Raw genomic sequence first — 288,358 nt, forward strand, 5'->3', positions numbered from 1 at the left:
CACTGGCGAATAATCTAACAATGAGTCCAACCAGCCACAGACTGCGCACAGCACTGTCAGCGATTTTAATACAGAGCGCTACGTGGGGTCACCAACACAAAAATCTAACAGCCTACTTGCAACAGTCGCACTTAAAACGCTACCTTGAGCGACACCGTTCTCCCGCTCAAAGCGATCAGACAGGGCGTCACCAACTCGGTATCTAAAATATCATGGCGGGAGGAAAGACTGAATAAAAATGGGAAGACAACCACGAAAACCATATTCGTGAAGCTGCTCCAGGATGAGACTCCTCCGAGTAGTATCGTAGGCCTTCTCGATGTCAAAAAATACACCTAGAAGGTGATGACGGCGTAGGAAAGCTTGTTGTATAGCCGCCTCCAGGAGGGCAATGTTATCAAAGGTGGAACGAAACCTCCTGAACCCACGCTGAAAGAGTCTAAGAAGTTGCCACGATTCTAAGACCCAGACAAGGGCGGTGGTTGACCGTCCGCTCCAAGGTCTTTCCCATGCAACTACTGAAGGCAACACTACGGTAACTACTTGGGCATGTGCGGTCTTTACCAGGTTGTAAAAGAGGAATTAAAACTGCCTCACGCCACGTGCCAGGAAAGCGACCTGACGCCCAAATGGCATTAAAAACTGCGTGGAGGATATCTTTGTTGCGATTTGTGAGGTGCTGTAGAATACACCTCTCAGCAACCGCCCTATGGCGCTGGAAACCCGGATCCTGACTGGCTGTTGCAGTAAAAAAAAAAGAAAAAAAACGCTGCCATAGACTGGGCATTGTCTCCATATGGAGAGTGCCTCCCTCCTCTCCCAGAAATTCTCCAGATGGTCTCCCACACAATGGAACTGTTGCTTGACCTCTTCTTGCTCTCTCGAATTATTCGGCGACATTTTGCCCTCGCCACCCAAAAGGCTGTAAGATTCTCAGCAGTTTGCCGCCACTGGAACATACGAAGAGCCGCACGCCTGGTCCTGATTGCCGAGTGGCATTTGGCACTCCACCAAGGGACAGGTTGGCTCTTCTGGTGGCCTGTGGACTGTGGAATGGATGCCACAGTGGCGTGGTGGACCATTTTGGTAATATGATCCACCAGTGCCTCGACATTTGCACAGTGTTCGAACTGGGCCAACTGGCTATAAAGTGTCCTGTCGGCTTTACTGAACACCCATTGCAGCGGTTTCCTTTTGGGGCCCACTCCATCTGGCAGGAATCCAGATCGGGAAGTGATCACCTCCTTGCAAGTCATCGACCACTTCCCATTGAGCACTGTGGGCAACAGCTAGAGAGCAAAGTGAGAGATCAATGGCAGAGAACGACCCAGTCGCTGTGCAGAAGTGAGTGTTCTGTCCCGCATTTAGCAAGTATGCACAGGATGACAGGAGAAGCCTCTCAATTGCTCTACCCCTGGGTCAGGTAATAGCAGAGCCCCAAAGCATACTGTGGGCATTAAAATCACGACAGATGATGAACGACTGGGGGAGCTGTGTAACAAGGTCGGTGAGAGCCTCTTCATCAAGTGCATCACGTGGAGGGAAGTAAAGGGAACATATAGTCAGTGGATGACGCTCGTGCACAGACATAGCAACGGCAGTCGTCGTAAGTGAGAGATGCGATGAATGGTAGTCCATCCTAACGAAAATACCTACGCCTCCTCTAGCTCTCTCTCCACGCAGGTCGTCCTTTTATTGGATTGTATGGCCTTGTACCTCAGAGGTGTATGATGGATGGAAATAAGTCTCCTGGAAACACAGACACAGTTGTCGACGCTGAGAGAGTAGACAAAGTTACTGCATATGCACCCTGATCCCCTGCAAGTTCCACTGAAGTATGGGAGCCATCTGTGACGGGAATAGCACCTTCATCCTCTCTTTCCGACGGGGTGGGGAGACCGCAGCAGTTGGAGGGACAGTCGTGGGGCGAGATGATTGCCCCACACATACGTCATACTCCATCAACTCTGGGGGAAGAGTCAGATGAAGCATCATGTAAAATGACATCGACATAGACGGTTTACCACGTGATTTGACCTGCTGATGCTGCTTTATAGGAGCTTTTTGCGGTTTGGTGGGCTTTGGTGGAGCCGAACTGGGAGTGGTAATGGCCGTACTGGGCTTTTGAACAGCCACAGTTGTCGGAGGCGCCAGGGCCTGGCCCAAGATGGCCACTGTACCTTTGTGTGCCGTTCGAGTAGAGGCTACAGGCTCCGAAACACTTGCTGCCTTGCAAGTGCACAGGCATCTGCAGTTGTTAGTGCCAGCACTCGCCATCTCCGTATGTGTAGAGGCATTCGCTTTTGAAGTAGGCGTCTGAACCATTGATGCAAAAGATGTAGCAAATGTGGGAGGCTGCATCGACTTCTTGTTCTTTTTGGCCTCACCATATGGGATACGTTTGGTTGTTTTTATTTCCTGAACTTTGCGTTCCTCTAAAAAGATTCGGCAGTCCCTACTCCAAACAGGGTAGTTTCCAGATCAATTGATACATTTGGCTGGAGACGAGCAACCAACTCCTTCATGAGCTGCCTTACCACAGTTGCCACAAGTCGTTTCGCCTTTACATCCTAAGGTGTTAGGCCCAAAACGCCGGCATTTAAAACAGCGCTTTGTGGTCGGGAAATAAGGCCTCACACTAAGGTGAAGGAAGCCAGCCTTAACATGCTCAGGAAGTTCTGTGCTACTGTGGGTCAGAATAAAGGAGTCAGATCTGATAAGATTGCCATCAAGCCTCTTCATGATATGTTGCACGTCAACTATACCTCCCAGAGCCCACTCCCATTGCAGTTCCTCCTTGGGAATGTCGACTAGATCCCAGCATATCACAACACATTTGCTATAATTCAAGGTGCAGTGCAGTTCAGTGTGTGTGGCATATTCTGCAAGACATTTGGCGGTTTGGAGGTTAGCTGTCTGCTGGGAATTGGAAGTTTCCACTAGCAAGGTCCTATTGCGCAAGTACTTCACCGATTTTAAGGAGCCACACATTCCCTACAAACCTTTTTGTATATAGAAGGGCGTACGTTCTCGAAATTACCCTCGTTCCATTTCACTACGAGAAACACATTCTGAGGACCAGAATGCATTCTGTTACTAAAGACTCGACTTGTCAAAGAAGCGCCGGAGTCAGGGGGACTGACTACACGAGCACTCTTGATAGACTGAGTGTTAGAATCTTCCAGTGGCCCACCCTTTCAGCTAGGAGGAGAAAAAAAGATTTCGAAGAATCCACTTCGGTCCCACGAGCAGCTAGGAAAGCAAGAATCCACGCAGACAGAGCCCGGCGTGCCTGAGTACGCCTTGTACAACTCAAGTGCGGCAGGTTCCCAGGCGGTTGCCCGCTAACGACTGTGCCACCTCAACAGCCATGCATCTCATCAGCGCGTAGCACACCCTGCGATTGAGGGTTTTCTTTTTCTTATAGAGGTTTATTCCATCCTCGCGATCCGGGCGGTCAAGCCGAGATCCCCATTCCCTGAAACACAAAACGTTCCACCGCCGCGCCGCACGGTGGTGGCTGGAGCACGCCCAGAGCTTACGGTGACAGGTGACTCTGGCCGGCCGGAGTGGCCGTGCGGTTCTAGGCGCTACAGTCTGGAGCCGAGCGACCGCTACGGTCGCAGGTTCGAATCCTGCCTCGGGCATGGATGTGTGTGATGTCCTTAGGTTAGTTAGGTTTAATTAGTTCTAAGTTCTAGGCGACTGATGACCTCAGAAGTTAAGTCGCATAGTGCTCAGAGCCATTTGAACCATTTTGAACAGGTGACTCTTGGCGCTTACCAGTCTCCACCTCAGGATCCCCGGGGTCGCCAAGACCGTACCCAGCAAATGAATGCCGAGCCCCTGGGGACATTAACTAGAAGCGGGCATGTACACCTTGTGTACAGATATATAGCGTTTCATTTGCTTTTAGGACTTAAAACTCCCATCTTGATACTTACTGTCACTAGAGAAATCTGAGAAATGACAGAAAGAACAAAACTAACGTCCCTACCTAGTGGAAGGTCGTAACACGTATTTCATTCGTTATTATTCACAATACACTAAGAAGAAATTCGCACATGTGGTCGAGCGCCATCTTTCATGGTCCAGTAGAAGACGCAGACATTATTACAACACCAGAGAGCCGACTCCCATCCAGAGAGCTCCGAACGCAGACGCAACGTGACGGTATGTCTCTCCAGCCCCACTACATCTCTGGTGAAAGCAGTGACAACCATACAGGTATAATTAGGGGAGATAATGCTACAAACTTAGAAAGTACGTTGTTTTGAAGCCGCCGCCCCTATGTTGGATGCCCCAGAACATTAGAAGATTGCTGTTTACGACTGCTTCTTGTTCTTGATGTCTGTCATCTACTCGCACAGTTGTTAAAAACAGTAAATGCTAAGCGCTTTCGTGAATAATACAGTGTCAGAAAGGAGTTTTCAGAGATTTTTCTGGTCTTAAAAACATGATTGTTCCAGTACTACGACGCATGTAGCCTCCTTAATATAACTTTGTTTTAGTTATACGTTTCGAAAAGAGAAGTATGTCATGTAAAAAGTCTGCTTCCCTAATCCAGTATTTCCCTTAATACGGACTGACGAAACTAATGTTCGGTGTACGTACTGACAACATATTTTGTTATGTTTGGCCAGTTTCCAGCGTTCACACGTAGAGCTTTTACAGGTGGACTCATAGGAAACCTTAAATGGAGTGATAGAAATTGAACCACTATATTAAAATTAATCAGCACAACCAACGTTCATGTATGTAAAAGAATATCGCTTGGACGAATCCAGTTACGAATGAAATGTCATTCCACCTTAGACTATGATTAGAACGATTAGTACACCCGTAAATGACACAAGCTGGCATTTTTTGGTCAAAATACTTCCACCAGAGGGTAATGTCTAAGACAGCTCGTGTGGCGACCATCGGCTTCAAGTTTGTGACGTCATGACAACTCCCCTTACTATTCCTCCATGACGACAAAAAGCAATTCCATCGCAGGAAATAACGAACTTTCGAAGCTTTATCAAGTTTAAAACGGAGAACACTTATTCTAGGATCACAAAAAGGAATTTGATCTAAGTAGCAAATGAAATATTTTTGTAGAAGTAGGAAATTATAATAGATTGTGTAGTAAGAGATTTATTTTTAGCCCTAGCAAATTATTTCAGCTTCACTACGTTATAACATACAACAGCAGTATACATATAGTGCACAGTTCAAACATTTAGCGAAATTTTATAAAGAATCATCATCATCATCATCATTTAAGACTGATTATGCCATTCAGCGTTCAGTCTGGAGCATAGCCCCCTTATAAAATTCCTCCATGATCCCCTATTCAGTGCTAACATTGGTGCCTCTTCTGATGTTAAACCTATTACTTCAAAATCATTCTTAACCGAATCCAGGTACCTTCTCCCTGGTCTGCCCCGACTCCTCCTACCCTCTACTGCTGAACCCATGAGTCTCTTGGGTAACCTTGCTTCTCCCATGCGTGTAACATGACCCCACCATCTAAGCCTGTTCGCCCTGACTGCTACATCTATAGATTTCATTCTCAGTTTTTCTTTGATTTCCTCATTGTGGACACCCTCCTTCCATTGTTCCCATCTACTAGTACCTGCAATCATCCTAGCTACTTTCACATCCGGAACCTCAACCTTGTTGATAAGGTAACCTGAATCCACCCAGCTTTCGCTCCCATACAACAAAGTTGGTGGAAAGATTGAACGGTGCACAGATAACTTAGTCTTGGTACTGACTTCCTTCTTACAGAAGAGAGTAGATCGTAGCTGAGCGCTCACTGCATTAGCTTTACTACACCTCGCTTCCAGTTCTTTCACTATGTTGCCATCTTGTGAGAATATGCATCCTAAGTACTTGAAACCGCCCACTTGTTCTAACTTTGTTCCTCTTATTTGGCACTCAATCCGTTTATATTTCTTTCCCACTGACATTACTTTCGTTTTGGAGATGCTAATCTTCATACCATAGTCCTTACATTTCTGATCTAGCTCTGAAATATTACTTTTCAAACTTTCAATCGAATCTGCCATCACAACTAAGTCATCCGCATATGCAAGACTGCTTATTTTGGGTTCACATATCTTGATCTCAACCAGCCAGTCTATTGTTTTCAACATATGATCCATAAATAATATGAACAACAGTGGAGACAGGTTGCAGCCATGTCTTACCCCTGAAACTACTCTGAACCATGGACTCAATTTACCGTCAACTCTAACTGCTGCCTGACTATCCATGTAAAGACCTTTAATTGATTGCAAAAGTTTGCCTCCTATTCTATAATCTCGTAGAACAGACAATAACTTCCTCCTAGGAACCCGGTCATATGCCTTTTCTAGATCTATAAAGCATAGATACAATTCCCTGTTCCACTCATAACACTTCTCCATTATTTGCCGTAAGCTAAAGATCTGGTCCTGACAACCTCTAAGAGGCCTAAACCCACACTGATTTCCATCCAATTGGTCCTCAACTACTACTCGCACTTTCCTTTCAACAATACCTGAGAAGATGTGACCCACAACGCTGATTAAAGAGATACCTCTGTAGTTGTTACAATCTTTTCTGTTTCCATGTTTAAAGATTGGTGTGATTACTGCTTTTGTCCAGTCTCATGGAACCTGTCCCGACTCCCAGGGCATTTCAATTGTCCTGTGTAGCCATTTAAGGCCTGACATTCCACTGTATTTGATGAGTTCCGACTTAATTTCATCCACCCCAGCTGCTTTATTGCACTGCAATCTATTGACCATTTTCTCCACTTCCTCAAATGTGATCCTATTTCCATCATCATTCCTATCCCATTATAAAGAAACGCTTCTTAATTAAGTAAATTAATTTATTACCTGCAGGCATTTACTTTCCTCAGACACCATATAATTATGGGAGTAGATTACAGATGGTAGAATTTTATATGACAGTATAATTCTCTTAAAAGACATTACTACTTCAGTTACACGAAAAACGGATAATTGTTCTGCCTGCTGACAAAACAATATTTAATCCACTGTATTTTATAGGTTATTATGTTACTGTTGCTTGGTCGACTGATAAAGAGAAACAATAGTGTGAACCGTAAGTGTGCATGTGTACGTGCCGCATTTTATTCGTATGGTAATGTCAATATCTAAAGAGTGGAGAATGAGATTTTCACTCTGCAGCGGAGTGTGCGCTGGTATGAAACTTCCTGGCAGATTAAAACTGTGTGCCCGACCGAGACTCGAACTCGGAACCTTGGCCTTTCGCGGGCAAGTGCTCTACCAACTGAGCTACCGAAGCACGACTCACGCCCGGTACTCACAGCTTTACTTCTGCCAGTACCTCGTCTCCTACCTTCCAAACTTTACAGAAGCTCTCCTGCGAATCTTGCAGAACTAGCACTCCTGAAAGAAAGGATATTGCGGTGACATGGCTTAGCCACAGCGTGGGGGATGTTTGGAAGGTAGGAGACGAGGTACTGGCAGAAGTAAAGCTGTGAGTACCGGGCGTGAGTCGTGCTTCGGTAGCTCAGGTGGTAGAGCACTTGCCCACGAAAGGCAGAGGTCCCCAGTTCGAGTCTCGGTCGGGCACACAGTTTTAATCTGCCAGGAAGTTTCATCTAAAGAGGGACTGGAGGAAAGATTGGGAATTCAGGGCAGCTTAGGTTTTTAATTCATAGGATAAAATTATATGAGAGGTGGTTAGCGTCCATGATCACTCATGTACAACTATCACTTTATATATATATATAAAATTGAACTAAATCCTGTGTTATATTATTCATTGCTTTTATATGAACTTACAGTTTGTCGGCTTTTTTGAAAACTGTAAGTTCATATAAAAGCAATGAATAATATAACACAGGATTTAGTTCAATTTTTCAAGGATCTCATCATCAATATCAGTGCTTAAGTGTCGCGTATTTGTTAATAATCACAGATTTATTTGCGCCTCTTTTTACAATTTGAGTGTTCGTGACGACATGATTTTGACGAAGGTATGAAATAGTAGGTTAGGTTAGGTTAGTGTTATTTAACGTCCCTTCGACAACGAGGTAATTAGAGACGGAGCGCAAGCTCGGGTTAGGGAAGGATGGGGAAGGAAATCGGCCGTGCCCTTTCAAAGGAACCATCCCGGCATTTGCCTGAAACGATTTAGGGAAATCACGGAAAACCTAAATCAGGATGGCTGGAGACGGGATTGAACCGTCGTCCTCGCGAATGCGAGTCCAGTGATGAAATAGTATACAATCTAATAGAGCTCCAGACTGCTCAGTATGTCGGCCCTCAGAAGTTCTTTAAAGATATTCATTTTCTGCAAGACAGCCTTAATCTGACGAGCATTTTCTGATGAAAATGCTTACATTCAGTAAATCTCAGCCTGTTTGCAAAGCTTTTGACTCGGTGAAAGTATGGCAGCTCGCGTGTCCCTACCTGTTATATAGAGTGTTTCTAAAATGAATGTAAAAAATGAGAGGTCTGGTAGAGTTGGTCATAGCAAACAACTTTCGCATCCCTTAGCGTTGGGCGCTAGGCGTCATTTAAAAGCGTCGCGTGCCTCCAGGAAGGTAGGCATACAACCCGTTATCCAAGTCGACATGGTAACATGACAACATTTTAAATTTATTTATGACATCAAGTTGAAAGAGAGATGGAGCTGACGTTTCATGACTTTTATCTGCAAACAGTTACAAAAACTGATCGAAAATAAGCCCCCTGCCCCCTGCTTGAATGTACGGTGTGCAACGATGCCTTAGTGATAGCCGCACCCTTTTACCCTCGACTGGTGAAGAGACGATTGGATCAGAGGCTGCCATAATTCGCGCTATCGGCACTTTGTCAGTCTCAGTAGGTGTTCCGTAAGCATTAGATTCCAGGTGTCTCTAGAGTGGAAGTCATGCCACCGGCTCACAGCGCTCCATCCAGTTCTCACCAAAAGTCTGATCCAAATGATTTCGCACCTCATAAGCGAAGTGTGCAGGTGCATCATCGTGTAGGTACCACACGCGATGTCGCACGTTGAGTGGGACATGCGCCAATAACTCTGGCAGTGTTTCCCTTAAGAAGATTAAGTATCTGTTTGTGTTCAGTCGTCAGGGGAGAATGTACGGACCAGTCACATTATCGTCTGCCAAACCAACTCAGACATTGACAGCGAAGTGCTCTTGGTGACCACGAACAAAGGCGGTGTGTGGATTTTTCCGTGCCCAATCACGTTGATTGTGGCTACTGAAAACACCTTCCATTGTAAAGGATACCTCATGCAGAAAAGTACAAAGTGTGAGAACTCGGGTTTAGTGGTACACTTCTTCAAAAACCGCTGGCAGAAGTCAATGCGCCATGCAGAATCTTCTGGGTTAATGGCTTGAAATTCCTGAAGGTGTTAAGAGAGCAATCATTTTCATTCCACGCACGCCAGACCGTGGAATAGCTCACACCAGCTTCTCGAGCAACACCACGCGACCTTGTGGAGGGCACATGTTGCAGCAGTGCTAACGCCCCCTCTTCAGTCTCTGGTGTACGCACTGTGCACTGACGACGGCATCTGTCCGGCCTTTGCATCTGTATCACATAATGAATGCACAGAGTTTCTATGTAGGCCTTAAATACACACGCGCGATTACGATACCTTGTTAGGGGAAAACTCAAGTGTACTCTGTCTGTTGTGTATCTGCGGATTGTGGTGAACGTGCGTAGGTCTGGCACTCGTCGACTTGGAAACCGCTGAACGTTCAAGTTTCAATGTTGAAATCACATCCAAGTGCCTGAAAATTACTTAAAAGTGAGACGCGGCCTCCCTGCCACGCCAAGCTCAGAGGGATAACAACCCCTACATTCACAAGGAGAGCCGGACGCGGTGGCCGAGCGGTTCTAGGCGCTTCAGTCCGGAACCGCGCCACTGCTGCGGTCGCAGGTTCGAATCCTGCCTCGGGCATGGATTTGTGTGATGTCCTTAGGTTAGTTAGGTTTAAGTAGTTCTAAGTTCTAGGGGACTGATGACCTCAGATGTTAAGTGCCATAGTGCTCAGAGCCATTTGAACCTTTTTTTTTTCACAAGGAGAGGCTTCCAAATTGTGTCCTAGATCCTGTCAAGCGCAATTACAGGTTTCTGGCCGATCTTGCACTTCTCAAAAAGTGTGTTCAAAATCCAAATGAGTAAATTCACTCATACGGAAACGATGCCCTAAAAACACATTTGTGTCTGCTACAGTTGTCAGAATTGCAACCTATGATGCAGTTATTGTACTTAATGCTGGGAACGTAGGGAGGATGAAGGTATTAGAAAGAATGTGCTTCAAGATAGGAAATTTCACTCAAGACATACTGAGAAAAATAGATTTACAGCGCGTCTCTGCAGCTGAAAAGTCAGTTGAAGACTTGGTAAAGGAAAGAAGACAGACAACAAGAAACCAGAAGAGAAGAGCCTTGGAGGGAAAGACGACCCAGAGTACAAATGTGGTGCCTTCTGATGAAGTGACATAAGGAAAAAAGTTAGGTTGAACTTTAAATTGCGTTTCCTGAAAAGTTTGTTTTTTAAAGTTTATGTACCTTTTCCTCAGATTCTGTGAATGCTATAATTATGAAATTTTGTACACATATTTTGTAAACCTAATAAACGTTGTCTCGAGAGCAAATTTTGAAATTCTGATTGCAAGCTGAGATGTGGGGCAAAGTGCTTGGAATTCTGCATGAATGTAAAATTGTACTTGTGGAATTATAATTAAAATTAAGAAAATTCTCCTATTTGACCTATTCCAAAAACCTCATAAGAGAAGCTTACAACAAATTTTTGTAGAAGTCTGTTGAATCCTTTCTGAGAAAAAGGAACATGCATTGTTTTTTAAAAATAAAACTTCAAATTTCATTCAAAAAAAGTTGAATATATACAATCAAATGATTTTATATGTAAATGTGTTACTTTCATGTAAAGCGTGGTACAAAATTTCATTGCCATATCTCTAAAACTGTGGGTTTGGTGCATTTTTTTAAATAGTGTGTTTTTCATCAACATCCGCACTTAAGCACAATATTTCTGCCCTTTCTTCCAAAGAAAAGCGCTGCATTTTCCTTCCGCTTCACACAGTACCAAACACAAGTGTCCCCGTTTGTTGGCTCACTGAGGCAGGGGGAACCAGACTCTCTAGTGTGCACAGGTGCCGCCCTCTGTGCGACATCGAATCAAACAGGTATTTGCACTGCTAAACGCAACGCGTTCGCGTCCCCGCGAATGCTGGAAGAAAGTCCATGGTGTTGCCACGCCCGTCATACATGCTACCAATTCGACTCGGATGACGGGTTGTATATCTACCTCCCCAGCAGCACGTGATGCTTTTAAATGACGCCCTGCGCCACTTATCTAAGGGATGCAGACATGAGTTGTTACGTGAAAGTTGCTTGTTATGATCCACTCTACCATCTCCCCCAGTTTTTACATTCATTTTAAAAACACTCTGTATATATAACTCACTATTGACAGTGACGGTGATGCGTGTCCGCACAATGGAATATTACATCTTGACCTGTTGATTATGGAGGTGGCCGAAGGGACTATACGAGGTGCAACGATAAAGTAATGAGACTGATGCGAAAAAAAATGTTGCTTACCATTTTAGTCAAGTTTAGTATCGTCTCCTTCAAAGTAGTTCCCTTCTGATTGCACACACTTTTTCCAGCGCTTGTGCCACTGGCGGTAACATTTCTGGAACTCATCTTCTGTAATATCCTCCAAGACGCTCGTCACAGCTTTTTGGACATCTTGTGTTGCTTGAAAATAGTGTCCCTTGGCCTCCGTTTTCACTCTTAGAAATAGAAAAAAGTCGCACGGAGCGATATCTGGTGAATAAGGTGGCTGTGGTAGTACTGAAATTTGTTTTGAAGTTAAAAATTGCTGTACTGACAGAGCTGTATGATATGGCGCATTATCATGATACAGAATCCAATTATCAGCAATGTTGGCACGGACACGAAGAACTCTTTTACGAAGTCTTTCTAACATTTCTTTGTAGTAATATTGGTTAACTGTTTGTCCAGGAAGCACCCACTCTTTATGAACAATTCCCTTCGAATCAAAGAAGCACACAAGCATGCATTTCACTTTTGACTTTGACACGCGAGCTTTTTTTGGTGTGCCTTCACTAAACATTTTATGCCAACGAAAAACTTGAGCTCTTGACATAAACTCCTCTCCAAAAGCCTTCTGCAGCTTTCCATAAGATGTCGTCGCGTTTTCACCCAATTTAACGCAAAAAGAAGTGACATACCGTTACGCAATATTATGCGGTTCCATTTCCATGACGAGAGGCACAAACATGTGGTAACTTAATAGAGTACAACTCAACTGAGCAGTTGCATCGATGTGCCACTTCGACTAGAAGGAGCTTATAGACCAAGGGCAAAGGTATTGTGCCTACGCAAGCTTGCAGGGTTGCCACACCTTGCGAGGAAAATCAGTCTCATTACTTTAAGGTCGCACCTCGTACATTTTACTTGATTAAACTGCAATTCACACTAAAGGTCTTGGCAAAAAGTACAAGTCACCACTTTCAGACTGCATTGAACCGATCATAAATAGCGCGTAGGCAAAAATGAACACCTTTATACTTCCATATGGGGTCTGGTTTTCTTTATTCGATTGTGATGGCCATTGATACGTATGAAGGTGGGGAAGGGGTGGGGGGGGGGGGGGGGGAGAGAGGGAACAAAGTGTTTTTGCATTCAGAGGGGAAGAGTGATTGACTGAAATTTAGTGTAAATATTTCGTAGCACTTTAATGCCTTTGTTTTATTGATTCCAACTGGCTTGTCATTACCTTTACACTGTCTCCTCTATATCCTGATTATGTAAATCGAGCAGCCCTTCTTTGAAATTTTTCGCCCTCTTAAACCAGTCCTGTCTGGTAAGAATCCAATACTGGGCAGCTTCGTGAGTGGATCTGAAACACTGTGTTAGTTCGTGGGCCAATCCTCGAGAACATCAGCAATGAGATCACTCTACCACACACTTCGCCATCTGGCTGAGCACCGTCATACTACATACCTCCCTCCCTTAGACATGTCTTATAAATTTGAAAGTTATCTCTGATCGAAAATCAACTGGTCTGGAACTGTATGCTGCTTTCATTACCGTCGCGACAACGAGGAACAATGTAACTTGGGTAATGAGAAGTTGGCTGAATTCGCATGCAGATGTGGGATCTACTATCACATTATAGAGCCCTACAAACTCTGCGAGAGTATGCCCTAACGCGCTACACCTGACTATTACAAACAATATCGATGGTGAATGAGAGCGGTTGATACACATCACACAAGCAAAGGCTGTGTATGGCGACAAGGCGACAGCATAAGCTATGAGGGATTAAATTAATTAGACTACTGCGCCGGTGCTACGAATACGTTACCACCTGCGTGACTGCCACGCGCCGACAGTTCGTAGCACAGGGATGGTCTTGCAGCTGCTTTCAGTGGCGGTCCGCACCCGAGAATAAAGAGCCGACCGATACAGAGAGCGAACGGAAAAAAAACTGACTATTGTCATCAAGTGGTAACAGACAGGTTCTGCCCGAACTACGGTGACAGTAATACTTCTGACTGTTGCGATCACCTTCAGTCTAGCTGACCAGAAGTGAAGAACTGTAAAGTTCGCTCTGGCTGTCCAGAGGCGAAATACGACCAACCTCTCCGGCCGTCCACAAGCGGGTGCTGAACTCCTCACCTCGCCTTCATACCAAAAGATTAGCACCTTCTCTCCACCGCACAGGAGAGTCTCCACTAGCGCGAGGACACAGAAACAGCTGCCCATCAAAGTCTTAGATTCTGTCCCTCCAAATCATTACAATAAATTTTCCTCCTATCACGATTGTCCCGCCAAATTCGGAGTACGCTCTTTTTCGTCAGCACAAGTCATATCGGTCCACCAATCAGATGGTGTTTTTCTGTCTTTGCGTGGGAAACTATAGACCATTGGGCGGCAGTGGTCTATGTGGGCGCCGTACTGTCGACTCCCAGTAGACGCAGACATTAAAATTCTCCGTCAGGCGTCGTCAGATAGGAGAGCGGCGAAACGTACTGCACTAAACGATTTGCGAGTTGCCGGCACCGACGCTGCCCACATGCCGGACCCCTGCTCGCCTCGCTAGAACCAGCGAAAATGCCGGGCAACCGCTGTGGTTGGGAGCGGACCGTACTCTGCTCATGTCGCTCACGTAGCCATGCCGCCACACATCGCCCCTCGCCTAATAAAGTGCGACAGTTACTATGTAAAGAAAATCAAACCTCTCATTCCAGAGAATATTACTCCAGTGATGTGAATTGGCTGTCACCATTTAGGAACAAGGAAAAGTTAAATCAAGACAAAAAAAAAGGCGGAAGGGACCAAGCCACGTCTTTAAACCTTATGGAGCAAAATTCTTGTATACGTAACCAGATAACTGTGCATCATTCAGAGTATAATAAATGTGTATTTTAAACATTTTTACCTCAGAAAGTGAACGCTCAGTTTTTCCAACAGATTTCGGTTCTTTTTAACACACCAGGACGGTGGTAAATACACTACTGGCCATTAAAATTGCTACACCAAGAAGAAATGCAGATGATAAACAGGTATTCATTGGACAACTATACTATACTAGAACTGACATGTGATTACATTTTCACGAAATTTGGGTGCATAGATCCTGAGAAATCAGTACCCAGAACAGTCACCTCTGGCCGTAATAACGGCCTTGATACGCCTGGGCATTGAGTCAAACAGAGCTTGGATGGCATGTACAGGTACAGCTGCTCATGCGGCGTCAACACGATACCACAGTTCATCAAGAGTAGTGACTGGCGCATTGTGACGAGCCAGTTGCTCGGCCACCATTGACCACACGTTTTCAGCTGGTGAGAGATCTGGAGAATGTGCTGGCCAGGGCAGCAGTCTAACATTTTCTGTATCCATAAAGGCCCGTACAGGACCTGCAACATGCGGTCGTGCATTATCCTGCTGAAATGTAGTGTTTCGCAGGGATCGAATAAAGGGCAGAGCCACGGGTCGTAACACATCTGAAATCTAACGTCCACTGTGCAAAGTGCCATCAATGCGAACAAGAGGTGACCGAAACGTGTAACAAATGGCACCCCATACCGACACGCCGGGTGATACGCCAGTGTGGCGATGACGAATACACGCTTCCAATGTGTGTTCACCGCGATGTCGCCAAACACGGGTGCGACCATCATGATGCTGTAAACAGAACCTGGATTCATCCGAAAAAATGACATTTTGCCATTCGTGCGCCCACGCTCGTCGTTGAGTACACCACTGCAGGCGCTCCTATCTGTGTTGCAGCGTCAAGGGTAACCGCGCAGCCATGGTCTCCGAGCCGATAGTCCATGCTGCTGCAAACGTCGTCGAACTGTTCGTGCAGATGGTTATTGTCTTGCAAACGTCCCCATCTGTTGACTCAGGGATCGACACGTGGCTGCACGATCCGTTACAGCCATGCGGATAAGACTCCTGTCATCTCGACTGCTAGTGATACAAGGCCGTTGGGGTCCGGTACGGTGTTCCGCATTACCCTTCTGAACCCACCGATTCCATATTCTGCTGGCAGTCATTGGATCTCGACCAACGCGAGCAGCAATGTCGCGATACGATAAACCGCAATCGCGATAAGCTACAATCCGATCTTTATCAAAGTCTGAAAGGTGATGGTACGCATTTCTCCCCTGTTACAGGAGGCTTCACAACAACGTTTCACCAGGCAACGCCGGTCAACTGCTGTTTATGTATGAGAAATCGGTCGGAAACTTTCCTCATGTCAGCACGTTGTAGGGTCGCCACCGGCGCCAACCTTGTGTGAATGCTCTGAAAAGCTAATTATTTGCATATTACAGCATCTACCTCCTGTCGGTTAAATTTGGCGTCTGTAGCACCTCATCTTCGTGGTGTAGCGAATTTAATGGCCAGTAGTGTATGTCAGGCTAGCACGATAGCACCTCTGCTAAGTCTTGTAGGTGAAAAAAATTTCGAAATTTATCTTTTAAACGAAGTTCATATCAACGTGAGATGTGTTCGAATCAGAAGAGAAATGTCACGCAAGAGAGCTCTTTTCATCTTTGCCCACCATCACTGCTGAGCCCACAAGCTTGCTAACTGGGACAACAACGCAGCAGTAGATGTGTATTTATGCAAACCACACAGTTATCGATGGTGCTTGTTGGAGAGAATAGTAGCTGGCACTCATCAACATCAGCCGTGACAGCGAGACTACCGGGAGCGAAAGAGCACCCAGCCGCCTCTGCCGAAGAAAATTAAATTATTATGTTATATATCAATGTTTAGTCCTTATTTGGATTGTATTCTGCAACGATTGATGCGCCAAGCCATTATTGTACTTCATGTTAACCGCAACTGAAGTTGTCTGAAGTTAACTGAGGAGTAATTACGTCTCAGTCCATGCAAATAATATTTCCAGAATATATGTAGATTCATGACTGTATTCCTGCTCTTCTGACTTGTAGTCCCGTGTTATCGAAGCGTTTGCCTTTTGAAGAGGTCATTTAATGTCCTCTGGATCTGAACAGTTCATTTAATTGCGAGTAAAGAAATAATTACGAAAAAGTACTAGTTAGTTACATCTTGGAAACAGTACAAGCTCCTAGTGCGTTGCAACTTCAATCAGTTGTGAGCGGACACGATTTTTCTAACTTGTAATTCCACACGATTAGATGAGAACAGAGTCTCTATCGGCATCGTAATAGCTATTAATCATTGTGCATTCTCAGGGTATTTATTGTAGGCCCCTTTAATTGGCGCTTGGCGTTGCACCTGGCTCGGATTTCAGAATCTCAGCAAGTCTGGGTTCAGAAAGGGGAAAAAGTTAAATTACTTAATAAAACTGGGTATAATATTCACCTCCCGATAGACAGACCGCAACACTGGCGACCCTTTCTTCCAGGACAATTCTGCATATTAACTGATATGAAAGAGAGTTTTGACAGGAGACAAATGTCCGAAGCGGCACGTCGTTCCAGTTAATTATGTGCATCACTGCTGGCGCTCCTTCGCTCATCTCAGTGCGAGGTGCTGGTGCATTATACCGGGTGATCAAAAAGACAGTATAATTTTGAAAACTTAATACACCACGGAATAATGTAGATAGAGAGGTAAAAATTGACGCACATGCTTGGAATGACATGGGATTTTATTAGAACCAAAAAAAAAAAGAAAAAAAACCATATTGCTAGACGCGTGAAAGATCTGTTGCGCGCGTCGTTTGGTGATGATCGTGTGCCCAGCCGCCACTTTCGTCATGCTTGGCCTCCCAGGTCCCCAGACCTCAGTCCATGCAATTATTGGCTTTGGGGTTACCTGAACTCGCAAGTGTATCGTGATCGACCGACATCCCTAGGGCTGCTGAAAGACAACATCCGACGCCAATGCCTCACCATAATTCCGGACATGCTTTACACAGCTGTTCACAACATTATTCCTCGACTACAGCTATTGTTGAGGAATGATGATGGGCATATTGAGCATTTCCTGTAAAGAACATCATCTTTGCATTGTCTTACTTTGTTATGCCAATTATTGCTATTCTGATCAGATGAAGCGCCATCTGTCGGACATTTTTTGAACTTTTTTATTTTTTTGGTTCTAATAAAACCCCCTGTCATTCCAAGCATGTGTGTCAATTTGTACCTGTCTATCTACATTATTCCATGATTTATTCAGTTTTCAAATTTATACTGACTTTTTGATCACCCAGTATTTTGCAGCGTCTATGGCAAACATGGCCGAATAGGAGGCGGGTGGAGAGGCGCGGACTGCTTAGTCAAAGACCTAGAGTTGGGCAGCTCTGTATTTACGGATCCATCAGTGGCACAGCAGTGGAGTCGCAAAAATGGCTGTATGCACAACTGTGCTCTTGCTTTGATTCTGCAGTACGACATATCATATAACACTTGGCAGGTTTTTGTAGCAGTTGTAGGCAGTAAGGGGAGGAGTCACTGACACACGTAATAGTCAGCGCCAGTCAGCAGGCGCGTTGCGAACAAGTGTAGAAGATGTCGACCGTGAGGGGAGAAGCAATCAGCGGCAGTGAACAGGTGCTTTGCGGGTTCACACAGCAGACGTCAGCTGTGAGGGGAGGACTCGCTGCCCTCGCTGCAGCTGGCATCAGGGAGCAGGTGCTTCGCGGTAGCAAGAAGCAGATGTCAGTCTTGAGGGGCAGAGCCACTGGCCCACACAACAGTCGACGACAGCAAGCAGCCTCAGTGCCGGCAGTTAGGGAAGGCGTCGCTAACCCACGTAACAGTCGGTGGCACTGACCAGGCATGTCACTGGTGTGCGAAGAAGACATCAGCAGTAAGGCGACGAGTAGCTGGCCTATCTAGCAGATGGCGGCGACAAGCAGTCGCGTCTTGTGCCCGTGTAGCAGATGTCAGCAGTGAAGGGAGGAGTCCCTGGCCAACATACCAGTCGGCAGCAGCAAGAAGGCTTCTCGTGGGCCAACACAGCAGACATGGGCAGTGAGGGGAGGAGTCTTTGGCTCATGTAGCATTTGGCGGCAGTGAACAGGCGCATCAAGGGAACCTGTAGCAGGTATCAGCAGTGAGGAGAGGACATTGACTGTGAGGGAAGGACTCGCTGGCCCACAATACAGCTGGCAGCAGCGAGCACTTTGTTGCAGTGAGCAGGCACAACACACACACCCATTGCAGCTGTCGGCAGTGGGGGGAGGAGTCACTGCCCAGGCAGCAGTCACTGGCAGCAAGGAGGCACATCACGTGCGCTCATAGCAGCTGTCGGCAGGGAGGGGTGCAGTTGCTGTCCCATGCAGCAGTTGGCGGCAGCAAGCAGTCATGTCATTGGCGCACATAGTAGACATCCACAGTGAGGGGATGAATCGTTGACCAATGTATTATTTGGTTTCAGTGACCAGCCACATCACAGGTACAAGTAGCACATGTCAGCGAGGAGAGGAGTCGCTGGCCCATGCAGCAGCCAGTGGAAGCAAGCAGGCATATTATAGGCGCATATATTAGATATCGATAGTGAGTGGGGTGGGGGGGGGGGGGGGGATTGCCAGCTCATGTAGCATTTGGGGGCAGTGATCAGGCATGTCACCAGCACCCGTAACAGATGTCTGCAGAGAGGTCGGGAATCACTGGCCCATGTAGCTGTTGGCTGCAGCGAGCAGGCATGTCGTGGGTGTATGCAGCAGATGTTTGCAGTTAAGGGAGGTCAGTCATGTTGTGGCTAGCGTTGGTGCCGTTGGTAGGTTGGCATCGTGTAATAGGGGTAGTGGCATCTCGTTTTCTTCTCATGTTTACTGGCGCCACAACATTTGCTAGTGTTGTTGTCTGCGAGTGGCAGCAGCAGCAACAGCGGTTATCGATATCTAGTACCCTAGTACTATCTTTGGAAGGGCGTCAAGTGTTTTCCATGTTGGAGTGTGTTGAGCAGTTGGGTTGGGACAGAGCAGCAGTGAGGTGCTGCAGCACGAAGACTTGCTGGGACCACTGGTGGCATGCAGGCACTGCCAGATCGAGGGGCTGTAGTTGCGAGGGCGACAACCTCGTTCTCCAATGGACCCAGGACGTTTGAGATGAGTGAACATTAACCCAGTAGTGAAACCTCCACTATTTTGAGATCACGCCATTTGTTCGGGCATTGCTACTCGCAGGGTCGCTGAGACCAGTGGAGTGTTTGGAGTTGATGACATTAATTAGCCATCCTCCACCTTTTATTATTAATCATTGAATTCCTTATGTTTATTGATGAAGTTCAACCCGCAGTATTTTTCTGCCTAGTGGCCGCTAATGCCCCAGTTACTTGCCACATAGGTTAGCGTATTTTCGTGGTAGTGTACCTTTCCTCACCATGCCGCTGCTGTCTGGTAAGACAAGTAGTTCCACAACCTTCTTGATTGTGGTTCGGATATTTGTTTCTTTTAGACTACTTCGGTCGTGGTGAGTCCTTCTGCTTCTGGATGTTCTAAACACCGGATTCTGAAGACCCAGTGCTGTCAGCCGGTTCCGCCTTGCCTGGGTTATTCCATAGCTCTGTTAGTTATCATAAGTTAGGTAGATGTTGCAAGAATGTTAGCCTGCATTTAAACTGTCACTAGTTTGAGTTGCCATCCGGTTAAGTGTATACAGCTCTTGGCTGCCAGTCTCATCGTTTACGAAGTTGAGCGACTTTCCCAGGTCGATCCTTGGAGCACTGTCTGAGGGCCCACTTTTCCCTTGATTTGGTCAGATTTTGATGACTCAATAAGGCCTTCAGCCGTGAAAGCAATTTGTCTTAAGAATTTTTAATTAGATATTTTCTCTTAATAGTGAAAATTTGATGATTGTCCTATTTTATAATACTTTGGTATCTCTTGGAGAAGTTTAATTCGTTGTTAAGAATTTGCTATCCAGGCCTTCAGCTGTCAAATTGTTTTTTTTTTTTTAGTTATTACGAATAAGTTGTATATCTGGTCAATAAGGCCTTCAGCCATGAGTGCAACTTGCTGCAGAAATTTTTTATTAGATACTGTGTCTTAACAGTCAAATCTGACAATTGTTTCTTATTGTCAACCTTATTTGCAATTGGTTCCAAATAAGGTGCGCATGACAAAAAAAAAAAAAAAAACTGAGCAACGAACGGTAACTGAGTACGGCCCTGTCCACACTGAATCCTGCCTTTCCCTAAGTACCACGTCTCATGAGGAGTCACTGGTTTGTGTAGCAGTCAGCAGTAATAGGCAGGTGCGTCACTAGCATGGGTAGCAGGTGTCAGCAATGAGGGGAGGACTCGCTGGTTCTAATAGTAGTTGGCAGCAGTTAGCAGGCATGTTGCTGGTATGTGTAGCAGCTATGGGCAGTGAGGGTATGGGTTGCTGGTCCAGTGAGCTGTCTGGGGCAGGAGCAGGCACATCAGAAGCATACACAGCAGACGTCGGCAGTGTAAGGGGAGGAATCACTGGCCCGAGTAGCAGATGGCGCAGCGAGCAGGTGCGTTGCTGGCACATGATTCAGATGTTAGCAGTGATGGGAGGAGTCAGCAGCAGCGAGCAGACATGCTGCAGGTGCGCATAGTAGACGTCGGCAGTGAGGGGAGGAGTCACTTCAGTAGTCCTTCACTGACCCCCTTCGCTCTCACAATATTCAAGAATTCACCACAACTCGGGATAAGGTCACTTTCATTTGAAGTTCTCTTTTCATTGAGGCCATGGACAACCGATTTCATTTTCGACCACTGGTCGTCATACTGAAAAATATTTCAGCAGATGAGTTACTGGTAGGAATTGAATATATGTATGATATAAGCTTAAGCAACTGGGAATGGGAGATGTCAATTGTGGTTTGCTGCTTAGAGAAATCTACCTAAATCTGGTCTTGTGCTTTACTTTTATCAAGTCCAGCACATTCAATCCGGGAGTAACAGAATTCATGCTATAACTGATCTTCATACAGGTAGAGACTCATTTTGTTGCTGATCTCAAAACATAGTACCACACAGACAAAAATCTTTTTGTTCTTTAAGCAGATTGAACACATCATTCTCAAACAAGTACTAGTTTTGGGACACATAAGCCCTTACTCATTCAGATGAAAGCCGTTAGATTCTGTAATGTTCTTTATTGTATGGGAGACGTATTTGTGGGCTTCTTTGGAGTGTTCCTAAAAATGTCGCAGTCTTTGACGTATCCTGTGGTTAATATCATAGCACTGAACTGTGTGACGAGAAGTTCTTATATTACCTCTATCTGAAGCATCTGAGGACACAGAGGCTACGCTCGCGCATGACTGCATCGTGACTATATGGGATAAGACCGTTTTCTGAGGTACCTGTTGCCTTACTTCTTCCACACGAAATTTTTTATGTGATTTACTATCTGGAAACAAGAAATGATGCAACTTTATTTGGCAATCCAATCACTTGTAGCTAAGACGATGCTTTACACTGTGACAAACAGATGCAATGTCAACAGGTATCACGGCATACTCTTCAGACATGTGTTCGTACACAAAGAAAGTTGTAACTGCAAAAGTGAACAGACATACCAACATTAGCTGCAATATTCATTTCCCAATAGGCAGACCGCCACAATATTACTCACCCAACGTAAATATAGTTGGCAGAGTGTCAGTAGACGAACGTAAGTGAGCCAGAAAAATCAGTAAGTGAATATTTACTAGAAATACAACTGTAAATCAGTTTAATGATGCCGCGCGGGCTGAAGCGCCTTGTCACTGTCCGTGCGGCTCCCTCCGTCGGAGGTTCGATTCCTCCCTCGGGCATGGGTGTGTGTGATGTGCATAGCGTAAGTTAGTTTAAGTTAGATTAAGTAGTGTGTAAGACTTGGAACCGATGACCTCAGCAGGTCAAAAAATAATAATAATAATAATAATAATAACCAAGTTGAATGACGACGGGCTTTGAAAGATTTGAAGAGCCATGGCTTCTCAAAATGTGTTAGAAAACAGGACGATAAAAACTTCGATACATGGCAGTTTTTGCTCAAACCGTCACCTATTTTGTAATGTTATGCACATCTCAATAAAGTCGATCCTATAATGCTGCATGGTGACTGCAGACAGCATTTCCCACTACCAATGACTGCACAACTAATTACTTCTTCTTCTACATTCCTTTTATTATGGTGAGGGGGACCTATTGTTTTCTGCAGCTTTGGAAGATTTCTTTAGCTGGCTCACAACATGGAAGATAACTCAAAAGGACCAGAGTGTCATACACTTGTTTGGCGCTGAAAGCAGCCCCCTAGCAGGTATATGAGACGCGGAATTCATTGTCCCATCTCCGCACAGTGTATGCGAAGGAAGAGGGCTTGATGTATTGTATGAAACGCTATAAGGAATCCATTTTGGTGAGACAAAAATTTGGAAGCCAGATATAGCACCCAGAACTTGAGACCGTGGGATTGATCGTTGTTCGCAGTCATGCCTTGAAGGAAGGTTCATTTAAAACAGAGTAACAGCGACTCTGACTGGCTCACAATAATTATTGTGGTAGAAGGTAGATTTTCAAGCACCATGGGACTTAATATCTGAGGTCATCAGTCCCCTAGACTTAGAACTACTTAAACCTAACTAACCTAAGGTCAACACATACATCCATGCCCGAGGCAGGATTCGAACCTGCGACCGTAGCAGCAGCGCGGTTCCGGACTGAAGCGCCTAGTACCGTTCGGTCACAGCGGCCGGCAGGAAAACAGTCATGTAGAGGGAATGTTTTCTGCCTTCCTTCCTGCGCCTCACCACTGTTGGTTGACCATGACAAAATCTGTAAGTGTAGAAATTTGTTACACTTGGCTAGAGAAGTATTATTGGCAGAACTAGCTAAGTTTCAGAGAGTAAAGTCAGAAAACACTTGTGGCTGGGGATCGAAGAGTATGCACTTGCTGTTGGGAGGCAAGAGAGAGCATGTGCGTCAGGTTGTTGCAAAGAACTGCAGGGAGGGACGTCTCCATGTCAGAGTACAGAGGGTGAGCCGGACTCAGAATTTCCATCCGCTTCTGCAGCCGTCTTTTGAGAATGGCATGCATGAGATGGCGACGAATCAAGGAGCCGGAGGAGATGCATAGATAGTTAATTTACATAGGATTTAATAGCACAGTTTTAACTTTCGCAGCAAGCTAGTTGCTACTATCATGCACTGTGGCGATTCTATTGGTTTTCGCATTTGCTTTTCCATGTTATTGTTTGGATCACTAATCATTTTCGCACTCATTGGCTGTATCCACGATACAGTTTTACGTCTCGCTTTCATGTGTCCATCCATCTTTGCCAAGACTATATTTTATAACTGCCAACGACCTTGCCGCGGCGGTAACAGCGGTTCCCGTCAGATCACCGAAGTTAAGCGCTGTCGGGCTGGGCTAGCACTTCGATGGGTGACCATCCGGTCTGCCGAGCTCTGTTGGCAAGCGGGGTGCTCTCAGCTCTTGTGAGGCAAACTGAGGAGCTACTTGATTGAGAAGTAGCGGCTCCGGTCTCGTAAACTGGCATACGGCCGGGAGACCGGTGTGCCTATCGATAGGTGCATCCAGTGACGCCTATAGGCTGAGAATGACACGGCGGCCGGTCGGTACCGTTGGGCCTCCCAAGGCCTGTTCGGACGGAATTCAGTTTTATATTTTATAATTGCAACCTTTTGCCCACATATGGAATGTTTAAATGCTTAATACAGTGGGTAAATAATTTGTCTGATGTATGTAATTATTATAGTGAGCGCTAGTTTCCTTTTGTAGTTAGATGCGTCCCTTTATTAATACATCCAGGTGAGGTGTAATACCCATTCTTTCATGCTTAATTGGACCACCCCTACCAGGTTTCCTTCAATTACATGTTATCTGTTGTGCGACATTATTTCTCTTAAATCTACAGGGAGCTTCCCTTCCCTGGATTGGATTCGTAGCATCCTAGAGATATGTTAAAAAGCATTGATTTGTGATCGCTTGTGAAACATTGGACAAGCTCACTTACGTAAGATCACACACAGCGTCTCCCCGAGCAGCACCAGCGTCAAAACCTATTTTATTAGCTGTACAAGTCATACAAAAAACGCGAATACGTAATGTCTGAAATAGGGAATGTTACGTGTGATAGGTAATACTAGGCGAAATTTACCAAATGCGGAATGATACATAGCCTCTTAGTATCACAATGGCACGTGAAAAATAAACGAGACAAGCAAACATCAAAGTACCAAGTTCACTTATGTACATAGCATAAAATGTTTAATAAGCTGAATTGAATGGAAGAGTGAAAAGTTGACTGAAGAGCTAGTCACAATGAATGTATTGGGATTCTGTACTCATGTTCGTGACTACTGATCTCATAAGTCAATCAACTCACAACTACTCGCCAGGCAAGCTTCCGCACGCTGCAGTCATAGCAACATCGTTACCTAAATCAGTGAAAATTGGACCGTCAAATACAAATACCTCGCGAACACTTAATGAAAGCACTTTGCAAACAGGCTATGCCTAAGGATAAATAATCAAATGGCTCTTAGCACTATGGGACTTAGCACTATGGGACTTAACATCTGAGGTCATCAGTCCCCTAGAACTTAGAACTACTTAAACCTAGCTAACCTAAGGACATCACACACATCCATGCCCGAGGCAGGATTCGAACCTGCGACCGTAGCGGTCGCGCGGTTCCAAACTGAGGTACCTAGAACCACTCTGCCACACCGCCCGGGTGCCTAAGGATAACCCGAGTAACATGAATTTCCTCACCAAACAGCAAACACAACGACCGGCTCCATTCAACGCTGCACGTCTCACTTGCTCTGCGACCAGAATAGCACACTATGTTCAGATTCCTAACCCAGGTTTCCCGTCCTGGCGGAGAGCGCTGCGATTAACCCCCTGTTCGGTAACCAAACACAAGACTTCCCGTAAGCTTCAAGGACTATACTAGCCAACCAAAATGTTTGCAGTCGTTCCTTGATACAGCAATAACTGATTCGCGAAATAAAGTGATAAAACAATTGGAAATGGCAAGTCAGAGGCAGATTTCCGTCTGTAACCTACTTTATTCTTTCAAAAAAATGTATTTCACCCCTAATAAATATTGCCATAATTGGGTGAATAAACTGTTGTTATAAGCCTACTTATGGGCTTCGTCAACTTGTCGTCCTCGTGTGGCTCGTTAAAGGTCTTCTTCGCTGTATTTATTCATCTGTTAGGAACCCATCTTTTAGAGGCGTCGGTTTTGTCCAATGGTTATTTGTGACACCTCCATTCCTGAGAGATAATATGTAGCTGCAACGTCTTACTCTGTTTTCGAGATCTTTTGGTTCTATTTTGATTCATCTAGTACTTTACATTGAACAACAAAACTGTAGGATTACTTTTTAAAGATCTATTGCTGCACCCCGTTCGATATATATTTGACACTCGTAAGAACTATATTTGTTAGATCCTTAAGAAAGTCAACGAACCTCTTCGTAATTGCATAAATTGCGTCACATCTGTTAGCCCAGTGGAGTCGGATTAGTGCCCTTAGCGATAGCTTCGAAGTACACACAGGACAAGTTTTTAAATTCTAGCCGCGCGGAGTGGCCGCGCAGTTTGAGGCGTCATGTCACGGGCTGCGCGGCCCCTCCCACCGGAGGTTCGAGTCCTCCCTCGGGCATGGGTGTGTGTGTGTTGTTCTTAGCATAATTTAGTTTAAGTAGTGTGTCAGTCTAGGGACCGATGACCTAAGCAGTTTGGTCGCTTAGGAATTCACACACATTTGAAGATTTAAATCCTACCACAGGCTGTGGCCAAAAAGTTTGCAAATGTTCTCAGCTGTTTCGAAATTCTGGGATGTTTCTACATCGCCATTAAGGACTAAATTGAAATTCGAACTTGATTTTTTTTTGCTAACAGTTGTATACAACACTCACGACGAGACGCTCCTTCGTATCTTCAGTTACAATATTCACTGGAATCTAGCCCCTTTCGTTCTATGGATCAATTAAATAATGTCCGGTCACTAATGCTGACCGACCTGGGTCAAAAGGTACCTGTGCTTAACGTGAAAGATGGTTTAAAGATCACTGTGCTTTACTAGACATGGTCTTATTGGAGGTGGTTGCCTTCCTCCAAACGTTGAACTGACTTATCCAGCCAATTATAAGCGACGTAAATTTTAACGTGGATTCAGAAACACAGTTCAGTACGGTATTTTTCAACATTAACAAACACACTGAGTGGAGAAAGAAGTGGTAAATAAGAGATGAAAATCCTAAGACTAACTGATGATCGAACTCCATACCTTGGGATCTGTGATGCGGCGCATAACAGAGCCACCGAGTAAAAGGAGTAAATGATTCGTGTATACAGGGCGCCTCACTTAAACGTTTTAACGCAAATATCTCTGGAACAACAATAGATACTGAAAACCGACTTTCACGGGTATTAATGTAAGGTGTCTTGAAAGTAGGATATAAGATGAACATCAACAAAAGCGAAACGAGAATAATGGAATGTAGTCGAATTAAATCGGGTGATGCTGCGGGAATTAGATTAGGAAATGAGACACTTAAAGTAGTAAATGATTTTTGCTATGTGGGGAGCAAAATAATTGATGATGGTTGAAGCAGAGAGGATATAAAATGTAGACTGGCAATGGCAAGGAAAGCGATTCTGAAGAAGAGAAATTTGTTTGTATCGAGTACAGATTTAAATGTCAGGAAGTCGTTTCTGAAAGTATTTGTGTGGAGTGTAGCCATGTACGGAATTGAAACATGGCCGATAAATAGTTTAGAGAAGAAGAAATGTGGTGCTACAGAAGAATGCTGAAGATTAGATGGGTAGACCACATAACTAATGAGGAGGTATTGAACAGAATTGGGGAGAAGAGAAATTTTGGCACAACTTGACTAGAAGAAGGGATCGGTTGGTAGGACATGTTCTGAGGCGTCAAGGGATCACCAATTTAATACTGGAGGGCAGCGTGGAGGGTAAAAATCGTAGAGAGAGACCAAGAGATGAATACACTAAGCAGATTCAGAAGGATGTAGGCTACAGTAGGTACTGGCAGATGAAGAAGCTTGCACTGGATAGAGTAGCATGGAGAGCTGCATCAAACCAGTATCTGGACTGAAGACTACAACAACAACAACAACAACAATGTAAGGCAGGGACTCATGAAAATAAATGCTATGAGGCATTTAAACTGTAAGCAAATATTATTTTCAACGCAAACTTAAGTTTTTTTAATGGAGACCCCATATTATTTCTAACGCCATCGATAACATGAAAAATAACGAAAAGAATGAAGTTGAAACTTCCTGGCAGATTAAAACTGTGTGCCCGACCGAGACTCGAACTCGAGACCTTTGCCTTTCGCGGGCAAGTGCTCTACCAACTGAGCTACCGAAGCACGACTCACGCCCGGTACTCACAGCTTTACTTCTGCCAGTACCTCGTCTCCTACCTTCCAAACTTTACAGAAGCTCTCCTGCGAACCTTGCAGAACTAGCACTCCTGAAAGAAAGGATATTGCGGAGACATGGCTTAGCCAGTGCTTCGGTAGCTCAGTTGGTAGAGCACTTGCCCGCGAAAGGCAAAGGTCTCGAGTTCGAGTCTCGGTCGGGCACACAGTTTTAATCTGCCAGGAAGTTTCATATCAGCGCACACTCCGCTGCAGAGTGAAAATCTCATTCAAGAATGAAGTTGGTTACATCCCAATACGTCAATTACATACATCACGAGAAAATGCAAAGTGAACTTGACGCTTCAAATAAACCGAACACGCCGCTAATGCACATCCCGAGATGATCCCCACGTAGCTCGTAATCGCGGCGTGATTGACGTGCTGCGATGTAACAAAGGCTGTACTTATTGTTGTTTACACATATTAAGTAGACTACTCGCCAGGTTAGCCGCGTGAGCTAACGCACTGCTTCCTGGACTTGCGTAGGTGCGCTGGCCCCCGATCGAATCCGCCCGCCGGATTAACGACGAGGGCCGGTGTGCTGGCCAGTCTGGATGTGGTTTTTAGGCGGTTTTCCACATTATTCTAGGTGAATACCGGGCTGGTCCCCACGTCCCGCCTCAGTTACACGACATTTGCAACTCATCCGCACTTTTCCACGATTTACACTGGACGCAGACAGATGGGATACTCTGAATCCGTCTGGGAGGGTACGGGGTGGCGGCAGGAAGGGCATCCGGCCACCCTTTCACATTAACATGCCAAATCCGATTTAATCACGCCAACCCCGCGCACAATAAGAGATAAAGGTGCAAGCGATAGACACTTTTTATGTGGACTGGAAACAATAATGATGTCCAGTCACACACAGTAAAAAATAAGGAAAGGGTTTGCTCGTTCGAGCTTTATTGATCTTCAGTGCAGTAGTAGAACAGACATAACGGTAAACAAAAACCGTTATCACCGGTCAGGGTAAACATAATTAATGGCTGACCAAGGATCTAATAGAGAGGCAAATGGCAGCTGTATGTAGTTGTGGGGCTGGATGTCTATATTGTATCCAGTCCACCTAATAATGGTCTAAATAGCAACAAGTACAACATTTATTGCATCGTAGCACGTTGATCACATTGCGGTTACGAACAACATGGGGTTCACGCTCTATCTTGGGATGTCCAATAGCGGCACGTTTCGTTTATTTCAAGTGCCAACTATACTCCGCGAATTCTCAGGATATAGTTGACATATTGCAATGCAACAAACGCTATTCTTTTTGTGATTTTTCATGTTGTTGATTGCCTAAGAAATAATATGGGGTGTTCATTTCAAAATAAATAAATAAGTTTGCGTTAAGAATAATATTTTCTTACGTTTTAGAATGTCTCATAGTATTAACTTTCATGAACATCTGCCTTACATTCATGCCTGTGAAATGCGTTTTTCAATATCTATTTTTGGTTGCTCCAGAAATATTTGCGCTGAAACGCTACCACCCTGTATTTATCTCTGAACGCTTTCCAGAACCATCCTTCATTATTGTAAATACTAAACTATTTCACTTGTTTAATCGATTTTAATAGTATTCCCACTTATACTTCGCATTATAAATTTTTCTTTCCCTTCGCCGTGAACCATAAGCCTCCTTCCCTCGTAGGTCCCTGCACTTTATTCCACTTGCTGCAGTCTAGTTATGTTCTACTATTATCGTTGGTTAGTCATCTTAATTATGTGAGGATTATTTTCCGTGTGTCCTCTAGGAGTAAGCAAAAAGTCGCAACATGACGCAAAGCTGAACCGTTTACGAGTCCCTGCAATGGCCTACCCTTTTGGTAAGCACCGGTTTGAGACGAGGCGACTGGCGAGCAACATGAATGGGTTTGTCCCAAGTCAGGAAAGAAGATAACCCGAAATACAGTAACAGTATTGAGCAGTGATAGCAGCCAGAAGGCAAGCCATCAACAAATATCCGAGCCCTGCCTATCTCTGGCAAGCAACACATGTGTCAACTCGACTACACCTTTCTGCGGAGGCGTAACGTAAATTATCAAATGCGTATATGTGTAAGAAATTTGAGATTTTGGACACGGCAGTTACAATGAGATTAGTTTGATTATGCAAACCAGTCATCGAAACTTGAATAAAAGGTTGACGTAGGACTTGCCGCGTCGTTCTTGTACGTAATGTCAAGATTTCAACTTTCTCCGTCGCCATCGTCAGAAGTTATCTCTAGGTCCCGTGGTATCTCATTTAGTTTGGCCGAACTGTAACGTGGAGACGACACGAAGTCACGGAACTTCCATATGCTCCGCGAGATGCAAAGTGACAAGGAGCATTATGGCCGGCCGTGGTGGCCGTGCGGTTCTAGGCGCTCCAGTCCGGAGCCGCGCTGCTGCTACGGTCGCAGGTTCGAATCCTGCCTCGGGCATGGGTGTGTGTGATGTCCTTAGGTTAGTTAGGTTTAAGTAGTTCTAAGTTCTAGGGGACTGAAGATCACAGCAGTTGAGTCCCATAGTGCTCAGAGCCATTTGAACCATTTTTTTGGAGGAGCATTATAGTGCGTTTACAATTAGCTGCGACTTTTGACAGTTCAGTCCGGAGTGAGTGGAAAGAAGCGTAGGTGCCAGCGTGTGTTTGTAAGTAGGCTGTTTAGGTTTTTATGTTGGTAACGCCACGTAGCGCTCTGTATGAAAATCACTGACTGTGCTGTGTGCAGTCTGTGGCGGGTTGGCATTGTTGAAATATTCTCTATTGTAGTGTTGGGCAGTTGGATGTGAACAGCGCATGGCGTTGCAGATGAGCCGCCAGCAGTGGTGGATGTGGGGAGAGAGATGGCGGAGTTTTGAGAGCGGATGATCTGGACGTGTGTCCATCAGAGACAGTAAATTTGTAAGACTGGATGTCACGAACTGATATATATATTATGACTTTTGAACACTATTAAGGTAAATACACTGTTTGTTCTTTATCAAAATCTTTCATTTGCTAACTATGGCTATCAGTAGTTAGTGCCTTAAGTAATTAGAATCTTTTATTTAGCTGGCAGTAATGGCGCTCGCTGTTTTGCAGTAGTTCGAGTAACGAAGATTTTTGTGAGGTAAGTGATTTGTGAAAGGTATAGGTTATTGTTAGTCAGGGCCATTCTTTTGTAGGGAATTTTGAAAGTCAGATTGCGTTGCGCTAAAAATATTGTGTGTAGTTTAGTGATGATCAGAATAAGTAAAGAGAGAAATTTCTGAGTACGTTCAGTTTTGCTCAGCTGTTTGAAAATCAAATAACGTAAGGGGTTTACCAGCACAGTAATTCACAAATTTTTCTAAGGGGACGTTTCATGTTGAGCAGGTGACGATAATACCAGCCCACCTGACAGGCTTGCTTGTTTGCGTGAAATGCAAGTAGCGCAAGCCGGCCGGTCTAGAATCTCTCTCAAACGATTTTAAACGAACTACTCACTAACAAGCTCTGATTCCCGCACATCTACATGGACACTCTGCAAATCACATTTAAGTGCCTGGCAGAGGGTTCATCGAACCACCTTAACAATTCTCTATTATTCCAATCTCGTATAGCGCGCGGAAACAATGAACTCCTATATCTTTCCTTACGAGCTCTGATTTCTCTTATTTTATCGTGATAGGTCGGTGTCAACAAAACATTTTCGCATTCGTAGGAGAAAGTTGGTGATTGGAATTTCGTGAGAAGATTCCGTCGCAACGAAAAACGCCTTTCTTTTAATGGTTTCCAGTCCAAATCCTGTATCATTTCTGCTCTGCGACACTCTCTCCCATATTTCGCGATAATACAAAACATGCTGCCCTTCTTTCAACTTTTTCGATGTACTCATTCAGTCCTATGGTAAGGATCCCACACCGTGCAGCAGCATTATAAAAGAGGACGGACAAGCGTAGTGTAGGCTGTCTCCTTAGTAGGTCTGTTACATTTTCTAAGTGTCCTGTCAATAAATGGCAGTTTTTGGTTAGCCTTCCCCACAACATTTTCTATATGTTCCTTCCAATTTAAGTTGTTCGTAATTGTAATACCTAGGTATTTAGTTGAATTTACGGTTTTAGATTCGAATGATGTATCGTGTAACCGAAGTTTAACGAGTTCCTTTTAGCACTCATGTGAATGACCCCATACTTTTCGTTATTTAGGATCAACTGCCACCTTTCGCACCATTCAGATATCTTTTCTAAAGCGTTTTGCTGTTTGTTTTGAACTTCTGATGACTTTATCAGTCGATAAACGATAGCGTCATCTGCAAACAACCGAAGATGGCTGCTCAGATTGTCCCCCAAATCGTTTATATAGATAAGGAACAGCAAAGGGCCTATAACACTACCACGGGGAACGCCAGAAACCACTTCTGTTTTACTCGATGACTTTTCCGTCAATTACTACGAACTGTGACCTCTCTGACAGGAAATCACAAATCCAGTCAAATAGGTGAGACGATTTTCCATGAGCACGCAATTTCACTATAAGCCGCTTGCATGGTGCAGTGTCAAAAGCCTTCCGGAAATCCAGAAGTACGGAATCGATCTGAATACCTTGTCAATAGCACTCAACACTTCATGTGAATAAACAGCTAGTTGTGTTTCATAGGAACGTTTTTTTCTAAACTCATGTTGACTGTGTGTCAATAGACTGTTTTCTTCGAGGTAATTCATAATGTTTGAACACAAGATATATTTCAAAATCCTGATGCATATTGACGTTAACGATATGGGTCTGTAATTTAGAGGATTAATCCTACTACCTATCTTGAATATTGGTGTGACCTGTGCAACTTCCCAGTCTTTGGTTACGGATCTTTCGTCGAGCGAACGGTTGTATACCAGTATGATTGTTATCTTATAGCCTAATTTGTCAGCTTCATGATGAATTGCCTATCATTTCTTAAATTGCCATCGTTATTGTGATATTTCCTTATTCTGTAAACTACTGCAAGAAATTCTTAAAGTTTGCAGTGAAAAATAGGAGACGTTGTGAATTTACATTTGGTGCATGTTAGGTTATATGTTCCTGCGTGTAAAATGTAGGTAACATATTGAATTATTCTTTAAACTTGGATGGATATCGCTAACTGTCTCTAATCTCGAGAAAATGGAATGTCTGTAAACCTCTCAATCACAATCTCAAGCGCCAAGGAAAAAGCCAAAATGAAAAATTCATAAATCTCTTGTTCTCGTAAATGGCTTGAGGTACTGAAACAAAATGTTGGAAAATGATAGCACACAAAGATGAGAGTATTTTTCCACATGATTAATATGCGAAACTTCGTTATCTACAGATTTTCTTTTCTGTGAAATAATACATTTTTTAAGATCACCGATTGCTGACGCAACGAGAATTCCTGTGGAATGTGCGACACTATAACTGAAGTTACACGTTTGTTTTTTATTCCCTTGAATAGGCTTTTTCATGAACAGTTGACCTTACTTGCTCCCAGTTGCTAGTTTAATAATACATTGTTTCACGATTTTGTAGCAATTTCTGCTGCATTAGAATATTAATGAGATGAATATTTTTAAACTCTGCTATGTTTTGTTGAAGGAAGCAACTTTTAACATGCCAACAGGAGAAGTTACATATTACTCGAAACTGCTTATAGTCCATGTCTCCTCAACAACCTTCTTGGTATTGCTGACAGCTCGATACCTGTCCTACGGTGTAACGTTTGCAATGGCTTTTTCTGACAACATTTCGACCGCACTGAGTGTAAACTTCTACTTGTTTTTCGCCTCGTTACTTCTCGTCGAGGCCTATACAGGGTGGTCCATTGATAGTGACCGGGCCAAATATCTCACGAATTAAGCGTCAAACGAAAAAAACTACAAAGAACGAAACACGTCTAGATTGAAGGGGGAAACCAGATGGCGCTATGGTTGGCCCGCTAGATGGTGCTGCCATAGGTCAAATAGGAACCCCCACTTTTATTACATATTCGTGTAGTACGTAAGAAATATGAATGTTTTAGTTGGCCCATTTTTTTCGCTTTGTGATAGATGGCACTGTAATAGTCACAAACGTATAAGTATGTGGTATCACCTAACATTCCGCCAGCGATAACGGTATTTGCTTCGTGATACATTACCCGTGTTAAAACGGACCGTTTACCAATTGCGGAGAAGGTCGAGATCGTGTTGATATATGGCTATTGTGGTCAAAATCCTAACGGGCGTGTGCTATGTTTGCTACTCGGTATCCTGGACGACATCATCCAAGTGTCCGGACCGTTCGCCGTATAGTTACGTTATTTAAGGAAACAGGAAGTGCTCAGCCACGTGTGAAAGGTCAACCACGACCTGCAACAAATGATGATGCCCAAGTACGTGTTTTAACTGCTGTCGAGGCTAATCCGCACATCAGCAGCAGACAAATTGCGCGAGAATCGGGAATCTCAAAAACGTCGGTGTTGAGAATGCTACATCAACATCGATTGCACCCGCACCATATTGCTATGCACCAGGAATTGCATGTACAGTTCTGCCACTGGGCACAAGAGAAATTACGGGACGATGAGAGGTGTTTTGCACGCGTTCTATTTAGCGACGAAGAGTCATTCACCAACAGCGGTAATGTAAACGCACTATTGGGCAACGGAAAATCCACGATGGCTGCGACAATTGGAACATCAGCGACCTTGGCGCGTTGATGTATGGTGCGGCATTATGGGAGGAAGGATAATTGTTCCCCCATTTTATCGATGGCAGTCTAAATGGTGCAATGTATGCTGATTTCCTACGTAATGTTCTACCGATGTTCACTGCATGAAAGAATGGCGATGTACTTCCAACGTGATGGATGTCCGGCACATAGCTCGCGTGTGGTTGAAGCGGTATTAAATAGTATATTTCATGACAGGTGGATTGGTCGTCGAAGCAACATACCATGACCCGTACGTTCACCGGATCTGACATCCTCGGATTTCTTTCTGTGGGGAAAGTTGAAGGATATTTGCTGTCGTGATCCACCGACAATGCCTGACAACATGCGTCAGCGCATTGTCAAAGCATGTGGGAACATTACGGAAGGCGAACTACTCGCTGTTGAGAGGAATGTCGTTACACGTATTGCCAAATTCATTGAGGTTGACAGACATCATTTTGAGCATTTATTGCATTGATGTATTTACAGGTAATCACGCTGTAACAGCATGCGTTCTCAGAAATGATAAGTTCACGAAGGTACATGTATCACATTGGAACAACCGAAATAAAATGTTCAAACGTACCTACGTTCTGTATTTTAATCTAAAATTGTGAGCCATATGTTTGCGACTATTACAGTGCCATCTATTACAAAGCGAAAAAAGTGGTCCAACAAAAACATTCATATTTCTTTACGTACTACACGAGTACGTAATAAAAAATGGGGGTTCCTATTTAAAAAAACGCAGTTGATATCCGTTCGACCTATGGCAGCGCCATCTAGCGGGCCAACCATAGCGCCATCTGGTTTCCCCCTTCAAACTAGTCAAGTTTCGTTCTTTGTAGTTTTTTCGTTTGACGCTTATTTCGTGAGATATTTGACCCGGTTACGATCAATGGACCACCCTGTATATTTTCAGGCCGCTTTATAAGCACGATGCGGAGAAAGGCTGATTTAAACTATGTTTTTTAGCGCCGGCCACATTGTCGACCTGGTAGCGTGGAGTTTTTGCCTCGTACAGCATTAGGAGTTCCACTAACCAATCCCCCTTTATTCATGCTAGGTTCAATGTTATCCAATAAAACATTTCCTTGCACCCAGAGGAAAACTCCGCTTTTCTCCACTATATTGTTGTACTTCTGTACCTCACAACATGGTGGTAAGGCGCATTTCCATCACTGTTATCGAATTCGGAGGAATATTTTGCAGGAGAAGATTATCTTCACATCTGGTGAACGTGTTTTGGAGGGCCATTTTTATTTAGACTCTTGTGTTCAGAGGTGCTGCACTGTTATTAATAATGTAGTGAGAACACAATACTTTTTTTCACAATACCTGATGATTGCAGATCGCTTCAACACCAGAAAATACTTCTTTACAATGAGAGTTGATAAAGGTGCACGCATCGAACGACACCACATGTACTGTGTATCCACGGCGTGACAACAGGGGCGTTTTTCAACCGAACTGCTGGCGGCGTGGTAGGGAAAGCAGGCTTGCCATTGGTGTTACCTGGGCAACGGTGTCGTGTCCCCTCCGGTGAGCCAAACGTCAAAAGTCGCAACTAATTTTAAACCCACTGTATATATTGGCGACACTGATTCCGTTAAATGGCGGATAACTCAGCTTATATCTGTGAACTTTTGAGCATCGGGAGCGCGCTCCCGTGTAACACTGTGAGTTTAGCCGTTATCATGGTTAAAGTTATTGCACATTCCTAACTCAACGGCTTCTTTAAAGACACAATCCCGGGACTGTAACGGGTTTAGTTGACGTATGTTACAGTATAGCACATCTACTACTGCTAATCATTTAAAGTTCCGTAAACAGTAACGGAATCGGTATGTATAATTTATTTTATTTTCTCTCTTAATGATGCTAATCTTAGATTGTAATAACTTTGTGTGTACAGATGAAAAGTGAGGCAATTTGCAAGAATGATTGCCTATCGAAGTCGCGGCGTTCAAACGATACATATGGAACATGCGGTCGTAAATTGATCATGCGACTCTGGTGGCGGGCGTTATGACGATGTTTACGGTAGTCGCTATAGCAACGACAAAATAAGAGCGTTACAAAAATACTTGTAAGTACAAAGGAGACGACTTACCTTACTCGTCGTCGGTTTTGTCGTAGTGTGAAAGGACATTACGCTGGTCTGGATGGATAATTTCCAAGAATCGAACCATGTATTCTTCCTTTATTCGTTCGTTTTCCGCACTGTCTGCAATGAAATTGTAACGGTCTTTCGGCATCGAAACTGTTCTTGCGAAGTTTTACACACTTCGCACCACCACAATCTACACAGTCCCTCCTTTCGTCGTCCAGTAGTACTCCATATTTGAGACAAAAAGTCGAACAATTTTCTATGGGTGATAAGCATGGAACTAGATTTTTCAATGTGAGAGAATCCTCCAAAGAAACGTCAAGAGCACCAGACATCCCACTCACTAACGACATAAATCGTCTGGGTTTCCCTAGCAGCTCACAAACAATTCGCGGAGATACGTAATGTAGAGCAACTAAGGGAACGACGGAAAACAGATAAAAATGACGATCACAAATAATTGATCATACTGCCTGCCACCAGAGTAGCATAATCGATTTACGATCACACGTTCGATATGTATCGTTCGGGCCCCGCGACTTCGATAGGCAATCATTGATGATTACGTATCATTAATACATTTATTTATTGTGTAATGTTAATTCCGTGTCTATATGTAACTTCGATGTAATTATAGAAGCTTGGGCCCTTAGGAAAAATAATATCTGTGAATAATGTTACAAAGAAGACAGTTGAGGAGTGAAGGTGAGCTATGTCGCGTTGCAACTACGCGTTAAGCTGAATATTACGAGTGAAATGGACTGTCTTCGTTTGGAGGAGTGAGCTATCTATGATGGGGTTTGGTATGCTCAAAACTATACTGGAATGCGTGGGAGGGCCGTGCTCATGAACGGTTTACTTTTGGTGAAGCGAAAAGTAAACGGGCGAATGTGTGAGGGTTGACGCTCGGCCGGCCGTCCGCTGTTGTCTCTGGAAATTGTGTTCTCGGTATTAAATTAACTCGAATGGCCTCGCCTCAGTCTGTTTTTGGACCAGTTAAATTTTATTTATGGTGTATTCTGACGGACCGGCGATCGGCGAGACAACGGAGCGTCAGCACCAGAGATGTTGCAGCAGTCATCTCAGGAAGCTGCCGAATGCACAACATCCCTGCAATCACACTGTTCGCTATCAACCGTCATTTCATTGCTGTGGAGCGTCAATACAAATAAACTCCTGTAGACAAATACTAGTAAAGCGTGTTACGTAGGTTCAATTCAATTTTCAATTTACCTTTTAACAGTTCTCCTTCAGTAACACTTCAAATTAAAATTACATTTCCGCTGTTAAGGGCAATTTCAGAGTAAGAACTTTACGTAGTTGTCACATAACAAAGTGTGTTGATCTAACGGTTACAATTTAATTGACGATATTTTGAAGACACTAGGGATAAAGATTGATCAGTTTTGTTCTGTTGGTGCTGTGAACTCACATTATTGAAGGTAGTGCTAGTGAAACAGTAGAGGCATTTATTATCAGTTAACAACTAGTAGAAACGGTTTACAGCTGCCTCAATTCAAGTCATTTCATCACTTATTCTTCAGTGCTGGCATTAACTTCATTCGGATAAGGGATCATTTACCCGCTTATTGATTTCACTGCTTGGTAATTAAAGTTTCCCACCAAGGACATTCTGAATTTTAACGGGTATAAGTTGCTACCACTAAAAACCAATACGCTACGAATATACCAGTTTGGTGGTGGACGTTTTCGTATAACAAGTTTCCACTGTCTGCCCACATCCCCATCTTCAATATCAAACAGTAAACCTGAGTTATCGTTACAGCTGCTCTTGCTAAATAATATTTGTAGATATTTTATCTGTTTATATGTCTCACTTATATGTATTTTTTGTGTGGTTAAAGTGTGCTAGTGTCCCGTATCTGCGATCTCAGTTAATCTATCTTAGAGATAGACACCGTCTACCATATAATATCAGAGACGTATTAGTACAGGATAGAAACAGACTGTCTAGGGATGGATTAAATGGACAGGGGTGTTGCGCTTTAATCCCAACATTTAACGAAATGTTTGGTGGACGTTCTACTACAGAACCTTTGTGTGTTAGGGGATGGCATCAACTGCGTATTTACTTGTAGGACACTGTCTAAGAGATTATAGAACATATAGTCGAATGACAGTCCCTCCAACCTTTTCAGCCGGCCGGAGTGGCCGTGCGGTTCTAGGCACTACGGTCTGGAACCGAGCGACCGCTACGGTCGTAGGTTCGAATCCTGCCTCGGGCATGGATGTGTGTGATGTCCTTAGGTTAGTTAGGTTTAATTAGTTCTAAGTTCTAGGCGACTGATGACCTCAGAAGTTAAGTCGCATAGTGCTCAGAGCCATTGAGTCAACTTTTTCATAAACAGCCTTAATTGAATAGCAGTAATTAATCGCAATCAGAGTAAAGAAGAAGGAGTCATGACCGTTTTAAGGTGTATACCGTAATGTTTCTGCTTCATCGAACACAATCGTATGCTTGTTCACGAGGCTGTGTTCGGCTACTGCAGATCTGTCAAAATCGCAATATTTATTACGGCTTCGCTGTTCTGTGCGTCATCCTGAAATTGTTCGTGTTGACTGACCACCGTAGCTGCTGCGACCTTCACAAGGAATTTTATAAGTTCCAGGAAAACTGAGACTAATACTGTTTTTTTTTTTTTTTTTTTTTACAGGTCACAGCATCCCTTTTATTTTCTTGGGCGGTCGAAAAATGGACAGAATGCACTTTGTCTGTTTGCAAATACAGCTACATGAACAAACAAACGTTTATGTTTCATAAAATGGAAATATTATCCCATGCATCTACCTACTGTGATGCTGTCGTCAAAGAAACCGTTGGGATCAGAATGTTCAGCAACAGCTTTAACCTGAGCAACTGCTACACCGTTAGTGCTGCGTGGAAACGGGCGCTGGATGCTGAAATGCAACAAAGAAATAACTAGAGTCGTCTACTGTCTAACGAATTCAACATCTCTGCAGTTAATCATCTTGATTGTCTGTGTTTGCTTTAACAATAACATATGTTTTTGAGTGGGGTCCGCCTTAAGCAAAACACAAATTTGTTTTTTGTCCCAGACATGTTTTGCTGCAGTTGCATCATCAGTGGTTTTTTTTAATTATTATCGCTATTAAACATAAGGAATGTTCTTTACTGTTTAAATATATATAAATATTAGTTTCTAAATCGTAATAACAGGTTTTTGAAGAGCACATAAAATGGTTCAAATGGCTCTGAGCACTATGGGACTTAACTTCTGAGTCATTTGTCCTCTAGAACTTAGAACTACTTAAACCTAACTAACCTAAGGACATCACACACATCCATGCCCGAGGCAGGATTCGAACCTGCGACCGTGGCGGTCGCGCAGTTCCAGATCGTATCGCCTAGAACCGCTCGGCCACTTCGGCCGGCAGAGCACATAAAATTGTGTGTTCATACCTTCTTACCACATGGTGTGGTTTTTCTGCTGTATTACGTTATTACAGTGACTGTTTTTCTTTACAGTTTGTCACCTGCAACTGTATACAAATTAGTGTAGGCAAGCCGTTTTGGCTACACCTGATATGAATAATTCATGTGAAAGGTTGTGTGTGTGTGTATCTATTTTCATTATGTTGCACTTACGGTTTCTTTTTTCGTCATCTTCTTCATTGTCAAGTTCTGTGTTTTGAGTTGTCACTGTCACTGTTTATCAGCTGTAAAAACAAGATGGCGCACAGTGGAATAGTAGAAGCTGTGAAAACAAGATGACCGACAATGGAACAGTTGAAGATGTCATTGGTGGTTGTTTTGAATAATTTCTCAGAGAAGTGTGTGTGTGTGAGTGTGTGTGTGTGTGTGTGTGTGTGTGTGTGTGTGTGTGTGTGTGTCTGTCTGTCTGTGAAACTAATATTTGTATGTATTTGAACAGTAAGGAACATTCCTTATGTTTAACAGCCATAATAATGAAAAAAACCACTGATGCTGCAACTGCAGTGAAACATGTCTGAGACCAAAAAAAAAATTGCGTTTTGCTAAAGGCGGAACCCACTCAAAAACATATGTTACCTCTATCAGTATTCTTCCACCGTAAAATAGACATAATCTCTAGTAGCATATGGAAAGTCCGTGTCTTCGTGACGTTTTCTTGACGTCATTGAGCGAACTAGATAAAGTACTACGTAGCCTACAGATAACCCCAGACGTTGACGGTGGAGGAGTTGTCGAAAGCTTGAGATTTCAAACAAATCCGACGAGGCAAAACTTGGTATAGCATTTACTCTAGAATGTCGTCGCAGAAAACTACGAGGGGCATTCATTAAGTAATTTTTTTTCTTTTTCCTTTTTTTGAAAGCAGGTAGGTTTTATTCGGGATTCCGATACACCACATTATTCTCCATTGTTTTGGCTACAGAACTCTATTTTTCAACATAATCTTCATTCAGTATGACAGGCTTATGCCACCTTACTGTGAGGGACTGTATGCCGGCACGGTACCGCTATACTGGTCGACGTCGGAACCAACGATTTGCTGCATCAACAACCTCCTCATCATCCGTGTACTGCTTTTCCCGTGAAGTGCATCCTAGATTGGGGCAGGCAGATGGAAGGTGCGGGATCCGAGCTGTAGGATGGCTGAGGAAGAACAGTCAACACTGCAGGAGCCACAGCTGCGTGCGAGTGGCCGAAACGCGGGAGATCGCCCAACGACTCTCCGTGCTTTTGTTCACTGCCAGGTCTCCGTAGACATTCTGTAGGCGCCTATGAGTATCTGCGTTGCTCTGGCTTTTCGCCAAAAGAAACTCAATGACAGCTCTCTGCTTGGAACGCACCTCCGTTGAAGACGCCATTTTGAAGGCTACGTACAGCGCCGCTCCTATCATAACTTCATGAAACTATAGTCGCTGAAGCTGGAATATTCTACGATGTCCCACTATTTATTCGGAATTTTTTGCAGCCGAAGCTGGCCAAGAAAATAAAATGTGTTACATTATTTATTGAACGCACCTCGTACGTAATCATCTGAACTGTTTATCAAGGGCCGGCCGGTGTGGGCGAGCGGTTCTAGGCACTACAGTCTGGAACCGCGCGACCGCTACGATCGCAGGTTCGAATCCTGCCTCGGGCATGGGTGTGTGTGATGTTCTTAGGTTAGCTAGGTTTAAGTAGTTCTAATTTCTAGGGGACTGACGACCTTAGACGTTAAGCCCCATAGTGCTCAGAGCCATTTGAACGTGGTTCCCTTTTCGTACCACACTTACCCAACATATCTTAGATACCATAAAGGAGGAAGTGGGATGGAATCATGGTTGGTAGTCACAATTCATAATTAAGACAGTTTATTGACATTACGCATTTTAAGGAATTTTACAATTACAAATTGTGGACGAGCCACTAGATATAGGTAAAAACCCAACGTACTCAGTACTCAAATAAACCGTCCCTTACGAGAAAGTTATAAAAAACTTAATGTGCCAAGTATTTATAGAAACCTTAAGCATAGCAACTCCTTAAAACCAGTTATTACATTAAGATGGCCATAGTTAACACTCTTCACTAAAATACCCTTATAAACTTACTATTTCAATCCGTTAAAGAAGCATTTGTTAAATGGTCAATTACAAACTTAACGTTGCCGGGCACTAATACCCCTCGCTTTACTTTCCCTTATTAAGAAAAACTTCAAAAATTCAAACTCCCATATAGGATTTCCCTCAAAATGCATATCATGAAAACAGTTACCAATAAAGGGTGACTAAATGACACTTCAACACTAGTGCCGAGCTAAGATCCAATTACAAAACATGATAGAACCACTTACGTAAAAAACTACAGCAGAAACGCTGATCTTTTAAAATGAACGTTCACGTGTTCAGATGTGTTAATAAAAGACTACTATAAAGAACTGCGCAAGGAACTCAGCAGATGCTATGCAAGTTAAAGTTTAGTCTGTTTCTAGTCAATAATATTTAACGAAACAGGTTCGTATAAGAACAGGTTACATACCACATGTATTTATATATCAACCAGCTTAACCCGCCGGAAAGAAGATAAATACTAAATTTTGGAAGGCGGCGTGTGAAGAACTTCCGGTAGTGGCCAGGTTCTTAAACACTGCCCGGCCTACACCTCGGATGACATTTCACTCCCCGCCATGGCACTTGCACAATCAAAGGTTTTTGCAGAATCACAAAGACATTCCAATAACTCTGAAACATAGAAACACTCGGCAGAACCTTTGACTCTATATTTGGGTAAGCGTGTAAAGGAACACGTTACACTAATGACAAATTCGCAACTTCGACCTTAAGCATTTTACACATGGACAACTGTATTAATAGAGTGCAGGCTTTGAAAACGCCGATGTAAAATCATTTGATTACAAGAAACACAGAGCACTAGTAAAACTTCTGAGAAAACTTTCAAATAACATCCACCATTTAACTAGGCCAACTGAACTCTTAATGTTCAACTATGAAAGTCTGACATTAATAACAAAATTTAAATGCCTGTGAGTGCGTCGGTCAACAAAACACAATTACGACCACTTACTTCATATCAAGTACACAATACGAAGGAACGGGTTCCATTGTTTCATCGCTTCACTTCAAATTTTGTTCCCAGCGAAGTCACAGAACTTGTACCTCCAAGCTGCCCATGTCGCCAAAACGCCCTACCAGTTTTACACCACAACATATAATGGTCATCACGCTCGTTCGGCAACCGTTAACACTCGTCTCCCCGCGAATGTCACGAGATATCGAGGGTTACCCGTCGAAGGCTAACAACCAAATCGCTTCGCCCGCCAACCCGGAAGATAAGACACACGAAAAGCAAAGCTAGCTTAGCTCAACCACAATCGATCTCAACGATACATGAACAAAAGAACACTGGCGCCAGCTCGCCACGGCTCACAAGGCTTGCCTGCATGAGTTCATGTTGGACTACTACATCGTATTTGTTCTCCTGCGAAGGTTCCGTGTAAAGTGTATTTACGCATTCGCTCGTATAGATAGATAAGGTTCTGCCATACGAATGTATCATCACGGTGTCTTGATACACACGTCTTCCGTGCGCAAATTATATGAAATAATAAATATCTATAAGAATATCTACGGCAGTATAGGAGTTTACATGCAGTAATCTGTATCTTTGTCACAAAACAAATTTGCCTTTTGAACCACAGCTCTCATAAAAGTTAGGCTATTAAAGAAATGAAATACGATCCGAAATAATTGCTTCTACCTAAAATAATATTTATCATCTTTGTTCAGTCCAGCTCGTATCCTCAATTCCAGTTCAGTGAGCTCATATTTTTTTGGCTTCTTGTCTCTCTAGTACTGCCAGATTTATGGTACAACCATATTATGCGCATTAGGCATCACACTTTAAGCGTCATTGCTTACTGCTGTGGTTTATTTCGGTGATAAATAATTAACAGCAGCAAGTATCATTTGTACATGACATCATGCACCATTATGAATCCTCTGGTCGTTCACAAAAAGTAGTCCGGTCGAGGATACAAGGTGGTCAGAAACAGTCTGAAAAGCTTCTAAGGGTGTTGCAAGGGAGGGTTTGCTCGAAAATAATTCTTAAGAAAATATTCGATACCTTGTGCCATTTCTGAGTTAAGTAACACTGAAGTTAACCAGTTAGGTCGTTGTGTGGACGAATTCAAGCACTTACACGCGCTAAAATACGGTAATTCCTAGACATCTGTGGGTCCGTGAGTTACCATTTGTTCAAATGCTCATTAGTAGCTAAAATGCGCCTTTTTCGGAAGTGATAAATTCAAGCTAGGCAAGCGAATGCTACGTTAGTTCGCTTCGGCGAAACCAAACGAACAACACATTTGGGGATACCACCTAGGGCTGGTTTGCTTGAAATTGCGCGCGCGACGACCTGATGTCCTAACTTCAACGCTAAATAACTCGGAAGCGCCGCAGCATACCGAATTTTTTTCCTTACCAATTATTTCTCAATACAACCTTCCCTGCAACACCCTTACAAACTTTGCACACTGCTTCTGACCACCCTATAAGTCTTGTAACTCGACAGCAATATCACCTACCATCAGCCTCTCTCATCGAGCACACCACATACGACCAATTTCCGAAGTAATTTCAACCAGCACTTCGAATGTCACTATGTCGGGAAGTTCTGTAATATTTGGCACCAGTGGTTCAAATTCAAATGGCTCTAAGCAATGTGGGATTTAACATCTGAGGCCATCAGTCCCGTAGACTTAGAACTACTTAAACCTAACTAACCTAAGGACATCACACACATCCATGCCCGAGGCAGGATTCGAACCTGCGGCCGTAGCAGGCAGTAGTGGCACTTCACCTATAGAAGTCGACAAATAATGAGATAACTAGTAGTCTCTTAACTGATCGAATTTTCTATTTTTTCCAGATTTGCTCTCCATTTTCATTTGTCCCTATTCTTTTTTTCTTTTTCTTTCCTTTGGGCACCAGGAGTCCCCTCGTTCTCACGGTACCCCGAGCACTGCCTAACTGGCCTCATAGGAGTTACATCCCTGCTTCTCGTCTGCTTTCTCATGTCAGATTACGTGTAATTGTGTTGTGAGTCTGCTGATAATCTTCGTGGTAAGCGTCAATTCCTGCATTTTGCAACTACACTACTGGCCATTAAAATTGCTACACCACGATGATAGATGACGTGCTACAGACGGGAAATTTAACCGACAGGAAGAAGATTCTGTGATATGCAAATGATTAGCTTTTCAGAGCATTCACACAAGGTTGGCGCCGGTGGCGACACCTACAACGTCCTGACATAAGGAAAGTGTCCAACCGATTTCTCATACACAAACAGCAGTTGACCGGCGTTGCCTGGTGAAACGTTGTTGTGATCCCTCGTGTTAGGAGGAGAAATGCGTACCATCAAGTTTCCGACTTTGATAAAGGTAGGATTGTAGCCTATCGCGATTGCGGTTTATCGTATCGCGACATTGCTGCTCACATTGGTTGAGATCCAATGGCTGTTTGCAGAATATGGAATCGGTGGGTTCACGAGAGTAATATGGAATGCTGTGCTGGATCCCAATGGCCTCGTATGACTAGCAGTTGAGATGAAAGGCATCTTATCGGCATGGCTGTAACGGATCGTGCAGCCACGTCTCGATCCCTGAGTCAACAGATGGGGACGTTCGCAAGACAACAACCATCTGCACGAACAGTTCGACGACGTTTGCAGCAGCAGGGACTATCAGCTCGGAGATCATGGCTGCGGTTAACCTAACGCTGCATCATAGACAGGAACGCCTGCGATGGTGTACTCAACGACGAACCTGGGTGCACGAATGCCAAAACATCATTTTTTCGGATGAATCGATGTTCTGTTTACAGCACCATGATGGTCGCATCCGTGTTTGGCGACATCGCGGTGAACGCACATTGGAAGCATGTATTCGTCATCGCCATACTGGCGTATCACCCGGCGTGATGGTATGGGGTGCCATTGGTTACACGTCTCGGTCACGTCTTGTTCGCATTGACGGCACTTTGAACAGTACGTTACATTTCAGATGTGTTACGACCCGTGGCTCTACCGATCATTCGATCCCTGTGAAACACTACATTTCAGCAGGATAATACACGACCGCATGTTGCAGGTCCTGTACGGGCCTTTGTAGATACAGAAAATGTTCGACTGCTGCCCTGGTCAGCACATTCTCCACATCTCTCACCAATTGAAAACGTCTGGTCAATGGTGGCCGAGCAACTGGCTCGTCACAATACGCCAGTCACTACTCTTGATGAGCTGTGGTATCGTGTTGAAGCTGCATGGGCAGCTGTACCTGTACTCGCCATCCATGCTCTGTTTGACTCAATGCCCAGGCGTATCAAGGCCGTTATTATGGCCAGAGGTGGTTGTTCTGGGTACTGATTTCTCAGGATCTATGCACCCAAACTGCGTGAAAATGTAATCACATGTCAGTTCTAGCATAATATATTTGTCCAATGAATATCCGTTTATCATCTGCATTTGTTCTTGATGTAGCAATTTTAATGGCCAGTAGTGTATTTTATAATGGCTCGAGTTCCATGAACATAATACCATTGGCTGCGGACAGCCTCATAGAGCTACATACCGGGTACATATTCACCGAAAATTCTGCACCGGCAACGCTTTCACAATTGTGGACGTCTATAGAGACAGCATAGCTCAATATTTCTGTAGAGGATTTATAAAGACTTGTTGAATCAATGTTGCGTCGAGCTGCAGTACTACGCCGGGAAAATGGATGTCCGACACCATATTAGGAAGTATCCGAAAGCCAAAGCTGGGGAAATCCACAGACATAGTTGAATTTGACTACCAAGGGCAGAATGTTAGGGCACTGCAGCTGGGAACGAGCACCTCGGAAACGGAGGAGCTGGTCGCATGTTCACGTGCTACTGTCGAGAGCTTATGTGGAGAATAGTTTGAAAGATGGAGTAACCACGAGTAGGCGACAAGTTGTAGGATGTCAGCGTGTCAGCACAGAACGTGGGAGAAGCAGGCTTGCCCGTTCTGTAAAGTAGGATATGTGGAGATCTGTGGCTGATCTGGCGACGGAGTACAATACCGGTACAGGCACAAGTGTATCGGAGTACACCGTTCGGAGCACATTGCTGAACATCGGGCTCCATTACCCCTACGTAATCCCATGTTGACCCAACGACGTCGTCATTTACGACTGAAGTGGGCATGAGATCATCGAGATTTGACATTGGATCAGTGTCGTGGCAGAGGATTCACATTTATTTTTACACCAGAACGGTGGTCGTACCTGGAACACACGTCTTCTGGGCCAATGGCTGCTCGAAACATGCTACGCACCATGGACGCAGGCCGGTGGGTGCACTGTTATTCTTTGAGGAACATTCGTCTCGGTTTCCGTGCGACATGTGGTTGATTCAAAAATGGCGCCCAACAGCATCCCATATGTGTTCAATCGGGTTCAGATCAGGTTCCCAAGACAGCAACCTGGGTTCATATCATGCTCCTCAAACCACTGTAGCACAAATCTGGCTTGGTCCAACGTAACAAGAAACGTGATTCATTCGACCAGGCGACACGTTTCTATTGATCCCCAGTCCAATTTCGATGATCTCGTGCCTAACCCAGTTGTTACCGACTATGTTGTTGGGACGACATAGATACTTGTAGGGATGCTCTGCTGTGTACATCCATGTTCGGCAACACACGCTGAATTACGTGTTCCCAAAAACTTGCGCTTACATCAGCATTGCGTTCTGTCGTCGGATCTGCCGCACATCGCTGCCTGTCCTCATTTATAGGGAGGGCAAGTCACGTTCTGTAATGAGATGGGCGGGTCTAACATCTACTACTCGTGATCTTACCGTACTTCAGTTACTTTCCATAGATGCTCACGACAGTAGCACACGAACGTCCAACCAGTTTCGCCGTTTCGGAGATGCTCTTTCCCAGGAACCGTCCCTTTGTCAAAGCCACTTACGTCAGTGGATTCCCCCGTTAGCGGCTGGCTGATGTGACCGAGCGGTTCTAGGCGCTTTAGTTTGGAACCGCGCTGCTGCTACGGTCGCAGGTTCGAATCCTGCCTCGGGCATGGATTTGTTTGATGTCCTTAGGTTAGTTAGGTTTAAGTAATTCTAAGTCTAGAGGACTGATGACCTCAGATGTTAAGTCCCATAGTGCTCAGAGCAGTTTGAACCATTTGAACCTCATTAGCGGCTCGTATCGGCACTAGAATTTTTTCTCATTTCTCTCTGCTCTGTTCAAATACTTTCCTTACTGCAGCATTTGTTCGTAATGCCAACAGGTGGCATCCAATCTCGCTGCAGTTAGTGGTGGTAGTACAAGGTGACAATTGTTGAACTATATGAAATAAAATATTACAGCTTCTGAACGGTTTGCGTCAGGACGTTTAAACTGCACGGTTATACGCGTGACATGATGGGAATTAGTATGCGTTTGGATGGTTTGATTTAGCGACGAAGCCCACTTTCGTTTGGATGGGTTCGTCAATAAGCAAAAATTGGTGCATTTAGGGAACTGAGAATCCGCATTTCGCGATCGATAAGTCTCTTCACCCTCAACGGGTGACTGTGAGGTGTGCAGTGTCCAGCCACGGAATAATCGGTGAGATATTCCTTGATGGCATGGTGACTACCGAACGGTACGTGAACGTTATGGAAAATGATTTCATCCCCATCATACAAAGTGACCCTGATTTCGACAAGATATGGTTCATGCAAGACGTAGCTCGACCCCATCGACGCAGGAGAGTGTTTAATGTCCTGGAAGAGCACTTTGGGGACTGCGTTGTGGCTCGGGGGTACCCAGAGGCTACTGGCATGGGCCTCAATTGAACGCCATATTGCCCGCATCTGAGCACATGCGACTCATTTTTGTGGGTCTATATTAAAGACAAGGTGTACAGAAATAACCCCAAAGCCATTGTTGAGCTGAAAACAGTCATTCAGGAGGTCATCGACAGCATCGATGTTCCGACACTTCAGCGGGTCATGCAGAATTTCGCTATTCGTCTGCGCCACATCATCGCCAATGATGGGAAGCATATCGAACATCCAAATGTCTGTAATGACGTCTACATGTTGAATTAAGGTGTGCACGCCGTAGTTTGTAACTAATTTACGTTTTTTTTCATGTAGTTCAATAATTGTCACCCTGTGTTTTAGGGTCACATTATGGAAACAGCGTGCCCGTTCGCATAGGTAAGATATTCCGAAGTAAAGATTTGAACACATTTTTTCTAGTATCCATAAAATAAAAGGTACCTCAAAATTGATGGAATATCGATCAATCTCTACTGACTCTTGTTGTTTACAAAATTAGGTGTAAATATACAAAAGTGTACGCAGTGGGGACAGGTCGCACGGTTAAAGGACGCATAAGAGGGCATGAACTATATTTACGCCACATGTAATCCGGCAAATCAGCCACAGCTGAACGCAGTGAAAAGTGTAACCATGTTCTAGACTGCCAACGCTCCCATTGTAGCGAAACCACCCTATCAAAGTAAATGAGGTATCAGAGTTGTAGTCGTAATCACTACACGCCCGAGTAGTTACGATAATTGATTTGCTTTCAAGACGCGTCCGCAGTTGCCATTACTTCATAAGTGACACTATGATAACTACAACTGTTGAATTTTAGTAATAAGGGCATACTGAAAAGTAAGCCTCCGAATTTTTATGTGAAAACTCGTACAGCTTTATTAATAAATCTAACTTAATCAAAATTTGTAAGTAGGCTGTTTAGGTTTTCTTATTGGTAACGCCACGTAGCGCTCTGTATGAAAATCACTGGCTGTGCTGTGTGCAGTCTGTGGCTAGTTTGCATTGTTGTCTGCCATTGTAGTGTTGGGCAGCTGGCTGTTAACAGCGGGTAGCGTTGCGCAGTTGGAGGTGAGCCGCCAGCAGTGGTGGATGTGGGGAGAGAGATGGCGGAGTTTTGAAATTTGTAAGACTGGATGTCATGAACTGCTATATATATTATGACTATTAAGGTAAATACATTGTTTGTTCTCTATTAAAATCTTTCATTTGCTAACTATGCCTATCAGTAGTTAGTGCCTTCCGTAGTTTGAATCTTTTATTTAGCTGGCAGTAGTGGCGCTCGCTGTATTGCAGTAGTTCGAGTAACGAAGATTTTTGTGAGGTAAGTGATTTGTGAAAGGTATAGGTTAATGTTAGTCAGGGCCATTCTTTTGTAGGGATAAGAAATATGTGAACATATAAATACAGAAAGCATGCTTGGATAGGATTTTTTTGGTGGAAACAAATGTTGAAATAAGACGAAAGATCTATCGAATGAAGTTTTGGGTTGGACTGCAGTACCAAATGTTACACTGAAAACAAACCCTGCACTTTCCTCTTGTGTTATTCTGCTATGTGTTTGTGTACCCTTGTTTATTTGTGTTTTTCCTGTCTTTATGTGTTTAGCTGATGAGAGTTATGTTGTAGAATTTTTCAAATACTATGTTATTTTCTTCGTAAAGATGTTTAGACATTATTTATTCTGTTTTGTTTTAATGATCATGTGTGAAATTAATGTTTCAAGAACTATCCTCATTATTTTATTTATTTACTTCTGTCATAATTCCTGTAACACTGATGTATGTGTCTATTTCTATTCTTTTGTAAAGACTGTATTACTACAAATGTTATCTGTACTATTATGTTCTTTAATAATGTATTTTGTACCTTTGTTATTGTATTCTCATATTATAAAATTGTAATTGACACCAGTTCATCATTTTATTAATTTGTAAGTTCCATTTCACTGCACACGTTTCTGTTGGTCTTAATATATGCACAGTATATGAGAAGTTGGGACTGTTAGTGCTTGCACGTGTGTTGATAATTCGGCAAGGAACTGGATAACAGCATTTCTGGTTCTAAAGACATTTCAAAAAAAATTTTTGTGAGTGCACAAGTGGTGGTTTATGGACTTGCTATATTGTCCGCAAGACTGTTCGATGATGATTGTGCACCTGCAAAGTCACAACAGATGGCTGCTGGCCATCTCTACAAGGACTACAGTGGGTCTGCATCTTTGATGACCCACCAATATCATTATTTCTACAAGGACTACCATGGGTCTGCACGTTTGATGGCCCACCAATACCATTATCTCTACCAGGACTGCAGTGGGTCTACTCTGTGGTGACCTACCTACCAATATTCTTCAAAACTTCGATTGACTCTGCTGTGGGTTTGCTCTGTTGTGGCCCATTACCTGTCTGCATGTCAAGAGTCAGCTCTGTCTTTCCGTTGGAAGGACAACACTGCTTCTACAAAACTGCATGGAAATCCACTACTTCCGTGTGCATTTTGTTTTACTGCTCAGACTTTGAGAAAAACACTGCTATTTTACTGTGATGAATGATCAGGACTGTCTCTATGGACTGTGAGAAAATTTTAGCTTTTGACCAACGTTGTATCAATAAGCGTGTGCATTTGATTTCTTTGTTATTGTAATTATGAAAATTTTTTTCAAATCTGTATTGGCAACTGCCCAAAACAATTTGTAAAATTTTTGTGGGGAGCATGGGGGCTATGTAAGCAGGCTGTTTATGTTTCCTTATTGGTAACGCCACGTAGCGCTCTGTATGAAAATCACTGGCTGTGCTGTGTGCAGTCTGTGGCTAGTTTGCATTGTTGTCTGCCATTGTAGTGTTGGGCAGCTGGCTGTTAACAGCGGGTAGCGTTGCGCAGTTGGAGGTGAGCCGCCAGCAGTGGTGGATGTGGGGAGAGAGATCGCGAAGTTTTGAAATTTGTAAGACTGGATGTCTTGAACTGCTATATGTATTATGACTATTAAGGTAAATACATTGTTTGTTCTCTATTAAAATCTTTCATTTGCTAACTATGCCTATCAGTAGTTAGTGCCTTCCGTAGTTTGAATCTTTTATTTAGCTGGCAGTAGTGGCGCTTGCTGTATTGCAGTAGTTCGAGTAACGAAGATTTTTGTGAGGTAAGTGATTTGTGAAAGGTATAGGTTAATTTTAGTCAGGGCCATTCTTTTGTAGGGATTATTGAAAGTCAGATTGCGTTGCGCTAAAAAATATTGTGTGTCAGTTTAAGCACAGCTGTATAATTTTTCTAAGGGGACGTTTCAAATTCTACGTCTTATTTCTTTATGTCTACATATTTAGAGTATTTTTCGACATAGTCACCCTGGCGAGGAACTCATTTCTCCCTTACGGGAGACTGGTTTGTTAATATCTCTGTAGAACGTTTGATTTTTAGACGGAGCCACAAGCTCACCTCTACTTGAACCGCTTAACCACTATCAAAGTGAAGTCCTCGATAGTGTTCGTTAAGTTTGCTCTCTAGTTCTCGGGATCAAAGCAGTGAAGCCAGCTTTCATCATTTGCAAAAATGTTAAGGAACCCACCACCCTCACGCTCAAATGCAAAAGAAATTGTTGCCAGATGTCCAACCACCTCTGTTTATGCCAGGAGTGAGCATTCGAGGCACCCGCCATGCGCACAGTTTTTTATACCGCAGTTCTGCGATGATGGCCTGTGCACGCTCTCGTGATGTGCTACACTTACCTGAGAGTTGCGTCTGTGTTATCCGACGATTTTCTCTGATGATTAAATCGACCGGATTCCGATGAGTCTCGTCGCTTGCTGTACGCGGTCGTCCACTACGAGCTGTGTCACACACTTCGACGTTAGCACCACCGTTACCTTCATTACGAGAACGAACAATCCACGTTACTCACGTCGATACAATCATCAACGTACACAGCTTTCATTCTTCTTTGGAGGCTCGTTTTCTGTGGTTAGAAACTTATGCATCAACACTGAAGGTTAACGTTGGGGCTGAGTTGCAGGTTCATGTGGTTGCCGGTCGAACTCTCTGTGGTGCAGCTAGCTCACTCACTTACTCATCACTCACTGTGCGTCATGTCGAGATGGTAATAATACAGCAACAGAAGACGTTGTGCGTTTTCCGTTTCAACAGGTGCAGTTCAGTTACAACTGTGCAGCGTGGTTTTCCTTGGAAGTACCGCACCGCGCCTCCTACAGCTCAGAGCATATGACAATGACTCCAGTAGCTTTAAGTTACTGGTTAATTATGTAAGGGAAAATCCTCAGGTCACCTCTGTGTGTCCGTTCAAGACGTACCTTACATTAAGTAAAGTTCTCTACGCAGTCCATAGAGGCGTAGCACCTTACATCGCGTCTGTGTAAGTAAGAGACGGAAGGGAACAGATACATAGAATGAGTCATGGTTATCGCAAGACAGGTGCGCTGCGATCCTGTAGCTAGCTGCAACTTGTTTTGGCTGTGAAAGAAAGTCAGCATATTTACGGACTGTGAAATCATCAAGTGGTGAAAACCATATATTTGGGAAACAAAACAGTATTCATTGCGATTATTGCGACTTCATAAATATTTGGTAATTTGTTTAATTATTAGTGTGAATGATGGTGTGAATTTAAAGTATTAAATAAATGAATATTGTAATGTCTATTAACTGTGAGCCGTGCTGGCCCCGGCTTACGCGTTGGTTTAAACCTTGACTGGTACTCATAGTTTCCGGCTAGCCTCCCCTAAGCGAATGTTAATATTTCAAGCGCAGACCGACCGCCGGCCTTTGTGACCGAGCGGTTCTAGGCGCTTAAGTCCGGAACCGCGCTGCTGCTACGGTCGCAGGTTCGAATCCTGACTCGGGCATGGATGTTTGCGATGTCCTTAGGTTAGTTAGGTTCAAGTAGTTCTAAGTCTAGGGGACTGATGACCTCAGATATTAAGTCCCATAGTGCTCAGAGCCATTTGAACCATTTTTGAGCAGACTGACCTCCAGAAACTTCTGAGCGCCGCTGGCTGTACTGCCTTTTCTTATTGGTGTTTGATTGTGTATTATAATGGATTATAGCCGATGGTTTCAATTTATATGCTTTTAGTTGCGTTTTAAATAATGGGCCATTTTAAAATTCAAAATTCCTTACTTGTCAAGTCTTGCATTGTTTGGGCCTTCAGCCTCATTTAATTTTTTTTTTATAAAGCTTTGGGCCTTCTGCCTTTTGAAAATTTATTGTAGTTGTGTTTTTCAATCATGGACCTTCAGCCATCTTAAAATTAAAGTTTCTTACTTGCTAAGTCTTAGATTGTTTGGGCCTTCAGCCTCATTAAAAAAAAAAAAAATTTAAGGAGAAACCCTTCTGCTTTATGCCTTGTAAAGATTTTTTGTAGTTGTGTTTTGAATCATGGGCCTTCAGCCGTTTTAAAAATTAAAGAGGTTGTGCCCTTAAGCCATAAGATTGTGTGACACATTCAGTCGATAGTTAGGCTCGGAAATTTGCGCTGTAATGTTTGCGCAACCAAATAAAGTCATATGCGTGCGAGTGTAACTGACAGCCGCTCATTTTGTCCCCTTTCTACAATTCCAAGTACCTGGAATGTCCTGCGGATTTAACTAGGCGTTTCAAACTGAGTACAAGATAATGTGAGAATTGTATACTGAGAGAGCGAGTCATCCTCGGGGAAAATTGTTGAGTGCAACTAGCCAGTTTTTGGGACAGGGGAAACAAGAAAAATTTTACGATAATTCTGTTATTTGAAGAGGAAGTTATTTTGTTCTCCGTGGATTTTTATAACTTTCTTCGTTTAATAAACCGTTCGTAACATGTGTTCAGTTCAGAGGTAAAAGACGCGGGACTGCTCAGTTTAATACGAATATCGGATTGACTATGACGCGTATCAGCCAGTCAGGGGACAGTACGTTCGCGCGTATTTTTTGGACTAAAGATCTCATCCGTGATCATGTTCGGACGTGGATATAAGGAGCTCTGAACAGATGTGAAAATTTTACGGAATAGTCGTTAAAACTTGTCCGTGAAGAGCCACAAAGTGGACGCGAATGTGTGAAAAAGACAAACACATGATATTCCGATTTTAATATGTAAACTGTGACTTCTGAATATTCAAAATCCTCGTGGCGTGTTGTACGAGGTGTGATCGCGAACTGAACATTCATAGTGATCAAATGGAGAGAGCGAGAATTCTGTCACAGACAATACGTTTGTAATCCTTTTGGTAACGGGTTTGGTTAACTGCAATAAGCTGGCTGTTACGAGTGTGATTACATGTGAAAGACTAAACTGAAACTTAAGATTAGCACGGACCTGGCAGTGTTCCGTATCAAACATGTGACAATATACTGAAGTTTTCACTCGCAAATTACGTTTCAATTAATTGGTCAGCTAACCTGATATTGTATAACATTCGCCCGCATCTCGTGGTCATGCGGTAGCGTTCTCGCTTCCCACGCCCGGGTTCCCGGGTTCGATTCCCGGCGGGGTCAGGGATTTTCTCTGCCTCGTGATGGCTGGGTGTTGTGTGCTGTCCTTAGGTTAGTTAGGTTTAAGTAGTTCTAAGTTCTAGGGGACTGATGACCATAGATGTTAAGTCCCATAGTGCTCAGAGCCATTTGAACCATTTGAAGAACATTTGTTGGATCATTGGACTTGTGTATTGTTGCTGGTTCTGCTACAGCTGTCCCAGTTCAAACAAACACAATCCGAATAGGCCTTGAAGGCTCAGCGGCACCAACCGGCTGCCGTGTCCTCCTCAGCCTGTAGGCGTCGCCGGTTGCGGATACGAAGGTACGAAGGGGCATGTAGCAGACCGCTCTCCCAGCCAGTATCAGTTTTCGTGACGGATGCCGCTACTTCTCAAAAAATGGTTCCAAGCACTGTGGGACTTAACATCTGAGGTCATCAGTCCCCTAGAACTTAGAACTACTTAAACTTAACTAACCTAAGGACATCACACACATCCATGCCCGAGGCAGGATTCGAACCTGCGACCGTAGCGGTCGCGCTGTTCCAGACTGTAGCGCCTAGAACCGTTCGGCCACAGCGGCCGGCTCTCTACTTCTCAATCAGGCAGCTCCTCAATTGGCCTCACAAGAGCTGAGTGCACCCTGCTTGCAGACAGCACTCCGCAGACCCAGATGGTGACCCATACAAGTGCTAGACAAGCCTGACAGCGCTTAACTTCAGTGATCTGATGGCAACCGGTGTAACCACTGCGGCAAGGCCGATGGCGTACAGCTTTCCCAATAGAGGAGCATTATGCCCCTTTAACAGGAAAGGCGTCGGATTATAGAAGAAGAAATCACCACAACGTGAACTGACGTGCTTTCTGTAGGACGATCACAAATAACCGCGCCGTTGCACATAGAGGTATGGTCGTGCCAGCCGTCAGTTATCCATCCCTTATGTGACTGATGTATTTTGCAGTGGTGTTTATGTTTTAAACCATAAAATTCATTTGCTGCTATCCTACAACAATATTATTGCACCTGAGAGTTAGGGCGCTTCGTCAGCAAATGGTGAGTACGCGCGTAATCGTTGTTATGGAGGGAAGAAAGGACGGTAGAACTACAGTTCTGCAATGAAAACTGCACTAACCTTGATGTTCTGAAGTGGATGGTCCATCACACAAGCGATAGATGCCAAGTTCTTCTGTTGTATCTCTTTCACTGGAGTCCGTTCTAGTTCCATCTGATATGGTCAGTTTCCATATCACTATAGTCGTCATGTGCTGCATACTCAGCTTCACTCTCTAGACCACCATTTAGTATTATATTCGCTTTGTTTTTACCACTGACCCATCTCTGCACCAGTACTCATTTTCAATTCTTTTTACGTGTGCCCAAGCTTTTAACCATTCATAATGGGTAATCGTAGATGAAAAATTTTCGTTATTCGTTTCAGTTTAATCAATAGAAAAAACGTTTTTCTTTGCAATTTTTTGTTTGATTGTGTTCCAGATTAGCTCTATACGGTTCTAAATATAGTGGTATGGCTGGAGCCTCAGAACAATATATCCCTTACGCTTTAAATCTGCACCTGCTTTAGAAACAGGCTTTGGCTTATTATTATGTGCAATATGTAAAAACCTGTTTATTGTTAAGCTCGGTTCAAAACTGATATCGTTCTGTGCGAGCAGTTTAATTATGTCTTTTCTCCAAATTGCAGTAGCGGGGGCTTCATTTGTCTGAACAGTATGAAACGGAACGGCCGGCCGAAGTGGCCGTGCGGTTAAAGGCGCTGCAGTCTGGAACCGCAAGACCGCTACGGTCGCAGGTTCGAATCCTGCCTCGGGCATGGATGTTTGTGATGTCTTTAGGTTAGTTAGGTTTAACTAGTTCTAAGTTCTAGGGGACTTATGACCTCAGCAGTTGAGTCCCATAGTGCTCAGAGCCATTTGAACCATTTTTTGAAACGGAACGTTATCAAGAACAACATTACTATCAACTGGTGTTAGCAATCAGTTTCTCTTCTAACCTCTGTATAGCTATCCAGATTCATATCATCGTGATAATCTTGGGATTTTAATTTTGAGTCTTAAATAAACTCTGTTCCCTCTATGAAATCCTAGCTTGGGCAAAAATAGCTCTCTAGCCAACGCTGCTTTTAGTCATTACACCTGAAACTTCTTCATGCTGCCAGCACTTTTTCCTGGTATAATGCGCAGTCACCCACGTTTCGTCCGTCTATACCACTGGTTTATATGGCCCCTTTTCAATATTTCTGATTGCTCTCAAGTGTTTCGCACTCTTTGCAACAATGTCGGAACATTCTGTTGGGATGGTTCTCTTATTTTTAAATTTTTTGAAACAAAATCCCACAGCTTTCAAAATTTTCCGAAACCTTTCCTTTTCCACCGAAAGTTTATGTCCGTTTTTGAAAATATAAGCAGCTTTCTCAGCGTTGTAATTGCCTTCTTCTGATCATAGTAAACAAGAAATGCCCTTCTAACAAGTGCTTTATCGAAGTCATTTAGACAAGCTATATTTTTAGAAAGTCTTTGTATTCTAGCAGTTTTAACTTTTTCTCCGGTTTCTCCCTCTTTTTAGAATAATCCAAAATGTGTTTTACTGTTCTTTTTGACTTCCCCACCAGTTTTGCCGTCCACAAGATTGCTTTTTGTAGAGGTGTTACCTGATGCTGCTGTTTTCCTTTCTGAAAAAACTGTACGACTTTGAATGTATGCTCTTTTTCACTTGAATGAGTCCACTTTCGCGACATTTTCCCCTGTTTTCCACGCTCAGGGGTACTCACGATTACGAAAAGCACTGCACTGCACAACTGACGACGTTTCACGAGGACATGCTGAATCGCTTGATATGTGCTTGTTCGATGTGAATCACCGAGTTTTCCCAGTAACGAGCACTGGAATCCAAGTGCAGTGATATGGCTGAGTAGTACAAGCCCTTCATGATGGCGTTAAATAATATGTAGATTTTAGTCAATTTATCCTGGGCATTGAAACGGAAGGTAATTTCCTTCCACGTTTAGCATGTACAGGGTGTTTCAAAAATGACCGGTATATTTGAAACGGCAATAAAAACTAAACGAGCAGCGATAGAAATACACCGTTTGTTGCAATATGCTTGGGACAACAGTACATTTTCAGGCAGACAAACTTTCGAAATTAAAGTAGTTACAATTTTCAACAACAGATGGCGCTGCGGTCTGGGAAACTCTATAGAACGATATTTTCCACGTATCCACCATGCGTAGCAATAATATGGCGTAGTCTCTGAATGAAATTACCCGAAACCTTTGACAACGTGTCTGGCGGAATGGCTTCACATGCAGATGAGATGTACTGCTTCAGCTGTTCAATTGTTTCTGGATTCTGGCGGTACACCTGGCCTTTCAAGTGTCCCCACAGAAAGAAGTCACAGGGGTTCATGTCTGGCGAATAGGGAGGCCAATCCACGCCGCCTCCTGTATGTTTCGGATAGCCCAAAGCAATCACACCATCATCGAAATATTCATTCAGGAAATTAAAGACGTCGGCCGTGCGATGTGGCCGGGCACCATCTTGCATAAACCACGAGGTGTTCGCAGTGTCGTCTAAGGAAGTTTGTACCGCCACAAATTCACGAAGAATGTCCAGATAGCGTGATGCAGTAATCGTTTCGGATCTGAAAAATGGGCCAATGATTCCTTTGGAAGAAATGGCGGCCCAGACCAGTACTTTTTGAGGATGCAGGGACGATGGGACTGCAACATGGGGCTTTTCGGTTCCCCATATGCGCCAGTTCTGTTTATTGACGAAGCCGTCCAGGTAAAAATAAGCTTCGTCAGTAAACCAAATGCTGCCCACATGCATATCGCCGTCATCAATCCTGTGCACTATATCGTTAGCGAATGTCTCTCGTGCAGCAATGGTAGCGGCGCTGAGGGGTTGCCGCGTTTGAATTTTGTATGGATAGAGGTGTAAACTCTGGCGCATGAGACGATACGTGGCCGTTGGCGTCATTTGGACCGCAGCTGCAACACGGCGAACGGAAACCCGAGGCCGCTGTTGGATCACCTGCTGCACTAGCTGCGCGTTGCCCTCTGTGGTTGCCGTATGCTGTCGCCCTACCTTTCCAGCACGTTCATCCGTCACGTTCCCAGTCCGTTGAAATTTTTCAAACAGATCCTTTATTGTATCGCTTTTCGGTCCTTTGGTTACATTAAACCTCCGTTGAAAACTTCGTTTTGTTGCAACAACACTGTGTTCTAGGCGGTGGAATTCCAACACCAGAAAAATCCTCTGTTCTAAGGAATAAACCATGTTGTCTACAGCACACTTGCACGTTGTGAACAGCACACGCTTACAGCAGAAAGACGACGTACAGAATGGCGCACCCACAGACTGCGTTGTCTTCTATATCTTTCACATCACTTGCAGCGCCATCTGTTGTTGAAAATTGTAACTACTGTAATTTCGAAAGTTTGTCTGCCTGAAAATATACTGTTGTCCCAAGCATATTGCAACAAACTGTGTATTTCTATCGCTGCTCGTTTAGTTTTTATTGCCGTTTCAAATATACCGGTCATTTTTGAAACACCCTGTAGGTATGAAGCTACGGTCTATTTAAGTGAGACTACCACAAGCATAAGAATATGGAGAACACAGCAACCACGTACCACAGTTTAACACGAGAGACGTTCTCCAAAGTTTCATGTGTTTTGAGCCGTTTCTCAATAAAAGATTTCCGACTCGCTGTTTTTTGCGGAAACGATGGAGTAATACACCTGCATACGTTGGAGGTCTGGATTTTCCGCAGTTGCGAGAATACTTCGAAAATTTTATTTTTTGAATACGACGGAGCGCCACCGCATTGGCACCAGTACGTAAGACCATCCCGTAACAATGAGCTGCCTCAACTATGAAGTAAGAGACGTCCGAGTCTTGCGATGCACCGTTGGCTTCCACTGTGTCTGATCTCGTGGTCTGTGGGTTTTTCTGTAATGGTTTATGAAAGACTCCCTCTTAGTTGTATGGGCATACGTATATAAGAGATACCTTTTTGAACTTGGGTCTTTCTTTTAAAAAAGAAAATCTTTACAGTCCTATGTGTAAGTTAAAATTTGCGTACTACTGCGAGTAGTCTAAATCCTTTTGGTCGAGGTAGCACGATTAACTAAAGCCCTGTATTCGATACCAGACGTTGTGGTAATATGGGACATCCCTCATTTTTCTCTCGGTAAAAGCTGTCGTCGGACTAGTTTGTCACTGCTTTCAACCTGTGGATAATGTGTCAGATCTGTAACTGTGTCGTATGAATCACTAATTCTGTAGTGTGGTGTCGTAGTTATATTGCTGTCGCTGATTACTAACTGAAACGGGTAGCATGAGACCTCGTGTCAAATTATAGTCTGCTCCTCCTGAATAGCTCTGTAGAGCAAATCTGAGAAACTGAGAGACAGTGCTCAGAAGTTAAAAACTGATCTCAGGACACTACCATACAGTCTGGTTATTATGAATTTAACATGACTTTCTGCCTTCCACTTTCCGGATGAACACTGGAGATTAAAACATCCTCAGCATTCACAGCTATTCCCTCCGCGTAAAGCGTCATCGTAATAGCTTGTATCGCTCCCAGAGCTATGCATAACCTGCGGCGATAGCCTCCACACTCGTTTATTTTGAATGGTGCAGTTGAATACCTCTGCTGTAAATAATCGATAAGAAACAGAGATATTGCTTGTGAAACATGCTAAGTGATGTTCTTTATTCGTATTAGTTGATAGTTCCACGATAAACCAAGAAATGGCAGCTCTATGTCTAATTTCAGATTCTCACTAATCACAACATTTTCAGGACGTGTGCATGTAAACAGTGGTTAAGTGCCAAAAACTTGGCTGCCAGAAGTAGTAATGTGTGTGGTATTCGTGCCAAGAAACCGCTTTTCAGGGACGATTTATACAAATCCGAGTGTTAAGCGGATAAATACGAGTAGGATCCCGGATATGCTCCTGAAGGCAAATGGGCCTTCAAAGATGTCGCTCATCAGTTACATGTGAATAATTACTTAAGAAAGTAAACGATGTTGTGTCCCTTACCATCATGTAGGCTACGTTAATTTACGTGACATTGTGATGGCAGAAATGTTAAGCGCAATCCTTAACATTGTTTACTTCCGGAAGTAAGACGAAAATAAAATTAATTTTATTTTCTGTTAAATTATAGATTAATTTTTGAGTTTGTTATAACTTATTATTGCAAAAATGATAATGCAAATGTAAGTACCATAAACTGAAAAAGATAGCACCTTCTAAATTTGTATTTTTGAAACGTTTCACACTAATGTTTCCTTAATTCGCCCACCAAGTAAACAGTGGTAAGTCAATGCTAGTCCATGTTAAGTGCACTCAGTGTGTAAATAAACAGTGTTAAGTATCCATTGATGTATTTTTAAGAATAAAATTTTGAAGAGAATTTACGATGTTGAAAATGTGCCGTCACTTTACAAATATTTAAAAACGGTTACTTATCTAAAGAAATAACTCACAATGGATGCATTTGAAATAATTTATGAGATTTATTGAAACTTTACTTCATTTCTCAAAAGACCATTCTTGTACCTTACCACTGCTTACAGCTAACGTCTTCAACTTTTAGTCACACCTTTTTTGCGATACTTCTTTTATTGTTTGGTACGAGTCATACTGGTTCTAGGATCTACCATGAGACTGTTTTAAATAAACTTTTGTAGTCATTATGATCTTCAGTGGATGTCGAATATGTAAAGCCGAGAATCGGCTATTACATTCGAAATGATTATACTGAAGTTTGTGGTGATTTATTTTCCGCAAAGTCGCTGATGAACGACGGGACGTATTGTCGCTATTTACATAATGTTTGCAGGGAATATCTTAATACATTTCGTAAAACTGATGATGTAAAATGCATTTGACGACTGTACTGTTGTCACGGAATATCATTTCATCTTTTCCTTATATACAGGGTGTTACAAAAAGGTGCGGCCAAACTTTCAGGAAACATTCCTCACACACAAATAAAGAAAAGATGTTATGTGGACATGTGTCCGGAAACGCTTAATTTCCATGTTAGATCTCATTTTAGTTTCGTCAGTATGTACTGTACTTCCTCGATTCACCGCCAGTTGGCCCAATTGAAGGAAGGTAATGTTGACTTCGGTGCTTGTGTTGACATGCGACTCATTGCTCTACAGTACTAGCATCAAGCACATCAGTACGTAGCATCAACAGGTTAGTGTTCATCACGAACGTGGTTTTGCAGTCAGTGCAATGTTTACAAATGCGGAGTTGGCAAATGCCCATTTGATGTATGGATTAGCACGGGGCAATAGCCGTAGCGCGGTACGTTTGTATCGAGACAGATTTCCAGAACGAAGCTGTCCCGACAGGAAGACGTTCGAAGCAATTGATCGGCGTCTTAGGGAGCACGGAACATTCCAGCCTATGACTCGCGACTGGGGGAGACCTAGAACGACAGGGACACCTGCAATGGACGAGGCAATTCTTCGTGCAGTTGACGATAACCCTAATGTCAGCGTCAGAGAAGTTGCTGCCGTACAAGGTAACGTTGACTACGTCACTGTATGGAGAGTGCTACGAGAGCACCAGTTGTTTCCATACCATGTACAGCGTGTGCAGGCACTATGAGCAGCTGATTGGCCTCTACGGGTACACTTCTGCGAATGGCTCATCCAACAATGTGTCAATCCTCATTTCAGTGCAAATGTTCTCTTTACAGATGAGGCTTCATTCCAACGTGATCGAATTGTAAATTTTCACAATCAACATGTGTGAGCTGACGACCATCAGCACAAAATTGTGCAATCACGTCATCAACACAGATTTTCTGTGAACGTTTGGGCAGGAATTGTTGGTGATGTCTTGATTGGGCCCCATGTTCTTCCACCTACGCTCAATGGAGCACGTTATCATGATTTCATACGGGATACTCTACCTGTGCTGCTAGTACATGTGCCTTTACAAGTACGACACAACATGTGGTTCACGCACGATGGAGCTCCTGCACATTTCAGTCGAAGTGTTCGTACGCTTCTCAACAACGGATTCGGTGATCGATGGATTGGTAGAGGCGGACCAATTCCATGGCCTCCACGCTCTCCTGACCTCAACCTTCTTGACTTTCATTTATGGGGGCATTCGAAAGCTCTTGTCTACGCAACCCCGGTACCAAATATAGAGACTCTTCGTTCTCGTATTGTGGACGGCTGTGATACAATACGCCATTCTCCAGGGCTGCATCAGCGCATATGGATTCCATGCGACGGAGGGTGGATGCATGTATCCTCGCTAACGGAGGACATTTAGAACATTTCCTGTAACAAAGTGTTTGGAGTCACGCTGGTACGTTCTGTTGCTGTGTGTTTCCATTCCATGATTAATGTGATTTGAAGAGAAGTAATAAAATAAGCTCTAACATGGAAAGTAAGCATTTCCGGACACATGTCCACATAACATATTTTCTTTCTTTGTGTGTGAGGAATGTTTCCTGAAAGTTTGGCCGTACCTTTTTGTAACACCCTGTATAATGTGAGGCGCTAGTTTCTAGCAAAAATAACAGCCCATCCATGCATCAACAAAGTGAGATTCTTCACTGCTTTCGTTAACGTAGGAAATTTCGCCCTCTGGCGTCTTTATGTTTCATATTATATTGTCGTCTGGTCACAGCTCTCTTTATTAACTTTAGAGGATGGCACGTTTCCATTCAGTCATCATCATCACAACACTGCCATTAACTATTGTCCGTCCCGGTCCGTCTTTTCCTTTCTTGCACCACTCTACTGCGTCGCTGTGACGTATGAAAGAAATACTTGTAAATTTGGAAAGCGATGGACTTCTGTGTTTTAAGTGTGTTGTCTCACGTCTTTAACTGCATCGTTCATCATACATCGATCTTACATACTTCCCGAACCATCAAGTTTCTAATGAAGTCTACTCTGTTATGTAGCTCAATGCCAAACAAAAATATATCAGTCGGTTGGAATGTAATATTGTCTACGGATTTTCTTATCCAGATTTGGCGGAGTTTCAATCGTATAAAATAATGCCTATGAGGTACTTTAACTACAGTGACTTGATCTTATGAAACATAACTGAAAAATATTTTCTCTTTTTCTAATATCTGAACCATCGAAGGTTAGCAGGCCTAGTTTTCGATTTTTGATGTTTTGCAATTCTAGCGTTTGGGAAGTAAACCGGGCAGGTTGAACATATGTTTACAACTGATTTTCAGAGGTGGCTAGTATGGCCTAATTATCAGAGAAGAGTGTTGACCTGTGAATTATAGCGTACCTGTATACTTGCTTAGTTCTTACTTTTCTAGATTAACTGATCTAATTTGTTTATACCATAATTCTTTCTATCCTGACGTCTTCGTCGGAGAATTCAGTCGTGTAGTCTCTCGATTTACATACTAACTACTTGAGCAACGCGAGGATGTGATGTGCGATCAAGTATCTTCATGCTGTTTCCACATATCTGGATAAAAGATTTTTCAATGTATGTTCCATGAAAGTTTTTTTACCGACGATTTGTACAGCCGTATTTCGTAATTATCACATTGATTACAACAGCGAAGAGCAAGACTTTATTGAATACATCGTCAATTGCAAAAATTCATGGAATCACTACGTAACATACGAGAAAATGAACCCTTATTGTGACTTTATTGAATACATCGTCAATTGCGGGAGCTAAATTTTATTTGTTAACTAGCTGACAATCCCGGAATTGCCCAGGTATTCATTTTCCAATTTTCTATTGCGACGAAAACAAAAACTGAACTATGTTTGTAGTGTAATGTCGAAGAAATTTCATTCCCATGTGTATTCATGAAAACACCTTTGAAATTACGAAATAGTAGCACAAAGAAAGAAGCATGGTGCACAAATGTATAAGTACAGTATCCAAATTAAGGAAAAGTAGTATGCAAAATACAATTTCTCTGTAAATTTTATTTAACTCAGAACTTGATTATAAACAGAATTTCTGGTTACATTTCCAGACTGCTGGGTGCAGCTGCTTGGCGTGTCTACAGCATGTCTCTATGGCAACCTCTCTTCATAGCTTATAAAGGCTGTTGTTTTCCCCTAAGGCCGTTTCCTCTTCGCTGTTGTAAGCTGTCAAAAGCGCTGCTGGGTGTCAGGGATTTCCTAAAGCTGAGTCGACCGTAGAAGTGTCTTAATCGCAAAACATATAGTAATAAAGAATAAAGAACTGAAACGTCATGCATAGTGCATTTTTTCACGATCTCAGTATTTATGAAGTCATATGTCTTGAACTATGTGCCGTAGGTACATTCAGCGTCACATGTGGACACTATCTGCGAAATAGAGGTAGTAGCAGAGAAGTGGTACATTCAAACGTCATGCACAATGCGGCTGATTTCACATATCTCAGTGTTTATGACGTCATATCTCCTGAACTATGTGTAGTTTCTTTCTTCTTTCTTTCTTGGGGGCTTTGTCCCGCTCCAACGCGGGGTCGGCTGTGTTATTACAGATTTGGCAGTGTTAATCGTAGAGGGTGGCCGGATTCCCTTCCTGACGCCACCCCGAATCCCCCGGGATGGAAGTAGTGTGCCCCAGCTGTCTGCATCTAGTGTAAGTCATGAAAGAGTGCGAACGTTTTCAAATGTCTGTGAGTCGTGTAACTGAGGCGGAACTTGGGGACCAGCCTGGTATTCACCTAGCGGGATGTGGAAAACCGCCTAAAACCCACATCCAGGCTGGCCGGCATACCGGCCCTCGTCGTTAATCCGCCGGGCGGGTTAGATCCGGGGCCGGCGCCCCTACCCGAGTCCAGCAAGCAGCGCATTAGCGCTCTCGGCTACCCTGGCGGGGCACCTGAACTATGTGTAGTACCATGATATAATTTTGTCGGTGCATTTAGCGGCACATGTGGATACCGTCTGCGAAATTTATTGCGGTTGGTTGGTTGGCTGATTTGCGGCAGGGGACCATACAGCGAGGTCATCGGTCCCATAGAATGAGGGAAGAAAATCGGCCTTACCCTTTCAAAGGAACCATCCCAGCATGTGCTTGAAGCGATTTAAGGAAATCACGGAAAACCTAAATCAGGGCGGTCGGACGCGGATTTGAACCGACGTCCTCCCGAATGTGTGTCCAATGTGCTAACCACTGCACCACCTCGCTCGGTATTTCATTGTGAATACAAGTAGTAGGATAGAAGTAATACATTTAAATGTCGTGCATAATGCGACAGTTCTTCACGCATCTCATTATGAGGTCGTATCTCATGAACTATGGTAGGTGGGTGGTTCTCACGCCCTCAGAGATTGTTGCCTGACAGTAATTTGTATAACAAGTTTGGTTGAAATCTGTGTATTGGTTAAGGAGCAGATGTGAAACACACACACAGACACTCACACACACATTTTAATGATATTTATGGATTTCAAATGGGAACATTTCACTGAACAGTAATATCAGAAATTGAGTCCGTCTTGATCCAAAACACCTTGCTATTCGTTTATTTCTTTATTATCCCAAACTAGTTTCGGCGACAAATATCACTATCATCAGTGGATTTTTTTTAAATCTATAACATGCAGAAAATGGTATGGTTGTACAAACACAGTAAAACATTATTACATATTTACAAATCGTCTTTTGAAATGTAGCTTTATACTGATACTTTCATACTTCCTTATTTATAGTATGCTACAGCATATTCTAAGCAATTATTGGCGCTGTTTGTGACATATTTTCTGTGCTCTTTTTTCTGTTGCCGTCTTTTTACTTAGCGAACATCATGTCATCTGCAACCATGTGAGCGGCTGTTAGTAAACAAATACTAAAAGGTGAACTTCGTATGTCAGCAGTATATACTTGTGGTTGTGGTAGTGTTGTGAAAGCCAGCTATTTTGGTGTGTATTGAGCTGTTGCTTAGCTATTCGTGTACTCACGTTCGTTGGATGGTTTGTGGCTCCTTTTCACACAGAAAAACAAAACTTTTGCACTTTGTTTCTGATCCAGAATATTACGCCATCTTCCTGTTCGCGTGTGTCGCGAGAGGCGTATCGTATCTGGCGAGCAAAGCTATGAAAAGCTGTGGCGCGAATTACGACGACTTCTGTTCATTATTTATGTCTCTGTGTGTGATGGGGAAGTGGTTCTTTTGCGTGTGTGTGCTTTCTGTTCTGTGTCCTTGGTCAGTTATTTCAGAGTGGTAAAGAGTGTGATGTTGCAGAGTATTGTGTTTTCATTTATTACATTTTTCCCTTCGACTATAGCCTTTTATATGTGGTAATTTTCTTCTGTTGTTAGTTGTCGGTATAGACTGTTGCTGTTTCTCAGAATGTGTAGATCCTTTTCGATATTAGGGTGGTTATGGTTTTTGTTCATTAGATGTTCTGCAAAAGTTGAATGTGTGCTGTCACTTCTTAGAGCTCTCATGTGCTCTGTGTACCTCGTTCGGAAATTTCTAGTTGTTTCTCCTATGCAGTGGGCCTCACAAGAGTTGCAAGTGAGTTGATATACTCCAGCGTTGCTGAATTTGTCTGAGGCTTTTCTGACTGGTCTTAGTCTTTTCTGAACTGTATTGTTTGTTCTGAATGTTATTGGGATCCCTTGCTTTTTTAAGATGTTTCCTATTCTATGTGATATTTTGTTATTGTATGTTAGTGTGTACCAACTCTCTCTTTTTTCCAAAGTGGTGTGGTCTGTTGTGTTGTCTGTGTGTAAAGAAATAAACGAATAACAAAGCGGACTCATTTTCTGATATTACTGTTTTTCTATGCGAACACGGACCATGTGGAAGAGTTCCAAGACAATATAATTATTTCACCGAACATACGAAGAACCTCTTTTGCTGATAGTATGAACAACCTTATTCTTAAACAGGTATTGTAAGAATAATATAGAACGGAAAACAGAGTTACTACTTTTATTAGGTAACATAACTACATACATACGTCGTAAACTCCATACTCAGGTAAATACAAACTTTTGTATTGTAGAAAACAAAAATATCTTACATACTGGTACTAAAACTGGAAGGAACATGAACAAAAGAAAGTAAAAAGAGAGAATACGAAAACCAGATGGAATGCTTTTTCAATTACAGTAAATATATTTTACAGTATTTGTAAACTTTTGGTCATGCGGTCATTTTCTGTTTACAATGACACTAGCAAATCCACTGAACTGCGTAACACACTTCAAGTTGCCGGTTCAAATGCGGGATACAGATCAAGAAAAAACACTTATCTTCACAATGCTAACTTTGTTCACATACCCGTCGTTGTAAGTTTTCACGTTAAACCTAAGCTCAAAACATTATCTTACAGTACACTATTTCGAGAACATACACAAATTTACATATTAACAAATAGCTGCGCAAAATTATGTACATTGCAATTTCATTGCCTCTTATCCGCTCAAGTTCATTTCAGACACACGGCTGTAACGAAGATTCCACACAGCATTACCCGGGTACGTTTTCACCTTACCTCAGCACAGCTAACCGCTCTGCATTATGCGTCTCTGCGAAGTTAACGTGCCACCGAAGTTGTCCCGCAAATAGAGAACAAAGTTTCAGCGATAGTTCGATGATTTAGGATGCTCTTCTCGCACAGCTGCGAAAATCGGTTTTCAGTATTGTTTGTCAGAGTCTTTTGTCTCAAAGATTCCTGGCAATTGACCAAATGAGCTCACTCGCGTAACTTTTGGTACACAACTTGCAAAGTTCACTGTCTCTCTGAAGTGCTCGGTGAGTCGGTGGCTTTTTGGTAGTAGCATTCGCAATCAGCACCATTACGGGCGGATTCCTGTAGCTACAACAAGATCGGGTGAAAGTAGTTCCATCGTACTTGAAGTACACTACAAGGAAATTATTTATTTCTGTAGGACTTTCTTATTTTCAATAAAATTTGTGTTCAGACGAAGCACAGCCTAACAGCTGAAAAGGTTTAACTGGAAGATACGATACAACGAACACATTACTGAAGGAAAACAGCAACTGGCATGAGAAGAGTATGTACTACAGAAAAAAACCTGCTTATAGATTGCGCAGTTATCTTTTCCCGCTTTAAGTCTCTGTCCAAGATTCTCAGAACTGACTGGTTTTGATAATATCTCTTTAAATTTATCTTGGACTGTGAGGGCAGGATGATACAGATTCGTAGCAAATTAGTTTAGTGAGGTAGTTCTTTGTTGAAACTGTATCTTCAATCCGCAACGCTTATGTAATGAACAGCGTGCAAAACTACTTTGTACCAAAGTATGGTTTTACTCATCTGCAAAACAAGAAAATAGCTTTAATGACAATTGAAAAGTGCAGTTTAAATGTTTACTCATACCACAAACTTGTCGCAGCTTCTTGCAAACGAAGAAGCAAGAAGGCGGTCATTTACTGGGTACTCCTTGAAATGGTAGAAAAAGGGATGGACTACAAACGACGTAAGATTATTAGTACGGTGAACTGGCCCAAGAAGTTAGAAAGCCTTTTTCAAACTGTTTGTACAGTCGGTGATCTCGAATTGTAGTGAAAGAGACATGGATTTGAACTTTACAAAACACATTCAAGTGCCGGAGATGTTGCGTTGGTGATGCCTTGCTAAATACCTTGGATGAGCAGAGTCGCAAATGCAAAAGTGCTCTAGCCAACCGGAGAAAAATAATACTTCTAAGAGTAATGCCTCAAAGAAAGCACTTCTGGACTGAGAAGATAAGCTGGATGGGAATAAACATTCATGATGTCCAAGAAACGTTAGTCGAGGCAATTCATTGAGTTCGATGTAAATCATACGCCTCTGTAATATGTCACATAGGGAGACGGGCATCGTTCATCGGTGGCTTCGAAATCGTGTAAATAAATGGTGCCACATACTACTGTGCGCCATCGGTAACGTGATAACTTGCTGAGAAATGAACGCTAGCAGCCATCATGCCTCTGTAGTGCGAAGTAGATGGTGCCAGTAGTAGTCCTGTATCAGCAATGGTGATTTGTAGGTGCCACGTTGAATGAACCACTACCGTTCGCTGTCACCAGAAGAGACGGCGCCATTCGCTGGCAGCTGCTGCTAAGCACCAAGACAGCTGCTGAGGAGTAGAACTCCAAGCTGCAAGTCGCCACGGTGCCTCTGCGAAACGCGCAGCTGGTGAAGAGAATTTGGCCACCCCAACTGGCGGTGTAGACAATTGGTGAAGAATGGTAGTCGTGCGGTTGGAACAGCGGACCGGACTACTGCGTGGGGAAGGCTGGCTGCTGCTGCTGCGGTGGTGGGGGTGGGGGTGGGGGGCTGTCGGGCCCGCTGTTGCAGCTGTCGCCGTCGCTGTCGCCGGGCGTGGACGCCTCCAGCCGGCCGACCTGCGGCTGCTGCTGCTGCTGCTGCTGCTGCGGCTGGTGCTGGTGGTGGTGATGCTGCTGCTGCTGGTGATGGTGCAGCTGCTGCTGTTGCTGCTTCAGCTGCGCCAGCCGTTGCTGCTGCAGCTCCAAGTGCTGTTTGCGCCACTTTATGCGTCGATTCTGGAACCACACCTTCACCTGCAACAAACATTGTTTGGGTATTAATCAGAGTGTAACAGCTGTCTTACGTTGGCAGGCATTGGCTATCTAATCAGTAGCATCTGGACACTGACTGTTAAGTGATACGAGAGACGGACCCACCAGTATAAAGGGATACGTGAAATGTATTCGCAGTTGCGAACATGCACAGCCATCAGCTGTATAATGGAATGACGACAGTGAACATTTGTGCCTGATCGGGACTCCAATCCGGATTTCCCGGTCATCAGGAGCAGTCGCTTTACCATTAGTCCACTGAAAGATGATTCACGGCCAGACCCAAACTTCCATATTTCGTCAATGGTCTGTCTACAACCTGCACTTGTACATCTATTTATGTATATTCCTGTACAGGGAAAACGTTGTAATTGAAATTCGCTTGCCCGATGTCGGCAGATAATACGACATACCAGAGCCTGTGTCGTTCAGAAGTACGATGCATGCATGTCCGATGGAAAATTGCATTCTACTTCTGAACGACACAGGCACTGCAATACAGTACTTACCCACCAACACTGGGCAAGCGACTTTCAAATAAAATGTCTCCCCTGTATGGGAATATAAATAATGGATGTACCAGTACAGGTCGTAGACACATACTTGACGACACATGGAAATTTAGTTCTGCCCATGGTTCAAATGGCTCTGAGCACTATGGGACTTAACTTCTGAGGTCATCAGTGCTCTAGAACTTAGAACTACTTAAACCTAACTAACCTAAGGACATCACACACAACCATGCCCGAGGCAGGATTCGAACCGTAGCGGTCGCGCGGTTCCAGACTGTAGCGCCTAAAACCACTCGGCCACCCCGGCCGGCAGTTCTGCCCATGAAGTGTGCTCGGATAGCCTAACGGCTGGCTGCTAATTTGGAATTCTTAGACATACGGCCCCCCTTGTCATTGCACTGAAGTCACTTCTTTCACAAGCTGCGACATTGTCGCGAATATAACAGTGACCCGTATATAGAACAAACATTTTGTTCACAGATTACCGGTTTCGGTCTGTAATGACCATCTTCAGATCTGTGTTTTATAAAAACAATGTCCTAACGTCACTTCTGTTCCCAGATGAGACCTATTTCTCATGAATGAAGACCAACACAGTGAATTGGATAAAGGGCCTATCGATCTCTTACTTGTTTCATAAGATTGTTCTTGACTTTTGGACGTTGCTGCAAGATCGTTTTACATTTCTCAAGCACAATTAGAGATACCGTCGACTATGTATATTTGTGGGTAGTACGTTCCTGGACCTCGCCTGTAGCTGCAATGTCCCGAGTATGAGAAGGTGATTTCAGTGTGAGTGCGTAATACCTGGACCCAGACCAGTTTAAAAAAAAATAACGAGTCTAGAGGGTGGTGGCCTATGTTGTTTTCAATGCTTATTATTTTGGTGATGAACCCACACGATGTATGAACATACTATAGCAGGCCGATGTGGCCGAGCGGTTCTAGACGCTTCAGTCCGGAACCACGCGGCTGCTACCGTCGCAGGTTCGAATTCTGCTTCGGGCATGGATGTGTGTGATGTCCTTAGGTTAGTTACGTTAGGCTATTTGGAGGCCATCTTCAGCCATTCATGGACTTCATATTCCCAAATAACGATGGAATTTTTATGGATGGCAATGGGTGACGTCACTGGGCCACAACTGTTTGCGATTGATTTTAAGCACATTTTGTATAGTTCGAGCGAATGATTTGGCCATCCAGATCGCCCGACATGAATCCAATCGAATTTATGGGACATAATAGAGACGTCGGTTTGTGCACAAAATCCTGCTCTTGCAACACTTTCGCAATTGTGGGTTTTCATCTGGCGTGAACCAGGAACCAGGTACCAACCCCTTAATGTCCTTGAAAGGGACCTGTATAGAGGTCATGGTTTGATGGGGTGGGGTAGAATTATGATTGGTGCATGTACACCCCTGAATGTCTTTGACAAATGAACTGTAACAGGTCAGGGGTATCGGGACGTCATTTTGCACCAGTATGTCCGCCTTTTCAGGGGTGCAGTGGGTCCCACCTTCCTCCTGGTGGATGATAACGCACGGCCCCACCGAGCTGCCATCGTGGAGGAGTACCTTGAAACAGAAGATATCAGGCGAATGGCGTGGCCTGCCTGTTCTCCAGACTTTAACCCCATCGAGCACGTCTGGGATGCTCTCGGTCGATGTATCGCTGCACGTCTTCAAAGCCCTAGGACACTTCAGGAGCTCCGACAGGCACTGGTGCAAGAATGGGAGGCTATACCCCAGCAGCTGCTCCACCACCTGATCCAGAGTATGCCAACACATTGTGCGGCCTGCGTACGTGTGCATGGTGATCATATCCCATATTGATGTCAGAGTACATGCGCAGGAAACAGCGGCGTTTTGTAGCACATGTGTTTCGGGACGGTTTTCTCGACTTATCACCATTACCATGGACTTACAGATCCATGTCGTGTGTGTTCCCTATGTGCCTCTGCTATTAGCGCCAGTTTTGTGTAGTGCCACGTTGTGTAGCAACACATTCTGCAATTACCCTTAATTTAAGAGCATGAGTGTAGTTATTTTCTACCTTTCAAACAGAGAGGCACCAAGGACGAAGAAGAATAAGTGTAGTAAAGTATCTCACCCGTAAGCACTAATTTGAAATTTCGAACGTTGAATGAGACACTATGTAATTGTAGCATAGGTGTTAGGAAGTATAAGTAAACAGCCGATGGAACAAGAAGCCTGAATCAGTGATCTCAAGACAATTTCTGCCACGCGATACACAAGTCGCTGCGTTAATTCCTCGTAAAGGAAGGCGATCCACGGATATTTGCACAGAGAGGAACACTTGTTCACCACGGAAACAGAACGAAATCACATCGCACATATTTATCATTCGCTGCCATTAATCTTGCCGATCACAGCGACAAATAGAGTCGGCGTATTCATAATTCAGTCTTCCGGCTTGACATATAACCTTTAGTACATTATCGTCATGCACACATAAACGAAACTTCACTTAGGTATCACGTCATGAAACTATTTTAATTACATCTGCCGATGACGCCGCGAGGCCCCTAATAATTAATCTCTTTGTTAGAGCAATGCACGTTTGCTGTGCGGCTGCTCCGTGAACAATGGGACCACAACGACTGGCGCTTCACATTTTAATTAAACGGCCAATCAATATGCGCTGTGCGGCGCCGTTTTAGGCCCTGCGTGGCCGATATGACGCGAGCAGGGGACAATCGCGCAACGGGCTGCGCTCTGTACCGCTTTTGAATGCAGCTGCCGCCTGCTTTTGCAAATATATGCCTGGGATATCTGTTGCTTAACATGTCACTTTGTTCATCGTTTCTTAGACGAAATGTTTAAGACAAGGCACTTTTAAGCAAGCCTATGGAGAGAATCAACCCTTCCAGACCTGAACATTTTCTAATGAACGGAAAATTTTTCACTATTTGGTAATGCTCTTATGTGATTTTTTGATGATTTAAGATGCTACATTTATACAAAAATATGTACCAACACACGAGGGTTGCGCAAAAAGTAATGCACCGCGTTTCTTTCTCAGCTGAAAACAAATGCGAGACGTTACGTACGAATTATCTGAAGACTCTTGGGAGTGAGCGCGCCTAGTTTCCGTCACTTCCGACAGATAGCGTAGCTGCAGGACAGTTTCAAAATGGCGTCTGTGTGTGTGGTGTACGTTAAAAGCAATTTCTCACTACAGAGAAAGAAACAGTGGGAATATTCACAAACGCTTGTGCGAAGTCTACGGAGCATCTGCTGTCGACGGAGGTGAGGTCATCAGAAGGCGGTTCGGCGGAGCTCCACGATTTGCAGCGGCCTGGGAGACCATCCACGTTTGTCACGCCTGACATGTTACAGTGAGCTGATGTCATTCGCGAGGACAGGCGCATTACGACTCGGCAGTTGTCGCTGCATCTGTCAATCAGCAAAGGAAGTTCACACACTGAAGCACTGGCTCCGCCACCAGGACAAGGAATGGTACCGACAGGGCATACACGCCCTTGCTTTTCGCTGGAAGAAGGAAATAGAACGGGACTGAGATTACGTGGAAAAATAGGGTGTGTAGATAAAACACCATTCTTTCGTGTGTGTAATTCTCATTATGTTCAATTAAGAAATGGTTGAAGAAAGAAAATGCGGTGCATTACTTTCTGCGTAACCCTCGTACTTTCTACACTTGACTTCATCTTACGGACTAAAATCACTAATTACGAAATAACCTCTATTGTAATAAATATTAAAATGGTCATTCGATAATTACTATGCAAAGTAACATTGACAACATTCAATTATACAGTGGAATATAGCGAACCAACCACATCCGTGTATTCTGGTGGTCACGAACTGCTGCGCATTGCTACACTGACTTGCTAATATTTTCAAAGTGATGCCCAACAGTTGGCAGTACTTGTGCATGATGAAAAGGTTGAACATTCACAGATGTGTATCTCAGGTTTCCATTGAAAATAAAATACTTGTATTACAGCTGAGACACTGTAAAAGTTTACGTACACAATTATAGCCAGAAGATCTGATAGGGTTAAAGTGGAACGGTGAGACAAAACTCATTACAGATAAGGTAGATGACAGGCTGAGATTCATCGGAAGAATACTCAGGGAGCGTTCTTCACCACCGGCCGATGTTGCCGAACGGTTCTAGGCGCTTCAGTCTGGAACCGCGCGACTGCTACGGTCGCAGGTTCGAATCCTGCCTCGGGCATGGATGTGTCTGATGTCCTTAGGTTAATCAAGTTTAAGTAGTTCTAAGTAGGGGACTGATGACCTCATATGTTAAGTCCCATAGTGCTCAGAGCCATTTGAACCATTTTTGTTTTTCACCCACAAAGAAGGTACCTTACATAACCCTCGTTCCACCAATGTTTGAATATTGCTCGTCAGTGTGGGATCCGCACCTGACAGGACTAATAGAGAAATACGTAAGACCCGAAAAAGTGGAGCGTGTTTCATTATAGGTTTACTAAGAAAGCGCGAAAGCATCATTGAGATGATCAGCCAACTCAAATGGCAGGTTAAAGAGAAGCGTTTTGCATCGTGGTCTGGTTTACTGTTAAAATTCCGGGAGCGTCCGTTCCTAGAAGAATCAACTAATACGTATCTCCCATCTACGTCTACCCCGCGGTAAGAGCATAAAGCTAAATTAGGGAGATTCGAGATGACACAGAGGCTTACCAACAATCGTTCTTCCAGCGGTCCATCCGCGACTGGAATACGAAAAAGAAGAAGTTACAATGGTAGACAAAGTACCCTCCGCCACACACAATAAGGTCGCTTCCGGACTATAGGCGAAGATGTTAACCTGATGCGAATTGATACTGACGATATGATTTCTGAAAAGTGTTATTATTGCAAAATGACAGGAATTCTAGGTTTCTTTTATTTTGTGGACTGTCATTTTATCGTGGTTGTTGCAAAAATACATAAATAAGTAGTCATGCAGATAAAAAACTGACTGTAAGCACTTCTACCTGATTTTGGTCTTCTATTATTTAATTTGAAGCTCATGGCTGAGATCTTCTTGAGGAGTCTTATGGTGCTCGCTAATTGTTGAACACTGTGGAAGGTCAGTGTCGATTTCACATACAAAAGAGTATTTTTCGTTGCATTTTTTCCTTTTTTTTAGGGGAATACCGAAAGATTCATACGAAACACAGTATTAAATTGTTCGGTAAGCGGTGGTCTATAAAAGACCTCCAGTGCAAAGTAATAGTAATAAGATTCGGTAAACGGCAATCACTGAATAATGTATCGTTAAAAATGCTTTGTGTGAACCTTTACTTGTCTCAATGTGATGTTGGATTCTGTTCGTCCATTGTAAAGCGTTATGAAATGCACAACTGAATGTAAAATTTTCCACACCATTGTTTAAATAATCCACAAGGACGATGGCATAAAATTTGTACCACAGACGGAAAGGCAAAGAAACTGCACGCTATGGTGATGTACGCTGTAGAATGAGTGTAGATATATCAGAAGAAACAGTACGATATCTATGAGAAAGCTTTGTGAAGACGGATGTTGCTTTTTTCGAATGCTAACCAAAAATAAGTGCAAAAACTAATATTCGAACTGTTTTAAAACTAATCTAGTTCATTTTCTGTGGGTGAAATATAATTACTTAAATTCATTCGAAAAAGGAAATATAAATCAAACAAGGAAATGGAAACCGATGACTCTGAACCGAGACAAGACGAATTCTGTTTCACATGCCAGAATTGTTATGGTCAGGGTTGTCTTAGATGCAAATGGGATTATTTTAACTGGTTGCCTCGCAAATGGCACCCAAGTAACTCGCAAATACTTTGTACATCTTCTGTCGCCTCTGGCTGAAAATGTACGCAGAAAACAGCCCATATTGTAAAAGAAAAAGAAAGGCTTTTGTCAGATAAATACACTTCCGACGAAGTTTCTTAGAGCAGCCAGAAGACTGAGGGATGTGAAGAACCTATGTTTGCAATATGCTGTGTTTGCAATACAATCCTATTTGATACTTTTTGAATTTTGCCTATTTCCAGATCCAAAGAAATTTGTGACTGGATGCTGCATGTGATGAAGAGATTGATGGGTATTTTTCAGATCCCCCATACTTGCAATTTAGGAGTAACATCTAAACGATGGGAACCCTTTTCAAATAATGTACATTTAGCAAAAAATGGACTGAGTTAACAAAACATTTCTTACTTAAAAAATAATGTCTCTGAGTGATAGGCCGACAACTTGTCACCTAGCGTTCGCCCAGCGATCTCGGTATTGGACGATCGTCCTCTTCGATGATTTGCTGTTATCAGAAGTAGTTGCTACCTCCACGCCCCGTGTCACTGGAAAAGTTTCGACGGAAGATCTCTATGATCCGTCTACGAACCACTCAAGTTTTGTCCTGTGTGTTTAATTGTTTCAGCTGTTTCCATGTTGCACCTCTGAGATGGATAGACGGAAGAAGATTCCAGTGTAACGTCCTGTCCACATCGAGATCATTAGAGACGGAGCACAATCTCAGTTTGTTTCAAGGATGAGGAAGGAAAGCGGCAGTGCCCTCTCAAAGGAACCATACTGGTATTTGGCTGAAGCGATTTAGAGAAATCACGGAGTCAGGTTGGCCGGACGCGGATTTGAACTTCATCCTCCTGTATGCGAGTCCGGTATGCTGACCAATGTGCCACATGGCACATTTCTGAGATGGAAGTTAACTTCACAGTGAACCAAAAACAAACCATTAACCAAAGTACATATAAACTGTTCGAAAATGGACATCATAGCACATCTAGGGGTCATCTAGCATACCTACATCAGTAGTTATGTGATTTTTTTTTTGCTGGTTTTCCATTTGAGAAGGTTGCCTCTCACAATTAATTTTACATTGTGAACATTTTTAATAATCAGTTAGTGATTTTGGAGTTGCCAGCTTTACACTACTACGTGGTTGACTATAGCACATACACTCACGCTCATAAATTAAGGATAATGCTGATACATGGTGAAATAGCGCTCTGGTGGGCGGTTTGCGGGTTTAAATCACCTCGGGGTAGTTCCATGCGGTGCATTTGACCTGTGGTCGTCGCATGGTGGCGCTGGCAGCAGTCCACATACGCAGAGGTGTGTTGGTGCATGTCAGAGTACGGTGCAGCGAGTAAGTGTGCAAACGTTTTCAGACGTGCTAATGGTGACTGTGTGTTGAAAATGGCTCAAAGAACACATATTGATGACGTTATGAGGGGTAGAATACTAGTGCGACTGGAGGCTGGTCAAACACAGCAGGTCGTAGCACGGGTCCCCCATGTGCCACAAAGTGCGATCTCAAGGTTATGGAAACGATTCCAGCAGACAGGAAACGTGTTCAGGCGCTACAGTACGGAACGTCCACAGTGTACACCACAAGAAGACCGATAGCTCACGGTCAGGGCCCGCAGACGGCTACGGAATACTGCAAGTAGCCTTGCTCGTGACCTTACTGCAGCCACTGGAACAGTTGTCTCCAGACAGACAGTCTACAGACGACTGAACAGACATGGTTTATTCGCTCGGAGACCTGCAACGTGCATTGCACTGACCCCTGGTCACAGGAGAGCCCGTAAAGCCTGGTGTCAAGAACACAGTACATGACCATTGGAACAGTGGTCCCAAGTTCACGGACGAGTCCAGGTATAGTCTGAACAGTGATTCTCGACGGGTTTTCATCTGGCGTGAACCATGAACCAGATACCAACCCCTTAATGTCCTTGAAAAGGACCTGTATGGAGGTCGTGGTTTGATGGTGTGGGGTGGGATTATGATTGGTGCACGTACACCCCTGCATGTGTGACAGAAGAACTGTAACAGGTCAGGGGTATCGGAACGTCATTTTGCACCAGTATGTCCGCCTTTCCAAGGGTACAGTAGGTCCCACCTTCCCTCCTGATGGATGATAATGCACGGCCCCACCGAGCTGCCATGTGGAGGAGTACCTTGAAACGGACGATATTAGGCGAATGGAGTGGCATGCCTGTTCTCCAGACGTAAACCCCATCGAGCACGTCTGGAATGCTCTCAGTCGACGTATTGCTGCACGTCTTCAAACCCTTATGACACTACAGGAGCTCCGATACGCACTGGTGCAAGAATGGGAGACTATACCCCATCAGCTGCTCGACCACCTGATCCAGAGTATGCTCACCCGTTATGCGGCCTGTGTACGTGGGCATGGTGATCATATCCCATATTGATGTCGGGGTACATGCGCAGGAAACAGTGGTGTTTTGTAGCACATGTGTTTCGGGACGGTTTTCTCAACTTATCACCAAACCGTGGACTTACAGATCTATGTCGTGTGTGTTCCCCATGTGCCTATGCTATTAGCGCCAGTTTTGTGTAGTGCCACGTTGTGTGGCACCACATTCTGCAATTATCCTTAATTTATGAGCATGAGTGTAGTTCCAACAATCACAGCCCACATGCACTGACGAGACACAACATAATGATCATCTGATTAACAGCGTGTTGGAATGCAAAGATTCGAAACTTTCTTGGTAGATTTCTGGAGGAATCTGACAACAGATGTTAACGCAAAGGTCACGCAGTTCTCGTAAATTACGGGCTGGTGTTTTCTAGAAGCGGCGCTGGCATCCAATAGCATTGCTTAAATGCTCCACCAGGTCCAGATTAGGCGACGTGGTGACAAGCACGTCAGCGTGAGTTCACCAGCGTGGTCTTCAAACCATCTAGCGCGACTCTGGCTTATGACAGCGACAGTTATGCTGCAAGATGCCATCCCCATTGCACAAGACATCAAGCATGGCGGTCTGCAATAACGTTCACGTAGTCTATAGTTGCCACAGTACCTTCGATACTACCACAGGTAAATGCCCTCCCACAGCGTAATATTGCTTCAATGGCCAACACCACTAGCGCGGTGATTCTCCCGAGTAGCCAATCGTTTTGATGACAACCCATGCATACTAGATCATAGACCTGCAGTAAGACAAAGACACAGTCCACAGTCCAATCTCACTGATCCCGAGCCCAAAGCAGTGATGTTCTGTCAACATGGTAACAAAAACGGATTGTCTTACTGCGGAGCTCCCTGTTCGACAATTTGCACTAAACATTGTACTCCGAAACACTTGTACCTGCACCAGCTGTGCACTGTCATCGGATCTCCTATAGTTGCAACCTATGGTGTTTTGCAGAACAGGTTAGCTTCCGACGTCGAAGTATTGCGATGAGGTGTGGACGTCCAACACGTGTCGCCTACTCGTAGTTTCTTCGTCCGTCAGCCGTTTTCCACGGCTGTTCACGACAGTAACACAGAAACAGCCGATCAGCTTCGCCGCTTATGAGATGCTCGTTCCCAGGTGCGGCGCGACAATAATCTTCCCTTTGTTAAACATGCTTGTATTAAAGGATTTGGCCATTTTCAGACCGCATCGTCACTATAATGATTCTCCATTCGTCTCTGATCCGCTTACATACATTCCTTGTCACATCACGTCTCCGCAATACCACCAGGCGGTATTCATTGTCACGGTGCGCAACGGTCTTAATGTTTCAGCTCATCAGCTTAGACTGAGGATACCTCCTAATACTGTGTCGCACCTCCTTTTGTCCGGCTTAGTGCAGCAACGGGACGTGGTATGGACTCAATAAGTCGTTGGAAGTCCCCTGCAGAAATTTTGAGCTGTGCTGCCTCTATAGCCGTCCATAATTGTGAAAGTGTTGCCAGTGCAGGATTTTGTGCATGAACTGACCTCTCGATTATGTCCCATAAATTTTATAGGATTCATGTCGGGCGACCTGGGTGGCCAAACCATTCGCCCGAATTGTCCAGAATGTTCCTCAAACCAATCGCAAACGATTGTGGCCTGGTGGCATCGCCTATTGTCATCTACACTCCTGGAAATGGAAAAAAGAACACATTGACACCGGTGTGTCAGACCCACCATACTTGCTCCGGACACTGCGAGAGGGCTGTACAAGCAATGATCACACGCACGGCACAGCGGACACACCTGGAACCGTGGTGTTGGCCGTCGAATGGCGCTAGCTGCGCAGCATTTGTGCACCGCCGCCGTCAGTGTCAGCCAGTTTGCCGTGGCATACGGAGCTCCATCGCAGTCTTTAACAATGGTAGCATGCCGCGACAGCGTGGACGTGAACCGTATGTGCAGCTGACGGACTTTGAGCGAGGGCGTATAGTGGGCATGCGGGAGGCCGGGTGGACGTACCGCCGAATTGCTCATCACGTGGGGCGTGAGGTCTCCACAATACATCGATGTTGTCGCCAGTGGTCGGCGGAAGGTGCACGTGCCCGTCGACCTGGGACCGGACCGCAGCGACGCACGGATGCACGCCAAGACAGTAGGATCCTACGCAGTGCCGTAGGGGACCGCACCGCCACTTCCCAGCAAATTAGGGACACTGTTGCTCCTGGGGTATCGGCGAGGACCATTCGCAACCGTCTCCATGAAGCTGGGCTACGGTCCCGCACACTGTTAGGCCGTCTTCCGCTCACGCCCCAACATCGTGCAGCCCGCCTCCAGTGGTGTCGCGACACGCGTGAATGGAGGGACGAATGGAGACGTGTCGTCTTCAGCGATGAGAGTCGCTTCTGCCTTGGTGCCAATGATGGTCGTATGCGTGTTTGGCGCCGTGCAGGTGAGCGCCACAATCAGGACTGCATACGACCGAGGCACACAGGGCCAACACCCGGCATCATGGTGTGGGGAGCGATCTCCTACACTGGCCGTACACCACTGGTGATCGTCGAGGGGACACTGAACAGTGCACGGTACATCCAAATCGTCATCGAACCCATCGTTCTACCATTCCTAGACCGGCAAGGGAACTTGCTGTTCCAACAGGACAATGCACGTCCGCATGTATCCCGTGCCACCCAACGTGCTCTAGAAGGTGTAAGTCAACTACCCTGGCCAGCAAGATCTCCGGATCTGTCCCCCATTGAGCATGTTTGGGACTGGATGAAGCGTCGTCTCACGCGGTCTGCACGTCCAGCACGAACGCTGGTCCAACTGAGGCGCCAGGTGGAAATGGCATGGCAAGCCGTTCCACAGGACTACATCCAGCATCTCTACGATCGTCTCCATGGGCGAATAGCAGCCTGCATTGCTGCAAAAGGTGGATATACACTGTACTAGTGCCGACATTGTGCATGCTCTGTTGCCTGTGTCTATGTGCCTGTGGTTCTGTCAGTGTGATCATGTGATGTATCTGACCCCAGGAATGTGTCAATAAAGTTTCCACTTCCTGGGACAATGAATTCACGGTGTTCTTATTTCAATTTCCAGGAGTGTATTAACATTCCATCGTTGTTTGGGAGCATGAAGTCCATGACTGGCTCCAAATAGCTGAACATAACCATTTCTACAAGTAGTCAATGATCGTTGAGCTGGACCAGAGGGCTCAGTCCGTTCCATGTAAACATAGTCCACACCATTATGGAGCCACCACCAGCTTGCACAGTGCCTTGTCGGCAACTTATGTCCATGGCTTCGTGGGGTCTGCATGACGTTCTAACTCCACCATCAGCTCCTACCAACTAAAATGGAGACTCACCTGCCCCAGCCACGTTTTTCAGGTCCTCTAGAGTCCAACCGATATGGTCACTAACCCAGGAGAGGCGCTGCAGGCGACATAGTGATGTTAGCAAAGGCACTCAAGTTATTCGTCTGCTGCCGTAGCCCATTAACACCATATTTCGCCGCACTGTCCTAATGGATGCGTTTGTCATATGTACCACACTGAGTTCTGCGGTTCTTTGACCACGCAGTGTTGCTTGTCTGTTAGCAGCGACAACGTTCGCAAACGCCGCTGCTCTCGGTCGGTAATGAAGGCCATCGGCCACTGCGTTGTCCACGGTAAGAGGTAATGCCTGAAATCTTGAACTCTCGCCACACTCTGTGTATCTCCGAACGGTGTCCGAAATAGAATATCTCATGCGTCTATCTTCAACTACCATTCCGCGTACAAAGCACGTGTTAATTCCCGTCGTGCGGTCATAATCATATCGCAAATCTTTTCACACGAATCACCTTTGTACAAATGACAGCTCCAAAATGCACTGCTCAAAATACTTTGTGTATCCGATGCTGCCGCGGTGCATGTCCATATCGCTAACCCATGAATTTTGTCACCACAATGTAAGTGCCTTGCGGCACGTCGTCTAAACAAAGCTTCTTTCGCTAAGTAGTTTCCATTGTGGGCTGACAGTAATGATGGCGGCTCACCTGTGCCTCAGTGAGCTGGAGCGCGTGCGCCAGGTAGAGGCGCTCGGGCCCCACCATGTACTGCTGGCGCTCGAACTCCGCCTCCAGCCGCTCCAGCTGCTCCGGCGTGAAGATGGTGCGCACGCGCTTGCACTTCCCAGCCGACTGCTTGCGGCCCTCCGAAGAACCGGCGCCGCCCTTCTCACCTGCAACATACGTTTCGCATATTATTGTTAATCCTTTAAGTGCAACTGGTAAATACACTACTGGCCATTAAAATTGCTACAGCAAGAAGAAATGCAGATGATAAACGGGTATTCATTGGACAAATATATTATTCTAGAACTGACATGTGATTACATTTTCACGCAGTTTGGGTGCATAGATCCTGAGAAATCAGTACCCAGAACAACCACCTTACCCAGAATAACCACCTCTGGCCGTAATAACGGCCTTGATACGCCTGGGCATTGAGTCAAACAGAGCTTGGATGGCGTGTACAGGTACAGCTGCCCATGGAGCTTCAACACGATACCACAGTTCATCAAGAGTAGTGACTGGCGTATTGTGAGGAGCCAGTTGCTCGACCACCATTGACCAGACGTTTTCAATTGGTCAGGGATCTGGAGAATATGCTAACCAGGGCAGCAGTCGAACATTGTCTGTACCCAAAAGGTCCGTACAGGACCTGCAACATGCGGTCATGCATTATTCTGCTGAAATGTAGGGTTTCGCAAGGATCGAATGAAGGGTAGAGCCACGGGTCGTAACACATCCGAAATGTAACGTCCACTGTTCAAAGTGCCATCATTGCGAACGAGAGGTGACCGAGACGTGTAACCAATGGCACCCCATACCATCACGCCGAGTGATACGCCAGTATGGCGATGACAAATACACGCTTCCAATGTGCGTTCACCGCGATGTCACCAAACACGGATGCGACCATCGTGATACTGTAAACAGAACCTGGATTCATCCGAAAAAATGACGTTTTGCCAATCGTGCACCCAGGTTCGTCGTTGAGTACACTATCGCAGGCGCTCCTGTCTGTGATGCAGCGTCAAGGGTAAACGCAGCCATGGTCTCCGAGCTGATAGTCCATGCTGCTGCAAACGTCGTCGAACTGTTCGTGCAGATGGTTGTTGTCTTGCAAACGTCCCCATCTGTTGACTCAGGTATCGAGACGTGGCTGCACGATCCGTTACAACCATGCGGATAAGATGCCTGTCATCTCGACTGCTAGTGAAAAATGTTCAAATGTGTGTGAAATCTTATGGGATTTAGCTGCTAAGGTCATCAGTCCCTAAGCTTACACACTACTTAACCTAAATTATCCTAAGGACAAACACGCACACACATGCCCGAGGGAGAACTCGAACCTGCGCCGGGACCAGCCGCATAGTCCATGATTGCAGCGCCTAAGACCGCTCGTATAATTCCGCGCGGCGACTGCTAGTGATACGAGGCCTTTGAAATCCAGCACGGCGTTCCATATTACAGTCCTGAACCCACCAACTCCGTATTCTGCTAACAGTCATTGGATGTCGACCAACGCGAGCAGCAATGTCGCGATACGATAAACCGCAATCGCTATAGCCTACAATCCGACCTTTATCAAAGTCGGAAACGTGATGGTACGCATTTCTCCTCCTTACACGAGGCACCACAACAACGTTCCACCAAGAAACGCCGGTCAACAGCTGTTTGTGTATGAGAAATCGGTTGGAAACTTTCCTGATGTCAGCACGTTGTAGGTGTCGCCACCGGCGCCAACCTTGTGTGAATGCTCTGAGAAGCTAATCATTTGCATATCACAGCATCTTCTTCCTGTCGGTTAAATTTCGCCTCTGTAGCACGTCATCTTCGTGGTGTAGCAATTTTAATGGCCAGCAGTGTATTAGTTTGGTGCATAAGTTCGTAGCGATTTTCATAAGTTTAACAAACACAAAAGGTACCATAGCAGAGACTTAAGTCATCAATAATATTTTCTTCTTCACTACTTACAACAATGTTCAAACGCGAGAGTAACTTTTCGATTCCGTGACTGTAGAAATAAAGTGGTTTTGAGGCCAGGAACTCGTCGAGTCATGACCGGAGCACATTTTCATCCGGGAAGGAAATTCCTTGAACATCGTTCGATAGAGAGAGGCAAAGGAGAAGAGCTGATGGTGCAAGATGGTGGACTAGCATCATTTCACTCACTCTTCCTGGTTGTTGTTCTTGCACTGCACCTGCAAGACATCTCAGTTCTTAACAACAAATGTCAGCGGTGGTGGTTACACCTCGGGGAAATTATTCGTAGTACGCCACATCGTCGCTATTCCACCAGATTCAAAACAGTACCTTTTGTAGATGCGCGTAGGTCTTTGTACAGGGAGTCGCTGCTTTTTGGGCTCAATCATTCCTTTCTTTTCCTTTTCTTATCATAAAGACACCGTTTCTTGTCGCCAGTAATGATACAGGTCAGGAATGGTCGGTGTTGTTCACGAGCGAACTAATGACGGACAAGAGGAGATGCACGTGTGGTCACCTGCTGATTTTTGTGATTTTGGCTCAGAGAATGCGGTTCTCGTACACCCGACGTTTGAATCTTCCCTACTGCATTCAAATGTCAAACGATGGTGGAACGATCACAGTTCATCACATTTACCAGTTCTCGAGTACACTGATGTGGATCATTGTGGATTAATGCGTTAAAACGATCTTCATCAAAACCCGAAGATCTTCCTGGAGGTGGAGAGTCACTAATGCCAAAACGATCCTCCTTAAAATGAAAAAAAAAAAAAAAAACAATTTTCTTGCCGTGCTCTGTCCAGTGCCATTATCCTCATATATGGCGAAAATGAACTCAAACAGAGGAATATGTCGTAAATGCTCCGATTTCTCTGCTTGGCACTCCATTTTCCAGTATCCACAGGTCCGCTCGCTATTTCCAAATGACAAAATGACAATATGTAAACTCAAATAGCAACAATGAACTACCAATCAAAAATGATAATTGGTAGAAAAATCCATAGCAACCGGAGTACCAAGATGCAAAACAAAAACACTTCGAACTTATGCACCAATCTAATATATAGACCACTGGTCTTAAATGCTACAGACATCAGTTGTATTGATGTTAATATACTCACAGTAGTTTCTCTATGAACTAGGAATATCATTTTTACGTTTCCAAGTTGGCAGACTTAAATCTGCGAACAATTGAGTAATGATATAAATTTTACCGAGGCATTTGAGTCACTGTTCTTTAGACCTGGTTCTGTGTTCACCCACCATATATATATATATATATATATATATATATATATATATATATATATATATACAGGGTGTTTCAAAAATGACCGGTATATTTGAAACGGCAATAAAAACTAAACGAGCAGCGATAGAAATACACCGTTTGTTGCAATATGCTTGGGACAACAGTACATTTTCAGGCGGACAAACTTTAGAAATTACAGTAGTTACAATTTTCAACAACAGATGGCGCTGCAAGTGATGTGAAAGATATAGAAGACAACGCAGTCTGTGGGTGCGCCATTCTGTACGTCGTCTTTCTGCTGTAAGCGTGTGCTGTTCACAACGTGCAAGTGTGCTGTAGACAACATGGTTTATTCCTTAGAACAGAGGATTTTTCTGGTGTTGGAATTCCACCGCCTAGAACACAGTGTTGTTGCAACAAGACGAAGTTTTCAACGGAGGTTTAATGTAACCAAAGGACCGGAAAGCGATACAATAAAGGATCTGTTTGAAAAATTTCAACGGACTGGGAACGTGACGGATGAACGTGCTGGAAAGGTAGGGCGACCGCGTACGGCAACCACAGAGGGCAACGTGCAGCTAGTGCAGCAGGTGATCCAACAGCGGCCTCGGGTTTCCGTTCGCCGTGTTGCAGCTGCGGTCCAATTGACGCCAACGTCCACGTATCGTCTCATGCGCCAGAGTTTACACCTCTATCCATACAAAATTCAAACGCGGCAACCCCTCAGCGCCGCTACCATTGCTGCACGAGAGACATTCGCTAACGATATAGTGCACAGGATTGATGACGGCGATATGCATGTGGGCAGCATTTGGTTTACTGACGAAGCTTATTTTTACCTGGACGGCTTCGTCAATAAACAGAACTGGCGCATATGGGGAACCAAAAAGCCCCATGTTGCAGTCCCATCGTCCCTGCATCCTCAAAAAGTACTGGTCTGGGCCGCCATTTCTTGCAAAGGAATCATTGGCCCATTTTTCAGATCCGAAACGATTACTGCATCACGCTATCTGGACATTCTTCGTGAATTTGTGGCGGTACAAACTGCCTTAGACGACACTGAGAACACCTCGTGGTTTATGCAAGATGGTGCCCGGCCACATCGCACGGCCGACGTCTTTAATTTCCTGAATGAATATTTCGATGATCGTGTGATTGCTTTGGGCTATCCGAAACATACAGGAGGCGGCGTGGATTGGCCTCCCTATTCGCCAGACATGAACCCCTGTGACTTCTTTCTGTGGGGACACTTGAAAGACCAGGTGTACCGCCAGAATCCAGAAACAATTGAACAGCTGAAGCAGCACATCTCATCTGCATGTGAAGCCATTCCGCCAGCACGTTGTCAAAGGTTTCGGGTAATTTCATTCAGAGACTACGCCATATTATTGCTACGCATGGTGGATATGTGGAAAATATCGTACTATAGAGTTTCCCAGACCGCAGCGCCATCTGTTGTTGAAAATTGTAACTACTGTAATTTCGAAAGTTTGTCTGCCTGAAAATGTACTGTTGTCCCAAGCATATTGCAACAAACGGTGTATTTCTATCGCTGCTCGTTTAGTTTTTATTGCCGTTTCAAATATACCGGTCATTTTTGAAACATCCTATATATATATATATATATATATATATATATATATATATCATAAAGCGTGAAATCAACATGGGAGTCGTTTGTAAGCATATTTACAGCTAGTTTTCTTCCGCGCCTTACATGTAAGCAAATAGATTGCCGTGAATTCAGTTCCTGGTTACATTCAATTTTACTGATTATATGCTGTGAAATGTTCCTTCTTAAAGGAGAATAAACATTGTAGACCATATTGTTTAACAAATTTTCTTGAGAATATTAACACCTGAGATAGTATAAATTATTCCCGCTGACAATGCTCGAGTAGGATGTTTTGTGAGAATATGCAACATGACGAAAGCAGTTTCTCTGCTTGGCACTCCATTTTCCAGTATCCATAGGTCCGCTCGCTTTTGAATGTAACAGGTTGAATGTAATAGGCGTGTTATTAACTCACTTTTGGCTTATTCTTAAAGTTAGACTATCATATTGATATTCGTGAATATTTCTTTTAGATTTATAAGAATGATGTCATGGAGGTGGCGTAGTTCCATTGCGGAGAAGTTCTGGGTGATCGTGTAAGGAACAGCTGGGAAGAAGTTATAAATGAGCACGCAGAAGACTGAGAATTTGGACTCCGATGCAGACTATGTAGCTACTATATCTACATTTAGAAATACTACTATAAAAACTGATGGTATTCTGGATAACGTAGTGTCAAGTGGACAATTGGGTGAAATTGTGTAGTACATATGGAGCAGGAAGGGTAGACTGTTTGCCTTTGGTTGAAGAAGCATTTCACAAAAGTCGTGCAACTGACTCTTCATACTAAAGTGTTTGCGAATGTGGATTTATACCCATCGTCTAAAGTTGGCTGTGAACCCCATTCGTTTGGGAAATGTTTTCCTCCTGTAGGCATATGTTTACTAACAGAAGTTGACATTCCGTGCAGATTTTTTCAAACTTTTTCAGAACGGATTGTGTGCTCCTTATTTATTGGTATGAATATTTATGACTCCGTCACTCATGGTAGGCTTAGAAATACATAATAACTTGAGCAGATTTAATGATTGCCGTTCCCAAAGGGGACATGCTGACGTGTTTTTCATTGTTACGCAGGATAATACATTTCGTTACATATAGAGTTAACCAAAATCAGGATGATTCATATATGTTCTGTATTGTTGCAGTATTAGTAGTAGTAGTAGTAGTAGTCGTTGTTGTTGTTGTTGTTGTTGTTGTATTAATCCTAAGACCGCTTTGCGAAGCTCTTCTCGCTAGTCTATCCTGAACAAGCCTCTTCACCTCTGCGCAACTACTGTAACCTACATCCACTCGAAAGGGATAACTGTATTTAGAATTGGTCTCCATATACGAGGGTCATTCTAAAAGTAAAGAGCTTTTTGATATGACGATCCGAGCACTTCTCCTCTTATCCCGGAACGCGAAAGGAACGAAGGAACGCTCGTTCATTGTTTATTTGTGCGATTTTAAAATGTGTGACAAAACTATTGATCTCGCCAGATGTGAGGTTCGTAGTGTAATTCGTTTTCTGGATTTAAAAAAAGGCACGCCCTGTCGAAATTTACAGACATATTTATTTATTTATCGTATGGACGGCCGGTGTGGCCGAGCGGTTCTAGGCGCTTCGGTCTGGAACCGCGCGACCGCTACGGTCGCAGGTTCGAATCCTGCCTCGGGCATGGATGTGTGTGATGTCCTTAGGTTGGTTAGGTTTAAGTAGTTCTAAGTTCTAGGTGACTGATGACCTCAGATGTTAAGTCCCATAGTTCTCAGAGCCATTTGAACCATTTTTTATCGTATGATGATACAGAGCTTGGATCAAATACATAATTTTAAAAGTATACAGTGTAAGAAATGACAAGCAAAATACATGTAAAGAATCAAATGTTCAAAGTATTATGCTAAATTATCTACACATGACACAAGTTCTTAGATTTCTAAGTCCAATCTGTTGATCCAGTTGATCCCTTCCGGTGATGCATGGTGGATGTCATTTATTGCTCCTCCAGAGGCTCGTTTCGGGCATTCACCAACAATGTGATTTATTGTTTGCAGGGCAGCTCCACAGTCACAATCCGGAAATTTTGCCCGGCCCCATTTGTGCTTTAGATATCCGGAGCTCCCTTGTCCTGTTCGGATGCGGTTGATGGTTCTCCACTGGCGTCTGGGGAGTGTGAAACCTGGAACTCGCGTGGAAGGCTTTTCAACCAGATGACCGTTGAACACTGATGATTCTTCCCACTGACTTCTCCATACTTCGTTGATGTTAAAGTCGGAGGTTTCAAGATGCCGTGCAGTTCGCCAAGGTGGTTTTCTTGACTTCAGACGCTGATGTTCTGCAATTAATATATCGCTGTGTACGGGTAGCTGGGGGTTCTTCTGAATGTTTCTCCAGGTCTTCAGGAGAGCGTCTGATCTTCGTAGAGCTGGAGGTTGGATGTTACTTAAAACTGGTAGCCATGTAGTTTGAATGCTACGTATGCAGCCTGTGATAAGTCGCATTGTCTGGCTGACAAATGAAAAACGATCATACAATGTAACCTTTTACGGCTGGTACTGACATCACTTAAAACTTCCGGGCTATTAGGCAGTGGTCGATGTATAAAAACGCTTATGAAAACGCAATTGAGTGAAGCTTCGGTTGGAAGTTAGAGCATCACGTTTAATGACGGATGAATGAATAATCATTGTGAAGAACGCTCAGGCCGATTTTTAATTGTGACTAACTCAAAACATGGACTGAGGAAAAAATCAACAAGATAGACGTTTATCTAGTCATGGAGTCAGCTAGTGCTTTCCTGTAATTTTACGAGCAGTCCTTTACCAAAGCGTTGGTAATTTGAACTATAGAAAATTGTTTGCCTAGTGAGCTCCTCAACTTTTGACAAATGAATACATAAAACAAAGAAGAGCAACTGCATCGACTTTCCCACTCGGTAGGACAAGGACAGCGAAGAGGTTGTGAACCACACTTCAGCCTGGGTTTCGCATAAAAGTCCAAAAACAAAGCGTCAGTCAATGAAATGGCGTCGGGCCAGGAAGAGTGCATCTTGGAGACAGAAAGGTATTGAGTCCAGGTTGGACGATGGAAATTTTCAGTCTGCCGTTAATCTAGCCTTGAATTCTACTTGAAGTGAAGAGTCGTCAGGAAAGATACGTGATTCGGATTCCACGTTAAACCGTAGAATGTTTAGGGACACGGACGTCGCTGGAGTGTTGACCAATTGAAAGACACACTCCACCACTGAGCACACGAAATTATTATTTTATGGTAGATACAGTGGGGGGGCGTTGCCCTGGATGTTTAATGTCTGCAACACAAAGTGATTGGCCCGGTGCCTAGCAGAATTTTTAATTAATTTCCTCAAGTAAATTTTCGCAAACTTTACATTTTCCCTGTATGAAAAGATGATTAGCTGCACCATCTGTTGGTATATTTTCCGATAAGTATCTCATTGTGTCTTTGGAGAATTTGTCTTGTATTGTTTCAGCTCAGTTTCCACCTTTTCAAGTAGGACCGTGTTTGAGAACGACTCGAACTATCAGAACAGTTTATGCCACAGTTCGGGAAATGTCGGGATCTGTTCGATCTTTTGATAGGTCAATGATCTAGTGACTTCTGCTGGTACCATATCCATGACCTGTCTGAGCGTTTGTATGCCACTATGGATTTTAATAATAAAAGTGACTGTGAAACACGGACTAAAATATCTTGTAGGTATATGTCATATGTAAGAATAGCAACTAACCAATTAATAAAGATTTCACAATCATGTTTCTGTCAAATTCTAGAGTTTTCGCTCGTCCTGCGATCTAACGACGTCTGATGGTACAGTCTCCAAGACGAGTATTGATGCTGTAATTTATCCTCGCTATAGGAATTACAGTCAGTTCACCACGATATATTTCGTTTGTTGGACATTTAATTTGTCGTTAACTTTCTTAATTGTTTCATTTGAATGTTTAAAGTTGAAGTAAATTGGCCAAGAACTATTCGAAATTTTTGGTAACAACCTTTCCCCTTTACATATTACACATGTGGGTGTTTCAAGGCAATTACGAAATCTTACGTAGACATTTATCTTTCTTTTCCCTTGAAGCCAAAGTGTGTAAAATTTCATGAAGACCGGAATAAAACTGTAGATTTGTAGGAATTAAAAACAAAAAAAAACAACCAACAAACGGACACTTTATATATATATATATATATATATATATATATATATATATATATATATATATATATACTCAATGAAATCAGTCACAGTTCTCAAGATATCAGAAAATGACAAACAATTTCTGAGCACCAGAAACGTCACGGCCACAGTGTCTTGAGATCGAAAGGGCGTCCTTTTCATCGAATCTGCGTCTTTAAGATGCAGATGTAGATGCAGCTTCCTAGTGTCACACGCTTCACCGACTACATTGCGCCATTCAAAACATACGGCCATAGCACCCGCTCGCATTGTGTTGAGATGACAAAGGATTTGACCCGGTAGTTTAAATAGGAACTTTTTGAACATCGGCCTTGTAGCCCGGTCTTGGCTCCTATGATCACAATTTTCCTTCAAAACTGTGGGATTTTTTTGGTCGGAAAGCACTATAGACGTGACAGAGTGCTGAAAGATGATGTTAGTGACTGGTTCAACAACGTAGCAGCAACTGAGTATCCAGATGGCATAGGAAAGCTTGTTGAGCACTACAATAAATTTTTCCGGCAAATATGTAGAAAAACAGCTAAGATATAAAATTAGGTTGTAAAATAAGTCCTCGTTCATTATCTCGAACACAAACATCTGGGAAAGTGAACGTTTTTCAAATTTAGAATAGCCCTCGTATAACTTTTACCCCCCACTCTTTCCTCCTCTATTACTGTCAACCGATACCTTCTTTTACTCAAGTACTGCCATAATTCTCTCTTTTCTTCAGCTCGTTTCAGTACCTCTTGTTTAGTTAGCAGATCTACTCATTTGATCTTCAGTGCTCTTCTGTAATAGTACATTATTTGAGCTTCTATTATAGTCTTGTCTGTACTGTTTATCATCTACATTTCACTACAGTACAAGTCAACACTCCAAACAAATACTTAAATTTTTATTAGATGTTAAAATATTTCTCTTTTTCATGCCCATGTATATCTTATGTCCTTTCTACTTCTGACACAACCAGTTATTTTGAAGCCCAAATAGCAGAACCCGTTTACTACTTCCAGTGTATATTTCTCAATCTAACTTCTTCAGCATAACTTTTCTCAATTTGACTGTATCCTTTTAGTCTTGTTTTAATTTTATTGATGTCCATTTTAGACCTTATTTCCATGATGTTATCCATTTCAACCAACTTACCTTCTAAGTCCTTTGCTGTCTGTCAGACTTACGATACCATTGACAAAGGTCCTCTCTGAACTTTAATTTCATTTCCAAATTTTTCCTTATTTCCTTCACTGATACTCAGTTTACAGGTGAAACAACATATGGAATAGATTTCAACCCTGGATCATTATTCAATTATTGCTTCCCTTTTCACTCCTCCAACTCTTCGAATTCTAGTCCGGTTCCTCTACGAGTTGTACGTAACTAATCACAGCGTGTGTTTTGTCAAGCGCTTTCTCACACATGATTAAATTTTCAGACCTACAAACATTGCGCCGAAATGAAGTCTAATAATGTTATTTGGTGTATAACTTACCATATTAACACAAACACTATATTTTTTAACTGACGTTAGAATGATCGGAAGAAAAATGTATAAGAAACATCAATATCAGCGCGAGAATTGTAAATGTGAGTCGGTTTCGTTGTCTTTGTTACATGGATAAGCTACACTGGTACCTACATAAAACTTTTATCCGTTCCCTTACGACTTATAAAACTGTACCAGTATATATGAATTTTATAACACTCCGTGTAATTAATGACAACATCTACACTTGTCTTGTAAAGTCATCAGATGACCAAAACGAATTGCAAAATGATTTAGATACGATATCTGTATGGTGCGAAAAGTGGCAGTTAACCTGAAAAAAGAAAAGTATGAAGTTGTTCATATGAGTACTAAAAGAAATCCGCTAAATTTCGATTACGTAGTTAAGTCACACAAACCTGAAGGCTGTAAATTCGTCTAAATACTTAGGGATCACAATTACAAATAACCTACATTGGAACAATCAGATAGATAGTGTTGTGGGTAGAGCAAACCAAAGACTGCGATTCATTGGCAGAACACTTAAAAAGTGCAACAGGTCTACCAAAGAGACTGCTTACACCACACTTGTCCGCCATATTCTGGAGTACTGCAGTGCGGTGTGAGATCCGCATTAGGTGCGACTGACGGATGACATTGAAAAAAATTCAAAGAAGGCAGCTCGTTTGTATTAACGCGAAAAAAAGGAGATAGTGCCACAGACATGGTACGTGAATTGGAGTGGTAACCATTAAAACAAACGCGTTTTTCGTTGCGACAGGATCTTTTCATGAAATTTCAATCACCAGTTTTCTCCTCCGATTGCAAAAACGGTCTGTTGGCACCCACCTAGATAGGGAGAAATGATCATTACGATAAAATAAGAGGAATCGGGGTTCGCACAGAAAAATTTAAGTGCTCCTTTTTCCTGCGCGCCGTTCGAGAATGGAACGGTAGAGAGACAGCTTGAAGGTGGTTCATTGAACCCTCTGTCAGGCACTTTATTGTGAATAGCAGAGTAATCACGTAGATGAAGACTCATTAACGTCACTAAAATTCCTTGCAATAACATGTGAATATTAAATGTAATTATATAGTATCGTAAATTGATAAACCAAATACAGGCTTCTGTGTATTAACAGAACGCTGATGAAAGTACTGTTTGTTACAAAAAGTTGTGTATCACCTCTGTTTGAATACTTTGCTAGTGTGTACTCCACATAACGGTGTGCTTAAAGGAGACATGGAGCATATACAGTACAGGACATCGCGAAAGGCCAAAATTCGTTGGTCTAGAGGCATAGTGACCCAGAATCATCGATATTTTTAACTTTTGATGGACGTCTGTTTTCTCTGAAAAACTACACTACTTTAAGAACTGATATTCTCAGATTTATCACCTCAAACAATCTTCAACGAAAGTCCAAACAATGAGTGTACTGTTATTCGCCACAGTCACGGTGTCTATAATCTAGGGAACGGTCGCTTACCTTTCCGATTTTTCTGCTCATCGCCTGGCCTTAAAATAATATATAACTATGTCTATATTCATCGGAATATCAAGGGAAGTTTCTCTCGTTTTTACAAGACCATAGAAGGGAATAGAAAGACAGATCGTCAATCTTGTCTGCCACCTACCAGTGGCTTAATCTGTTAATGTCACAACTGTTCCTGAGCACTTTGTTTCAGTATTGTGGCAAGAAGATGAATTATCTGGCCTTGCCGTTAACATCGTTCACGAGAGAGTTTGATCACCGGCCTCTGTGTAATGCAATTTGCTATTAAAGTGTTACGCATAATTTGCCGCCATCAAAACTTAGTCACTGCAGCGCCTATGACCGGTTAGTCGCTCCCGACGAAAGGCAGGTCCTGGACTGAACGCTGCCTAACTTCGCAGAGTTTAGTGCGCCATATTATTTTACTTGTTGGTCTAGAGACTAAAACATGTTCGTTGCCTGTTCTGCAGTCCACATTTCGTCGTATGTTCTTGCCAATGCCTTAACACCGCGCCCGAGTAATTTAAGGCAGCACTGTCGATATAGGAACCAACGAAAATATATTGAAATAGAAGTTTCTATTTTCATCTGAACCTGAGAGGTATTCGACAAGTATCACAGAAAGAAGCATCGAGAGGTGGTGTAGACACGTGAGATTGACCGTTGAGGAATTCATGTCAAAACTTTGATACGTAAGATTTATTATCGATAGTGATGAACCTTAAAATGTCTTATCGACCACATTATCTGCTAGTAATTACTAATAATAAGAAACAGTATTATCTATTTCGTATTTGTGTTTTGTGCAGTAGCGTTAAGAAATTAATTTAAGTACTATTTATGAGCTGTAAAAATACTGTAAATGTAAATAATAATCGTATTCCGGAGCAGAAAGCAAGGTAATTACTGACGGGTAGTGTTGTTGAGGTAGCAGAAATGTAGGAAGACGCCGTATATACCTGGCGATTTAAAGAAAATGATTAGAGGTTGTATACAAGTGACTGATGAATAACTAATGTTCCAAAACAAAAGTGACGATGTTAAGTGTTAATTGCGATACGGTGATGACAATTAATGACGGGACGAATAATGAAGAGTAATGAACTTTTCTAATAATGTGCATCAAAACAACTTCCGTGTGCTAATTGACTTTAATGTCTATTAGACCGAACTGTTTAAGAATAAACTTTAAGTATCCTATGCAGATATGGAAGTTTTAAATGCGTCCAAGCCGTCTGGAGGTTGTATGTTAACCAGTGCTTCAAGTACAGGAGTCCATGCCATAAACTATAAGAAAGAACGCAAAGCTGTATGAAGACGCAGCAGTTTTTTTCATTATGATAATTTTTCTCAAATAGTTCATTATTCATGTTTTCTTTGCTTACCGTTAACGGATGATACGAATTAACGTTTGTAACCTCTCTCATTATGGAGTCGACAACATTCAGAAAAACAATCACTCTGGAAGAACAACTTTCTTTGACTCTCATAACCCCTTTTAATATTTCAATTTGAAGTGCCTAAATGCATTACGCTACAATAATAGTATATCACCTTTTACGCGGTAGGCATTTGTTTACAGCTGAAAAGTCCACAATTTCTCCACAGTGTTTGTAATATGAAAAATCACGTATTTTAACTACTCTGCAAGTGTTAGTTATTGAAACAATCAAGTATTATCGCAATACTCGATTCCTTCCATAAACTGCCATTAGCATTATCATAGGCAAAACACATACAAATCCAACGCTCACCACAGTTGTACAAGTTTACGTACATACTAACCCCAAAGATGAAGAAATTGAGGGAATGTGTGATGAGATAAAATAAATTATTCATATAGTTAAAGGAGACAATAATTTAGCTGTGATGGTGGCTAGAATTCGGTAGTAGAAGAAGGAAGACAGGGGAAAATAGTAGAAGAATTTGGACTCGGGGGAATGAATGAAAGGGGTAAACCATCTGGTAGAATTCTGGACAGAGCACATTTTAATTATTACTAACACTTGGTTTAAGAATCACGCAAGAAGACTGCGTGCATGGAATACACCTGTAGAGACCGGCAGGTTTCAGATGCATAATATAGTGGTAAGGCACAGCTTTCAAAACCAGGCTTTAAACAGTAAGACGTTTCCAAAGGCAAATGTGGACTGACCACAATTTATTGAAAAAATTTCACAAGAGTAGGAAATTAAGGAGATAGGACGCTGATAAGTTAAAAGATCGAGAGGCTGTCAAGCATCTTAAGGGGAGCATTGGGCAACTACTGACTGAAAGAGGGGAAAGGAATCCACAATAAGACGAAAGGATAGTCTTAAGGAATGAAATAGTGAAGGCGGCACTGGTTCAAAATGGGAAAAAGGTACAGTGAAACTCTTGGATAATACCGAGAAAAACTGAATTTAATTGAAAAAGGGGAAAAATATAAAAATTCAGCAAATGAATTTGCAAAAGCGTCTAAAAAATGAGACTGTCGTCACCAAATTTTGAAAAACACACTAAATATAGTCCAGAACTTTAAGAGATTTCCTGCCAAAATATGACCACAAACAGCTAGAAGCTGACAGTGTTAAATTCTGGGGATTGTAGCTTGACAATAAACTCAACTGTTTGCAATCCCAGTATTATCAGACGTAGGTGATACAAAAATATAAAACTATCATACTATGCCTAGTTTCATTTCCATAATGTCACACGAGATTCGTGCAATTCATCTAGCCAAGCTACAGTTTTCCAGGTTCAGGAACATCTAATAAGAATTATTCGTGGTGTGAACTCAAGACCAACCTAGAGGCCTGTTTAGGGAACAAGTGATATTAACAGTCCTTCCCGACATATTTATTTCTTAGCGAAATTTGTCATTAAAATATATCTCTTTTCCAAACCAACAGCTCAGTTCATGGAAACAATACTACAAAATCTGCGATGATGAGACTTATATCTCTCAAGGAAAACTTTAATTATAAGATCTATAATACTATTAAAATTGATATACAAAGATTTGAAGTAACATACTTTACTCCGGAAAGGGGTCCACTATTCAGAACACAAAATTTCAATAACTTGCCAGCAGCCATAAAAAGCCATAACTGCTAATCAAGTTCAGTTTAAGAGGACCCTAAACGATTTATTGGTGACCAAATCGCTCTACACCATTGGTGAATTTCTTAGCGGAACTAGCTGATGTGTATATGGTACTAATAATATCAAATAATGTGAATATTACTACAAATTGAATTCTGTACAAATTCAGTGCAGTAATGCGATCATTGTAAATACGTGTTGCAAGTGATTTTTCTGTTTGATGATGCATGGCTATAATAACATAGAAACTGTCATATGCACCTGAATGTATTGGACATTTACAAGTTTGTGACCAATTATTTACTACCTTTTAAATCAAAATTTGTTTAACACTCTTTTTGCTTATTCCACATACATGGCGACCATTTTATCTGGGGTATGTGGAAGGCGAATTACCATATTTGTTTCCCTTTGTAAATATTTGTAGTGAATTCTTGTTTTTCTGATTTGTTCTAAGTTCTGGAGGATCTCCACACTAGGATCTATTGGAACGGAAAGTAAATCTAATCTAATATTGAGGTGTATATATTGTTTATGTCCCTGTTACCGCAAACAGCACTATACTGCTACAAAATTTACAAAATGAATATGGCATATAGGTGATGCCCTATGCGTAGTTAAGCACTTGGCTGCATCATAAATTAATACAAATTCTACTATTCAAGACATAATACGCAAATTCCTTCTGCATTTGATCCAAATCGCCGTTACTAATTTTTTTAATGGGATGCGGTATTTTGTGATTAGGAACAGTATATAAAGTTGTTCTTGTCAACATGTAATGTATTTGATTTACTATCAGCAAGTTACTGGGTTGAATTACTGTGTCCGTCACACTAGAATTTGAAGGACGCATCAAACTCTGTCGGATGCCCTTCATTATTGATGTTTTCCTGAACCAACAACCGATATCTAATTGCATATTTTCGATGACTTTATAATACGCTGGCAGTTCTCAAACTGTGAAGGAGTCGTCGATTGAAAAATATCACTATGCAGTGTTCTCCTGACCCTACCATATGTATTTTGCACAGAGGAGCCTCTTCTGCTGGTTCTAAACATGACGCAGTCATACGCAGGTCGACCAAAGAGAGCACTAACGTTTTATGAAACTATTTTTGATATTTAACTTGGGCATGCACGTTAACCGAATGTGCAGTTGGTATTTTGACAATCAAATGGTGAGTCCACCGTCGTATCATTACAGTTGAAGTGGAAATTGTAAAGCTAATCATTATGACAATTGTGGCTCTACATAATTGCTAATTAGTCTTTGATCAGAGGAAACCCTCATCTAGTATGCTGTACTGTTCTATAGGACGTGTGAATTCTGAAAATGATGACACGCAATTGGCATCACAGGATGGTACCACCAGAGATGTATGATTTTTGGTAAAAGAATCTGCAGCAGGGTATCAGGGGCCTGCATATAAAGGCCATTTCAATAGCGACGCTGGGAAGATTATTTGGCAAGCTGCTGTTGTTACATGTAGCTATAAATCATTCCAAAAAAGTATATATACAAACATAAAAATGATGTAAACATAATCCAAATGAAAATAAAGGTCTGAGTGCAAACTATAAAAATTAAAACATGTAGTTACACAACATGCGACGTAACAAAACAGGTTTCAATTAAATTTCAATAGGCCACATAAAATATCGTCAATATTATCGTGTGCAATGTCAATGTATTTTTGTTTGACGACACAATAAATGTTGCTGAAAAAGGTATAGCGTTCCAACGAAAAAACTATAGTTACTTCCGTATTTCCGCAGATAAGAAAGTTTCCATTATTAACTATTAGACAAAATAAGTGATTTTGAGTGTTATAGTTTTCGCTGTGTTAGCTACATGTAATACACAGAAATGCATGTCCTAAAATGGATCAAACGCGAAGTATATGCCAGGTCAGGTCACCATTTGCGCTACCATGTATGTATGTATGTATTGAACTGGGGACCTCATTCCAGACGGGTGTAATACCAATGTTTGAATGGTAGAGTGATTATGGTGTACGCGTACGTGGAGACAGTGTTTGCGCAGCAATCGCCGACATAGTGTAACTGAGGCGGAATAAGGGGAACCAGCCCGCATCCACCGAGGCAGATGGAAAACCGCCTTAAAACCCATCCACAGGCTGGCCGGCACACCGGACCTCGACACTAATCTGGCGGGCAGATTCGTGCCGGGGTGCCGGCGACGGGCGCGCCTTCCCACTCGGGAAGCAGCGCGTTAGACCGCTCGGCTAGCCGGACGGACTTGCGCCACCACAGTAGGCTTGCTCAGTGATTCGGCTTCCACCACAACTTCACTATTCTGAGCAGGTGTGCGAGTGAGACAGCCATATGCCAAAGGCTGCACATGCGGGAAACTTAGATAAATGTGTTTGCAACACAGTGTGACTACGCTAAAAGGAGAATATTGCAGCATACTTTTGTAACTGCACTTTATTAAATGTGTTTATTTCCAACATTTTATTTTTCTGCCAAAGCAATAACTTATTACTTGATTAAATAAATACATTAGATAGTGTTAAGGGGCTCCGGAAAGGCTCAAAATCATGAAAAGTTCAATTTTTACTTTTTTGCGTTTTCTGAATCTGCAGACTATTACCTTTTAACAGATATATAATTTATTCAATTCCGAAGACTACAACTATTTTTAATTTTTTTTTGAAATGTGTTCTACATGGGCGTGACCCACTGTGGCGCTGTTAAACTGCTGTCAAATGGTGTTATTATTAACGTCTGTGTTCACCAGGTACATTTCAGTGATGTGAGATAAAGTATGTGTTGTGGCTAACCTGTGATGGTTCAATATATATCGCTGGTGTGATTGTCGATTGTTTCATGTTTATTTACTCTGTCGTTATCTCGAAAATATTCGTAATTAATTCTGTTTCTTGAGTCTCTGTTTTGTTGAAGTATAATAATGAGTAAAAGTAAAGTTATTAGAAATCCTCTGAAGGCTTTTAAGAGAAGGAGAAATGTTGGAAAGCCAAAGGTATGTGTTATTACTGTAAACAATAAAGACGATAACCAAGTGAGTGAACCTAACCTCTCAAGTACACCTGCCCATAGCAGTCAAAGTGGGAAAGAAAATACTTCACAGAAGAAGCTTGGTTCAATGAGTGAAAACTATGAATGTTTTATGGGCGAATCGGATGTGAATGAAATATTTGATATGTCGGTTCTCAAAGGAATTTTTTCAAACTGTGTAAGATGTATTCATTGTAGTGAAGTTGGTCTGGAACTCTCCATAATAAAGCACGTAGGACTTGCTAGTGAAATACAACTGAAATGTGATAAGTGTTCATACATGACCACCTTTTGGAACAGTGTTGCAGTAACTGCAACTGAAGAAAATGGTAGCAAAATCTACGAACACAACAACGAGCGATGCTTGCTTTAGACAAGGAACGCCTTCGGGCTGCAGACAGGGCTGTAAAGAGTCTAGAAATACAAGCAAGAGTAAACAGGAGGAGGAACAAGAGGAAGCTGGAGGAGGAGTTTGCAGAGGATGAAGATAATCCATCCTATGGACCTGGAATGCACTAAAACGTTAATCCAACCTTTGTCGCTCGATTCCCAAAACTTTTATTTTCTCATACTAATTACATGTTTTCTAAGGATCTTCCAAACATATTTGTTTCAAACTTTCAGTAAATGTTACACAGTACCTTCTGCATAAGTTAACACAGCCTTTTTCCAAAAAACTGTATATTTTTGAATATATAAATAAAAAATTGCAAAAAAATATTGTGAATTTTCATTACAATTGAAAAAAAATCATCTTTAATAACTGAACTAAAATTTTGTAAAATCCCTGTGTTAAGTTGTAGCCCATATTCCAATAAATAATCTGTAAAAAGTTCAACTTCCTACCTCAAATACTTTGTGAGGAAAGATTTAATTTATTAGCGTTATTTTAACATTGTAAGTATAGGGCGTTCCGGAGCCCCTTAATATGGTGAACAGAATTACAAAAATCTTTATATACGGGCATTTAACATTAATTTGTGACGTTTATAAATTTACTCAGACTTCGAATATAGACTATGTAATACGTATGGAGCCATAGTTCGTGATGCAGTCAAACTCATCGAGTTACGAAGATTAAAATGTGTTAAACCTGAACCTTGGCGGAACTTTGTCAATTTCATAACAGAAGAACTACCCAAACACGTACATTGAACTAAAGACTGCAACAAATTTAGCGAGTTGTCTGTGCAGTCGAGAATATTGCTCTTGGGGTAAATTTTAGAGGAGTCAGGTTACTGAGATGGATGCTACACTGTACGTCTACCAGCTCACATTGGAAGTAATGAGGAGATAAATCAGCAGCCAAAAGCGAGAATAGTCTGAAAAATAATTCGAAATCATTCCTCAACGTGCTAAGTCTTTGAATCTTTTTGAGAACTCATGATGAAATATTTCACTTATTGAAGCGTAGTCACTCATATCTGGTCCACAGATCACTGACTCGAGTTACAAGAAATGTCCCTTGTCACGAACTTGAAGCTGATTTCTCCATAGGAATGCTTTTTTTTTTTTTTTCAAATGAAACTATACGATTCCGGAGACATTTTCAAGTCTCAAACATATATGATGTTTAGGCGTAGTTTTTTAGGTTGAGGAGGGAGGCGTGGTAGGATAGTCCATGCAGTTATACAAAGCCACTGTGCGAGGGTGGTGTAGTGGTTAGTGCATCTGCCTTGTGAGCAAAAGATTCCTGTTCGAATCCCAGCCTTGGTATTAATTTTCATTCGCCGTTTCTATCTGCGTATACACATTGTGGAATACTTCTTGCCTTATAGCATCAATCTTGTCTACCATATCTGTTACCAAACGATTCTGCCCTTGCCCAATCTACTTACATTTAACCCAATTTTTTCCCCACTGGCCATCTTCAGTCCAGTCAGCATTTACTGCCTTTCAAACGTCTTTATGGCTGGTGTGGTAATTATGTCCCAGTAAGAGTTTTTCCAGCCCATAATAGTGCGATGGCATAATAAGCACTTTGTATGGCCTTTAAAAGTTATGAAAAGTAAGGAAATTCCCATTCGGCGTAGAATGATGTGGCTTCTTCGCTTTATCTTGTTTGGCCAACTGTGCAGATGCCATAGAACTGCTAACGCATAACGTGGATCTAATTTAACACAAGTAGTATAACAATGAATTTTTTTTTTTTGGCTGATCGTTGTATTTGATCGTTGCGGACGTCACGTGACATCTGCTCAAGTTCGTTGTTGATCCTTTCACTCAGTTTCTTTATTACAGAGGCCAACTAGCTCTCTGACAGAACACGTTGAGCTACCGTACCGGCTAGTGAGCCACTGAGGACACAGAGGATAGTGTGACTGCAGGGACTTATCTCTGGCGCGCCTCCCGTGAGAAAAATGGTTCAAATGGCTCTGAGCACTATGCGACTTAACTTCTGAGGTCATCAGTCGCCTAGAACTTAGAACTAATTAAACCTAACTAACCTAAGGACATCACACACATCCATTCCCGAGGCAGGATTCGAACCTGCGACCGTAACGGACGCTCGGTTCCAGACTGCAGCGCCCAGAACCGCACGGCCACTCCGGCCGGCACCTTCCCGTGAGACCCACATTCACAACTTATTGCCCCGCGCTATATTCATAGTGCACCTGCCCATTATACTCATTACTCGCGGCTTTACTGCCGATTCCCGGAAGAGTTCGGGCACTGTTTGTGCATCCGCACAGAGAAGATGGTAAAATGGCCGGTGAGCCTTAACTATATGTACATGAAGATGGTATCTGTTCTTTCGGACGGTGTTACGAATGGTTCACACGGTTTAAAAATGGCCGGACGGAAATTAAAGATGACCCTCGTGAAGGACGCCCTTCCATATCTGGTGACGAAGCTCTTGTCAGGAACGTCAACTAAATTGTTCTTGACAACCGAAGACCAGCAGTCAGAGAGATTGCAGAAGAATATAACATTTCGGTTGGATCATGTCATGAAATCCTGACACAGCATGTTGGAATCCATTGTGTTGCCGCCACGTTCATTCCACGGCTCATGAGTGCAGACCAGAAAGGCCTTCGCCTCGCAATTTGTGAATAGCTTTTGGATCGCGCAAATGTGAACGCGATGTTACTTAAGAGAATCATAACGCGATGGGACGTGGGTCAACTGTTATGTTGCTGAGATCAAGGTTCAGTCTTCATTATGGGTCGGGAAAGGTTTTGCAAGACCAAAAAGAACTCGTCAGGTCAGGTCAAATGACAAAGCTATGCTGCTAGTTTTGTTTGACTTTGAAAGATTAGTTCATCATGCCATAGGGATAAACTGTTAGTCGATGGCGACGTGTTGCAAGACCTGCGGATGATGTGAGAAGGAAACGGCCTGAAATGTGGCGAGTCAATTCACGGCTCTTGCATCACGATAACGCAACCGCAAATTCATCCCTGTTGGTGCGCGACTCTTACACAAAAACCGAAATCACTTTCCTGCTACATCCACCGTAGTCTCCAGACCAGGCCCTTGGGGACTTTTAAAGGAAAAAACCCCGCTGAAAGGACGAAGGTTTGTAATGATAGATGAGCTAAAAGAAAATTCGCAGACGGCGCTTCGCGCGATCCAGCAAGAAGCGTACCAAGACTGCTTCTGGAAGTGGAAGCGGCGTTGGGAGCAATGTATCAGTTGTGGAGGAGAGTACGAGGTGCATTCAAGTTCTAAGGCCTCCGATTTTTTTTTTTTGTAACTAACTACTCACCCGAAATCGATGAAACTGGCGTTACTTCTCGACGTAATCGCCCTGCAGACGTACACATTTTTCACAACGCTGACGCCATGATTCCATGGCAGCGGCGAAGGCTTCTTTAGGAGTCTGTTTTGACCACTGGAAAATCGCTGAGACAATAGCAGCACGGCTGGTGAATGTGCGGCCATGATCCCATGGCAGCGGCGAAGGCTTCTTTAGGAGTCTGTTTTGACCACTGGAAAATCGCTGAGGCAATAGCAGCACGACTGGTGAATGTGCGGCCACGGAGAGTGTCTTTCAATGTTGGAAAAAGCCAAAAGTCACTAGGAGCCAGGTCAGGTGAGTAGGGAGCATGAGGAATCACTTCAAAGTTGTTATCGCGAAGAAACTGTTGAGTAACGTTAGCTCGATGTGCGGGTGCGTTGTCTTGGTGAAACAGCACACGCCCTCGCTGTCCCAGAACATGGACACCATCATTTTTTCAGCACTGGCGGTTACCCGAAATTTTTTTGGTGGCGGTGAATCTGTGTGCTTCCATTGAGATGACTGGCGCTTTGTTTCTGGATTCAAAAATGGCATCCACGTCTCATCCATTGTCACAACCGACGAAAAGAAAGTCCCATTCATGCTGTCGTTGCGCGTCAACATTGCTTGGCAACATGCCACACGGGCAGCCATTTGGTCGTCCGTCAGCATTCGTGGCACCCACCTGGATGACACTTTTCGCATTTTCAGGTCGTCATGCAGGATTGTGTGCACAGAACCCACAGAAATGCCAACTCTGGAGGCGATCTGTTCAACAGTCATTCGGCGATCCCCCAAAACAAATCTCTCCACTTTCTCGATCGTGTCGTCAGACCGGCTTGTGCGAGCCCGAGGTTGTTTCGGTTTGTTGTCACACGATGTTCTGCCTTCATTAAACTGTCGCAGCCACGAACGCACTTTCGACACATCCATAACTCCATCACCACATGTCTCCTTCAACTGTCGATGAATTTCAATTGGTTTCACACCAAGCAAATTCAGAAAACGAATGATTGCACGCTGTTCAAGTAAGGAAAACGTCGCCATTTTAAGTATTTAAAACAGTTCTCATTCTCGCCGCTGGCGGTGAAATTCCATCTGCCGTCCGGTGCTGCCATCTCTGGGACGTATTGACAATGAACGCGGCCTCATTTTAAAACAATGCGCATGTTTCTATCTCTTTCCAGTCCGGAGAAAAAAAATCGGAGACCTTAGAACTTGAATGCACCTCGTATGTCAAAGGAGACCATGCGCAATAAGTAAAAGATAATCGTAGAAAAAATTTTGTGGGCAGAGTTCCGGAGCAGATATCGTATTTTCATCATTGCTTCTTCTATGTATAGATTGAGCAGAAGCGGCGAAAAGACTGTATCCCTATCCTACACCCTTCTTAATTTGAGTATTTCGTTCTTGATCTTCCACTCTTATTATTCCTTGTTGGCTCTTGTACATTTTGTATATTACTCGACTTTCCCTATAGCTTACCCTATTTTTCTCAGAATTTCGAACATTCCGCACCATTTTACACTGTCGAACACTTTTTCCAGGTCGACAAATCCTATGAACGTGTCTCGATTTTTCATCAGTCTTGCTCCCATTATCAACCGCAACGTCATAACTGCCTCTCTGGTGCTTCTACCTTTACTAAACTCCAACTGATCGTCATTCTTCTGTACATTATTCTTGTCATCAACTTAGATGCATGAACTATTAAGCAATTCCCGCACTTGTTAGCTCTTGCTGTCTTTGGAATTGTGTGGATGACATTTTTCCGAAAGTCAGTTGGTATATCGCCTGTCTCGAGACAGGGTTAAAACAGTCCCTTCCTCTATTGCACTGAAGCCACCTGACTACTGCCAAAAGATCCCAATTCCGATCACTGAATTGGACAACAAACACCGCAGTCAGTCTCGACACCATCACCAACCGGTTTTTCCCATCTCTTCAGTAAACAACACAGGAGACAGTATAAAATAAGGATGGCGGTTATCGCTGAAACAACCGGTTTTCGGTTATATCTTTTTTTTTTTCACCACAGTTTAATCTGACTGTTAAAACCGTTCGAAATAACTGATTACTGAAATAACCGATTTTCAGGTTATTGTTCCAATTATTTCCTGTAGTAAACGTAGAAATACATCAAATAAAAAATTTGACTGTTCTAACATTCTGCGACTGCTTGTTCCATATCGTGTCTCCCTACCACTTTCGCGCCACGACGCTCTGAGCGTGTTTTTTAGGGAATTGACTAGTTTGAACCTGGGACCTGTTGCTGGTAAGGAGACGCCAGACCACACATGACATGAAGAGTTCAGAAGAGTTCAGTGAGACTAGCGATGATATAATCAAATACTTAATGAGCTCAGCGTCAGCTCCAATGCACTCCCTGTAAAAAGAATCTTAATACTAACTAAATTTAGTGGAAGGGGTTCAATGCTTTCCTATTTTTAGTTAGCTGGTAAAATAACGTCGTAAAAGCAGTTAAGTTTACCATTGGAAATTTTATTCTACTCACAAAACATTGTTTATAAATTGCACTATTGATAAAAGGAAATGTTTTAATACAGGATGGTAAAAACCAACTTCGTTCAACAAAAATGTGAACGAATATTCCCTGAATGGGTTTCCAAGTTCTACAATGGATCGAAGGATGACCTGTGCCATATCACATCTATAATATAGGTTTAAATTAAGTTTCACAAAAGAGAAAACTATCAAAATGGTCTACAGTGACCCTCAATTATCTTTAATTACTTATCTAACTTGTCGTAAATTACAGTGGCTGTTGTGGCTTCTCAATAACTATATAACAGAAAAATCATCGCGTTTCAGATTTTTACTTCAAGTTGCAAATGTGAACACCATGAGCTTTAATCGACGATCGACACTAGTATTACGCAAAAAAGGGGGTGTAACAGATGAAACTTCTGCAGTTCTGAGTGAAGCTTTATGTGCTGTTATGCGGCATTGCGTGCGTTCATTACCTTGTCGGTGTTCGTCAGGGGGCGGCGGGCAGCACAGCTCCGCTCACATCGCCGTCTCGGAAGCAACTCTCCCCTAACTTCTTCTTACTACAGTTTACCGAAGTTGGTTTAAAAAAAAACTATCTGGCTGTGTTTTCATCTGACCAATCAGGGTCTCAATGTTACCCCTAAGCTCCACCTACAAAAATTCTGTCCATCCAATGAGAAACGTTAAACTTTTCGTGGTGGGGCAATGTTTTTAAAGTTTGCAACGTAACAGAGACGCGAAAAAGTCTCACGCTAAAACTTGCGGGTGGTGTGGTCCTAGTGGTTAGCTGGCGACGTGGATGTCCGTCTGTCCCTTATCGTAGGGCCTTCTAGTTTAACACGGTTCTGCTCTCGGCTTCTGTTCTCGTTTCTCCCCTCGGAACTGCGTCTGTCTCACGGTGGGAAGGTATAACATCCATTTAGGCATTCTTGTGTTAGCCTGTGGTATTCCATTTGCTCACTCGTTACTCGTATTACTTTGGTTAATTTAATGTCACGATTTATTCGGAGCTATGTGACATACTACTGGATTTGCTTATCATGTCAGGGTTTTCATGGAAGGTGTTGGATTTGCCTGACACCTTACACTGTCTCAGTTTCAAGATACATAGAATCAAAATATTAAATAGGCAAATAAAAGAAAACTTCGTCTGCAGCAGTGTGGGAGTCGTGTAGCTGTGGCAAGATGTACAAACGAAACATGTAAGCACTAAGTTTACGAGAAATGGCTCTGAGCACTATGGGACTTAGCATCTCAGGTCATCAGTTCCCTAGAACTTAGAACTACTTAAACCTAACTAACCTAAGGACATCACACACGTCCATGCCCGAGGCAGGATTCGAACCTGCGACCGTAGCGGTCGCGCGGTTCCAGACTGATACGCCTAGAACCGCTCGGCCACTTCGGCCGGCAAAGTTTGCGAGAATTATTCCCGTTATGAGATAGGTTGTGTTGCTTTACGTACAGTGATTAGCATCCGTAGCTTGGATGTCGGTATACACAGTATTCTGGAAAACATAATGAAAGTTTTCCCGTGACGTTAATTGCACTCCACTTTAAATGTTGGCCGGCCGGAGTGGCCGAGCGGTTCTAGGCGTATCAGTCTGGAACCGCGCGACCGCTACGGTCGCAGGTTCGAATCCTGCCTCGGGCATGGATGTGTGTGATGTCCTTAGGTTAGTTAGGTTTAAGTAGTTCTAAGTTCTAGGTGACTGATGACCTCAGTAGTTAAGTCCCATAGTGCTCAGAGCCATTTGAACCATTTACACACTTGGCCACAGGTAACACGTTCCACGTTCTTTACAAAACGTAAATGAACCAAAGAGTATGACTAAAGTTATGTCAAAGACTTTGTGTCAGGGCAAAGAGTCCCTTTCTTCAGCTCTTGTAATGCACACTGCCGCCGGTAAGTATGTATCTATTTCTCTACTGTAAAATAACATGTAGTAATATGGTAAAATTGACATGTGCTATTCACAAAATCTATTAAATAACGAGTTTGTAAGGTAATATAACTACAATTTTAGCAGTGCAATTTCGATTAACATTTCATTTGTCTTTTGTTTAACATTATCAACACTTGTGAAGTTATCAATAAACATCACTTTTTTTTTTTTAATCGTGAACGGTTAAACTGCGTGGTATGTGGGAGTAGTGTGTGTATACTAGAAGGAGAAAGAGAGTGTTGGGCAGGCGTGCCAATGTTGGGGGGGGGGGGGGGGGGGGGAGGGAGAGAGAGAGAGAGAGAGAGAGAGAGAGAGAGAGAGAGAGAGTGGGGGGGGGGGAGTGGAGGGTTTTTTATCTCTCCTGTGAGTTATTTAGTTTTTCAAATAAAAAAAATGCATTGCATAACTATTTTAAGGCTTGCCACGATACTGAAATGGAACTAAACTAGGCTGAATATCGTGTCGCACCTAAGGAGCTCATCGGCAGAAAGCAACGCATTGCAAAGCCAGATGGCACTTACCACTGCAGGCGCGCGCACTGGACGTGTACCAAAAGACGGAGTGTCTAGATGGAACTGCGGAAGCGCCGTACAGTGACATGGACAGAAGGTTCATGTGGAGGGCGAATGCGCCTCCGCGGATAAGTAGACATGTAGAACAACGATGAGCTGGCGGGAATATGGGGCCACCAGGAAATACGGGACCCGCAACGAATTTGTGACATCACAATAATAGTCGGCTTGTCCGCCACACTAACCGAACGATCGGCTCCTTGCAGGGCCTGCGGGAAATCGCTATTTAATTGGAAAAGGTACCCACTAAAGCTCTTAATTTTGTCGTGTGGTATCGAGAACTTGCATGCATTTAAACACTCAGTCAAGAATGGCTACACTCATCTAAAATATAGAGTGGCGCAGTTAAAAGTAGCTCCTCGCCGATGAATTCGAATGCAATATTTCGAATTCTGAAATAAACAACTACAACAAAAAAATGGTTCGAATAGCTCTGAGCACTATGGGACTTAACAGCTATGGTCATCAGTCCCCTAACCTAAGGACATCACACACATCCATGTCCGAGGCAGGATTCGAACCTGCGACCGTAGCAGTCGCACGGTTCCGGACTGCGCGCCTAGAACCGCGAGACCACCGCGGCCGGCAAACAACTACAACAATTGACTATTTTATGCAATAATCGACTATTAGTATTCTTGTCAGCTACAACAATTGACAGTTTTATGCAATAATCTATTGTTAGCATTCTTCTGTCTACATTTCAGTTTATTTCATCACGTTCTCTTTGTGGTCAGCAAAATGACTTTCTCGATAAAAGAAATAATTGAAATTGTGCTCTGGCCGCTGTGGCCGAGCGATTCTAAGCGCTTCAGTCCGGAACCGCGCTGCTGCTACGGACGCAGGTTCGAATCCTGTCTCGGGCATGGATGTGTGTGATTTCCTTGGGTTAGTTATGTTTAAGTAGTTCTAAGTCTAGGGGACTGATGGCCTCAGATGTCCCATAGTGCTTAGAACCATTTGAACCATTTTTGAAATTGTGGAAGAACATGTGAAAACAGCGTAGATTAAGGAAACTCGCCAAATTTTCGGTGTCAAGTACACGGTTAGAGAACTTCGAGCAAAGAGAGCTATACAGAGTCTGTATAAAAATTGGCGCACCTACGGATCTGTGCAAAACGTAAACCGTCAAAGAATCCCATCAGTTCACACACCAAATGTCATTGCAGACATTCACCGACGAATTACTCAGGACCAAAACAAGTCTACACGTAAGCTGGCGCAACAGCCGATTGTAATTAGGAGGAGCTGCCAGCGGATACTGAAAAGTCTTAATTTGTAGCCATGTCGTGTGACGGTTGCGCTGCAGTTACGGGAGGATGACAGTCAGAAACGTGTAGATTACTGTCATGTGGCGTTCGAATAACATCAACGCGATTTGTTAGATCCTTTCCATTACATCATGAGTGATGAAGTACGATTTCATCTTTCCAGTCATTTGAATTGTCAGAACATGAGGTACACGGCAACGGAGAATCCTAATACTGTGAACGAAATTAGAATTATATTAATACCTTCAGCTGCTGACGGGCGTTGATATAGGGTGTTTCAAAAATGACCGGTATATTTGAAACGGCAATAAAAACTAAACGAGCAGCGATAGAAATACACCGTTTGTTGCAATATGCTTGGGACAACAGTACATTTTCAGGCAGACAAACTTTCGAAATTACAGTACTTACAATTTTCAACAACAGATGGAGCTGCAAGTGATGTGAAAGATATAGAAGACAACGCAGTCTGTGGGTGCGCCATTCTGTACGTCGTCTTTCTGCTGTAAGCGTGTGCTGTTCACAACGTGCAAGCGTGCTGTAGACAACATGGTTTATTCCTTAGAACAGAGGATTTTTCTGGTGTTGGAATTCCACCGCCTAGAACACAGTGTTGTTGCAACAAGACGAAGTTTTCAGTGGAGGTTTAATGTAACCAAAGGACCGAAAAGCGATACAATAAAGGATCTGTTTGAAAAATTTCAACGGACTGGGAACGTGACGGATGAACGTGCTGGAAAGGCAGGGCGACCGCGTACGGCAACCACAGAGGGCAACGCGCAGCTAGTGCAGCAGGTGATCCAACAGCGGCCTCAGGTTTCCGTTCGCCGTGTTGCAGCTGCGGTCCAAATGACGCCAACGTCCACGTATCGTCTCATGCGCCAGAGTTTACACCTCTTTCCATACAAAATTCAAACGCGGCAACCCCTCAGCGCCGCTACCATTGCTGCACGAGAGACATTCGCTAACGATATAGTGCACAGGATTGATGACGGCGATATGCATGTGGGCAGCATTTGGTTTACTGACGAAGCTTATTTTTACCTGGACGGCTTCGTCAATAAACAGAACTGGCGCATATGGGGAACCGAAAAGCCCCATGTTGCAGTCCCATCGTCCCTGCATCCACAAAAAGTACTGCTCTGGGCCGCCATTTCTTCCAAAGGAATCATTGGCCCATTTTTCAGATCCGAAACGATTACTGCATCACGCTATCTGGACATTCTTCGTGAATTTGTGGCGGTACAAACTGCCTTAGACGACACTGCGAACACCTCGTGGTTTATGCAAGATGGTGCCCGGCCACATCGCACGGCCGACGTCTTTAATTTCCTGAATGAATATTTCGATGATCGTGTGATTGCTTTGGGCTATCCGAAACATACAGGAGGCGGCGTGGATTGGCCTCCCTATTCGCCAGACATGAACCCCTGTGACTTCTTTCTGTGGGGACACTTGAAAGACCAGGTGTACCGCCAGAATCCAGAAACAATTGAACAGCTGAAGCAGTACATCTCATCTGCATGTGAAGCCATTCCGCCAGACACGTTGTCAAAGGTTTCGGGTAATTTCATTCAGACACTACGCCATATTATTGCTACGCATGGTGGATATGTGGAAAATATCGTACTATAGAGTTTCCCAGACCGCAGCGCCATCTGTTGTTGAAAATTGTAACTACTGTAATTTCGAAAGTTTGTCTGCCTGAAAATGTACTGTTGTCCCAAGCATATTGCAACAAACGGTGTATTTCTATCGCTGCTCGTTTAGTTTTTATTGCCGTTTCAAATATACCGGTCACTTTTGAAACACCCTGTATATATCAACGGGAACAGGTGAAAACGTGTGCCCAGGCCGGGACTCGAACCCGGGATTTCCTGCTTACATGGCAGACGCTTTATCCATCTGAGCCACGGAGTGCACAGAGGATAGTGCGACTGCAGGGACTATCTCGCGCACGCCTCCCGCGAGACCCACATTCTCACCTTATATGTCCACACACTACATTCGTAGTGTCCCACCCCAACACAGTCATTACTCGTGGAAGACATTCTTACCAAGTCCCGTAAGAGTTCGGGGAATATGTGTGCGTCCGCACAGAAGAAGAAGGTCATGGCCGGTATTGCCAGAACGACATACTGATATGGATATGGTGTCTCTTCTTTCGAACATATCCGAAAGAAGTATCCAATACTGTGTGTCGGCAGCCAATCCATGATAAAAAAAATTGGCATTTGATGCTGTGTAACAGCAACTCGCGTCGTTGGACTGACATTTTCTGACGCTGCCCTCAATATGGTTGCATATATGGAAATTTTTTGATACATTTTGTGCTCGACTCACTGAATTTGGAAGACAATACTGCACGTTGGGGCAACATGCCACACCTCTAAGGGACCCTGGAACAAGTCCATCACGTATTCAATCAGGAACGAACCGTCAGCAAACATTTACGGCCTCCACTTCGCCGGATCTAACAAAATGTGATTTTTTTCCGTGGCGACTCTTGAAGAACAAGGTCTATAAAAAAAAAATCCACACAAAATACAGGACTTGAAAGACATGAGCCGTGAAATTGCCGCCATCGATGTCCGAACTTTATTCTCCGTGTATCTGAATATGCTTAGACGTGCACAGCTGTGCACTGATGTTGCAGGGATCACTTTCAGCATCTTCTATAAACGTATTTTTCATTGCAGACAAATGGTAAGTCCGCTTCAGCTCTTCGATTCTGTAATTTCACTGCATTTTCTTTATACGGGCTACTTTTATCTGTGCCGTCCTGTAGTTACTCGCTCCCTGCCGGACACGGCTCCTGGCACTTGAGGCTCCTGCAGCATCACGCGGCACGATCTATCTTCCTCTTGGGCCTCGTGGAAAAGCTGGGTGACCACTTAAAATGTGTTAAGACCGACATAAATTCTTAGTACAGTACTACCGTGCAGTGCAGATGCCCGTGGGCACTTTCAGTAGTTTGTTCCAAAGGGTAACAGTAAGCGCCAGCCATTCTGTGGGAAACACCTTCGCCTTGGCAGACCAGCCAGTCGGATCAGGACAGCAGCCGTTAGCGGTATTAAGAGAAGCCCGCCCTTTATCTCCAGACTGAGAACAGCCGCAGTCCCACGGACACTGGAAAACTGGCTTTGTCACTCACAACGGCGGCCCGGAAGTGATCCTTTACAAACTAAATGAGGTAGGTAGGACTCGACGTCCCGTCGACGACGAGGTAAGGACGACCCCATTTGCAGACTGGGGAGGGATGGAGGCGGAAGTCCGTCGCTCCTTTACATAGAGACCAGCCCCTAATTAGGAAACCATGGAAAACCTAAAGCTGGATGGTCTGACGGGGATCTGATTCTCAGTGCTCCAGAATAAGATGCCCCTGAGTGGATGGCTGTGAGTAAGTGTTCAGTGCCGGCCGCTGCGGGCGAGCGGTTCTAGGCGCTTCAGTCCGGAACCGCGCTGCTGCTCCGGTCGCAGGTTCGGATCCTGCCTTGGGCATGGATGTGTGTGATGTCCTTAAGTTAGTTAGATTTAAGTAGTTCTAAGTTCTAGGGGACTGATGATCTCAGATGTTAAGTCTCATAGTGCTCAGAGCCATTTGAACCATTCTAAGTGTTCAGTGACAGCCAAATAGTAGCATTGACTTAATGGTTGTCTGGTTATGAGCCAAAAGCCAATAAGTGAACAAAGTAACGCTCTTTTTTTTTGGGGGGTTCCGTACCTCAAGCGATAAAAACGGGACCTTTACAGGATCACTTTGTTGACCGTCTGTCTGTTCGACGGGTTGTCATATCAAGCTGAAATTTATTTCATGCACTAAGTTCAATGGTCCCTCGGCGGTGTATTAAATATAAGCTTCTAAGCCAATGTAACCAAAAGATACGGCCATTTACGTCACATATTTTAATACTCTCACATTCACTCATTAAAATCTATAAGGTATTTTCCGTTGACGTAGACTCATGAAATTTGGCAAGAAGCGAGTTTTCGCAATACACGTAAAGGAAAAAAAATCGGAAATTTTTGAATTTGTAATTATATCAGACGAAAAAATATTTCTTTTGACATTTGTTATCCGACTTCAAAGATGAAATCAAAATGTTCAAGAAAGTCTTGGCATCGCTGGTACCGATATCTTGTGAGTATCAGTGTCGATAACAGGCAAAAATCGTTGAGAGTCTTGATTTACCGAGTGGATAAACCGTCTACATATATATTAAAGTCTAAAAGAAACACTCAGCGTGCGACTCCTACTCGCAGCTTGCCAGTTTTGGAAGTATTTCTGTTTGGTTCAAAATAGTTCAAATGGCTCTGAGCACTATGGGACTTAACTTCTGAGGTCATCAGTCCCCTAGAACTTAGAACTACAAAAACCTAACTAACCTAAGGACATCACACACATCCATGCCCGAGGCAGGATTCGAATCTGCGACCTTAGCGGTCGCGCGATTCCAGACTGAAACGCCTAGAACCGCTCGGCCACCGCGGCCGGCTATTCCTGTTTGAGTAGCGGTCGTTATACTGGTGTGCAACAGCTCATCCATATAATCAGTTTCCTACTGGTATCGTGCCATTAAGGGGGGTAGGACGTCAAACGGGCCGACTTGAAGCGGGAGAGGCATCTCAGGACATTTTAATTTCCACTGTCTATACTTTTACAAATAAATTCATAAAACTTTGTCAGCATCGCCACGAAGGATTCAGGATTCACACCCATTGCAGTGGTAGTTTGAAAACATAACAACATAAATTTTTTGCGTGAGAAATTTCATCATTTTTTCACTTACTAACGGCTGCATTTGTTGCTATAGGCACACTTTTCTTCATAAGTTAGAGAGATTCTTCGATGAATTTTGCACAGCATACGTACCATACTCACAGGTGTATGAAACTCTAAAATTTATTTAATTTATGAAAAAACGAATGAACTGTTGTATTTTAAACTTCATGTTTAGAAAAAACACAAATTTTATAGTTAATTACCTCAATTTTTACCACAGTTTTTAATAGATTTGGAAAATTCTAGAGTTTCATACACCTTTAAGTATGGTCTGTATGCTGTGCAAAATTCATCGAAGAATCTCTCTTACTTACGAAGAAAAGTGTACCTATTGCCAAAAATGCAGCCACTAGTAAGTGAAAAAAAGGATGAAATTTCACAAGTAAAAAATTACTTCGTCATGTTTTAGAACTTCCACTGCTACGAGTGTGAATTCTGAATCCTTCCTGGTCATGCTGACAAAGTTTTATGAATTTATTTGTAAAAGTGTAGACACTGGAAATTGAAATGTCCTGTGGTGCCCCTCCTGCTCCAAGTCGGCCCGTTTGACGTCCTACCCCCCTTAATGGAGGTGTAGCGTACCGAGCTAGATGCCATTGTGTGACATCGTCATTTTAGCAGAAGTAAGAAAGAAGAGAGACGTCTAGATGCTGGCTTTAGTGCTGTCTACGGTACACATTCCATTTCGCCGTTCGTCCGAAAGGCCGGCAGGAAGTTTCCGCTCAGACGCCTTGATCGGCGCTGCCCGGGCTCTGGCGCCGCCATTGTTGCAGCGGCCGTGATTCGCTCAATTAAGAGCGGCGGTGTCGGCTGACCGCGGGCGCGCCGCGCATGCGCAGAGCCGACCGCCGCCACAGGCGCTGCTACTGCTGCTGATGCTGCCGCTGCTACAGATGCCAACTGTAGGAACGAATAAACTCAGAAGGAAAACAGCCAAGAACTCCAGTAAAGCATTTATTTCGATGACAAATGAACTTGTAGAGCATAAGATCCGAAAGAGTGATCCCAGCGTTTTGAAGTTTTTCTTCTGAGTTTATTACGCTGCAGATCGCCCTTATTCTGGCACAATGTTACACTATAAGAAGAACTGAGAACTCTCTTCTCGGGAATCAAAGCGAGCTGAATTAACATCTGAAAACGAGTCGAGAAATTTCATGAGTTCGGCCTAGATGCTAGAGGCACGGTACGTTTCATCCATGCAGCAGGATGCACATATATATTTACATACATTTTCCGCAAGCAGCCATATGGTGCATGGCGGAGGGTACCTCATACCACTGCCAGTCATTCCTTTTCATGTACCACTCGGGAACGGAGCGAGGAAAAAACGACTGTGAACAGAGTGAATGTCTTAAAACGTGACCCGCAGGTATTGTGGAATTGGAAAGTGCTACTAATCTGCGGTTTTCACAGAATGGGTTGGTAGTCAGCGGCTCGTATTCTTAGCTAATCAGGAGATAATACTTAGAAAGTGTATTTTTGTGCAAACACATAATTTTTCATTAGCGGGAACCACGGAAGCAGACCATGGGGGAAAACAAGTCTACACCAGCGCCATGGATATAGAAATCGCCCTTTGTTTTCCATCGTACAAAAATGATAATTTTATTGTCTATTTTAATTTTGACAAGTACAGATTTTAACCTTGACAATTACAGATCTTAATTAGGTATTTTTAGAGATAAAAGCAAATTAGAAAAATCTACTTAATACAGTATGTGCATATTTAATGTAACAAATGTACCAGTCACCACCTGTCGGTAAGAGTTTTATAATTAATATAAATAACGTACATTCTGCCAACCACTTTAATGTGATGCAGCATGTGAAGGTTGGTGTGTGTGGACGGGTTACTCCTGTAACCGAAATTGCCGGTACGTTCTGGTACATTTGATGTTGATCGGAAAGGCCGAAATACGTTTGCATTTCTGAAATAGTAAATTAGTATCTTTGTCATTTCAGATCTGAAGATGGTAATAGAGGAACCGAAACCGGTCATGTGAATAAACATTTTTGCAATCAAGACGGATTATAAGTAACATTATATAATTTTTCAAATGGAACATGCCTACTGACATTAATTAACTAAAAGTTGGGTAAATTACGATATCAGTGATGTTTGTTCCAGGAGCCTAGTGCGAGTCGTTTACGAGATATCGTATTTTGGAAAGATCGCACACCGACACTTGTTTCTGCCATTCAACCTGCGTAGTTGCTACAGGGTGTTTCAAAAATGACCGGTATATTTGAAACGGCAATAAAAACTAAACGAGCAGCGATAGAAATACACCGTTTGTTGCAATATGCTTGGGACAACAGTACATTTTCAGGCAGACAAACTTTCGAAATTACAGTAGTTACAATTTTCAACAACAGATGGCGCTGCGGTCTGGGAAACTCTATAGTACGATATTTTCCACATATCCACCATGCGTAGCAATAATATGGCGTAGTCTCTGAATGAAATTACCCGAAACCTTTGACAACGTGTCTGGCGGAATGGCTTCACATGCAGATGAGATGTACTGCTTCAGCTGTTCAATTGTTTCTGGATTCTGGCGGTACACCTGGCCTTTCAAGTGTCCCCACAGAAAGAAGTCACAGGGGTTCATGTCTGGCGAATAGGGAGGCCAATCCACGCCGCCTCCTGTATGTTTCGGATAGCCCAAAGCAATCACACGATCATCGAAATATTCATTCAGGAAATTAAAGACGTCGGCCGTGCGATATGGCCGGGCACCATCTTGCATAAACCACGAGGTGTTCGCAGTGTCGTCTAAGGCAGTTTGTACCGCCACAAATTCACGAAGAATGTCCAGATAGCGTGATGCAGTAATCGTTTCGGATCTGAAAAATGGGCCAATGATTCCTTTGGAAGAAATGGCGGCCCAGACCAGTACTTTTTGAGGATGCAGGGACGATGGGACTGCAACATGGGGCTTTTCGGTTCCCCATATGCGCCAGTTCTGTTTATTGACGAAGCCGTCCAGGTAAAAATAAGCTTCGTCAGTAAACCAAATGCTGCCCACATGCATATCGCCGTCATCAATCCTGTGCACTATATCGTTAGCGAATGTCTCTCGTGCAGCAATGGTAGCGGCGCTGAGGGGTCGCCGCGTTTGAATTTTGTATGGATAGAGGTGTAAACTCTGGCGCATGAGACGATACGTGGACGTTGGCGTCATTTGGACCGCAGCTGCAACACGGCGAACGGAAACCCGAGGCCGCTGTTGGATCACCTGCTGCACTAGCTGCGCATTGCTCTCTGTGGTTGCCGTACGCGGTCGCCCTACCTTTCCAGCACGTTCATCCGTCACGTTCCCAGTCCGTTGAAATTTTTCAAACAGATCCTTTATTGTATCGCTTTTCGGTCCTTTGGTTACATTAAACCTCCGTTGAAAACTTCGTCTTGTTGCAACAACACTGTGTTCTAGGCGGTGGAATTCCAACACCAGAAAAATCCTCTGTTCTAAGGAATAAATCATGTTGTCCACAGCACACTTGCACGTTGTGAACAGCACACGCTTACAGCAGAAAGACGACGTACAGAATGGCGCACCCACAGACTGCGTTGTCTTCTATATCTTTCACATCACTTGTAGCGCCATCTGTTGTTGAAAATTGTAACTACTGTAATTTCGAAAGTTTGTCCGCCTGAAAATGTACTGTTGTCCCAAGCATATTGCAACCAACAGTCTATTTCTATCGCTGCTCGTTTAGTTTTTATTGCCGTTTCAAATATACCGGTCATTTTTTAAACACCCTGTATATACGACGTTACTATGTTTTCTTACAGTATGCTTATGTGTTCCTTGAATGCATTGCGACTTGTTAGTCAGTTAGTGTGCGACAGCCCAACCAGTAGATCATGAGTGGGCGATGGGATTTACCAATGCAGGAAACGCCGACATGCTCATGGTGTGGAGAGTGTAGGAAGAATACAGTACATTCTTGTACGCTGTATGCAGCAAGATACCCCAATAGACGTCAACCATGTCGGCAATTATTTACCAGCCTCTTCAGACAATTACGCAGAAGTGGTAGTATAGCACCTATACAACGTAAGAGAAAGAAACAATTGGCGACCGAAGAGGGTGAAATTAAAGTTCTTGCTGCTGTTGCAGTTGATCCACACGTTAGCTCGTGCGCAATCGCCCGACGAAGTGGCATGAATCAGGCAAGTGCCCCATGCATTCCATCCCTAAACATCTCTCTCTAATAAGAGCTGTAAGGAAAAGACCATTATGAGAATCGTGTTAACTTCTGTACATGGACAGTAAGACAGGATACTCCAGATGTATCTTGTTTACTGATGAAGCCACATTTAGGAATCATTGCCAGAAGATCAGCCGAAACATGCACAGTTGGTCTGTTGACAGACCCGTTGGCTTCGTCAGAAGGAATGTCAGCGTCCATGGAGTGGAAAAATGTGGTGTGGGACAGTGAACAATTAGCTCATACGCCCGTTTTTCACAGAAGGAACACTGAACGCGCACCGGTGTCGCGACCTCCTAACACACCACCTTCCGCGGATGCTAGAAGACGTTGCTCTGCAGACTAGGAGGAACCTGTGATACCAACGTGACGGCTGTCCAGCCCATAGTGCACGAAGTACTAAAGCTTGTCTTCAGGAACTGTTTCCAAAACGTTCTATTGGACGCAGAGATCCTGTACATCGACCGTCCTGTTCCTCGCATTTGACGCCTGTAGACTTGTTTCTATGGGGAAAGCTGGGAGACGTTGTCTACGAGGATATACTAGCGATACGCGATGATGTGCAACGGCGTATTACTGCAACCAGCTCCGACGTCTCCGCTGAAATGCTTGCACGTTTGCATCAGTCGGTTCATACAAGACTGGAAGCGTGTACTGCCACTGCCGGTGGTCATTTTGAGCACAACCTGTGATGGCATATTCTTTGGTTACTGGTTAGAACCCACATAACTAGTGTATGCACTTGTGTTGTTCTTTAGTGTGCGCTGCCACAGAATTTATACAAGTGTCGGTGTGGGAATTTTTCAAAATACGGTATCTCGCAAACGACTCGAACCGGACTCCTGCAAAAAAAAAAAAAAACCACAGACATTCTAATTTACGCTAATTTTAGTCTGTTAATGTCAATAGGCATTAATCCATCTAAAAAAGTGTACACTATGTGTGCACAAAAAATACAATTTCTAAATATTATTATAATCTCCTGATTGGCAAATAACACGAGCCGCTAACTACCTGTCCATTCTGTGAAAGTCGCACGTCAATAGCACTTTGCTTTTTCGCAATATTTGTGGTCCAAGTTTTAGATGATTCGCCCTGTATATGTTTCATCTACATCTACGTAGATACTCTGCAAATCACCTTTAAGTGCCTGGCAGAGGGTTCATCCAACCACCTTCACAATTCTCTACTATTTCAATCACGTATAGCGCGCGGGAAGAACGAACACCTGTATCTTTCCGTACGAGCTCTGATTTCCCTTATTTTATCGTGGTGATCGTTTCTCCCTATGTAGGTCGGTGTCAACAAAATATTTTCGCATTCGGAGGAGAAAGTTGGTGGTTGCAATTTCGTGAGAAGATTCTGTCGTAACGAAAAATGCCTTTCTCTTAATGATGTGCAGCCCAAATCCTGTATCATTTCTGTGACACTCTCTCCCATATCTCGCGATAATACAAAACGTGCTGCCCTTCTTTGACTTTTATTGATGTACTCTGTCAGTCCTATCTGGTAAGGATCCCACACTGCGCAACTGTATTCCGAAAGAGGACGGACAAGCGTAGTGTAGGCAGTCTCCTTAGTAGATCTGTTACATTTTCTAAGTGTCCTGCCAATAAAACGCAGTCTTTGGTTAGCCTTCCCCACAACATTTTTTATGCGTTCCTTCCAATTTAAGTTGTTCGTAATTGTAATACCTAGGTATTTAGTTGAATTTACGGCCTTTAGATTAGACTGATTTATCGTGAAACCCAAGTATAGTGAATTTCTTTTAGCACTCATGTGTATGACGTCACACGTTTCATTATTTAAGGTCAACTGCCAATTTTCGCACCGTTCAGATATCTTTTTTAAATCGTTTTGCATTTTTTTTAATCTTCTGATGACTGTTTTAGCCGATAATCGACAGCGTCATCTGCAAACAACCGAAGACGGCTGCTCAGATTGTCGCCCAAATCGTTTATATAGATAAGGAACAGCAAAGGGCCTATAACACTGCCTTGGGGAACGCCGTACGAACCTTGGTTTTTGTTATCTTACCTTCGCAGGATGTACGTCTGTAGAAGTAGAATGGTACAGCTGTCTGTCGCAAGTTTCGGTTCTCTAAACTTCCTCAACAGTGTTTTGTGGAAAGAATGCCTTCGTCTCCCCGCGGAAACCCAATTTTCACTGAGTGGTAATAAATCTAGCAGCACGCCTCTGGCTTGCTTCGATGTCTGCATTTACCTGGTGATGGCCCCAACACTCGAGTGGTATTCAAGAATGGGTGTCCTTCATAGATGAGCTACATTGTCCTAGAATTCCTCCGGTAAGGCCACGAGCCTTCGTTACCACCCACCTAACGTGCTCGTTCCGTTTTCCGTTTCATGTTGCTTTGTAACGTTGCACCTACATACTTAAACCTAGAGCACTGAGGCGGTGGGGGGGGGGGGGGGGGGGGGGGGAATGTACATTGATACTGAATCATTGGAGACCTTAGTACCACAAATTTTGTTCAAAGGAAGATGTAATTCATAGGTTAAGCGCTAGTTAATTACAAATACTAATCTTCAGTGGTATGTTACATACAAAATAAGTACAAAATGCCCTGTTTTTTTACGGCTCAAAATGGTACTGGGAAAGAAATCATTATTTATGTTTTGCACTAGTTATAAATTATTATAGTTATTGTTGTGGCGTAACAAGACAGCCACGCCACTCGGAAGTAGCCGAAAGGCACGCGCTAAGCTCACGCAGATGGGCGTGAGGTCTGAAACAGGATACGTAATGAATGCTATAAAGGAAAGTATGTAGCTGCTGGAATACTTAACTTTAATCCATCATTTGTATACATCGTTCTTGATGAGACATGCTTCATACGATAACTATCAATTGCTATGGCGCCTTGCTAGGTCGTAGCCATTGACTTAGCTGAAGGCTATTCTAACTATCTGCTCTGCAGATGAGCGAGGCTTCGACAGTGTGCATCGCTAGCTACGTCGTCCGTACAACTGGGGCGAATGCTAGTACGTCTCTCTGGACCTGCCGTGTGGTGGCGCTCGGTCTGCTATCACTGAAAGTGGCGACACGCGGGTCCGACATGTACTAATGGACCGCGGCCGGTTTAAAGCTACCACCTAGCAAGTGTGGTGTCTGGCGATGACACCACAGTTATTATAAACCAATAATATTTTACACACAAAATGAGTAGAGAGTTTTCTGCTTCAGTTACTATTATTATACGCTAAGCAAGACCTAGCTCGGAATTCTGCACAAATTGCACTTGAGCAGTGGCTACAAAATATCGTCGTCATTATGGGTTTTAGTGTCAAAATCAAACTCAGCACCTTCCATATTATGCTAATGTCAGTGGCAAAAGACGAGATTAGTAGTGAAGAGAACCAATGTGATATAAGCTACCGCTCTTCTAGCTGTGACTGCTTCATATTTTACCTAAGCAGCCACAATAAGCTAAATTCCAGGCGATAAAACAAATATGTCGACTGTTAGAAAACAGAACACTGTTACTAACCATTAGTAATGTGTACAACAAGAGCACCAGTGTCAGTAAACCGCTGCAGTCGGGCAATAAATAATTCGGCGTTATTAACAACAGTGTTTGCCATGTAGCTATTCAAGAGCATATGTCGCACACGTGTCCATAATGGCGGGAACCAAGAAGAGGATATCAAGTGCAATCGTAAATTTTATGAGGGCTTAGAAATCTAGGGTTATTCGACGGGACCCTTTACGTTCTCCGTCCCTGGAAGAGTAACTCCCGTGTCTTTGTCCATGATGTGGGACTTCACATCATCTAATGTACACTCCTGGAAATGGAAAAAAGAACACATTGACACCGGTGTGTCAGACCCACCATACTTGCTCCGGACACTGCGAGAGGGCTGTACAAGCAATGATCACACGCACGGCACAGCGGACACACCAGGAACCGTGGTGTTGGCCGTCGAATGGCGCTAGCTGCGCAGCATTTGTGCACCGCCGCCGTCAGTGTCAGCCAGTTTGCCGTGGCATACGGAGCTCCATCGCAGTCTTTAACACTGGTAGCATGCCGCGACAGCGTGGACGTGAACCGTATGTGCAGTTGACGGACTTTGAGCGAGGGCGTATAGTGGGCATGCGGGAGGCCGGGTGGACGTACCGCCGAATTGCTCAACACGTGGGGCGTGAGGTCTCCACAGTACATCGATGTTGTCGCCAGTGGTCGGCGGAAGGTGCACGTGCCCGTCGACCTGGGACCGGACCGCAGCGACGCACGGATGCACGCCAAGACCGTAGGATCCTACGCAGTGCCGTAGGGGACCGCACCGCCACTTCCCAGCAAATTAGGGACACTGTTGCTCCTGGGGTATCGGCGAGGACCATTCGCAACCGTCTCCATGAAGCCGGGCTACGGTCCCGCACACCGTTAGGCCGTCTTCCGCTCACGCCCCAACATCGTGCAGCCCGCCTCCAGTGGTGTCGCGACAGGCGTGAATGGAGGGACGAATGGAGACGTGTCGTCTTCAGCGATGAGAGTCGCTTCTGCCTTGGTGCCAGTGATGGTCGTATGCGTGTTTGGCGCCGTGCAGGTGAGCGCCACAATCAGGACTGCATACGACCGAGGCACACAGGGCCAACACCCGTCATCATGGTGTGGGGAGCGATCTCCTACACTGGCCGTACACCACTGGTGATCGTCGAGGGGACACTGAATAGTGCACGGTACATCCGAACCGTCATCGAACCCATCGTTCTACCATTCCTAGACCGGCAAGGGAACTTGCTGTTCCAACAGGACAATGCACGTCCGCATGTATCCCGTGCCACCCAACGTGCTCTAGAAGGTGTAAGTCAACTACCCTGGCCAGCAACATCTCCGGATCTGTCCCCCATTGAGCATGTTTGGGACTGGATGAAGCGTCGTCTCACGCGGTCTGCACGTCCAGCACGAACGCTGGTCCAACTGAGGCGCCAGGTGGAAATGGCATGGCAAGCCGTTCCACAGGACTACATCCAGCATCTCTACGATCGTCTCCATGGGAGAATAGCAGCCTGCATTGCTGCGAAAGGTGGATATACACTGTAGTAGTGCCGACATTGTGCATGCTCTGTTGCCTGTGTCTATGTGCCTGTGGTTCTGTCAGTGTGATCATGTGATGTATCTGACCCCAGGAATGTGTCAATAAAGTTTCCCCTTCCTGGGACAATGAATTCACGGTGTTCTTATTTCAATTTCCAGGAGTGTATATCTACAAAACACGTATGCAAATGAAGCGTTTCTATATCCCTTTCTGAAGTTAGCTCTCTGGATAATATTTTGATTTTTCCGTTAAGTTAAAAAAATTTGGTTTTGGATTACCGTATCTTCCTTCCGTAAAAAAATTGTTTTTAAAAAATGTTATGTGTTATTATGGTCTCTTCGCTGCTTGACAATGAACGGGCAACTTTTTTGTTATTCGTCTGCATCTACGTGACTACTCTGCAATTCGCACATAAGTGTCTGGCCTATGTTAGATAGAACCACTCTCAGATAACTGTATTTCTCTGCCGTCTCGATCTGGAACAGTACGTGGGAAAAATGAACGCTCAAAGCTTCCCTTGCGAGCACTTCTCTTGTTTTATATGATACAGAGAATGGAGAAAGAAAAAAAAGGGAAGGGATGGGTGGGAATTCGTGACTTCCAGCCCCACAGAGCATTGTGGTAATGCAGTGGTAATTTAGTGGTAATGCAGTGGTGAAATTTGAACCTTTGTGCCGGACCGGGACTGGACCACTGATTCACTACTTCTCTAAGCAGTTACCTTAACCGCTTCGGCCATCCGTACACGGTCCCTGATCGACTCGAATTTCTAACTTATCACTCGCTGCAATGCAGCGTCCCTCGTCCATTAATCCAGTCCTCAGTTATTGATCATCGTAGGAGTTCAGACGATATTAGTGCTTCTGCACTGAAACAAACGTCAAGGAGCCGTCGCATTCTTACAGAAATGTATATACAAAGTGGTCAGAAAAAGTCTGGAATGCTTGTAGGGATGTTGCAGGGCATGTCGTACTAGGACATACGAGGTGCGACAATAAAGTAATGAGACTGATGTGAAAAAAAAATGTTGCTTACCGTTTTAGTCAAGTTTAGTGTTGTCTCCTTCAAAGTAGTTCCCTTCTGATTGCACACACTTTTTCCAGCGCTTCTACCATTGATGGTATCATTTCTGGAACTCAACTTCTGTAATATCCTCCAAGACCCTCGTCACAGCTTTTTGGACATCTTGTGTTGTTTGAAAATGGTGTCCCGTGACCGCGTTTTGACTCTTGGAAATAGAAAAAAGTCGCACAGAGCGATATCTGGTGAATAAGGTGGCTGTGGTAGTACTGAAATTTGTTTTGAGGTTACAAATTGCTGTACAGACAGAGCAATATGGGATGGCGCATAATGATTTTTGGGGACCATTTTTGCACAAATCTTTCTCATACCAAGATCTTCAGTTCTTCTGCAATCATTTTCACAGATAATCTACGATCAGATCGTACGAGTTCACCCACCCTGGCCAAGTTGACATCCATCCGTGACGTTGACGGTCGTCCACTGTGGTCTTCATCTTACACATTCGTTCTGCCTTCGCTCAACATTTTATGCCAACGAAAAACTTGAGCTCTTGACATAACATCCTCTCCAAAAGGCTTCTGAAGCTTACAGTAAGTTGTCGTCGTGTTTTCACCCAATTTAAATCAAAAAGAAATGGCATACCGTTGCGCAATATTATGCGGTTCCTTTTCCGTGACGAGGGACACAAACACGTATTAATTTATTGCAGCACAACTCACGACTGAGCATGGTCAAACATATTGTGCCTACGCAAGGCTGCAGGGTTGCCACTTCTTGCAAAGAAAATCAGTCTCATTACTTTATTGTCGCAACTCGTAAATGTCAAGAAACTAAATTTGATACGTCGTGCCGTTTCCGAATTACTTAGCATTGAAGTTAGCCAATCGGGACGTCGCGCGCTCACATTCATGCGGTCTCTCGGGAGCGGTGTTACCCAACGAGTGATTTGTCCGGTTAGCTGAAATTGGAATTTGCGAAGTGACCACCTGATTGGCTAAATTCAATGCTAAGTAACTCGGAAACAGCATATCGTATCGATTTTTTTTCTTAACATTTATGTCTCAGTACAACCTGCCCTGCAGCATCCCTACAAGCGTTACAGACATTTTCTGACCACGCTGTATGTAAGTGGTGTTTGTTCTGCCGGGCATGTCCGACACAACAGGCACCATTCAAATATACAGGGTGGTCCATTGATAGTGACCGGGCCAAATATCTCTCGAAATAAGAATCAAACGAAAAAACTAAAAAGAACGAAACTCGTCTAGCTTGAAGGGTGAAACCAGATGGCGCTATGGTTGACCCGCTAGATGGCGCTGCCATAGGTCAAACGGATATCAACTGCGTTTTTTTAAATAGGAACCCGCATTTTTATTATATATTCGTGTCGTACGTAAAGAAATATGAATGTTTCAGTTGGACCACTATTTCGCTTTGTGATAGATGGCGCTGTAATAGTCACAAACGTATAAGTACGTGGTATCACGTAACATTCAGCCAGTGCGGCATTATCGGAGGAAGGATAATTGGCCCCCATTTTAACTATGGCGATCTAAATGGTGCAATATATGCTGATTTCCTACGTAATGTTCTACCGATGTTACTACAAGAAGTTTCACTGCATGACAGAATGGCGATGTACTTCCAACATGATGGATGTCCGGCACATAGCTCACGTGCGGTTGAAGCGGTATTGGATAGCATATTTCATGACAGGTGGATTGGACGTCGAAGCACCATAGTACCATGGCCCGCACGGTCACCGTACGGATCTGACATCCCTGGATTTCCTTCTGTGGAGAAAGTTGAAGGATATTTGCTATCGTGATCCACCGACAACGCCTGACAACATGCGTCAGCGCATTGTCAATGCATGTGCGAACATTACGGCAGGCGAACTATTCGGTGTTGAGAGGAATGTCGTTACATGTATTGCCAAATGCATAGAGGTTGACGGCATCACTTTGAGCATTTATTGCATTAATGTGGTATTTACAGGTAATCACGCTGTAACAGTATGCGTTCTCAGAAATGATAAGTTCACAAATGTACTTGTATCACATTGGAACAACCGAAACAAATTGTTCAAACGTACCTACGTTCTGTATTTTAATTTAAAAAACCTACCTGTTACCAACTGTTCGTCTAAAATTGTGAGCCACATGTTTGTGACTATTACAGCGCCATCTATCACAAAGCGAAAAAAGTGGTCCAACAAAAACATTACAACATTACAACACGAATATGTAATAAAAAATGGGGGTTCCTATTTAAAAAACGCAGTTGATATCTGTTTGACCTATGACAGCGCCATCTAGTGGGCCAACCATAGCGCCATCTGGTTTCCCCCTTCAAGCTACACAAGTTTCGTTCTTCTGTAGTTTTTTCGTTTGACGCTTATTTAGAGAGATATTTGGCCCGGTCGCGATCAACGGACCACCCTGTATACATTTGTCTTATTTTGTTGCGGCGGTCATTTCTCCCTACGTAAGTAGGGAGGCAAAATAATATTTAGCACCTGAAGGAGAAGTTTCGTAAAAAGATTTAGCCGCAATGAAGAACGCCTTATTTCTGTGATTGCCACCTGAACTCGCTGGTCATATACGAGGCATTTTCTCCACTTTTTCACGATAATACCAAGAGAGCTGTACTTATCTGGAAATGTTTCAGTGTTCTGAACCACTTCTGTTTGGTAAGGATCCCATACAGTCGAATAATGCTCGAGAAGAGGGCAGGTAGGCATAGCGTAGGCAGTTTCATTACTCAATTTGTTTCACTTTCTCGATGGTCTATCCGACGGCCTTGTCACAGTGGTAACACCGGTTCCCTTCAGATTACCGTAGTTAAGCGATGTCGGGCTTTGATGGCTTACTGTCCGGGTCCGTGGAGAGCTGTTGGCAAGCGGGGTGCAATCAGCCCTTGTGAGGCAAAATGAGGGGCTACTTCACTGAGAAGTAGCGGCTCTGGTCACGAAAAGCCGCGCGGGATTAGCCGAGCGGTCTGTGGTGCTAAAGTCATGGACTGTGCGGCTCGTCCCGGCGGAGGTTCAAGTCCTCCCACGGGCATGGGTGTGTGTGTGTTTGTCCTTAGGATAATTTAGGTTAAGTGGTGTGTAAGCTTAGGGACTGATGACCTTAGGAGTTAAGTCCCATAAGATTTCACACACATTTGAACCTTTTTTGGTCACGAAAACAGACAACAGCCGCGAGAGCAGTGTTCTGAGCACAGGCCCCTCCATATCGGCAACCAATGACACCTATGGGACTGTCGCTCGGTAACGTTGGGCCTGCAAGGCCAGCTCAGACGGAGATCTAATCAATCTACAAATAAAACGCAGTTTTTTGTCCGCCTTCCCCAAAACAATTTCTGTCTGATAGTTGCAATTTCAATTGTAACCCCCACGTATTTAGTTGAATAGACACCCTTTAAATTTGTGTGGGTAATCGCCTAACCAAAATTTAACGGAATTTTTTTGTACTCGTGTGGATGACCTTACACTTTTTATTCCATAGGATCAAATGCAACTTTTCGCACCATGCAGATATCTGTTCTAAATCATCTTGTGGCGCTATTTGAACATTTGTGTCGGATCGGGGCTCGATCACGGATTCACTACTTCTCCTGAGCGGTTACTTTAACCGCTTTGGCCATCCGGACAGTAACAACCTTGTCAAAGAGGGCTGCTCAGATTCATCAAAACCTGCAGACGGTCTGTAACGATTCCTTGCCTATCCCTTCTGTTTTACTCGGTGACTTCCCGTCAGTTACTACGAATCGAGATCTTTCCCACAGGAAATTACGAATCTAACATCATAGCTCGGGCGATACTCCATAATCCCACAATTTGATTACTAGGTGCTTGTGAGGGACGGGGTCAAAAGCCTTCCGGAAATCCAGAAATATACAATCAGTCTGAGATTCCCTGTGGATAGCACTTGATACTTTTTGTCAATGAAGAGCAACTGTGTTTCATCAGAACGAATTTTTTCTGAATATCTCACATTTATTATGACGCTCTTTCGGCGTAACATTCTTTTGTGAACAACTGAAAGCCATTGCCTGAACTGCCTCAGAGATAGCTGGAAACCTACGGAAAGGAAAATATACCCAAGAGCCGAGAATTTGTACGAGAATGACTAAAAACTGTTCTCGTTGGTATCGAGTGCTGCGGCCACATGGGCCCGGAAGTTTGTTTTCTCGAACGTAGTATCTGAATACTCCAAGTCAGTTTTCTTAAACAACGAAAAGTTTTCTAGAGCAGCTGATGTCCCTCAGTTAGAGTATATGAAAAGAGCCGTATTTCAGAACAGTTCTGTGATACCAGAAGGTGATTCGATGATCTAAGCGGGAAGTTAAATGGTTCAAATGGCTCTGAGCACTATGGGACTTAACATCTGTGGTCATCAGTCCCCTAGAACTTAGAACTACTTAAACCTAACTAACCTAAGGACGTCACACACATCCATGCCCGAGACAGGATTCGAACCTGCGACCGTAGCAGTCGCGCGGTTCCGGACTGAGCGCCTAGAACCGCGAGACCACCGCGGCCGGCGCGGGAAGTTAATAAAGATTTATTTGCGGTAATTGATTGTCGTGTTGATTCATATTACAATATTTTATACATTATGAAAGGAAAACACACGAAACTTGTGTAATATTTCATATTATTTACTATTTAACTAACGGATTTTCGGCTCCTAGGGCATCATCAGGCACAAACATAAATATGTGTCGCTTTGAATGTTGTGATATCAAAGATACCGGTTGATCAAAAAGTCAGTATAAATTTGATAACTTAATAAACCACGGAATAATGTAGATAGAGAGGTAAAAATTGACACACATGCTTGGAATGACATGGGGTTTTATTAGAACAAAAAAAAAAAAAAACCACCCCATATTGCTAGATGCATGAAAGAGCTCTTGCGCGCGTCGTTTGGTGATGATCGTGTGCTCAGCCGCCACTTTTGTCATGCTTGGCCTCCCAGGACCGACATCTCTAGGGATGCTGAAAGACAACATCCGACGCCAATGCCCCACCATAACTCCGGACATGCTTTAAAGTGCTGTTCACAACATTATTCCTCGACTATAGCTATTGTTGAGGAATGATGGTGGACATATTGAGTATTTCCTGTAAAGAACATCATCTTTGCTTTGTCTTACTTTGTTATGCTAATTATTGCTATTCTGATCAGACGAAGCGCCATTTGTCGGACATCTTTTGAAAGTTTGTATTTTTTTTTGGTTCTAATAAAACCCCATGCCATTCCAAGCATGAGTGTCAATTTGTACCTCTCTATCTACATTATTCCGTGATTTATTCAGTTTTCAAATTTATACTGACTTTTTGATCACCCGGTATATCAAGAGACACTCTCAACGACCACGTACTCTGCATGGCATACGCAGAATCGCCATTGAATAAAGGGCCGATTTGGACCAGGGCTGGTTTGACTATCCGATCGATTGTACGCCACTACAGATTGGAGCCTCCATCGGAGCAAGGGGAGGTACACCGCGTATTGTCGTTGATCAGGAGTACTGTGACGGCTCACCCAACCCTCCCCCGCCCATTCCACCACTGGAAACAGACGATTTTGTATTTATATAAACATTTGTTTTTGCGATTCTGTGATCTGGACACATTGCTAGTAAATACATCCACATCCCTCATAGTGAATTGTTGTTTTCTGTGCCATGAATTTCGAAATAAAGTTGCAGAAGTTTTGTTGACATGCGTACAGTACACTGTTTCGACCTACATGGACTCTCGCATGTACTATACCTTTCCTCTTGTTCCTGATCGCCACGGAAACACAATGTACACTACTGGCCATTAAAATTGCTACACCACGAAGATCCCTGCGAAACCCTACATTTCAGCAGTATAATGCACGACCGCATGTTGCAGGTCCTGTAAGGGCCTTTCTGGATACAGAAAATGTTCGACTGCTGCCCTGGCCAGCACATTCTCCAGATCTCTCACCAATTGAAAACGTCTGGTGAATGGTGGACGAGCAACTGGTTCGTCACAATACGCCAGTCACTACTCTTGATGAACTGTGGTATCGTGTTGAAGCTGCATTGGCAACTGTACCTGTACACGCCATCCAAGCTCTGTTTGACTCAATACCCAGGCGTATCAAGGCCGTTATTACGGCCAGAGGTGGTTGTTCTGGGTACTGATTTTCCAGGATCTATGCACCCAAATTGCGTGAAAATGTAATCACATGTCAGTTCTAGTATAATATATTTGTCCAATGAATTCCCGTTTATCAACTGCATTTCTTCTTGGTGTAGCAATTTTAATGGCCAGTAGTGTATAACGGCGTGAAGCGTTTTTAAGCGGATTTGGTGCTAGAAAAACATCGACTAGGAATCTTGGGGCGAGATTCCGCTTATCCGAGGAGCAGACGACGTAAGCCTGGGCGAGCGAGATGAATCTGGCAGCGGGGACGGCGTCTGCGCAGAGGCGCCGCTTTGAGTAGCGCCGCCGCCGGCTCTGGTGGGGGAGGGGGGAGGGGGAGTGGTTGGGGAGGGGTCGCAGCCGGGCTGTAATTGGCCCTCGGCCGGCTGGAATGCACACAATTATCGCCGGTTATTGATGCCCGATTTGTGGCCATAATAAAGTAGCGCGGCCCCGCGCAGCCGCCGGCGTGCACTTTTCCAGCGTATGGAACAAAATATGCCGGCCGCGCCAGCGCCCGCGCAAACACAAACACAAACGCTCGCCCCCTTTTCAGGCTTTTATACTCCCCCTTTTCCCCTCTTTCCCCGTCCTCTCGCCGGATGCCCATAGCGCGGCCAGATCAATGATATCGGAAATTTATATTATCTGTTTTACAACCATATTTTGATTCTTTCATTTAGAGGTCTCCACATAGCTAGCGAGCGGGAGGGTTTTAATCAAAAGCGCCGGCGCTGGTGGTGGTACCCTATGCGAGCGCAGCTGCACACACAGACAAACACATACACACACACACACACGTACTGGCCTCGGTATGTAGCGCTCGCCGGCCCGCATTCTACTTGTATTTATAATTGGCGCCCGGCGCACGAATCCCGGCGCGCTGGTTACATTGATACACAATGAACTGATTGTTAATAGTCGGGTCCGGCTCGCTCGCTACGGCCGATTCGCTGTCGCCCGCCCGGCGGGACACTAAATATACGCGTTTCTTTTGTCCTCCGGAACAAGTGGCCGCCGGCCCCGGGCGGGGAACACGTGTTCCCGGCGCCCTTCCTTGGCGCTCCTTCCCACCAGATTTACGCTTTAATTAATTCGTATTTATTTGCGGCGGCGCGCACGAGCGCGAAAAGTGCGCGACCTAATGGCGCGGAAGAGTCGGCGGCCGACGTCATTGTGGGTGCACGTGGCCTGCGGCCAGAGGCGTCCCCACAGCGCCGGTGAGCGAGGGGTGAAGGGCTGTCTCTTTGCGTCGTGATTGATCGATGAGGCGCGCCACATTGACCGCAAAACATTCGATCGGCGGGTGACATAGCTCGCTGTTGCATGCGAGCACTCATTGTTCGTGCGCACACCCTGCCGAATGTCTGGAAGACTGAATAAGTTACTTGTTTCTACATCTACATCTACATTTATACTCCGCAAGCCACCCAACGGTGTGTGGCGGAGGGCACTTTACGTGCCACTGTCATTACCTCCCTTTCCTGTTCCAGTCGCGTATGGTTCGCGGGAAGAACGACAGCCGGAAAGCCTCCGTGCGCGCTCGAATCTCTCTAGTTTTACATCCGTGATCTCCTCGGGAGGTATAAGCAGGGGCAAGCAATATATTCGATACCTCATCCAGAAACACACCCTCTCGATACCTGGACAGCAAGCTACACTGCGATGCAGAGCGCCTCTCTTGCAGAGTCTGCACTTGAGTTGGTAAACATCTCCGTAACGCTATCACGCTTACCAAATAACCCTGTGACGATACGCGCCGCTCTTCTTTGGATCTTCTTTGTCTCCTCCGTCAACCCGACCTGGTACGGAGCAATACTCAAGTGTAGGTCGAACGAGTGTTTTATAACGCACGTCCTTTGTTGATGGACTACATTTTCTAAGGACTCTCCCAATGAATCTCAACCTGGCACCCGCCTTACCGACAATTAATTTTATATGATCATTCCACTTCAAATCGTCCCGTACGCATGCTCCCAGATATTTTACAGAAGTAACTGCTACCAGTGTTTGTTCCGCTATCGTATAATCATAGTATGAAGGATCCTTCTTTCTATTTATTCGCAACACATTACATTTGTCTTTGTTAAGGGTCAGTTGCCACTCCCTGCACCAAGTGCCTATCCGCTGCAGATCTTCCTGCATTTCGCTGCAATTTTCTAATGCTGCAACTTCTCTGTACACTACAGCATCATCAGCGAAAAGCCGCATGGGACATCCGACACTATCTACTAGGTCATTTACATATATTGTGAAAAGCAATGGTCCCATAACACTCCTCTGTGGCACGCCAGAGGTTACTTTAACATCTGTAGACGTCTCTCCATTGAGAACAACATGCTGTGTTCTGTTTGCTAAAAACTCTTCAATCCAGCCACACAGCTGGTCTGATATTCCGTAGGCTCTTACTTTGTTTATCAGGCGACAGTGCGGAACTGTATTGAACGCCTTCCGGAAGTCAAGGAAAATGGCATCTACCTGGGAGCCTGTTTCGTTCCGTTGGCAGTCACATTTCTTATTTATTTAACACATTACTACGCGTTTTGCTGAGAAGAATAATATATTGAAGAGTACCCACCTCAGTGGCCGAGGTCACAGTTTTTCATTGACTTCAGCTACTTACGATCAGACCTTCCGTCAACACGGATGCCCAGTACGAAAGATTATACCAACAGCAGCAAACTTTTAATACGGTCGCACACAGACACCCCGAAGTTGATTGGAAAAGGGCGTGGCGAGTAGTACACACGCCTTTTCTACCTACGACGGTGTGTTCATTGTGGCACGTGGTTGTGAATCAGAAGTTAGCTACTCGTCAGAGGCTACATTCCATTCATCTGACGGACGCTCCCTTGTGCCCTTGTGTCCGTTGACACGGATGCACACCGGCTGACTTGCGCCGCGAGCCGCGAGAGCTGGCTACTCACGCAGCGCATGTCGGCATTACTCTTGAGGCGATTGCCGGATTCTGTCTCTCCTGATGATATACTGCGTCCCGACGGCGTGTGCTTTCCTCCAAGGATGAACGCCGTTAAATGACTAAAAGGCATGGCCCTTTACTACATATTGCGTGATGCTCTCAAAGGCACACTCGGATTTTTGTCCCTACTGATGACGGAGCCTATTGATGCACTATGGACGGAATAGAGGGGAACGTATACCAACAGACGAAAAGACAACTCGGAAGCTCGGCTCCGGCGGTTGTAGGATCTTTTTTAATAAAAAATCAGTAAATACAAAAACTAAAAATAAATAAATAAACTTGGACAAACCCGCTAAATCCTCTTCCTGATCCTTCGATCCTAGAACTTGTTGCGTGGGCATGGCGACGGGATGGCCAGGCCTCGGGCGTCGACCCCTGCCCTACCCGTCGTCCTGCTCATGCGGTGGCGATTGACTCGGGGTAACCCGTTCGAATCTCCTGGGTAGGGGGGGGGGGGGGGTGGAAGAAATTTTCAGTGCCAGTATTTGGCCGGCAGGGGGAGGAGGGGTGGTGGCGTAAAGTTTCTTATCATCGGAGGTCACCAATGTCTTGGTTTAAATACCAAACCTTTCCGCAGTGTCTCGTGGAGTGAGGACTTGTAACACTGTTGATGGTGACGCGTTGGTCCTCTTCGAGGGGAGTAGCCTATGTGACAGCACCTCGTTTCAGCCTCTCCCTTCTCTCATCTCCGATACGGACATCACGCTACACTACAAACACACTCATTATTACCCGCGCGAGGTAGCCGTGCGGTCTTAGGCGTCTTGGCACGGTTCGCGCGGGTGCCCCCGTAAGAGGTTCGAGTCCTCTCTTGGGCATGGGTGTGTGTGTTGTCCTTAGCATAAGTTAGCTTAAGTTAGATTATGTAATGTGTAAGTCTAGGAACCGATGACCTCAGCACTTTGGTCCCATAGCATCTACCACAAATTTCCAAAAATGGTGCCTGCGGGCGCGAAGGGTAGAGAAACCGTTTCCAATTATACGGCTGAAACTGACCTTCGGGGTCTCCCAGCCACTCATGTCGTACTTTACCTTTACAGAATAATGGAAAGAAACCCAGTGGAAGTTATGTAAGCGAAGCATGGGCAACAATAAGACACTAAAGAAAGTAGAATACAGGCCAAGAAATCGGATTTCTAAGAAGAGAGGAAAGATGTACAAGAAAATATCGAAAAAGAAATGAAGAGGAAAGTAAAGATTTAGGAGTATATACCCTAAACGAGAAAATAAAGGAAAATAGGAGAAAATAGAACGAACATGTAGACCATACAGGTGTCTAAATGTTCCAGAAAATATTCAAATGTGTATGAATTCCCAAGGGAATACCCTAGACATACACACTACTTAAACTAACTTAAGCTAAGAACAACACACACACCCATGCCTGAGGGAGGACTCAAACCGCCAGCAGGAGAGACCGCGCTATCCGTGACATGGCACCTCAAACCTCGCGGCCACTCAACGCAGCGAAAGGTTCCCGGTAAGGGCTCTAAGTTATGAATGCACTGGAAGACGAAATGTAGGAAGACCATGCGAGAATTGGGTATTGCAACAGGCACTTTGTCTAATACATGAAATGAAGAAGAAGAATGGAAAAGGAAGTTGAAGACCTGTTAGATGATGATCAGTTTGGCTTTAGGAAAGGTAGAGGCACTAGAGAGGCAGTTGTGACGTTTCAGTTGATAATGGAAGGAAGACTGAAGAAAAAACGTTCATAGGATTTATCAACCTGTAAAAAGCGTGCGACAATAGCAAATAGGGAAAGCTGTTCAAAATTCTGAGAAAAATAGCAGTAAGCTACAGGGAAAGACCGGTAATGTACAATATATACAAGAACCAAGAGGAAACAATAAGACTGGAAGACCAACTAAGTGCTCGGACTAAAAATAGTGTAAGGCAGGGGTGCAGTCTTTCGTCACTACTGTTCACTCTACAAATCTAAGCAAGAAGACGCAAATAAAAGGAAGGTTTAACAGTGGAATTAAGATTCAGTGTGAAAGAATATCAATGATGCGATTTGCTGATGGCATTGATATTCTCAGGGAAAGTGAAGAAAAATTACAGGATGTGTCGAATGGAATGAACAGTCTAATGAGTACAGAATAGGGACTGAGAGTAAATCGAAGAAACACGAAAATAATCACAAGTACAAAAGATGAGAACAGAGAAAAACTTAACTTCAGAATTGGGGATCACGAAGTAGACGCACTTAAGGAATTCTGCTACCTATACAGCAAAATAACCCGTGATGGCCAAGGTAAGGGGGACATAAAAAGCAACCTAGCACTGGAAAAAAGGGCATTCCTGGTCAAGAGAAGTCTGCTAGTATAAAACATAGGCCTTCATTTGAGGAAGAAATTTCTGAGAAGGTACGTTTGGAGCACAGCATTGTATGGTAGTGAGACATGGTCTGTGGGAAAACCGGAACAAGAGAGAATCTAAGCGTATGAGATGTGGTGCTACAGAAGAATGATGAAAATGTGGTGGACTGATAAGGTAAGGAATGAGGAGGTTCTCGGCAGGAACGTATGGAAAACATTGATAAAAAGAAGTGACAGAATGGTAGGACATCTGTTAAGACGTTAGGAATAACTCCATGGTAAAAACTGTAGAGGAAGACAGAGATCGGAATACACCCAGCGTATAATTGAGGAAGTAGATTGCAGTTCCTTCAGTCAGATGAAATGGTCGGCAAAGAAGAGGAATTCTTGACGGGCCATATCAAACCAGTCAGAAGACTGACTCACAAAAAGAATGGCGTTTGGAGCATGTTTCGATTGTCATCAGGAGATTTTATTGCTTGCATAAGAAGACAGAATTCAGTGAAATAGTGTAAAATTCACTATTTGATAATTTACAAAAAAAATGGTTCAAATGGCTCTGAGCACTATGGGACTTAACTTCTGAGGTCGTCAGTCCCCTAGAACTTAGAACTACGTAAACTAGCTAACCTAAGGACATCACACACATCCATGCCCGAGGATAATTTACAAAGAAGAAATAATTCAAAAGCCACGATCGCTTAAATACTGTTTACTGGATAACCTGTTTCAACACACTAAAGGTGCCACCATCGGATCTGAATGTAGATTAATATTTATAAACCATTTGGACATACTAATAAATGAGGCAGACCAGCTGATATAAAATTATTATCAAGAAAATTAAGAAAGAACATCACAGTGTGATGCCGACCCCTGTCAGTCGAGCAGCGGTCATGTACCTAATAGTTTTATCTTGTGACTTCGGTTTTACATATCTTATGGAAAAGAATGACCAGGAGAGCAGTTGTTTCTTAATTTTTGTGGCAATGATTTTATAATAGCTGGTCTGCCTCATGTATCGGTATATCCAAATGGTTTATAAATATTAATCTACATTTACATCCGTTGATGGCACTTTCAGTGTGTTGAAACCTGTTATACAGTAAACAGTATTTAAGCGATCTTGGCTTTTGAATTATTTCTACAACAGAGTGATCGCCCCACTACGCACTATGTGTTCACTGCAAAATTTACAAACTGTTTCTAATGTCGAATACAGTCTTGTTGTAGTTGTTTCTCCTGAGAGAAAAAGTGTGTGTGTGTGTGTGTAGAGAGAGAGAGGGAGAGAGAGAGAATGGGGAGGAGGAAAGATAAATCAGTTTTCATATACATTTAAAGGTTGAAAAACTGAGACCAGCCACTTTTTTATGACAATTGTTTTGCCTTTACCAGCTTCAGGATGGTTTATCCATTTTCAGGCGAGGCCTAGGTTAGGTTAAAATGTGACAGCTTGTTTGTGAGTTGGCAAAGCTAGCGAATGTTTAAGGAGATCACTTGGTTGTAGGGTAAAGACTGATCTAAAGCTTAAGCCGTCCTCACTCGGCAAGTGAATGGGTATGTAGACGAGGAACTAGTCGAGTTTTGTGACTCACAACGTGATATTTCGCGTGAAATGTGAAAGACTGAATGAGACAAATCAAATTTTTGCTCCATGCAGAGCATGAGAGGCAAGATCGCATTATGCTTGGGAGACGCCGTGCTGGATTAAGCGGTTTTCAATTGAGGCACTTATTTGGTGAGCTTTACTGTAAAACATACGTCCTATGATCGTATGCTATTTAGAAGTTGCAGCACATTGAGGATTTCTGAAAACGCGTCGATATTGGTACGATTTTCTGTAATAAAATGTCGGGAAACGTCACGCTGGTGGTTAACGAACTTCCGCATTTTGTTGTTTTCGTATTATATCTTGTGTGTTATGAAAGAGTCCCGTTTTAAAGCAATGGCGCGAGGAATACTTATAAAAAATGCGTATGGTTTGATATAATTCAAAGTCAATTAATAACACCTCATCGGTTGATGCCTTTAGGATATCACATCAGACGTAGAAGCAGATGTTGTCAGGTTACTGTAATATAGTGAATAGAGACGCTGTGCTGTGCAGCCAAAGAAAGTTGGTTCACGTTCTGCTACCGACGAATACTTTTTATTCACCTTCCCGTTTTATAAGTGATTCTAGAACATTTTTATTCTCTTAATCGAATTATATTTTGTAATATTTGATTCTTTCTCTCGGTCTCGCTCTCTCTCTCTCTCTCTCTCAGGAGTGAACCTGTCAGAGAAAATGCACCAACGAATTCCGAATTGCTTTTTACATCACTGCCTGATTCGAGCCCAATTGACTATTTATTTATTGATTCATTCGCCCAAAAAAGTTCCAGATGTTGATATACACACAGGATATTAGGGGTATAGCTACAGCTATTGTGATCATTGGTACATTAATATGCACCAACCTCAGTGAGTAAGTTGTTTTTTCTCTGAACCTAACACCTGCAAACACATCATTTAATTTACTACCTGATGTTTTCTGCACAGTCGTAAACACACAACGAAGTGGACTGCACCGGTCAGTATAGAGTTTCCTTTTGCTTTCACACATCTACACTTCAGTACTTGACCTGCTGCCCAGGGGAAAATAAACTTTAATGGCTTTCTTGCGCCACACATACTAACCAATATAAAAACACACCACTCGTAGTAGTTATAATTATTAGTCTGCAAATGATGTAAATACTAATGTAATGTTGTTCAATACACTATCCTGAGCTGTCTCTAGAAATATCTGCACTTATACCCCACACCCTGCATTTCCTTCTTGCGCAACAAGAAAGGTTGCACCACTTGCAGTAGGAGATTTTACACTTTCTTATTTAAAATCCTTTATAGTGAACGTTCTAAAATTCTGCTACTGGTCAGAAGCATTATTCTAGTAAGAATGATCTTGGAGTTTAACGTAACAGTTAGTATGATGAAATAATGTTCATCATATGTTGATGATCATCACGAATTTGTGTCACACTATTTGTAATGAAAATATTAAAAGTTCCTAAATGTCTTGGCATGAGACTTTCCTATTTGTCTTGTAACAAGTTCATGGATATTGACACAGCTGAAAATTGTAGTTGGACAGCACTGTTGTCACGAATCACGAAGGGGAGCATGTTCCGTGTGATGCATTAGATTTCCAAGCGTCAACTAACCGTGATGGAAGCCACGTCTTACGTACTTCACGATAGGAAACAAATCCCTTATGAGGTTGGCTTTAGCCCGAGGTCTAAGGATGGACTGTGAGCTGGTGATCCAGCGAATGTGAAAGCAAAAAACTTGTTTAAAGTGGTAGACTGATCTATCTAGGTTTGTTCCGAATATGACAATTCTGGTTGTGAGTTGGTGATGTCAACGAATGTGAAAGGAAAATACCTATCTGAACTGTCTTGGGCTCCGAAAAATCTCAGTACATTCCATTTCCACAAAATTGTCCCTCTGTACAACTGTCACAATGTCGTTTTTTTGTGTCGTTGTTTACACGCATAAATCTAAAGTAAAACCTCTGACACGCATTAGCAATATTAAATGTAACATAACATCTGGAGTCACAATATCGTCATGTGCTAGACACAGATATTGCCACGATCAACAACTTGAATTTTCTCATAACGAACGACTGCCTCAAGATTACAAATGATCAAACAGGTAGTTTCAGACTACTTCAGTAATTTTTATCTTCTTAGGCATGCAATAAAATCGCCAGATAATGACGAATATATGCTAGAAACGCTTAACAATGTAACGTTTAACCATTATCGCAACAGTCAACGGGAAAACCGTTCTGAATAAAGCCCTTATTGCTAGACTTGTTAACCTGGAAAAAGTTTTCGATGCCGAAATAGGTTTACGCTGCAGGGAAAGACGTGTGACACAATATGTTCAGGTAAGAAAACGTAGCAATAAGACTGGAAGACAAGAACTGAATGCTCGGATCGACAAGGTCCTAATAAGAGGTGTAGTCCCTCTCCATCACTGCTCAACGTCCATACTGAAGCAGAACTGAAGGAAATAAAAGGGAGGTGCGGAAAGACATTAACGACAAAATTCGCTGATTGCGTGAAAAAGAAAGAAAAGGAGTATTTTTTTGTGTACGAAGCGTTGGTGGGTCTAAACGATACGTTGCGAACAGTTAGTACTTCGTTTGATTCAACAGAAGTATTTGATAGAGTGAACAGAGCAAGTCTTTTGCTTTTGGGATCAGGGAAGATGCTCAACAATGGTTGATTTCACATGTGGAACGTAGGAGGAATGACGTTGTCCTCCTCTCTCGACAAATGGGGAAGAGACCTGAATCAGACTCTGGTCATCTAAAGGCGAGGGTGCCACACAGTTCTGTTCTGGGCCCGGTACTCATCTTGATACACAGTTTGTCTCTCCTGAGTGTCGACAGGTGCAATTTCTGTGAATGTTCAGCAGATATTTGCAATTTCGTTTCTTAAATGTCTAGGTGGAGTCAGCCCAAATAAATCTTGCTCGTTACGTCTCTCATGCGACGTCCGATGTCCACCAAAGGCGTCTGTTTCCCGTTATGAACAAAATTTTTAAAGCAGGATTTTACATTCTTATTCGATAGAGCGGTCTCAAGTTACTCTAGTGCAATGAGAATGAAATTTTCACTCTGCAGCGGAATGTGCGTTGATACGAAACTTCCTTGCAGATTTTAACCGTGTGCCGGACCGAGCCTCGAGCTCGGGACCTTTGCCTTTCGTGGGCAAGTGCTCTACCGATGAGCTACCCAGGCACGATTCATGACTCGCCCCCACAGATTTAGTTCTGCCAGTACCTTGTCTCTCACCTTCCAAACTTCACAGAAGCTCTCCTGCGAACCTTGCACAGCTAGAACTCGTGGAAGAAAGGACATTGCGGAGACATGGCTTTGCCACAGGCTGGGGGATGTTTCCAGAATGAGATTTTCACTCTGCAGCGGAGTGCGCTCTCATATGAAACTTCCTGGCTGAATTGAAGCTGCGAGGGCGAGTCCTGAGTTGTGCTTGCGTAACTCAGTCGGTAGAGCATTTGCCCGCGAAAGGCAAAGGTCCCGAGATCGACGCTCGGTCCGGCACACTGTTTCTACTCTAGTGCAATATTTGTTTCGTCGATGCGAAATAATAGCGATAGCAAAACGTGAAGAATGCCGGCCGTTGTGGCCGAGCGGTTCTAGGCGCTTCAGTCTGGAACCGCGTGACCATTGCGGTCGCAGGTTCGAATCCTGCCTAGGGCATGGATGTGTGTGATGTCCTTAGGTTAGTTAGGTTTAAGTAGTTCTAAGTTATAGGGGACTGCTAACCTCAGATGTTAAGTCCCATGGTGCTCAGAGCCATTTTTTAACTCTTAGGCGGGACACTCGGTGTATCAATGATGTGCCAGTAAACATGACAGACATATTTTTTAGAGATGTCCCTATGTAACATCAGCATGTGGCTTTCTGAGAACAAATTAACACTCAACTGCAGCACACGCAATACACGCTGTTTCTGACACGGAACCCTTTTAAAGAGAAATTTTACTGTCGCAAAATGATTAAACATGTTTTTCAATAGAGACTGAAGAATGATGTCTAGGGAAAGACGCTAGAGGAACATGCAGGTTTTACAGTTGGACATTCTCGTATTGATCATATTTTTAGCTTTAAACAAATAAGTGAGAAGATATATTCTGAGGCTCACGAAGTATACCTAGATTTAGAAAAAGCGTACGATTCTGTACCCATCAACGCGCTGTGGGAAGCAATGGAGAAAAAAGGTGCAGCGGCACAACAAATATTCCTAATTCTTAGAATATATCATCAATCCTAGGCAGTAGTTAAAGAAGGGAAGAAGTCGAGTGAGACAAAACATGAGGAGTTACGGGAATTCCTTTCCAGCAAAGTAATATCTACTCATTGTTATTTGCCAATGATCACGTACTGATAGCAAAAAGCAGAGAGCCGGCCACTGTGGCCGAGCGGTTCTAGGCGATTCAGTCCGGAACCGCGCTGCTGCTACGGGCATGGATGTGTGTGATGTCCTTAGCCTAGTTAGGTTTAAGTAGTTCTAAGGCAAGGGGACTGATGACCTCAGATGTTAAGTCCCATAGTGCTTAGAGCCATTTGAACCATTTTGAAAAAGCAGAGAGGATGTCAAATTTATGATAAAGAAGTTAATGGACGATGTGAATAAACCGAAATGAAGCAAAATAAGGAAACTATGGAATGATGATAAAACTGGAAAGAAGATAATCGAAGTGTTCTAGAGTGGTATTGCCGGGAGCTGCTGAAAATGAAAGGAGTTGATAAGAAACGAAGTATTCCGCAGAATTCGTGAGGAAAGAAACAGTCGAAAAATATTAATTGGAATTAAGGATAGGATGACAGAACTTGTGTTAAGATATCAGGGAATAACTTCAATGGTACTAGTTCGATGGATCCGCGTGTGCTGAACATTAAAAAGAAAGACAGAGAATGGGATACATACTCAACAAAAAATAATTATATAGGATGTTAGATGTAAATGCTACTCTGAGGTGAAGGAAAAGGTCAGGCTAATGTCCTTCACGGCTTCGTCTGCACGCGCCAACTCTGTGGACAAAATGTTCGACGACTCTAGAGCAAAGTTCCGCTTGAATTTGATACATGACACGTATAATTTCTGCCCTGTGTTCGGGAATGGTTCGTGGACTGTTCACATAAACACAAGATTTGACATGCCACCACAAAAAAATCGCATGGTGTCAAATCACACGATCTCGGTCACGAGTTCTGATCGCCATTTTAAGAAATGAGACGAGCAGAGAATCTTTTCTCAGCACCCTTGTCGATTCAACGGCAATGAGGCAGGTTGCCTCATCCTGTTGGAACAACATGAGTTTCACATTCAATTCTTGCAATCGCGGCCACAAAAACTGTATTATCATGTGGCGATAGCAATCATCAGCCAATGTCAGTGCTTTTCCAGTCTGAACTCCAAAAAAGTATGTCTCAATTAGTCTACCAGCCCACAGCTAGCACCAAACGGTGACTCGTTCTGGACAAAGACGCGTCTCACGGACCATGCGAGGAATGTCTGTGTGCAGTTTTGTTTATTCACATAACCATTAAGTTGGAAGTGTGACTCGTCACTGAACATTATTTTCTTATAAAAATCACTATCGAATTCTTATTTTGTAAACATCCAGCCGACAGACGGTCGATTCTTCAAATGACCCATTGGTTTCAGCTCTTGTATTAGTTGGATAGCAAAAGGATGCAAAACCAGATAATTTATTTTTGAAATTCGATAGAAACTGCTTCTCAGAATGGCTGACTGTTGAGAACGGCGGCGAATTGACTTCGCTGGACTCCTAGCGATGCTCTCACTGACGAGAGCGACATTCTCTACCGATCGACGAGAACGAGGAAGTCCAGATGAAAATATTATTTTAGTCTTCCGTAAATTATGTGAATGTATTTCAATTCGCTTGATACCTCCCGCGACAAGAAATCCGCTGTGTTTTCATTTGACGTGAAAGCTATAAACGAAGAGGAAACAATAAAATCCCGAAGTATAAACACATCTCACGTTGAAACTACCCCGCATCCCCTCGACATCTCCCAGCTACAACTTAGACTGCTCTGCGTGTAATGTGCGCATTGCGCGTGGTCCCGCTGGCAACTGCTCAAATGAACCTCTTTCCACATGCAGACGTTTCGGCCAATCAGCCGCCAGGGCAGAAAGCAGGCGCTGCGACTGGTCATTGCCTGCTAACGCTTATACTCCTACTGTACAGTGCTGCTGCCTGCCGACAATCTAAGGAGTTCGTTTCACAGAGGGTTCCAGGACACGCCAGCCATTCTGTGGGGAACACACACGCCTTTGAAGGCCACCCAGTTAGGCAAGACCAGCACCCCTTAGCTGGATTAGAGAAATCCGGACCCTTTATCTCCATGCTGGAGAATAGCTTCAGTCCCATGGACACTCGGAAACCTGCACTGTCACAATAGCGACCAGCACCCGCTAATAGTCGCAGCCCGGAAATGAGCCGTTACAGTGTCCGGCCAAATGCGATAACGGAAAAAAAATAGCAACACGCAAAAAGAGATGAGCGACGTAAATGAAAGTTGGTAGGCGTGATTCTGCATCCAGAAGATGATGTCTATTTAAATTTTGCGCCACTCGGTTAAGAGTGGCGCTACTAGCATGAGGATGCAAATCAGTTTTGCTTTAAGCACACGTTGTAACTGTGGTGAGCGGTAGTTACCATTGAGAGTGGACGTGGTGACTTGGTGTTAGTGTAAGTACGCTGTTTAGGTTTCTATGTTGGTAATGCCATGTAGCCCTCTATATGAAAATCACTGACTGTGCTGTGTGCAATCTGTGGCTGGTTGACATTGTTGGAATGTTCGCTATTGTAGTGTTGGGCAGTTGGATGTGAACAGCGCGTAGCGTTGCGTAGTTGGAAGTGAGCCGCCAGCAGTGGTGGATGTGGGGAGAGAGATAGTAGAATTTTGAGAGCGGACGATCTGGACGTGTGTCCATCAGAAAGAGTAAATTTGTAACACTATATATATGATGACTTTTGAACATTATTAAGGTAAATGCATTATTTGTTCTCTATCAAAATCTTTCATTTGCTAACTATGCGTATCAGTAGTTAGTGCCTTCAGTAGTTAGAATCTTTTATTTAGCTGACAGTATTGGCGCTCGCTGTATTGCAGTAGTTCGAGTGACGAAGATTTTTGTGAGGTAAGTGATTCGTGAAAGGTATGGGTTATTGTTAGTCAGGGCCATTTGTTGTACAGGGTTATTACAAATGATTGAAGCGATTTCACAGCTCTACAATAACTTTATTATTTGAGATATTTTCACAATGCTTTGCACACACATACAAAAACTCAAAAAGTTTTTTTAGGCATTCTCAAATGTTCGATATGTGCCCCTTTAGTGATTCGGCAGACATCAAGCCGATAATCAAGTTCCTCCCACACTCGGCGCAGCATGTCCCCATCAATGAGTTCGAAAGCATCGTTGATGCGAGTTCGCAGTTCTGGCACGTTTCTTGGTAGAGGAGGTTTAAACACTGAATCTTTCACATAACCCCACATAAAGAAGTCGCATGGGGTTAAGTCGGGAGAGCGTGGAGGCCATGACATGAATTGCTGATCATGATCTCCACCACGACCGATCCATCGGTTTTCCAATCTCCTGTTTAAGGAATGGCGAACATCATGATGGGAGTGCGGTGGAGCACCATCCTGTTGAAAGATGAAGTCGGTGCTGTCGGTCTCCAGTTGTGGCATGAGCCAATTTTCCAGCATGTCCAGATACACGTGTCCTGTACTGTTTTTTACGCAGAAGAAAAAGGGGCCGTAAACTTTAATAAACCGTGAGATTGCACAAAACACGTTAACTTTTGGTGAATTGCGAATTTGCTGCACGAATGCGTGAGGATTCTCTACCGCCCAGATTCGCACATTGTGTCTGTTCACTTCACCATTAAGAAAAAATGTTGCTTCATCACTGAAAACAAGTTTCGCACTGAACGCATTCTCTTCCATGAGCTGTTGCAACCGCGCCTAAAATTCAAAGCGTTTGACTTTGTCATCGGGTGTCAGGGCTTCTAGAAATTGTAAACGGTAAGGCTTCTGCTTTAGCCTTTTCCGTAAGATTTTCCAAACCGTCGGCTGTGGTACGTTTAGCCCCCTGCTTGCTTTATTCGTCGACTTCCGCGGGCTACGCGTGAAACTTGCCCGCACGCGTTCAACCGTTTCTTCGCTCACTGCAGGCCGACCCGTTGGTTTCCCCTTACAGAGGCATCCAGAAGCTTTAAACTGCGCATACCATGGCCGAATGATGTTAGCAGTTGGTGGATCTTTGTTGAACTTCGTCCTGAAGTGTCGTTGTACTGTTATGACTGACTGATGTGAGTGCATTTCAAGCACGACATACGCTTTCTCGGCTCCTGTCGCCACTTTGTCTCACTGCGCTCTCGAGCGCTCTGGCGGCAGAAACCTGAAGTGCGGCTTCAGCCGAACAAAACTTAATGAGTTTTTCTACGTATCTGTAGTGTGTCGTGACCATATGTCAATGAATGGAGCTACAGTGAATTTATGAAATCGCTTCAATCATTTGTAATAGCCCTGTAGATATTATTGAAAGTCAGATTGCGTTGCGCTAAAAATATTGTGTGTCAGTTTAGTGATGATCAGAGTAAGTAAAGAGAGAAATGTCTGAGTACGTTCAGCTTTGCTCAGCTGTTTGAAAATCAAATAACGTAAGAGATTTACCAGTACAATAATTCATAAATTTTTCCAAGGGGACGTAACATTAGTGAAGAATGCCTTTAAGGCGACAAAGACGCCATTATCAACACCTCACTGTGTTTGAACGAGGTCGTCTAATAGGGCTACGAGCAGCTGGATGTTCGTTCTGCGACACTGCACAAAGCCTTGGCAGGAATGTAGCCACTGTACATGATTGCTGGCAGGGTGGTCACGGCAAGAAAACCGGGCTCCGGTTGGCCATGCGACACTACAGAGAGGGGAAGACCATCGTGTTCTGCGTATGGCTCTGGCACATCGTACTGCATCTGCAGTAGCAATTTTAGCAGCAGTTGGCACCACTGTGACAAACGAACTGTTACAAATCGGTTACTTCAAACACAGCTCCGAGCCAGATGCCTTATAGCGTGTGTACCACTGACCACAAACCACCGCCATTTGCAACTTCAGTCGTGCAGGGCGAGAGCTCGTTGAGGAGCAGGGTAGAGGTCTGTTGTGTTTTCTGATGAAAATTGGTTCTGTCTCGGTGCCAGCGATGGCCGTGTGTTGCTAGAAGAAGGCTAGTTGAGGGTCTGCAACCAACCTGTCTACATGTTAGACACACTGGACTTATACCTGGAGTTATGGTCTGGGGTGCGATTTTGCATGACAGCAGGAGCATTCTCGTGGTTATTCCCCGACCTTGATTGTAAATTTATACGTCAACATGGTGAGTCGACCTGTTGTGATGTCATTTATGAACAGCATTCCTAAGGGTTTTTTTTTCTAGCAGGATAACGCTAGTCCTCATACTGCTGTTGTAACCCATCATCGAGTGTCGACAGGTTGCCTTGGCCAGCTCGACCACCAGATCTATCTCCAATTGAGCAAATATGGGACATCATTGGACGACAACTCCATCGTCATCCACAAACAGCATTAACTGTCCCTGTATTAACCGACCAAGTACAACTGGCAGGGAACTCCATTCCACAAACTGCCATCCGGGACCTGCACAACACAATGCAAGCACATTTGCATGCTTCCGTTCAACACTGGTTATTAATGTATCAGCATTTTACATTTGCAATGGCTTATCTCGCGCTTACATTAACCTGTGCTCTTGCATTGTAAATCAGTTAACTATGTTACCTAGACAAATGTATTCCCGAAACTTCATTACTCTACATTAATCAATTTTTGGTGCTGGGAATTTTTTCCGTCAGTGTGTACAAAAATCCGGCCTGTTCGGTTTTGTTAGGCTTTTCAGCGATGAAGTAGAGTACGCACAACTAAGGCCTGTCCCAAGGTAATGATATTATTGTAGAATAATTTAAAATTATGATGTCAAGATTTCCACGAAATGATTTCGGAGAAAAATAACGTTCTTGATAAAGTGGGTTCAAATGAGAAATTTTGATATTTAACTGCACATTGTTGTTATTTCTTCATAAGTCAAATTGAAATGAGCCGACCGCGGTGGTCTCGCGGTTCTAGGCGCTCAGTCCGGAACCGCGCGACTGCTACGGTCGCAGGTTCGAATCCTGCCTCGGGCGTGGATGTGTGTGGTGTCCTTAGGTTAGTTAGGTTTAAGTAGTTCTAAGTTCTAGGGGACTGATGACCATAGATGTTAAGTCCCATAGTGCTCAGAGGCATTTTTTGAAATTGAAATGACCGAAGTTACTGAATATGTTTTCGTTTTACGCCCCAGAAGAAAATTGTTTATTTTGTTTAATGAAGAACTGTCTGTTTATTTTGACGTAAGATTATCTTAGGAGGAAGACTGAGCAATTAAGAAGACAGCACTTAATTGGCGTCGTAATCGCCAACTTATAACGCTCTTTACCGACTATTTTTTTTATTTCAAACACGTTTAACGCTGATATCGCAAAAACATACTATTATTGGTTACTAATACACGATTGCAAATACTCAATTGACCCAGTTCCTATTGTAAATGGGTAATCCTACTTTCAGAGCAAAATGTCCGGCTTAATATAACTTCGAATCCAGATTTTATATTTTGGCGCCTAACAACCCTGCCAACGGCCTAGCCGTAGAGGTAACACCGGTTCCCGTCAGATCACCGAAGTTAAGCGCTGTTGGTCTGGGCTAGCACTTGCATGGGTGACCATCTGGTCTGCCGGGCGCTGTTGGCAAGCGGGGTGCACTCAGCCCTTGTGAAGCAAACTGAGGAGCTCCTTGATTGAGAAGTAGCGGCTGCAGTCTCAGAAACTGACATACGGCAGCGAGAGCTGTGTGCTGACCACATGCCCCTCCATCTCCGCACCCAGTGACGCCTATGGGCTGAGGATGACATGGCAGCCCGTCGGTACCGTTGGGCCTTCATGGTCTGTTCCACCACATGCCATATGGTAGCTTGCAGATCATGAGCGTAAAGCGATCACAGTGTTGCCAAACTGACGAACTTTGGCGCCCATTTGGTACAAAAGGTGTGCACAAGACGAGATTTTGTTACAGTCTACTTTGTATTACCACTAAGCAAGGAATCGCACTGTGAAGCCTGATGGTGCAATGGTGCAAATTTTTCTTCACCCCTGGCCTACATAGGGAGTAGAGGTACAGCTGATGGTAAGGTCAGATCAGTGCACCAAACGTTTAATCGAGCAATACTTAACCAGTGAAACACGTATGTTGTGTGGCGGCGATGGCGAGGCATTGCAGAGTCTCTGACCAGAGAGCTATTTGTCGTTCCTAGTCTGCGCTTGACCGCGCGAAAGTTGCGAGCTGTAGTCTGTGGGTAGTCTGTCGGCAGTGCAGTTGTCTGTTGCACTCTGTCGGTAGCAGTAGTCGAGTTCAGTTGCGAATGGCAGTCTGTTAGCACTAGTAGGCGAGTACGGTCGCGAGCGGGACGCAGTCGCAGGCGTCGACATGGGTCTCTGGTCAAGATCCTGAATGAGGTATATTGTTAATTAAGGTAACCAAGCTGCATTGCGCACATCAGATAATGTAAAGTTTATTTATTGTAATTAATTTTCAACAAGTGCCCCAATAATAATTTTGATTTCAAAGCAAATTTTAATAAAAGAACCATTTAATTGAACGAACGATCTCGTACCATTTCCTTTAAAGAAAAGTTTCAGTTAAATTTCAAAAAAATAAAAAATAAAATAATAATACTTGCAATGCATTTCCTCCAAGCCGCGGCCAACAATAAGAGCAGAACTTTGACATGCAGTTATACTGAGGTAAGAAATTAATTCTGATTTTTTTTGCACAGGGCCAAAGACCGACATTTCGGTCTAATTGAGTTATCATTATCGCTGAAATTTCATTGTCATTGAATTATCTTTCATTATTTTTGTGGGAGCTTACACCTTGAGTCAGATTGCGATTCTCATTTTTATTGTCATTAAATTTAATTGCTAGGGAGGTTACGCTTGGCACCCATTTATTATTTTTTTTGTCTTTTCAAAATTTCTGTGGGGAGGTTACACCAGATAACCGCAATTTGGAAATGCAGCTTTGTGCAGTTTCGGGCACAAAATGGCAGCCAATCGGCAGTGAATACGCGAAAGCTACTAGCTGTGAAGGGTTGCTATCAAGAATTTTTAAGATTGCAGCAGTCACTTGCAATACGCCAGCAGTGGTCAAGAAACTGAACCAAACGATTCTTTGAGGCTGTCACTTTTGTAACGGTGTCAGCGAAAGACGTATCGGGCAGTAACTAGACTGACATCGAATGACTTCTGAGACGCGCTGCTAGGACCCTAACAGGTCGCAGAGCCCCGTATGAAAGTGTAACAGGTGCTCGGGGATTTAAATGGTTTATGCTGTGTTCCTTGATTTTAGGAAGGCATTTGATATCGTCCCGTACTGCCGTTTGGTGAAAGAAAGGAGCTTACCGAGTATCGGACCAGATTAGCGAATGGATTCAAGATAGAGTTCAAAAAGTTGCTCTTAGTGGAACAACATCGACAGATGTAGAGTTAATATCCGAAATGCCCCAAGAAAGTGCTATAGGACCGTTACTGTTTGCAGTTTATGTGAATGACCTGGTAGAACGTGTCGAAAGCTTTTTAAGACTGTTTGCAGATGATGCAGTTGTCTATAAGAAGGTAGCACTGCCAGAAGGTAGTATCCATTTGCAGAATGACCTACAGACATTTAGTAAATAGTGCACGCTCTGGCAGTTGACCCTGAACGTAAATTAATGTAACGTATTGCGCATACATACGAAAAGAATCTACACTATTGATGACAAATTGCTGGAAACAGTACCTACCGTACAATATCGAGAGGTACCTATCGAGACCACATAAAACAAACAGCAGGAAAAGGAGATGCCGGACTAAGCTTCGTAGGAGGAATCCTAAGGAAATGTAACTCATCCGCGAACAAAGTGGCTTAGAAAGCGTTTATTCGACCGATTCTTTAGTACTGTTCATCAGTCTGGGACCCTTACCAGATAGGACGAATAGAAGAGATAGAGAAGACCCGACGAAGAGCGGCACGTTTCATCACGGGATCGTTTAGTCGGCGCAAGAGCGTTACGGGGATGCTCCACAAACTCCAGTGACTATCTTAAAAAAATAAATAATCACTATTCTTACGCTAACTGTGTTTCAACATAACCAAGTAGAAACTTTTATGAATCAGATTCCTAATAAGCCATTTCGGATTTAGAGTGATTAAAAGACGAGAGTGACTGACAAACATAGGTAATTGAAGGGAAAGGCACAAATTAAAGTCAGTTATAAACCTGAACATTAACTATAGGATGTCTTACAAAGCGACATGTGACGAGGGAATATTATAATAGACCAGAAAGGATAACAGTACCCGTATTCGTCTGAAATGTCTTCGAGAAAACCACTATGACCGGAAAGAACTTGAAATTGATCCCTTCGAATGCAAGTCCAGCGCCTTAACCGCTACGCCACCTCGTTCGTTGTTTTACACGCATGCATACAGTGTTAAAAGTGTTAACGGTTACAGGTTTCAAAGCTACCGATACGGCAAAAAACTGGACAATCTCTTTTTTCTAAGCTTTTTTGTGTACAAATCTTCTACGCTTACCATCAACGCAGCGAAGTACAGTTGCGTTTGTTATACTGTGTTGAACAGACGAAGGTTTGACGTTTGTTATTTCCTACCATAAATATTCCATTTATTGTTTATTTTGCTTCTCTTCGTACTGTATACTCCTTTTCACCCTAGCATTTCTCGTTGTCACTGACAGCAATATAGTGACATGGCGTTTGGAATCTATAAATCTATATCCACAGCCGAGTGACTGAAATATGTGCTCTTTGGGTAGGGGTGGGGTAATGTGTGGAGCGAAGGGGCGTGAATGTATGCAGTATCGTTGGGCGAAACGATAAAATACCTGACGGCTTACCAGAGAGGACATTATCATCGTTGATAAAGAACGTCCGTCCTCAGAGACCAAAAACAGGAAAAGTTAACGTAATATTGGTAAACTGCAGGAGTATCCAGGGCAAGGTTCCTGAATTAGTATCTCTTATTGAAGGAAATAGTGCGCATATAGTATTAGGAACGGAAAGTTGGTTAAAACCGGAAGTGAACAGTAACGAAATCCTAGACACAGAATGGAATATATACCGCAAGGATAGGATAAACGCCAATGGTGGAGGAGTATTTATAGCAGTAAAGAATTCAATAATATCCAGTGAAGTTATTAGCGAATGCGAATGTGAAATAATCTGGGTTAAGTTAAGTATCAAAGGTGGGTCAGATATGATAGTCGGATGCTTCTATAGACCACCTGCATCAGCAACCGTAGTAGTTGAGCGCCTCAGAGAGAACCTGCAGAACGTCGTGAAGAAGTTTCGTGATCATACTATTGTAATAGGGGGAGACTTCAATCTACCAGGTATAGAATGGGATAGTCACACAATCAGAACTGGAGCCAGGGACAGAGACTCTTGTGACATTATCCTGACTGCCTTGTCCGAGAATTACTTCGAGCAGATAGTTAGAGAACCAACTCGTGAAGCTAACGTTTTAGACCTCATAGCAACAAATAGACCGGAACTTTTCGACTCCGTGAATGTAGAAGAGGGTATCAGTGATCATAAGTCAGTGGTTGCATCAATGACTACAAGTGTAATAAGAAATGCCAAGAAAGGAAGGAAAATATATTTGCTTAACAAGAGTGATAGGGCACAAATCGCAGAATATCTGAGTGACCACCATCAAACGTTCATTTCTGAGGAAGAGGATGTGGAACAAAAATGGAAAAAATTCAGAAACATCGTCCAGTACGCCTTAGATAAGTTTGTACCGACTAAGGTCCAAAGCGAGGGGAAAGATCCACCGTGGTATAACAATCATGTACGAAAGGTACTACGGAAACAAAGAAAGCTTCATCATAGGTTTAAGAGTAGTCGAATCATAGCTGATAAGGAAAAGCTGAACGAAGCGAAAAAGAGCGTAAAGAGAGCAATGAGAGAAGCATTCAACGAATTCGAACATAAAACATTGGCAAACAATCTAAACAAGAACCCTAAAAAGTTTTGGTCATATGTAAAATCGGTAAGCGGATCTAAATCCCCTATTCAGTCACTCGTTGACCACGATGGCACCGAAACAGAGGACGACCGAAGAAAGGCAGAAATACTGAATTCAGTGTTCCGAAACTGTTTCACTGCGGAAAATCGTAACACGGTCCCTGACTTCAGCCGTCGCACGGACGCCAAAATGGAAAATATTGAAATAAACGATATCGGAACTGAAAAACAACTGCTATCACTTAGTAGCGGAAAAGCATCCGGACCAGACGAGATACCCTTAAGATTCTACAGTGATTATGCTAAAGAACTTGCCCCCTTTCTATCAGCAATTTATCGTAGATCGCTGGAAGAACGTAAAGTACCTAGCGACTGGAAGAAAGCGCAGGTCGTTCCCATTTTCAAGAAGGGTCATAAATCAGATGCGAATAATTATAGGCCTATTTCGCTTACGTCAATCTGTTGTAGAATAATGGAACATGTTTTGTGTTCTCGTATTATGATGTTCTTAGATAATACAAATCTCCTTCATCATAACCAACATGGATTCCGCAAACAGAGATCATGTGAAACTCAGCTCGCCCTATTTGCCCAAGAAATTCACAGTGCCGTAGACACTGGCGAGCAGATTGATGCCGTATTCCTGGACTTCAGGAAGGCATTTGATACGGTTCCGCACTTACGTTTAGTGAAAAAAATACGAGCTTATGGAATATCGGACCAGGTTTGTGATTGGATTCAGGATTTCCTAGAAGAAAGAACACAACATGTCATTCTTAACGGTTCAAAATCTGCAGATGTAGAGGTAATTTCGGGAGTACCGCAGGGAAGCGTGATAGGACCTTTATTGTTTACAATATACATAAATGACTTAGTTGACAACATCGGTAGCTCCGTGAGGCTATTTGCAGATGACACGGTTGTCTACAAGAAAGTAGCAACATCAGAAGACTCGTACGTACTCCAGGAGGACCTGCAGAGGATTAATGCATGGTGCGACAGCTGGCAGCTTTCCCTAAACGTAGATAAATGTAATATAATGCGCATACATAGGGGCAGAAATCCATTCCAGTACGATTATGCCATAGGTGGTAAATCATTGGAAGCGGTAACGACCGTAAAATACTTAGGAGTTACTATCCGGAGCGATCTGAAGTGGAATGATCACATAAAACAAATAGTGGGAAAAGCAGGCGCCAGGTTGAGATTCATAGGAAGAATTCTAAGAAAATGTGACTCATCGACGAAAGAAGTAGCTTACAAAACGCTTGTTCGTCCGATTCTTGAGTATTGCTCATCAGTATGGGACCCTTACCAGGTTGGATTAATAGAAGAGATAGACATGATCCAGCGAAAAGCAGCGCGATTCGTCATGGGGACATTTAGTCAGCGCGAGAGCGTTACGGAGATGCTGAACAAGCTCCAGTGGCGGACACTTCAAGAAAGGCATTACGCAATACGGAGAGGTTTATTATCGAAATTACGAGAGAGCACATTCCGGGAAGAGATGGGCAACATATTACTACCGCCCACATATATCTCGCGTAATGATCACAACGAAAAGATCCGAGAAATTAGAGCAAATACGGAGACTTACAAGCAGTCGTTCTTCCCACGCACAATTCGTGAATGGAACAGGGAAGGGGGGATCAGATAGTGGTACAATAAGTACCCTCCGCCACACACCGTAAGGTGGCTCGCGGAGTATAGATGTAGATGTAGATGTAAGTGAGAGAGAAGAAGATGCACGAAGAAATCGTAAACTTCTTCTTTCTGAGTCGTACAGCTAGGCTTTGAGTGATAGCTTCTTTCTCCTATTTGCTTACAATACAACATAGGCCAAGGATCGAAACGGCCTCCTCATTTAAATATAGGAATGCGTAGCGCTGCCTAAATGTAGTATTGGCTGGTCATTGTACCAAACTGACGTGGCAGATTTTTACATTTACATTTAGATCTACTTCCGTACCCTGAAAAGTAGCGTGAAGTACATGACAGAGAGTACTTCTCTTTGTACTAGTTATTAGGGCTTTTTCTCGTTCCATTCACGTATGAAGCGCGGAACTGATGATTGCTTAAGCGTATAGACCAGGGTGACTCGATGTTGGAACCGGTATTCATGATTTTTTTCAACAAAATAACAAACAAATTACAAAACTGAGTTTAGACCTTTATTGTAGACCCTTAAGATTGTATTGTGCATTTTTAAATAAAAACCATGCATCCAGAGGACTCTGGACGACATCGACGAAATGCCTTTGCAGAGTGCGAAGGCGAATGGTGAGAGCTCTGAATGCCACAATTTTCAACGTGGAACAAAATTTTTAAAATTGCTTTGAAGCTGTTGATATTGTCTGACGTAGAACGTAGGGATACTTAAAAACAACGGTTTTGGACAAAATAGCGCCACTCTGAAATAAGTCAATTTATTCGACAAAAAATTATTTATAATAACGTGCACCAAAAATCGAAATTAAAGTGTACCGTAAAAATCCTACATAGTACAGTAGGAAAATTGGCGACGCAAAAGTTGCAAAAAGGTGTAATATAGTTGCAGCCACATTTTATGAGTAATAGCTCCCGCCAACTTAGAAAACGTTGTTTTGTAAAAACAAGCGTTTAAAGTTTCAGCTTGTGTTTTTAAATATTGAAACTGACCAAATCTTTAATCGGAATTGCGAGCACCGTGCAGTTGGCCTATTTTGCGCCGAAACACTCTCATTTTGACGAATTTATATTGAGTAACTGGCGCCGCTTGCCAATTCAAGGGTTTTTTGCATCACTGGCATTACTTTTCGAACCTTTTCTATCCATATAAATACACTATGTGATCAAAAGTATCCGGACACTCCCAAAAACATACGTTTTCCATATCAGATACATTGTGCTGCCACCTACTGCCAGGTACTCCATATCAGCGACCTCGGTAGTCATTAGACATAGTGAGAGAGCAGAATGGAGCGCTCCGCGGAACTCACAGACTTCGAACGTGGTCGGGTGATTGAGTGTCACTTATGTCTTATGTCTGTACGCGAAATTTTCACCGTCCTAAACATCCCTAGGTCCACTGTTTCCGATATGATACTGAAGTGGAAACGTGAAGGGACACATACAGTACAAAAGCGTACAGGCCGACCTCGTCCGTTGACTGACACAGACCGCCGACAGTTGAAGAGGGTCGTAATGTGTAATAGGCAGACATCTATCCAGACCACCACACAGGAATTCCAAACTGCATCAGCATCCACTGCAAGTACTATGACACTTGGGCGGGAGGTGAGAAAACTTGGATTTCATGGTCGAGCGGCTGCTCATAAGCCACACATCACGCCGATAAACGCCAAACGACGCCTCGCTTGGTATTAGGAGCGTGAACATTGGACGACTGAACAGTGGAAAAAAGTTGTGTGGAGTGACGAATCACGATACACAAGGTGGCGATCCGATGGCAAGGCGTGGGTATGGTGAAAGACCGGTGAACGTTGTCTGCCAGCGTGTGCAGTGCCAACAGTAAAATTCGGAGGCGGTGGTGTTATGGTGTGCTCGTGTTTTTCATGGAGGGGGCTTGCACTCCTTGCTGTTTTGCGTGGCACTATCACAGCATAGGCCTACATTGATGTTTTAAGCACCATCTTGCTTCCCACCGTTGGAGAGCAATTCGGGGATGGCGATTGCATCCTTCAATACGATCGAGCACCTGTTCATAATGCACGGCCTACGGCGGAGTGGTTACACGACAATAACATCCCGGTAATGGACTGACCTGCACAGAGTCCTGACCTGAATCCTATAGAACACCTATGCGAAGTTTTAGAACTGCGACTTCGTGCCAGGCCTCACCGACCGACATCGATACCTCTCCTCAGTGCAGCACTCCGTGAAGAATGAGCTGCCATTCCCAAGGAAATCTTCTAGCAGCTGACTGAAGTGGAAGCTGTCATCAAGGCTAAGGGTGGGCCAACACGATATTGAATTCCAGCATTACCGATGGAGGACGCCACGAATTTGTAAGTTATTTTTAGCCACTTGTCTGGATACTTTTGATCACATAGTGTACGTTTTTTTGTCATTGTCAAGGTCTCACAGTTTACTTCGTATAAAATTCTGCACTGGCCTACATCTTAAATGGATCTGTGTGAAATATAATTAGTCTTCGCGGTCTCTAAGGGAGTGATACGTAATGGGTTGCAGTATGCTCTTGCACGCATCAGTTAAAGTTGATTCTTGGAGTTTTCTAAGTAGGCGTTCGCAGGATAGTTTGCGCCTAGTCTGCGTCTCCATTAAAGCGTCTTCCAGTTAAGTTTCCTCAACATCTTCGTGACGCTCTCCCACAGATCAAACAAAACCAATGACCAATCGTGCTGCCCTTCACTGTATACGTTCAATATCCCCCGTTTTTCCCATCTGGTGCAGTCCCACAGGCTTGATCAATATTCCAGGATGGGCCGCGGGAGTGTTTTCTAAGCAATCTCCTTTGTAGATTGACTGCATTGCCCTAGTATTCTACCAAATAAACCGAAGTCTGTCACATGGTTTATCTACGACTGAGCATACGTGATCGTTCCATTTCGTATGCCTACAAATCGATACACCTATGTACTTGAATGACTAAACCGATACCTACTGTGACTCAATGACATTGTAACGATATAATACAACGCTTTCGCGTTTTGTGAAGTGCAGAGTTTTACATTTCACAACAAGTTGCCAACCTTTGCACCACTTCTAAATTTTATCAAGATCTCACTGAATATTTGCGCAGCTTCATTCAGAGATTACTTCAGCCAACAGATACAACAGATACGTCTCATGTCTTGCTCTGTGCTAACAGATGTTTATTTTTATATTTTTCTCCTGCAGTGCCAGAGAAATTTGTAGTATTCGTTACGTTTAAAATATGTGCAGGTATTTCTTGACATTTGCTCTCTTTTGAAATCATTGGCCTCTACGTAAATAGATCTAAGATGCGAAAGTGTTTCGCAGTCGTTATCATGGACGCTACCAATAAGTAAACATTCACATCCTTAAGATTCAATGCCCCCAATACAGATACTCTTCGTAGAGGGATAATCACATCTCCATTTGAGAAGCACGTATCATCTACATCTAAATCACTACTCTGCATTTAACGATTTAACGTGTAAGTGCTTGTGGGGGGGGGGGGGGGAGGGGTGTTCGGGGGGGGGGGGGGGGGGGGAGGGTGTTCTTCGAACTAATTTCAGATTATTTCTGTAACTGTCCAGTCTCTGACAGCGCGTGAGAAAAATGGACACTTAAATGTTTCTGTACGAGTTTTGACTTCTGTTATTTTATTACGATGAACATTTCTCTCTACGCAGGTTGGCAACAAAACAATATAATCACATTTCAGAGGAGAAAGTTGGCCAGCCGCTGTGGCCGAGCGGTTCTAGGCGCTTCAGTCCGGAACCGCGCTACTGCTGCGGTCGCAGGTTCGAATCTTGCCTTGGGCATGGATGTGTGTGATGTCCTTAGGTTAGTTAGGTTTTAGTAGTTCTAACTCGGGGGACTGATGACCTCATATGTAAAGTCCCATAGTGCTCAGAGCCGCTGTAGAGCCACTGGAGAAAGTTGGTGATTGAAATTTCGTGAAAAGATCTCGCCCCAACCAAAACGCCTATGTTTTAAAGGTTGCCACCGCCAAATCGCTTGTCATATCTGTGACACTTTCACCAGTTTTCGCGATAATACAAAACGAGCTGCCGTTCTTTAAACTTTTTGAATGTCCTCCATCAGTCTTGTTTGGTATGGCAATACTCTAGCAGAAGACAGACAGGGTAGTGTAGGCAGTTTTCTTAATAGTGATTCTGTTGCATCTCAGTGTTCTGCCAATAAAACACAGTCTTTGGTTTGCTTTCGCCACAACGTTACCTACATGGTTATTCCAATTTAAGTTGTTTATAATATTAATTCACAGGTATTTAGTTGAATTGGCAGCCTTTAAATTTTTGTGATTTATCGCGCTACCGAAATGTAACGGATTTCCTCATGTGAATGACCTCACGTTTTTCCGAATTGAGAGACAATTGCCTCTTTTCGCGCCATACAGATATCGTCTCAGTGTCATTTTACAATTGGTTTTGATCTTCCGATGGTTTCGCTAGACGGTAAATGACAGCATCTTTTACAAACAGATCGAGAGGGCTTCTCAGTCTGTCTCCTAAATAGCTTACATAGATTAGGAACAGCAGAGGGCCTATTACACTTTCTTAGAGAACGTCGGATATCAGTTCTCTTTTATTCGATGATTTTCCGCCGATTACTACGAACTGTGAAATTTCTGAAAGGAAATCACGAATCTCGTCTGACAACTGAAGCGGTTCTCCGTAAGCATGCAATTTGATTACAAGTCCCTTGTGACGAACGGTGTCAATAGTCTTCTGGAAATTTAGAAATGTGCAATTAATTTGTGATCCACTATCAATAGCACTCAATAAAAATAAAGAATAAAGAGCTAGTTGTGTTTCACAAGAACATGTTTTCTGAATCCGTGCTATATGTCAACAGTCAGTTCCCATCGAGATCTTTTCATGATGTCCGAACAAATGGATGTTCTTGCATCCCACAAACGGTGGACATCATCACAGCGATCACAATGCGGCTTTTTACGACAAACCAAGAGCGATCTCATCTACCTGGAAACAAGCGCTTTGCTGCGTCGGCCCTTCGTCCGGCGTCCCGTCACGGTATTCCCCCGCATCACGGCACAGACAAACTTCCGCCGGCCTCCCAGCTTTGTGGGAAGTACAGCCGGATTAGCCGGGCTCGGCAGAGCCGCAGTGGTCCGCTGTGACTACCGAACTGGGAAAACCGCGCCGCACGTACTGATCAACTGGTTTCTCGGCTTCAAATAAAGAAGAATGGTTAGGATTTCAGATCGATCAACGAAGAGGTCATTAGGGCATGGAACGGAAGAGAATGAGGAAGGAAATCGGACGTGTTCCTTTTAAAGGAACCACCCCAGCCTTTACCTTAACATATTTAGGGAAACCACGGCAAGGCCGACTTCCTTCCCTATCCCTGAAACGATTCCGCGCTAGTGGCCCGTCTCGAATGACCTCAGTGTTGGCGGAATGTTAAACTCAATCTTCCTTCCTTCCTCCAAAGGGGATGTGATTATACCTCTACGAAGAGTATCTGTATAGAGGGCCCTGGACCTTATGGATGTGAGTCCTTATTTACCGGCAGCGTCCGTGATAACGGTTGCCAAACACTTTCGCACCTTAGATCTATTTGTGTAGAGGCCAGTGGTTTCACAAGAGAGGAAGTGTCAACAGATACGTGTATATATTTTAAACTTAACGAATATTGCAGCTTTTTATGACACTGGAGGAGAAAAATATTAAAAATAAACATATGTTAACACAGAGCAAGGCATGAGACGTAACTGTTGATTCCATTGGCTGAAGTACTGTCTGAATGAAGCTGCACAAATATTCAGTCGGATATTGAAAAAAATTTAAATGTGGTGCAAAAGTGGGCAAGTTGTTGTACATGTAAAACTGCGCACGTCACAAAGCGTGAAAGCCTCGTATCCTATGGTTCCAGTATCACTGAGTCACAGTAGGTGTCAGTGTACTCATTCCAATACTTCGGTGTAACAATTTGTAGGAATACGAAATGGAATAATCACATAGGCTCCTTAGTGACTGTTTAATTTACTGAAGTTTTATAGATTCATCGTGGTCGTCAGAAAAACTTAGGAGATAATCACTCAGATGAACAGAAAACGTGAACAAATAAACGGACCCACCTGAAACTGAGATTTCAAGTCACCCAACGTATTTTACGGAGATACTGCGTTAAATTGAATACAATGTACGATCTGTCCTTTTCATACCATTTAAAATTAACATAGTGGAGCGTCTCCACTTGCTCTTGTCTCACTCCTGGAGTTAGAGAAGTCTATATTTTTCACTTTTTACAGCTTACTTTCAGATCACAGTTGCCTAGTAAATACCAAAACTACTTCACAAGGTATCTTTCCAAACACTTACCGGGGGCAGTATTTTACGTTTTGGTCATTCTTGTGATGCAGTAAGCTTTGCTGAGGAATTATTATTTATTATTTAAAATTTCGCAGCACCATTAGCTCTAAAAATTTCAACGTCGCTAGTGATCTGTTGCGTCAACATTGACCTATACTGATTTGAGGTACTCACTACCATGTTTGTAGAAATGTGTTTGATATTATCTAATGAGCAATATTATAATTGTAATTTAAAGATTTAATTATGTACATGAAAATACAATAAAGATAACGCTTAAATGCCGATCCAAAAAAGAGAACCTGCTTAATTAATATTTAAAAAGACATCTGAGTTTCTAAAAGGTACGATGTATGTTAATGATATTATATTATTAACTTTACTTACGTTAGCATAAACTGTATGAAGTACGCCTTGTTAAATATTTTTTAAATATTGGTATAAATACTCAGCTAATATACATAGAACCACGAAACGAGGTAGACTAGTAGACGGTTTTTGTAAGACAGAGTTGACTACAGCCATTAACGCACTATAGGTAACTCATGTGTGACTACTGGACGGTGAAAAGCACCTGCCATACAGCGAACTGTAATTTGCTAAGGCTTGGTCAAAGCATTATTGATGTTTCCTGCCATAATTCTGTACAAGAACCGCTTTTCAGCAAATTAATATTTTTAGTATAAACTATAACTGTTTCACTGTTTCCGGTTTGTACAATCATCGAGCGATATGCAAATTACTGAATAAATTTCACTAAGAGGCAAAGGTTAGTATACGTAGAATTTATTAATTATGAAAACCTTTATCATGAACAGTGAATTTTAGACTAATTGTAGGTTGCAGAATTACGAATTGAAATACGCAGAAACGTCAGGCGGCCCTTCAGAAATAATTTTCTCGCTGCGGGCGTTGAGAAGGCGATAAAGCTGAATAACCTAAACTGCCCCCACATTTTACTGAAGTCAGTAAGTTACACAGAACTGCTCAGCTGCTGCTAATGACGATGACGATGATGATGATTAAGATGATGACGACGATGTCCACAACGTGGCAGGTAGTAGCTTCGCAGTGGGCTGCAGTTTGCTGGGCCGTTATACGGCAGTGCCACCTCGCGGGAAGCAAGCTCCCCTTTGCTGTGAGAGGGGTTGCAAACTCCCTCAAGCGGAATCATCAGATCCTCTTTAAAGGCCAAGGGGAAGGAAATTTAAGCCAGTGTCGACTGCGCGTAATTACACTACCCCGGCGCCGTACCACTAAATAAAATTTACCTGCACAAAGTTTTGCCTAATTAAGGCTAATGCTTATAGCCTAGGCTTTGTTACTTGCAGACAGAAAGGGGGAGGATTCCGCGGAGACGGAGATATCCAGGATTTCTTTAACGAGCTGTAATTGAAATGTGAATTGCAACATCAGCGTTTTCTCCGCAAGAAACAGGGAGTGACTTTATAGCACACGATTTAAAAGCCTCGCCGCCGTAAATATCGTAATTATCCGAAAATAAGATTAAATAAAAATATTTACCGACATAATAATACAGTAAGTGACAAATTAATATACTAAAAACAGTAGCAAAACAAACTGGTTTGCATATATGTTTTAGAAAAATTGGCCACGTGCGAACAGGAGCCGGCCGGTTGTGGCCGAGCGGTTCTAGGCGCTTCAGTGCGCAACCGCGCTGCTGCTACGGTCGCAGGTTCGAATCCTGCCTCGGGCATGGATGTTTGTGATGTCCTTAGGTTAGTTAGGTTTAAATAGTTCTAAGTTCTAGGGGACTGATGATCTCAGATGTTAAGTCCCATAGTGCTTAGAGCCCTTTGAACCATTTTTTTGCGAACAGGACTCGCGCACTTAAGGCACCGCACAAACTCAGTTATGTATAAAAACAGTTCATCAGTTGCTGAAATCGAGAACCTCCATCATTATTATTATTATTATTATTATTACCATATTTGTTAGTGTCAGCAGCAGAACTCTAGAGTGACAGTCAGGAATTGGACAACTCTAGGTCACACCCGTAGAGGACGGTGCTTCACTTCACGTACCACTACCACTGCTCCACGCCATTTCTTATTCCAGTTGCGAGTGTCCGCGAGAGGAACTATTGTTGGCAAGCCTCCGTGTAAGCTTGAACCTCTAATGTTACCTTCATAATATTTCCGCGAGATATACGTATGAGTGAGCGAAACGTTGCTGGACTCTTCTACGAAAGTGCGCTCACGGCCTTTCAAAAAACAGTTGAAGAGAGAGGTGCACATTTCATCTAGGTGTACCTTCCCACAGTTTGGAATTATCTCCACTGGAACCTAAGTTTAACTCGACTACGCGAAAATAATCAAGTTCCTAACCCGAAGCCGGCGGTCTGAGCCGTCTTGTTACGGCCCGCGCGGCTCCCCCCGTCGGAGGTTCGAGTCCTTCCTCGGGCATGGGTGTGTGTGTGTGTCGTCCTTAGTGTAAGATTAAGTAGTGTCTAAGCTTAGGGACCGATGACCTCAGCAGTTCGGTCCCGTAAGACTTTACCACAAATTTCCATTTTCATAACCCGAAAATCAAGTTCCTAGCCGAACAACAGCTTGGAATGGCTCCCTGTCGAGTATTTTTGATAAGAGGGTTAGAAGCTGTATATAATGTTTTGTGCTGTACAACGTAAAACTCAGTTCTGTTTTGTAACTTAATATTAGTGAAGGTAAGTGACATTTGTTTGTCCAATTAATTACAATATTCTGCATCTAAATATATTATGAATACCTTGAAATACCTTTTCTAAAAGCAGTAGTAAACGAACGGTTGGGGTGTAGATTTCAACAATGTTGAAATGTAGCCATAGCCAATATAAATTATTTCATTTGGAAATAATTTATTATTGTATAAATAATAGGTGCAAAGTACGTTCGCCGGCCGCGGTGGTCTAGCGGTTCTAGGCGCGCAGTCCGGAACCACGCGACCGCTACGGTCGCAGGTTCGAATCCTGCCTCGGGCATGGATGTGTGTGATGTCCTTAGGTTAGATAGTTTTAAGTAGTTCTAAGTTCTAGGGGACTGATGACCACAGATGTTAAGTGCCATCGTGCTCAGAGCCATTTGAACCATTTTTTTGAACCAAAGAACGTTCTTTTTTTTAGACTTGAGTAATATAGTATCAGCTTGCAAAAAGAAACGTATTAATACCCATTGCCGGGCTGAAAAGTAATGCCTCCGATTTTTTTTGGTGTGAAAACTCTTAAAAATTTTAAAATAAAACAAACTTTGTTACCATTCTACATTTTTCTTCTGCATGTCTGCATATTTATTTCTCTACATAATCACCTTAGCGACGAACACATTCCTCCCAGCGAGGGACCGGTTTGTTGATACCGTCACCGTAAAATGTTTGACCTTATTGACGGAGCCACAACCTCACCTCTGGTTGCACCGCTTCATTCACTATCACAGTGATGTTCTCGAACGTGTTCTTTATGCACTGTAAACAGATGGATATCGGATGATGGCAAGTCGGGGATGTACGGAGGATGATTGATGATATTGAATCAAAAGCGGCTGCTTGTTGCAGTGCCCGTGTATGGTCTGGCCTTTTCATTCTGAAGGAGAGGGTGCTCATTATGTAGACCAGTTCTTCGAAATAGTGGTTTCAGTTTTCTGAGGATCTCTCACGCAACGATATAGTTCTGTTACACACCGCCACGTTACAATTTGAAGCTGTCTAGCGGGAAAGTCGACCGGGTAACATGTATGGCATTTGGTACCTCAACCGATGCCCGCCCGGCTAGCCGCCCGGTGTAACGCGCAGCTTCCCGAGCGGGAAGGCGTGCCGGTCCCCAGCACGAATCCGCCCGGCGGATTAGTGTCGAGGTCCAGTGTGCTGGCAACCCTATACATGATTTTTAAGGCGGTTTTCCATCTACCTCGGCGAATGCGAGCTGGTTCCGTTTTTTCCGCCTCAGCTACACTGTGTCGGCGATTGCTGCGCAAACACTATCTCCACACACGTGTACACCGTAATTACTCTACCACGCAAACATTTGGGGTTACACTCGTCTGGTATGAGACTTTCCCGGGGTGGGGGGTCCACTGGGTGCCGAACCGCACAGTAACCCTGGGTTCGGTGTGGGGCGGCGGTGGGGTGGGTGGACTGCTGTGGCACTGAGGGTTATGGCGGGACGAAGCCTCTCCGTCATTTCTAGTTCTCCGGTTTAATACATACATACACACATCAACTGATCACGAGAAGAGTAAACAAATTTGGACATTACTTTTCAGAACGCCCTCGTAGAACCGAAAGAGGGAAAAATTACAAAACATGTGAAAACAGTAAAAGATGCCATGTTTCCCAAAACTGAAACAGATATATATGGGAAGTAGTATTCTGCTTCATTTGACAGATTTAGAATCGATAATGAAATTGATGTTAAGCTGAGTGATAGCGACTACATATCAACATCACCAGATTGTTATCACTCAAAGTATACAGTTTTTGCAACAGATGAAGAATGTAAACTTTATGATCCCATTATTAAAAGTTAGAAGAATGAAGTGACTCACAAACAAGCATGACAACTTGCATACGAATACGATAAGCTGTTGAGCTTAGGCATAAAAAATAGTTTAGAAGTGAATAAAGATGGAATTGACTGGGTCAATGAGTTCATGGACCAGTATCAACACTTCACCTTACGAAAACCTGTAGATAGTAGCTTATCAAGAGAAAAATCTTTAATAAAGCATGTCTCACACAACGTTTTGGCTATTACGAACGCCCTGTTAGTTCAGGTGATTACACGGGAGTTTAAACACAAAATCTGGATGCTGTAATTGGTTCTTTGCATGCTGATTTGAACTGCACAACTGCAAACGTAGCACAAGCAAAGAAAATAAAACTATATTCAGCTGTAGTTCAAGCCCTACAACAGATAAAGCAAAGAACTATAAGCAAACACAAGTGATAGACAAGTGAATATTCTGGCCTTTTCCTAAAGCAGCAATAAAAAATAAAACCTGCAGACGAAATGAAGGGAAATCAACATCAACTGGGAGACTAAGAAACCTAAGAAAACTGAATTGTTTCAGAAACTTTTAAAAGACTGGGAAAACTATGGAGTAGTTGTAAATAAAATGAAATCTGAGAAAGTAAACAAAAAAACTTACTGCAAGATTGCAAAAAAAGTTATATTGGATAGTAAAGATGGTGTCTTACAAGACACGTCTGATTGTGAGACTACGGATTAAAATGATGACTAAGGCACTAAAAGGAAATGAATTTGTTGTAACTACGGATTTTGCAGGGAAGATCGACAATGCCTTATTTTTAGGGCACGTGGAAGAGAAAAATGGCTCTGAGCACTATGGGACTTAACTTCTGAGGTCATCAGTCCCCTTGAACTTAGAACTACTTAAACCTAACTAACCTAAGGACATCACACACATCCATGCCCGAGGCAGGATTCGAACCCGCGACCGTAGCGCTCGCTCGGTTCCAGACTGTAGCGCCTAGAACCGCTCGGCCACCCCGGCCGGCGCGGAAGAGGAAAAAATACAAAGTAAACTTGATGAAGGCAATTCTATTTCTATTATTCTCTTTTTTTCATTTTGTATCAGTAATTTTGCTACACTTATATCTGTAGATGTATTATAGGCCTACTATGTTAATAAAATAGATGTTTAGTTGATAGAGAAATAAAAGGGCTCTATTTAGGTACTGAAAGCTACCCCAGCCCCTGTTGAAATGTGCCCCATAGTACGGGTGCATTTCAGCAACAGCATGCTGCAGCTAAAACGTAAAAATTTTAGCTTTAGTTTATTACTAGGAGCTATGATAAAAATTTACAAAATTGCCCAATGTATTTTATCAACTAAGAGTTCTAATTACGCGAAAGAAACATTTTTCATAGGAAATTTTAATTTAGTGTAAATTTTGTTGACATGTGCCCGCCCCCCACCCTCTCCCTGTCAGCTAACCTACACCGTGATGGACAACACACTCATTGCAGCACCTGTCATCGGTATTGTAAGAGCGTCGCCGCAACATCCTGTTCTTCTCTATTTTCTCTATCAATCCTGACTGGTAAGGGTTCCAGACAGGAGAGCAATACTCAAGTATCGGTGTACCAAGAAGTTTGCAGGCTGTCGCGTTCCTGGATGGACTACACTTCCTTATGAAAGATCTAGAAGTGAAGAAGGATTAGCGAAACACATTGCGTAGAACCTGTACAAAAGACTTTTCTTGAGATGCCGGGATTGCAGCCAAATGACGTCGACATTTTCCCATATTTCGGCTGACAACCAGGTAGCTATCTTCAAGTGAGGCTTGCTCTGGAAATAATTACTTATGGGCAAATCAGTTGTCAATGACAGGGCGTGCTTCATCAAGTCAGGCTATCCGAGACATTTTGTAATTTTCCAAATACATTAAATGTTTATCTATCACTCACAATTATTCATTTTGGGGAACCCTCACCATGCCCTGATATTTCTCACAAAATGTGGCCGTCATTAAGCAGCACTTTACTGCAATATTTATGTCGTTTTCAATTTCCAGCAGCTCTAGGTGCTTCATTCCGGAACCGCGCGCCTGCTACGGTCGCAGGTTCGAATCTTGCCTTGGGCATGGATGTGTGTGATGTCCTTAGGTTAGTTAGGTTTAAGTAGTTCTAAGCTCTAGGGGACTGATGACCTCAGAAGTTAAGTTCCATAGTGCTCAGAGCCATTTGAACCAATTTCCAGTAGAGCCATTTCAGTCGTTTCCGCAGAATTCTCCTTAGGATTGATACTGGCAGCTCTAAATCTGAACTGGTTTCCCGCCCTGATTCCATAAAAATCTTATACAGCTTTAAGTATTGGACAAATGGTTAAGCGACTGAATACATAAAGCACAAACTGTTTTATTTTCCTTCTTAATTCTATATTCCACTCCGCTATGCTGTTTAGTGTTCATACCATGATCATCGGACGTTTTTTTTTTAATAAATCGTGGATTGCTTTTGTGGAATGCAAATAACTCGCACTTCAGCGGGACGTGATTATTGCGGAGCTGAAGATAGGCTTTGCCCTTCGTTAGTGTTAATATTACGTAAATGTGTGCGACTGTTTCGATCAAGTGTCTGGATACCAAAATTCTGTCGCTCAGAAGTACTGTTTTATGTACTAGTGCATCAAAATACTCACTGTGCAAGGAAATTATAAATTAAAATAGTTCGATGAAGCAATGGTCCAAAGGCTTCACTAAATTTTCGAACATGATAGATACCGCTTAATTCGTTAGTTGCGATTCTGATTTCCAGAGTTCGTCAATCGACCTATTTAATTTATTATTTCCTTGCACAGTGAATACTTTGATGTACTAGGACATAAAACAGTATTTATCAGCGAGAGAATTCTGATACACGTTATACACTCTCCCTTTCAAAGTTATCCGAACACGTGATCGAAACTGTCGCACACATCTACGTCATGTTATGTTAACACTAACAAAGGACGAGAACTCTCTTCAGCTCCGAGGTAATACACATAAGTTAGGGTGTAATCTGCTCTATATCCTACGCCTCGCTAGAGCGCGAGTTAAGAGGATAATCATCCTCTAATAACACGTCTGATGTTTGCATTTCATCGAGCTGGCGAACGGTGTTGCTCGCTAAGCGACGAGGTGAGACAGTAAACAGAAATTGCAACGGCCCCCTACGGAAATCTCCAGGCCCTGTCTGTAAACGGCCGCTGAAAAACGTCGTGCTACGAGAGCGCCTAATTAGCAGAGGAAACGAGCGGTAATTTGTCGCAACAGAATTGCCCGCTATACATTATTTTTTTCCCCGTGCGCTTTCAGTGCTGTCTTCCGGGCGGCGTTAACAGAGAGCCCTGTGCCTGGGCGCGCAGCGAGCTTTTAATGATGTGCTGGCTGGCGGCTGTGCCGGGGACAGATTGGAGTCCGCGGCGGCCCAAATTACCTCATAAGGCGCCGCAGCGCCGCGCCGGTTTGCTGGCGCCAGTTTTCGCCGCCGCGCTGTCTTGCCGGGTAATTGCCCCCTCCACCCGGCTCCTCTCCTCTCCTCTCCGCACCGACAGAGCGGCTTCCCTCCAGCCCCCCCCCCCCCCCCCAACACCACTCCCCTCTCCCCCACCATTATCGCGGACGGCGCGTCGTCCGTGTAATTAGGTGCGCCATTCCGCTAGGCGCGGCTGCGGGGTGCGGGCCGGCGGCCAGGAATGCGCGCCTGCGTTTTAGGCGCAGCGCAGGGGCACAGCTTCGCCTGTTAAAGCACGCAGCGAACCGCCCTCTTGATACTAAGAATGGTCATCGGAGGTAATCTCATCTTACACTTATCACACGCTGGCCTCATTTCTACTGGATTCGCTGTTACCATTTTGTTCGATTGTGGGCCATGTCTGGATGAGAAGCTGCAGCCTTCAGGTCGTTGTACAGTGTCGGCTCATCGTTGCCTAGGTTGCGCCTTGGGTCTCTTTCCCATGACTTCCACCGCGATTTCTGCCTTTGCAACGGCATCGTCCTCTGCGCCCAGCAAACGTCCAAACCGTCGCAGACAGCTTTCTCTCATTTTCTCCGAGATCGGTGCGACCTCGAAACGTCTCCTGATAGTGTCATTCGAGACGCGATCCAGTCGAGTGACGCCACCTCTTCATTTAAGCAACTGAGTCTCCATGATTTCAAATCGTCGTTCTGCCTCTTTTACGAGGCGTGATCTACATCTACATCTACATACATTCTCCGCAATCCACCATACGGTGCGTGGCGGAGGGCACCTCGTACCACAACTAGCATCTTCTCTCCCTGTTCCACACCCAAACAGAACGAGGGAAAAATGACTGCCTATATGCCTCTGTACGAGCCCTAATCTCTCTTATCTTATCTTTGTGGTCTTTCCGCGAAATATATGTTGGCGGCAGTAAAATTGTACTGCAGTCAGCCTCAAATGCTGGTTCTCTAAATTTCCTCAGTAGCGATTCACGAAAAGAACGCCTCCTTTCCTCCAGAGACTCCCACCCGAGTTCCTGAAGCATTACCGTAACACTCGCGTAACGAATCTAGCAGCCCGCCTCTGAATTGCTTCTATGTCCTCCCTCAATCCGACCTGATAGGGATCCCAAACGCTCTAGCAGTACTCAAGAATAGGTCGTATTAGTGTTTTATAAGCGGTCTCCTTTACAGATGAACCACATCGTCCCAAAATTCTACCAATGAACCGAAGACGACTATCCGCCTTCCCCACAACTGCCATTACATGCTTGCCCCACTTCATATCGCTCTGCAATGTTATGCCCAAATATTTAATCGACGTGACTGTGTCAAGCGCTACACTACTAATGGAGTATTCAAACATTACGGGATTCTTTTTCCTATTCATCTGCATTAATTTACATTTACCTGTATTTAGAGTTAGCTGCCATTCTTTACACCAATCACAAATCCTTTCCAAGTCATCTTGTATCCTCCTACAGTCACTCAACGACAACACCTTCCCGTAAAGTCCGTCTGAACATAAGTACACAACGAAAGGTTATTTCAAAAAAGTAAATTTATTTTCAGAAAGTACATATTTCACACTGTTTTTCGACATAGTTTCTAAGTTTGTTGAAACACATATTATACCTCTCAACCAATTTGAGAATACCCTCTTCATAAAAACTTGCCGTCTGCTCTGATAACCAAGAGTTCCCTGCCGTTTTCACGTCGTCGTCATCATTGTAACGGTTGCCACTGAGGTGTTTGAAGTGGAGGAACAGATGGTAATCGCTCGGCGCAAGTTCGGGACTGTAGGGTGGGTGGTCTAAAGCGTCCCAGCCAAAAGTGTCCAATAAATCACGGATCTGACCTGCAGTGTGAGATCTTGCATTGTCATGGAGAAGGACAATTCCCTTTGTCAGCATAATGAGGGTACTTAGCGACTTCCAACAAACATTAAACATATTTTTAAGCCTTTTCTAAATTTTTTCTCCCTTATATGCGTAACGTCACATACTTAACAGATTGACTCTTTTGTAAAGCTGTTTTATACACGGGAGTCATATTTATTAAAGAACTGGGTGTTCACTGGTTCTGGCATGAGCGTTTGTATTTTTACGTATCTCAATTTCCAGATTTGACAGCTAACTTTCAAAGAATAAAGCAGAATGAAGAGTACGTCTCCAAAATGGTAAGGAGCTCTTGAATTTACAAGCTGTGTTTAGCACAGGATAGTTTTCAGTTACTGTTTATTTATTGTTCACAGTTACTCCGTATTAACTGGGAATCTAACATAGACTGTAGAGGGGAGTTGCCTTTAAGGTACCCGTTCCTAATTTGTAGCGCAAATGTAAAATTCGTTCCCTTTTGTATTATCTGACATTTAATGAAGTCGCTCTCAACGCCTGTGGTCTGAACTACGTACTTCTTGGAGCCCTATTGTCGGCTATGAGTTCTCTGTGTTGAGGAACAGATCATGTGAGGATAGTGCTGATTTTGTTGTAGTTTTCAAATAACTTTTTGTGAGAATTACTGTTACAAGGTAAGTGGTAACATAATGATTTACGTATGGCTGAATACAAATGAAAGAATCTTAGTTTTCAGAGAGTCAAGGCCCGTACTCGTTGTTGTTCGCATGTAGGAAACTGATAAACAAAAAATGGCGGTGTTGTCCGTAACAGACCGCTATAAGTTTTCGATATCGTACTGACACAATTTAAGAAACTTGCTCGTATAGTGAGGTTGTAAAAAAACGCAAATCATTATTAGTGCAGCGTAATGTTTAGAAATTATGTGAATTTCACTGAATTCCTTAAACTCAGTTATTAATTAAATAACTATTGTCATCTCGTAGAATGGGATGTACCCGATTCTACGAGATGACAACAAATCGCCGGGAAAGTCTTAGAAATGATAAATAACTATTTCTTACCACGGTATGACAACAGGAAGGCGTTATGAAAACTGGGGCTCAGATGAATTGCTTTTAGCTGTAACAGTATATATAAATGGGCATCATGGAATAAGTGATTGTTCACACATATACAGTGTGTCCATGAAGATGTAACGTTCAGTTTAAGACTGTCAGATCACACTGGAATCGCATACGGGAAGACGACAGTTCAAATCTGCGTCCTGCCATCCTGATTTAGGTTTTCCGTGATTTCCCTAAATCGCTTCAGGCAAATGCCGGGATGGTTCCTTTGAAAGGGGACGGCCGACTTCCTTCCCCATCCTTCCTTAATCCGATGGGACCGATGACTCGCTGTTTAGTCTCTTCCCCCAAATCAACCAACCAACTAAGTATGTCCAACCTAAGAAAACTTGCGGCCTACGATCTAGAACGAAACGGATCGGCGCATAATTTAAGTTCGCTGTAAGATACGGCTGGCAAAAATTGGGCTGAAGGTATCCATAGGAGAAATATCGCTGAATCGAAGGGAATTAATGAAGGCTCCAAGTAGAAATTCAAGGCCTAGCCAATGAGCCTGTGAGTTGCCAAGCGGCCCAAACAAAACTAGCTAACCGAGACAAATGAGAATAAATATAGAACTACAGCTCCACCAGTGAAAAGGAAGCGTTTTGGAGACTCTGCAGGAAAGCTTCCACAGAAACCTATTAGTAAAACAGAGGAATGGTTTTTCCGAGTTGCGCAGGGAAGATCGAATGGAAGAAATGATCAGATGCATGAAATGCAAAATGTCAATTCATGAAAAGTGTGCAGGGATGGGGAAAGGAGGGAAAAAACACTATTGGAAACCTATATTCCTAATTTGTACCACTTGCAGATTTTAGAAAAGTAAGTGTAGCGTGTTTATTTTTCTCAGAAGTACGATGTTTACTTTAGATATCAAGAATAACACCCTGAAATTGAAGGTAGGATTGTTTGAATAATTTCATAGCTTATTCTTTAGGCTATCATAATGATATCTTCAAAGCGGTACAATTTAGACATGTCTCTCCTACAACTCATATTTGTGTGGATAACAATAAATGTGTATGTTAATTACCAATTCTTATAAACATTGTGAAAAATTTGGTAACACTACGCAAATGTTAATATTACAACTACTAGAATACTACTATAAAACCCGTTAACCATTTACTCCACTATTAAACTACTTTTGGTACAATAGATTCTGTTTCCGGTGAATCCATACTTTAGATGGCTGTCACCGCTACTGGATCCGCCTTCATATTATCCCGACCAACAGCAACTGTCTGCTGGACTGCTTGAACAAGGGGCAGCATGGCAGCAGTGTTTTCACTGTAACAAGCGTTTCCACGATTTAGTAGTCGCCGACTTCAGTTTCCTTCTCACCATCTGTAGAGCATATCTTCTAACCGGGATGGCGGCATTCTGACGTGTGGTTGAATGAGTCGAGAGGTCTTTTGATAACTTCTTTGGCCTTCCTGAATACTGCGGTTGCAATACTGTCCTAGATCCGCCATGCTGACTCGTCCCTCAGCGTTGCTTAAGCATCCTTAGATCCTGACGACCATCACCCGCAGCATTTTGGTTCGCAGTCCCGTAAGATGAGCGCAGCTATCATTCATCTGCCTTATGATTTTGTGCAGATACGTAGTATACCAGTCACGAACTGTTAGGTAACGTGTCAGTGCATTGTTTTTTAGTTATGTGCTCACGTTGATGGGCTTGCGGCCTCACCACCAGGTAAAGCGCAAACTCACAAATAGCGCCTGCTGCCAACAAGAAATCCGGCTCGGTTCATGAAGTCACAGGTACATGCGACACACCACAGAAAGTTGAGTAAGAGTAGGCAGCAAGGGAAAAACTCTCCATTAAGGGAAAAACCAAAAAAATACTGAACGTAGGCGGACACGACTGAAAATAAGAATTACACCCACAAACAACTTTCTGGTGTGTGTGTGGGGGGGGGGGGGGGGGGGGGGGGAGGGGCGACCACAGTTCAGAAACATTACAGATAACAATAACAACGCTCAACACACAATAACCATTGAAATTATCATAATTATAACAATTAAAAAATCGTGAATGATGAGGTATTTCCAAAAGTCACAAAGCTGTATGAAGGTGCTTTATTCACAACTACCAGTTTCAGGTCAGTATAGACACAGCTCCATGTTTAAATGGTTATGTTTCCATAATGTAGGTGGACAATTACGGAGCCACAGCTTTCGGGAAATTACATCTACATCTACATCTATACTCCGCGAGCCACCTTACGGTGTGTGGCGGAGGGTACTTATTGTACCACTATCTGATCCCCCCTTCCCTGTTCCATTCACGAATTGTGCGTGGGAAGAACGACTGCTTGTAAGTCTCCGTATTTGCTCTAATTTCTCGGATCTTTTCGTTGTGATCATTACGCGAGATATATGTGGGCGGTAGTAATATGTTGCCCATCTCTTCCCGGAATGTACTCTCTCGTAATTTCGATAATAAACCTCTCCGTATTGCGTAACGCCTTTCTTGAAGTGTCCGCCACTGGAGCTTGTTCAGCATCTCCGTAACGCTCTCGCGCTGACTAAATGTCCCCATGACGAATCGCGCTGCTTTTCGCTGGATCATGTCTATCTCTTCTATTAATCCAACCTGGTAAGGGTCCCATACTGATGAGCAATACTCAAGAATCGGACGAACAAGCGTTTTGTAAGCTACTTCTTTCGTCGATGAGTCACATTTTCTTAGAATTCTTCCTATGAATCTCAACCTGGCGCCTGCTTTTCCCACTATTTGTTTTATGTGATCATTCCACTTCAGATCGCTCCGGATAGTAACTTCTAAGTATTTTACGGTCGTTACCGCTTCAAATGATTTACCACCTATGGCATAATCGTACTGGAATGGATTTCTGCCCCTATGTATGCGCATTATATTACATTTATCTACGTTTAGGGAAAGCTGCCAGCTGTCGCACCATGCATTAATCCTCTGCAGGTCCTCCTGGAGTACGTACGAGTCTTCTGATGTTGCTACTTTCTTGTAGACAACCGTGTCATCTGCAAATAGCCTCACGGAGCTACCGATGTTGTCAACTATGTCATTTATGTATATTGTAAACAATAAAGGTCCTATCACGTTTCCCTGCGGTACTCCCGAAATTACCTCTACATCTGCAGATTTTGAACCGTTAAGAATGACATGTTGTGTTCTTTCTTCTAGGAAATCCTGAATCCAATCACAAACCTGGTCCGATATTCCGTAAGCTCGTATTTTTTTCACTAAACGTAAGTGCGGAACCGTATCAAATGCCTTCCTGAAGTCCAGGAATACGGCATCAATCTGCTCGCCAGTGTCTACGGCACTGTGAATTTCTTGGGCAAATAGGGCGAGCTGAGTTTCACATGATCTCTGTTTGCGGAATCCATGTTGGTTATGATGAAGGAGATTTGTATTATCTAAGAACGTCATAATACGAGAACACAAAACATGTTCCATTATTCTACAACAGATTGACGTAAGCGAAATAGGCCTATAATTATTCGCATCTGATTTATGACCCTTCTTGAAAATGGGAACGACCTGCGCTTTCTTCCAGTCGCTAGGTACTTTACGTTCTTCCAGCGATCTACGATAAATTGCTGATAGAAAGGGGGCAAGTTCTTTAGCATAATCACTGTAGAATCTTAAGGGTATCTCGTCTGGTCCGGATGCTTTTCCGCTACTAAGTGATAGCAGTTGTTTTTCAATTCCGATATCGTTTATTTCAATATTTTCCATTTTGGCGTCCGTGCGACGGCTGAAGTCAGGGACCGTGTTACGATTTTCCGCAGTGAAACAGTTTCGGAACACTGAATTCAGTATTTCTGCCTTTCTTCGGTCGTCCTCTGTTTCGGTGCCATCGTGGTCAACGAGTGACTGTATAGGGGATTTAGATCCGCTTACCGATTTTACATATGACCAAAACTTTTTAGGGTTCTTGTTTAGATTGTTTGCCAATGTTTTATGTTCGAATTCGTTGAATGCTTCTCTCATTGCTCTCTTTACGCTCTTTTTCGCTTCGTTCAGCTTTTCCTTATCAGCTATGATTCGACTACTCTTAAACCTATGATGAAGCTTTCTTTGTTTCCGTAGTACCTTTCGTACATGATTGTTATACCACGGTGGATCTTTCCCCTCGCTTTGGACCTTAGTCGGTACGAACTTATCTAAGGCGTACTGGACGATGTTTCTGAATTTTTTCCATTTTTGTTCCACATCCTCTTCCTCAGAAATGAACGTTTGATGGTGGTCACTCAGATATTCTGCGATTTGTGCCCTATCACTCTTGTTAAGCAAATATATTTTCCTTCCTTTCTTGGCATTTCTTATTACACTTGTAGTCATTGATGCAACCACTGACTTATGATCACTGATACCCTCTTCTACATTCACGGAGTCGTAAAGTTCCGGTCTATTTGTTGCTATGAGGTCTAAAACGTTAGCTTCACGAGTTGGTTCTCTAACTATCTGCTCGAAGTAATTCTCGGACAAGGCAGTCAGGATAATGTCACAAGAGTCTCTGTCCCTGGCTCCAGTTCTGATTGTGTGACTATCCCATTCTATACCTGGTAGATTGAAGTCTCCCCCTATTACAATAGTATGATCACGAAACTTCTTCACGACGTTCTGCAGGTTCTCTCTGAGGCGCTCAACTACTACGGTTGCTGATGCAGGTGGTCTATAGAAGCATCCGACTATCATATCTGACCCACCTTTGATACTTAATTTAACCCAGATTATTTCACATTCGCATTCGCTAATAACTTCACTGGATATTATTGAATTCTTTACTGCTATAAATACTCCTCCACCATTGGCGTTTATCCTATCCTTGCGGTATATATTCCATTCTGTGTCTAGGATTTCGTTACTGTTCACTTCCGGTTTTAACCAACTTTCCGTTCCTAATACTATATGTGCACTATTTCCTTCAATAAGATATACTAATTCAGGAACCTTGCCCTGGATACTCCTGCAGTTTACCAATATTACGTTAACTTTTCCTGTTTTTGGTCTCTGAGGACGGACGTTCTTTATCAACGATGATAATGTCCTCTCTGGTAAGCCGTCAGGTATTTTATCGTTTCGCCCAAGGGGGGGGGGTCCCTCTAACCTAAAAAACCCCCGTGTGCACGCCACACGTACTCTGCTACCCTAGTAGCTGCTTCCGGTGTGTAGTGCACGCCTGACCTGTCTAGGGGGGCCCTACAGTTCTCCACCCAATAACGGAGGTCGATGAATTTGCAACCATTATAGTCGCAGAGTCGTCTGAGCCTCTGGTTTAGACCCTCCACACGGCTCCAAACCAGAGGACCGCGATCGACTCTGGGCACTATGCTGCAGATATTAAGCTCAGCTTGCACTCCGCGTGCGATGCTGGTTGTCTTCACCAAATCAGCCAGCCGCCGGAAGGAACCAAGGATGGCCTCAGAACCCAAGCGGCAGGCGTCATTCGTTCCGACATGTGCTACTATCTGCAGCCGGTCACACCCAGTGCCTTCACCACGTTAAGAGTCAAAGCACAATATTGGGTTGTCATAATAAAACTGAGTATATCCAAAGATACTTATCAAAATGTACTAAGCATCTCTGCTGAACCAGCAGGCTGGATAACTCTGCGTAGGCTGTATTATAAGATCTGATAGACACCAGCTCTATAAAACCAACGAAGTGAAACCTAAAATACCGTGTAATGTGTACTGTTACGGGCTGCTTACGCCACATTGGCCTGTTAGTAAGACGCCGGTAATACACACATTACATGGGATTTTAAATGTTACTTCACTGATTTTATAGAGTTGGTGTCTACCGTATCTTATATCCTACGGACTGTTAAACGGCAGTCGAAGACGTAAAGGGGCTACGGTACGCTTGGCGCTTCTCTCTTGACGTCACCACATATGGTCGACCTTGACGACCAGTATGCGTGCCCATACATTCCCATGCAATCCGGCATCGGACCACTGTCACATCCGAATGTCCTGTAGATCAGGATATTGCACGATTCGACAATCCGGCCAAGCGGACCCACAATAACGCCTCTTTCAAACTGTTTTAGGTGCTGATACCGCTGTCTCAGACGAGTACATCACTCACCATCTGACGATGTCACGCGCCTTATACATCCTACGACGCCTGCTAACAACACTAAACACGAGCAGCACCAGTATACTCTGGCGGTCTTTGTACCTGTTTCCGAGAAGTGGCAACTCTTAATCATTCACAAATCCGTCGAAGGTGGGTACTTGTGCAAAGTTACATTGAAATCTAACCATGTTGTCTGGGTGTATTTCACTGCCCTGAAGGGCAGACTTGTTGAAGAGCCCAGTTCTTTCAAAGATCAGACGAACTGTTACTGGAGCGGAGGAGGTCCCCGAGACGAATATTCGGGAAGGAGGTTCTAATTCCATCATGGTTCTTATGCCTTATATCGCAGAGAAGCTCCCGATAACCTTAGTCGGAACTAGAGGATTGGAATTAATTTTAATTTTCTGCGCTAATTCGACGCATACAAAAATTAGAAAGCGTAGTGGGAGTTCTGTGACAGAGTAATGTCGATGACTTGTTCGACAAGTTGCATTGTACCGGGGGCAGTCGTTACGTGAAGTATACCAAGCACCCTTGTTTTTGTTTTAATATATTTTTCAGTCCCTAGATAGAGCGGGCTGCTCGAGTAATGATGCATCAGGGAATTAGCGACTTTTCGGCCAAATGTTGGCGATATTAGGTAGAAGGTTTCCAACGCCGGCACCCACCTTACAACCAAGTGGAGCCTTCCAAAAATCTTGGTTACAATGGAAGGATCAGAACTATTTTTAATTTAATTTGTGACAATATGTCACAGAAAAAAATATGAAATCTGAGTGTATGAGAAAGTGAATTTTACAATGGATACGAAACGGCGGTGTTCATACTAACCATTAAGCGAATGGAACGTCAGAATTCTGTGAAAAAGTTAGCCAAGTTACAACAGAGTTTTATGTGTATTATTAATCTTCATTTTATTAGTTGCTCCGTTTATGCATTGTTAAATAAAAATATTTCACTTATAGACATTAAGTCTACTTCGAGGGACAGCACTCGTGGGAAAAGTATAAAATTAACGTGCCATCTTTGCGGTGTATCGAGCCAACGTATGTTACGGAGGGCGTACGTAAGAAGAGTACGAATCAACATACATGAAGAAGAAAACAGTGGAAATTGTTCGCTCTTCTGCAGTGTTCTGACACTTTCAATTTAAAGCACGCGACCTCGTCAATTAAACATAAACCATACCTGTACGCCCGGTAGAGGTTCAACTGTTGGTATGTAATTTTACGATAGAAGGAAAAAAAAGAAAATCCCTTTTTTGTATCTGAATTAATTCTTACATTTTATTATTGACTTAACAGTTTTTTCTTTTATTGTGCAGCAGTGATGATGGCTCTTCTTCCCATTCGAAATGGAAGAAATGTCGTAGCTTCCTAAAGCACTTTTACTTAGAAGACTGTACTCGCGTCGTACTATGTTATTTGCTACAATACAACTGTGCGAAACAGTTTACACAAAGCCATTCCTTATTTCATTGGCTCTGTTTCCATAAGAAAAATTCGAAAATGGAAGTGAAAGTCGAAGAAGCGTAGGAGTAAATGCGTGCTTTTTAGTATCCCTTACGACATAAGAAGAGAGAGCGGAAAGTTTTGTTCCGCGACGTCAAAGAAAGCGAAGATTTATCCAGGATGTATTTTTACTGCTTAATTTTGAACAATCTGCATCGGCTTAGTTAAGAGTCCCAAGTAAATTCTGTTTATAAAAGAAGAAAAGGATTGTGCCCGAACTGCTTAGCAAATTTGTTCAGACGTGCTACATCAATTAGCCATTTAAGCACCAAATCTCGTCATTAATTAAATGGCATCGTCTGATTAACTATATTTAGGCGCAGATTCAGCTCTGAGAAAACTTGAATAATTCTCTGACAGTGATCCCACGCTCTGATAGTGCAATTCCAAATTGTTTGCACAATTTCCACAATTACTGGTGCGCCTCTCAGTCGATGAACTCACGTAAAGTGGAAGTTTTACCTCTACAGGAATTGAGCAGTTATTGATCCCAGTATTACATTTCAACTATGATTTAAACTTCAGGACTTTTAGGCTGTTAACAAAATTTATGGCCAAATGATCTCATTTACTCTTTCAATACTCTTCATCTTATAAATGAGAACAACTAGTAACGGTCTTTTAGAACTGAATTTTATTTTCTTTCTTAACCAGACGGATTTCGCACTGTTACATTTTCACTCATAAGCAACGGAAATAATTATTATGTCAGTACTATTATTTTATCTTGAATTCTTTATGTATCGATTGTTTCTTAGCAGCAGTCTTAATTCCTTGCTAGTAATAGGAACATGAGGTTGTCCTGACCAGTGACAATGTCTCGGGTAATAAGGAGAAAACATCCAGTAGAAATTGTAGCGACGTAAGTGACTCAAATGAAAACCTTAATTATTTTTTGTTATACAAATGAGGTCATACAGAAAAATTACAGATACATCACATTTCGACGTAGCTCCCATGGTGTATGATACACGCATTCCACCTCTCCGGAAGTGTGTGAATACCTCGCGAGGGGAATTCTCTTGGTTGTGCAATCACTCGTGTACTGCGATTTTCAACTCTTCATCGCAACTGAAATTCTCGACTCCCAGTCCTTCTTTGAGCCGTCTAAACATGTGAAAATCACTCTGAGCGAGGTGTGATGAATAAGGTGAGTGTTCGAGACATTCATGTTTCATATCCTGAGTCGCTGCCACTATTGAACAGGCAATGGGGATACGAGCATTGCCGTGTTGCATCGAAACACATACACTCAAAGTCCTCGTCTTTTCACATGATTGCAAGATGAAGCTGATTTGAGTGTTAGTGTAAATTATTGGTCACTGTTAATGGCCTTTCCATATAATATTCAAAAATTACCACTTTTGCATCGCAGAAAAAGAGAGTGTGGATGAATTTTCAAGCCTATTGTTGAGTGCTAAATTCTTTGTTTTTGGCGAAGAGGATGGTGATAGCGCACTCGGTTTCATTTCCTGTGACAGTTCTGTCCAGAAATCCATTACCTTCGACTGGGAAGCGAAGCAAAAGTTCCTGGAGGCATTGACACTGTGATCTCTCAGTTGCGTGTCACCGATCTTGCGGACACTTTACTGAACCGCAGCACATCTTGAACAACATTATGTACTGAAGCAACAGCAACATCCAAAATAGTGGCTATTTCTTTCGCAGTAATACTCTTGTCTTCAGAAACTCTTCCACTATGACAATGTTTTCGTTCGTCACTATGCTGTGTGTCTGTCACTTCCACAGAAGTGACGCCTATTTAAAATTCTCTGCTCCGTTCGTACATTTGCTGCGGTGACACACTCTAATCACCGTACTGTGCTTTCATCGAGCGGTGCATTATCAAGTATTTAATACCGCCATTTAAAAGAAAAAAAAACCATGTCGCAGATCGCTGCTCCAACGAGGTACAAGTCGACCATCTGTCATCTTTGCAGTGGCACAACTCGCTTATTATGGTGCGACATGCGGCCGCCAGCTGTTTGTCATTTGTCGAAATACAAGGATAACTCCTGCCAACTGCCATATCGATTACAACTTTTAAGTATTTTATTACACTAATGATCGAAGCAGAAGAAACGAATTAAAATTTGTGGTGCAGCCGGATCTCGAACCCGGGTCTTCTTGCTTGCTTTTTTTTCGTATTGTTCTATATTATTCGTCGAATTTCTTCGTGGCAGACGTCCGACAACAACCATTCAGGTTGTTCGTTGATCTGTTCACACAGTTTTTTAATTACAGAGGGTAGCTAAGCCCTCTGACCGAACACGCTGAGCTACCGTGCCGGCGATTGCTAGGCAGAAATGCTAACCATCACACCACCAAAGCACGATGGTCAACACTGCTGAAGCAACTACCCAAGTTGAGCGCCCTTCCCAACACAAACTTCCGTTCATATCTTCTGCTTATTTTCCCTTACATTGTCACTACTGCCAGGGCTCTCCGACACTGGAATAGCACCCCAGCGTTGGACGTCATAGGAAAGTCCTGTACCATAGGTGATCTTATAGATCTTGTAATTAAATGTTTCTCCGAGACATTTAAGTCTCTTCATTATCTCAGGGAAACATTTGAGTATAAGATCTATAAGATCACTTATGGTACAGGACTTCCCCAATACGTCCAACACTGGGGTGCTATTCCAATGTCGGAGAGCTCTGGCAGTAATGACGAGGTAAGGGAAAATAAGAAGAAGATACGAAGTTTGTGTTGTGGAGGGCACTCAACTTGTGTAGTTCGTGCAGCAATATTGACCATCGTGCTGTGATGGTGTAATGGTTAGCATTTCCGCCTAGCAAGCAAGAAGACCCATGCTGGAGCACAAATTTTAATTCGTTTCTTCTGCTTCGATCATTATCGTAGAAAATGAAGAGACTTAAATGTCTCAGGGAAACATTTAATTATAAGTTTTATTGCACTTTTAAGGTTTTTATTTGAATCAAACTCATGTACTTAACATTCACGTCATTTGGATAACATACTGTTGTTTCATTTATTGTGTCAGAAACAAACGTAATAGACAGATGTTACACATCTTAATTAAGAACAAAATATAAAGACCACAAATTTTAAACAGCTGCAGAACAGACTCTGTCAGCCTCAACCGCAGTGATGGTAACTTTTGCTAAGTGTTGTGGGGCATTCGGATGTGACAATGGTCCGATATTGGACTGAATTGGAACGTGAGGGTAGGCATACTCCTCTTCAAGGTTCCGCTTGACTTTGTCTGACCACCACCACAAGTGAATATCGCCGTATTATGCACCAATCACACCGTAACACCGCCCTCCCCCCTTCCCCCATTCACGTCTGAGCCTGCTATTCAAGAACAAGTAGCGGACTCTGCAACATTCTGTGTCGTCTTGTACCGTTGGTCGGGGACTAGCTGCAGCCGTTAACATCTCAACACTAACGGCTGTCTTTAGAGCAGTGGTGTGTCCATGAAGTTTTGGACTGCTGATAGAGGGCGTCGTATTGGGCGCGAGGATGTATCGCGGCTGTACAGTATCCCGGACGACCATCGTCAACAAGTATAGCGGAGATCTGGGGAGATGCCTCATTCTGGCAATGTTTTGGAAGGCAGTGGTGTTATAGTGCGCAAACTATCGGGGACGACTTAAGGTCGCAACTGGTAGTCATTGAGGGAACTCTGACGGCACAATTGTAAATCACGATCTCCAGTGGACAGCAAGATCCATAGATCTGTCCTCGATAGAACAATTGTGGGACCAGCTCGAACATAAACTGTGTCCCTGTGCCAGTATCCAAAATACCAAGAACCAGTTACAAAGACAGTTGCAGATTTGGGCCAGCTCGTCTTGGGAGAAGGTACAAGAGCTTTATGACATCCTTCCCAACCGAATCAGTGCTTGCATCGAGGCAGGATACTGAGACGAAACCTAGTGCAAGTTCCAGGCAAGTGGCCTGCCAACATGGTGTAAGCCAAAATACGATTATGTTTATCCTGCATCCCCGTCAACTGCAACGAGTGCAAGGATTGTCAGCAGCGGATTTCCCTCTACGGGAAGGATTTTACCGATGTCTTTTGCACCAGATCATCACAATCACGTGATTTCTGTCGTTATTTCTCTTTACCGAAGAAGAAACTTTTATCAGAAATGGCATCATCAGTCTGCATAATTGTCATTGTGGGCCACAGACGTCTCAACAGCATCTGTTCAGCATCAATGTGTCGGCACGGATTCTTGGTCACCACATGAGTGTATCCGTTATTATTACACAACGCCTCGACGGAGGAACGACCATAGACTTCCTGCATAATACTCTGCGTGGGTTGCTTGAGAATGTGTCCTTGGTAGTACGACAAGTTATGTGCTTTCCGCATAACGGATCACTACCCCACTTCCGCACTGCAGTTCACCGACACCTCAACATCTTCCCCGGAAGTTAGACAGGACGTGGAGGCCCTGTAACAAGGCCTGCTAGATCATCGGACTTAAACCCCTGGATTTCTAGCTCTGTGGGATCTGGAAAGCGTTGTGTATGCTGAACCAGTCCTTGATGTGCAGACCCTTCAACAACTATTGGAGAGAGGCCGGAATGTGCGAAAGAGTGCGTCAGTCCATGATGCGACCTTTGGACGCGTGCACTGCATCCCATGGAGACCACTTTAAACGCCTTTTGGGACGTTGATGTGATGCAGCTCTGTATTGTTTTCAAGGAGGATCTGTTGTCGTCGCACGCATACCGTCCATTTCCGGGCACACGTTCATAGGACCTTTTTTTCCTTGCAGTTTGTCGGTTTTATTAATGTTCACCCCATATATCTTCTTGAGTGAGTATATATTTATGTTTTATAGTATATGTAATATTCTTCAGCATTTTTCTACAGCACCACATTTCAAAAACTTCTCTTCTTCTCTGCACTGCTTACTATTTCATTTCCCAGTAGCTCATAAACTTTACAACTTTTACATTTGTCAAAAAGAAATCGACTATTAATTTTGTCTACACCGTTATCAAATTCAGCCACCTATGTCGCTAGTCCCCCGCTGCTGGTATTATATTCCGATGTTTTGTCGGAAGGATGGTCTCTTACAGCGTCACTTTCATAGTTCACTACTGGGTTGGTGACGTGACACTTTCCATCTGATGTGAACATGCCACCGTCCAGAGACAGCCCTGACATCGCCGGGTGCAAACACTGCTCAGGTGCCACCACCTGGCGTCAAATTTAGGTTGGCCAGCTAATCAAGCGCGAGTATACAGAAATTATTGGAATATTAATGTTGTTTTAGGGATTAGACAAGAACACATTTTGTGGAATCCTCATTTACTATCATATGTACAACACTAAAACATATCATTCGTCATCCAATTTTAAAAATAACAGATTTCGATTCATATTAAAATTGTTGTTTTGGTGTTCAGTTCGTAAACTAGTTTGAAGCTGCTCTATGGTAGTCTCTCCTGTGCAAGCTTGTACATCTTAATAAAGACAGCAGTTCATAGCCATTTGAATTTGCTTATTGTGGTCATGCCTCGGTCTTCTCCTAAAGTTTTTACCCCCCCAGCACTTCCGTCCATTGCGAAACCGACGATTCCTTTATGCATCATGATGACCGGTCCTTTAAACATATCCGTTCTTTTAGTGTTGTGCCATAAATGTCTTTTTTACGTTCAGCACCTCCTCAATAGTCATCTGATCTACCCATCTAACATTCTGCGTTCTTCTACAGTACCACATTTCAAAAGCTTCTATTCTCTCCTTGTCTGCTATGCTTGTTGCCTACTTTTAATTTCGGTACATGTGTACGCTTCAGAAAAATACCTTCAGAAACGACTTCTTAATACTAAAATTTATATTTGATGTTAACGAATTCCTCATATCAGAAATGCATTTCTTGCCATAGCCAGTCTCCATTTTGTATCCTCTCTTCCTCAGCCATCACCAAGTGTTGGCTGCCCAAATAGCAACACACGTATACTCATTTTAATGTCTTATTTCCTAATACATTTCGCTCACCTTCGCCTGATTTAATTCCAATGTATTCCATTGCTCTTGTTTTACTTATACTGATGTTCATCTTATAACCTCTTTACGAGATCCATTCCGTTCAAGTGCTCTTGAGTTTCTTATCCGTCTCTAACGGAATTACAATGTCATCGGCAAACCTCAAAGTTTTTATTGCTTTTCCCTCAACTTTAGTTCCCTTCTCATATTTCTCCTCGGTTTCCTTTATTGCTTGCTCAGTGTACAGATTGAATACCATTGGGGATAGGCTACAACTCTATCTCACGCCGTTCTGAACAGCTGTTTCAGAATTTCGTGTCCTTCGACTTTTATAACGGCAGTAGCAGTCTGGTTTCCGTGCAAGTTGCAAAGAACCTTTCGCTCCATCTGTTTTATTCCCGCTACCTTCATAATTTGAAAGAGTCAACATGATTAAAATAACTCAAAGTACGGCGCTATTAAATAAGAGTTACATGTGTTTAGAACCTTGTCACTGATACAAGAGGGTGAGTCAAATGAAAACCTTAAATTTTTTAAAAAAATATTATTTATTGTGCAGAAGTAGTACAAAGCTGTATCAATTTTCAACATAATCTCCCCCACGCTCAATGCAAGTCCTCCATCGCCTACAAAGTGCATAAATTCCTTTAGAAAAAAAATTCTTTTGGTAGTCCGCGCAACCACTCATGCACCGCGTGGAGTACCTCTTCATCAGAACGGAACTGCTTTCCTCCCATTGCGTCTTTGAGTGGTCCAGACACATGGAAATCACTTGGGGCAAGGTCTGATGAGTGTGATGGATGAGGAAGACACTCAAAATGCAGGTCTGTGATTGTTGCAACTGTTGTACGGGCAGTGTGGGGCCTTGCGTTGTCATGTTGCAAAAGGACACCTGCTGACAGCAATCCACGTCGCTTTGATTTGACTGCAGGCCGCAGATGATTTTTTAGGAGATCTGTGTATGATGCACTGGTGACAGTGGTCCCTCTAGGCATGTAATGCTCCAAAATGACGCCTTTTTTGTCACAAAAGAGAGTCAGCATAACCTTTTGTGCAGATGGTTCTGTTCGAAACTTCTTTGGTTTTGGTGATGAGGAATGGTGCCATTCCTTGCTCGCTCTCTTCGTTCCCGGTTGGTGGAAGTGAACCCAGGTTTCGTCCCCAGTAACGATTCTTGCAAGGAAGCCATCACCTTCTCGTTCAAAGCGCCGAAGAAGTTCTTCACAAGCATCAACACGTCGTTCTCTCATTTCAGGAGTCAGCTGCCGTGGCACCCATCTTGCAGACACTTTGTGAAACTGGAGCGCATCATGCACTATGTGGTGTGCTGACCCCTGACTAACCTGTAAACATGCTGCCATGTCATTCGGTGTCACTCGGCGGTTTTCCTTCACTATGGCTTCAACTGCTGCAATGTTCTGTGGAGTCACAACTCGTTGTGCCTGACGTGGACGAGGAGCATCTTCCACTGGTCATACCATCTGCGAACTTCCTACTCCAATTGTAGACTTGCTGCTGTGACAAACATGCATCACCGTCATGAACCTTCATTCGTCGACGAATTTCAATAGGTTTCACACCATCAGTACGCAGAAAGCGAATCATAGAACGCTGTTCTTCCCTGGTGCAAGATGCAAGTGGGACGGCCATCTTTATACTGATACTGCGACGGTATGTGTGCATCTCCACTATGCTGTCACCTGCAGGCCATTCTGCACGCTGTTTGTAGCACGCTTACCAACTTACAGGACAACGGCGGGAAATTTCGATTTGTTATTACAAATTTAAGGTTTTCGTTTGACTCGCCCTCATACGATGGTCAGTAAGAAAGTAATGCCTCTTATTCTTTTTTAAATGTTGATTTAACACGTAAAGTAAACTCCATATACATAGGTTAACAGCTACAACATTCACGAGTAATTTGTCATTTTTCAATATGACCACCATCTTTGTCCATAAATAGGAGCCTGTCAGTCGGGAGAGCTGTCTGCTCTCCCCACGACTCTCCATACCGCATCAAGATGATGCCATTGGCTGACGTTCATGCGGCAGTCGGTCTAGGCCGATTGAACCGCCTGTGGACAGAACGGCAGTGATATACATCCTTTCCACTTTCTAAATCATCCTGATACGTCAGACGTGTTGGCCATGTTCACACAAAATGTCACCGAAATGTTGCGACAAACTTCGAGGGGGTGTTGAGGGTGTCTTGAGGAACAAATCCGGGATATGAACCCGTGTCCGGAAACGCCATCTCGCTACAGAGCGTGGGAAATATAGGCACTGGTCCTGCGACTATGCTACCCATTTGATTATGTGCACCGATGAACCGTGAGCGAAATGTCTCGTAATGTTGCTTGTAATTCAGTGTTCGCGACTGATTGCCTCTCTAATCAGAGGAGCTGCTGCGTAAAAAGGCCTTGACCCCTACGAATGCAATGCACTGTTGCTTGACTGGATGACGGTTTCGGACACGTTTCCATCTGTAGTTTATTTTTCTCCTGTGTACCAAAAAACATTGAAGATTTTAGCGTGATCCAGGAGAAAAAGAAACTGCAGATGGAAACCTTTGTCCAAAACTGCCATCCACTGAGACAACAGAGCATCGAGTTTATCGGAAACAAGGCCTTTCGACGTAGCAGCTAGCTCCAGCTTCTCCACTGGCAATCCCTAGGAGTTCGGTGCAATATTTCTGGGACATCCTGCCTGTAAAGTAAAATTAGTGCTATAGTAACTTTCAGTACAGTGATGGATGCTACGCTCAGCCTTAGGGAATCCAGTTCCACAACCCGTCTTCCCCGTGAATCGGCGATTAGGGAGGGCCGCCTCTGACACCATCTACTGGTCGTGGCGCGTAATCCCGCTGATGTTCAGTAAGAGGCGGCCGTAAGCGAAATTTAGGACGACACAGGGGGTGATATAGTGCGTAAAACAGGGTAAATGACCGTACGAGGCATGGAAATCACGTCGCATGCCAACTCTGCGATGCTGTGTGGTAGATGCAGTGGATGAGGAATGTTTCAGCGATTATGTTGCAGACTGATAGCGGGGGCGGGAAACACGTGTAGGGGTAGAATGGTTGGGCACGGAGGGCCCGGAACTTTGCGCGGGTCTGGTGACGGGCGGGAAGTGTCGCCGTGCTGAAGTCGGACGGTCAATCAGTGCCGCTGGCGACGGCTGCTGGTGGCGGCGGCAGCGGCTGCGGCGGACATAACTCAGGGCTGATTTATCGCCGGCCGGCGGCGGCCGCGCCCCCACCGCCCCCGCTCCATTGTGCGGCTGTTAATTAGCGCTAAATGCCGCACTGCGCTGCCAATTGCGTCCCGGCATGTCGCCCGCTATGCCAGCCGCGCCGGGCCTGGCCTGGGCTGCGCTCGGCCGGTCTGGTCTGGACGTCGCGTCGACGCTGGCGGCCGCGAGGTGGCAGGCAGGTAGCGCTCGCTCTCCCGCTTCTTAAGCCGTCGGTCACTCTTCCGCTTTGTAAGCCATCGGCGCACGGGACTAGGCAGCTAAAGCCGTCGGCACACGGACCGTGCATCCGAACGTTGAGCGTTGAGCGTGCCGAGTTTCTGACCTCTTAGCGTGGAATAGCACGTTCGGGAGTCTTTCCGAACGTGCAGAGCAATATCTGGCATGTCAGATATTCTGACAAGGGAACCTCCCCATCGCACCCCATTCAGATTTAGTTGTAATTTGGCACAGTGGATAGGCCTTGAAAAACTGAACACAGATCAATTGAGAAAACAGGAAGAAGTTGTGTGGAACTGTGAAAAAATAAGCAAAATATACAAACTGAGTAGCTTATGGGAAGATATGCAACATCAAGGAGACTGGTGAGGCAGGAGCGCCGTGGTCTCGTGGTAACGTTAGCAGCTGCCGAACGAAAGGTCATTGGTTCAAATTTTCCGTCGAGTGAAAAAGTTTAATTTTTTATTTTAAGTTTATGTGACGAAACTCGTATGTTTTCATCACTTTTTTGGGAGTGATTATCACATCCACAAGAAAACCTAAATCGGGCGAGGTAGAAGAATCTTTTAACCCATTCGCCAAGTGTACAAGTTAGGTGGGTCGACAACATATTCCTGTCATGTGACGCACATGCCGTCGCTAGTGTCGTATAGAATGTATCAGATGTGTTTTCCTGTGGAGGAATCGGTTGATCTATGACCTTGCGAGCAAATGTTTTCGGTTCCCATTGGAGAGGCACGTCCTTTCGTCTACTAATCGCACGGTTTTGCGATGCGGTCGCAAAACACAGACACTAAACTTATTACAGTGAACAGAGACGTCAATGAACGAACGGACAGATAATAACTATGCAAAAATAAAGAAAGTAAAATTTTCACTCGAGGGAAGACTTGAACCAAGGACCTCTCGTTCTGCAGCTGCTCACACTATCACGGGACCACGGCGCTCCTGAGCTCACTTTGTCCTTGATGTTGCTTATGTGGTCCATGGACTACTCAGTTTGTATATTTTGCTTATTTTTTCATAGTTCCACACAACTTCTTCCTGTTTTCTCAATTGATCTGTGTTCAGTTTATCAAGGCCTATCCACTGTGCCAACTTATAACTAAATCTGAGGGGGGTGCGATGGGGAGGTTCCCTTGTGAGCGTGCGTCTGAGCGTTGACCAATGAGATGGCACAACGGCACCTACGTCGCACGCACGCCGTCTCCCTTCAGTACAGAGTTTGTGGGGCGCCGTATTGGCATTCATTTCAAGCTTATACGTATAGATGCCGTTTCTGAGCACCAGCAAATTGAGAATCACTGGAAAACCCGTTGCTAGTTGTGTGATTCGTTCCAATAAAATAATGAGAAACATCATATTCATGGCGAAAGAATTACTGTACCTTGCGTATTATGAGAGTAGGCTATTTGAAGGCAGGCACACAATGAAAATCCACCCAAAACGCATTGTTCTTGGTACAATTTGTTATAATTAAATTTCAATTAGTAACGTAGCCACGATTAAGGTTTCCATCAAGGTAAGATAATATGATTAGTTGCTAAGGGTCTGATGTTGGTTTAGCGTAGTCGGCACGGTAGCTCAACGTGTCCGGTCAGAGAGCTAGCTGATCCCCGTAATAAAAGAACTAAGTGAAAAGATCAACAACGAGCTTCGACGGATGTCATGTGACGTCCACTACAATGAAATACAACGAACCATAACGAACAAAATGAAAAAAAAAAAAAACGTAGTGAGGAGCGTCACTGTCCCTTAATAATGTTTGTTGGGGCGGTGGTTCGCGTCTTGACATTGCCGATTTTTTTTCTAACATTGGCGTTTTTATTAGGTTCTGATACTTTATTATTAGTTTAATATAAGTATATGTTATATTATTTGATGTTATGTAAATATAAGTTCACCTCTTTTTGAGGGGTGACTTTGTTCGATTGGCTTAATTTAAAGGACAGCTTGCGCTATTTGTATAAAGATATTTTGCTCCTTTTTCTTTTACGCTTCGTAATTCACATGTTGCAAAGATTCTGCTACTGGGCAGGAACAGTGGTCAAGTAAGACTGACCTTAGGGTTTCACTAAAATTTGGGAATGATGAAATAATGTTTATCTTATGCGGAGAAGAATTCCAAATTTGTACCGCACTGTTTGTAATGGAACGTTTATAAGACTGTGTCCTCATTGATTGGACATGGTACTTTCCTTTTCGTGGACGATGTAGGAAATGTGCGTTTTAATAGAGATAACGTGGGAATTTTACCCTCGCCCGTTGAGTAAACAGTGTGATTTACGAACTATAAACATCCCTCAACTGCCGCTGGAGTGCATTGCGATCGCGTATACCACGTTGGGACCCACTTACGGTATGCACAAGTCGCATCATTTCTGAGCGTTCAGCAGCACGTTGAACTTGGCACTCTCAACGTTAACGTTCGACAGCACGATCCGTGTGCCGACGGCTTAACGGCGTGCACGCAGACGGGATATCCAACGCGCGAGACACAGCGTTGTCGGTACACGTCCCAAGCGACGATCTGGTCAGCGTGACTTTGCCCTCTAAGCGCCCTCTAGCAGAGTTGTTGGCTTTAGTTGGCTCACAAACAAAATAGTCTGTTCACGAAGTTGGTGCACGTAAAACTCCTGCGTTAGCTCTTCTAAAGTGCACATTTCCTCCCTTGTCCATTCGCTAGTCGTGTGGTATACGTGAATAGCAACTTCAATATCCGTAAACACGTAATAAGCAAAAAAGGACAGATACGCGTCCAGTCAGTAAGTACATCAGGTTATAAAAGTTCACCAAATCGAGCAAATTTAATTCTGACAGAGTAGGCACTTATATTTACTTAACGTCATATATTACAGATATTATTTCTATTAATTTCGTTAGAAAATCCCGCAACCTTTTAGAAAACGCGAAGGTGACAAAAAAAAGAAAGGTACAGAATGAGGACTTGATCCCTCTCCCGACCTAACGTCTGTTTCGCAAGGTGGTGTTTCCACTCACTATCCTCGCCAGTAGCTTCTACATAAGCGACTTTGTCTTTTATGTTATAGTCCTTTAGAGGCTTTAATGTCCGCCCCCGGTAGCGGAGTGTTGCCGGCACGGTAGCTCAGTGTGTTCGGTCAGAGGGTTTAGCTACCCTCTGTGATAAAAAACAGAGTGAATGGATCAACGAACAACCTGAACGAGTGTCATCGGACGCCAGCCACGAACAAAGTCAACGAACAATAGAACAAAATGAGATTAAAAAAAAAAAAGTAGTCAGCGCGACAGAATGTCAATCCTAAGGTCCCGGGTTCGATTCCCGGCTGGGTCGGAGATTTTCTCCGCTCAGGTATTGGGTGTTGTGTTGTCCTAATCATCATAATTTCATCCCCATCGACGCGCAAGTCGCCGAAGTGGCGTCAAATCGAAAGACTTGCACTCGGCGAATGGTCTACCCGACGGGAGGCCCTAGTCACTCGACATAGGTTTTAATCGTCCAAATGTTGTTAATTTACGTTTGATTACAACTAATGCTAATAAAAACGTCATGTTTTTATGAATCTTCTATGTGCCGTGCCTGAAAATGACTTACTCTTACAACCCCCGAGTTAAGACGCGATAATAACTACAGACAAATATTGTTTAGCCACCAACTTGACGTTTAAGGTACAACATAAAACTCACCGAACATGGGCTTCTACTGAATACGACAAATACAATATGGCGTCTTGTTTTCTGCATGCCTTAAGCTTTCTCCTTGTGACGTAGGGTGCGTTATTGCTTCCTATTCGTTCTGATTTACGTAATAACACGTCTCCAAATACAGCAGAACTCTTTGTGTGTCACGTGACGAAATGGCTCCTCAACGTGATTGCAGGAAGTGACGACACAAAACTCGTTGAGCGACACATCAACGTTAGCTAACTCTTCCCGTGTGCCGACAGCTTTACGCAGTCCTCACACGGGACATTTTTCTCGTCGCGAAACACTCCAAACGTGGTGGGATCATATCCAGAAAAAAGGTGGTGCATCAAACGGAGCGTGCTCCTCAACGTTATTTGCGACTCCAGCAGCATTTGTCGGCTATAACTATCTCGCAGACCACACAGATTGCTTACGATATGGAATTGCGTAAAATAGCTGCGTTATCTCTGTTGACGATTTGTCTGTACTATACGCTGTACTAAATTGAGAGAGAATCAGCCAATGACACAGACAGCGATCTTGGAATTCACTGGCCCACGTTCCCTGGGACATTCACAAAATCGAACATACACTCCTGGAAATGAAAAAAAGAACACATTGACACCGGTGTGTCAGACCCACCATACTTGCTCCGGACACTGCGAGAGGGCTGTACAAGCAATGATCACACGCACGGCACAGCGGACACACCAGGAACCGCGGTGTTGACCGTCGAATGGCGCTAGCTGCGCAGCATTTGTGCACCGCCGCCGTCAGTGTCAGCCAGTTTGCCGTGGCATACGGAGCTCCATCGCAGTCTTCAACACTGGTAGCATGCCGCGACAGCGTGGGCGTGAACCGTATGTGCAGTTGACGGACTTTGAGCGAGGGCGTATAGTGGGCATGCGGGAGGCCGGGTGGACGTACCGCCGAATTGCTCAACACGTGGGGCGTGAGGTCTCCACAGTACATCGATGTTGTCGCCAGTGGTCGGCGGAAGGTGCACGTGCCCGTCGACCTGGGACCGGACCGCAGCGACGCACGGATGCACGCCAAGACCGTAGGATCCTACGCAGTGCCATAGGGGACCGCACCGCTACTTCCCAGCCAATTAGGGACACTGTTGCTCCTGGGGTATCGGCGAGGACCATTCGCAAACGTCTCCATGAAGCTGGGCTACGGTCCCGCACACCGTTAGGCCGTCTTCCGCTCACGCCCCAACATCGTGCAGCCCGCCTCCAGTGGTGTCGCGACAGGCGTGAATGGAGGGACGAATGGAGACGTGTCGTCTTCAGCGATGAGAGTCGCTTCTGCCTTGGTGCCAATGATGGTCGTATGCGTGTTTGGCGCCGTGCAGGTGAGCGCCACAATCAGGACTGCATACGACCGAGGCACACAGGACCAACACCCGGCATCATGGTGTGGGGAGCGATCTCCTACACTGGCCGTACACCACTGGTGATCGTCGAGGGGACACTGAATAGTGCACGGTACATCCAAACCGTCATCGAACCCATCGTTCTACCATTCCTAGACCGGCAAGGGAACTTGCTGTTCCAACAGGACAATGCACGTCCGCATGTATCCCGTGCCACCCAACGTGCTCTAGAAGGCGTAAGTCAACTACCCTGGCCAGCAAGATCTCCGGATCTGTCCCCCATTGAGCATGTTTGGGACTGGATGAAGCGTCGTCTCACGCGGTCTGCACGTCCAGCACGAACGCTGGTCCAACTGAGGCGCCAGGTGGAAATGGCATGGCAAGCCGTTCCACAGGACTACATCCAGCATCTCTACGATCGTCTCCATGGGAGAATAGCAGCCTGCATTGCTGCGAAAGGTGGATATACACTGTACTAGTGCCGACATTGTGCATGCTCTGTTGCCTGTGTCTATGTGCCTGTGGTTCTGTCAGTGTGATCATGTGATGTATCTGACCCCAGGAATGTGTCAATAAAGTTTCCCCTTCCTGGGACAATGAATTCACGGTGTTCTTATTTCAATTTCCAGGAGTGTATTTATTCCTAAATGAAGAGCGCTGTTGTTTATACGTAGAATGGATTATTCCACTAAATACTTGCATTAAATAAAAAATGTGACAGCATCTCTTAAAAATTATGAACGTGACCTAAAAAACCTTTGTATGAAAAAGGACGCAAACAGCCAACTTTTCTGTTCCTGCAGTATGTCGCTATTCACTGCATAAGCTTCTTTAACTGGGATCTTTTGAGCTTAAATACCATGAATTACAACGTTGCAGAAAGGTTTATGCAAAACTTAAGCAGAACCAACATCTCCATCAATTTATCACAAAAGCAAGGAATTAATTTTAAAAACTAAATGAGCGTACTTTTTGTCCACTAGAATATATTTTGTTTTTTTTTATAAAAAAACATAAATTTATTTCAATTTCTCACTTTCTCTCTTCTGTGTTGATGTATTGTCTGAACAGCTTTTAGGTGTAATTTACATAAATTAAACAACAGAATTACAACAATTGCCAAATAAATTTATTTTCTCACCGTTGAACAGGCGTTCGTCACCTGTATGTTATTACCTGACATTTAATTACAACAAATTGTACGAAAAGCGATACATTTCTAATCAATCTGCAATGCGCTGGTGCCTTGAAACGGCACACTTTCATAGCAAGCACATTACATTGCGAAAATCACTAAATACGGTAAGCCTCTGACCACCGCCAGGACATTCCCTGAAATTTCGTTATAACAAATCGCATCAACATTGACGAGTTTTCTAAATGTGTCAGTGCTCCGAAACAACATACATTCATAGTACAGAGTAGTAATATAAAAAGCTTCCAAACATGGTCTCCAACCGCAAACGAAATAATTCAATATGAAATCTGCTATGTTCTCCTTATGACGTAGAAGGCAGTGTTGCTTCTCATTGGTCACATTCCCATCCATACTGCAGAACTCTGTCGCATCTGATTCGCGATTGGTATTGTTCCGAAACTCGAAATTCCACTGTGTGACGTTGCAAAACTTGTTCAGCTCCACGCTCACTTTCAAGTTCGATGTGAGAACTGGAGGATCCAGCGAGACGAATGGGCGAATGGGCAATAGGGCGATGTGCAACACGCCCACTTCCCCACAGAAACATGTCTGTTATAACTGCTTTCCACTTCCCTTGAGAGTTTCGGAGACAACTGCAGATGGATTATATTTCACTGAGCGCAACTGTACCACTGCTCATCGTCGTGTTGTAGACAGCAAGAGGATACTTCTGGTATAGTTGATTTAAAATCAAAGTTTAGCTAGTAAACATCACAGAACAACGCCTCTAACGTAAACAGACTCGTCAAACGAAATCAGCCTAGCTTTGAGTGTTTAGTTCAAAGAGTTCAAAAATGGCTCTGAGCACTATGGGACTTAACTTCTGCGGTCATCAGTCCCCTAGAACTTAGAAATACTTAAACCTAACTAACCTAAGGACATCACACACATCCATGCCCGAGGCAGGATTCGAATCTGCGACCGTATCGGTCGCGCGGTTCCAGACAGTAGCGTCTAGAACCGCTCGGCCACCCTGGCCGGCGTTCAAAGAGTTACCTAGGCAATGTAACCAGTAACTGTGCTCTTTAACATAACAGTCATTAACCAGGCCAAGTGGCCGAATGTCCTTAACGGCGCAGTTCCGACCATCCTTTACTGTATCACTTTTTCCTTTTTTTTACACGCTGTATTTTCTGGTTACCTCTGGCAACTATAATCTTAGTAAAACGCTAGTTATATGTTTGTGTTCCACCAGGAGCACTTTCCCGCTGATATTGTTTTTGCTTGCTGTCTGAATCATAAAACTGATCCAGTAAAAATACATAAAGGGAAGTATATGATAGCAATTTTAACACCCGCCGGTTAGCCGAGAGCGCTAATGCGCTGCTTCCTGGGTTCGGGGAAGGGCGACCCCTTCTGGTGTTTCAACTCTGAAGGAGGGCATCATTTCTGTCTTTTCAAACGAGATCCGTAGTCCGACTTTTGCTGCTATTTTCTCGAGTTCTTCAGTTTGGTGTTTATACCCTCTTCCACACTATTTGCGAGCAGCGCTGTATCATCAGCAAAGGTCAGGCAATTGAGATCGATATTTGTGCCAATCTTGATGTTTGGTTGGCATTTCTTATTCCACTCTCGCATGACTTTCTCCAGTGCGCAGTTAAATAGTAGTGGTGAGAGACCACCCCCTTTCGAAGTTTCCGTCCGGATTTCAAATGATTCAGATACTTCCCCTCTGAATTTAACTTTTGATTTAGTATTTTTAAGGCTGAGTGCAATAAGATTAACGAGTTTCAAGTGCAATCCAAATTCCGCGAGGTTTTTAAGTAATAACTCACGATGGATACTGTCATATGCTTTCTTGAAATCAACAAAAGTGGTGACCAACTTCTTGTTTCTCGCTCTTTGATGTTTCATGATTCACTTAAGGCTGATAATTTGGTCTGGACAGCTTCTTCCAGGACGAAATCTTCCTTGATATTCTGCAAGTTCTTGGTCGAGTTGTTCCTGTATTCTTGTAAAGATAATTCTAGACAAGATCCTACATGTGATATCAAGCAGCGGAATCCACCGATAGTTGTTTGGATCCGAACTATCACCCTTTTTGTGTTTTGGGTGGATTATAGCTATATTCCACTCTTCTGGCATTTTTCAGAATTCCAGATTTCTCCCTTGTGCTTAAGGAGGTTCTGAAGTGTCTGTTTATTTGCGTTCTCCCACAGCTCTGGGACCGGTTGATTCTCCCCTGCCGTTTTGTATTTCTTGAGCCACCTAGTTGCTGAGATCTGGTGGTGTAATCTTCTCTGGATGTGTTTTGTTTTTTGGACGTGGTTCGAAATCTAGGTATTCTTTTGATTCCTTGGCATTTAGTAATTCTTTGAAGGGATCAGCTAGAATGTTGGCATTGTCTTTATTATTGTGCGCTAGTTTCCCATTTTTATTTTGCATCATGAGTGTGGGTGGAGTACACTTTGATTGATGTTGTTCGAATGATTCCTCTATGAAGTTTAGGCTTTCTTTTTGATGGTCTCTTTTGATTCTTCTAATTTCCTTAGCCGTTTGTCTTGTGGCAATGGTTAGCTCTTCTCGAGATTTTTCAGTTTTCTTTTTCGGGTTATTCAGCCAAACTTTGTGCCTTTTCTGAATTGCTTTTTCACATTCTTCATTCCACCAGACATGTTTCTTCTTTTTCTGACAGGAGCAATCTCTTCGGCAGTGTTTTTCAGTTTTTCATTAATCGTTCCCAATTCGTCGCTGGGAAGTGTTTTGGATCTCTCTGAATACAACACGTTATTTGTTAAATAGCTGGGGTCATATTTTCTCCTCCCAGTGAATTTTGATGGTTTGTTTTTCTTTCTTGGGGTTAACTTAATTTTTTTATCTTTGAAATGTAATGATCTGAATCGATGTCCACACCACGAAGGACTTTGACGTTATAGATTTCCTTGTGGTACTTTTTATCCATTGCGACATGGTCTATTTGACACTCCCCATTTTAACATAAGGGCATTTCCAGGTCATTAACTGATGCGGTCTTCTCTTAAATCATGTAGTTTCGAGAATAAGTCCATGATCTATTAAAAGTTCAATTAGTCTTTGACCATTCTTGTTTGTCAGTTTATGACCTGACCATTTACCAACAACAGTGCGATATTTTGTTTCTTTCCCAGTTTTTTCATTGAAATCTCCAAGCAAGATTTTAATGTGGGTGTCAGGGATGTTTGATATCAGTTGGTCCAGTTCTTCCCAAAACATTTCCGTTCCTTCCTTATCTTTCATCTTTTTGTCATTCGTTGGGGCATGGACATTAATCAGTGTATATATTTTGTTCTGTACTTTCATTGTTAAGGTTTCCGTTCTTGGGAAGTTCGGCGAGAAGTCCCCCATTGCGTCTAATATGCCATTATGAACCAGAAATCCCATTCCAAATGGCAGGATACTTTTTATTATCTTTTTCCCGGAGGTCTTTTGTAGAGACGGTATCCCCTAGATTCAAATGGGTCCTGATCTACTTCTCTAAGGTCCTGAAGGGCAGTTATTAGAAATTTGTGTTAATTCATTACGTCTGTTAAGTGTTTCATATTACCAGTTTTCGTTACTGAATTTATATTTAACGTTGCAGAGACAGAAAATTATCCGGGTTTGCTGAATTTAAGTCTCTGACTGCCTTTTGTGTGCTGGGCTGCCAGGGGCTCCGACTCACCACAATCTTCTAAGTGACATCCCAACGTGTCCGCATTATTTTTCCTCATTTAGTTATTGGATGAAACGGAAATAACGCAGGGCACAGCGGTCTCGAGTGTGTACCCCGTTGACATAAAAGAAACGAGACTATTCTCATTAGTAAGGAGGTATTTGTGGTGACGTATTACTGCGGGACTGTTTTGCGATATTGTATTGTGTACGAGCGGAGACTAATTTCGTCAAAACCGATCAGCTCAGCTTTAAATTCAGAGTACTGTATTACAGACGCATTCTTACCGTCCGCCTGAAGGCAGAAAGAGTTGAACTATAGCGAAGCCTCACGAGAACAATCTGCAGAAATGTGTTAAGTGGTGGAAGGAATCAAACAGAAAAGTGTAAACTCAAGTAGGCTATACAAGAAGATGACCGCCATTAATTGAACATACTTAGTAAGTACACACATTTCCAGACTCAATTAAGAGTCGTTTGTCCCAGACCTGATAAAAAAAATGGTTCCAGTGGCTCTGAGCACTATGAGACTTAACATCTGAGGTCTTCAGTCCCCTAGACTTAGAACTATTTAAACCTAACTTACCTAAGGACATGACACACATCCATGCCCGAGGCAGGATTCGAACTTGCGACCGTAGCAGCAGCGCGGTTCCGGACTGAAGCGCCTAGAACCGCTCGGCCACAGCCCAGATGAGATAAAAGTTATGTTCGGATGGATCGCAGGAACACGCCTCTGGTCAACAGCTCGTCTATTGCTATTGAGTTCATCGATTTTCGTAAAACTTGTCATAGTCAGAAAACACAGATTATCGTCTAAAAGACACTGATGCAGTAAAACGTCGCTACTAATAGTTTCTTATAATGCTTGTATCGTTTTTTGTGTCGAGTTAGTATAATAAAAAATCAACAGTCAGTAGCCTATCAAGAACATGGTAGCGTACTTACTTCTATCGGTGCCTGTGGACGAATTAAGGTTTCGTTGCTAAAAGCACATACCTCTAAACGGCTGACGTGCTGTTGTTATATAAACTGGTCGAAGATACGAGTTCTCAGATGGAAATGAGCGTTTGGCGTCATTGGCCGGGAGGCCCCTCGCGGGGCAGGTCCGGCCGCCATATCGCAGGTCTTATTACATTCGGCGCCACATTGGGCGACCTGCACGCCGGATGGGGATGAAATGATGATGAACACAACACAACACCCAGTCCCTGAGCGGAGAAAACCTCCGACCCCGCCGGGAATCGAACCCGGGCCCAGAGGACGGCAATCCGTCACGCTGACCACTCAGCTACTGGGGCGGACAGTTCTCAGATGCTAGCCTACAATAACAAAGCTCGAATTCTGAATAGTACTGTGGGGTTTTCTGTACATATTAGCTGCAAATTGTTGCCGCTGTTGCAGAACGAGAGGTTTAGCCATTGTTGGCTGACAACTTTAGGCATTTATTCTTTGAAAAAATACGCTGAACACAGATAAAACTCTGGAAAAATACAGATATAGCCTACATCGTGTGCTCCTTCGAATTCTGCTATGGGGACAGCGCACTGCGATTACAAACGCTCACTTAGCATTAATCAAACAACGAGCATTACAATATATCATTCCGCATGACGCTCTTTCATTGTGATAGAGTCCACCAGCGGCTTGTATTGGACATTGCAATCTGCGGCAAGTGTGCAATGTCGTGACTCTTGATTTATGTGCTGCACCTCGTCCATTAAATCCTGGTGCAATCGCCTCTCGACAAATGGTACAAACATTGGCGTCACATCCATATGCCATACTAGCTAGCAAAGTTTGTGTCGCTCTCTTTTGAGCTCATGCAGGTGGCACTAAAGGCCTGTCTCTACGTTTTTTAGCTTCCCATTTGGAGCAGGTGGTACACACGTCCTTGCTTTTCAACCTCACGTCTACCTCCACTCTTTTTTTGAAAGTCGTATGCGACATTTCCTCGAAAGCGCTTGGATGGGATAACAGGATTGGCAGGCAGCAACAAATATGACTTCTTTGGCTACTCTTAACTCTCGTTATAAGTCCATTTTGGCTTCAGTACCTGCTTAAAGTTAACACTTAGCATACACGCCCAATTAGAGAGTAGGTGCGGGATCTACCGATAATCCTGTAAACGTACTCCAAAAATGTTTCATGAATGATTTATTGTAATGAACCAACGTTCTTCTGTGACTTGTTACGAACTAATTAATTCGCGTAACTCTCAGGGACTGACACAGTAATTTTGGCATTATAAGTAAACAAAGTGACATCAACATTGCGGATAAATTAACGTTTAACGCGGAGTTGCAAATTATGTAAGAGGGTTTGTATACTGCTGATGCACTGCGAATGATTTAACAGTCATCTCCATTCTAGTAAATTATCAACCAGAAAGATCACCAGCTGAAGTCGTCTATCGGAATTTTATATGGTAGCTGGTAACTGGTGACCATAAGTGCCTCGAATTAAGGAGTGTGCCAACATCAGCAGCCCCCCCATGAACTATGGACGTTGCCGTTGGTGGGGAGGCTTGCGTGCCTCAGCGATTCAGATAGCCGTACCTAGGTGCAACCACAACGGAGGGGTATCTGTTGAGAGGCCAGACAAACGTGTGGTTCCTGAAGAGGGGCAGCAGCCTTTTCAGTAGTTACAGGGGCAACAGTCTGGATGATTGACTGACCTGGCCTTGTAACACTAACCAAACGGCCTTGCTGTGCTGGTACTGCGAACGGCCGAAAGCAAGGGGAAACTACAGCCTTAATTTTTCCCGAGTTCATGTCCACAGATCCACCAGCCGGCATTCGGCCTCACGTTTGGTGTTGGTCATATTTTGGCTCGTCTGTGTATATCTCGTCTACTAATGGCACCTGGCAAGAGTCTCAGACTAACAAGCAATACTCAAAACTCAGCGAAATGAGTGTTTTTGTATGCTGCCTCCTTTGTGGATAAGTTAAACTTTTTAGGATCCTTCCAGTGGATTAAGGATGGCTGTGAATGAGCCCTGCTCGCATTTTAGCAAAACCGCCGCAATTGATGTATCTTTTATCACCACGCTGATTGTGAGAAGTTGTGTCTTTAACTTCACAATTAATTACAAAAATAAATATCTCGGCCTCTGATAGGATTCTACATCTGGAGCAAGTGGTTGGTCGGTGTATATGTGATCTGCGCCCCCCTATTCCAAGAAGAGCAGAGTTTTGACGCATTCACTTTCATTGAGATGCGAGTCGTTCCACGAATGGAGGTGACCATTTTGTACGTGGGCAGTCGGTCCCCTGCCACACGTCGACATTCCTCCCGCCGTCATCACTGAGCACCACACCCCGGCCCCTCGCTGCCTCCAGAAAATCTTCTTCACTCGCTCGCCGAGACCGAGGAAGGGATATTCGCGACGAGACGAGTCGACGTCAACAGCGATGAAAAATTGCTGCGGGCGCGCGTTATGAGATTTTTATCCAGTGGCGGGCGCGGCCGCAGCGTCTCTCCGGGTTCATATATTCCACCAGGAGCGTCGCCCAAAACTCATCCATCAGTTTCTCGCAGATGCTCATATCCACACGCGTGGAAATAATGTTATTGAAATTTAAGTATGTTTGCGTTGCTCCACTACGCTTAGAGCAAAGAAAGAGGGAAAAAAGTTTTATATGTCAACACTCACATCTTTCCACTTGTTTATCACAGATTTTCTCGTTTTTTTTCTTCTTTCGGGTTTTCGTTGGTATCAACAGAAAACGCTGCAGTATGGGGAAGCTTTATGTGCCTGATCTTTAGTACACAGTAAGCTATGTGGAAATATTTTACTTACGGACAATGTCTTGAAAGGTGGGTATAAGATCAACATTAACAAAAGCAACAGGAGGATAATGGAATGCAGCCAAATTAAATCACGTGATGCTGACGGAATTAGATTACGAAACAAGACACTTAAAGTAGTATATGAGTTTTGCTGTTTGGGCAGAAGAATACACTCCTGGAAATGGAAAAAAGAACACATTGACACCGGTGTGTCAGACCCACCATACTTGCTCCGGACACTGCGAGAGGGCTGTACAAGCAATGATCACACGCACGGCACAGCGGACACACCAGGAACCGCGGTGTTGGCCGTCGAATGGCGCTAGCTGCGCAGCATTTGTGCACCGCCGCCGTCAGTGTCAGCCAGTTTGCCGTGGCATACGGAGCTCCATCGCAGTCTTTAACACTGGTAGCATGCCGCGACAGCGTGGACGTGAACCGTATGTGCAGTTGACGGACTTTGAGCGAGGGCGTATAGTGGGCATGCGGGAGGCCGGGTGGACGTACCGCCGAATTGCTCAACACGTGGGGCGTGAGGTCTCCACAGTACATCGATGTTGTCGCCAGTGGTCGGCGGAAGGTGCACGTGCCAGTCGACCTGGGACCGGACCGCAGCGACGCACGGATGCACGCCAAGACCGTAGGATCCTACGCAGTGGCGTAGGGGACCGCACCGCCACTTCCCAGCAAATTAGGGACACTGTTGCTCCTGGGGTATCGGCGAGGACCATTCGCAACCGTCTCCATTAAGCTGGGCTACGGTCCCGCACACCGTTAGGCCGTCTTCCGCTCACGCCCCAACATCGTGCAGCCCGTCTCCAGTGGTGTCGCGACAGGCGTGAATGGAGGGACGAATGGAGACGTGTCGTCTTCAGCGATGAGAGTCGCTTCTGCCTTGGTGCCAATGATGGTCGTATGCGTGTTTGGCGCCGTGCAGGTGAGCGCCACAATCAGGACTGCATACGACCGAGGCACACAGGGCCAACACCCGGCATCATGGTGTGGGGAGCGATCTCCTACACTGGCCGTACACCACTGGTGATCGTCGAGGGGACACTGAATAGTGCACGGTACATCCAAACCGTCATCGAACCCATCGTTCTACCATTCCTAGACCGGCAAGGGAACTTGCTGTTCCAACAGGACAATGCACGTCCGCATGTATCCCGTGCCACCCAACGTGCTCTAGAAGGTGTAAGTCAACTACCCTGGCCAGCAAGATCTCCGGATCTGTCCCCCATTGAGCATGTTTGGGACTGGATGAAGCGTCGTCTCACGCGGTCTGCACGTCCAGCACGAACGCTGGTCCAACTGAGGCGCCAGGTGGAAATGGCATGGCAAGCCGTTCCACAGGACTACATCCAGCATCTCTACGATCGTCTCCATGGGAGAATAGCAGCCTGCATTGCTGCGAAAGGTGGATATACACTGTACTAGTGCCGACATTGTGCATGCTCTGTTGCCTGTGTCTACGTGCCTGTGGTTCTGTCAGTGTGATCATGTGATGTATCTGACCCCAGGAATGTGTCAATAAAGTTTCCCCTTCCTGGGACAATGAATTCACGGTGTTCTTATTTCAATTTCCAGGAGTGTAATTAATGACGGCGGAAGTAGAGAAGCTATGAGATGTAGACTGGCAATGGCAAGAAAAGAGTTTCTGAAGAAAAGAAATTTGTTTACATGGAATATAGATTTAAGCGTTAGGAAATGTTTTCAGAAAGTAGCCGGCCGGAGTGGCCAAGCGGTTCTAGGCGCTTCAGTCTGGAACCGCGCGACCGCTACGGTCGCAGGTTCGAATCCTGCCTCGGGCATGGACGTTTTTGATGTCCTTAGGTTAGTTAAGTTTAAGTAGCTCTAAGTTCTAGGGGACTGATGACCTCAAATGTTAAGTCTCATAGTGCTCAGAGCCATTTGAACCATTTCTGAAAGTATTTGTCTAGAGTGTAGCCATGTATGGAAGTGAAACATGGACGATAAACAGTTTGACAAAAAGAGAATAGAAGTTTTTGAAATGTGGTGCTACAGAAAAATGGTGCAGATTAGATAGTTAGATCACGTAACTAATGAGGAGCTCTGAATAGAATTGGAGAGAAGGGAAGTTTGTGGCACATCCTGACTGGAAGAAGAGATCGGTTGATAGGACACATTCTGGGATACCAAGGGATCACCAATGTAGTACTGGAGGGAAGTGTGGGCGGTAAAATCGCAGAGGGAGACCAAGACGTGAATACAGTAAGCAGATTCAGAAGGCTGTAAGTTGCAGTAGTTATTCAGAGATGAAGAGTCTTGCACAAGATAGAGTAGCATGGAGAGCTGCATCAAACTAGTCTTCGGGCTGAAGACCACAACAACAACATACTGCTTATACACACTACCTGATCGAGTATGTGATGTGATTTTAGTGATTACAACATCGAGACAAAAATTGCAAAGAACTTGGCATGTTGGCCCACTTATCAGTATGACACTGAGCACCCTCTGGCCTGGTTACATTTACTGATTCAGTTGGGAACTATGTCGTAAAGTCGTTGTATCCTCTCCTGAGGCAAGCTGGCCCACAAATGTCGTAACTGGCCGTTCTTATCCTAGATAATGTCTGAGCTGGTCCTATACATGTTCTGCCAGGGACGGATATGGGGTTCTAGATGGTCACGGATGTGCCTCAGCATCACGGGGACAGTTCATAGAGGCTCGTGCCATGTGTGGACAAGCGTTGTCCTGTTGAAAAGCGGCACCACGATACTCTCTCATGAGAAGTGACATATAAGGACGCAGGGTACCCGTGACGTACGGCTGTGCTGTCAGAGCTTCCTCAGTCACTGCCAGATGTGACTTGAAGTCATACCTGATGGCTCCTCACAAGACGCCAGGAATAACACCGCTGTGCTTCTGGAAAACATTGGAAAAATGGGACCTCTCCTCTTACCCCAAATTCAGCCGTAGGATTCCCTAATCCGACTACCACTAGTCTCTGACCCTTGGTGCGATATGACTCAGAATGTTGCAGGGAGTCCATTACATGTTTCTGGATACAGGCAGATGTAAACGGGCTACGATGTGCTTGGTGCATATACAGCGATCCTTCTTTGTGGTGGTTAGATGTGGTCGACCAGACAACGAATACGCCTGCCCTCACGTTCCCATGCAGTCCAACATCGCAAAATGGTCTCACCCGAATGCCACACAAATCTGGATATTGCACGATTCGACCAGCCGGCCAAATGGAGACAGACTCAAACTTGTCAGCTGCTGATAACTCCGTCTCACATGAGTGCGCGGTATATCCGTGTCCTTCACAGTGACTACTCAACACCGGACGCTATCAAGCCACTTATACAGGCTACCAGGCCTGCTAACAACACTAATGCACTCTGGTGACAATTCTACCTTCCACGGAGAATTGCAACTCTACAATCATTTGCAACCTGCTGAATGCGTGTACGTGAACGAAGTTAGAGGGACATCGAACTAGGTCTCGATGCTCCACATTTTTTGTAGGACAGTGTAGCTGTTTTCCACTTCTAACGTAATATAACCTCTCAAAATGAGGAGTCTGTCCACCAAATTTCACCCTATTTGTCGCGGTGGTTTAGAGCTCCGTCCTGATATCCACATTTAGATTCTCGATGGTTATTGTAAGTAGCTTAAAGTGAATGCCGGGATGGTTCCTTTGAAATGGCGCAACATATTTCCTTTCCCATCCTCCTCCGCCTACTCCTACTCCTCTCTCTTTTTCTCTCTCTCTCTCTGTCTCTCTCTCTTCCCTTCTCTCTCTCTCTCTCTCTCTCTCTCTCTCTCTCTCTCTCTCTCTCTCTCTTTCTCTCTCTGTCTCTCTCTCTTCCTCTCGCCCAATGAAAGATTATGTGACGTAAAGCCAATGGTTGCTCCTTCTCGGACTCCATTTTAAGAGAAAAGTACCCATTTTCCATCACTTCTTCTTGCCACACAACCTGCCGGTTTCCATTTCAGTGCTTGATTGTACAGAATAAGGCAAATGAAAGTGATCCGGAAAACAGAGTGCCAGGGTACAAGGAAACGCAGCAGAAGAAAGGAAATACAGTACTAACCTGACTATAGCAGATGTTTAAAGTGACCACCATTCATCTCTCGGCGCTTTTGGATCCTGGTCAGCAAGTTCCCGAAGGCGTATCGAAGGTGGATTGTTGGAATTGCTGCAGTGTCATCCGAAATGTTCTGCTGCAGTTCTTGAAGACTATGAGGGTTGTTGCGATACACCTCAGACTTGAGGGCTCCCCACGCAAAGTAATCACACACTGACAGATCAGGTGTCCTGGGTGGCCAGCGAGGGCTGCAACCAGACTGACCTCTGCTAACAACTCTGCCATGTGTGAAGATTGTGTAAATGTGCCCCAAGGTTCGGCCCGCTGTACGGGCAGTTTCTCCATCCTGTTGGAAGTTACTGCAGGTCTTTCGCTCCTCCATTAATGCTGCCATAAATGGCCGGGCCACTTTAATTTCCCCCACTCTGTAGTGCGTCACTGACTTAAGTCATTCGGTGAATATAGTCAGCTCTTTTGTGATCCTTTCCAGTTGGGTATGCCAGCGATTTTTCTACCTTCTCCCGCAGTTTGCAATTGCCTTTCGCAAATTCGATTAGAGTTTAAGTTTCTCAGGCGTCATTTAAAATGGGGAGGACACAATGGACGAAAAATAATCTTTTCCAATTCACTTGCTTCTTGAACTTGAAGACAATATAGGTTCTTTCAGACGCACTACATCCTTTGATTCATGCCGCGGAAGATTCCGAGCTTCATATTGCCTGTATCCGTTAACAGCTGATAGACTTTTACACGCTCTGCAATTACGAGGGTGGCACTCTAAGTAAGTCCCCCTCTCGTATTTCTCCGCAAAATAAACTGTGCTTATGACACGTGAGGCCTGCGTGTTCGAGTGGTATTTGTTGACAGCGCTGACAACGGCTTACGACACGTACTGCCAGTACGGTGTTAGCCAGCATTAAGTTGCCACTACAGTGTGTCCGCTTGAGAGCTGCGTTCTGTTATTCGTTTTTCCACAGCAGAACAACCACCCGCTGTCGATAACCATCGAGGTCTATGTCTATGGGAAGGCTGTACCAGCTTTCAAATGGTTCGACGTTGGCTCGGAATGTTCAACTGGGAAGCGTTCCTGCATCCCTCATATTTACAAGATCTTGCCGCAAGTGATTTTCATGTGTTCCGCCAACTCAAAGGTCATCTTCGAGGAAAGCTCTTCAGTACTAATGATGAAGTCACATCAACAGTGAGTAGATGGTTACGAACACAAGACCTGTCCTGGTACAACAATGGTTTGGAAAAACTTGTGTCACGTTACCAAAAATGCTCGGAAACCATGGCGACTATGTAGAAAAGTAACAAAAGCGTTGTACTATGCCAATGAAATTATTTCAACGTAATAAATTGAGTGTAATATTTTTCTTATGTAATAAAGAAACTTACTTATTAGACACTCTCGTATCACTATAGTCTTTGGTTCCATCTGCAAGTCATCATTCTCCACCGAAATACTGAACATAGTTTCATCCTCGAGATGTTTCACGGTAAGTCCCACATCATATTTTCCTAAAGTGTCGGAAACTAGCGTCTGCAGTTCATCTACATCACTTGCCAGGAGAGTGGTATTTATGAAATGATAATTAAATCAAGGCCCTACGCCGTCGACGCGCGTTGATATACATCAACGGGGTCAGTTGAAAATGTGTGCCCAGACCGGGACTCGAACCCGGGATCTCCTGCCTACATGGCAGACGCTCTATCCATCCTTTTTCTTTAAATCTAATTTTTTTAGTTTTTCGTTCGTTGTACCTGCTCGGGGCGGACGTCGCAAGACAACCGTTTCAGTTCGTCGTTGACCCATTAACTCAGTTTTTTTTATTACAGAGGGCAGCTAACCCTCTGACCGAACACGCTGAGTTACCGTGCCGGCATCCACCTGAGCCACCGAAGGTACAGAAGATAGTGCGACTGCAGGGACTTATCCCTTGCACGCTCCCCGTGAGACCCACTTTCCCAACTTAATGTCCACACACTACATTCGTAGTGCCCCTGCCCATTACACTCATTACTCGCGGCAGACAATCTTACCGAGTCGCGTAAGAGTTCGGGCAATAAGTGTGCATCAGCACAGAAGAAGAAGGTCAATGGCCGATTAGCCTTGGCTATATGAAGATGGTATCTGTTCTTTCGGACATGTCCGAAAGCAGCGAAGACGTGGCTTCTCCAGCCATTTTTGCTTGCCAAACCCTACCTTGGACAGCAAGGGCGCCGGATCTTTCCCCAGTAGAGAACGCTTGGAGCATTATGGATAGGGCCCTCCAACCAGCACGGGTTTTGGTTGACCTAACGCACCATAATGTGGGTCGATATCCCTCAGAACGATATCCAACAACTCTGTCAACCAATACGAATAATTTCTTGCGTAAGAGCCACAGGTGGACCAATGCGTTACTGACTTGCTCAATTTGTGAAGCTCTTGCTCTTGAATAAACATCAAATGTTTTCTGGAATTGTACTCATTTGTTTGTGTGTACATGTACATCAAATTTATCAACTTCGATTCCATTGGGGTAACTCCCCTTCGTGACGGATAGCATTTTTTGTGTGTCTTAGAGTGTATATATTCTTTTAGAGTTCGGGAAGTACTACAAAGCGAAGTAGAGCTATTTCTTCCACAAAAAGAAGAAAAAATAATTTCGAACTTGGATACACAGCAAACCGCTTAGGTGAAAGAGAAGTAGGACAATTTTTTGAGTGTTAATTTTCCACCGACATGATTTTTCCTGCTGTACTTCGTAATGAACCGCCGACGCTTTTCCTCCCGAATGCGATAGATCTTCCCCGCCATTTTAACGCATGCGCGAGTAACGTCTTCACTGAAGCTCACGATCTAAAGCAAGTCTTCATCTACAGTAGCGTGACATGACGTTTAAGTTTCTTTATTGCACAGTTCACTTGCAATAAAATTCTCAAATCATCACACAGTTTCTTCTGTGTCGTTTTCAGAGGCAGAAAGTTGATCACTGTTCTCTGCAATGGAAACACAGAGGGGGACAAAGGCATATTTCTTGTATTGCCGGACAGTATCAGTAGGCGAATTCTGTTCTTCACCTCGAAAAGAGTGGGGTTCTTGTGAAAAATACTAAGACCACATTCTAGAAAACACATTTTTAAGACGGTCTTGATTCAGGATGTAGGTTACCTGGAATTTTTCGCGTCCGATAAAAGTCCAGAGTCCCAGTTCTTTCTGAAGCGCAGAAGCCCTTCTTCTCTTTGCGTCACTCGCATATTCGAACAAATTTCCAAAAACCTTTCAGAGAATTTTCTTGATTTCTTAATTTGAAAGTTGATCCACTGCTAAGAGTTGACCTCCGATCTTGGGTGTACCTCTGTTAAGTATACCGAAAACGTCGCTTCCATAAAGTTATTCAGAACGTATGTCACAGCTTGGAAGTGCAGGGGGAAAATAGCTCTACAGTCATTCTAGCGTTCTAGCGCCACGACCACTGATATTGGTGTGACCTCTCTAATTGTGACATGTGATCGAAAGATTACTTGTCCCGTTCTCAGAAGATTTTCTCTTAAAATCTTCCTAAATGTGGTACCATCAGTTAGGGTCGTTCCGTCAGAAATAAAAATAAGCTGTAACACGAATGCCAACTCCTTGAAGTTATGTTATGACTCCCTACAGCAAATGACTTGTCATTGTTGCTTCAAATAATTGCTACTTCAAACTCATTAATCAATGTGAATAAAAATGAGATATAGCTAAGTCTTGCACGATTTTAAGATGAGTCTAAGTTGTATGTGAATAAATCTTGTAGATTCTTCTATGCCAAGCTGTATCTCGGTTTTTCCGGATGGACGAGACTTAAGCCGTGAATAAATAGTAGAATCTAGTTTTCACACTAACATACATCTAGGTTGTTCGTAAGACAGTGGTGGGGCACGCTAGGTCCTAAGCATCGCCCGTCAGTGTGCGCCTTGGCGATGTTCCTACCGGTCAGACATGACAAAAGTTATCAGATTCTGAGGGTTGTTATAGATGTAAAGAGCTGTTACGATTTGAAACTGAAAATGTGAACTTTTGACTGCGGAATTTATGCAAGTACGTGACGTAAGAGGTCTTGACTTCCGGAAAACGGATGCAGATACTTCTTTGTTACATGGGGCGAGGATTTTCGAGTTGACTGTGAACGATGTTATGCATTAAATAGTTTTAAACGTTCACGACTGGATTAGATTCCCTTCTAAAATGCAAGAAATTAATTTGGCTAAGCTACAATGGCAAAAAATTTCAACTGCCAACACTTATTGGGGCTCTGGATTGCACCTAAATAGAAAGTAGAAAGCCACCACTATACGATGATCAATACAACAATCGCAGAGGCCATGCACTTATTAATGTGCAGACCATCATAGAAGCTGGTGAGAAATTCAAAGCGTAACTGCAAAACGGTCTGGTAGTGTGAATGATGCTAGAATATGGAAATGTAGCCCAATTGGAAATATATTTTCAGAGTACAACGGGGATGCTTGCTTACTTGGTTATTCGGGGTGTGGAATATCTGCTTGGTTAGTCACTCTATTTACGCCAGCAAGAAATGCTGATCAATGACGACGCAGAGCCTTAAGTAAATTGAAACTATATCATCGGTAACTGTGTAAGACTTTCCTTAAAGAGCGTCCTCGAACTAATAGTAACGTGTACTGTACTGCACGACATCACTAAGCATCTGAAAGGTCACTCTCAGCGTCATTTAGGGAACAGGAAAGATTGCAGAAGAAGAAGAAGAAGAAGAAGAAGAGGAAGAAGAGGAAGAAAAAGTCTAACGTGGGAGTCCCGATGAAGACGACCCGACCGACGGACAGCTATAAAGCAGTAGTAGCAAGGATCAGGGTGAACAGAAGCGGCAGCAAATGTTCCGATCTATTTAGGTGTTTTTCTTGGTTTAATTGTGTACTATTCAAATGTAATAAGCAACATATAAACAATGTAGTTGTAATTGAAAATCACGTAATCGCAAGAGAGCTAGAAAAATATACAAATTGTATTTTTATTTATTTCGTTCAAATAATAAAGAAAGGAAGGGAAATTAAATGGTAATACGAAACTTTTACTATACAATAATCATGTTTGATACCAGTAATCCGTGTTAGTAGATTTGTTCTCTGGATTTATTTCTAGCTTTTACTTTTTGTTTTCTGTTTGAAGGTTCTGTAATTACATTAATTTCAACAACACAGGTATCTGAAGCTGCATTAAAAACATGTCTTTTGTTTCTTCAGTTTCATGTGCTGCACGGGTTTCCACTGCAATTCGAATGTATGTTGACGTTTTGTTGTTGCAAGAGCAACAACTGGGCTCTTACCTGCTTATGATATTTACCTCTGGTCTTCAGTTCTAACGCAGTCTTTGGCAGCGTTTGATACATGCTTGACATCAATCGGAATAGCTCCTCTGGAACCTTTCTAAAAAACTTTTTAAACTGATACACCATCATGATTGTCACAGAGAAACCACCCAAACAGCTATCACATCCTGTTCATGGAATACTAACGAACATTTCTCACAAATAGACAACTGGTACATTAATAAGTTGCTTGTGTTGGCCATTTTCGCAGCAGTTCTGTGTAAATTACAGTAGTTTAAAAGAAAAATTCCTCTTGCATGCTGCACATTAAGTTTCTTTATTATCTTGTACAACTAGACGCGTTTCGCCTCAGTTACAAGGCATCTTCAGTGGGTGTCCTGAAATATAACACAATTTTTTCGTTCTCATTGAAGTGTTTTGAATCTATAACCCATGCGCGCAAATTTAAAATGTACGTGTAAACGAAAAAATCGTGTTCTATTTCAGGACACCCACTGAAGATGCCTTATAACTGAGGCGAACCGAGGTTGGGTGCGCAAGACAAATAAAGGAACTTAACGTGCAGAATTCAAAAGGCGTTTTTCTTTTGAACTACTGCAATTGGTACATAGTCAATATGAGATGAAGCATTGTGAGACATATTCGTTGGTATTTCAAGGAGAGGTGATGATAGTTGCTTTGGTGGTTTCACTGTGACAATTTTGACGTTGTATCGGCTCAAAAGGAAAGTGGGGTATGTTTTTAACTGATCTGCTTTACCTTACATCCAGTGGTGATGGTCTATGACCGAAACCAGTAGATGACATATACGTTAAATGAAACAGCTGACGGCTAAAATGCTTTTCCTAAAGTGTTGCTATAGTTGTCTGTAATAGACCAGTGTGATACCCTGGAATATTTGGTGGCCAGTAAATACGTTAACTGCGAAAGTGTTTATCTATTTCCCGTTGGTTAAAGCAGTAATAATGCCCGATGGTAAGGCACACACAAAGTTCACGGCGTACGTGAGCTACATCGTACACTTTGTTGCCTCCTCTTCTACAGCAGCGACTGGTATCTGGCGTTGTTTCTGCATTAGTTAATTGGTTATATGTGTAATAATTACCAGAGACACTATGAACTACAGTCGCTCTTCCAAACGTCAGTCGACAGAGGGTAGAAACACCAATTGACAAGCTAATTTCTGCGGCCTGAAAGGGATACGTTTCCAGGAACGATACCTACTCAGGACCCACTAAAAGCCTTCAAAGTGTATAGTGAACTTGGAGAAGTATAAGAGAACGAATGAGAAACAGTCGTGATCCCCGGAACGTAAGTCAACCAATACATTAATGTTTTAGACGCCTTTCCGTAGGTTAGTGACCCAAGAAGGAAGATCGTATTTTAAATTCGGCTATATCGAGCTCTCTTTATTCTCGCCGAGAATAAAAGCTGTCCCAAGAAAGAAGCAATCTGCTTAAGAGACATTCGCCAAGTTTCCGTTTAAAGACAAAAGTGAAATTAACGAAAAAGCGGACGGCTAATAACAAGTTAATTATTCTTTATTACGTTTTCTCCGAGCTGACCTTAATGAACGCTTATCTGCCGGGGGAGGGCGGAGGCGAAAATTGGCCAGGAAGCTGCGCGTGGGCCCGGCTGCAGGCCATTAAGCCGTGTTTTGATGCAGGCGCTTCCTTTGAGGATTACGCGTAATGCACAGTTGTCAATCGAATCGGCGTTCATTAGTCGCGCCGGCGGATAACAAATTGCCCCCGCGTGACCCGCCTGCTGTTTTCCGGAGCGTCCGCTGCTGGAATCGCTGAAAGTGGACGAGGAATTTAGCCGCCAACGCGCTCAGCAGCGACTGTACTCGGCCGTCACCCCACGCACTGTGTGTTCCTCCGCGTTGGTTGCTACGTCGTTGGATTCTCCTTCCAGTTGAACGTAACTCACGCCCTGACAAGTACAGTGAGGTATGATTACAAGGGCACGTCTCTGTCGCTGCCAAAAATTTTAGGTGTGGAGGAAGATAATAACTGCCTAGGTACAAATATGTACCAACCGTGGTTCAACTCTTTCCCACACGTCGGATAGACATCAAAGATAACACTTCCCGCGATTGTCAGAAGAAAGAATGAGCAGATGTAAATCAATTCCTGTTCTCCTGCAGTTTCTTCGAACCATAGCCCGTCAAGCGAATTGAAGTGGACATCAGGGTTAAGATTTCTCGGGAAGAAAGTTTCGATGTTGACGTTGGAGCCGCGCGGGATTAGCTGAGCGGTCTGAGGCGCTGCAGTCATGGACTATGCGGCTGGTCTCGGCGGAGGATCGAGTCCTCCCTCGGGCGTGAGGGTGTGTGTTTGTCCTTAGGATAATTTAGGTTAAGTAGTGTGTAGGCTTAGGGACTGATGACCTTAGCAGTTAAGTCCCATAAGATTTCACACACATTTGAACATTTTTTTGACGTTGTTGGAGGAGGACGATAGCGCCGTCTGATAACGCCGGGAGCTAACCTTCCCCCACCCCGGTCATTCATGTTATAGTTGTGGATTTTGTGCTTTTATTTCTTATCAGGATTTACTGTGCTGTTTGAACTTGACAGCCGTATCATGCAATCTTCAGGTGTTAAAACGCTGTATACTATATGAAGATGGTATCTGTTCTTTCGGACACGTCCGAAAGAACAGATACCATCGTTGACCATACAGCTCTCTTAGAATGAAATGATAATTAAATCAAGATCCTAAGCTGTCGACAGGCGTTGATATACATCAACGGGGACAGTTGAAAATGTGTGCCCCGACCGGGACTCGAACCCGGGATCTCCTGCTTACATGGCAGACGCTCTATCTGGGCCACCGAGCGCACAGAGGATAGTGCGACTGCAGGGATTTGTCCCTTGCGCGCTCCCCGTGAGACACACATTACATTCGTAGTGTTCCTGCCCATTACACTCATTACTCGCGGCAGACAATCTTACCGGGTCCCGTAAGAGTTCGGACAATGCGTGTGCATCCAGCACAGAAGAAGAAGGTCAATGGCCGGTTAGCCTTAATATATGAAGATGGTATCTGTTCTTTCGGACATGTAGAGCGTCTGCCATGTAAGCAGGAGATCCCGGGTTCGAGTTTCGGTCGGGGCAACATTTTCAACTGTCCCCGTTGATGTATATCAACGCCTGTCGACAGCTTAGGGTCTTGATTTAATTATCATTTCATCGCTGTAGACTAATCTCGCCGGAACAAGTTGACACCGTGGACGAGGGCCCTTCTACACTGGTACAGGCATGCGTATTCAAATACAGAGATATGGTTCAAATGGCTCTGAGCACTATGGGACTTAACATCTGAGGTCATAAGTCCCCTAGAACTTAGAACTACTTAAACCTAACTACCTAAGGACATCACACACATCCAGGATTCGAACCTGTGACCGTAGCAGTCGCGCGGTTCCGGACTGAGCGCCTAGAACCGCAAGGCCACAGCGTCCGGCTACAGAGATATGAAAACAGGCAGACTACGGCGGGCGCTGCTGTCGGCAAGCCTGTATAAGACAAGTGTCTGGCGCAGTTGTTAGATCGGTTGTTGCTGCTACTGATTTAAGTGAGTTTGAACGTGGTGTTACAGTCGGCGCACGAGCGGTGAGACACAGCATCTTCGAGGTAGCGATGAAAGGGTGATTTTCCGTTCGACCATTTCACGAGTGTACCGTGAGTATCAGAAATATGGTAAAACATCAAATCTCCGACATCGCTGCGGTCGGAAAAGATGTTACAAGAACGGGACAAACGACGATTGAAGATAATCGTTCAACGTGACAGAAGTGCAACCCTTCAGCAAACTGCGGCAGATTTCAGTGCTGGGACATCAGCAAGTGTCAGCGTGTGAACCATTCCACGCAACATCATCGATATGGATTTTCGGAACCACTCGTGTACCCTTGATGACTGAACGACACAAACCTTCACGCCTCCCCTGGGCTCGTCAACACCGACATTGTACCGTTGATGTCTGGAATCATGTTGGCTGATCAGACGAGTCTGGTTTCAAGTTGGCAACGGGTTCTACACAACGCTGGTGACTACTTTGAAGGACAGTAACAGGTGCAAACAAGTAACTCTTTTGTATCGGTTGTGAATAAAGAGTTGTCACTGTTTAAATTCTAAGGCTCGTATTTCTCTGTCTGTCTGTCTGTCTCTCTCTCTCTCACACACACACACACGCACACACACACACACACACACACACACACACACACACACATAGAGAGAGAGAGAGAGACAGGCAGACACACATACAAACACATACATATTTATGTATGTTTCATCCACATTTCTAGTGAATTTCGTCACGCAGTTTCATCTGAATTCTAAGGAAATTTGTAATTCTGCTAGTAACCTATTGTTGCTTCGAGGAAGACTGTAGTTGGCAGCTGCCTGATTCTGCGCTGTTTTATACCAACCGTCTTTAGTGAGGACGTTAAATGTATCTGTGGTTTTCAGCCGTGTGGCGTGATTCTTGCCCCCGAAACACAATGTGGCTGACACATTGAACAAGACATGTGACTGACTGATTGCGTTTCATACTTTTAAGGTATGCTGACGAAGGAAATACTGCAATACCAAGAAGGAGGTGTGCAACATAGACGAAAGCTGGTAGGTGCGTTTCTACACCTGAAAGATGTAGATGCTAGTAGCGCCACTATGAGGAGCAAATCAGGAAAAATAAACCCTGCAACGGCAGTGAGCGTTAGTTACCTTTGACATTGGACGTGGTGTGTTGATGTTAGTCAAGAATGCCTTTAAGGCAACAAAAAAGACGTTATCAACAGTTCACTAAGATCGAAAGAGCTGGTGTAATGGGGCTACTAGAAGCTGGATGTTCCTTCTGCGATACTGCAGAAAGACGTGGCAGTAATGCAGCCATTGTACGTGATTGCTGGCAGCGGTGATCACGAGAATGTACAGTCGCAAGATGACCCGGCTCCGGACAGTGACGTGGCAGTATCGAGAGGGAATACCATCGCGATCGGCGTGTGGTTCTGGCGCATCGTACTGCATCTGCAGCTGCAATTTGAGCCACAGTCGCCATTTGCAACTTCAGTGGTGTCAAGCAAGAACTCATCGGAGGGCAACGTGGAGGTCTGTTGTGTTTCCTGATGAAAGCTGGATCTGCCTCGGTGCCAGTGATGGCCGTGTGTTGGGAGAAGGATGCTAGTTGAGAGCCTGCAACCAACCTGCGTGCACGCCACTGTTGAACCTACATCTGAAGTTATGGTCTGGGGTTCGATTTCTTATGGCAGCAGGTTCACTCTCGTGGTTATCTCACGCACATTGACTACAAATTTGTTAGTCCATCTGATGATTCGATTGTTGTGCTGTCATTTATGAACAGCATTCCTGAAGCTGCTTCCCAACAGGAAAACGCTCGCTCAGATACCGCTGTTGAAACCCTACATGCTCTACAGAGTGTCGACATATTGCCCTGGCCTGCACGATCACCAGATCTGTCTCCAATCGAGCACATGTGGGATATCATCGGATGACAACTCCACCGTCATTCACAAACAGCATTAATCGTTCCTGTATTGACCGATCAAATGCTACAGGCATGGAACTCCATCCCATATACTGGCATCCGGCACCTGTACAACACAATGTATACACGTATCCATGCGTGCAGTCAACATTCTGGCGATTACGCTCGTTATTAAACTGCCAGCATTTCACATCTGCAATGGCTTATTTCGCTCTTACATTAACCTGAATCTTGCTATGTTAATAGCTTAAATATGTCACCCAGACAAATGTATTTCCGAAATTTCATTATTCTACATTAATTGGAAATATATATCTCCGTTGGTTTCAAAACTATCATTTTTAAAATATACGACTTCCCTCCTCTGTATCGATTGTATCCAATGATACTTCGTTCATTTTTATATTTGCAACACATTAAAATTTATTCATGGTTTTTTGCGCTAAGTACAATTGGAGTCAAAATGATCTCAATTGAAAATGTTTGTTTGTTTCTTGAATGTAACATTTATGAAAGTAGAATGATGCATGTTACGTTGAACACATATTATCCTAAACACGTGCAACAGTGAAAATATTATGTCATGCGTACTTCTGTACCCAGCGTTAGTGTTTTTTGCCACACTTCTTAACCTCTGGGGTCAATATGGCTCCATAAGCACACTGAAAAGTTATCTCACTTGTTTTGTACAGTTCTATAGCTGCAACACATTAAAATCTATTCATGATTTATTGCACTGATTACCACTGGAGTCTGTATAACCCTAGTCTAATTTATTTTTGTTTCTTGTATAAAATAGGTTTGGATATAGAATGATGACTGTTACGCTGAAGGGCTGTAATGTATGTTCTTACGATAGTTCATTAAGATACTGTCGATATACCTCATGTCAATTACTTGGGGTCAGTATGACCCCAGAGGTTCTGAGTGAAATAAAAATCTTGGTAGTAGAAAGGCTAATCACCAGTGCGTGGCTGCAGCCGGATGTGGCATGCCTGAAGAAACTTATGGAATATCTTCCTCACTGCCCATTGTTACACGGAATTTGCGAGATGTCTTCTGGGAGAGACCAATTTGTTGTCGGGTACAGTTACAACCGTCCGCCTCCGTATATGGCTGAAACTCTTGAGAAAAAGAAAGTACTGCTATCGAAAAACTCATTTCAAAATATCAGGAATCACAGACACGCGAAACGCGAAGCAAGGTTACTTTGAGGAGGGAAGAATATAATCGATCACGCGAATGAACAGCAGAAAGCATTAGAAATACAAAATCAGGAGATAGCTGAATGCAAGACAAAAGAAGCAGAAATGAGACAAAAAACTGAAGAACAAGCAGATGCTGCTTATGACATAAGACCTATATATGAGAATCTTGTTCATGAAGCCGAGTTTAAAACATTGAAATCAACAAAGCTGTTTGCTAAGGTAACTGATGTCAGACAGAAAATAAGAATATAAGAGTATAATACAGAAAGGCGTGATCTTCAGAAGGAGCGAGATCCATTGTTAAAGGAACTGATAGTGAGTAATTTAATCATTGAAACTTCATTTCTCCTGACGAAAAGAACAAACTCTTCCAAAGAATTTGCTACAACCGTAAAAACAATACATGGGAATTACAGGGTTATTACAAATGATTGAAGCGATTTCACAGCTCTACAATAACTTTATTATTTGAGATATTTTCACAATGCTTTGCACACACATACAAAAACTCAAAAAGTTTCTTTAGGCATTCACAAATGTTCGATATGTGCCCCTTTAGTGATTCGGCAGACATCAAGCCGATAATCAAGTTCCTCCCACACTCGGCGCAGCATGTCCCCATCAATGAGTTCGAAAGCATCGTTGGTGCGAGCTCGCAGTTCTGGCACGTTTCTTGGTAGAGGAGGTTTAAACACTGAATCTTTCACATAACCCCACAGAAAGAAATCACATGGGGTTAAGTCGGGAGAGCGTGGAGGCCATGACATGAATTGCTGATCATGATCTCCACCACGACCGATCTATCGGTTTTCCAATCTCCTGTTTAAGAAATGCCGAACATCATGATGGAAGTGCGGTGGAGCACCATCCTGTTGAAAGATGAAAATAGCTCCCTGCTTGCTTTATTCGTCGACTTCCGCGGACTACGCGTGAAACTTGCCCGCACGCGTTCACCGTTTCTTCACTCACTGCAGGCCGACCCGTTGATTTCCCCTTACAGAAGCATTCAGAAGCTTTAAACTGCGCATACCATCGCCGAATGGAGTTAGCAGTCGGTGGATCTTTGTTGAACTTCGTCCTGAAGTGTCGTTGCACTGTTATGACTGACTGATGTGAGTGCATTTCAAGCACGACATACGCTTTCTCGGCTCCTGTCGCCATTTTGTCTCACTGCGCTCTCGAGCGCTCTGGCGGCAGAAACCTAACTGCGGCTTCAGCCGAACAAAACTTTATGAGTTTTTCTACGTATCTGTAGTGTGTCGTGACCATATGTCAATGAATGGAGCTACAGTGAATTTATGAAATCGCGTCAATCATTTGTAATAGCCCTGTATTGTGTGTTTTTACATGGTCCCTACGCGAATGATAAGAACGAAGTTGAATGGTTGTCTCAGATGTGAGCCTGAAAACTGTTTTTCGGAACCTTTTCTCAGTTTCTTCAAAGATGAAAATATTTTAATTTTGCATACTGAATCACAGACTAGAAATACAAGAACTACAAGTGATTATCAAAGACCAATAGTGGGCCAAAATTTCGAGTTTGCTTCAAGGAGCACTGTGAGATAAATGGTATCTTGAATTCGACGCTTCAAATATAAATCACCATTATTCAACAAAAGCCAAAACTGCCCAGGAGGATGAATACACTAAATATGCTCATTTGACAGGGAGGTTTTTGAAGTCTGCATTGGGTCAAGTTACGCATGTTACAGTTACCGGTGCTGTGTTGCCAAAAGCCCGGGGACTTGCAGCCAAATTAATTCCATTATAGTGCCAGCAACTATGATGAAAACTGTTAAGATAAACTATTTTTTATGATCTTCTGAGACTTCTGAAATGTCATTGATGGCCACTTTGTCTTAAAATGTGAACTGTTAGAAAAACCTTCCAAGAAGTTGGACATTGCACCGTAGGTTACTTCTTGTAGCTGAATATCTTTACAGTTTTTGTGGCATTATTTGTGCCAAGGTTTTTACCAGGAAAAATGAAGCTTAGCTGTTAGCGTGTTTGGTCATTATGTGGATGACCCAGGTTCGATTCCAAGTTCTGTCAGGGATTTTTACTTGGCGTGAGGACTTGAACCAGGTGCACTCAGCCTCGTGATGCCAATTGAGGAGCTACGTGAACAGGAAGTACGAGGATGCTTTGATAAGTCTGGTAAATTTCCACGAGAAAATGGAACATTTTATGACGTCTTCGTGGTTGGTAAGCTTGATTATTCCAAGGATCGCATAAAGCATTTCAACAATGTGCAGCGCACAGTTCATTGTTGATAGCTGGCTGAATTAGTCAGTGTGTCGACTGCGGTTGAAATGGAGACAACCAAGTGCTGTCAATAAACATTTTCATTTGAAAGGTTGGACTGCTTCACAAATCAAAGCAGAACTGGATGAAGTTCTCACGGACTCTTCACCATTATTGAAGACCATTCACTTTTGTATGATTGATTTTAAACGTGATAAGACAAATATCGAACACGAAGCGCGCACCGGCCGTCCTATTGAGTTCCCACAGAGGACACTCTTGACAAAATCGACGACACTGTAATGCACAAACACCGAATAAAAATTCATTAGATTGCCGAGATTGTAGGTATCTCAACTGAGCGGGTGCACGGAAAACTGGCTGTGAAGAAGCTGTGTGTGAAGTTGGTGGCGCGATTGGTCGCAGTCTACCAAAAGCGCATCAGGCAAAACATTTCAACACGAAATGTGGCGATGTTTAATCGCAATCCGCAAGGCTTTTTGCGCCGATTTGTGACTGTTTTTGATACCTAGAACCGAGACAAAACGGCAGTCAAAACGATGGACAATGGCTGGTGAATGTGCTCCGAAGAAGACAAAGACCCACTTTTTCAGTTGGTAGGGTGATAGCCACTATTTTCTGGGATTACTTGGAAAAAGGCACAACGTAACTAGACCCTGCTTTATTGCTGGAACATACGTTGGCTGAAAAAAGACCAAAGTTGGTACGCAAAAAGTGCTTTTTCCAGGTAATGCACTACCGCACACGTCAGAGTGTGGCGACACTGCATGGTTCGGCTTTGAATTGGTTCAAAATGGGTCAAATGGCTCTGAGCACTATGGGACTTAACAGCTGAGGTCATCAGTCTCCTAGAACTTATAACTACTCAAATCTAACTAATCTAAGGACATCCCACACATCCATGCCCGAGGCAGGATTTAAACCTGCGACCGTAGCGGCTTTGAATTGTTTCTCATCCACTCTATTCACCAGACTTAGCCCCAAGTGACTTCTTCCTGTTCACCAACTTGAAACTTTGGCTTCCTGAAAAAAAAAATTTCATCAAACGAAGGAGAGATAGTTGCAGTCGACGAGTATTTTGTAGAGTTCGACAATGGGATGTAAAAGCTGGAGAATCGCTGGGCCAAGTGTATATACCTCAAAGGAGACTGTACCGAGAAGTAAAGTGAGTTGTTTATGAAACAAACATTTTTTTCTTGTTTTTTTTATCAGACTTATCAAGGCATCCTCGTAGCGGTTCCAATTTCGAGAAATCCGACAACGGCGGGGAGAGCGGTGTGGTGAGCCGCCGCCACTCCATACCGCAGCCAAAAAACTTAATTGGCGGTCGATGACACGGCGGTCGGTAGGTTCCATCTGGCCCGTGTGACCAGAACCCACAGCATGCTGACAACCACTAATGTTTCGTTAAGACACGTTGTGCTTTTGTGTCGATGAAACTTGCCTGTACAAGAGGAGCACCTACTTTATCTGTCTCTTTCGCGCAGAAGTGGAAAACAGGATCGTCGCAATGAGCTGTGCTTTTATCCTGAGGGTGGGCTGTGGGAGGTGAAGGGGGTGGGAGGAGGGGAGGACACAATTACGTGCGACAGCGAAGCCACAGCCGGCGCCGCAGCCCGGCACAGCCAGTATTTAACTTGATGCAGTGGCGCAGAAGCCGCCTCCATACCAGAGGGCGCTAATTGCGGTCGGCAGTGCGGCCTAACCCACAGGGAGCTGGTTCGAACGCAGGTGGCGGGTAGAATTTGCTGCACTGGAATTTGAACGTGAAGGGCAAGAGTTTCTGGCCACCAAATCGTCGACAGTGTTCACGTTTAAATTCCAAACCAGCTACGTATTCCTTTACAGAGCTGAAGCCACAAGCAGTTGCAAAATGGCACAGTGGTTAAGACAGTGGAATCGTATTCGGGAGGAGCGGCGTCTACAGAGAGCAAATCACCTAAAACCAGTAGCTGGCTAGTGGGGCTAGTCGTTACATTCGAATTTTAAATTATCCGCGGTAGATGGTGTTGTGGATTGGCAGGAGAGCCAACCCACGAAGTTTAGAGGAAGCCGAAAGGCACGCGTTTAAGCTCACGCAGGCTGGCGTGAGAGCTGGAACAGGACAAGGAAATTAGAACTTAGAAAAACGGACGCCGATGGTGGAATACTTAACGTTAATCCATTAAGGTTGAACGTAGCGCTTGTCTGTACATTATTTACAATATCAATAGTAACTGAACATGGCGCCTTGCTAGGTCGTAGCAAATGACGTACCTGAAGGCTATGCTAACTATCGTCTCGGCAAATGAGAGCGTATTTTGTCAGTGAACCATCGCTAGCAAAGTCGGTTGTACAACTGGGGCGAGTGCTAGGAAGTCTCTCTAGACCTGCCGTGTGGCGGCGCTCGGTCTGCAATCTCTGATAGTGGCGACATGCGGGTCCGACGTATACTAACGGACCGCGGCCGATTTAAAGGCTACCACCTAGCAAGTGTGGTGTCTGGCGGTGACACCACAGATGGTACCACCTGATGATACATTTCGTTTTGCTGATCGCTGGAGGGTGACTCTCAGCATTAGAGACTGCGAGAGGAATCGCTGCTTCTACATCTGATTGTAATTTTTTCTTCTCCGAGGGTTTTTTTTTTTAATAGCAATGTAGCCTTTCTGTACATCACTGCAAGAAAAAAAAAAAAAAAACTACTGCTTCAGAAGAGCGATAAAATGTTTAAAATTTTTCTACAATTTAAAAATGATGGTTATGTGTAACCGAATATGACATGGTGATGTCTACATCTACATCTACAGGGATACTCTGCAAATCACATTCAAGTGCCTGGCAGAGGGTTCATCGAACCACCTTCACAATTCTCTATCATTCCAATCTCGTATAGCGCGCGGGAAGAACGAACACCTGCATCTTTCCGTACGACCTCTGATTTCCCTTACTTTATCTCGGAGTTCGTTCCTTCCTATGTAGGTAGGAGTCAACAAAATATTTTCGCAGTCGGGGGAGAAAGTTGGTGATTGGAATTTCGTGAGAAGATTCCGTCGCAACGAAAAACGCCTTTCTTTTAATTATGTCCAGCCCAAATCCTCTATCATTTCTGTGACACTCTCTCCCATATTTCACAATAATACAAAACGTGCTGCCTTTCTTTGAACTTTTTCGATGTACTCAGTCAGCCCAATCTGGTAAGGATCCCACACCGCGCAGCAGTAATCTAAAAGAGGACGGACAATCGTAGTGTAGGCAATTTCCTTAGTAGACCTGTTACATTTTCTAAGTGTCCTGCCAATAAAACGCAATCTTTAGTTAGCCTTCCCCACAACATTTTTTATGTGTTCCTTCCAATTTAAGTTGTTCGTATTTGTAATATCTAGATATTTAGTTGAATTAACGGCTTTTAGATTAGACCGATTAATCTTGTAGACAAAGTTTAACGAGCTCCTTTTAGCACTCATGTAGATGACCTTACACTTTTCATTATTCAGGGTCAACTGCCACTTTTCGCACCATTCAGATACCTTTTCTAAATCGTTTTTCAGTTTGTTTTGATCTTCTGATGACTTTACTAGTCGATAAACGACAGCATCATCTGCAAACAACCGAAGACGGCTGCTCAGATTGTCTCCAAGATCGTTAATATAGATAAGGAACAGCAAATGGCCTATAACACTACCTTGGGGAACGCCAGAAATCACTTCTGTTTTACTCGATGACTTTCCGTCAATTACTGCGAACTGTGACCTCTCTGACAGGAAATCGCAAATCCAGTCACATAACTGAGACGATATTCCACAAGCGCGCAATTTCACTACGATCCGCTTGTGTGGTACAGTTTCAAAAGCCTTCCGGAAATCCAGAAATACGGAATCGATCTCAAATCCCTTGTCAGTAGCACTCAACACTTCATGTGAATAAAGAGATAGTTGTGTTTCACAGGAACGATGTTTTCTAAATCCATGTTGACTGTGTGTCAATAGAACGTTTCCTTCGTGGTAATTCATGATGTTCGAACACAATATACGTTCTAAAGTCCTGTTGCATATCGACGTTAACGATATGGGCCTGTAATTTAGTGGATTACTCCTACTACCTTTCTTGAATATTGGTGCAACTTTCCAGTACGGGGAAATCTGATACAATTTCATTGGGGTTCCATGTTACGGTGTAACAACCTGCTCCCTGTTACGTACTGTTTTTTATTATGTATTTTCCTTGCGACTATGAGAAATTACAAAAGGAAGACAAACAGAGGCACAACGCCAAAAGAAACACATAGCGAAGTGACAAAAAAATAATGTCAGATTACCAATAATTTGAGAAAAAAAAAGAAAGGAATTACGTGTACGAGAAAAAGTGCCTGTTTTCAGATGAAGCGACGTTCCACATCTCTGGACATGTAAATCGCCACATCATTAAAATCTGAGGTTCCGTAAAGCCACACGACACAGGTGAGCACATCAGTGACAGCCCAAAGCTTCACGTTTGGTGTGGCCTGATTCATGATACGGTGTGATAGCATCAGTTTAGTGCGCAGAGAAAACAGTAACGTGAAAAGTTTACCTGGCCGTGCTCGAACAGTTCCTGATACCGCAGATCGAAGAGCTGCTGCCGTCCATCGTCTTCCGGTATGATGGAGCACGCCGATTTTGGAGTTTGAACGGGCAGGATGTGCTGAATGACATATTTCCGAAGGGTCTCTGTACGTCCATCTTTTCAAATTCAAATGGCTCTAAGCACTATAGGGCTTAACATTTGAGGTCATCAGTCCCCTAGACTTAGAACTACACTACTGGCCATTAAAATTGCTACACCAAGAAGAAATGCAGATAATAAACGGGTAGTCATTGGACACATACACTATACTAGAACTGCATGTGATTACATTTTCATGCAATTTGCGTGCATAGATCCTGAGAAATCAGTACCCAGAACAACCACCTCTGGCCGTAATAACGGCCTTGATACGCCTGGGCATTGAGTCAAACAGAGCTTGGATGGCGTGTACAGGTACGATACCACAGTTCATCAAGAGTAGTGACTGGCGTATTGTGACGAACCAGTTGCTCGGCCACCATTGACCAGACTTTTTCAATTGGTGAGAGATCTGGAGAATGTGCTGGCCAGGACAGCAGTCGAACATTTGCTGTATCCAGAAAGGCCCGTACAAGACCAGCAACATGCGGTCGTGCATTATCCTGCTGAAATGTAGGGTTTCGCAGGGACCGAATGAATGGTAGAGCCACGGGTCGTAACACATCTGAAATGTAACGTCCACTGTTCAAAGTGCCATCAATGCGAACAAGAGGTGACCGAGACGTGTAACCAATGGCACCCCGTACAATCACGCCGGGTGATACGCCAGTATGACGATGACGAATACACGCTTCCAATATGCGTTCACCGCGATGTCGCCAGACAAAAATGCGACCATCATGATGCTGTCAATAGAACCTCGATTCAACAAAAAAAAATGACGTTTTGCCATTCGTGCACCCAGGTTCGTCGTTGAGTACACCATCGCAGGTGATGCAGCGTCAAGGGTAAACGCAGCCATGGTTTCCGAGCTGATAGTCCGCTGCAAACGTCGTCGATCTGTTCGTGCAGATGGTTGTTGTCTTGGAAACGTCCCCATCTGTTAACTTAGGGATCGAGACGTGGCTGCACGATCCGTTACAGCCATGCGGATAAGATGCCTGTAATCTCGACTGCTAGTGATACGAGGCCGTTGGGATCCAGCACGGCGTTCCGTATTACCCTCCTGAACCCACCGATTCCATATTCTGCTAACAGTCATTGGATCTCGACCAAGGCGAGCAGCAATGTCGCGATACGATAAACCGCAATCGCGAGAGGCTACAATCCGACATTTATCAAAGTCGGAAACGTGATGGTACGCATTTCACCTCCTTACACGAGACATCACAACAACGTTTCACCAGGCAACGCCGGTCAACTGCTGTTTGTATATGAGAAATCGGTTGGGAACACTCCTCGTGTCAGCACGTTGTAGGTGTCGACACCGGCGCCAACCTTGTGTGAATTCTCTGAAAAGTTAATCATTTGCTTATCATAGCATCTTCTTCCTGTCGGTTAAATTTCGCGTCTGTAGCACGTCATCTTCGTGGTGTAGCAATTTTAATGGCCAGTAGTGTACTTAAACCTAACTAACCTAAAGACATCACACACATCCATGCCCGAGGCAGGATGTCCATGTTTTCACAGATGGTTGCGAGACATCGGCTGTTCAGGACAGAATGTCGAATCAAAGCACCTTTCTGCCGTCTAAATTTCCAAATTGTTATTTTACTGGGCTACCAGTTTCGACGATATATTAAGCCATCTTCAGGCCCCCTGACCGACGTGTAGGGAGATTCCCACCTCTGGTCCAGTAATAATAGGGACCAGCATTCAATGGCTGGTAAAAGTAGATTTTTGAAGCAGCTATCACTTCAAACAATACCAGCCGTCGGCGTGAAAAGGGGCCTCGTCGTCTTGGAACACAGCATCACCATTGGGGAACAAACATTATGTACATGGGATGGACCTAATCAGCCAAAACTGTCACATGATACTTGGTAGGAATGCCACCTAGCATTGCCCCTTGGAATTCAGTGATATGGTTGCCCAAAACATCACCGATCCCGCCATGTTTCACTCTCGACCTTGTGGACAACATCGGAAGTTCACACAGAGTCTTTTTGCGGATGATGCTGTGGTATATCGAGAGGTTGTAACACTGGAAAATTGTACTGAAATGCAGAAGGATCTGCAACGAATTGACGCATGGTGCAGGGAATGACAACTGAATTTCAGTGTAGACAAGTGTAATGTGCTGCAAATACATAGAAAGAAAGATCCCTTATTATTTAGCTACAATATAGCAGGTCAGCAACTGGAAGCAGTTAATTCCATAAATTATCTGGGAGTAGGCATTAGGAGTGATTTAAAATGGAATGATCATATAAAGCTGATCGTCGGTAAAACAGATGCCAGAAGGAGATTCATTGGAAGAATCCTAAGGAAATGCAATCCGAAAACAAAGGAAGTAGGTTACAGTACACTTGTTCGCCCATTGCTTGAATATTGCTCACCAGTGTGGGATCCGTACCAGATAGGGTTGATAGAGGAGATAGAGAAGATACAACGGAGAGCAACGCGCTTCGTTACAGGATCATTTAGTAATTGCGAAAGCGTTACGGAGATGGCAGATAAACTCCAGTGGAAGACTCTGCAGGAGAGACGCTCAGTAGCTCGGTACGGGCTTTTGTTGAAGTTTCGAGAACTTACTTTCACCGAGGAGTCAAGCAGTATGTTGCTCCGTGCTACGTATATCTCGCGAAGAGACCATGAGGATGAAATCAGAGAGATTAGAGCCCACACAGAGGCATACCGACCATCTTTCTTTCCACGAACAATACGAGACTGGAATAAAGTGAGAACCGATAGAGGTACTCAAGGTGCCCTCCGCCACACACCGTCAGGTGGCTTGTAGAGTATAGATGTAGATGTAGATGTAGATGTAGAAGCAGTCTGTACATTAGACTTGGGACGGCGTATGCCACACATAAACTCGGTCAGAAGTTGGAAATGGTGTGAGACAAGACTCATCCCACCAAGTGCGTTATTACATTGCTCCATAGTCCAGGATTTATGGCTTTGGAACCATGTTTTCATGTTACACGTTTTTGCATCACTGATGTGCGGTTTTGGAATTCCAGTTCGCCCCACAGTTCCCAGCTTATGGAGCTCCCTTCGTGTTGTTTTGGTTCTGACGGGGTTCGCAAGTGCGACACTCAGTTCTGCAGCGACTTTAGCAGCCGTCGCCCTCTTATTTTTCGTCACAGTCCTCTTCAACGACCACCTGTCATGATCACGCAACTCACACTGAAAGTTTACCGTCTTACCTCCTTGCCTAGGGACGTCAGATGAAAGTTGATGTCGTCAAGCCCTGAATCAAAATTGCGCAACGGATAATTGGGGAGGGGAGCTTGAGAGCGCTACCTAGAGAGCGTGCCCTTTCTGTACGATACCAGGCAAGGGGCTGGAGGGCTCTCACGCTGATGTGTGTGGGTCCCTGCATTCTATAGCTTTTATTTTAAATAAATTCCTTTAACTTGACTTCTTTGTGATTTTTAAGGTATGTTAAAGATTGATGACAGTTGATTACCTATTTATTTTAAACATTATCACTCGACTTTACAGCGATAGCAGCAATTGTTTCAGTTTACAGATATTACAATTTTACAACTTATAGCTCGGGTATATTATATACTAATCTGCAAGCACATTTCTCGGGTAAGACGGAATTGCGTTGGCCAAATGTATACCACCAAAGTCTCCCAATATTTTACATAGGACATTCATTATGTGAGGAGGATAACGGGCAAACTGGGGACCAGACACTTTAATACAGGGGGTCAAATTTCCGGAATTAAACTAGCACATTCATTACCTTACACAATCCGAAGCTGGAAATAAAAGAATTAGTACAAATATTCAAATACCTCTCTTCCATGCGTGAACATTGAGACAGACGCACTGAGGGCACGTCTGCTCACTTACCCGTCTTCTGCAACCCTCCTAGAATATGGCGGGCACCCGGAGGTCTTCCTGGGCCCCGGTGGAGGGGGTTGTCGAACCACTTGTCTGTGACCAACCTCTCCACCCCAAATCTTGTGACACTGGAAAGTCTTTGACTTTTACCTGCCTGTGCTGTCTCTCTGATCCCCTACCCAGGAGTAAGGTTGGCACTACTATACTACAGAACTACTTCCCAACAAAGATTTGGCCACGCTTTACGGAAAGGTGTGAGGACGATTAGGAAAGTTCATGTGCAGATTCACATCCACGTACAAGAAATGCATAATACACGATACATATAAATACGTATTATGAAGCCTGACACATTTCTTTCCATCCATCCACATGGGTTCTGTTGCACCCGCGGCCGGCCGCGTCGTGTAATAAAATTGGCTGCGGAGCCGCCTCTGTTTCTATTTCCCGGTGCGAGCGAGCAGCGAAACCTGCTGCTTATAGAGCGGAAACCATTGTACCGTTTTAACACATCCGTCCGCGTTGTAACTTTATTGGATGAAGTTTTTTCCGCTTTTCCTGAAAGCACCAACAATTTGTCCACGTTCGAATTCACTTAGCTCTGACACAATGCACTCTCATCTACACAAAACACTGTTCTGATCAGACTGACACTTCTAACGCACTGATTCTCTGCCTCGTGATGACTGGGTGTTGTGTGACGTCCGTAGGTTAGTTAGGTTTAAGTAGTTCTAAGTTCTACGGGACTGATGACCATAGATGTTAAGTCCCATAGTGCTCAGAGCAATTTGAAATTTTCTAACGCACTGAGGGCACTGTTCAAATACAACAGCTCCACCTTCATGCATGTTTAGGGTTTGCATTTATGTTGAAGCGAGGGTGTTTCCATATTTTGTCGAACCCCTGTACCCATGGCATTATCACTCCCCTGACTAGAGTGGTGAGTAACCGCTGTTTGTCACAAGATTCATAGCGAAAGACCGTTTCGTTGTTATGTTTGGGCTACTTCTTGTCTGGAACGATTGGTTAACCTCAAATTCAGGACCTGTCAGTATGAAAGGGAACAAGGCGAATGGAAGTGAAAACGATGTGTGAAAAGAAGATAGAATTTACTGTCATGAATATAGACACAGTGAGAGCCAAAAACAACACTGATCCGCTTTGGAAGAGGATTTACGATGTATACACTATCTCCATTTTCCCTCAAATACAAGAATTTTTTTAAAAAAGTAGGACTGAATACGAAATCAAGCTCTTAACTGATTATAAGATGTGAAATACAATTTTAAAAAATTAAAGTTCGTTTAGCTCATCATTAATATTGTGCTGTCCGCCCCTGGTAGCTGAGTGAAGCCGGCACGGTAGCTCAGCGTGTTCGGTCAGAGGGTTAGCTGCCCTCTGTAATAAAAAAAACTGAGTTAATTGATCAACAACGAACTTAAACGGTTGTCTTACGACGTCCGCCCCGAGCAGATGAAACGAACAAATTGAGATTATTAAAAAAAAAAAAAAAAGGTGGTCAGCGCGACAGAATGTCAATCCTACGGTCCCGGGTCGATTACCGGCTGTGGGGGAGATTTTCTCCGCTCGGGGACTGGGTCTTGTGTTGTCCTAATCATCATCATTTCATTCCCATCGACGAGCAAGTCGCCGAAGTGGCGTCAAATCGAAAGACTTGCACACGGCGAACGGTCTACCCGACGGGACGCCCTAGTCACACGACATTTACATTTATTTAATATTGTGCTGTTTTGAGATACCTGCGGTGGCCACAAATCCACTCGCTGTAAGTTTCGTTTTTTTGTAATCAACGAAGTATGTTAATCACGAATAGGTACGCAATTACGTGACAGGAAATAACGTCGAATACACTCGTCTCCATTTACCTATAATGAGCAATGTATGAATGTTAAAAAAATTAAGAGAATGCGATAAATCGTTTCTGGACAGCAGCTGGAACAGTGTCAACGAAAGGACTAACACGGCGTCAATCAGGAAACACCATGACTTTTCTTCCATACTGCGCTTCACGCGTTCTTGCCAGTGAAGGTGCAATTACGGTCTTTCGTGGTGCGGTTGAGTAAATCAGGATATGGTGGAAACTATTATTTACCAAACTGTCAGCTTATTCTCTCTATTTTCGCAACATTGTATCTTGTCAACTGCAAAGAATTAAAATTTGTAGAAGGTTGGTCTTTGTAGAACTAAAAACGATTTCTGATGAGTAAGAGAAAGCTGAATAATAGATATAAAAACCAAATGCATTTGTCTAGAGCTATAAATCCTGTAGAAAGTAGCAAGTGTAGTTAATAAAATGATGATAATTCTTAACGGTTTTGTTCCGCCAATATCAAAATAATTAGAAGTGGAAGGCAGAGATTGGAATTTTATTGTACGTAGAATACCGAAATACTACTCAATGAAATCACAAAATGGTCACGGGATACGTAGCAGTGTACTACAATCGAATAAAGATTTTTGAAAATCAACGATAAAACCCAAAATAAATGTATCATCGGAAGAGAGAGAGGAACTGGAAAGTACTAGGGTACGAGTTAGTGAGAGCTAGTAAACGTGAAAAAAAAACTGAATTTTTGTGTCTTGAAAGCGACAGCTCGTCAAGGTAACAAAAAGACCAATTTCATGTTCCCCATCATATGAGACCAGCCGGATGAGACAGGCAGCAGTAAATTTCATCGTCAATGTTCAGCGTAGAGAAGAAATCTTAGGCGTGAGTTGGGGGGGGGGGGGGGAGGGAGGGAGGGGAAGGGGGGGCATAAGATAATCTAGTGTTGCAACACCGAAGAGAATATAAACAACAAATGGGACCACATAGCGAACTCACAAACTGTGAAAAGTAATGTGTGTTGTTAAAGTAAATGCAAGTACCCGCTATTTCCAAATTCCATTCGAATACTCCCTTCATTACTACTAAACATGTCCGAAGAAGGTTTTCCCTTATTTTGCAATGTTCTACAGCAGATATTATCTCATATTTCCGTCAATATATAGCACGGCACATTAGTTATGCAGTTTACATAATTACACGGCCATCTTTTCTCCTTTGTTCAACTTCTTTCCATTGGTTTCCTCGCGAGTGGAACTCAAGAAATGTTCCGAGCATTCTTAGTGTCACCGCAACATAACTAAAAAAGAGAATTTGCGGTCACTCATAATCTAACACACATCTGCTTTGTATTATTGATATTTGCAGCCAGTCTTTCTCTGTTGCTAGTTATCTTAATCGCTACAAATTTTTTTCCATTGGATTTCAGTTTTGTTTCCTTGGCAAACATGTTTCAGTTGACAGTTCTAGGTTCAAAACTGCTTCTTTGAAATACAACGTATATAAACCAAATGACTCAAAACTTACAATACAAACACCACCCACGGATTAGGCCTTAGGCTTGTTCCGGTTGGGCAACTGCTGCCTTAAAGACAGTACGAGGAGCGATCTATGACGATGGGACATGTGATGGTCAACATGTCGGCAATCTCCCCAGCCATTGTCGTCAGTAGATTAATTGTGATGATGCCACTGCTTCTTTATCCAAGCAGCTCCTCATTTGCCCTGAAGAAGCTGAGTGGGCTGCGTTAATGACTAGAAACTACACACTATTATAACAATCATTTGTTTTGTAGATAACTTAAAATCCCTAAAACAATTAGATGAAACATATTTGGTTAAGAAACAGAAGTGAAATTCTGTAGCAAAAGACGAGGAATCGTTTTGCGTCTCTACAAGATAAACGCCGCTACACCATTGTTGCTGTGGCGTGAATGTTTTGAACTGAGTTTGAGAGAGAAAGTTCGGAATGTAAGAACCCAGTTGTTTCCATCAGTATTTCAACACGATACCAAATCTACGCCGTGACAAAGAATTAACATGCAGCTCTAACCTGACTTAATGCCTGAATTAAAAGGAAGTAGCAAGGTTTTTATTAAAACAGTTGAGACAGAAGGATTCGGATTACATACATACCATTTATTTTTAGTCAAGTGATTTCTTACTTTTGTGTACCATTGAACTATTATTATATTACGAATGGAATAAATAATCAAATAGAAAGTGACTGTATTTATTCACGAAGGTTTATGTTTGAATAATTGTTCTCTATTAAGTTTCGCAGAGACCTCGACGAGCAAGCTCTTTTCGACCTACGCAAGTTCCCAGTCTCGAGTTTTATCGTAAAATGTTAGATTACGTAGACGATTACAAACATGCGAATTTTGTCGAGGAGTTGCGCACATTTAGGACAATGTAATCTGAACGCTGTTTCCAGCTGAACACTGAACGTCCTGCAAGAAATCACTGTTTTTTGCGGCAGACATCTGGAACAGTGGAACTTGAAGAAATGTATCAATTTGCGGATATGTCCTTTGCCGGTAATACATAATTAATTACTCTCAGTTACTGTTGTCAATGTATTCTATTGTGGGATCTAGTAAATAAGAGCACTCACTGTACTCGCTATCTTACCCCCATGTCTGACATGGGATGACTGACACCTACGGGAGAGTTCGTCATTGCCCAGCCAAGAGAATCGGATCAAAGTTGTTTGGCTTGGTTTTACCTCTATTAGGTCGAACACCTTGTGCATGTAAAAGCTGTGACTACTGCGAATGGACCCTCTTAATTTTAACGTCTGTAAGTGTGAAGTAGCTAGAGGCATTCAGACTTATCCTATTAAATAAAGTTTAAAACGGCTTGTTTAGAAAGACAGCAATATGGAACAACACATTTGGTTATAATCTAGAAGCTGGTGGCCTCCAACATGCAATTCTCTCTGTACCAAAGTATAGCAAAATTATAAATATAAGCCAAATTATTTTTGTGTAACTCTCTGCCGGAACAATGTTTGTAACGGAGACAAAAGGTGTATTCCAGAAGTCCGATGGTTCCCGCAAAAACGAGAAGAGACAAATGAAGATAACGCTGTTCAAACTGATCGAGTGTTTAAGCGTAACTATGCTACGAATGCAAGGTAATTAAACAGGCCAACGACATTTTCTTGCTTTTTGGAAGCTGTGTTCCACCTTACGATTCCACACTAACACACTTTTGAGACGCGTTTCCTTGCGCTTCTCTCAACTCTGAAACATCAGTATCACTGCGGTTTTCTGTAAGTGTCAACGACAAAGGTTGAACATTGACGACAAAGTGTACCAATGGTGGCAGGATATTCATGGCTTGTAACTAGGACTAAAAGAGAAATATAACCAGTATTAAAGAAAGGTCATTGCCCTTGACAAATATTTGAAATTGTACTAATTTTAAGGAAACCCTATCCACTCGTATACAGAAATTCAATGCATTTACATTACGTAAAGGAAACCACATGAACTACAAAAGCTATTTTTAGTGCCACCCACGCGGGTGGAACTTGCCTCCAAGCACTAACGATTGCCTATATATAACCGTTTTTATAGTTCTCTTGAATGTTAGAACATTTACTGTAGGGCGCGTCCTGAAAGAAGTACACAACACTGTTCTGTGTCTACAGCAGAGTTACGAAGTTTGCAGTTGTATTAGCGGTAAAATCGGTGGCTGTAATAAGAAAAAAATGTGTGTGAAATCTTATGGGACTTAACTGGTCTGTAATAAGAATGTTACCGATGCTATAATAGACCTTTGCTGGCGCACAGAAAAACAAAAATTTGGCTACTAAGAGTAGAAAGAGGAGGACAATAAATGCTATAACTGTATTACCTAAAGCTGTACAAAGGCCCAGTACAGGTAAGGCACTATTAATTAGGAAATTAATTGGCGAACATGCTGATGAACGCATCCTCAAAGGACACCGCAATTCATTTACTCCAGAAGTTATAAAATTTGCACCTTTATTACCAATGAAATTTTTAAGCAGTAGCAACGACGGAAGTGCAATGATGATACTTGTTCTCGTAAGTGGAAAGTATAGAAATTGATAATGGAAGAAGTAAGCGAAGAATGACGAATACATTTGTTTTATCTTTTGTCAGTTACGTGTGGCTGTGCTAAACATCTGTGTGCGAGTACAAGATCTTTCCCATCCTTACACTATTTGACGTTGTCGTTTATTCGACTGTAGAATTAATTGCTTTTCTATTGTGTCACTTATTATATATTTATGGGAGCGCAACTGCAGTACTGAAATGTAACTTATACACCCCTGCGATTGAAGATGCCATGATGATACGAAACATCATTGTGAATGTCAGAGTAAACAAATGTCGTCAGTACATTTGTATCACCTGAAGGTATGTTGTAGGACTAAAACGCAAAGCTCTTGGTAAAACTTTAGGAATTGGGGTGATAATGTTACCTTATTTCTTCGTTATTCGGAAATCACACTAGCGAGGAAAAAACTGGGGCGCATTTGCAGTGGAATATTTTATGCGTAACGGTGCAACCAGGAGTGTTTCGTTATATTCAAAAAGCGTTGCATTAGCTGTGAATGTCGCATTAGCCCTATTACTTGATGAACTGGGTACGTAATACCCTAATAAAAAGAAATACAGCTTTGGAAGAGTGTGATTTTTTTGCTATGAATGTTCTTTCACTTTCTTTTACAATACCTGTACAAAGAAATAGCCTAAATTGTGCATAAACAAAAAAATAAATTGATAAAAGAACTGTCAGTATATAACATTTTTAATAGCAAAGAACTCTCCTCTGTTGAAGAAAAATACAGTTCCTTTTGGCGTTATTTGGCCTTATCGTACGTCGTCCATGTTAGACAGCGGCTTGGAAACTGCAACAGTTCATACAAGGCTTTGTATATCTACATCTGAACAATTTGTGGACTGTTTATGCTGTTGTTTCGTGTTTGTCAGACGTCTAAAGATGAAAATGTAGATTTATCACCAATCTGAGGGTATTTTCTGCTGCAATATTTTGTAAGTACCTTTATTATTGTTTAAAATCTGTAATTCTAATGCTATATTACGCTAATAAGTGTTGATTATACCTTATTTGTAGCAAAATTAAACTCAAAACAAACAACTGACGTGCGGCAAACGAAAACTTAATGTAATCCACTGATCCACGTGAAGATGAGGTTGTAAGCCCTCGAAACGCGTCATGGGAGAAAGTAAAAAGTGACTGTCGCAGCTAATTGTTTCAATTCATCTTTTGCGTTATTCGGTACTTAGAAAGAAACAGTCCATAATGGATAAGATGTGCAGGCTCCGTCTATCGACTTTTAAACATTATTTGATTTATAACTGGCTCAAATGGCTCTGAGCACTATGGGACTTAACATCTATGGTCATCGCCGGCCGAAGTGCCCGTACGGTTAAAGGCGCTGCAGTCTGGAACCGCAAGACCGCTACGGTCGCAGGTTCGAATCCTGCCTCGGGCATGGATGTTTGTGATGTCCTTAGGTTAGTTAGGTTTAACTAGTTCTCAGTTCTAGGGGACTAATGACCTTAGCAGTTGAGTCCCATAGTGCTCAGAGCCATCCATCCATCTATGGTCATCAGTCCCCTAGAACTTAGAACTACTTAAACCGAACTAACCTAAGGACATCACACAACACCCAGTCATCACGAGGCAGAGAAAATCCCTGACCCCGCCGGGAATCGAACCCGGGAGATTTATAACTGGATATCTGGATAAAAAGACATTAATGACAATTGACAGCCGTCCGAAATTAATTCTAAACAAAGCCGCTGAATGCGAATATCTTTGGCATCAGCTGTGTTAGGGAGGAACGTAGGCCTACTACCTATTAATGACACATGAAAATTAGCGCCGGACCGAGACTCGAAGACGAATTTGCCGCTTATCGCGAGTGGTCGCCTTACCAATTTCGGTTAGCCGTGCACGCTTCCCGGACTGACCAAAACTTATATATGTCACACTATGTACATCTCTATATCATAGTCCGCTCCACCTATCACTTTCGCTCGTAGCGTGACTGTTTTCCCGCACCAGTCACACAGAGACTACAAGGAATCGAGACCCATGACATCATCGTCCTGTGCACGCCTCGGCATGTAATATTTACTTGTATGTCTGGATTGAAAGTGACGACTGACAGCAGTCCGAAATCAATTCGAAACAAATTCGCTGACTGTGAATATGTTGGTATCAGCTGTGTTACGTATAGATGTACTATATATTAGTGACATACGACTGTTAGATGTCTTTGTAAGTATACCGGATGTTCGTAAATTCCCTTCAAAACTTCTAGGATTTATAGATAGGAGTGAGTATATAATATTTTGAATAGGAAGCCACGTCAGGAAACGTACAGTTTCCGTTTTACAACGGTTTCACTTCAGATGTGTAATGCGTCCACGTCTCCTGAGGGAAATAGAAAAGTCTCAAACCTTCTTGTTCTGATAGGCAATAGGATAGACCGGATGTCGTGTACTACGACAGACGGTCACCTGATGTAATGCATGAATACTGTTCTGTACGTACAGTATACTGAGCTCTTTTATGTTTTGGAACAATATAAACACCTAACGTTTAAGTGTTAATACAAACAAATGTGCTTAAGTGATAAAAGGATTTGTCGTTATGCTTCCTTTCGAGTTGTTTACCTGATAACTGTACTGCGTCACGCATACTTCAGTTCCTCAAGCAGAAGCGGATGAGTTAAACATCTGAACTGAAACCACCATAGAACGGAAACGGCACGTTTCCGGACAGGGTTCCTATTCTAAATATTACTTACTCACTCCTCTCTACAAGGCCTAGAAGTTTGTAACGGGAATTTTCGAACAACCTGTGTATTTTCTGCTGCAAATAAAATGTATCGTGTGGAATGTTTGGACCGCACTTTTCCTGTTGTTTCACTCAGCAGCAGTTTACCACAGAAACTTTGTCAAGAACATCTACTATGAATTTTGTTTTGGCGTTTAGTAAATTAGTATCATTGCTAGTTTCTTAATTATGATACTTTATTTTGAGCTTTTGTAAATATCTACATAGCTACTCTGCAAATAACACTTAAGAGCCTGACAGACGGTTCATGGAACCACCTTCTCAATAATTCTCTATTATTCCACTCTCGAACAGCGCGGAAAGAACGAACACCCGTATCTTTTCCATGCGAGCTCTGATTTCCCTTATTTCATTATCGTGATCGTTTCTCTCTATGTGTATCGGGGTGAACAAAATATTTTTGCATTCGTAGGGGAAATTCGATGATCGAAATTTCATGAGAAGATCCCGCCGCAACGAGAAACGCTTTTTTTAATGATGTCCATCCTAAATCCTGTATCACGTCCGTGACACTTACTCCCCTGTTTCTCGATAGTACAAAACGTGCTGCCATTTGTTGAACTTGCTCGATGTGCTCCGTTAGTCTTATCTGGTAAATATCCCACACTGTGCAGCAGTGCTCCGAAAGAGGACGGACAAGCGTAGTGTAGGCAGTCTAGATCTGTAGAATCTTCCGTGTTCTGCCAATAAAACGAAGTCTTTGGTTCGCCTCCCCCACAACATTTTGTATGTGACCTTTCCAATTTAAGTGTTCGCAACAGTAATTTCTAGGTATTTAATTGAATTTACAGCCTTTAGATTTGATTGTCTTTTTATGTAACCGAAGTTTAACGGATTTCGTTTAGCACTTGTTTGGATGATCTCACACTTTTCACTATTTATTTTCCCACCATACAGATATCTTTCCTAAATCGTTTTGGAACTTGTTTTGGTCTTCGATGAATTTTCCAGATGGTAGCCCTTAACTCTACTTTCACCATTCAGTAACGGGCTAGGGTAAATGACAAGTTAAGGTTGTGGACAGAGTGAACACACTACCGTTTGGCGTTGACGTCGCCTACCTTCCTTTCCACAGAAATGCAGCGTTACTCGGTTTTAGCGCGGATTTAAAATTGTTAAATCGGTGTATCACGGAATGAGATATATCAGTACGAACAGTGGCCTACTTACCCGAAGCAGAAGGGTTGGTCCTCCGACACGCGGCCACTGCGGAGGCGGATCCGGCAGTCCTGGTGGCGGCGGCGGAGGCGGTGGAGGCGGCGGTGCTGAGGTCGGTGGCGCGCAGCCCCAGGATGGCGTCTATGGTGAACGACTTGCTGGGGGGCGGCCTAGCGGTGGCGGCGGCTGCGGCGGCCGTGGCGGCGGCAGCGGCGGCGGCGGCGGCGGCCGCGGAGGCGGCGGGAGAGCCCGTGCCGGCCGCTGCCGCCGCGGCGTACATGAAAAACGATGTCGTCGGGGGCGGCGGGGGTGGCGGGGGTGGCGGCGCGCCCGCGCCGGAGGCCGCCGTCGCCTGCGGCTGGTGCTGCTGCTGGTGGCTGTGCTGGGCGTGCTGCTGCTGTTGGTGGTGGTGGTGGCGCAGCTCCAGGAAGTGGCTGAACGCCGGGTACGACAGCAGCGGATTCTGCATCATCTTGGAGGCGGCGCCGCTGTCGGAATCTTCGTCGTGCAGAGGTGTCACGCTGCCGGGGCGGTCGGCCGGCGCTGTGTCATCTCGTCGCACTCGTAGGCCTTCCACTCTGCGGTGCAGTCCTCAGCTGTCAGTACACATGTGGCCTCGCTGCGCGACACCTCGCAAACACTCGCCGTCGCGTTCTCAGCTCGGCTCCGGCGGACGCTGCTTGTCGGCCCTGAGCGTGCGCTACTGTGCGAGCACGTTGCCGCGCTGATGAAGTCGGGTTCTTCCCCCCTGTGACGCGCACCCGCGTTGCCTCCCCACCACGGCTGCCCGGCTCCCCACCCCGTGCATCGATCCCTGCAGCCGGATTGGGCGCGCGCCGCCCCGCCGCGCCCCGCCATTGGTCCGCGCCCCAGGTTATTAAAGGCGGAGTTGGATTTGGAAAGAGGGAAGGGGCGGGGCTCTTTTACGTGAGATGAGATGTGAATAAAGGCAAATGGGAGAGTTTTGTAGCGGAGTCACGCCTCTCCCCTCTCGCGTTCCTCCTCGGCCGCGCGCTGTCTCCCTCGCCGCCTCTTTCTGCCGCGCTTCAACTTTTTTCCCCTCACCCCGCTGCACTGCCGCTGCACGAGTTCTCACTCAACCCCTTCCGAACCAAAGGACGGTGACTGAGGACTTTTTCCACATCTCTCTCTGTCATTCTCGTATCTCCCCCTCCCCCTCTCTCTCTCCTCCGCCCCTCCCCAGACTCGGCTAGAGAGGTCGCACAATTGCCGTGGCGCGCGCGGTCTGTAATCTCGACCCAGGCCGGTAATGAATCATTAGAGTCGGGAGGCACGTCAGTTCACTGCGGGGGAAAGTTATTAGCCAGTCGGCGCTCGCCAATAAAGCTTTGATGCTGGCCGCGGCCACGTAAGGCTGGTCGGCCGGCCAGCTTCATAAAATCGTTATTGAGGGGAGCACGGATTCTTGAGAGGAGACTCAGAAAGGACAGGGGCGGGGGACCCGCATTCCCGTGGTCTGAGTCCGCACAACACGACGCATCAGCCGACGGTTAGCGTCATCCTAAACGTACGCTGGCAATAACTGACTGTTCACACGATTTTGCGGCGCTCTTAGAACACAATGTGCGCAGCCTCTTTTTGAAATCACAAAATGTGGCCACCTGTCCCGACCATTATACTCTCTGAACTGAAGAGCGAGAAACGGTCTAGCTATGGAAGTGGGAATTCCCCAGAAGAACGCTACAACTCACTTATAGCCACAGGCGGCGACAGAAATTAATGCGAAAGGGAGCAAAACGTAGATGGTAAAAACAGTCCGGTTAAAACCGATGCCGATATTTCAGTTCTGAATAACCGGTATTTTTCGCTATTGGTTTGGTCTCGGTTATAAAGGTATTTTTTACTTTTTACTAACAACCGAATAAAAACACCAAAATATCAACTAACCACAGCAGTAATTCTAAAAAGTTTCGTTTTGAAATAAATATTTTTTAAAGAACGAGTAATGAGTAATTTTTATTCTTAAAATTTGCATTGCTTTGAAATATTGCGTTATTATAGAACATGGGGAATGTTATCAGTGCTGTTTTAATAACGATGTCGGCAGAAACGAGCAACAAACACAAAGTATAAGAAATGGTAATTGCGCAGAAAATAATGTAGCTGTTACCGTGTGGCGTGGCCTGTTAGATGCTACGCGTGTATCATGCAGTGTGCAAAGACTTGACCCACCTGGTCTGCATGGTAGTTTCTCACTGTCGTCGGACATCAGTTGTATTACAGAACGGCACCATCTCTATTCTGGAGGTACTTTCCGAAGTGCACTATCAGTGAAGTGCTATGCTCCATTTGCTTTAAAAGATTAAAAGCGGGAGGAATCACAGCCAGCTTGTGACGTAATATAACGAAAAAACGTAAAACTCAACAGTTCATTCATAGTTTACAATAAAAATAGAAACCAGATGATATGCTGCATGTGTATACGTAACATGCCTTTATATGCTTATAGCCCTTGAAAACGGACTAACTAACACAAAAAATATTCTTCAGCCTCAGTTTTCACTTATTGGCCCCGACTATTCTTAAGGTCCCAACAGTGGTACGGACTTCGAGTAAAACATGATTTACAGAGTTTCTAAAAATTAGAATCAATGGGAGAATATTGGTGATTTTTTGTAGTAGTCAGCAATTTGCCACTTTTCGAGAAAAACAGCGAACGGTGGACAGAATAAAGTTTCTTCTACAGTATTTGTATACTTAAATTAATATTTTGGTTCTATGTACCTTGAAACTGAAGTAGTCAAAATGATTAATATTTTTTCGATTTCTACGTTTATTACATGAAACAATAGAAACAAAATTATCAAAAATCGGTTATTTCACAAACCGTTTATTTTGAGTCGTTTTAATATGCCAGTTAAAGTGGTATTGAAAAAAAAATCGATACAACCAAAACCGATTGTTTCAGCGATAATCGTTATCCCTAGGGCAAGATTCTAAAATTGCCATTTTTCGTATCAGAAAACTTGAGAAATTCCTGATGATTATTAACAAAAATGACCAGCAAAAATGCCTCTGTTTAACAGCCTTCAAAGTGAAGAAACAGGAAATAAAGCTTGAAAATGCCTATTCAACATACACCATCTATAACCCCTACTCTCAAAATTTCACATATTTTCGTGCTTTCCATTTCTTCAAGTTAAGAGGCATAGTTAAACATTAATAAAATATGTTTGAATTGCTACAACTTTTAATATTTGGCGACAAACAGATTTATCCCAGTTTGTTCACATTGGCACTGTAGAATGTTTAACATTCTTGCACTGCTTCATCCATATCAAAGTGAAGTACTCGAAGGTGTTCTTTAAGTTTTGAAAACATGTGATAATCGGTTGGAGCCAAGTCGGAGCTGTGTGGAGGATGTGCGAGGACGATGAAGCCAAGGCGTCGACTGGTGCAGCGTCACAGCTCTTGTGTGTGCTCTGGCATTGTATGCTAATCAAGAGAGTGCTCCATGTGTGGAGAAACTCTTCGAATTCGAAACTCTATTACCACACTCTATTTCTCACGCACGAACATAGTTACGTCACACACTGCATGTTACAAGCTTTAAGGCGCGGCAGAGGGCTGCAAATATGTAAACTTGAAGAATAAAGATGAATAAGATTTGTATTACTTAAAAAGCTTTAAGAGTTTTCACACAAAAAATTCTGAGATGTTACTTTTCAGCACGCAGTCGTATAATACATATCTAACTGGATTTTTCGCATCATTATTTCTGTTTGTTCTACAGAGTGTCTCAGATCTTTTGGGTAAACTGAAACAGGTGGCAGTGACTACACAAACTATTACATTCAGATAGGCACCGATGGTCGTAAACGTATATTTACTGTGTTATGGACGCAGTAAAAGTATCCGGACATCCACAAAAACATACGTTTCTCATATTGGGTGCGTTGTGCTGCCACCTTTTGCCAGGTACTCCATATCATCGACCTCAGTAGTCGGTGGACATCGTTAGAGAACAGAATGAATCTCTCCGCAGAACTCACTACTTCGAACGTGATCAGGTGATTCGGTGTCACTTGTGTCATACGTCTCTACGCGCAATTTCCACACTCCCAAACATCCCTAGGCCCACTGTTTACGATGTGATAGTGAAGTGGAAACGTGAAGGGACACGTTCAGCACAAACGCGTACAGGCCGACCTCGTCTGTTGACTGACAGAGAACGTCGGCAGTAGAAGTGGGTCGTAATCTGTAACAGACAGACATCACATAGTAATTCCAAACTGCATCAGGATCCACTGAAAGTACTATGACTGTTAGGCGGGAGGTGAAAAAACTTGGATTTCTGGTCGAGCGGCTGCTCATAAGCCACACATCATGCCGGTAAATCCCAGACGATGCCTCGCTTGGTGTAAGAAGTGTAAACACTGGACAATTGAACAGTGGAGAAATTTTGTGTGGAGTGATGAACCATGGTACACAATGTGACTATCCTATGGCAGAGTGTGGGTACAACGAATGCCCGCTGAACGTCATCTGCCGTAGTGTGTAGAGCCAACAGTAAAATTCAGAGACGGTGGTGTTACGGTGTGATCGTGTTTCTGAAGGAGGAGGCTTGCACACCTTGTTGTTTTGCGTGGAACTATCATAGCATAGTCCTACATTGATGTTTTAAGCACCTTCATGCTTCCCACTGTTGAAGAGCAATTCGGGGATGGCGACTGCATCTGTCAAGTCGATCGAGCACCTGTTCATAGTGCACAGCCTGTGGCGGAGTGGTTACACGACAATAACATCCCTGTAATGGACTGGCCTGGGCAGAGTCCTGGCCTGAATCCTATAGCACACATTTGGAATGTTTTGGAAGGTCGACTTCGTGGCAGGCCTCACCGATCGACATCGATAACTCTTCTCAGTGCAACATTCCGTGAAGGATGGGCTGCCACTCCCCAAGAAACTTTCTAGCACCTGAATGAATGTACACCTGCGAGAGTGGAAGCTGTTATCAAAGCTAAGGGTGGGCCAACACCGTACTGAATTTCAGCGTTACCGATGGAGGGCGCCACTAACACGTAAATCGTTTGCAGCCAGGTGTCCGGATACTTCTGATCACATAGTCTAAGTTGTGTACAGTACGTCTGTTTGGTGATCAGGGCCGTAAGCTGTTTACCACCCGCTGCCTGTTCCAGCGTACAACAAATGGTTCAAATGGCTCTGAGCACTATGGGACTTAACTTCTGAGGTCATTAGTCCCCTAGAACTTAGAACTACTTAAACCTAACTAACTTAAGGACATCACACACATCCATGCCCGAGGCAGGATTTGAACCTGCGACCGTAGCGGTCGCGCGGTTCCAGAGTGTAGCGCCTAGAACCGCTCGACTGCACCGGCCGGCAGCGTACAACAGACGCCCGGTGTCTTTGCAGAAGAATCCGATATACCGCCGCAATACATGCAGTCAGGCTGGTGGTCTTCGGTTTGAGCAAGGACTATGAGCTACATTGCTGTTATGCACAGTGCACGCTGAGTATGTTCATAACACAATAAATATGCATTTCCAACCACAGATTCCCTGTCATAATAAAATCGGTTGTGAACTCACTATCACCCGTTCCAATTTGACCCAAAAGATCTGAGACACCCAGAATATGGGTGTCAATTGGCTTATTGCTGCTCAGACGATGATCTTAAGTGTTCACCATTTACATTTTACATCACATTTGAATGTACTGTAACCAGCACAAAACTGCCTTGTTTCATAACGGTCATCCATAAACAATGACATACCTTCGACTTGGTCCCAGTCAAGAGAACAGTAGCTCCCTAGTGACAGTCGATTTCACTCTAAATTTTTACAGCTACTGCTGAATAAAACTAGAAGTGATCAACATTTGGCGCAGACTCTGGCTACTGACTCTCGACACAAATAAAAATAACGTAATTCGCGACCAACGTTTGAATATCGCTCGTCGGTATGAGATCCTTACCAGACAACATCAGTAGTGCACATAGGGAATATCCAAAGAATAGCAGCGCGTTTCTTTACAGGTTTATTTAGTAAGCACGAAAGCGTCAATGGAGGCGTTCTGCAACACGGTGGGATGTACTGTTAAAGTTCCGAAAGCGTATGTTCCTAGAAACTCGTGAAAAGACCACGAAGGCAAAATTAGATTCGTGCCCACGTGGAGGATTACCGGCAGTCGTTCTTCCTGTGAACTATTTGCAACTGGAAAAAGGTGGCAAGTTCAAATGGTTCAAGTGGCTCTAAGCACTATGGGACTTAACACCTGAGGTCACCAGTCCCCTAGACTTAGAACTACGTAAACCTAACTAAAATACCCGAGGTAGGATTTAGGATTCGAACCTGTGACCGTAGCAGCCGCGTGGTTCCGGACTGAAGCTCCTAGAACCGCTCGGCCACAGCGGCCGACAATGTGACAAGTGACACTGGTACACATAGTATCCTCCGCCATACACCGCAAGGTGGCTTGTGGAGTATAGATGTAGACATAAAAGATCTTATATGTTTAGACTTGAATAATGCCGTCCAATTTCTAAAATCAGTAGGCCCGATGGCATCTGGATGAATTTAAGGCAGAACAACACGAACACAAACATGATTAATAATGGGAACGCCTAGCAAGAATGGGCCATAATCCAAGTTCATTTAAAGCCACACTCTGCAAATAGTCGTGAAATGCATGGCAGAGGGATTTTGCACTGTAATACAAATTAGAGTTTCTTCTCGTTCCATTCGTGTATGGGTCGTGGCAAGAGTGACTGCTTAAGCGCCCATGTGCGCACTGTAATTAGTCTAATAAATCTCTTGTTAGCCCTGTTTGTCGTGATTCCCACACACTTGAGTAATATTCTAGGTGGGTCACACGAATGTTTTGTAAGCAATCTCCTTTGTAGACTGTCTGCATATCCCCATTATCCTACCGATACGAGAATGTGGTGTTACACATCGTACTGGCAGTAACAGATTAATACTGCGAGGAGCTGGAACACATGTAGCACGAACAGCAGTTTCTCATTCCCTGTGCTCATTATTAAAAATTTTAGTTGTAAAACAAAACAAAAATGACACGAAACTCATCCGAATTCAGCGAATGAGCAGTGCCATTTGTGTTCTACATCTCTCCTCCTCTCCGTCTTCATCTCCTCCTGCCCCCTCTCTGTCTGTCTGTCTGTCTGCTCCCTCCCGTTTTTTGTGTCCATCCCTTATTCCCCCCCCCCCCCCCCCCACCATTTTTCTGACCTCGACGCTTATTACATTTATTAGCTATTGCAAATGAAGATTCTGTAGTGGTAGCCTAATCGCAAACCAATAAGGCATAAATACAACTTTCGTGTTTACTGACAACGTTGTGTGTGTGTGTGTGTGTGTGTGTGTGTGTGTGTGTGTGTTTATTACCGCGTGTTTGTGTCTAAACATTTATTACTGTAACAGAGATAAATCGAAAAGTTACGTTTTGAGACTTTTGGTAACAATGTGTAAATGTTTACATATTACATATAGATACTTCCCATATATATATATTAACTGGTGTAGAAGTATGAAACCGGAATTTGGTTGCAATAATTACACGTCTGTTGTTTGAAACTGATAAACAAAATTTTATTCAAAATAACTCCATTGCTATTCATATATTTCTCCTACCTCTTCGCCGCGCGGGGCAGCCGTGTGCGGTCTGAGGCGTATTGTCACGGTTCGCGCGGCTCTCCCCCCCCCCCCCCCCCCGCCCCTCCTCCCCTCGGAGGTTCGAGTCCTCCCTCGGGCATGGGTGTGTGTGTTGCCCTTAGCGTAAGTTAGTTTGATTTAGATTAAGTAGTGCGTAAGCCTAGGGACAGATGACTTCAGCAGTTTGGTCCCATAGTCCTTACCACAAATTTCCAGTTTTCCTATCTCTTCGACAGGCTATGAATTCCACGCCAAAAAAACAGTTCTTCTTTTGAAGCGAACCAGTTAGCGAGCAATTTTCGTATATTTTCATATGAATTGAAGCGTTGTTCAGCGACAGTGTGTCCCACAAATAGATGATAATCGGACAGAGTCAGGTCTGGAGAATAAGCCGCATGCCCTAGTATTTCCCAACTGAACGCCTCGATCGTTTCCGTGACCCTTTTTGATGTGTGTGATGGGGCGTTACATGGAGCAATATGACTTTGTGTTGCCTTTTTCCATATTCCGGTCATTTTTCACGTAATGCTCGATTTGAATCGATTAAAGCGATCAGTGTTAACGGTTTCACCAGGTTTTAGCAGCTCATAATAGATGACACCCTTCTGATCCCACCAAACACAGAGAATTGTCTTCTTTCCGAAGCGATTGGGTCTTGCAGTGGATGTCGATGGTTTGCCTGTATTCACCCATGATTTACGACGCTTAGGATTCTCAAAATATATCCATTTTTCATCACATTTCACTTTTCGATGGAGACACGACTTTCTTTTGTATTTGGCGAGCAGCATTTCACAAGTCGTCTTTCGATTTGCTTCAAGATCCAAGTCTCATAAATATGGCTCTATTCATAAGTTCTGACCGTTAAGCCTCTCGGGACTCCACTTTCTGCACCTTTCCGGTAGATTTCAACCGAAGAGAAACGGCTTTCTGCTCAACATTCAATTGAGTTTGAGTGTCATCTTCATCCAATAAGGCCTTTGAACTTTTTCAGTGGTTTCCCGCGCTCGTCGTTCCTCACATCAAAATCACCACTTTTGAGTTTTTCGAACCACCCGAAACACTGTGTTTTCCCAAAAGAATGTTCGCTGAAAGCTTCGACAAGCATTCGATGCGATTCTGCAGCAGTTTTCTGCAGATGATAACAGAAAACCAATACTGTCTGCAAATCTTAATTTGTAGGCACAAAACTCGACATGTTTGCAGGTTTGAAACAGATACCGATGTATGGAATTTAGGTTACTGTGTGCTGATATTCGTCGTCAGCCGTTACAGGAAGCAATTGGCGCTGCAGACGCGTTCTCAGGAGTTCTACACTGACAGCTAACACCATATATAGGGAAATCCCGTTTCATACTTCTAAACCTGGTATATACAGGGTGTAAATTTTAAGCTGACAAACCAGAATAAGTCGAAAAATAAGCTTCACACGAAAAAATGTGTAGAATCCAAAGCTGATTATTTTCGAGGGGGACATCTGCTGGTGCTAAAATTAGCCCGCCACCCCAGCCCCCTGGAGGTGCGGCGGCAGGCAACTTTAAAATTTCAAATAGTAACCCGCATTTTTTATTGCAGAATCAGACTCTACATAAAAAACTACGTACATTTTGTCTTAAACATATGTTTCGATTCTTGGTAGTTGGCGCTGTAATTTAAGGAAATCCATGTTCTGATTTTTGCGTGGAAAATGGTTACGGATAAATTAAAAATACTTATCTACTTCGTAAGTTTTGATTCGCTAATACTAAAACTCTCCCTCTCACCAAAATGGTGGGGTTTGGGAGAGAGAAATTAGAGTTTTACAAATGTTGACCCGAATATTAATTTTTTTCGCAGATTCGGATAAGTTTTGTTTCTCTTGTGGTCATGAGGCCACACAACTTTTAATTATCAAACAAATCATCTGACGAGCTAACTAACTAACTAAACATCCTACTTACTAACGAGTGAACTCATTAACTAACAGAGTATGTGGGCCAACATTTGTAAAAACTCTAATTCCTCTCTCTTAAACCCCACCCTATGGGGAGAGAGGGAGAGTTTTAATTTTAGCGAATCAAAATTTAAGAAGAAGTATTTTTATTTATCCGTAACCATTTTCCACGCATAAATGAGAACATGGATTTTCTTGAATTACAGCGCCAGCTACCAAGAATCGACACAAATGTTTAAGACAAAATGTACGTAGTTTTTTTATGTAGAATCTGATTCTGCAATAAAAAATGGGGAGGTTCCCATTTGAAATTTTAAAGTTGCCTCCCGCCCCACCCCCAGGGGGCTGGGGTGGCTTGCTAATTTTAGCACCAGCAGATGTCCCCCATGAAAATAATCAACTTTAGATTCTACACATTTTTTCGTATGGAGCTTATTTTTCGAGTTACTCCGGTTTGTCAACTTAAAATTTACACCTTGTATATTAAAAATAGACATACAGTATATTAAAGAAGTTGCTGTTGTTGTGGTCTTCAGTCCTGAGACTGGTATGATGCAGCTCTCCATTCTACTCTATCCTGTGCAAGCTTCTTCATCTCCCAGTACTTACTGCAGCCTACATCCTTCTGAATCTGCTTAGTGTATTCATCTCTTGGTCTCCCTCTACGATTTTTACCCTCCACGCTGCCCTCCAATGCTAAATTTGCGATCCATTGATGCCTCAGAACATGTCCTACCAACCGATCCCTTCTTCTTGTCAAGTTGTGCCACAAACCCCTCTTCTCCTCAATTCTATTCAATACTTCCCAATTAGTTATGTGATCTACCCATCTAATCTTCAGCATTCTTCTGTAGCACCACATTTCGAAAGCTTCTATTCTCTTCCTGACCGAACTATTTATCGTATTGTTTCACTTCCATACATGGCTACACTCCATACGAATACTTTCAGAAATGACTTCCTGACACTTAAATCAATACAGGATGTTAACAAATTTCTCTTCTTCAGAAACGCTTTCCTTGCCATTGCCAGCCTACATTTTATATCCTCTCTACTTCGACCATCATCAGTTATTTTGCTCCCCAAATAGCAAAACTCCTTTACTACTTTAAGTGTCTCATTTCCTAATCTAATACCCTCAGCATCACGCGACTTAATTCGACTACATTCCATTGTCCTCGTTTTGCTTTTGTTGATGTTTATCTTATATCCTCCTTTCAAGACGCTGTCCATTCCGTTCAACTGCTCTTCCAAGTCCTTTGCTGTCTCTGACAGAATTACAATGTCATCGGCGAACCTCAAAGGTTTTATTTCTTCTCCATGGATTTTCATACCTACTCCAAATCTTTCTTTTGTTTCCTTTACTGCTTGCTCAATATACAGATTGAATAGCATCGGGGAGAGGCTACAACCCTGTCTCACTCCCTTTCCAACCACTGCTTCCCTTTCATACCTCTCGACTCTTATAACTGCCATCTGCTTTCTGTACAAATTGTAAATAGCCTTTCGCTCCCTGTATTTTGCCCCTGCCACCTAAAAACAGAGCCGTATTAGAATTCAAAAATGGTTCAAATGGCTCTGAGCACTATGGGACTTAGGTCATCAGTCCCCTAGAACTTAGAACTACTTAAACCTAACTAACCTACGGACTTCACACACATCCATGCCCGAGGCAGGATTCGAGCCTGCGACCGTAGCAGTCCCGTGGTTCCGGACTGAAGCGCCTAAAACCGCACGGCCACCGCGGCCGGCTATTAGAATTCAACATTGTGTTATAATTTCAAAGCAATTGGTCGAGAACTTCATGAGAGATTGCTATTTCCGACTACTGGTGGGTATAAGAGTGAGTCGCCGCGCATGTGCCCATAAATGATCCGCCAGCTGTGTCCGCGCGGATCGGCCACTAGAGGCCACCGGTAACACGGGTGCACACGGCACCGTCTCTGTTGCTCCGTCTACTGGCAGCCGGCGCCAGTAAACTCGCGGAGCAGCACTGACTAAATCTCTTGTATTTCTAGTTTGTATTGCACACACCAGTGTTCTGTGGCTTGTGGAGTTCTGAGAGGCTTAATGCTCTGAGGTTGTGAATAAAGCCATATTTGTGAGACTTGTTACTCGGTTAGTACAGAGATTAACAAACCAAAATTTACGATAGCGTTCCCGCTGGTATACCACAACACGGCGGTGGCTACACGGCACAGGTGTACGAATTCTCCTTCCAGCCTACTTTACCCCTACCTCCGCCGCAACTATTAAAGCAGCTCAACACGTCGCGACAGGAATCCACGAGTACTTGTGTACTGAAGCACAGTGTTTAAATCAGACCAACTCGGGCAAGTTTCACGGGACCCATTCGGCGTGCTTCACCTGACATCAGGTTGCTCTGTGTCCGTAAAATGTACTAAGCACTCTCTCTGGATCCTCCAGCACCTTACCACATGTTTTTAAAGTTGACCAGCTGTTTTCACAATCGATAAACACTTTGAAAGACGACACTAATTAAATTTTCTTTAGGAGGATCTGGTTTGACATAAATAATTCGTTAGTGGAACTGAAGGATATTTTGTAAATGTTTGAATCGCTTCTGCAAAGTAAAATATTCAAAACAATATGTTGTGTTAAGCCCCACATGCGTTCCGAAAAGTAATTTCATTCTCGCATTTTTACAATATATTAACAAGAGTCTCATATCTAGTCTCATATCTAGACATAATGACCTTTCTAGACTCTGAGCAGCTCATCTGCAGAAACCAACACGGTTTTGGGCAACAGTAGTCATGCGAGACACAGCTGACCCTCTTTGTGCATGATATACAAGAGGCTCTAGATACCGGCTCCCAGGTTGATGCCATATTTCTCGACTTTCGAAAGGCGTTCGACTCAGTTCCGGACTGTCTCTTGCTCCAAGAAATTCGCGCTCACTGTCTATCGGATTACATATGCGGTTGAATAGAATGTTTTCTAACAGTCAGAGAGAGCATTATGTCGCGCTGAACGGCGGGACTTCAAAAGAAACAAGTGTAACTTCAGATGTGCCACAGGGCAGCGTAATAGGTCCGCTGCTTTTTACGATTTACACAAACGATCGGGTTGATGGTATCGACAGCGGCATTAGACTGTTTGCCGATAATGTAGTTTACAGGAAAGTAGTTTCACACGAGAGTTGTGAACAAATCAATCAGTATTTGCAGAAAATGAATACGTGCTATAATGACTGGCAGTTATCTCTCAATATTAGTAAGTTTAACCTACTGCGTGTAACAAGGCGAAAATGCCCATTAATGTACGAGTACAAAATAAATGCCCTGTCTTTGGAAGCAGTAACACCCGTCACGTATCTGGGTGGAACTATTCGAAATGATAAATGGTATGATCAGATTACACAAGTAACGGGTAAGGCGAACTCTAGATTGCGGTTTATTGGTAGAATCCTGAAGCGATGCAGTCATTCAACAAAGGAAATAGCTTACCGTTAGATCGTCCACTCTTGGAGTATTGTTCGTCTGTATGGGACCCTTAATAGTTCGGTCTGATTCAAGAGATTGAGAAGGTTCGAAGAAGAGCGGCAACATTCGTGACTGATACGTTTAGCCATCGCGAGAGCGTTACAAATCTCATAGAAAGTTTGAAGTGGGACAAACTTGCAGATAGATGGCGCACTAAACGAAAGGGGCTGCTCACAAAACTCCGAAATCCGATATTCACTGGGGATGTAGCACATATATTATTACCACCAACTTTCAAATCGCGCAATGATTACCATTCGCGATCCGCGAGTGGAACAGAGGGGGGAAATATGATTTTGGCGCGAATTGTGCCCCTTCGTGGCTAGCGGATTATGCAGGGTGGTCCACTGATAGTGACCGGGCCAAATATCTCACGAAATAAGCATCAAACGAAAAAACTACAAAGAACGAAACTCGTCTAGCTTGAAGGGGGAAACCGGATAGCGCTATGGTTGGCCCGCTAGATGGCGCTGCCGTAGGTCAAGCGGATATTAACTGCGTTTATTTAAATAGGAACCACCATTTTTTACTACACATTCGTGTAGTACGTAAATAAATATGAATGTTTTAGTTGGACCACTTTTTTCGCTTTGTTATACATGGCGCAGTAATAGTCACAAACGTATAAGTACGTGGTATCACGTAACATTCCGCCAGTGCAGACGGTATTTGCTTCGTGATACATTTTCCGTGTTAAAATGGACCATTTACCAATTGCGGAAAAGGTCGACATAGTATTGATGTATGGCTATTGTGCTCAAAATGCCCAACGGGCGTGTACTATGAATGCTGCTCGGTATCCTGGACGACTACATCCAAGTGTCCGGACCGTTCGCCGGATAGTTACGTTATTTAAGGAAACAGGATGTGTTCAGCCATATGTGAAACGTTAACCACGACCTGCAACTAATGATGATGGCCAAGTAGGTGTTTTAGCTGCTGTCGCGGGTAATCCGCACAACAGTAGCAGACAAATTGCGCGAGAATCGGGAATCTCAAAAACGTCGGTGTTGAGAATGCTACATCAACATCGATTGCACCCGTACCATATTTCTATGCACCAGGAATTGCATGGCGACGACTTTGAACGTCGTGTACAGTTCTGCCACTGGGCACAAGAGAAATTACGGGACGATGACAAGATTTTTTTCCACGCGTTCTGTTTAGCGACGAAGAGTCATTCACCAACAGTGGTAACATAAACCGGCATAATATGCACAATTGGGCGACGGAAAATCCACGATGGCTACGACAAGTGGAACATCAGCGACCTTGGCGGGTTAATGTATGGTGCGGCATTATGGGAGGAAGGATAATTGGCCCCCATTTTATCGATGGCAATCTAAATGGTGCAATGTATGCTGATTTCTTATGTAATATTCTACCGATGTTACTACAAGATGTTTCACTGCATGACAGAATAGCGATGTACTTCCAACATGATGGATGTTCGGCACATAGCTCAAGTGCGGTTGAAGCGGTATTGAATAGCATATTTCATGACAGGTGGATTGCTCGTCGAAGCACCATACGACTGACCGCACGTTCACCGGATCTGACGTCCATGAATTTCTTTCTGTGGGGAAAGTTGAAGGATATTTGCTATCGTGATCCACCGACAACGCCTGACAACATGCGTCAGTGCATTGTCAATGCATGTGCGAACATTACGTAAGGCGAACTACTCGCTGTTGAGAGGAATGTCGTTACACGTATTGCCAAATGCATTAAGGTTGACGGACATCATTTTGAGCATTTATTGCATTAATGTGGTATCTACAGGTAATCACGCTGTAACAGCATGCGTTCTCAGAAAAGATAAGTTCACAAAGGTAAATGTATCACATTGGAACAACCGAAATAAAATGTTCAAACGTACCTACGTTCTGTATTTTAATTTAAAAATCCTACCTGTGACCAACTGTTCGTCTAAAATTGTGAGCCATATGTTTCTGACTATTACAGCGCCATCTATCACAAAGCGAAAAAAGTGGTCCAACTAAAACACTCAAACTTCTGTACGTACTACACGAATATGTAATAAAAATGGGGGTTCCTATTTAAAAAAAACGCGGTTGTTATCCGTTTGACCTATGGCAGCGCCATCTAGCCGGCCAACGATAGCGCCATCTGGTTTCCCCCTTCAAGCTAGTCAAGTTTCGTTCTTTGTAGTTTTTTCGTTTGACGCTTATTTCGTGAGATATTTGGCCCGGTCCGGATCAATGGACCACCCTGTATAAGAGTTTATGTTGTGATTTGTAGCTGATTAAAGAAGTTTGAAATCTAAGCCAGGTCAGTATATAGCTGACTTTCATGAGCCTTTTTTGGTGCATACAGTTCACATAAATTGACAGAGACCAAAGTTTTCCAAAATCTCAGTAGAAATTATGTAAAATGATGCTAACGCTGAGAGGCTACCAATTTACATGAAAAGACTGCATGGAGAAAACACGGCAGAGTTTCCTCATCTGGTCAGCTCATGATTTGAAGCAAGGGGACAAAATAGACGAAAAATCATAATCAGATAGGCAACACAAATTGCGTGCTAGAACAAGTTGCGAGTTGCTCAGAATATGGATTGCGCTGTCACAGTTGCGACACTTCCTTTCCTCAAGACCAGCCAGGGTGGGCCAGTCAGCAAATGACAGCGGCCAGGACAGGAATAGCCCAGAATCTCTCTTCTCCGCCTTCAGCTCCCGACTACGTAGAAAACACCTACGTGGAGGGGACAACTCAGTGCTGTTGCCAATGTTACGAAGCTCACTGTGGCTAAAGGCATGTGCGTTTGGGTTTCTGTGTGATTGCGAATGTGAATGTGTGTACTACTGCTAGAGAAAGAGCAATATGTCGGAAGCTCGTAAAATACTGTTTCTGTTGCATGTTTCTATGCGCCACATATTGTGAGGTGGTCACGCCATTTCGATTTTTGTATGTTATCGATGTGCACGTCAGAGAGGGAGCAAGTTACGTTAATGTTAAACAATCTTTGGTCTAGTCGTGGCACAGTCTTTGCCTCTGCGAAGTCTGAGACATTCTCATTTGAAGTGTCGTGGGTGATGTTAAGTATCATTAGTGCTGTGTTGACTTGTGATGGTATCTCTTAGATGCAGAAAGATTTATTGTAAAGGACAGCGAGGATGAATATGATGTATACATTGGAAGGTGAAAGGAATATAAATTTTGAATATTTTATTTAATTTTTTGAAGAGAAAAAGTTTGAGCTAAGACTGCAGCACTGCGCACCTAATTTGTAGAAATGATTATTGGGAGCTACACTACTGGCCATTAAAATTTGCTGCACCACGAAGATGACGTGCTACAGACGCGAAATTTAGCCGACAGGAAGAAGATGCTGTGATATGCAAATGATAAGCTTTTCTCATACACAAACACCAGTTCACCGGCGTTGCCTGGTGAAACGCTGTTGTGATGCCTCGTGTAAGGAGGAGAAATGCGTACCATCACGTTTCCGACTTTGATAAAGGTCGGATTGTAGCGTATCGCGATTGCGGTTTATCGTATCGCGACATTACTGCTCGCGTTGGTTGAGATCCAATGACTGTTATATTTCAATTCTTTTATCTTGGCGGCTCGCGCATGCCCGCCCAGACGCGGGAGATTGCTGCGTTGCCACTTGCACACGCCAAGAGAAGCAGCGCCATAGTATAGTATAGTTCGCAAACTTAACGTTTCGGGGGGGGGGGGGGGGGGGGGGAGCGCGCTGTTTATGAAGTAAAGCCACCACGGCCGCACTAACCCTTTCGCTGCTACAGAGACGTGTTTTCCGCATTCCGCGCTGTGCGCGATTTTGTCATTATTGCACTGCTCGCCTGTGCATGTGCAGACCCGTGGTGTTCCGACTGCATTGACACACTTATCATTTGAAACTTCCTGGCAGATTAAAACGGTGTGCCCGACCGAGACTCGAACTCGGGACCTTTGCCTTTCGCGGGCAAGTGCTCTACCAATTGAGCTACCGAAGCACGACTCACGCCCAGTGCCCACAGCTTTACTTCTGCCAGTATCTCGTCTCCTACCTTCCAAACTTTACAGAAGTTCTCCTGCGAACCTTGCAGAACTAGCACTCCTGAAAGAAAGGATATAGCGGAGACATGGCTTAGCCACAGCCTGGGGGATGTTTCCAGAATGAGATAAAGCTGTGGGCACCGGGCGTGAGTTGTGCTTCGGTAGCTCAGTTGGTAGAGCACTTGCCCGCGAAAGGCAAAGGTCCCGAGTTCGAGTCTCGGTCGGGCACACAGTTTTAATCTGCCAGGAAGTTTCATATCAGCGCACACTCCGCTGCAGAGTGAATATCTCATTCTGGACTTATCATTTGATTTAAAAAAAAACTAATTGGCCCAAAAATTTGATTTTTACACATCTTCTTGACTGATACCTTCCCCCCATAAATGACTTAATTTTGTTTCGATGTTCAACGCGTTTATTGTGCACCATTGCACGAAATTTTGAAGAGTTTGCAGAGGTAAAAGTCCACAGCGTGTACTTTCCGTATGGTCGATTTTAGTTGCCACTAGAAATTTCAAAAAATTGCATTCAAATGAATAAAATTCATGAAGTAAGACACGTCGATATTGTTTTTAAATAAAGAAATATTATGCATCGAACAAGGTTTGACTCAGAACCTTTTGCTTAGCAGCTAAATACCTTAACCATTACGCTATCGCAGCTCGTCATTCAACAGTAATCCTGGAGTACTTTAAGGAGTGTCTCAAAATACCGACATACACTGTTGGTATGACCATGAGTTACTCACGTTTCGTCGAAGTACAATAGGAAATAAACAATTACCGCTGTTCTTTATTGCGAAAAAGCGGTTAATGAGAATGAATTTCCTCTCTATCGCCTGAATTAGGAGGCTTATTGCTTGTTTGGTTTAATTAATTAATAGAATATGAAGCAGCTGGTATAAAGAATGCTTTTTCCAAACTTTCTTTTATAGAAAGTCTGATATCAAGACATTGCTTTTGTTCTATTACTTTATTTATGACTGAACGTTTCTAAAACTGAAGACACTCGTCCGTGCTCTGCACTGCAGTCGAGCTCTGGCAACGTCGTTCTCTGTTCATTGGCTGACTGTGTTTTGTGACGTCAGATGCGCAGAACTAACCTAAACTCCGCCGCCGTCGTAAATGACGCGCACTTTAGCAGAAGATGGAATCGGAGGGTTCAGGAGGGTAATACAGAACGCCTTGCTGGATCCCAATGGCCTCGTATCACTAGCAGTAGAGATGACAGGCATCTTATCTGCATGGTTGTAACGGATCGTGCAGCCACGTGTCGATCCCTGAGTCAACAGATGGGGACGTTTGCAAGACAACAACCATCTGCACCATGGTTGCGGTTACCCTTGACGCTGCATCACAGACAGGAGCGCCTGCGATGGTGTACTTAACGATGAACCTGGGTGCACGAATGGCAAAACGTCATTTTTTCGGATGAATCGCGGTGAACGCACATTGGAAGCGTGTATTCGTCATCGCCATACTGGCGTATCACCCGACGTGATGGTATGGTTACACGTCTCGGTCACCTCTTGTTCGCATTGACGGAACTTTGAACAGTGGACATTACATTTCAGATGTGTTACGACCCGTGGCTCTACCTTCATTCGATCCCTACGAACCCTACATTTCAGCAGGCTAATGCACGACCGCAAGTTGCAGGTGCTGTACGGGCCTTTCTGGATACAGAAAATGTTCGACTGCTGCCCTGGCCAGCACATCCTCCAGATCTCTCATCAATTGAAAACGTCTGGTCAATGGTGGCCGAGCAACTGGCTCGTCACAATACACCAGTCACTACTCTTGATGAGCTGTGATATCGTGTTGAAGCTGCATGTGCAGCTGTACCTGTACGCGCCATCCAAGCTCTGTTTGATTCAATGCCCAGGCGTATGAAGCCCGTTATTACGGCCAGAGGTGGTTGTTCTGGGTACTGATTTCTCAGGGTGTATGCACCCAAATGGCGTGAAAATGTAATCACATGTCAGTTCTAGTATAATATATTTGTCCAATGAATACCCGTTTATCTGCATTTCTTCTTGGTGTAGCAATTTTAATGGCCGGTAGTGTAGTTAACTTTTTCACTTGCTCGGAGCTGAAAGAAAATACACTCCACTTCCCTGAAGCATACATTAACATATTAACTGATGAAGCTGTTTTGTTGTTATAGAAATTCCCCGCTAACATTGTACATTTTTGAATCATTGTTCACTTAAGTTAAGCCTAGTATTGTTCAGACCAGTGTTATGTGTGAAGGTCATGCGAAGTTTTACTCTGTCCTTTTGAATACGTACTTCATTCTAAAATCGTTGTCTGGAATATCATTTTATAGGAATAGTTACTCTCCATACCCCACTGTTCATCGTTATGCATGTACGGTACGCAACAGTTGGAAATATTTAGGAACATAAATCTAGCTTAGCTGCTACCTGCTTGCTGTTGGATGTTGTGCTTTCGAGAAATCTGTAGCAATGTCGCCAAGACGCGAGGTAAGTGGAAATTTTGACTGAGGCCAAGGCCAGACTACTGTTTTACTTTAGGTGCACATTTAACATAAAGACAAGTTGCATTCACATCAGTTGCAGTTCAGTTCAAATTAAGTTCTGTTTAGTCAAAGGTTAACACACAGTTCAAACTGGATAATAGTTTGCAGAAACATAGTTTTGGTAATACGTAGATTTTTATGGAGTAGGAGGCAAAGTTGGGCTAAATTTCTTACAGAAACAACAATATGGTGGGGACGTTACAATATCAATCAGCTATAGGTGAGCGATTGACTTTCCGTTATTTAGTGTGTTATCCATCCGAGAAACTAATGTTAATAAACGAGAACATCATACGTTTTAGGCTGTATTGTTTTCTTTGATTAAACTCTTACGAGGCCGTGGCACGAAAGCAACATCTTTACAATACCGTTTTTGTTACATATTAAACTAGAATATCGCTTATTTCACGAAAAAGCCGACCTCAACTCCCAACTTGAAAAATAACCTACTCGTGGAGAGGACAAATCAATTGCGTTAGCAACGTGAGGAAACGTAAAGGGAAAATGCAGCCGAACCTCCCCACTCTAAGCGTGCATAGTGCACCTTAAAAAGCAGGAGGTCGGCATTATCATGTGGCAGCATACTACCAATTGGATGGCTCTTCGCGCCAAGCTTGATTGCAGAGGTGACTCATCTGATTGGATATACCCAAATTTTTGAGCGAAAGCAACCGACTTTCTCACACTGCTCATGCATTGCTATGGCGTCCCGCCCTTAAATAATCCAGTAGAAAAGAAAAAAAAATCTCATGCTCAATTAGCCTGTTGGGATGGCAGTGGTGGCGCGGTGTCCCTTCCCGCAGTGAGGACAATTGCCTGCTGGGCCCAACAAAAGCACGGAGTGGGCCGCGGCCTCACTTCTTCGAAACTGCTAAGTTTCCCAAGGATGCCCGCCTCTTTTAATGGGACTCACTGGAAACCCTCTGCCGACAAAAAGGAATTTAAGACCACACTGGGAGCGCTGATTCCCAAAGAGAACTTGCAAAACTTTTCTTCCTAGCAAGCATGCCCAGTACTCTCATTAAAGTAATAACGTAATAGTGCAAGACAAATTAAACAGACCGTGTACCGATATGTGACAATCATGTCACACTAGATTTATAGCATTTGTAGAGTTAGAGGAAGGTTTTGACCATGTTGACTGGAATACAGTGTTTAAAATTCTATAGGTCGCAGGGAAAAAGTACAACGAAATGCTATTTACAACTTGTACAGAAAGAAGAAGAAATTGTCGACGACGTTGCGTCAACATGACAACACGTCGGGGTAGTTTTTTGCAAAGTCCCTTGTTCAACAATGTGCTCTGTTCACTTAGCTCTGAAACACTTGTGCCTGGTCCAGTACTGGACTGTGTCGTCAGATTAACCACAGATGCCAGCTTGCCCTACTATCCAGTTTCTGATATGCTCGTTCCCAGTATAATCGGGTTTGTTGGTAAGTGAACGGGGAGAATAATACAATTTATTCCTTAATTGCATTCAAGAAATTCTGACTATCAAAGTATTCAAATGTGCTTGGAACCTGATACGAGGTCTGACCCTAAATTAGAGCTTGTGGCTTCTGATATGCAATTTAACATGGAAAGGTTAAAGACACCTGAAATGCAGCGTAACTTCAAAATAAATCAAACACTCAAAAACGCTATCTGATTCTAAAGGTAAGTGAACACCTGTCACTGACTGAAAACAGTAGAAAGCAACTAATTAAATCTTATGCGCAACTCAGAGACGAATCTGGTGAAATAAATGCGTCGATCTAACTGTACATGAAATCAAGTTATTAGCAAATGCAAGTTTAAATCTGAAGTGTTGGCAGAAGAGACAACACCGTGTTGCTAGAGGAGGCCGAAATGCACGCTTTTAAGCTCACGCAGGCTGGCGCGAGGTCTGGAACAGTTAAGGGAATTAATAGTAGCAAATAAAGTACGTAGTTGATATAATACTTAACTTTAATCCATAATTGGAGTACATCGCTCTTGACGGTACATGTTTTATAATTTCAATATTAACTGGTAATGGCGCCTTGCTAGGTCGTAGCAAATGACGTAGCTATGTTATCTATCGTCTCGGCAAATGAGAGCGTATTTTGTCAGTGAACCATCGCTAGCAAAGTCGGCTGTACAACTGGGGCGAGTGCTAGTAAGTCTCTCTAGACCTGCCGCGTGGCGGCGCTCGGTCTGCAATCACTGATAGTGGCGACACGCGGGTCCGACGCATACTAATGGACCGCGGCCGATTTAAAGGCTACCACCTAGCAAGTGTGGTGTCTGGCGGTGGCACCACAAAATCTGTATTCTAAACTGGAATATGTGAAGCTTATTGAACATTCCTCGTCCAGTAATGTTCCTTAATTACTGCTATTTCGGTCTCAGCTTGTTTTCTGTTGAGACGCCGAAGCGTGAGATGGCTGCAAGTTATGAGGTATTACGCCGCCTGAATTTCGTTCGTGGTAGGGCATCATGTGGCCATACGCAGCACTGCGGCATGTTAAGGGCAGACATACGTAGTTGTACTTTGAGCAGTTTTTTTATCATATCCTATCCAGATACGGAATGCAAAATAAGGAAGCAGTTCTTGAAGTAACATTCATTTCAAAACTAGACTCTACAGCTCAAGGTACCCTAATATTTTGCTATGTGGTGACTTTAAAGTAGATCTTTTTTCTTTCGCTCTCTGCAGTATTGTTATGCAGCATTTGCAGTCAGGTTTACACCTACACAGTACTGCAAAAAGCTAGTAAGAAGGAATACAAATTCTTCGCACAAATAAAAAAAATAGTTCCTTGTGTAGCCTACACCAGAACAAAATGAAACAAATTATTTCATGACTATTCCAAACTAAATAAAAGTTAATAAGGTTATCTGTGAGGTCAAGACTCTAAACTGGTAGTTTATATTCTACGCTTGGAATAAACATAAAGCCATGTTGTGAGTTAAAATGATGAAACCACGATATGTTTATCATAGAATGGCGTTCCATAAATTTATGATGTAAACAACACAAATTAGTAAATAACGTCAAGCCTGGAGGAAATACTAGACAAGTGTCTTGTGAATCGAAAAACACTGTGTTTCACGGAAGGCAGATTTGTAAAATTCTGCTGAAGTTGTCAATATATTTGAAACAAAATATTTCACTCAAAACTACTGAGCAAATTTGTCTGCTTAGTCAGCTTCAAGTTAATATTTACGTGTGTTCGTACGTGTATAGTATTAAGAGATCTTACAATGTCATAATAGAAACACGACATCAGAATCTACTCCAAGTGCTTCGGAATTTCATAAATCATACTAAAAAGCATAATTCGGCTGAAGGTGCACATTTGTACGTCCAAATTCACACTGAAGCATCTGATATTAAGCTTTTCTGTGTGCTTTTCGGAATGCCAATTTTCTTGGAGTGCTAGAACTGTATTATCTCATGCTTGGTTCTTGATTATAGTACAATTTTATTTATTAATTGCCAAATTATAGACCTGTTACCTGATGTTTAAAACAGGTCGTACATCTTACAAATTTCGTTTTTCATCTTTTTACAATTTTCTTTTCTTTTGTTTTATCTACAACATTTACAAAGTATGATACTTTTCAGAATAACAATAATTTAAGGTTGAAATATAAATAAAATTTTGTTGTTTTTTTAAGAAGGAATATAAAAAGTTGATAAGATGGATGAGAGAATTTTTAATACCATTACCGAATGTGACTGACGGTGAATACCTCGGAATGGTTTCTTCGAGCCGTTGACTGCCAGTCGCACACACACAGAAACACACGCGCACGCACGCACGCATGCACACACAAACACACACACACACACACACACACACACACACACTCACACACAAATGGTTATTAGTGGAGAAATAGTATTGCTTATGCTATTAATTACTAATCCTATGTATTAACTATTTTAGGTGCCCATCCATGTACAGCATCTGGTGATTTCTTGACTATATCGCCAGCATGTTATACTTATTTCCTGTCACATCTCAGCTTCTTCCTCCTGTTACACCTCATTGTCACTGTTTGTCACTGGGTATCGCTGTCCACCCTCTGGAGAATGTTGTTACTTTGCACTTAGGCATGTTTGTTATGTCATCTCCGCATATACTCTTCATGTGTTGTTTTTGAAATACTGTTTGTCAGTGCGTTTACTTGTGCCCATTGTTCTTCGTCTCTTATTGCTGCGTATATATCTATGCCTGTATCTGTGTAATCTAAGTGTAGTGTATGTCTATTGTTCTCGTATTGCCCGCAGAAAAAGACTGTGTGCTCTGGGGAACCTTCTTCCCCGCATGTGCATGTAGGTGTCTGCCTCAGACTCATGCCGTTTAAGTGCGTGGGATAAGGTCCGTGTCCGGTCAAGAAATGTACCATACCGCGGCTGGGATCGATATGTCTCATTCTCAACCGCTCCCTTATGTCAGGGAGGAAGTCGTGCAGTCTACGTCCCGTATCACTTACATCCCATTCACCTTGCCATGTATCCAAACGCCAAATTTTAAGGTGACGTATCGTCTCTGTCGGCACACCGGTTATTTTGTGTACCTTATCTAGTCTCCCCACCTTTAACCAGTACCTTGCAGCTCTGTATTTGATCGCGATATCTATGGGGCATATTCCGAACACCACACACAGAGCATCCGCTGAGGTGGTACAGAATGCTCCGGATAGCCTAAGTAGGACACTTCTCTGTCCACGTCTGATCGATGCTTTGTTGGTGACCACGTTCAGTCTATGTGCCCACGTGCTCTCTGCGAAGCAGAGCACTGATTCGTAGAGCGCACAGTGGAATGTCCGTATGACTGGTAGAGGTAGTCTGTACTGTTTGGAATTTAGTCTCACCAGTTTGCGTAGTATTTTTTCTGCTTTGTCTGTTGTTAGCCTTATGTGTTCCTGGAAATTCAATTTTTCACCTATGTGTACCGCAAGATAGGGCGTAAAGTGTGCTCGTTTAATGCTTGTGTCCCCAATTTTAACCGAAGGATTACTTTGGAGTGATCCTTTCAGTAAAGTGTATGTTGTTCTGTTTTCGGCTATCCTGAGTTTGTTGTTGTGACACCACTGAGTAATTGTTTGTAGTATTCCACTGGCTCTCTCTTCTAACTGGGCTCTGTTGTTTGCAGTGACTACAAATAATAGGTCATCTGCGTAGGCAACAATTCCGTCTGACCTGTCATCTCCATCCAGATGTTGTAGGAGGGGTTCGATTGTTATATCCTAGAAGATGGGGCCGCAGATCGACCCTTGAGGACAGCCTTTGGTAATTCTTTTAATTTCTTTCCGGCTGTCCATCTACCATTCGACTACTCGGTCTTTACAGTAGTCTAGAAAACTGTTGTACATTGACTACGGTACCTCCAGATTATAATATAATGCAATACGTGCCGGAAAATGAAAACGTGCACTTGAAATTCAACGAAAAGTTGATCAGCTGAATTTCGTTTCAAATAAATTGACTGCCTGGGCGGAAAAGATACATAAAAGTAAATTTCTTTAGCAAATGGACAAAAATAACTGCATTAGTCTGCAAGATGATTAAACTGCTGAAACGAACCTTGCTGCCGCTAACGAATGGGAAACTTACGTTTCACGTATAAATAATCCCTGGATTTTGGTTTCCTTTTCACAAGGCTAAAAGTGGAAAAATCCTGTGTTTTGTGGGCAACCTACTCTCTCAAAAGGCGTCAGGAGTATACGTGCCACAGTCTTCCGGCATGGGGATTTCCTTGCAGTGAACTGGGGAAGCGAGCTTTACTTCGCACCAGAATGGTTCCGCTAATCTTTCCGGGCGCGCATTGTGTCCGAAGGTGATGGGATAACTCGGCCGGTGTCGCGCTTCCGACTTGGCCCAGGGAATGCATGCGTTCACGGCCGTACAGGCTGAGCTCCCCGACGTGAATTCATCGCCTATATCTAATTGGAACTTCAAGTGAAATAAATGAATGCACTGTGCTTCAGTACACAAGTAGAGGTTGAGCTGCTATAATGGTTGCGGCGGAGATAAGGGTAGGTAGGCTGCAGGGTGAATTCGTACACCTATGCCATGTAGCCGCCACCGCACAGTTATACAGGGTGGTCCATTGATCGTGACCGGGCCAAACATCTCACTAAATAAGCATCAAACGAAAAAACTACAAAGAACTAATCTTGTCTAGTTTGAAGGGGGAAACCAGATGGCGCTATTGTTGACCCGCTAGATGGCACTGCCAAAGGTCAAACGGATAACAACTGCGTTTATTTTAAAATAGGAACCCCCATTTTTATTGCATATTTGTTTAGTACGTAAAGAAGTATGAAGGTTTTAGCTGGATCACTTTTTTCGCTTTGTGATAGATGGCGCTGTAATAGTCAGAACCATATGGCTCACAATTTTAGACGAACAGTTGGTAACAGGCAGGATTTTTAAATTAATATACAGAACGTAGGTACGTTTGGACATTTTATTTCGGTTGTTCCAGTGTGATTCATTTACCTTTGTAGACCTATATTTTCTGAGAACGCATGCTGTTACAGCGTGATTACCTGTAGATACCACATTAATGCAATAAATGCTCAAAATGATGTCCGTCAACCTCAATGCATTTGGCAATACGTGTAACGACATTCCTCCCAACAGCGAGTAGTTCGCCTTCCGTAATGTTCGCACATGCATTGGCAATGCGCTGACGCATGTTGTCAGGCTTGTCGGTGGCTCACGATAGCAAATATCCTTCAGCTTTCCCCACAAAAAGAAATTCGGGGGCGTCAGATCCGGTGAACGTGCGGGCCGTGGTATGGTGCTTCGACGAGCAATCCAGCTGTCATGAAATATGCTATTCAGTACCGCTTCAACCGCACTTGAGCTATGTGCCGGACATCCATCATGTTGGAAGTACACCGCCATTCTGTCATGCAGTGAAACATCTTGTAGTAACATCGGTAGAACATTACGTAGGAAATCAGCATACATTGCACCATTTAGATTGCCATCGATAAAATGGAGGCCAATTATCCTTCCTCCCATAATGCCGCACCATACATTAACCCGGCAAGGTCGCTGATGTTCCACTTGTCGCAGCCATCGTGGATTTTCCGTCGCCCAATAGTGCATATTATACCGGTTAACGTTACCGCTGTTGGTGAATGACGCTTCGTCGCTAAATAGAACGCGTGCAAAAAAATCTTGTCATCGTCCCGTAATTTCTCTTGTGCCCAGTGGCGGAACTGTACACGACGTTCAAAGTCGTCGCCATGCAATTCCTGGTGCATAGAAATATGGTACGGGTGTAATCGATGTTGATGTAGCACTCTCAACGCCGACGTTTTTGAGATTCCCGATTCTCGCGCAATTTGTCTGCTACTGTTGTGCGGATTAGCCGCGACAGCAGCTAAAACACCTACTTGGGCACCACCATTTGTTGCGGGTCGTGGCTGACGTTTCACATATGGCTCAACGCTTCCTGTCTTCTTAAATAACGTAACTATCCGGCGAACGGTCCGGACACTTGGATGTAGTCGTCCAGGATACCGAGCAGCATGCATAGTACACGCCCGGTGGGCATTTTGAGCACAACAGCCATACATCAAGACGATATCGACCTTTTCCGCAATTGGTAAACGGTCCATTTTAACAAGGGTAATGTACCACGAAGCAAATACCGTCCGCACTGGCGGAATGTTACGTGATACCACGTACTTATACGTTTGTGACTATTACAGCGCCATCTGTCACAAAGCGAAAAAAGTGGTCCAACTAAAACTCATTTTTCTTTACGTACTGCACGAAGATGAAATAAAAATGGGGGTTCCTATTTAAAATAACGCCGTTGATATCCGTATGACCTATGGCAGCGCCATCTAACAGGCCAACCATAGCGCCATCTGGTTTCCCCCTTCAAGCTAGACGAGTTTCGTTCTTTGTAGTTTTTTCGTTTGATGCTTTATTTCGTGAGATATTTGGCCCAGTCACTATCAATGGACCACCCTGTATACATAACTTGCTGTTCTTACTGTTGCGGTGTTTTCGTTATGTACAGTGGCTACACACCATCACCACCCGTACAATGTCAAGGAGAGAACCATCGATTTTCATGTCAACCTTTGTCCTGGATTTTACCTTTGTTTCGTCCTATATCTTGCGGTTATTACGCCACAGCGGAACACATTTGGAGTGCCAAAAGTTGCAGTGACTATTTTTGTCTCAATTTGTATTTGCTTGTGCATAACTATGCAGCGGGAGCATATGCTACCATGGCACATGCTAAGTGTGTATTATTTGTACTTTGCTTGTGTGTATCTGTATTTTGGGCGACTTCATTGGGTTAATTACGGGTTAAGATTTTTCGCTATATGTGATGATTATTTTGTGCCTAGCGTCTTTTATGTCTGTTAAATTTGTACGAGGCGTATTTGGAAAGCAGGATCCGATATGGTGCGAAATGGAAACCACTTTTAAAATCTGATGAAACTTTGCACAGATGTGTTGGGCCGTGTCTTAAGTGTGCGTGTCGATCGCTTGACGTCGCTCTTTTCAGTGCAAAGAGCAAAGTGATCACGTAGAAATTCCTAATACACCAGTGTCTCCCGCCAAGTTTGTGAATCTGGTGAGAGATTTCGCCTGAAGCTATGCAGCCCACATAACATAAATGTCATGTGTTTCTTTCTTCAAGACAATTTTCAGCCGCATTCAGCAGGGGCAATGAAGACGCTCCTGCAGCGTTTTCGATGTGAAGTGTTTGATCACCCACAATACAGCCCTCAATTGGCTCCCTCCAGTGTTCATCTCTGCTCACATGAACCACTGGGTACAAAGACACATTGTGGCACAATCAACGGAAGACAGACCAGCGTAGAGAAATGGCGGAAAACACAGGCGGCTGCTTTCTCTGACGAGGATCCTGGAAAATTTGTACAACGCAATGACAAATGTCTAAGTCAGCGACTATTTAGAGACGTAGCTGGGAAGTGTGGCTAACTGTTGCGAATAAAAATTTTTTGATTTTCGCTGTGGTTTCCATTTTGCAACCGATCGGACCTCACTTTCCGAATATCCCTCGTAACAGCGGATAGTTTGCTGTGTGCTAGATCTATTGATTTCGTTCTTAAAACATGGATTGATTTACTCGAGCACGATCTAGAGAGGAAAGGAATATTTTAGCTCGGGAGGATTCAACGGAATCGGAGGAAGTCGTGCCGGATTTTCTGAAGGGGAGGCATGTGTAGCAGTTGGGTTGTCTGAAACACAGAAAACCGCACAGACAACCGAACAGACTGCAACTAGTATGCCTTGCGGAACACTGGCAACAGTGGTGCACAGCAGTATTCGGAATCATGGGGGACATTCCATTCTGGGTCAAACAGATGTTACAACTAGCAGAAGCAGGCAGGGAAGAGGAGCAGGAGAGAGATAGGAAGGATAAAGCCGACAAGAACCAATTTAGGAAAGACGTGGTAGAGCTACACAAAAAATTCGTTTCCTCGTAGAATTCAGTTGAAGAAACCTGGGCGAGGTTAAAAAATAGTAGAAAGCAGAGTGTCTAGGCTAGTCTGGGCTGAGTCGAATTTAAAGAAAGTAGAGAAAACGAACACCCCACTTTCTTAAAGATTGCAGACTGTAGAGGAAACTTAACACCTCAATACCTCGAAGAGTGAAGGCTCTGGAGGAGTGACTGTATCTGAGGCTACAGAACCGATTGAGTTCTCCGAAACTGAGAAGTTTACCTAGAGATGCACAGTGAGATGCCAGAAGCCACGGGGTACCTCCTAATATAGTGTCGGGCCTCGTTTTTCTCAGCGTAGTGTAGCAACTCGATGAGGTATGGACTCAAAAAGTCATTGGAAGTCCTATGCAAAAATACTGGGCCACGCTGCCTCTACATTCGCCCATAATTGCGAAAGTGTTGCCGGTTTACGATTTTGTGCACGAACTGAGCTCTCGATTATGTCAATGGGATTCATGTCGGGCGATATTGGTGGCCAAATCATTCTCTCTAATTTTCCAGAATCTTCTTCAATCCAGACGCGAACAGTAGTGGCCTGGTGGCATGTTTGGAAACATGAAGCCCATGAATGCTTGCAAATAGTCTCCAAGTAGCCGAACATAACCATTTCCAGTCACTGGTCGCTTCAGCTGGACCAGAGGACCCAGTCCATTTCATGTAAACACAGCCCACACATTACAGAGCCACCCTAAGCTTGCATAATGCCTTTTTGTCAACTTGGGTACATGGCTTCGTGGGATCTGTGCCACACTGTAACCCTACCATAACGTCTTACCGAATGTAATTTGGGCTCATCTGACCAGACCACAGTTTTCCAGTCGTTGAGGGTCCAACCGATATGTTCATGGGCCCAGGAGAGGCGCTGCAGGTGATGTCGTACTGTTAGCAGGGGCACTCGCGTTGGTCGTCTGCTGCCACAGCCCTTTAACGCCAAGTTTCGTCGCACTGTCCCAAAGGATACGTTTGTCGTACGTCCCACATTGATTTCTGTGGTTATTTCACGCCAGTGTTGCTTGTCCGTCAGCACTGAGAACTCTACGCAAGCACGGCTGCTCTCTGTCGTTAAGTAAAGGCCATCGGCCACTTCGTTGTCGATCATGAGAGGTAATGCATGGAATTTGGTTTTCTCTGCGCACAATTGACACTGTGGATCTCGGAGTATTGAATTCCCTAACGATCCCGAAGTGGAATATCCTATGCATGTACCTCCAAGTATCATTCCGCGTTCAACTCTGTTAATTCCCGTCGTGCGGTCATAATCACGTCGGAAAGTTTTTCACATGAATCATCTGAGTGCAAAGCCGGCCGAAGTGGCCGTGCGGTTAAAGGCGCTGCAGTCTGGAACCGCAAGAGCTCTACGGTCGCAGGTTCGAATCCTGCCTCGGGCATGGATGTTTGTGATGTCCTTAGGTTAGTTAGGTTTAACTAGTTCTAAGTTCTAGGGGACTAATGACCTCAGCAGTTGAGTCCCATAGTGCTCAGAGCCATTTGAACCATCTGAGTGCAAATGACAACTCCGCCAATGCACTGCCCTTTTAAACCTTATGTATGCCATACTGCCACCATCTGTCCCATGACTTTTATCACCTCAGTATAGAAAAGATAAAGAGAAAGAGTGAGTGACTGCAACTTCAGGAGTCATTAACATCAGAGGAGGAATAATGAGCGAACTATTTGCCGGGGAAAGATAGCGCATTGCGAGAAAGCTGTGTGCGGCTTCGGGGTCTGTGTCATCAATATGCACAACATTGACGACAAGCACGACTTTTCACTGAGAGAATTTTACTCTTACAGCGCAGGTGGAGAGTTGAATATTGAAACGCGGCTTTGGCAGTTTAAGAACACAGAGCTGAACTCCTGGGCAATTCCAAGAAACGCCAGAGAATGTAACCAAAGGATTTTCAACAATCATAAGACACTGTACAATCTTCGCAGAATTTCTTAAGTAAGTTTCCAAGCTGTATTTAGGATGATTGTAGCAGTTACAAGCTCAAAGCCTGGAATCCTTCCTCTGCCAAAAAGTTGCAGATTGTCTCCTACCTAAATTTCTTGGTGTAAGATTATAGCAGTTTGACGTTATTTCCGTGTTCTGGATAAACATTCACTCTTTATCCCGCTTACACCTTGTATGTTCAGTTGATAAATTGGTACTGAAGGTCCAGTCTTAAGAATTTGGGAGTCCTGAGAAGGAGCCTCTGGGTATCTTTCCTCCGTCAACAACCCAGAATTACCAATTTACTTAGGGATTTCATGTATAGAAAAAAATCGTGGCGTACTGTAATCGGCTTGCCGTACACTAACTTCAACATGTAAGAATTTCGGTACACTCAGTGGCAGGAGTAATTTTCCATGAAGCATCACCAACTAGTTAGGTCTTCCTGGGAGCGACCAGCAGGTGTTCATCTACCCGAACGACACTGGTGCTTACCGTATCGGATCAGAACTGACCGAGGCAGATGGGGAGTAATGCTGCATCAATGTGTACGGAAGTCCTTTCCTGAAGGCGACTGCACTGAACACCAGCAAACAGTACAGATCGTAACATTTGAATGTCAGAGCATTCATAGTCACGATGGAAGACCTCCACAATTTGTCTGCAGAGGCTTATGACTGGTTTCCCGACCTGACTTAAAGCTCTGAACCAATTGCGAACTTGAGATTGTGTGTATCTGTACAGAAATGTATATATTTGTCGACGTCACACATTTAACATACATAAAATACACTAAGCATAGAAAAATCATCACATGTAAAAAAAATCTCCACACGCAATTTACATTTACCCCAATAAACTCCAGCAAAATGAAGAGACTCACAAGAAGGAACAAATTACAACCAACACTCACTTCGCTCGTGCCACACTAGCATATGCTGCTGCTGTAGATTTATGTGCAAGCAAATACAAAATCGGACCAAAAAAAATTGTCACTACAACTTTTTGCACTCCGAGATATGTCTCACTGTGCTGTCCTAACTGCAAAATATTAGAAGAAACAAAGGTAAGATCGTGGATAAGACGGTCAACCACTGTCAACTAAGCAACAAATGACTGCTACGTTGTGCAACAGGCAAGAAGGGACCCACGTCAAACAGCGGGCGCAATGACAACCAAACTCAACGGGACTGCAAGGCACGCAATCACACTTCGCGCAATCCTGCCTCGGGCGTGGATGTTTGTGATGTCCTTAGGTTAGTTAGGTTTAGCTAGTTCTAAGTTCTAGGGGACTGATGACCTCAGCAGTTGAGTCCCATAGTGCTCAGAGCCATTTTTGAACACTTCGCGCAGTGGCACAACAACTGCGTGGGAGTAGTCTTTTGGCCGACGACCAGTATGTTGTGTCCCGTTGGCACCAGCACAACGGTGGCACGGTTTACGACTATGCCAAGAGTACAGCGACTCAATCAACGAGGAGCATGTCACGTGTCCTTCTCGAATGAGAACAAATTGAGTCTGAATAGTGATTCTGGACCTACCGAAAGTGTAAGCTTTCTTGTTAATCCTCACGCAGTGTCTACAATAATGAATTAAAGGAATAGCTTCTGGTCTGTAGATAGTGCATAAAATTACGTTAAACAATTAAGGGAAATACCTGTTTTGATAGTCGTTGCCGTGGTAGCTAACTTATTAATATCCCAACGTGTTGTGGCGAAGATATTTCTAATTGCGTCAAAATAACAGTGCAACAATTGTAACACAGTAACTAAAATGAAATTCACCATTGCAAAAAAAAATTGGTTTTCTAACAATCCTTGACGGTTTCTTTCTCCTACAATGTTGGGTTGGGTTGGGTTGTTTTGGGGGGAGGAGACCAGACAGCGAGGTCATCGGTCTCATCGGATTAGGAAAGGAAGTCGGCCGTGCCCTTTCGAAGGAACCATCCTGGCATTGGCCCGAAGCGATTTGGGAAATCATGGAAAACTTAAATCAGGATGGCCGGACACGGGATTGAACCGTCATCCTCCTGAATGCGGGTCCAGTGTGCCAGCCAGTGCGCCACCTCGCTCGGTCCTACAATGTTATTTTAAACGCTGTTATATTGGTTGGTGTGAGTTTAAAAGATAATTACAATTGAGGTAGTCCTAACAGGTGCATCTTATCCTAACAGCATCTTACAGGCAAAAGACAGCTACTCTTTTGAAACACATTGAACGTATACATACAGAGATTGATAGTCAAATGATGGCGGATTTGATGTTCTCCGCTTACTCCTTGACATCTGGTGTCAGAAAGAGTTACTCCTTGACGTCTGGTGTCAGAAAACCTACTGGCAGGTTGAAACTTCCTGGCAGATTAAAACTGTGTGCCGGACCGAGACTCGAACTCGGGACCGCAGGAGAGTTTCTGTGAAGTTCGGAAGGTAGGAGACAAGATACTGGCAGAAGTAAAACTGTGAGGACGGGACATGAGTCGTGCTTGGGTAGTGATCCGTGAATTTACTTTCAAAACCTTTTCTTAAGAATTTACTATATTTACTAGCGATTCATCAAGAACATTAACACATTTAATCAGACTACGTAAGCGTGGAAGTAGTTGCCAGTGGGTAATTGATGAAAACAAATCAAATTTCTTTCAACAAATGGATATTTTATTCCTAAAAGCCTTTTTTTTAACAGATTTAAAATTATAATCAGAAAGCACCCTCTAAATATCAAGTTACAATTTGTTCAGAGGTAGAAAGAACAAATTTTTGACTGTATGAGCTTTCGGGCTGAGAACCTTGCCGCTCCCTTTTGACACGGCCGTAGTCACGACCGCTCACAACAACCTCTGAAAGACTATACTGGTGCAAATCTGCAACACACCAGATTACTTTAAACTAAAAATTTTAACAATTCACACAAGCACATAAACTATGCACCCTGTGGGAGGGATGGAAATGGTACAAAACACTAACATTAAAAAATTAACTTGCCACCGAAAGTACAACTTGATTTTTTTAAAAAAATTCTTACGGTGGAAGAGTGACAACTTTATATACTAAAATGACCATTTAAATAAAAACCCATGAAATGCAGTCTTAGATAAAATATGCAAGGTTGGCCAAACATGCTCTACATTACACATATACCGCTTCTCAAGATGATAGGCAAGATAAAAACACATTTCAGAAATTCGGCCGTTACACTTCAAGCAATAAATTCGTTAACACCGAATCCGACAAACGTAACAGAGGCAGCTATTAACGTATGGCCGATTGACAGGGAGATTACCGAACAACCCGAACCGCAGGTTGGTCTAACCTCCCCTACTCCACAAGGGAAAAACGGACCACCCAATTCATAAATAACCACCTTCCTGCGGGTGGGCAAACGGAGAAGAATGGTGGGACGACCCCAAAACAAATCGGCTGGTGACCTCACCAAGAAAACAAGTAGAATTTAACAAGTAAATGAAACAACATATCTCCAATCACTTAACTTCTAATAATCTGCGATTTCTGGCAAAGACCTGGCGCAGCACCCCCAACGCTCTCCCGAACCGTCCGCTGCCAGCCGCTTCGACGGACGCAGGAAGGCGCGCCGATCTCCTTTCTCACGGCGTCGCAGTTCACACCGGCCAGACCGATGTCGTGGGTTGACTCCTGTTGCTCTCGTGTCGGCCGCGAAGCCACTACGCCTCGCTATACGGCGCGGCCCACTGGACTCACGTGGGGCCCTCACATGCGCCGACGCTCAAGGCGGGCAAGTCATCTTGTGTCTCAGTGCGCGACCGACCAACCGACCGATCCAACCGCCAATGACCGTTGCCGAGCAACTCGAACAGACCGGTGACCTAACGCGCAGACTCAGAGGCAGGAACTCAGCCTCGACCGGGCGACCACTAGTTGAGTTCTGTTACTGGCGGAGTGGCAAGACTCTCATTTTGCCGGCTTTAAAGTTTGATCCAAACGACAGACAGACACTAACGGCCTCACAAATGCGACCGAGAGACACACCAGCAACTGGTGACGAGTGACTGACCCAGACTCACTCCGACTGACCAACTAACCTACTGGCGAGTTGTTTTTTTTTTTTTTTTTTGCTTTATTGTTATTTTGAAACCTGTATTAATGGCAGGCCTGCAGCAGCATACTACGCCGCTCTTTGGCCGCAGAGAAACACAAATATACAAATGAATACATGTAGAGAAAAAAACATGGTGGACATATAAATGGAGACAAACACTTTTTAAAATACAAGGCGCCGTTCACGGGCGTAGAGTCCAAGATAAAATTGTTCATACACTTGGACACAGACAGAAACGAAAATTGCCACACGTGAACGTAGGTGCACAAAACGAATAACACAGAAGCACTTAAGCACAAAACAACGATATCGGAATTGAAAAACAACTGCTATCACTTAGTAGCGGAAAAGCATCCGGACCAGACGAGATACCCTTAAGATTCTACAGTGATTATGCTAAAGAACTTGCCCTCTTTCTATCAGCAATTTATCGTAGATCGCTGGAAGAACGTAAAGTACCTAGCGACTGGAAGAAAGCGCAGGTCGTTCCCATTTTCAAGAAGGGTCATAAATCAGATGCGAATAATTATAGGCCTATTTCGCTTACGTCAATCTGTTGTAGAATAATGGAACATGTTTTGTGTTCTCGTATTATGACGTTCTTAGATAATACAAATCTCCTTCATCATAACCAACATGGATTCCGCAAACAGAGATCATGTGAAACTCAGCTCGCCCTATTTGCCCAAGAAATTCACAGTGCCGTAGACACTGGCGAGCAGATTGATGCCGTATTCCTGGACCTGGACTTCAGGAAGGCATTTGATACGGTTCCGCACTTACGTTTAGTGAAAAAAATACGAGCTTACGGAATATCGGACCAGGTTTGTGATTGGATTCAGGATTTCCTAGAAGAAAGAACACAACGTGTCATTCTTAACGGTTCAAAATCTGCAGATGTAGAGGTAATTTCGGGAGTACCGCAGGGAAGCGTGATAGGACCTTTATTGTTTACAATATACATAAATGACTTAGTTGACAACATCGGTAGCTCCGTGAGGCTATTTGCAGATGACACGGTTGTCTACAAGAAAGTAGCAACATCAGAAGACTCGTACGTACTCCAGGAGGACCTGCAGAGGATTAATGCATGGTGCGACAGCTGGCAGCTTTCCCTAAACGTAGATAAATGTAATATAATGCGCATACATAGGGGCAGAAATCCATTCCAGTACGATTATGCCATAGGTGGTAAATCATTGGAAGCGGTAACGACCGTAAAATACTTAGGAGTTACTATCCGGAGCGATCTGAAGTGGAATGATCACATAAAACAAATAGTGGGAAAAGCAGGCGCCAGGTTGAGATTCATAGGAAGAATTCTAAGAAAATGTGACTCATCGACGAAAGAAGTAGCTTACAAAACGCTTGTTCGTCCGATTCTTGAGTATTGCTCATCAGTATGGGACCCTTACCAGGTTGGATTAATAGAAGAGATAGACATGATCCAGCGAAAAGCAGCGCGATTCGTCATGGGGACATTTAGTCAGCGCGAGAGCGTTACGGAGATGCTGAACAAGCTCCAGTGGCGGACACTTCAAGAAAGGCGTTACGCAATATGGAGAGGTTTATTATCGAAATTACGAGAGAGTACATTCCGGGAAGAGATGGGCAACATATTACTACCGCCCACATATATCTCGCGTAATGATCACAACGAAAAGATCCGAGAAATTAGAGCAAATACGGAGACTTACAAGCAGTCGTTCTTCCCACGCACAATTCGTGAATGGAACAGGGAAGGGGGGATCAGATAGTGGTACAATAAGTACCCTCCGCCACACACCGTAAGGTGGCTCGCGGAGTATAGATGTAGATGTAGATGTAGAACAATGGCACACACAGAACACGAGGCGTTGATCTCCGGCGCGCGAATGTTCACTAACCGTGTACGAGTCCGGGACCAGCCAAGAGAGGAGGAGGGGGGGTGGGAGAGGGAGAGGGGAGAGCAGATGCCACGGGCAGGGGAGAGAGGGGGAAGGGAGGAAGGTGGAGGGGAAGCCCGGGGGAAGAGGGAAGGAGGGAGGGGATTGGGGAAAAGGAAAGAGAAGGGAGGGAGGGTGCCTAAAGGAAAGGACGCAGGAAGTGGGGGGGGAGGATCAAAGGTGATAGGAGGGGTAGATGGAGGGGAGGATGACATCATCAGGGAGGGGGAGCTGGCGGAGGCCACCTTGGGAGAGGGTGAGGAGGGTGGAGAGATGGAGACCGGGTGGGACGTGGGAATACAGGCGCGGCAGCAGGCGAGGGTGGGAGAGGATGGGTGAGACAAGCGGATGAGGAGGATTGAGTTTGCGGGAGGTGTACAGGATCCGTATCCTTTCAAGGAAGAGGAGGAGGTGGGGGAAGGGGATGAGATCATACGGGATCCGCATGGGGGAGGGGAGACAGATGCGATAGGCGAGGCAGAGAGCATGGTGTTCAAGGATTTGGAGGGATTTATGAAAGGTAGGGGGGGCGGAGATCCAGGCTGGATGGGCATAACAAAGGATAGGGCAGATGAGGGATTTATAGGTGTGGAGGATGGTGGAGGGGTCCAGACCCCACGTACAGCCGGAAAGGAGCTTGAGGAGACGGAGTTGGGAGCGTGCCTTGGCTTGGATTGTCCGGAGATGGGGAGTCCAGGAGAGGCGACGATCGAGGGTGACGCCAAGGTACTTAAGGGTGGGAGTGAGGCGATAGGATGGCCATAGATGGTGAGATAGAAATCAAGGAGGCGGAAGGAAGGGGTGGTTTTGCCTACAATGATCGCCTGGGTTTTGGAGGGATTGACCTTGAGCAACCACTGGTTGCACAAAGCGGTGAACCGGTCAAGATGGGATTGGAGAAGGTGTTGGGAGCGCTGCAGGGTGGGGGCAAGGGCAAGGAAGGCGGTGTCATCGGCAAACTGGAGGAGGTGGACGGGGGGTGACGGTGGCAGCATGTCCGCCGTATACAAAAGGTACAGAAGGGGGGACAGGATGGAGCCTTGGGGCACACCGGCAGAGGGGAAAAAGGTGTAGGAGTCGGTGTTATGGATGGTGACGTAGGAAGGACGGTGGGAGAGAAAGGAGCCGATCAGACAGACGTAGTTAATGGGAAGGGCGAAAGTTTGGAACTTGAAGAGGAGACCGGAATGCCATATGCGGTCATAAGCTCGTTCGAGGTCTAGGGATAGGAAGATTGTGGAGCGACGGGCATTAAGCTGGTCGGAAAGGAGATGAGTGAGATGAAGGAGAAGATCATCGGAAGAGAAGGACGGCCGAAAGCCACACTGGGTAATGGGAAGGAGGCGGTGCTGGCGGAGATGCTGGTGGATTCAGCGGGTGAGGATAGATTCCAGGACCTTGCTGAAGACCGAGGTAAGGCTGATGGGACGGTAGGAGGAGATGGCGGACGGCGGTTTGCCAGGTTTAAGGAACATCAGGATATGGGAGGTTTTCCACAGGTCGGGGTAGTAACCAGTGGACAGGACTACATTGTAGAGCCTGGCCAGGGTGGAGAGGAAAGAGACAGGAGCTTCACGAAGGTGACGGTGGGTGACACGATCGTGACCAGGAGTGGTGTTGCGTTTTGTGCGGAGTGTAGGAATGAGATCCTGTGTAGTGATAGGGGCAATGAGTTCCGTGTGTGCAATGTTGTCCAAGTACTGGAAACCAGGAGTGAGGGGAGGGACAGAGGTGTCAGTTCGATCGCAGACATCCGGGAAGAGGGAGTAATCGAACTGGTGATCATCGGGGACGGAAAAGACATCGGAGAGGTAAGAGGCAAAGTGATTGGCCTTACTAATGGAGTCAGGGAAGGGGTGATCATCATGGAGAAGAGGATAGTAGGGGGAGGGTTTAGTTCCGGTAAGGCGACGGAAGGCTGACCAGAACTTGGACGAGTTGATAGGTAGGGTAGCATTTAAACGGGTGCATGTCTGTCGCCAGTCCTGGCGTTTCTTAACCTCGAGAAAATTACGAAATTGTCGTTGGAGTTTCGGTGGCGTCGTAGTGTGTCCAGGTCACGCGTGCAGAGGAAGGCACGGTAGAGACGGCGGGATTCAGGGAGGAGGAGGACGGCCTGTGGGGGTAAGGCAGGATGGTGGGGGTGGACGGCGACAGTAGGGACGTGGGCCTCCATGGCTTCAGACAAGGTCTGCTGGAGAAAGGAGGCGGCATGGGTTACATCGTCAGGGTGGTGGTAGGTGAATGGGTGGCGATCGACCTGGGTGGAAAGGGTATCCCGGTAGGCATTCCAGTTGGCACGGGAATAGTCATGGATGTACTTAGGGGGAGGGTCATTACGAGGGTCAGGGCGGGGGCGACGACCGTCTGAAACGGTAAGGAGGACAGGGAGATGGTCGCTACCAATAGGCTCCAGGACATCCACCGTTATGCAGCCAGTGCGGTTGGGGGAGGAAAGGATAACATTGGGAGTGGAGTTGGATTCGGGACAGGTGTGCTGGGGGATGGGGATGAGGTCACCTTGAAGAAAGGAGAGGAACCGATGCCACCGCCGACTATGGATGTTGAAGTCGGCGGCGATCACGTAGGAGGAGAAGGTATGGTCAATGTGGGAGAGGAAGTCGAAGGGAATAGGGGCGTTAGGGCGGACATAGATGGTGGCGCAGGTAACGTTAAGGCCGGGGAAGAAGAGACTAAGGATCAGGTGTTTGGTGGGGTTAGGAAGGAGAGGTTGGAGCCGAATGGGGATCTGGCGGTGGTGACCAATGGCAACTCTGAGATGCGCAATCGGGAGGGGATTATCGCAGTGGTGGAGTAGGTAGGGCGAAGTGTGGACGGTGTGGTGGGGTTGGAGGAAGGTTTCATTGAGGAGGAAAGCATCCATGCGGTGGGTGGCAAGGGTGTGCAGGAAGAGGTTCTTGTTGGCGGGAAGGTAGCGGATGTTGTTGAAATGGATACTGTGCTGTCGCGCCATGACAGGGATTGAAACGAGGGTGTCAAGACGGGACAAGGTGAAATGGCCCTGGTTGTTGGAGTAGGTGGCGTACATTTTGAGTTGGAAAACGGAACGGGCGGCGAGGGAGATCTGTTGGAGGGTGTGGGGGCGCTCAAAAGAATGAACATTCTGAAGGACAATGGTGAGGAAGGGAATTGCCGGGAGGGGTGGGGGCGTCCAGAGGGCGGACAGGAACAGCGAGTTCAGGAGTGGTAGGAGGGGGTCGGGCCTTACATTTCTGGGAATAGGTAGGATGAGGGAAGTTACAGGTATTACAGGAGAGGGGGGACTGGAGATTGGGGCACTGCCGTAAAAAGTGGGCTTGCCTACAGTGCGGGCAGGTGGGGGCCTCGCGGCACTCAGATGTCGGGTGTGCATTATACCGCAAGCACTGCTGGCAGCGGAGGGATTGAGGAGGGGAATGGGAGGGGTCAACTTTATAACGTTGGTTAAAAAGGAGGGCACTCTCCTTCAAGAGATGGTTTATGGAGGGGGCATGCTCGGAAAAGACCCGCACCTCCAGATGGGGATGTGCCTGAAGCTCTGCCAACACCTCCTCCTCCGTGATCGTCGGACTAAGCCGAGTGATCACAGCGGTGAGGGTCGGTGGGCGACGCGGGGGTTGGGGTTGGCAGGAGAGAGGCGGGGAAGGAGCGGGGGTGAGGGAGGCATTAGGGCCAAAGCGGGTGACAGGGATGCGGGAAAGGAGGTCTGTGTGGAGGGTAGGGCTGGGGGAGGAGATGAGCACCGAATCACAGCAAGGAGTGAGGAGGGAGATGGGGGCACCAGGAAAATTATGGCGAAGGAAGAGGGTGAGGTTCCGGGCTTCAAGGAGGGAGGGATCAGGATGGGAGAGGAGGTAGCGGTAGGAGGAGGGGGTAGAGGAGGAGGAGGAAGGGGCAGAGACAGGCGGGGAGACATCCATGGCATCATGGGTGGGGGAAGGGGGACGAGGCGGAGCCTTCTCGGGAAGAGAGGAGGCAGGGGTGCCACTGGGGCACTTGACGGCGACGGAGGAGGTGTGGGGGATGGGAGCGACTGGAAGGTGGTGGGAAGTGGCAGGTCCCGGTGCCAGCGGCGGCGCCGGAGATGGTGAGGGCGATGGCGAAGGCGACGGTGAAGATAATGACGATGACGGCGAAGGGGAGAGTGGAGTGTGGGCCGTAGCCCTCCGGGCGACCACCCTAGCGGGGGCTGCAGAAACGGAAGGAGCAAAGGGAGGGAGTGGAGGGAAGGGATCAGAGGAGGCACGGGAGGGAGGAACCGGGGATGGGGCGACAAATAGTGAGGGAGATGGGAGAGTGAGGAGTGGGGGGATGGACTGAGGGGTGAGTGAGGCGCCACACCACGTGATAGTGGTAGCGGCGGCGGAGGGGGATGTGTATATGATGGCAGTGGTGGTGGCAGTAGTGGCGGTGGTGGGGGTCGACATTACGAGAAGGGAAAAAGCACAGGACAGGACAAAGAAGGCGACGAGAAACACAGAGTAGAAGGGACGGAGAAACTATGTAGGAGACTGGTGCCGAAGCCCCACTCTGCTGCTGCTGGCGTGGGAGGCGACCTGGCTGGCTGGCCGGTGGGGACGCTAGTGCTGCTGCTGCTGGACGCTGGACGCTGGGAGGAATCGCTGCTGGCTGCTGGCTGGGGCCGCTGCCGGACGCTGGCTGCTGGCAGGAACCGCTGCTGGACGCTGGCTGCTACTGCGGCTGGCCGCCGGACGCTGGCTGCAGGCTGCTGGCAGGAACTGCTGCTGGCTGCTGGCAGGAACCGCTGCTGGCTGCTGGCAGGAACCGCTGCTGGCTGGACTGCTGCACGTAGATGGGCTGGCTGGCACCTGTAACACCTATCGTTTCGATTGGTACTGTAATAGCACAATCGAAGGGCGGTATTCAAACGAATTACCGCTGGAGATGTACTGGCGAGCTTATAGCGCCCCTTAAATGCACGTGAACAGGCAACCTTTCCCCTTTTCCACCAGAGGGAGACATCGAAGCTGCGATTGCCACAGCGGCGCCACCGCAAGAAACGGAGGGCGACTGCTTCACACTACGCGTTGTGGCGCGCTCTTCAAAACAGCAATTTTTTCCACGGCTCAGGTAGCTCAGTTGGTAGAGCACTTGCTTGCGAAAGGCAAAGGTCCTGAGTTCGAATCGCGGTCTGGCACACAGTTTTAATCTGCCAGGAAGTTTCATATCAGCGCACACTCCGCTGCAGAGTGAAAATCTCATTCTGGCTACTGGCATGTTTCTTGCAGGGCCACTAAGATGCGTCGGCGTCTGTTCGCATATGTTTTCGAACATTAAAGAGAAAAAATACAGCGTCAACATTGTTATTCTCAGCTTACCCCTACTTTTAATGTCAAATCTTCGATGTGCATATTTTTGACAATCGAGAAGCACCCATATAGGATGAAAAGTAAAAAGACCGAAAAACAAACAGACACACACGAAAAGGAAGGAAGCGTTCGGTAATTGGAGTAGATTGCAACCTTACAGGAGATGGGAACACGTAATGCACGCAGGAACATTGTCGAACATGATCGTTTTGGTGGTCCAGTTGCTATGCTGTGCGGACGGATAATGGAAAATTGGAAATTTGTGGTAAGGTCTTATAGCACCAAACTGATGAGGTCATCGGTCCCTAAGCTTACGCACTACTAAACTATCTTACGCTAAGAACAACACACATACCCATGCTCCGAGGGAGGACTCGAACTTCCGACGGGGGGAGCCGCGCGGACCATGACAAGACGCATACGACCGCGGCAAGGATAGTGTTGCATGTGTGTACTAACCTGCAAATACCTGAACGAAAGACACTCACTGGTCACACTATGCTCCTTCCCCATTGTGACGTCCGCTTTCCCCTTCTGTTGTCGCTGTTGATGTTGAGCCGCTACTGCTACAGCTCGGTCGGTGGAATGGAGACGCGACGAGCAGTGATGGTTGACCCCGTCGGATAACGTGGAACAGCACCTGAAAATCTCTAAAGAAAATTGTTTCTCGCGTAGTGTATGAAAGTCCCTTTGCGAGTCCGCACAGTCTTCTCAGCGATGCGAACTGCTGATTTTAATTGGCTGCTATGGTTTTATGATGATTTGCTATGCCCGGTTAGTTAGTTATTGCAGTATTGAGTGAATCATTCATCACCGGCGTCGTTTCACACCACTGAACCGAGGAAAAATTCATTGGCGGTCCAGTGTCAGTAGTTGTTGTTACGTTGCTAGGCAGAATTGTTCACTACCGCACCACGCAAATCCAGAGAATCTATAATGCGATCTTGCTTTCGTGAGTCGTGATATTATTTCGGCAAAACACTCCTTTCAATGCTCAATGTTCATCAAGTCACTCTTTCAATTAAAACGTTCACAGTTAATTTTGATTATCAACTATCACACAGTTCAATTAATGATCGAGCCAACACGTGAGATTTCTATTACTGACGAACAATTTTATTGTTCCTTCTTAGCAATTAGTTTATAATCATCACACCACACCACACCGATGGATCAGATCAATTATGATTCTTTTCCGTTCACCGAGCGAGGTGGCGCAGTGGTTAGCACACTGGACTCGCATTCGGGAGGACGACGGTTCAATCCCGTCTCCGGCCATCCTGATTTAGGTTTTCCGTGATTTCCCTAAATCGTTTCAGGCAAATACCGGGATGGTTCCTTTGAAAGGGCACGGCCGATTTCCTTCCCAATCCTTCCCTAACCCGAGCTTGCGCTCTGTCTCTAATGACCTCGTTGTCGACGGGACGTTAAACACTAACCACCACCACCTTTTCCGTTCGGTGATCGTGACAATTACGACAACTTTTACAATGGGCGTATTTGTATTATCTTCGTGTGGTCGTATTAACGTTTCCTACTCCAGGCTAATCAGGTATTACAGTCTTCGATACTACGTCCATTCTTCGTAGTAACTGTTCACTTTGATGAAGGTTGAGTCCAACAATAATATCTTCAATAATTAAAGTTCATTAAACGTCGTACACTATCAGAATATCACTTCAGTTCAAGTTCTCAAGTCAGAATAACTGAGAACAAAGTCCACGCATCTCTATCACGCAATAGTATTTTTTTTAATAGAAACGATCTCGTAGCGTTCCGTTTGTAGTACTATAACAAACGGTGCTCTCTCTCGACTTGATAGCAAGCAAGCTAGCAAGCGACTAACATTTCCATGATCGAGCATTGTAGACGCATTGAATTTCCTTTTCGCCGCGTTTACAACTCTCTTTCACAATAAATGTTATCTCTGACCGACATATTACTTTGGACTTAACTTTCGTCGTACTGATTTGCAGTTATTACTAAGATGTTTGATAGCTAATTAAAAATAACCTTACTTTCTTTCCAGCTTTGTATCATGACAGACTCAGTAATTATTGAAATTGCTGTTCATCAAAACTTTAAGGTGTTATATTATTGTCGAAGTTGTCGTACCTGTCAGGATAACACTGTTCCCTACTTTAAATTATCATGACATTCTTATTTGGTTTTTCGGGTTTATTGGGGTGTTACACCATGTACATCTTTTCAGGTGTGCATTCGGCCCTGATTTCAGGTTCTTATGAACGCCCATGTGCAGCCGCATCGAACACTGCAGGTGAAGGAGCTCTTGGAACGAGAGGATGGGCAGTGAATGGACTGGCCTGCTCTTTACTCGACTTATAACCAATCGATTACGTTTTACATGGATGGGAGAAACGTACCGCACCACGTTCGCGTGCACGAATGACCGTCCAGCCGTTGTAAAAAAAAATGGTTCAAATGGCTCTGAGCACTATGGGACTTAACATCTGAGGTCATCACTCCCCTAGACCTAGAACTACTTAAACCTAACTAACCTAACGACACCACACACATCCATGCCCGAGGCAGGATTCGAACCTGCGATCGTAGCGGTCGCGTGGTTCCAGACTGAAGCGCCTAGAACCGCTCGGCCACTGCGGCCAGCAGCAGTTGTCAACTGCACTGGTGGGGAAATGGAAAGACCTAGCCAAGAACTCCTTCCCAATCTTGTGACCTGCAAGGGAGCTCGTTGCAGAGCATGCTTTGCTGTCCGTGATGATCACACACCCTAATATCAACCCTGTCTTGCCTTTTGTTATGTCCAGGGGACCATCATAAATCGCGGTGAGTAAAGGTGTCATTTCTGTTTGTCTCATTGCGTATTTCTTTCAGTTACCTTCTTTATTGTGCTGTAGCCGTTCTTTCCACGTATGGTCCAATTTTCATCGAGCTATGTTACTTGATAGTGACACATCATGCGAAAGTAACTTTCATCCTTAAGTTTTGCTCACCAGTGTTTTTTATAAGATAATATAACCTTTTCGCCCTTAAAATCAGTCTCATTCTCAGACACTGTGATACATGCAAACAGATACGTGTCAGGAACGTTTGAGATAGAGTAATAGCCGAATTCTTTTGTAAGGATCATAGTGTATCGCATATTCAGTGGTTCTATGGGACATATTGCTAAAGAGCACAACGATTTCCTCCACGGCAAAGCTGCTTGCACTCACTCAGTTTTAAACTGTTACAGATATTCATCATTTCTCATGCTTCGCTAAAGATTAAAAATATGGCTTCTTTACAACGAACCATTTCTTTAACGGCGTTACAGACCTCTTCAAAAATGGAAACCCGACGAACAATTGCCGTTAATTTTTGCAGAGTAAAAACAGCCGAGAAACTGCCTAATACGAGAGCCAAGGATTTACCATGTGTCCCTTCGCGTCCCTATGCATGAGAACAGATGTGAGGCCCGCAGCTCGTGGTCGTGCGGTAGCGTTCTCGCTTCCCACGCCCGGGTTCCCGGGTTCGATTCCCGGCGGGGTCAGGGATTTTCTCTGCCTCGTGATGGCTGGGTGTTGTGTGATGTCCTTAGGTTATTTAGGTTTAAGTAGTTCTAAGTTCTAGGGGACTGATGACCATAGATGTTAAGTCCCATAGTGCTCAGAGTCATTTGAACCATTTGAACAGATGTGAAACATCACCTCTTGCAACACATATCCAGATTTTTTTCCTTTCTTTTCGAAAAATCGACAGTTCATTATGCCTTTCAATCTGCGTAGTTGCAACGTACGATGTTGTTATATTTGCTTATAGTGTGCTTTTTTGTTACTTGGGTGCATTTCGATTTGCTAGTCAGTCAGTGTGTGACAGTCCAAGCAGTAGGTCGTGAGTGGGCGAGGCCATTTACCAATACAGAAAGAACCGACGTGTTATGTTGTGCGGAGAGTGCAGGAAGAATGCAGTTCGTTCTTGTACGGCGCATGCCGCAAGATATTCCAACAGACGTCAACCGTCTCGAAAACAGAATATGAAGAAATTAATGTTCTTGCTGCTGTTGCAGTTGATCCGCAGGTTAGCTCCCGCGCAATCGCACGAGGAAGTGGAATTAGTCAGGCAAGCTTTCTACGCATTCTCCATCGACATAGATTCCATCCCTATCAATCTCTCTCCGTCAAGAGCTGTCTGGAAACTATTATGTGAATAGTGTTAACTTCTGTACATGGGCGTTAAGACGAGATACTTCAAACGTATCATGT

The 288,358-nt window shown here is 43.9% G+C and overlaps 1 protein-coding gene and 1 pseudogene across 1 annotated transcript; one reads left to right on the forward strand and one right to left on the reverse strand.

The window, feature by feature from the left end:
• Positions 1-70,731: 70,731 nt before the first annotated feature.
• LOC124613432 (homeobox protein H2.0-like) lies at positions 70,732-242,199 on the reverse strand. Its single transcript, XM_047142134.1, has 5 exons — positions 241,983-242,199; positions 241,740-241,868; positions 83,800-83,984; positions 70,963-71,034; positions 70,732-70,881 (listed from the first exon to the last, which is right to left on the reverse strand). Exons 1-5 carry the CDS (start codon positions 242,197-242,199, stop codon positions 70,732-70,734), a joined length of 753 nt encoding a protein of 250 aa, XP_046998090.1.
• On the forward strand, positions 150,849-150,966 carry LOC124614588 (annotated as a pseudogene).
• Positions 242,200-288,358: the final 46,159 nt, after the last annotated feature.

Source organism: Schistocerca americana, chromosome 4 (assembly GCF_021461395.2).
Source record: "Schistocerca americana isolate TAMUIC-IGC-003095 chromosome 4, iqSchAmer2.1, whole genome shotgun sequence".
Lineage (NCBI taxonomy): Eukaryota > Metazoa > Arthropoda > Insecta > Orthoptera > Acrididae > Schistocerca > Schistocerca americana.

Bases quoted from the DNA above. Each gene is read 5' to 3' on its own strand.
- LOC124613432 (XM_047142134.1), bottom strand. From the start codon at position 242,199: ATGATGCAGAATCCGCTGCTGTCGTACCCGGCGTTCAGCCACTTCCTG. The intron at 71,035-83,799 runs GTGAGCCGCCAT...TGTTTGTTGCAG, and splicing joins TCCAGCTCACTGAGGCACAG to GTGAAGGTGTGGTTCCAGAA. The intron at 70,882-70,962 runs GCGCAGCTGAAG...CAGCCGCAGCAG, and splicing joins AGCTGCAGCAGCAACGGCTG to CAGCAGCAGCAGCAGCAGCC.